General features: G+C 40.3%; 1 protein-coding gene across 2 annotated transcripts; it reads right to left on the bottom strand.

The window, feature by feature from the left end:
• Nucleotides 1–50504: 50504 nt before the first annotated feature.
• LOC126298169 (trehalase-like) lies at nt 50505–282727 on the bottom strand. Of its 2 annotated transcripts, none has more exons than XM_049989478.1 (6): nt 282608–282727; nt 169861–170643; nt 159148–159281; nt 135797–136347; nt 133954–134195; nt 50505–58938 (listed from the first exon to the last, which is right to left on the bottom strand). In XM_049989478.1, exons 1-6 carry the CDS (start codon nt 282715–282717, stop codon nt 58809–58811), a joined length of 1950 nt encoding a protein of 649 aa, XP_049845435.1. In that variant the 5' UTR covers nt 282718–282727; the 3' UTR covers nt 50505–58808. The 2 variants fall into 2 exon arrangements, with proteins under 2 accessions (XP_049845435.1, XP_049845436.1); XM_049989479.1 differs by lacking the exon at nt 50505–58938 and adding an exon at nt 109979–113133 and having other exon boundaries at nt 133949–134195.
• Nucleotides 282728–288358: the final 5631 nt, after the last annotated feature.

Raw genomic sequence — 288358 nt, 5'->3', positions numbered from 1 at the left:
GACATTGATTATTAACCATTCTCTTCTCCTACTACGTCGTCGTGAGAAACAGTGACAATCACTAACATACATTTATGGTCTCCTATGCATCTGGAAAAAGTGACAACACAGATGTGTTGCATTTGTGACAAATATGATCAAACCCTTAAAAAGGAGAGAGAGAGAGATTAGCACGAACACCAATAGGATAAAATATCTGCATTCAAAATGTCCGAAGAGATTAAGTAAGTTCTAGAAAAAAGGAAACTTGTGTAGTTTTGATACCCACCTCTGTTGTCATGCAGTTGCTCCTTGCCTTTTGGTCATGTGAATAATACGTCTCACATACCACCAGGGAATGCAAACGTCTAAAAAATGAGATCCAATGAAAGTGCAAAATGGATAAGCAGGAATGGCTAGAAGTAAAATGTAAAGATGTAGAAGCATACATCACTAGGTGTAAAATAGATACTGCCTACAGGAAAATTAAAGAGACCTTTGGAGAAAAGAGAACCACCTGTATGAACATCAAGAACTCAGATAGGAAACCACTCATAAGGAGAGAAGTGAAAGCAGAAAGGAGGAAGGAGTATACAGAGGGTCTACACAAGGGTGATGTACTTGAGAGTAATATTATGGAAATGGGCGAGGACAGAGGAAGATGAGAAAGAGGATATGATACTGCGTGAAGAATTTAACAAAACACTGAAAGACTTAAATTGAAACAAGGCCCCGGGAGTGGACAACATTCCATTAGAGCTAACTGGGAGAGCCAGCCATGACAAAACTCTTACATCTGGTGAGCAAGATTTATGAGACAGGCAAAATACCCTCAGACTTCAAAAAGAATATAATAATCCCAATTCCAAAGAAAGCAGGTGCTGACAGGTATGAAAATTACCAACCTATCAGTTTAACAATTCATGGCTGCAAAATACTAACACAAATCCTTTGCAGAAGAATTGAAAAACTGGTAGAAGCTGACTTAAGGGAAGATCAGTTTGGATTCCAGAGAAATGCAGGAAACATAAGGCAATACTGACCCCACGACCATTCATAGTAGATAGGTTAACGAAAAGCAAACCTACATTTACAGCGTTTGTAGACTTGCTCTCTCACTCTCCAATATATGGAAACATGCTCACCTGTGCACTGACTTAAGTGCCTCCTAGCTTTTGAACATAAGCAAACTGCAAGACCATCACGACAAAAACACAAATATTACTCATTATGATGAAAAGCACACACGTTGCGAAAGGAACCGGAAAAAGACACAAAACATTACACACTAATCTCCCCAAAATATTTTTGTGCAAAAACTTATTTCCTAGGTGGAAAAAATGTATCAGAATGAGATTTTCACTCTGCAGCAAAGTGTGCACTGATATGAAACTTCCTCTCAGATTAAAACTGTGCCAGACCGAGTCTCGAACTCGGGACCTACGGAAGCTGTGAGGACGGGTCGTGAGTTGTACTTAGGTAGCCTAGGTGGTAGAGCACTTGCCCATGAAAGGAAAAGGTGCTGAGTTTGGAATTGGAGGCTAAATTCAGCAAGATCCAATCAGAATGCTCCATTCATTCACAAGACATCCATTGTGCCAGGGCATAGGAGCCTGTATATAGCGGTGAGAACGTTTGCGTTTTGAAGATGTTTTTTGAAAGCAGTACTTAACGATTTCCAGGAAGCGTAACACATGATGGATGGGGTGCCACGTTAGGACCATCAGGAGAATGCATACAGCGTTATTTTCGTAAACATGTTGTGTTAGGACAAGAATGTCCATGTGGACAAGTTGAGACATCATGAAAGATCCTACAGAAGCGACCGTTAACTATTTCTGTGACTCTTTACAATATCCGAGAGGTCGACTTGGTTCTTATTTACATAGCCATGTGATGTCAGTATAACACAGAACCTTTTAGATGTGCCTGCACGGGTGAGCCGCTGTGTAGACATCTCTCACTTGACGCTGGACTTGCAAGTAAATGTTAGTCACAGTAAACACGTGAATGGCTGGAGGCGTCTCACATGCCCCATTGGGATTGCTAGGAACAAGGCACCCTGTGATCTTCTGGGAAGCATTGGAACATATTTCTATAGCGCGATCTGTGATGTCAGTATAGCATTGTGAAGCTTTTAGCTATGTCTGTGAGGGTGAGAGATTAGGCAATTAGGTCTCTGCTTGACCACAGGTAGAGAGGCATCACACCAGCAATGGTAAACAGGTGCGCATCCAGAGGGTGACTTGACTCTTATTTACATAGACATGTGATGTCAGTATAACACTAAGAATTCTAACTAACCCGAAAATAGACATGACTTTCACCTACTGGCTGTATGCACTAGCAATAGCTTGTGCTCCAGCATTTGTCTGTCCGATAGTGGCTCGCAGCAGCGGCAGTGCATAAGCACGTTGGAACAATTCGCTGATACATTGCGGTAGACGGTTGTTCAAAAGTGTTTTTTAGGTTCATTGAGTGTTTGTGCACAGTATTATTTTCGGTTTTTTAAGCATTGTGAGTGTGTTTGCAGAGCACTTTTACATGCATTATTTTGACAATTTACGACTTGTTTGCATGTATGTACATCAGTGTAGTGCATTATTTCGGTAAATTACGAGTATTTTGCAGGTATAATGTGTACTGCATTATTTTGGCAATTTACGAGTTGTTTTTTCGTATCTGCACATCAGTGTGCTGCATTATTTCGGTGACTTACAAGTAGTTTGGAGGTATGTAGGTGGGGTAATGTGCCCCCAAGCATGTCAGAGTGAGTGTTTGCTATCAGTGTAATAAATAAACTATGTGAAAGCCATCCCTAAATAAATTGCTCCAAGAGTCCTTTTCCCTCCGTTTTTCTCACAGACCGCCATCTTGGATTACGACAGCACCCTCTGGTGGCAGTACTGTGTACTAGGTGATTTGGACTCCAGTCCTCATGGCGAATATACTGGATGAAGCTACTGCCTCAAATCGTTTAAATAAGCACTGCATACAAAATGAGGACTTACGTTCATACTATTCAGCAGCCCAGCACAGGCCGAGTCCTTTCCCTGGCAATTCCTAGGAAGAGGTGGTGGTCGGATGACTTAGGTTAGTGGAGGTAGCCCAAGTGACCTATTTTCCCGCCATTTTGTTAAGTTCTTCATCTACATCTACATGATTGTTCTGCAATTGACATTTAAGTGCTTGGTAGAGGGTTCATCGAACCACAATCATACTATCTCCCTACCATTCCACTCCTGAACAGCGAGCGGGAAAAACGAACACCTAAACCTTTCTGTTCAAGCTCTGATTTCTCTTATTTTATTTTGATGATCATTCCTACCTATGTAGGTTGGGCTCAACAAAATATTTTCGCATTTGGAAGAGAAAGATGGTGACTGAAATTTTGTAAATAGATCACGCCGCGACGAAAAACGTCTTTGCTATAATTACTTCCATCCCAACTCGCGTATCAGATCTGCCACACTCTCTCCCCTATTATGTGATAATACAAAACGAGCTGCCCTTTTTTGCACCCTTTTGATGTCCTCCATCAATCCCACCTGGTAAGGATCCCACACTGCGCAGCAATATTCTAACAGAGGACGAACGAGTGTAGTGTAAGCTGTCTCTTGAGTGGACTTGTTGCATCTTCCAAGTGTCCTGTCAATGAAACGCAACCTTTGGCTCGCCTTCCCCACAATATTATCTATGTGGTCTTTCCAACCGATGTTGTTCGTAATTTTTACACTCAGGCACTTACTTGAATTGACAGCCTTGAGAATTGTACTATTTATCGAGTAATCGAATTCCAACGGATTTCTTTTGGAACTCATGTGGATCACTTCACACTTTTCGTTATTTAGCGTCAACTGCCACCTGCCACACCATACAGCAATCTTTTCTAAATCGCTTTGCAACTGATACTGGTCTTTGGATGACCTCACTAGACGGTAAATTACAGCATCATCTGCTAACAACCTAAGAGAACTGCTCAGATTGTCACCCAGGTCATTTATATAGATCAGGAACAGCAGAGGTTCCAGGACGCTTCCCTGGGGAACACCTGATATCGCTTCAGTTTTACTCTATTTGCCGTCTATTACTACAAACTGTGGCCTTCCTGACAGGAAATCACGAATCCAGTCGCACAACTGAGACGATACCCCATAGTCCCGCAGCTTAATTAGAAGTCGCTTGTGAGGAATGGTGTAAAAAGCTTTCCGGAAATCTAGGAATATGGAATCAACTTGAGATCCCCTGTCGATAGCGGCCATTACTTCATGCGAATAAAGAGCTAGCTGCGTTGCACAAGAACGATGTTTTCTGAAACTATGCTGATTACATATCAATAGATCGTTCCCTTTGAGGTGGTTCATAATATTTGAATACAGTATATGCTCCAAAACCCTACCGCAAACCGACGTCAATGATATAGGTCTGTAGTTCGATGGATTACTCCTACTACCCTTCTTAAACACTGGTGAAACCTGCGCAATTCTCCAATCTGCTGGTACAGATCTATCGGTGAGCAAGCAGTTGTATATGATTGCTAAGTAGGGAGCTATTGTATCAGCCTAATTTGAAAGGAACCTAATCGGTATACAATCTGGACCTGAAGACTTGCCCATATCAAGCGATTTGAGTTGCTTTGCAACCCCTAAGGTATCTACTTCTAAGAAACTAATGCTAGCAGTTGTTCGTGTTTCAAATCCTGGAATATTCCATTTGTCTTCCCTGGTGAAGGAATTTCGGAAAACTGCGTTCAATAACTCTGCTTTAGCGGCACAGTCGTTGGTAACAGTACCATCGGCACTGCGCGCTTGTGTAGTTTACATATGACCAGAATTTCTTCGAATTTTCTACCAAATTTCGAGACAATGTTTCGTTGTGGAACCTATTACAGGCATCTCGCATTGAAGTCCGTGCCAAATTTCGCGCATCTGTAAATTTTTGCCAATCTTCGGGATTTCGCGTTCTTCTGAACTTTACATGCTTTTTCCATTCCCTCTGCAACAGTGTTCGGACCTGTTTCGTGTACCATGGGGGATCAGTTCCATCTCTTAGCAATTTATGAGGTATGAATCTCTCAATTGCTGTTGCTACTATATCTTTGAATTTGAGCCACGTCTTGCCTACATTTGCCTAGTCATTTCAGAAGGAATGGAGATTGTCTCTTAGGAAGGCTTCTAGTGACACTTTATCCGCTTTTTTAAATAAAATTATTTTGCGTTTGTTTCTGGTGGATTTGGAAGAAATGGTATTGAGCCTAGCTACAACTACCTTGTGACCACTAATCCTTGCATCAGTCATGACGCTCTCTATTAGCCCTGGATTGTTTGTGGCTAAGAGGTCAAGTGTGTTTTCGCAACCATTTACAATTCACGTGGGTTCGTGGACTAACTGCTCGAAATAATTTTCGGAGAAAGCATTTAGGACAATCTGGGAAGATGTTTTCTGCCTACCACCGGTTTTGAACAAGTATTTTTGCCATCATATCGAGGGAAGGTTGAAGTCTCCACCAACTATAACCGTATGAGTGAAGTATTTATTTGTTACGAGACTCAAATTTTCTCTGAACTGGTGGAGGTAGCCGTGATGTGTTTGATTGTTCTGCTGGAAGTTGAACTTTTTCTGGGGGAGGAGGGAGAGTTAGGTTAGTGTAGGTAGCCCAGTTGACCTGTTTTCCCTCCAAACCATGAACTTCCCACCATGACGTCATTGCGACGTCGCCATATCTATCGCAGCCATCTTGAAAAAATTTGGCAACAAAGCAAGGTGTGGCCATACGACAGTTAACCCACTACTTGTGTATAGTGAGAAAAACCGCCTTAATTGTTGCTCTCCTCTGTGATTGGCTGCTGTGTTCGGAAATAGTGTGCCAAAATGATAAAATTCTTTTATTAATGTTAGAAAAACTAAACAATGAATTTACTTATCTTTCATATAAAAGAATTTCTCAGTAGCAGTCTATCATTCCATTATTTCGAAAGTGTTAATTGCGAGCATAATAATAAACAATAGCTAAACGAAAAGGCAGACAAAGTACTTTGGAAATCTTCGCATCGCGCCTAACTTCGATGGCAGGTGAAGTGGTTCAGCTGTAAGATCAGAGCTGGTTCAGCAGTCTTGGAGGACAGTCATGTCTGCCTTGGTCGATATTGGTTAAGAACTTAATTAGCGATTTCTATTTGGCTGTGTAACTGAGAACAATTTGATAGTAATTACGGAAACACGCAGTTCATTGTTTTGTTTATTTTCTATGAAGATGAGTAGAACAGAAATTATTTGTGATTTATAAATAGAATAGAATTGTGCCATTTCTCATATTTTTCTAATAAAAAGCGAGTGGTATCCCACATCAACAAACTAATTGAAAATTTACTTATTTATACAATAGCAGTTCCTCGCTAAAAGTTTATTACAGCCTTAAGATAACAGATTCATGACCTATGTGCTGTTTTCTGTGCTGGGGACAACAACTGTAGATTGGTGGACATTAATTAGAACTTATTCATTACATTCACTGAGGTCGAGGCAAATAAGCACCTCAAGTGTACTGCAATCTTAGTACAAATAGGATCAGTGGCATATCATCTGTGGTAACAGTACAAATGGGATCAGTAGCATATCATCTGTGGTAACACACAGGAGGTATGAAGGACAGAACCCCCAAACGATGCTGAGGGCCTCCATCTCTGCGATGGAGTAGTTTCATTCAGATTTGTTTGATACGTATCTACCAAACGCAATGGTCTTGCACACAAGTCAACCATCTTGTACCACCTCCTAAAACAGAACCACCCCAAGCTCGTCGTAACTGCCATCTGCTTCACATCTTCTGTGCAGCAAGCTACGTAAATTTACGCATTAACTGTGTTTTTGTTGCTTGTCCCTTCTTTTTCCGTGTGTTTTTGCTTTTTGGAAGCTTTAATTTTCGAGTACTAGTAATAGTGTTCCATAGATTTCGTGTTTGTTTTGAATACAGTCCAGAGACAGTGCTTATTTTAATTGCTTCCAACAAGAAGTGTCTACTAACCACAGTTTTGTCAGCTATCAGCCGCCTTTAGCGTATTAGCAGTCTAGTTAAAAGTTGATTACTTAACACTCTACAGTAAATTGTTGACTTCTTAGGTTGGACAGGACATGTGACTTCTGTGTACAGACGCAGGAGCAGCTGAGCACTATTCATGAACAGCTGAACGTGCTGATGGCCACAGTCAGCCATCTTCAGGCTGCCTTTGAGTGTAGCACCAGTGGGGAATCTGGTGTGTTGCATGGTACACCCCACGTGTTACATGATTCACCCATGGTCCCTGGTGTCGAGACATCTTTGCAGGTACTGGGCGCAGATGGGCACTCCCCCTCCCCCCCCCCCACCAAGGGGGGGGGGCATGAGGAGAAGGGTCAATGTGGAGGCTGGCCATGTGGCACCGCCCACTCTGCCTGTGAGTGGACATGTGGCTGCTTCTTCAGCAAGGTCCAAGCTGGCACACGGGGGAGCGGTTTATTAGTGATTGGGAGCTCCAATGTTAGGTGGGTGATGGAGCCCCTTAGGGAAATAGCAGAAAGGTCGGTGAAGAAGTCCAGTGTTCACTCTGTTTGCTTGCTGACGGGTCTCATCCGAGATGTGGAGGAAGCCCTGCTGGTGGCGTTAGAGATCACTGGGTGCACTCGACTGCAAATTGTGCTGATGTTGGCACCAATGACTCCTGACGTCTGGGTTCAGAGGTCATTCTCAGTTCATACAGGTAGAGTTGGGGAAGGCGGAAAGCCTCGCTCACAGGGTGGAATCTGAGCTCACTATTTGTGCTCTCACTTCCAGAACCGATCGTGGTCCTTTGGTTTAGAGCCGAGTGGAAGGTTAAAACCAGAGGCTCAGACGATTCTGTGGAGATCTGGGGTGAAAATTTCTCGACTTTCGCTATTGGATGAAGAAATGTAGGGTCCCCCTGAATAGGTCTGGCGTGCACTACACGCAGTAAGTGGCTACAAGGATTGGGGAGTATGTGTGGAATGCACATTTGAGTTTTTTACCTTAGGGAATTCCATCCCTAGGTCCGACAAGATGCCTCCTGAGACGCGACAAGGTAGCAGTAGGCAAAACGCAACAGGCAATGACAATATTAATAGGTCATTAGTCACCTTGAACTTAGAACTAGTTAAACCTAACTAACCTAAGGACATCACACATATCCATGCCCGAGGCAGGATTCGAACCTGCGACCCTACGGTTCCAGACTGCAGCGTCCAGAACCGCACGGCCACTTCGGCTGGCAATAAACGGTGACAATGCCCACATAGTACTAGGAACAGAAAGTTGGCTGAAAGCAGAAGTAAACAGTAATGAAATTCTAAACTCAGATTGGAATGTATACCGCAGAGACAGGCTGGACAGTGAAGGGGGAGGCGTGTTTATAGCGATAAGAAGTGCAGTAGTATCGAAGGAAATTGACGGAGATCCGAAATGTGAAATAATTTGGGGGAAGGTCACGGTTAAAGCAGGCTCAAACATGGTAACTGGATGTCTCTATAGGCCCCCTGACACAGCAGCTGTTGTGTCAGAAGACCTGAAGGAAAATTTGGAAAATATTGCGAGTAGCTTTCCCGACCATGTTATAGTTTTGGGTGGAGATTTTAATTTACCAGATTTTACCAAATATAGACTGGGAGACTCAAACGTTTATAATGTGTGGCAGGGACAAAGAATCCAGTGAAATTTTTTAAGTGCATTATTTGAACACTACCTTTCTGGTGACAAACACACCCGAACTATTTGAAACAGTTAACGCACAACAGGGAATCAACGATCATAAAGCGGTTACAACATTGGTGATTTCAGCCGTAAATAGAAATATTAAAAAAGGTAGGAAGATTTTTCTGTTTAGCAAAAGTGACAAAAAGCAGATTTCAGAGTACTTGACGGCTCAATACAAAAGTTTTATCTGAAGTACAGATGGTGTTGAGGATCAGTGGATAAAGCTCAAAACCGTAGTACAATATGCATTATATGAGTATGTGCCAAGCAAGATCGTAAGAGATGGAAAAGAGAGACCATGGTACATCATCCGAGTTAGAAAACTGCTACGGAAGCAAAGGGAACTTCACACCAAACATAAACATAGCCAAAACCTTGCAGACAAACAAAAATTACACAAAGCGAAATGTAGTGTGAGGAGGGCTATGCGAGAGGCGTTCAACGAATTTGAAAGTAAAGTTCTGTGTACTGTCTTGGCAGCAAATCCTAAGAAATTATGGTCTTATGTCAAAGCGGTAGGTGGATCAAAACAAAATGTCCAGACAATCTGTGACCAAAATGGTGCTGAAACGGAGGATGACAGACTAAAGGCCGAAATACTAAATGTCTTTTTCCAAAGCTGTTCCACAGAGAAAGACTTCACTGTAGTTCCTTCTCTAGATTGTCGCACAGATGACAAATTGGTAGATACCGAAATAGATGACAGAGGAATAGAAAAGCAATTAAAATCGCTCAAAAGAGGAAAGGCCGCTGGACCTGGTGGAATACCAGTTCGATTTTACACAGAGTACGCGAAGGAACTTGCCCCCCTCCTTGCAGCTGTGTACTGTAGGTATCTAGAAGAGCATAGCGTTCCAAAAGATTGGAAAAGGGCGCAGGTCATCCCCGTTTTCAAGAAGGGACGTCGAGCAGATGTGCAGAACTATAGACCTGTATCTCTAACGTCGATCAGTTTTAGAATTTTGGAACACGCATTATGAAACTTCCTGGCACATTAAAACTGTGTGCCCGACCGAGACTCGAACTCGGGAGCTTTGCCTTTCGCAGGCAAGTGCTCTACCTTTTTTTTTTGCGTTTTCTTCGTTATTGATCTTTGTGTTTGGTCGTTGCGGACGTCGCAAGACATTCTGTTCAAGTTCGATGGTTGATCCTTCCACACAGTTTTTTTTTATTACAGAGGCCAACCGGCTCTCTGACCGAACACGCTGAGCTACCGTGCCGGCTGCCATCTGAGCTACCGAAGCACGACTCACGCCTGGTCCTCACAGCTTTACTTCTGCCAGTATCTCGTCTTCTACCTTCCAAACTTTACAGAAGCTCTCCTGCGACCTGCCATGAGTCGTGCTTCGGTAGCTCAGATGGTAGAGCACTTACCCGGGAATGGCAAAGGTCCTGAGTTCGAGTCTCGGTCGGGCACAGAGTTTTAATCTGCCAGGAAGTTTCATATCAGCGCACACTCCGCTGCAGACTGAAAATCTCATTTTGAACACGTATTATGTTCGAGTATAATGACTTTTCTGGAGATTAGAAATCTACTATGTAGGAATCAGCATGGGTTTCGAAAGACGATCGTGTGAAACTCAGCTCACGCTATTCGTCCACGAGACTCTCAGGGACATAGACACAGGTTCCCAGGTAGATGCCGTGTTTCTTGACTTCCGTAAGGCGTTTGACAGTCATTTAATGAACAAGGTAAGAGCATATGGACTATCAGACCAATTGTGTGATTGGATTGAAGAGTTCCTAGATAACAGAACGCAGCATGTCATTCTCAATGGGGAGAAGTCTTCCGAACTAAGAGTGATTTCTGGTGTGCCGCAGGGAAGTGTCGTAGGACCGTTGTTATTCACAATATATATAAATGACCTTGTGGATAACATTGGAAGTTCACTGAGGCTTTTTGCGGATGGTGCTGTAGTATATCGAGAGATTGTAACAATGGAAAATTGTACTGAAATGCAGGAGGATCTGCAACGAATTGACGCATGGTGCACGGAATGGCAATTGAATCTCAATGTGGACAAGTGTAATGTGATGCGAATACATAGAAAGATATATCCCTTATCATTTAGCTACAATATAGCAGGTCAGCAACTGGAAGCAGTTAATTCCATAAATTATCTGGGAGTACGCATTAGGAGTAATTTAAAATGGAATGATCATATAAAGTTCGTCGTTGGTAAAGCAGATGCCAGACAGATTCATTGGAAGAGTCCTAAGGAAATGCAATCCGAAAACAAAGGAAGCAGGTTACAGTACGCTTGTTTACCCACTGCTTGAGTACTGCTCAGCAGTGAGGGATCCGTACCAGATATGGTTGATAGAAGGGATAGAGAAGATCCAACGGAGAGCAGATATGTTTGTAGCCATGAGGCCTAAATTATGTTTTTAGCGCGTTTTTATTTAACAAGTTCGATACAGGGCTCAGACAATGTATTCAGTATTACCGTATCTAGAGTTCGCATATTTGTAGTTTTTCCAGGTGATGTTGAGCAGGTTAAAGTCACCACATGCTACTACCATTACGACTACTACTGTATGCTTGGGGTACTTCCATGCCATCAAATTTAGCCTGACTTTAAATGACTCTTGCCGATGTATTTGAATCTAGTAGTCCGCAGAAACATCCAGTTATTAATCTAAGTGTATCAGTCCTAGTTACTCTGGTCCATATCACTTTGCAGTTGGATTCATTTCGGGCTGTGCTAGGTTGAAAATTTCTGCTATCTGCTATAAACAATTATCTTCTTGGAGAGCCTACTATATCTTTCAAATATAAATTCCACATCTTGTCAAAAATTTTCTTATTCTTTACTTCAGATTTCAACCATCCCCCAGTTCTTACAAGGGAATGGTCGAATGAGGCATGTCTAAACGTTCCCTGAAATTTTTTTACACAGGAAGAAGGCAACAGTCAAATTTTAACTGTTAAAAGCCACTGTAAGTATTTAAAAAAAATAGATGAAAATTTGCCAAACTCGTTGCACGCCAGGCTGTGGTAGAAATGTACACCTCTACCGGCGCTGTATCAACTGCGCATGCATAACTAGGCACACACACACACACACACACACACACACACACACACAGCCGAGGTCGGCGGTACATTTGGAAACAGGAAACACGACGCAACCCGATCGTAATTTGTAAAGGACGTTTCAGATTACCGTTCGTTGATAGCTTCTCTGACACTACAGTACACAATCATACAATGTAGGCTTTCACAGCTGGTGTTGTCTTCAGTTAAAACTTCCGGGCTGAAAGGCCGTGGTCGATGTATAAAATTTCCACCTGATGTTTCGTCTTCATCTGCGGGAGACATCTTCTGAGGTCGTCCCGCTACTGCCACTGAGGCTCTTTTTTTTTCTTCTTCTTTATTGTATTTCAATTCCTCATCGGGGAGGGCTGGCAGCAGCATATGCTCTGCTCTTCAGCCGAAAGACATAGAACAAACAAGAGAAGACATTTAAAAATAACGAAGGAGAGAATATGGTGAACATAGATATAAAAAAGGGGGACCATCATGGAAGACAATAGACAAAAAACGAGCTGACTGTAAAAGGAGATAAAAAAACTGTTTAAAAGTAGCAGACACAAAAAGTCACACACTGCGACGATTAAAAGAACACAAGGCACAGTATGACTGGAGCATAAAAGTATCAACGGATGGCGTAGCACATAACGTAACACTGACGACGAACCTCAAGGCAGTACACAATTAAAATCGCACCTCTTGACGCACAGGAGAAGCAACACTAAACACAACACTGATGTGGCACACTGATGATGATCAAAACAGAGGATCTGCCAGGCGCTAAGAGATGAGAGAGACCTGAAGAAGGGAGGGAGGGGAAGAGATGGGGGAGATGAGTGGGGGGCACACTGAAGAGGGCCAGGTAGGGAGGGATGTGGGATGGAAAGAGGCAAGTATAGGGTGCTGGGTCTCAGGGGGGGGGGGGGGGAGAGGAGGAAAATCCGCTCTGGGAGAAGGAGGGGAGAGGAAAAAGGGGGCCCTGGGGAGGGGAGGGGGAACAAGGCCAGGTTATAGTTGGATGGAAGGGTAGATGTCATGGCGAAGTTCGTCATCTGGGAGGGGGAGGTGCTGGAAATTGCCCTGATGAAGGAGATGGTGGGTGTAGAGGTGGAGAGAGGGAGGGATACAGTGATAGAGGTGTGGCAACGGGCGGGGGGTGGAGAGGAAGGAGGAAACCAGAGGGTGGGGGGGATCAAGCCTGCGGACAATGCAAAGGATATTGAGACATTGGAGGAACAGGAGGAGGTGGGGGAAGGGGATCAGTTTATACAGGAGCCGTGTGGGGGAAGGAAGGCGGATACGGAAGGCAAGGCGGAGCGCATGGCGTTCAAGGATTTGGAGGGCCTTGTAAAAGCGGGTGAGGGCGGAGATCCAGGCAATGCTGGCATAACAGAGGATAGGATGGATGAGGGATTTGTAGGTATGGAGGATAGTAGAAGGATGCTATCCCCATGTCCGGCCAGACAGAAGTTTCAGGAGGCAGAGGCGGGAATGGGCTTTCTGCTGGATGGTCTGGAGATGAGGGGTCCAGGTGAGGTGTCGGTTGAGGGTGAGGCCAAGGTATTTCAGGGTGGGGGTGAGCTAGATAGGACGACCATAGAGGGTGAGGTAGAAATCATGGAGGAGAAAGGAGCGAGTGGTGTGGCCTATGATGATTGTCTGGATTTTGGAGGGGTTGAGACGGAGGAACCACTGGTTACACATCTTCAGGCTCCAGGTACTCTCGCATTTATAGAGCGCATAGAGGGTACCACAATTCGTCACGTGATGCCGACAGTATGCTTTTCTTTGGAAGTCGTCATCATTCTCGATTAAGAATAATCGATTGTCATTCTGCTGGCGCAAAGTCGACATCCACTATGTACAAAAAGCCTCAGAAGGATCCAACAACAAAATTTTTTTAGAAATACCAATCAACTGGTGAAACAGTCTTCTCTTTCTTCGGATGATAAAAAACAACTCTGCAAAATCCACTATGTACAAAAAGCCTCAGAAGGATCCAACAACAATTTTTTTTTTTTTTAGAAATACCAATCAACTGGTGAAACAGTCTTGTCTTTCTTCGGATGATAAAAAATAACTCTGCAAAACGAAACAACAAATTTTTTTTAGAAATACCAATCAACTGGTGAAACAGTCTTGTCTTTCTTCGGATGATAAAAAAACAACTCTGCAAAACGAAAGCTTATCCACCCAGACTTTATGGACTCCCAAAGGTGCATAAACCACAGGTCCCGTTGAGACCGATTGTGAGTGCTATAGGATCTCCAACACAAGAGGTGGCCAGATATCTCGCCTTCTTGCTGCAACCCTACATCGGCAGAACGGACGGTTACATTAAAAACTCGGCGCATTTTATTGAAAAAGTGAGGGAGATTAACGTCAGCCCAAGTGATATTCTTGTGAGCTTCGATGTAGTGTCATTGTTTACCATGGTGCTTGTAAACGAAGCTATTTCATATATAGCTGATATTTTTACGACTGACATAGGGGCTTTATTTAAACATTGGCTGACGACAGCTTATTTCCAGTATAATAACGAGTTTTACGAACAGCCGACAGGGTGGCGATGGGAAGCCCTCTCAGCCCAGCTGTTGCCAATTTATTTATGGAGATCTTCGAACAGCGAGCGCTGCAGACTGCCAGTAAAAAGCCTGCTGAATGGTACCACTATGTTGATGACACATTTGTAGTGTGGACTCATGTTGAAGAAGAGTTGGATGTCTTCTCGGTGCACCTGAACAGCATTAACCCGAAGATACAGTTTACGATGGAGAAAGAGAGCAACAGTCAACTCAATTTCCTGGATGTGTCGGTAATTAAACGGGTGGATGGGACGCTGGGCCACAAGGTATGTAGAAAGAACACTCACACGGATCGATACCTCCACAAGGAATCTAACCATCATCCTAGGCAAAAAAGAGGTGTCATTAAAACCTTGGTGGACAGAGTTAACAAAAGCTGATAGCCGGCTTACTTACAAGATGAACTGAATCACCTACTGTCAGCCTTTATCAAAAACGGATATACCAGCAAGGAAATTGATCGAGCCCTCCATCAAAGAAGAAAAGAATCCAGAAGTCCAGAGCAACAACGGTCACCTACTGGAAAAGTTTTCCTACGGTTTATTAATAAGGTTACGGAACGTGCTGGGAAAGTTCTGGCCAAGTATGGGATCGAAACAATCTTCAGACCCACCAAGAAGATTAAGGAATATTTAAGAACCGCAATAGACGCCTCACATCCCCTAGCAACACCTGGGGTATACAAAATTCCATGGACAAGTATATACTGGAGCAACGAAAAGAAGTGAAAACACCCGCTTAGCAGAACATAAAAGAAACTGTCGCTTAGGACACATCGAAAAATCGGCCGTAGCTGATCATGTTTTTCGAGATGGGAATCATGAAATTAAATTTAATGAGACAAGCGTACTAGCATGAACATCCCATTATCATGCGCGCATGTATAGAGAAGCAATAGAAATTCACAAAAACCACAACAATTTCAATAGAAAAGAGGAAGTTCTAAAGTTGGACAAAATATGGATTGCATCAGATATGCACATTGCAGATTTTCAGGCTTCGTCGACCTGGCTACACAGGTTCAAGAAATCGTACAGAGTAGGAAGTCGCAAAATTACCAAGTTTACATCACGTAAACGTGTAGACCAGCTGCCAGTGATAGTGTCATAGAGAAATTCATAGCTGACGTAAAGACGAAATTGCTGTTACCCCCGCAACTGCTATTTATAACGCTGATCAACAACGTTTCGTGGAATAACTGCGTGCACACCGCACTTTATCATTTCCAGATGAAAAAAAAAAAAAAAGACGGAGTCGGTTGCCCAATCAATGAATGCAATGACACATTCATATGCGATAATGCCAATGATAAGTATGAGTGGTTTAGTGTTTCCGCAGCTATATATCTGTCTTCTAGAACCGCATGGCAAATTAGGATCAAAAATAAAAAAATGGACTGTTTAGCTGCAGAAGTCTTGTGATCGACGTATCAAAATCTGGAAAAATGGGGAAAAAATAATTTTCAGTATTTCGTTCGAAACGTATTCCAACCAGATGAAGGAATTAATTCATTGATTTTGTTCGATTCATGGTCTGGACATAACGACGCCTCTGTTTTTGTGGAGGACAACGAAAAATCTGTAGAGGTAATGTAGAGTCCACCTGCAACTATTAGTGCGATTTAACCTATCTGTAAAGAATTTTTGCACAGTGGAAAGCATTTTTCAGGAAATTATCAGGCAACATAATTTTCGATACCTCCCTCTCATTTCAGGGTTATCAGCGGAACAATATTCTTAAGTTCAGTCATTTGCTCCTTGCCAGTTTTATCCCCCACGCTTTACGAATTTGATCACGAATGCCTTGTATGCAGCGCAATATGCAGAACAAAACGGCCGGGACCATTTCTGACTCCATCGCAGTTCTGTCTAAATGAAACTAGTGGTTACTGCGAAGTGCCTGACTGCATCCATTTTTCCTTTGTCCGTGTGCATGGTGCAAGAGAAATGTTTGTTTTGTCATTCAGTAGACACTTTACATTTTTGTGACGACTACAGGGAATAAACGAAGAACTGTTTCACTGATACTCAAATGTACAACATTCAAACATTATTATAAGGAATGACCTACAGGAACTGTTATAAAATGTAGAACTGGAAGGCGCATTTCATTTCAACAAATTAAAAGTTTTCATTGATGGAAGTCTTCTGTGACATCAAACACTGCCATGATTTTATTTTCTCTGCTATCCACATTTATCAGAATTACATGTGCAAGAACTGAACTGTCGATATGAAGTTGTCCAAAAGAATATTTGTATAGTTTAAGACAGGTTTCCACCGGAGCAAAAAAGCTAACAAGCACGAGCTAAAGAGAATTCTGTCTGGTGTAGGCCTGTTGCAGGTCTTCCAACTGGACGCCACTGCAGCTACATACGTGTCCCAAACCTTCCCCAGTTACCTAATTGGAAAATGGAGGCTTGCAGTTTAACAGGGAATCCGAACCACATGTCTTTTGTGGCCACTCCACCATCTGTGAGAAATGAATGCTCGGTTAAAAATCATAGTGGAAAAGCTATGGTCTGAACAGGATTTGATCCTGAGCTCTCTGGATCAACAAGCGCTCGCTTTACCACTACACCATTTTTGTTTTAGAGGATAAAAAAAGAAAAGGGTATTACCATTAGACCTTACACGCGTGGTGGAAATGCTAGTTATGTCACCTCTTGAGATGATGCTCGAGGTCGGTAATTTTGTGTTCTGTTTATAAATATCCCCTCAATGGTAATGAACACCGAGGGGAAAATAGTAGCCGACATACAAGGAAAATTTTGGACCAGTGCTAAGGAGAGATGGAGATGCAATTCCGTGTAAAGTGCACGCTGCCATACAAATTGAGACACTTAAAATCTTCCTTCCCTGCACTACTTTGCATATTCCGTCAAGAAAGAGCGCTAGCTATACAGAATAATCTTCACTGAATAGCAGAGTTTCGCATTGTGGCTTTAACAAGATAGTGTTGTATCCTGTATGCCGAATATTAGCTCCAAAAGCTAAAAACTAATAACACATCGTTCATAGGCAATGTTCGCTACCTCGTGCTTCTTCCATTCCTTCTATTTATTTATTTATTATCATCCCAATGATCACATTTGTGATATAGGATTTGTTAGGGTACATTTTAACAACAATATAATATTTTTACAAAATTTGTATTTGTGCTGAATTCATATTAATCTATCTTATGTTTAATACAAAATACAATTAGTAAGTGTTTTTATAAGATAATTTTTTATGCACTGATGTAATTTCATTTGTCACATTAACTTAAACATATATTGTTATACAGTTGGGCAGAGATATTCTCTTATGCTGTAATAACATTTGTCAAGCATGTGGTTCTTTATAACAGTTTTAAATTTATCCTCATTTTCCAGCTCTTTGATATGTTTTGGTAGTGCATTAAAAAGTTTGATGCCTTGATTACATACATGTTTCTGGCTTCGGGTCCTTGTTACAGCTTGTATGTGGAGATCTTTACATTGCCGTGTATCGTAATTATGGAAGTCTGTATTGGTTTTCATTTTGTCCCGATTTCTTTTGATCACCAACAGACATTCCAGAATGTATAATGATGGAACTGTTAACATTTTCAGTGCTTTAAAAAGGGGCCTACAATGTGTTTGAGGTGGGCTGTGGGTCATTATCCGAATAGCACGTTTTTGTAATTTGAAAATCTCATTTAGATGACAATTTGTTTTGCCCCAGAATACTATCCCATAGGATGCAATGGACTGAAAATAGCCAAAATATACTAATCTGGTACAGTCATTACTACAAACTCTTGAAATTATTCTAAGCGCAAAACATGCTGAATTTAGTTTTAGTGCTAAGCTCACCGCATGGTCCTTCCAATTAATCTTCTCATCAATGTGAATATCCAGGAATTTTGCACACTGTACTCTTTCAAGTTGTTTGCCCTTCATGGTGGGATTTAGGTCATCCTGTTCATTTAATTTTTCCATATTGCACATAATTAGTTTTTTTGCATTCAGTGTTAGCTTGTTAGCACTAAACCATTTTTATATATCTTGTAGGACATGGTCCACAGTACTGTGCAATGACTGCTTCATATTCCTAACTATTAAACTAGTATCATCAGCAAATAACATGATTCTAGCTATTCTCTCTGACACCTGAATATATCATTAATGTAAATGAGGAACAGCAAGGGGTCTAATACACTTCCTTGGGGTACTCCTACTGTGATCTCCCTTGGATCTGATCTTAGTTTAATTTTTTGATTAATATCTGGTGCTGTAATTTCAACCACCCGCTTTCTCTTTTCCAGATAAGGCTCAAACCACTTTTTTACCAGGCCTCTGACACCTATAGCTTCAAGCTTTTTCAAAAGTATGCTGTGGCCAACAGTGTCAAAGGCTTTTGACAGATCTAGATTTATCCCAACTACACTTTTTCCCTCTTCCAATTTAGTGATTATTTCTTTTGTGTATTCTAGTACAGCTGTTTCAGTACTTTTCCCAGCTTGAAATCCATGCTGATTACTGTTTATCAGATTGTGCATATTAAGATAATGTGTGACTATATTTCATTAGTATCTCTAAAACTTTAGAGAAAGTTGGGAGGAGTGATACAGGTCTGTAGTTTTCTATTTTAAGTTTATCACCCTTTTTCAACAGGGGAATGACTGGGGTACATTTAAAAAGTAATTATTTATATAATTAGGCATGGCATATTTATCTACCATTTTATTCTCCTCATCTTTTAGAATAATTTCCTTGTCTTTGATAGGTACCCCGGTTTCTTTTCTCACAATTTCCCATGCTATTTTAGTTTTATTTCTGGACAGCAAGGGGTCTAATACACTTCCTTGGGGTACTCCTACTGTGATCTCCCTTGGATCTGATCTTAGTTTAATTTATGATCATATAAAGTTGATCGTCGGTAAAGCAGATGCCAGACTGAGATTCATTGGAAGAATCCTAAGGAAATGCAATCCGACAACAAAGGAAGTAGGTTACAGTACGCTTGTTCGCCCACTGCTTGAATACTGCTCAGCAGTGTGGGATCCGCACCAGATAGGGTTGATAGAAGAGATAGAAAAGATCCAACGGAGAGCAGCGCACTTCGTTACAGGATCATTTAGTAATCGCGAAAGTGTTACGGAGATGACAGATAAACTCCAGTGGAAGACTCTGCAGGAGAGACGCTCAGTAGCTCGGTACGGGCTTTTGTTAAAGTTTCGAGAACATTCACGGAAGAGTCAAGCAGTATTTTGCTCCTTCCTACGTATATCTCGCGAAGAGACCATGAGGATAAAATCAGAGAGATTAGAGCCCACACAGAAGCATACAATCCTTCTTTCCACGTACAATATGAGACTGGAATAGAAGGGAGAACCGATAGAGGTACTCAGGGTACACTCCGCCACACACCGTCAGGTGGCTTGCGGAGTATGGATGTAGATGTAGATGTAGACTGTTTCACTTCCATATTATTATTTAATAACTTTGATTTTGCAATTACTGTGCGGTATATTTTCCTATACCTCTTTACATATTCTATAAAATTAGTATCTGTACACTCCCTCACCGCTGAATGTCAGTTGCTGCATATTTGAGAAAATGTTATCTATGAGCCTACTGGAGGTGTTTGTTATTCTAGTTGAATTGTTTACGTGTGGTGACACGTTGAAACTCTTTAATATGTCCAAAAATTGCCTTTTTTGTTGACTTTAAACTAGAAGATTAATATTGAAATCACCACAAAGAATAATCACAGTTTCTTTTTTGTAAATAGTATTTAGCAACAGTTCTCATTTATCAAAAAAGACTTCTATGTTTCCACATGGTGACCTATACACTGTTATGACTATGACATTTTTCATCAGGCCATATAGCTGGACAGCACCTGCTTCAAAAACTTTTCAGTACTTAAGTTCTCTGCTTCACATCTCTTTTTAAATTCTAACTCTTGTCTAAGGTAAATACTGACTCCACCACCTTTTGCAATTTTCCTACTATAATGATTTGCCAGTTTAAATGGATTAACATGAATACTGCTAATTTCTTGGTCCTTACACCAATGTTCAGTAATACACAAGACATCAGGTTGGGTGTTACTTACTGCTATTTCAAGTTCACAATATTTGTTCTTGAGGCACTGCACATTTAGAGTCATAATCTTTAGAACAGGGGAGTGAGCACCGATGGTATTTCTCCTTTTGTTTAACACTGTTATCTTGGAATTTTCATTATGGATGGATACCAAAAATCCTGTTGTACCACAGGTTTCTTGTTTCTGTTGCTTTCCCTACTTGAAGTGGATGATGCTGATTGATTTTTTATACTAGCTGTGGCAGCTGATGACATTTTAATATTTACTATAGCAGATGTTGATGTTTTTAGTGCTTCAGAAAATGTTGCTCTTGTTAAGGTTTTAATTTCTTCTGCTTCTGCCCTCATTTGGAGTGAGATTTTAGGGAACTTTACTACTGTTATACGGCTTATTTCTTCTAGTATCTTTTCACCCGTCATCTTTTTTCCACAATAGTTCCTATGCTGTCCATGCCTCGTGAAATGATTTCTCACTGAGCTGCTTGCATCCACAGAAGTTGCACACTTAAAAGCACAGCAGATCTTCCTGAATTTATTATTTGTTGACTTTATTTCTTTGTTTACACATGATTCCTCGATTACATCATGTCTATGTCGCACACTTACAACGTGAACGTTTAAATTTAGATCTGATAGCTTTTTCAGAGTTGTTTGAAGTGCCCTTGTCGCTAGTTGGCTTTCATTTTTGTATATGTCATTTCCTCCACCTATTACCACACAGCATGTTCCAGTCTTAACTAAGTTTTCACAATTATTTACTATTTCATTAAGGGGAGCACTAGGTTTGACAATGGCTGTTACTCTGAATTGGGGTTGCCAATCATTTATTATTTGTGCCACATCCTTTGCATGACTATCACCTAATACACAGACTTGATATTTGTTGCACTCCAGCTGCCCTCGTTCCGTCGTTTTTATAACACACTTTGAAGAAACATTTCTCTCGTTAGAACACTCAGATGATCTAGATTAACTTTCACTTGTCTAATTTTTTGAGTTCACATTTCGTTTTTTTTCTCTCTTTATTGTAATTTTAAAACCTGTACAACAGACAGGCTGTCAGCAGCGTTCTATGCTGCTCTTCAGCCAGAGGATACAAGATGAGAAAAAACAGAAAGATTACACATAGGTTACAGAACGGAGTGCAAGAAAACAGTTGACACAGAAAGGCAAACACGGAGCCGTTCACACTTGACGATAGTCCACACTTAAAACTGGTGACACAACGCACAAACACGGAAGACGGCGATTGCACAGGTGAACGATGGAGTGCGACGGTGAACACTGACCACTAAACACGATGGCACACACGAGACACTGATGGCGATGATCTCCGGCGCGCGAAAGTCCACGTAGCGTGTGCGAGTCTGGGGACCTGCCAAGAGGGGAAGAAGGGGGGGGGGGGGTGGAGAGGGGAGAACAAAGACGCCAATGGCTGAGGACACGGGAGGAGGAGTAGTGGGACAGGGGAGGGGAAGCCTGGGGGAGGAGTGGAGAGAAAGGGATGAGGGAGGGAGGATGCCCAAAGGAACAGAGACAGGAAGAGGGAAGGAGGATCAAAGTTGGTAGGAGGGGTATATGGAGCGAAGGAGGACATCATCAGGGACGGGGAGCTGGCGGAAGCCACCTTGGGAGAGGGTAAGGAGGGTAGATAGATGGAGACCGGGTGGGACGTGGGAGTCCAGGCGCGGCAGCGGGCGGGGGCGGGAGAGGGTGGGTGAGACAAGCGGGTGAGGAGGATGGAGTTTGCGTGAGGTGTACTGGATCCCTAGCCTCTCAAGGAAAAGGAGGAGGTGGGGGAATGGAATGAGATCATACAGGATCCGTGTGGGGGAGGGGAGACGGATGCGATAGGCGAGGCGGAGAGCATGGTGTTCAAGGATTTGGAGGGATTTGTAAAGGTATCGGGGGCAGAGATCCAGGCCGGATGGGCGTAACAAAGGATAGGGTGGATGAGGGATTTCACATTTCGTCCTGTCGTGTCTTTATTACCCGTGTTTCTTTGCACTCTATTAACTGACGATTTCATACCGTCATAAAGATTTCGTTTACTAGTAGCAGAAGTTTTGTTTGAAACGAAAATTGCCGGTATTTTATCATTACACTGGTTTTTTAAAGCGTCATAATTCTGTTGTTTTATCAGTTCCTCTAACTTACGTAACGATTTGCAAGGACAAGGTCTTGCTGAAGCGATGCAGTAACACTTTCTTCTATGCAGTTATTGTATCTTGACAAAGCTACCGTTAGTAGATCGCAGCATTCCATGTCACAGTCACATTTAGTGTCCCATTCTTCCGTTCCCGCGAAACACTTTGCATGAATCCATTTTTGCGACACTGCACATAACCTGATACCTTTCGCGATGTTGTTATTGCTCTTTATACAATTTATACTCGATATGTAGCCGTTTACCGTGGAACTATTTATACACACTTCTACACGCTACGCCATCTTGCATCTTCTAGTACAGTATTAACGACTCTACCCATATACAAGCGAATGGTAGTGAATTTTCTGCAAAAGCTTATTCGCACATGTTCGCTTCCATTCGCTACGTTGTCAACCCAGCTTTAGGTGCTTAAAATTGGTGTCTGTGAACTCCGGATAATACAGCTACGCAGCGCTGCATCAATGATTCGCCCAGTTACGCTCTACGTGGGCAGATCTGTACAAACCGCTACTATAAGCTGTTCTTCGCGCGGAAAAAATGTGTAACTTCAACATTTTTTACAAAATACTTGCAGTGCCTCTTAGCAGCTAAAATTTATACAGTGCGTTCCTTTCTTTGTGTTCTCCCTGTGTACAAAATTTCAGGGTAGGTTTCTACATATCTTATTGGACCATTCCCTTGTTAGTATGACGTGGACTGCATTCCATGGGAGACACGAACTCTGGGTCTTGCCTGAGAATAATACGGCAGTAAACAACTAATATTTTAAGATTTTCACTTGCACCGTTTGCTATCTGGTCTATGGGCACTATGGGACTTAACTTCGGAGGTAATCAGTCCCCTAGAACTTAGAACTGCTTAAACCTAAGTAACCTAAGGACAACACACACATCCATGCCCGAGGCAGGATTCGAACCTGGGCCCGTAGTGGTCACGCGCTTCCAGACTGTAGCGCCTAGGATCGTTCGGCCACTCCGGCTGGCGGTCTACTGAAATAACTACGTTTTATGGTAAATAGTACACTCCTGGAAATGGAAAAAAGAACACATTGATACCGGTGTGTCAGACCCACCATACTTGCTCCTGACACTGCGAGAGGGCTGTACAAGCAAAGATCACACGCACGGCACAGTGGACACACCAGGAACCGCGGTGTTGGCCGTCGAATGGCGCTAGCTGCGCATCATTTGTGCACCGCCGCCGTCAGTGTCAGCCAGTTTGCCGTGGCATATGGAGCTCCATCGCAATCTTTAACACTGGTAGCATGCCGCGACAGTGTGGCCGTGAACCGTATGTGCAGTTGACGGACATTGAGCGAGGGCGTATAGCGGGCATGCGGGAGGCCGGGTGGACGTACCGCCGAATTGCTCAACACGTGGGGCGTGAGGTCTCCACAGTACATCGATGTTGTCACCAGTTGTCGGCGGAAGGTGCACGTGCCCGTCAACCTGGGACCGGACCGCAGCGACGCACGGATGCACGCCAAGACCGTAGGATCCTACGCAGTGCCGTAGGGGACCGCACCGCCACTTCCCAGCAAATTAGGGACACTGTTGCTCCTGGGGTATCGGCAAGGACCATTCGCAACCGTCTCCATGAAGCTAGGCTACGGTCCCGCACACCGTTAGGCCATCTTCCGCTCACACCCCAACATCGTGCAGCCCGCCTCCAGTGGTGTTGCGACAGGCGTGAATGGAGGGACGAATGGAGACGTGTCGTCTTCAGCGATGAGAGTCGCTTCTGCCTTGGTGCCAATGATGGTCGTATGCGTGTTTGGCGCCGTGCAGGTGAGCGCCACAATCAGGACTGCATACGACTGAGGCGCACAGGGCCAACACCCGGCATCGTGATGTGGGGAGCGATGTCCTACACTGGCCGTACATCTCTGGTGATCGTCGAGGAGACACTAAATAGTGCACGGTACATCCAAACCGTCATCGAATCCATCGTTCTACCATTCCTAGACCGGCAAGGGAACTTGCTGTTCCAACAGGACAATGCACGTCCGCATGTATCCCGTGCCACCCAACGTGCTCTAGAAGCTGTAAGTCAACTACCCTGGCCAGCAAGATCTCGGGATCTCTCCCCCATTGAGCGTGTTTGGGACTGGATGAAGCGTCGTCTCACGCGGTCTGCACGTCCAGCACGAACGCTGGTCCAACTGAGGCGCCAGGTGGAAATGGCATGGCAAGCCGTTCCACAGGACTACATCCAGCATCTCTACGATCGTCTCCATGGGAGAATAGCAGCCTGCATTGCTGCGAAAGGTGGATATACACTGTACTAGTGCCGACAAAGTGCATGCTCTGTTGCCTGTGTCTATGTGCCTGTGGTTCTGTCAGTGTGATCATGTGAGGTATCTGACCCCAGGAATGTGTGAATAAAGTTTCCCCTTCCTGGGACAATGAATTCACGGTGTTCTTATTTCAATTTCCAGGAGTGTATTTCTTCTGGAGATTCGGAGTTTTGCCTGGTCCGAAAAAAAAGCCATATGCTTTCATGAGGTATTAAGCCACTTGAGTGACTAAAACTAGCGCTCCTTTCAGGTTCGCAGGAGAGCTTCTGTAAAGTTTGGAAGGTAGGAGACGAGGTACTGGCACAAGTAAAGCTGTGAGGACGGGGCGTGAGCTGTGCTTGGGAAGTTCAGTTGGTAGAGCACTTGCCCGCGAAAGGCAAAGCTGCTGAGTTCAAGTCTAGGTCCAGCACACAGTTTTAATCTGCCAGGAAGCTTCACATTAAATCTAATAACAATTACTTTGCTCTTTCATCTTCATTTAGGTGGTAGCAAAGAATATTAAGTAGCTGAATAGCTGACTCATCTGTATTGACTTTTTGGTTTCAGATAAAATTTTTAAAAAATTTCAACAATTTTTCTTAATGATTGTATCTATTATCCTACAGACATTTTGGGAAGAACAGTTACTGGCAAGCTATGCAGTCCTTGCGCAATGGGACACTGCTATACTGCTCCATCAGTGGTGAAATTTGAAGAAGCCATATGAAGCTGGTCGATAGCGGCCAATTCAGCTTCACACTGTTCACTAACACCAGTCAGCTCCTTTATCATCATGAACTGACCATGGCCAAAATATCTAGACATACCTACATCTGCTTCCAACAGTCATAAAATTTAAGGAAATTGTGTGACATTAGACAGTGGATACAAACAGCTACTGGAAGCATTTTCCATCTCTATAACTGGAGCTGTGCCAACTGTTTACTATTTGCATTTGTCGCAAAATTCAAGGGAATCAGAGACACCAGCACTTATGGAAGTATGAAGCTGCGCTGATGATTGTCAAATACATTAACTCTTAAAACAAAATTAATAACACCACTGTAAAGAGAGAAATGTACCATGACGGTTCACTTCTAATGAGTAGCATATAAGAAAACCACTAAACTATGATTGCTGACAACAGAGGCTTCTTCCTTCTCTGTGCTTTGATCTGTTCTACAAATCACATTATGTAGAGGGAGGTGTTGGTCTTTAATCTTATGAATTGGCAAATGCACCTGTTTGTTCTTCATGTGGGAATTAAAATTAGTTATATAAATGGCTAATAAATACCACCAGGCCTGAACGCTATTCTGTATAGCACACTGTGAATTTTAATTATGAGACCCAGAGAGATTCATCCCAATCATTTGAACTTTAACCTAACCAAAGGATATTATCTTGACACATCGTGAGAGCAAATTATGATACGTCATTTAAAGCTAGGAAATGTTTCAAAATCTCCAAGTGCTTGTTGCAGTGAAATTTTGACATAGAAGAGAGATGGAAATGAATGACATGGGGTTTTGGAAACTGGGAGACATAGAGTGAGTTACATACCTACTGTTTAACCCCTGATAACATGGCCCAGTGGATGTTGCAACACAGGAGTCGTTAGTATGAACGCAGAGCCTCATTTGCCTTTTTTGTGTTGGGAGAACTTGTGATAATACTTAGAAATATAGCACGAAGACAACTTCAGAGTTGGAATTTATGTTGGTAGCTGCCATTGTTCTTAAAATTCCTTCTTTTGTGAATGACTTGTTGGAGGGTTGAAAATTTCCTTTGACAACAATTTATCCAGGAGAATGCTCTGTTTGAGAAAAATTTGAAGCAAAAAACTGTATTTGTTATTGTAATAAATAACATAATGTCTACAGTAAAGAGCCTGATGATCACCACAATACATTAAAAAACATTTTCCCCTACACTCTGCAACCAGGCCTATACAGAATTTCAGCTTTAGTAGACACCACCCTTCAGAGACAGGAGAAATGAGGAAAAATCATTCTTGTTAACTTTTTAACTTAACACAGTTGGACTTGGGGAGCATTGTTCTTCTTTCTAAAATATAAATGAAGTTCCTGAGCCATAATTTTGTTGAGAAATCCATTTGGTTGCCATACCTGAAAAATCTAAAGGCAAGGACACCCGAGGTCTCACACTCTTGTGTGTTTCAATTTTAGGTCCTGAGGTATGGATTAGTCATTTGTGTTGTAATTCTACAAATCTTTTGTGTTGCCCCACCTGTGTATTCTTTGGGTTCACATGGCTGTGCTCCCTGAAGGCGCTGGACATTGTAACCATGAGGTCAAAGTGGCCTCAATGGCACAGTCATCACTGCACCCCACAATTAATTGACCTTCTGTCAAATGCATGTTTGTGGTTCAGAGAGGAGTAACCTGAGAAAAGGAATGACTCAGAAGTCGAGATATGGCGAATTTAAGTAATCTATCACCATGAGCATGTTTCCTCAATGGTCATTAATAAGCCTAGAAAGTCTTTGAGAGTGTCAGAGTACAAGAACACTTCTCCTAATTAAGATTTTATACTTAATTAATATTTCACATTATCTTCATTGAGTGTCTTAAGGCAAATAAGGAGGGATGTTACCACCCCCCCCCCCCCCCACTCCCCACCCGACTGGAAAATTTAAAAAAATTACAATCCTGATTTAGGTTTTTAAATGCTCTGACCATAAATAAAAGAGATATATTCAACTGATCATATACTTATTTTTATTTTCATATTAAAATTAATCAAAGTTCTCATTTTCAATTAAGAAAACTTCTTCAGCCTCAATGTCATTCACACTTCCAACTAATGTGGTAGGAGAATCTGAAGATGATGATTCCTTTGTCATGTCCACATTTTGTACTGACAGCTGCCTTCTACACATATGTATTTCTGCATCATAGAAAGCAGTGTAATTAAAAAAAAATTCTTTTACCCGTTCATATGGCAGCAGCTCACATAACTAGCTGACAACAATATTTTCTTACAGAGGCACTCTTCTGTCTCATTAAAAGTGACAAATTCGAAAATGTTGCTTCTTGTACACACTAGTTTGTAAAGGAACACACATAAAGACAATACACAACATCATGGACAGAACAAAATGATACAGTAGTGCTGTACAGCGGCATTTAGTACAAGCGGGCCAGGAACAATGTTCCTTTGATCTGTTCCAACACTGACATGGAACACTGGTTTTCTATTGCCAAGATGTTGACACTGTGTTGCAAACATTTGTAGTCCAGCACTAATCACAATTTTGGAGAACATGTTTTGAACTCAGTGTAAACCTGCCTTTAGAAGCCATGATGACATTAAAATCTACAAAACATTTTGACACATATGATTAGCAAAATGTAAACATAAACTGTTTCATTTTTTTTAAACACCAGATTGTAAAGTATCTTTGTCTACAATTTTTTAGTAAGTTTCCATAATTCATTAATTAAGGTGACAAACCTGTAACGATTATCAAGAATATTAGAACAAATAAGCCCTCAGTCACAAATATTAAGTCAAAATTCACCAGGTTTTGACACTAGTATGAGTGTTGTCTTCAGAATTAAACTAACTGTTCTAAAACATATTACGTATATAATACATTAATAAAATTAAAGTTTGTACTGACTGGAAAGAGATGCAGTACATAAAAGTCACAGTTTAAAAAATCTAAGCCGGAAAGGCGACATCATGAATAGTTGTAAATAAGATGGCGAGCCGCTAAGGGCTGCTAGTACTTGAGTGAACAAAGGTTGCAACATGAAGAATCTGTAATAGTCGGGTGCCATGAAACAGTGAAATGGTGACAGGAGTTTGGCTGTTTCCTGACTATGCCTTAGGAGTTTGTCTCTCTCCTGAAATTATCATCTTTGGTGCTGAGATGTACGTGATTATGAGGTCACTGAAGCAGATGATCAGATATCTGCTCCAATTCTCTGAGTGCCCTACACATTATCACACAGATGTACAAAGCAAAGGAAATTGTTTGGCATATTTAAGACACCCTTTTCTATTTTCAGTAAGTAAAGAAGGATTTCTAAAGGGCAGTAACCAAATGAAAAAAAATCTCAGAGAGGTACCAAAGATGCAAATATCCACTGTGTAAAATTATCTGCTTTGTCTGCATGCTGTCTCTTAACTTCTGTGAAGGGAGGCCATGTGTCAATGGAAACCGGTATCTGGAAGCACAAAACAGGAAAAATATGATGATAAAACTGATTATCTTAACCTTTAGAACATCCAATAGGTCCTTAAAATGGAAATAAATTGCACTAACAAAACAGAAATTAGTGCACTATCTTCTAATCAAGAATTTTATTCACCATAGATCATTTTACAATGAAATTCTCTTCGTCATACAGGATGTACTAGTACATTCAGAATAATAAAATGAACACGTGTCAGTACATTATAGAATACATATTAAGCATGGCAGTGTACCAAATTACACCAGGATAGCTTCTAAAAGTTAATGCAATAAGCTATGCTATAATCTAATGTAATATAATATTGTATTGTTTGTTGTATACACTGTGTAATTACTCACAATTAATCACAGCACACAATAATACGTTTAACTACGGACAACTTTTAAATGCTAAGATCCTCCTCAGGCATCTTAAAGAATTATTTAGAATGGATGATCTGACAGCCAGCTGCACCACTTAATTAAAAAAATATATATCCATAACTGAACATGAATTGGCAGTTTATTGAACATTCTGAGTGGGTTTACTTTGTGGGAATTTCCTGTTCTTGCTACTCTGTGGCATGGTATGTCTAAATTATCCTTAACCCTGGTGTTGTGATCATGTATTTGCCCTCTGGCAATAAATTCTGAAATATTATTTTTAATATAGAGTACAGACACATAGATGTATAAATTTATAACTGTGAGTATTCTGAGTCAGGAAAAAACAGGGCGACAGTGCTCCCTATGACCTCTTTTACATATTATGCATAAGACTTTTTTTGATGTGAGGGGAGTGTCTCCAGATAGTCAGACCATATGAAATACGTGACTGGAATAGCCTAAAGTATGTCACCCTATGGTACTCCAAGCTCGCTACCTCCCTTTGTTTCAATATAAGGTATGCCACTCAAGATATTTTTTTACATACATGATTGACATGTTTCTTTCAATAGAGGTTTGAGTCAGTGTGAATACCTAAGAGTTTTACTGAGTTGTTGCCTACTTCATTTGGTATTCCCATTACAAGTTGTTGGGTTTTATCAGGACTGCACAGGAGCTTACTGGCTCCAAACCAGTCCAGGGCCTTATCAAGTGTTTCTTTTGTTAGGTTATTCAGATATGAAATGTTCTGTTGTGTGGTAAGTAGTGTTGTAATGTCAGCATCAGACGTGACAGGGTGAACTATGTTTTTCGGTAAGTCATTAATAGCTATAATGAAGAAGAAGGGTCCAAGTATAGACCCTTGTGGTACATCTGTGCTGATTTCCATTATGGAATAATTTACATTTCTGACTGAAATAAATTGTTTTCGGTTACTTAAAAAAGAATTTATGACGCTAAAGTGCTCCATCTCACCTCATAAAACTCTAGTTTCCCCAGTATTACGTTAACAGGAATGCAATTGAAAGCTTTGCTGAGGTCACATAATACCAGTGATACCTTGTTATTGTTTTCAAAAGTTGTTAAGGTTTGATCAACGATTTCCAAGATGGTCCCTGTTGTGTTTTTCCCCTTGCAGAAAGCAAACTGATTGCTACATAGGATATTGTGATTTTCAAAGAAGCTGCTTATTTGTGTGTGTATCAGTGCCTCAACTATCTTTGAGAATATTGGAGACTGGTCTGTAACTTTGGAGAAGATGTTTGTCCACTTTTTTAAAACCTGGGACAACTTTTGACACCTTAAGTGCATCTGTAAAAACTCCAAATTCTACACATTTATTAAAAATAAAAGCTAATGGTCTGGTGATTGAGTGTATTGTCTTTTTAATTATGTTATTTGATAACCAATAACAGTCCATACTTTTAGAACCTGAAAATTTGGATACAGCTTTTATAACATCAGCGGGTGTGACAGCACTCCATGGAAATACCACGTTTACAGGCATTGGTGTTCCAATGGCATTGGTGAGTTTAAAAAGTTCTGATTTAATTCCTCAGGTTCAAGCAGAGCTGTTTCTGTGTATTTTGGTGTGTTCTCTTGCTTTATTATTTGTCATGCTGTCTTGCATTTATTGGGAGCCCTTTCTACATAGTTTTCCATTGCTTGCTTGTTTGCCAGAAGTAGTTTAGTTTTGTAGAATGTTTTGCATTTCAGTTATGACCTATGAAAGGTCACACTCTGTTCTGCACCTTGGATAGTGGCTTGCTTATGTATCTGCTACAGCATATGCACGTCTCCTCTAATTTCTACTAGCTCTTCTGTAAACCAGTTCAGACTTTTCTTTTTCATTTCACTTGGATATCTAATTTTTTTTTTCTCAGGAGCAAGAATACCAGAAATCTGTGTACTTTTTAAAGAAGTTATCAAAGGTAAGTTCAGATTCCCTTTTTCCAGACTTACAATTATATAGAAAGTCGCAATATGCACATCCTAATCTATCAACAAACATACTTCTGTACTCTTCCTTTTGAACTCGTACCATTACTGTTTTAGGTTCTTCAATTTTAACTGGCTGCCTCTTACAGAATGTAAGGAGGAGTGGCTCATGATCTGCAAGTCCACTTCCTGCAAGTCTGACTGTAAAATATTCCCTATGGAAATTCACAACAATACTGTCTATGCAGGCATTCTTACGTGTGGCACAGTTATTTGTACAATAGAGGCCTAATGATCTTAGCATATTCAAAAACATCCTAGTAGCTGGCCTCTGTGTGTTTACCATTTCTATGTTGAAATCACCACATTCTTTTCTTACTCTTCAATATCTTTTTAACTATTAATTCACATTTGTCAATAAACAAGTTTACATCACCATCTGGTGACCTACATTGACTAACTACCACTATATTTCCATCCATTAGTTTTACACAACTAAACTCCCCATCTAGTTCTGAGGAGTACATACATACATCAATTCTGGAAAACTTTATTCCTTCTTTGACAAAAATTCCAGCCCCACCATTCTTTCTCTGTTTTCTACATATCATTTCTCCCATAACATACCCTTGGGGAACAAATATATTTACTTGTTCTTGGATTAACCAGTGCTCAGATACACATCTAACATCTACATGCTCAGTGGTACATAAATATTCTAATTCTAAAATCTTATTTCTAATACAATGTATGTTAACTTGTAGAAAAGTAAGTAGTTTGTCTCTAGTGGTATTGCTCTGAGAGCAATTTGACTCTATATTTGAAGTTGTAGGTTCAGTCAAGGTCTTTAATCTTGATGCACTGTGATCATATGTGTTATGATAGTCACATACCTTTTCATCCACTTGATGACTCACCTTCTTAACTGCTTTGTTCTGTGAAACCACCGCTGATCCCATCAAAAATCCTGGTCCCTTGCTTGTGGTTCCTTTCTTCGGGTTGATTGCCTGTTGGTATTCTCATTCCTTGAGCTTGAGTTGCTATTCTTCTTTTTGCAAGTGGGTCTCTCTCTTTATATGATGTCTTCTTTCCTGCAACATCATTTGCTGCTTCTTCTAACTTTTGCACTGATCTCTTGGGTATGTTTATTTCTTGAGTAATTGCCCACTCAACACATACAGAATTCATTTTTAAGGATTATGCTCTTATTTGAGCATCAGTTGTGTCAGTAACAATTCTCACTGATTGGTACTTTCTACAGTGAGAGGATCCAACAGTTTGCATTGTTCGTAATCTGCCAGTTTCAATGCACAATGTTTAACTAGCTGCATGACTTGGTGTAAATGAAAATAAGCTTCATGGTGTTGGTAGAATATTTTTAGGAAAGGCTGAATTTTCTTATTTACTTCCAGCCTTGGTAACCTTCTGCCCATTGCTTGTCTTGCAAAGTATCTTTGAATAACATGTTTGAATGACCAAAAAAACTTCAATTTTCTTATAAGTTTTTTGTTTGTCAATTAATCAGTTGCAGTCCTCAATAAACAATCCATTATGAGTGAAGTATTTTATAACAGGAATGAGCCAGAATTTATGATTATATAACACAGTAGGATTTTGAAGTGATATGGGTGTAGCTGTTGTACTATATCCTGAGTTGCAATCAATCCTCTTCATTGAAACTCACATGTTTCACCTAGTCATATAAGAATAGCTTCTCACAGAAGATTATCTTGCTCATTTATACATGTAACATAAGTACTGGAAGTATGTTTGTAATGTGCATGTCAACCGTTTCTATCTATTCCAGTGATTCTACAAGAGTAAATTAGTTTCCAACTTTTATCCTCTTATGAGATCTATTCTATCTGCTCCTTTACAGCTGAGTGAAAATATCTCCATTCAAAAGCCCACACAGAACATAGGCAATCTGTGTCATTTCACACAAAATATTTGCAAAGTAATATGCATCCTCATCACATGGAATCTGTTTAAATGTAGAATCACCTGGAGAAGTGCTCATGTAATATTGATATGTACATTTAAACATCTAAAATTATATGAGAGATACTGCCTGTTTGCACAGTCAGAGCAAATTTTCCAAACACATTGCCAAACTGTGGTCTCTCTCTCTACATCTGCATCTATATCTATACTCCATAAGCCACCTTGTGCTGAGTGAATTGGAGTACTTCATGTATCACTGTCACCTCCTTTCCTATTCCAGTCACATATACGGTGTGTCCCATTTATCTTGACCACCCTAAGTAACTGTTTGTCCAGATGCAAATTAAAAAATGTTTCAACCAAATGTTCTTTAGCCACCAGGGGGACATCAATCAGCATGATTGCCTTCATTGTAGGTTTGTTTTTTTACAAAGATATGAACAGCAGTATGACTTTTTTAAAAGGCACCTTGTATTTTTTATTTGGTAATTCAGTTCCTCTCCTAAAGACCTATTCAAAAATGTATCACAGTGTACCATTCACTGAAACACAATGTTATTAATTACATAACTCAACATTGACATTGATGCTCCCAGTACTTGGTGCATGTACTCGGGGTAATGGAACACGTCCATGTGCTGATGTTGACAAAGGACAAGTGTAAACATAAGTAGTATGCCCACCCATCATTCCATCAACCATTGTCAGTTGAAGAGTTGTGTGAGTAGAATGTACACCAATGAACAGAAGGTAGAAATGCTACTCAAATATGGGGAATTCTAGTTAGCAGAACAGTAATTGCAATACTCTTTTCTTATGTATGGGTACATTTTGTACAGTTGTTTAGACCTTTTAAATACTGTTGTGTAGAGTAGGCATACAGTAAAGGCTGTCCTTCCTACAAACTGCATTGCTATAATGTGTCTTTTATTGTTGTTGAAGCTAGGCAAAATGCTACACAGGCAGTGGAACTGTACAGAGAGCGATATTCTGACAAGAACCCACCTTTGTGGAGGATGTTTTCTCATTTTGTTGCAACACTTCAGGAAACGGGAAGTTTCAACCCATGACAACACAATCGTCATAGTACTGTCACAGATGAAGCTGCCAAAGTTACTGTTCTCTCTTCCATTGCTATTATTCCACATGTGAGCACACCACAGCTTGAACACAAGATCAGCATTCCTAAAACCAGTGTACATCGTATTCTTACATGTCGCCAGTTCCATCCTTACCATGTACACCTACATCAAGAATTGCATGGGACTGATTTCCAGAATTGTGTACAGTTCTGTCAGTGGACACAGCAGTAAATTCTCGCCAACCCAAACTTATTCTCCAATGTTCTATTTACCGATGAATGTTCCTTCTCAAACAAAGGACAGGTAAATACAAGGAACATGCATTATTTGTCCAGCGACAACCCATGATGGCTTAGACAGGTGGAACACCAGCATCAATGGAGAGTTATCGTCTGGTGTGGGCTGCTTGGTACTACAATTATTGGTCCTTATTTCATCTGCGGTAGTCTAAATTGCACAATGTATGCCAACTTCCTCAGATGAATTCTTTCTCCTCTTCTGGATTAAGTGTCGCTAAGAACCAGAATTCTTATGTGGTATCAACATTATGGATGTACAGCACATAATGCCTTGTGTGCATGTTGTGTTCTGAACTGAAGGTATCCTGCCAGATGGATTGGTCAAGAAGGAACAGTTACTTGGCCTGCTATGTCTCCTGATTTAAATCCTCTGGACTTTTTTCTTTGGGGATGCATTAAAGATGTTGTCTGTTGTGATATTCTAACAACTCCAGAGGACATAAAGAAACGCATTGTGCTTGCTTGTAATTCTCTTCAGCAGGCAACACTGGAAGAATAAATAATTCTTTCATTCAATGAGTGCACCAGTGTATCGGTGTCCAGGCTCACCACTCTGAGCACTTTTGAATGTTCTACTCCTGGACAATGGTGCAGGAGAGTCAAAGTCAATGTTGTATTATGTTTTTACTTGGTTTTAATTTGCTTTCTGACAACTCCAGCAAGTGGACAAATTTGAGATCCTGGGTTGTGTTATGTGATTAATAAAATTATGTTTCAGTGAGTGATACACTGTGATACATTTTTGAATAGGTCTTTAGGAGAGGAAATGAATAAAAAATACAGTGTGCCATTTAAAAAAGACATACTGCTGTTCATATCTTTGTAAAAACCTAAGCTACAACGACGGCAGTCATGCTGATTGATGTCCTCCTGATGGCTAAAGAACATTTGCTTGAAACATTTTGTAATTTGCATATTTGCATCTGGACAAACAGTTATTTAGGGTGGTCAAGATAAATGGGGCACCCTGTAGTTCACAGGGAGAACAACTGCTGGTAGGCCTCCATGAGGTGTCAACTCTTTCTAATTTTACCTTCATGGTCTTTTCATGAGCTATGCACTTAGGAGGAAGAATTATATTTGTTGACTCTTTGAGGAACATAAGCTCTTGGAAGTTGAAACAATAAACCACACCATAATGAAGAATGGCTCTCTTGCATTGTCTCCTACTAGAGTTGTTCAAGCATCTGCCTTACTCACAGTTAATTTTGTGTGTGTGTTCCATTTCAGACCACTCTGTACACATACTCCTAGTTGTTTTATGGAAGTAACTTCTTCTAGTAGTTGTACTACAATTTTCTAATCATACAATAAAGAGTCTTTCTACTTCTGCATTTCCACTAAGTTAAAATTGTTTAAGCTGAGTGTCAATTGCCACACCCTGCACCAAGCATCAATTCTGTGCAGGTCTTCTTGCATTTTGTTTCAGTTTTCTAGTGTTGTGACTTCTCTGCTCACAGCAACATCATCCTATCTACAAAGTCATTTTTATGTATTGTGAATAGTAATGACCCTATAACACTCCCCTGGGGTGTGCCTATAGGTACTTTCATGTCTGTAGACGTCTGTCATTGAGAATGGCACACTGTGTTCAGTTTGCTAGAAATTCTTCAATCCAATCACACAGTTGATTAGATATTCTGTATGCTCATATTTTGTTCTTTAGGTGACAGTGCAGAACTGTACCAAATGCCTTCTGGAAGTCAAGAACCTAGCATCTATCTGGGCATGCGTATGTACCACTTTTTGGATGTTGTGGATGAACAGAGAGAGTTGGGTGACACATGATTGTTTCCAGAACCAATGCTAGTTCCTACTGAGGAGACTTTTGCCTCCAGAAATGTCATAATACACTGGCATAAAACATGTTCCAAAATTTTGTAACCGACAGATGTCAGGGACATAGGCCTATAGTTTTGTGTGTCTGTTCAACTAACCTTCTTGAAACAAGGATGATCTGTGCTTTTTTCCAATTATCAAGAGCACTTAACTCCCATAAAGACCTGCTGGACTCTGCTGCTAGAAGAAGGGCAAGTTCTTTTGCATACTCTATGCAGAATCATACTGGTATTCCATCAGGTATAGTGACTTTTCCTGTTTAGTGACTTCAGTTGCTTTTCTATCCCATAGTCATTTTACTTGATATCAGCCATTTTGTTGTTTGTGCAACAATTTAAGAGAGATAGGGTAGTGCGATCTTCCTCTGTGAAACCAGTTTGGAGGAAGACATGTAGTATTTCAGCCTTTTCTGGGTCATCCTCCATCTCAACAGATGGCTGCAACCCATTTACTGATTTAACATAAGACCAAAAGATCTTTGAATTTTCTGTCAGATTAAAAAAAAGAAGAAGAAGAAAACTATACTCATCCTGAACAGGCCATGAAGGCCCAATGGTACCAACCAGCCACCATGTCATTCTCAGCCCATAGGCGTCACTGGGTGCAGATATGGATGTGGCTCTCCCGGCTGAATGTCAGTTTCCGAGACCAGAGCCACTACTTCTCAATCAAGTAGCTCCTCAGTTTGCTTCACAAGAGCTGAGTGCACCCCGCTCACCATCAGTCCTCGGCACACCGGATGGTCACCCATCCAAGTGCTATCCCAGCCAGACAGCGATTAACTTCAGTGATCTGATGGGAACTGGTGTTACCACTGTGGCAAGGCCACTGGCTTTCTGTCAGATTAGTAGACAGAATTCTACTTTTGAATTCGCTGAATGCTTCACACAAGGCTCTGTTATAGTAATTTGGTTTTATTTAACTTTTGTTTGTATGTGAGGTTAAGTTGTTAGTTTAAATAAAGAAAACCAAGAACATAACACTGGAATTTGCTTAATTTTGTAGCTCTTCCAGGAGCTCCTCGACAGAATAGAAGGAGTGAGCCACGAGGAAACTCTTCAGTTTAGACTTAGAAGTGTTTGGGCTACTGCTAAGATTTTTGAGTTCTTGTGGTAGCTTATTGAAAATGAATGCAGCAGAATACTGCACTCCTTTCTGCACAAGAGTCAAGGAAATGCATTCCACATGCAGATTTGATTTCTGTCTAGTATTAACTGAGTGAAAGCTGCTAACTCTTGGGAAGAAGCTAATATTGCTAACAACAAACGACATTAAAGGAAATATATACTGTGAGGGCAATGTCAAAATCCCCAGACTATTGAATAGGGGTCAACAAGAGGTTTCTGAACTTACACCACACATAGCTTGAACAGCCCGTTTTTGAGCCAAAACTACACTTGTTGAATAAGAAGAATTACCGCAAAAAATAATGACATAAGAGTATGAAAATATGCGAAGTAGATTACTTTTCATGTTGAAATGTCACTTATTTCAGATACTGTTCTAATGGTAAATAAAGCAGCATTTAGTTTCTGAACAAGATCCTGAACATGGGCTTTCCACTACAGCTTACTATCTATCTGAATGCCTAGGAACTTCAACTGTTCTGTCTCACTTATAATATGCCCATTCTGTCGGATTAAAATATCAGTTCTTGTTAAATTGTGAGTTAGAAACTGTAAAAACTGAGTCTTACTGTGATTTAACATCAAATTATTTTCCAAAAGCCACGAACTTATTTCATGAACTACATTATTTGATAATGTTTCAATATTACACACAAGATCCTTCACTACCAAGCTGGTGTCATCAGCAAACAGAAATATTTTTGAATCACCTGTAATACTGGAAGGCATATCATTTATATAAATAAGAAACAGCAGCGGCCCCAGCACCGACCCTTGGGGAGCGCCCCATTTAACAGTGCCCCATTGGGACTGAACATCACTACCACTCTCAATATTGTGGAGAATTACCTTCTACTTTCTGTTCTTAAAGTAAGAGGCGAACCAATTGTAAGCCACTCCCCTTATTCCATAATGGTCCAACTTCTGCAGTAATATTTTGTGGTCAACACAGTCAAAAGCCTTTGTTAAATCAAAGAAAACACCTAACGTTCGCAACCTTTTATTTAATCCATCCAAAACCTCTCAGAGAAAAGGGACTATAGCATTTTCAGTTGTTAAGCCATTTCTAAAACCAAACTGTACATTTGACAGCAAATTATGTGAATTTAAATGCTCCAGTAACCTTGTATATGCAACCCTCTCAATAACTTTACTCTATGTTGTTAGTGCTGGAGATGAAATTTTCATGTTTACCACTCAGGTAATCTGAAATACACTCCAGGAAATTGAAATAAGAACACCGTGAATTCATTGTCCCAGGAAGGGGAAACTTTATTGACACATTCCTGGGGTCAGATACATCACATGATCACACTGACAGAACCACAGGCACATAGACACAGGCAACAGAGCATGCAAAATGTCGGCACTAGTACAGTGTATATCCACCTTTCACAGCAATGCAGGCTGCTATTCTCCCATGGAGACGATCGTAGAGATGCTGGATGTAGTCCTGTGGAACGGCTTGCCATGCCATTTCCACCTGGCACCTCAGTTAGACCAGCGTTCGTGCTGGACGTGCAGACCGTGTGAGACGACGCTTCATCCAGTCCCAAACATGCTCAATGGGGGACAGATCCGGAGATCTTGCTGGCCAGGGTAGTTGACTTACACCTTCTAGAGCATGTTGGGTGGCACGGGATATATGCGGACGTGCATTGCCCTGTTGGAACAGCAAGTTCCCTTGCCGGTCTAGGAATGGTAGAACGATGAGTTCGATGATGGTTTGGATGTACCGTGCACTATTCAGTGTCCCCTCGATGATCATCAGAGGTGTACGGCCAGTGTAGGAGATCGCTCCCCACACCATGATGCCGGGTGTTGGCCCTGTGTGCCTCGGTCGTATGCAGTCCTGATTGTGGCACTCACCTGCACGGCACGACCATCATTGGCACCAAGGCAGAAGCGACTCTCACTGCTGAAGACGACACATCTCCATTCGTCCCTCCATTCACACCTGTCGCGACACCACTGGAGGCGGGCTGCACGATGTTGGGGCGTGAGCGGAAGACGGCCTAACGGTGTGCGGGACCGTAGCCCAGCTTCATGGAGACGGTTGCAAATGGTCCTCGCCGATACCCCAGGAGCAACAGTGTCCCTAATTTGCTGGGAAGTGGCGGTGCGGTCCCCTACGGCACTGCGTAGGATCCTACGGTCTTGGTGTGCATCCGTGCGTCGCTGCGGTCCGGTCCCAGGTCGAGGGGCACGTGCACCTTCCGCCGACCACTGGCGACAACATTGATGTACTGTGGAGACCTCACGCCCCATGTGTTGAGCAATTTGGCGGTACGTCCACCCGGCCTCCCGCATGCCCACTATACGCCCTCGCTCAAAGTCCGTCAACTGCACATACGGTTCACGTCCAAGCTGTCGCGGCATGCTACCAGTGTTAAAGATTGCGATGGAGCTCCGTATGCCACGGCAAACTGGCTGACACTGACGGTGGTGGTGCACAAATGCTGCGCAGCTAGCGCCATTCGACGGCCAACACCGCGGTTCCTGGTGTGTCCGCTGTGCCGTGCGTGTGATCATTGCTTGTACAGCCCTCTTGCAGTGTCCGGAGCAAGTATGGTGGCTCTGACACACCGGTGTCAATGTGTTCTTTTTTCCATTTCCAGGAGTGTATGTTTCTTGTCACCCTTGCTAAGCAGAAAGGTCTTCCTGTCTTTCTTTGTGCTCCTATTTCTGGCTGTATTCAGTAATACTGTAGTGGCCTTATGAACACTGATTTCATGTTCTACAATGCTTTGAAAAGTTTGGGTCCATCTATTTGTCACTTGCAGGTCTAAGATGTTATGTTCATGAGTTAGGTCTCTGATTAACTTCTCAAGGTAATTTTTTGTTAAAGTATTTAGAACAGCTCCACATAATTTATAGGTCAGATTAGTTCTGGGACCTTTCCATAGATCCTCATGCAATTTACTAATACTTTGTTAACATTTCCTTTCTCCAATCTGCTGTGGTGAATGCTACTCTGTCTGGACTCAGAAGGCATCTTATTGGACATGTGGAGGGATTTCTCTATCCTAAAAAACCCACATGTTCATGCCACATGTACTCCACTTCCATAGTGGCTGCTTATTGTGTGTAATACATGTCTGGCCTATTAAGCGGAACTCTAAAATTCTTGACCTGATAGTAGGGTTTGAGAAATTTGCATCTGATGCTGTCACAGAACCCTCTGAGTCTCTGGTTTAGACCTTCCACTCTGCTCCAAATCAGAGGACCATGATCAGTTCTGGGAATGAAGCTGCTAAATGATAGCTCTGCTTCCACCCCCATGAGGGGTGCTTCCTGTCCTCACCAAATCATATAGTGACCTGTAGTAGCTGAGGATGGCCTCTGAGCAAAGGTAGCAGGTGTCATTTGTGACTACATGAGCCATAATTTGGAGCCAGGTGCACCCAGTGCACTTAGTTGCTGCTGGCAGAGTCTCCTCCACATCTCAGATGAGACCCCAACAGGCAAACTGAATGGACAGTGGCCTTCTTTCCTGGACTTCCCACTATTTTCCTGAGGGGCTCCATCACTCATCTGATATTGGAGCTTCCAATGACAAAAAATCCCACCCTCTGTACATGTCTGAGCCTTTCAAGAAGATTGGCTACAGCGCCAATAGTGAAGTTTCCCATGCTAGCTGAGACATACTTTCAGTGGCAGTCAATACCTCAAACCTGTTGTTAAGGCATAAGCGGACAGTTATGTGGCTGGTACCCACTTCCACCTTCCTCCCAGAGGTTCGAGACCCCGTCACTGGTCACTGTTCACCAATCATTATCAAGTATGAGTCGACTGGCCAGGATGTAAAAATCAGAAGAAGCAGCTGCATCTGGGATTCCAAGCAATGCTATATGTTCCAGAGGAGCGAAAGCATTTATCTCAGATCCTCCAATGGCAGCACAGCCCAGGACAGCACCCTGAAGCCAGTTGACTGTGGCCAGCAAACCTTCAAGCTGTTTATACAGGGTGAAAGGTATTTAAACAGACAAACTCTGGGAGGTTGTAGGGGACATAAAAACAAATATTTTTCCCTAATGTCATTTTTCCTATGAGGTTTATTTAAACCAGTAGAGGAAGATTTCTCTGACGGCAAATTAATTAAACCAACAAACACTTTTCCATTTTTTTTATGACAAAGAGACAACACATTAACGCAACCCAATTTCAATTATAGTAGATTTTCAAAAATGCCTCCATTGACACATAAACAAAGGTTACACTGTCGGATCAAGTTCTGTCTGACACAGGCAAAAACTCCATGAGCATCCTGAATTTATCTTACTGTTGCTACTATCCGGGCAACCAGATCCTCTTCTGATGGAACAGGAGTTTTGTAAACAAGGTTGCGCATCTCTTCACACAAAAAAGTCCAGAGGGGACATATCTGGGGATTGAGCAGGCCATGGTACAGGACCACCTCTGCCGATCCACGTTTCTGGGAACAGTCAGTCCAGGAATTGATGCACATGACAACTGAAATTTGCTGACGCCCCGCCATGTTGGAACCACATGCATTGTCTTGTAGGGAGTGGGATGTCTTCCAGCAATTCCGGCAATGCTCTGGCGAGAAAATTTTAATAGTGCCTGCCATTTAATGGCCTAGGTAGCAGATACGGCTCAATTAAACAGTACCCAACAACACCGACCCACACATTAACGAAGAAATGCACTTGATGAGCACTAGTAACTGTGGCATGTGGGTTATCCTCACTCAAAACATGTGAATTGTGCATGTTGAAGACTCCATCATGCCTGAAAGTTGCTTCATCGGTACACAACACAGAGGATAGAAATGTAGGATGCATTTCACACTGTTCCAGGTACCACTGCGAAAACTGCACTCTGGGTGGATACTCAACTGGTTCCAAGTTGTGGACACACTGTAAGTGAAATGGAAGTAACAATTGCTCTCAAAGGACTGTTCTTACATTCGTCTGATTCGTCCCCATGTTACGTGCAGTTGCACAAGTGCTGATTAAAGGATCCTGCTCCACATGCTGCAAGACAGCTTCCTCAAATTGCAGCGTTCTTACCATGCGATGGTGTCCCTGTCCAGATAATCTGCTAAATGACCTGGTTTCATGCAGACGTTGGTACACAGCAGCAAAGGTCATATGATGCAGGATACGGTGATTAGGATATTGTTGTTGACAAAACCGCTGTGCAGCTCGTTTGTTGTGGTGCGTTACATAGTGCACACCAACCATATCAGTGTACTCACTCCAGGTGTATTGCTCCATTAGTAAACAGAGGCAATGCACTACTACACTGGTGGACAGCAGTTGCCTACAACTGAAGATCGTAATACGGCCTCTACTGGTTTAAATAATCCTCAAAGAAAAAAATGACATTAGGGAAAAATATTTGTTTTGATGTCCCCTACAACCTCCCAGAGTTTGTCAGTTTAAATACTTTTAACCCTGTAGACAGTGGCCAATTCCTTCTGCATCTGTATGCAACAAGCACAGCCCCTTTCTATATTTAATCAATTATTGTCTGAACCACAGGTAATGTGACCCTAACACAGGAAACTGAACTGACTCAACACATACACTCAAAGATATGCAAACTGTTACAACAAAAGTAAGTAGTGTTACTAAAACAGCTAAATAATCAGTTACTGTTAAATTCTGCTAAGAAGTAACATAGAATATTACTAAACTAAATTATGTATGCAAACTGTGTACAACCAACAAGCTGCTGCTGCTGATGATTTCCACTCTGTTAGGAGGCTGGAGCTCTCTCGTGAAATGTAAGACTGAAATTGCTGCCAGCTGTCCTGTTAGTTTACTTTAAAACCTCAGATGAATAGTACTGTTCACTTCTCATACTGAAAGTGAAAGTTGTACTTGCAGGTGGTGACTTTATCCCATGAAACTGGCTCATTTCATTCTATTGCTATTCAGCTCAGGTATGTACAGCTCAGACATTAGATTAAATAAGTTGGCAGTCTGCTTATGTTTATGCTAACCCAAATTCTCTTGACAATGACACTTCACTGCCTGAATATAGGAAAATGGTTGAATCAGCTGCAACATTTAGAGGTGTATCATTGATAAAAGAGTAGTGGAACAATGACAGAACTCTGATACATCTCACATTTTACAGCACTTGAGACAGAGTTAAATGTTTTCCATCTTTGTAAATGCAGATAGACAACTTTCTTGTCACAGTCTCATAATACAAAAGGAACTGATGATAAACTTAACTTCATAATGCTTCAAATTGTGGAAAAGTGTAGTGTTCCACACAATCAATACTTTTGTTGAATTAAAGAAGATGCTGTATAGATTCCTAATGCACAAAAGAATTAATTGTAGATTATATTGAGGGTTCTCTCCTCCCCTATCTCTTCCACCTCTTTTATAAAATTGTGTTACTAGTGAGTGATTTAATCATCCTCGAAAGTGGCTTCATAAAATTCCATTCAATCCTATAATAAAATGTACTTACATAAAAAATAGTTAAACCTCACTATAAATTTATGGGGAGTGTGTAAAGTCTTTTTTTCATGTTCTGTTTTCATAATCTATTTGCAAGAAAATGGCCAAGTTACAGTTGGTTCTGTGTGTTTAATTTTATCCTCTGATCAGAAATATTAGTATTCATACTCTTTATAGAGCACCAGATCAATTTTCTTTACGTATGTTTCATATAAAGACATTGTAAGTGTAAGAGAGGGAAACATTTGGAGGAAGAGAGCTACTAAAGAACTAGGTTGGCTATACAACCATGGAACAAGCTCAATGAGTGTAACATAACAGGAAAATGAACAATGAAAGGTCAGCAACAATTGTTGCCATGTTCTTTCTTCTATTTTCCTGTTGTGTCTCGAGTTGTGTGGGGCTCTAAGTGACTCCTTTCTATGCTTGGAATGTTTTATTTCCTCAATTTGTTCCTCTTCTGTGTCAAATGATGGAAAACATAGATTTTTAATATAATTTTTGCATTACTGTTCCTTTGCTTATTTCAGCATACATTTCATTTGAACATAGAAGTTTGTTTATTTTATTGTAGTATCATTTAGCAGTCTTCATTTTCTACATACGTGTTACGTGTGAAAGTGCATGTGCACACACACAGTGATGTATGCTATACAGACATTCAGTAACTGAATAGAGTGGTTGTTTCTTAGAAAATTGTTGTAAATTAGATTGGACTATATTATCAAAGATTTGCAGAAAATATTATGTGGTGCTGTAGCTAAAATCCCTCATTTATTTATATATTTTTCTTAATTGCTTGTTTTTTAAAACATCTATCAAAGAGAAGACTCAGAAGTTTTAAACTGACATACAACTATTACCATTAGGATTAGTACTCCTGTGTAAAAATGCCATTAATGCAATTATAACAACCTCACTAACTTTTTTATCTAATCAGGAATGACTAATCAAAGTTGTAGCCTTTGACTAAGTAAATATGTGAAATAAGGTATGCTTATCAGGAACAAAATAGTAAAGAGCAACTCCAGACCCCCCTCCCCCCTTTTTCCCTAAAGAAAAAAAAACATATGAGATATCAGGTGTTTAGGAATACAGTCCAGAGAAAATAGCAGTTACATGAATTGTGGAAACCATCTGTAGCTTATAGATAAATCAATAATCACGGCACAAAATAATATTAAGTAGAAATTATGAATTGAATGTTCATAAGTTCACTTGTTTTGCAACTTGTTCCATAATCTTTCTCTATTTTTTCAATCCCAAGCGAGATTTCCAGTGAGTTTACCTAGAATTATGAAAGAAGGTTGTATGCAGGGAAGAGATCTGGAGACACTGGAAGGTTTCAAATTGAGTACATAATGATAAGGCAGAGATTTTGGAGTTAATTTTAAATTGTAAGACATTTCCAAGGGTAGATGTGGACTCTGACCACAATTTATTTTTTATGGTCTGTAGATTAAAACTAAATAAACTGAAAAATGTAGGAAACTAAGGAGATAGGGCCTGGATAAGTTGAAAGAACCAGAGCCTACTGAGATTTTCAGAGGGAGCATTAGGCAATGATTCACAAGAACAGGAGAAAGAAATACAGTTGAAGACAAATGAGTAGCTTTGGGAGATGAAATAGTGAAGGCAGCAGACGATCAAATAAGTAAAAGACAAGGCCTAGTAGATGTTCCTGAATAACACAGGAGATATTAAATGTAACTGATGAAAAGAGTAAATTTAAAAATGCAGTAAATGGAGCAGGGAGAAAGGAATATGAATGTTTAAAAAATGAGAGTGACAGGAAGTGCTAAATGGCTATAGAGGAATAGCTAGAAAACAAATATAAGGACTGGGAAGCATATTTCTCCAGGGAAGAGACAGACATCCTCTACAGGAAAATTAAAGAGTCCTTTGGAGAAAAGAGAAGCAGCTTTGTGAATATCAATAGCTCTGATGGAAAACCAGTCTTAATCCAAGAAGGGAAAGCTGTAATGTAGAATGAGTAGATCGATGGTCGATACAAGGAGATGTACTTGAAGGCAATACTATAGTAATGGAAGAGGATGTAGATAAAGATGAGATGGAAGATATGGTACTGAAAGAAAAATCTGACAGAGCACTGAAAGTCCTAAGTTGAAACAAGGCCCCAGGAGTAGACGACATTCTATCAGAACTATTAATTCTCTTGGGAGAGTCATCCATGATAAAACTCTTCCATCTGGTGTGCAAGATGTATGAGACAAGCAATATACCCTCAGACTTCAAGAATAATATAATAATTCCAAATGCTAAAAAAAGCAGATGATGACAGGTGTGAAAATCATCAAAATATCAGTTTAATAAGTTGTAAAATACTAACACAAATTCTATACAGAAGACTGGAAAAACATTGTTAGAAGCCAACATCAGGGAACATCAGTTTGGATTCTAGAGAAATGTAGCAACATCAGTGCCAATACTGGTCCTATGACTTCTCTTAGAAGGCAAATGTAAGTTTATAGCATTTTTAGACTTGGAGAACACTTTTCACAATATTGACTGCTATGATCTCTTTGAAATTCTCAAGGTAGCAGGGGTAAAACACAGGGAGTGAAATGGTATTTAGCACTTGTACAGAAACCAGATGGCAGTTACAAAAGTTGACAGGCATGAAAGGGAAGTAGTGGTTGAAAAGGGATTGGGACAAGGTTGTAGCCTATCACTGATGCTAGTCAATGTGTACATTGAGCAAGCAGTAAGGGAAACCAAAGAAAAATTAGGAGTAGGAGTTAAAGTTCACGGACAAGAAATAAAAATTTTGAGGTTTTCTGATGACATTGTAATTCTGTCGAAGACAGGAAAGGACTTGGAAGAGCTGTTGAACAGAATGGGAAGTGTCCGGAAAGGCAGATATGAAACAAACATCAACAAAAGCAAAAGAAGGATAATGGAACATAGTCAAATTAAATTAGGTGGTGGTGAGACAATTAGATTAGGAAATGAGACACTTAAAGTAGTAGACGAGTTTTGTTACTTGGGCAGCAAAATTACTAATGATGGCCAAAGTAAAGAGGATATAAAATGTATACTGGCAATGGAAAGAAATGCATTTCTGAAGAAGAGAAATATGTTAATATCAGATATAGATTTTCTGAAAGTATTTGTGTGGAGTGAACCATTTATGGAAGTTAAACATGGATGATAAACTGTTTAGACAAGAAGAGAATAGAAACTTCTGAAATGTGATGCTACAGAAGAATGCTGAATATTAGATGAGTAGATCACATAACTAATGAGAAGGTACTGAAAAGCACTGAGGGGAAGAGAAATTTGTGGCAAAATCTGACTTGAAGAAGAGATCAGTTGACAGGATACATTTTGAGACATCAAGGGATCACCAAGCTAGTATTGGAGGGAAGTATGTGTGTGATTGGGGGGGATCATCAAGGAAGACCACAAGATGATTACATTGAGCAGATTCAGGAGGATGTATGTTGCAGTAGTTATTCAGGGATGAAGAGACTTGCACAGAATAGAGTAGCATCATGGAGAGATGGAGAGCTACACCAAACCAGTCTTCGAACTTAAGATCACAACAACACAGGCAACATTTTTCTGATTTATTGCTTTTACTCTTTACTACAAATAACTTAACCACTAGGTCTGAATGTTTGAAACCATCTAAAAACCAAAGTTGTTATGGATATAGTACTGACTTACTTTGTGTAGGTATGAGGAAAACTGTATACTGAAGATAAGTCAACAAATCAACTTTTTTTTTTCTTGAAAACTATCTTTCTTTGCAACCCAGCTACCAAACCTTTCACAGTGTATAATGCATTATATTTGCACTTTCTGTCACTCATACAGTATATAATATGATTTTGTGTGATTTATGCAATGAATAGAGTCAAAAATGGAATGAGTAAAGGTAACCCATCACAATGTAATCATTCTACCTCCATAGCTGATGTCATTTGAGTATTCAACCAACAATTGGAGGAGAGGCATTAGTGTAAAGTTGCTACAATATTGCAGTGTCTCTGTTATTCCAATTACAAAGGAACTTTGCATCATAATCAGAGTAACACAGGCACAACATTATTGTATTTGTCTGCCAATACCAGGCAAGCGATTTTCAAGTACAATATACATAAATGATGGTTGTCAACTTATGAAAGTTTGAGTCTGGCTGTTAATCATGTACAGATAGCCAAATGGCAAGGCGACTACTCGCGATAAGCAGAAAATCTGGGTTCGAGTCCATGTCCGGCACAAATTTTCATTGTCATCATTCCACTCTACAGCTGATGGTTGTCCTTATTTGCAACTACAAATACATTTAATGTAAAGTTCCTGATCACGTCCCTCTGTTTGAAAGGAGTAATCTATATGCCTGCATTGCAGTCTCATCATCTCCCTTTTCTCATAATTATACTTGAAAGCAATATTTCTTTGCCCCTATACTCATACAGGCATATTTATAATACAATTCTCATACAGTGTGAGGAAAGGAGCCATTGTGCACTGTAGGAGAAAACCCTGTTCAATTAGCTTGCTGAACCTAGTGCTTGGGGCTTCCCAACCTGCAATGTTGTAGGACCTTTTCTGTACAACTGAGCACTCTACAAGCCCAGTTGGGCTTCACTACTGGAACAACATAGACATACATTTGTAAATGTGTGTTTTTGTTCTACTGTTAGCTCTGTGGAAGAATATTGTCTAGATGTTAGTGACAACTGCAGCCTTGTTTGTGTGCCTGCTGATTGCTAAACACCTCAACAATATGGAAAGTGGTTACCTTCATCCCTTCTAGCATTTGTTATCCACCAAGGAATTTACAATATTTTTTTAATGAATGAGTTCAAGTGTAATTACAGAAGTTAGAAAAATAAAATGAACACTGATACAATTGCCTTATTTACAGAGATTGTTGCTGATTTATCTCCAATGCAATGGTACTGTCTTCTGTACTCACTTGTTATAATATATTTATATTGTTCATAGTTACCAATATATTTGTGACTGCTCTTGTGATGTGTTGATCTACCATGATATTAGACTTTACTGGCTTCATCAATGGCAAATTTTCAGATCACTTTTAATGGATGCATTCATGGCCACAGTTTCAAAACTAATAAAGATATTCAGAGCTATTCCACCTAATCTCTGGACAGCATTTAGCATTCACATAAATCTTTGACGCCAGACAAGATTGTGGAAGAAATATGAAACTTACTAATAGAAATTGGAGAGCATAAAATATAGTTATTATGTCTACTAAAAAAAATCACTGTCACAAATACAGTTACTGTACATAATATGCATCTGGTGAATATAGTGTCAACAAAAATAATGAAGTGGGGTCTGTATGAAAAATAAAAAACCTTTAGTGGCTGAAGTGCTATTTTCAAAGCTCTTAGAAACTAGATAAATGAAGAGAAGAAGTTTCTTTGGCGCTAGGAGCTCTATGTATAAATTACTGAACAATGTTAACACTTGATGTGATCAAATGAGACAACTTTTAGATTATTCCCCACCACAGCACTCATTTATGTGTAGAGAGCCTTAGGTGTTAGGTGAAGCATGTGGCCCAGATTGTTTGTAAATGTTTGATTAGATATATAGTGATTGTCAGTTGACTGTATGGTCACACTAAGCTAGTGTGGATTGATTTGGTGAAAATAAATGAGAGTTTGATACTTTCCTCCAGCCTCTCACAATAGTTCCTCCAGCAATTATGCCTGCTGTATATAGATGAATTACCTACCAGATTCAGGATATTTTGGAAGCCTAAGATGTCCCTGTATCCCATTTTTGTTAGGTGTATTACATGATGCATCATGTAATACACCTACTTCCTAACAAAAATGGATAGTTCAGGATCTTTATGTGAAAGAAAAAATACAGTATAGTTGAACGTCTGTGAGTAAGCATGAGTTGAGTTAATAACCAAAGGACAATAAGCACAGTCTGTCTGGCTTTGCCAGACCATCTCATACAAAAAGATGGTTGCTAGTGCCCACATTGTGCTGTATTATTGCAATGTTTTAAGTTGCATATTATCTGCTGTTTACCATGTTTTCCAAATTCTTCCTATTATAAACAATATAATTTTATGTGTGAAACCTACATATTTGAATCTTAAGTTGCTTCAGTCTTTTGTTTAAATTCTTGTAGCATTTTCAACCTTATAAATACATTTAGTCAAATAAAGAAATAGTGGCTCATATTTCACAACACAAAAAAATTCATGTGTTCAGCATAATTTTGCGTCATTTAACACTCTCTAGATTAAAATTTATAGAATGCGAGTACTCAGATTTAACTATTGTCCTTTTGTATACAAAAACATAATGAAAATATGGTATTCGTGTTACAGAATAGGGAAAACACCAAAATAGAAAACTACAATGAACATATCTTTATTGAAAGGCCTTAAACTAGAAACATTTCTCTGCAATAGCACTAGACATGTCAGTACAACTAGTCATTGCCATAATTCCAAACAAAACATTTATTCTAATACTGTTTAAAAATATCAGTATACTTTGATATAAATAATGAAGGTACAAACACACAGGAACTACACATTACTTGTCTCTCTGTCTTTCTTCTCTCTCTCTCTCTCTCTCTCTCTCTCTCTCTCTCTCTCTCTCTCTCTCTCTCTCTCTCTCTCTTTTTCTCTCTCTCTCTCTCTCCCTCTCCCTTTCCATTTCCCTCCTCCTCTTCTCTCTCTCCCTCTCCAAACGATGTACCAAATATAAATAAATAGACATTTTTATTTTGAATTAAAATCAAACTACTCTGTTTTTGTTGCAGAACTATACAACTGCCCATTAATTAGAGTTCCCTTGATTGTATAAGGCAATTCCCACATTGGCAAGGGAGAAACTGCACAACAAACAACACTGAAGAGTGTCTGTGGTCATAACTGAGTACCTAACTAATTCTTTCTCAAGTGATTTTCAGAAAATGTTTTACTTAGGAAAGTTAATAATTCCATATTTTGTAGTTTCACAGCACTACTTGACAGTATACTAGTTATCTTCTCAATTAGTCTTAGTTATTATGGTGTCTTGAATTTAAGGAACATATTCATAGTGTTTGCACTGAAAGTGGAACTATGGTATTTTATGTTTGGTGCACTTTAGGTGATACATTGCTGTATAAGAAATATGACTAACATACTGAAATTACTTTTATAACTGAAAGCAAAGTCATATCTATTTTCAGTCTAGACTAAACTAATGTAACAATGTAACAACATCTAGTAACTTGTACTGGTAATAGTATGTTAACTTCAGTTTCATGAAAGTGTAAACACAGATGAATTTAATAATGTTCAATACATGCACTGTCTAATGTGAAAGGCATAAGTACATGATCCTTTTTGTAACACTGATTAAAGATAGGAACTGTTCGTTTCTCTTACTGGTATTGATTAGGTAGGATCAGTTCAGCTTGCAGTCAAGTAATGGAATTTAAATTTAAGGAGTCATAACATAATGATCACTGTTTTTTTTAGGGCTGATGATTCACAATTATTCAATGTGATTAATATTATTCAAAATTGAAGTAAAATAACTGCAGACCACTCTGAAGGCAATATAAAACCTATTGTAATCTAGATAAACTTGCAGTGTAAACGCAAATTTTTAGTATGGCTTCTTTTTAAATTGATGTGATGCACTCACCAACTCTTTTTTCTGAAATTTCCCTATAATTTATGATAAAGTCTTCCGAATCATTAGGATGTGTCATATTTTTCAGACTACTTCACTGCTCACCATTTCTACTCCTCTGCTGTAATCTTCTTCAGGATTACACTAGTGTTCCTGGATGGCAGTCGCTATTGAAATATAGTGTCACATTCACTTATAAAAAGGCTATTTTTAAGCATTATTTGAAGAAGTGAAGTTACTGGGTAAAAATCTTCTAGCTACTATTGTCGGACTGTCACCATTGGGTAAATACTGAAAGCAGGTGGCAACAGAATGGGGAAATCCAAAATATTATTGTTTTTGTGTTGCCTCAGCTGTTTCCTGGTAGCTGTTTATGTTCATTGCTCACTGTGGCTTGATGTTTACTTCCATTATAGCAAGCAACCATGAAGAATTCTTCGATATTTTGACTGTTTCACTGACATTCCTCCTATAAATATTACTTTCTCTAGGTAGCACACATATGTTCTTAAAATCCATAATCTGGTCGCATTATTTTTGGTGTGCCACTATGACTGATTTTTTCTTTTGTCTTAAACATGTGTGGGGTTTATGCTCTTTAACTCCATCTTTTACTATGCTTCTAGTTTGATATATACTTTACCACAATCACACATCACTTCATATACTCCCACAGTGTCGAAGCAGCCAGGCACAAGCATTATAGATTAGAAGGAGTGTTTTGCCTTGTGTTGACTAGAAAAACATAGTCCTTAACTCAGTGTCCAAGAGGATTCTGCCTTTATGGTCAGTTACTCTAGGCAGAACAGTAACCTTTTGAATGTTCATGATGTTCCTCATTCTTCTTGTTTTCATTGTTAATATTCTTATTATTATTGTTAGAATTATTATCACTTCACTTGAAAGCCCTATTTATGTAAAGGTCATCATAGCCATCAGTCATTAATGTTCCTCTAAGGGAATTTAGGTGTGATTGCAAGCTCTTACTGTCACTGATTCTGAATACACATAAGGGCTGAGTGTTCAGAGCAGCTTGTTTCTGGGTTGGGTGGTAGTGTGAAGCAGCATCTACATTCCTGTTTATGTTGGTAGGTTTTCTATAAACTTATTGCCTAGAGTATTATCATGTCTTCCGTAGATAAACACATCTAAAAACGGAAGGACTACCTCACTCTCCATATCTATGGTGAAGCTGATTTTTGGAAGGATATTATTCAGAAAATAATTGAATTTATGTAGCTCTTTCCTGTAGAGTGGCCGTACAACCATGGCTTCATCATAGCAGAGTCAACAAGACAGTTTTAGTTCTCCATTACTTAATTAATATGTTTTGTTCAAAATACTCCATAAAAATGCCAGCTGCTACAGGTAACTACACTCCTGGAAATGGAAAAAAGAACACATTGACACCAGTGTGTCAGACCCCCCATACTTGCTCTGGACACTGCGAGAGGGCTGTACAAGCAATGATCACACGCACGGCACAGCGGACACACCAGGAACCGCGGAGATGGCCGTCGAATGGCACTAGCTGCGCATCATTTGTGCACCGCCGCCGTCAGTGTCAGCCAGTTTGCCGTGGCATACGGAGCTCCATCGCAGTCTTTAACACTGGTAGCATGCCGCGACAGCGTGAACGTGAACCGTAGGTGCCGTTGACGGATTTTGAGCAAGGGCGTATAGTGGGCATGCGGGAGACCGGGTGGACATACCGCCGAATTGCTCAACACGTGGGACGTGAGGTCTCCACAGTACATCGATGTTGTCGCCAGTGGTCGGCGGAAGGTGCACGTGCCCCTCGACCTGGGACCAGACCACAGCGACACACGGATGCACGCCAAGACCGTAGGATCCTACGCAGTGCCGTAGGGGACCGCACCGCCACTTCCCAGCAAATTAGGGACACTGTTGCTCCTGGGGTATCGGCAAGGACCATTCGCAACCGTTTCCATGAAGCTAGGCTACGGTCCTGCACACCGTTAGGCCGTCTTCCGCTCACGCCCCAACATCGTGCAGCCCGCCTCCAGTGGTGTTGCGACAGGCGTGAATGGAGGGACGAATAGAGACGTGTCGTCTTCAGCGATGAGAGTCGCTTCTGCCTTGGTGCCAATGATGGTTGTATGCGTGTTTGGCGCCGTGCAGGTGAGCGCCACAATCAGGACTGCATACGACCGAGGCACACAGGGCCAACACCCGGCATCATGGTGTGGGGAGCGATCTCCTACACTGGCCGTACACTTCTGATGATCGTCGAGGGGACACTGAATAGTGCACGGTACATCCAAACCGTCATCGAACCCATCGTTCTACCATTCCTAGACCGGCAAGGGAACTTGCTGTTCCAACAGGACAATGCACATCCGTATGTATCCCGTGCCACCCAACGGGCTCTAGAATGTGTAAGTCAACTACCCTGGCCAGCAAGATCTCCGGATATGTCCTCCATTGAGCATGTTTGGGACTGGATGAAGCGTCGTCTCACGCGGTCTGCACGTCCAGCACGAACGCTGGTCCAACTGAGGTGCCAGGTGGAAATGGCATGGCAAGCCGTTCCACAGGACTACATCCAGCATTTCTACGATCGTCTCCATGGGAGAATAGCAGCCTGCATTGCTGCAAAAGGTCGATATACACTGTACTAGTGCCGACATTGTGTTTGCTCTGTTGCCTGTGTCTATGTGCCTGTGGTTCTGTCAGTGTGATCATGTGATGTATCTGACCCGAGGAATGTGTCAATAAAGTTTCCCCTTCCTGGGACAATGAATTCACGGTGTTCTTATTTCAATTTCCAGGAGTGTAGTTAAGCCCAAAGCAAAACCATCACGTTGTTCATAAAATTCCTTTTTATATTTAAGATAACTGCAACATAATTTGACCTGGTCACACATATCCAGAGCAATTTTGTTCCCAATAATCTCCATAGTACCTGCTACTGGGATGTCTGTAAATAAGGATTTGACATCAAAGTTCACAAGTATGTCAGTAGCAGTACTTTAACTGTGCATAATATTTTAAGTAAATGTTGAATCCTTCACAAAATAATTCATTTTTCTCACAAGGTACTTTAGTTTTCCTGATAAATGTGTAGCTAAAAATTACATTGTAGAATTAATACTATTCACTATTGGTCTCAATGGACAACCTTCTTTGTGAAGCTCCATCTGTAATGACTGAGCTGTTGATGGGATATTAAACTATAATCTTCCTTTCTTCTCTTATGAACCTTCTATAGACCATATATTCTAGGTAACACAAATGAATTTCACATCAGATTGTTGTTAGTAGAGCTGCCCATTATGGCATCTGATAACAGATTTTTCAGCTTCCTAACCATCTTGTTTGTTGGATCACATTTGAGGTTACAGCACACTTGCTCTACCAATAGTTGTTCTACCTTCTTGTGGTATTCAGCTGTATACAAAACAGGAGTCACATTTCCGTTATCTGCTCTCATGACAACAATGGATTCATGTTTCTTTAGTTCATTAGGAGCTTTCCTTTTCCATGTGAATGTGTTGTTCTAGAATGGTTTCACTTGACTTAAAATTATTGAGACATACTATTTTATTTCCTCATCCTGAAACTTCAAGTGAGAGAATAAAAATTCTTCAGTAGTACTTATGATTTCTTCTGTGGGTCTTCTCTTTGGTGTAGTCGTGAAATAAAGACCTTTGCTCACCATTGCAATAGCTTATTCACTGAATTCCTCAGATGAGAGGTTTATTATCACTCAGTTTGGGTCAAGAATGGTATTTTTCTTCCTCTCTGTCAGCATCTGCTTCCAGTATTTATCCAGTTATAATGGTCCACCAATTGCAGCTGGAAAATTTTTTACAGTAACTCCACATATTTGAAAAAGTACAGCAAAATAAGCCTTTTAAAAGCAAACACAACACTGTCTTTTGCAGTGCCCAGCAACCCAGAGGCACCAATAGAATCATGAAGAAGATAACAGCAGAAGAACCAAAATGTCAAGCAGTAAAGAAGTTTGAAGAGGAGTGTGACACAACCTAATGACTCTGAAGATTTTATGGTCAATGACACAAAAGCCTGCAGGCTTACATTGATTTGATATAATTTTGAGTTTGCCACTGCTGTTTCTGATCTAAGGCCTAAACATCTTCCATATGTATGAATTTACCTCTCTTTCTTTCTTTGTCTTTTATTACTGTTCATAATCTTAATTCTTTTGTCTGGGCAGTATTCTCATTTTTATCACAATCACAACTTTATCTGTCTCTGTGGATAACAAAGGTTTTTCAATACTGGGCGAGGATTCATATATCCTTTTTTAGTTTCTGTGTGTTCATCACTGTATTCATCTTCTCTCACTATCATGTTTTCAATGACCACTGGCACTGACAGGTGAGTGGAAAACTGGGGTATTGCAATTTTGTTTTTGTTTCTGAGGTGACTGTAATTATTTTCGTGAGTTCAGAATAATAATCTTCTGTGTGATCCAATGGTTCTTCATATCATGGAAACAGTGAAGACTGTGTGATGTGATCCTTTTAACTACTAAATCAATAGTGTAGCATGTGAAACAGCATAAGTGGAGGTAGGATTAAGTTTTCATTTAAGAGCCTACACTCCGCATTTATAGAAAAAGAATTTGTACTACATACAAAGGTACAAGCCATTTGAGTATGACAACTCAGCAATGTTGCTAAACCTCCATATTTTCTGGAGATGGATTTCTGAACAAAGTGTCATGTGTGAGAGTCCCTGGCACATAATATTTATTTTTCATCAGTTACCTGTGAAGAACAATTAAAGTAAGCCCCACAGAATAAGCAGGGACTTTTTCTGAGTATTTTGGTGGATAGAGGTTATTGAGATACGAAAAACTGAGCCTGATAAGCTGAAATTAATGTCATTTTCAAATACGAGACCCACAAATGTTTTTAAAAAATTCATTCATATTGCTTCTGGCAAAAATGCTGTTGACTAGTGTAACAGAAGAGCCTGATCTTTGTTGACAACATGTGATTGTGACTGACTGCACTGCCTCTTTCACTATGATGTGCACAAATGGTGACACTGCTCTGCCACCACTCTTGTGGCACTGTGGCACCACCACCTGCCAAACAACCATGACAGTGCGAGGAATGCCTTAATTTTGCTACTGGGATGATTTATTGTTTCATTTTAGTCAGTGAGAGCTACTATGTGAGAACTGTCATACTATAACATAAATGGTAACCTGTGACTTATACAATCATACAAATCACCAAATGCATGCTACATCAAAAAATAACCATTTTCAGATGATCATCAGAGTTACATTACATTTATACAATATAGTACATCCATTAACACAAAAACACATGAGATGTGGTGCTGAGGGGGGGGGGGGGCAGGAGGGGGGGGGTGAGGTCATCCAAAATACAGTGCTTGTCAATAAGGTGATAATATTCTTGCATAGTGATACAAATTTATAAATACAGAAATTGGAGTCAGAATTTCCTATTTATATGTATGGTGTTCTTTAAAATATCTCATCATATGAGATTAAACTTCTCAGTTTTGGTGCACTTCTCTTAAATATCACAGTGAGCAGACAGCAGTTATTAGTACATTAATGTTTAAGATAATCAAACTGGTATAAAAATGTGTGCACTAAAAATAGAAAAGTCTGCTCAATTTTCATACAATGAATGTATGAATAAATTGAACATTCTACCTTCCTCCTTCAGAATCATATTTTTTGATTGTAGATGTAATATATAACCAATCTAAATAATTAACTGCAGCATTTCCATAGTAACTGCTGCAGATTGGTTACCTTGTGATTTTGGGTAAGAATACAGATCACAACCTCTTGTTTCAGTAATAATTGTTCTATATAAATATGCACACTATGCAAGACTGTACCCAGCATCAGAGTTAGTAGTGTTTGAGGAAGGAGAAAGGGGGGGGGGGGGGGGGACTCATATTATCTCACAGTGAATGACAAAAATATTGAGATTTCATAACAAATCCCTCTGGATACAAGTATTACTAGACAATAAATTGATGAATCTGTCTTGACAAGGCAGTAGCAGTTCGGCTTGTAATTTTGCAAGAGTGTACCCAGGACAGGAGACAGTAATGGTTGAGGAGGAAATGGGCTGGGGGATGTGGTAGTTCATGTTAGTTTACTGGTGAATGACAAAAAGTTTGAAATTTCATAACAAATCCCTCTGGGGCAAGTGTTACTAGCCAGTAAGTTGACTAATTGACAAATCTGTCTTGGCAGGGCAGCATGAGTTATGTTTGTGAAGTTTTTTTTATTGTGCTCATCTCTGTTTCAATATTTAACATTTTTACATCAAATGAGTAAGTCAGAGATACACGGTGTTAACATGGATACTGTGGGATTTCTACATAGAAGACACTATATCACCATTAATATATTGTGATTAAAATAATTTTGAATCATACATGTACTGCTTCACAAATGTTTATACAAAACACCAATAAATTTATTACATTGTAACTGTCCCATAAGTAGAGGTACAAAATCCTACTGACTTGTACATGGAAATATTGTCACTGATTTATCACGAATTAGCAAAGACATATTTTATGGCACGAAGTTAGCAAATAGATCATACAGTCTAAGTAATCATATCCTGGCACTCACTTCTCAGACAGTTTTGCCAGAACACTACAATCATTCCTTTGTTCAACATGAACAAATATATCTAACTCAAGAATGTCACATTCACATTAAGAAATAGTCCTGGCAATTCAGTCTGACATAAATATTGAGCAACTGATTCATTGTAAAAATAAGAATGACTGAGCCAGTTTATTTTAGTGGCAAGTTTTCAGATAAGACGTATAGGAACATCACACAACTAGTTTCTTTTCTTCTTGTACATAGCATAAACATATTTAAATGTAAATGCTTTCATACTGATTGTTCTTAATGCATTCTCACTGATTTATTACAATTTTATCAACTTTCTTCATTGATTCAAATACACTCTCAAGATTCCATAGTGAACTCTGGAAATCAACCATATACCTAACTATGCTAAAACTTAGTCAAAGTTGAGATCCTTTAATTCTGTATAACCTCCACAAAGCTTTGGGAAGATTCCACGCTTTCTCTGAGTTCTGGCTGCAGTTGGTGATGTGGTAGTTTGAGCCCATCTCTTATACATCAGCAACCTATAAGAAAGAATAATTCTGTGTAATAAGTTTCAAGGAAAAGAATACGAAAATAACAAAAATTTGTACAGATCTTACACTTTATTTTTATTTGTATTTATGAATAGGATCCTAAATTTCTTTGCTGATATTAAAATGGCTTGCACTCTATACTGCAGCTCCAAAATCACCAGAATTTGTAACAGAGTTTTTTTAAATCTTGTTTAGCCTGTGCAATAGTTTGAATTTACTTATTGATTGTTCATAATCCAAGTGTATTATATGGTGGATAAGTTTATCTTTCTATTTTGGTATGTTTAATTTATTCATGCAAATAATAACATATGCAGACATCATTATTACCATATATCATTATTGTTTTGAACATTCAGTATAATTATCTAAATAGGCTAAACTTCATAAAAATGTTGAAAGTAGCACACTTCAATAAAAAACTTAAATGATTTAATTAGTTTATGTCATGGAATGTTACTTTATTCCTTAATGGCCCATCTCCCCACTCCCTTTCCTCCTCCCCCTCCTCTCCCCTCACCACATTCATTTCATTATGTATGCAGCATAGTGTAGGTTCAAAACAAAATCTATATTCAAGGCAGTACTACTCAATTACTATTTGTTACCTGATAATACAAATACATTTTTTATATCCCATCAGTTTTCACAATATGATATAAAATCTTTCTGTATGGTATGGTTTTGAAAGCTCTTTGTTATACATAAGTGACCTAAAACAGAAAAGATGTTGTATGTTACAATGGAAGAAACAATTATTGATTGCAGGGTTGCCATCAGTTGGCTCCCATCTTCCCCTTGCATTTTGTCTGTCCCCTTTCTTTAGTATTCTATAGCAAAATCTGCATTACTAAAACTTGTACTCTACTGAAAATGTTTAGTTGTGAATACCTCCAGTTGATTGTATAGAAGCATTACATCACCAATGTAAATGGTTAAGAAAAACATATGAAAAACTAGGAAGCTAAAAAGAATCTTATTTGAACTGTAAATGTGAAAGTGTTTCAACTGAGTTATTTACAAATGACACAGAATTGTTGAGGTCTTCATTGCTACTTGTTGATGTATTGCCTGTTGACTTTGTCATAGGATCTTTGGCTGATGTTTCTTTAATGTTTTTTCCAACATTTCGTCAGTATGTGTAGTGGACACTGACAAAGGTTCACTATCCATTGTTGGTGGTGGACTGGAGTAATTCCTGCAGCTAGAGATTATATGTACCTGTTGCTCCGAGCTCTGAGGCCTTTTCCCTGCTTGTTACTTCTGTGGTGCTCCTGTTATTACCTGCAATGGTCATTTGCTGTAGCACAGGAATTCAGGATACATTTATTTTGATGTTTTCTTCTTTTTACCTACCTTTCCCTACTTGAAATACCATTTATTTTTGGTGATCCTAGTATCAACTGATAGTCTAACTATTCCAGTATAGACTTTTCCCCATGAACACATTGTGCTGTACATTCCCAACATTGTGAATGAGTCTCTTTTCTTTTGTTTATTCCTAATGTAAGAATATCTTTGGTCTTCTTGGTCAGTTTCTAAACAGTCCTTACCCCATGTTTGCACAATATATGGCCAATTCTGTCCATCAACATTGGGCTGTACCTGACATTTCTTCTTCTGATGAGTCACTCTGACAGATGTTAGGTATCATGATACTTTTTATGCAACTGGTGGAGTACTCATTGCTCTTCAGATTGTATTCTAGGTGTTGCATCTCATATCCAAGGTGCTGTGGCTCAGACATTCATCTGCTGCACTTTATTTTTATCATATTCCTTTTCGTATTAATAGAAATAGTCCCACTATATCTGACTTCCTCTCTGCGTACCTTTTTCTCTAACTACCTACCAATTATATTTCTTTTTGATTTGTTTTTACTGTGTGAGCTATCAGTTTCATGTAAGATTTTTATACTTTTATTTCTTCATATTTTCTCAGTATGACTCTGTATAACCCAAGAGATGGAAATTTTTTAAGTGAATACAAAATTATTTGTGAAATGTATTTAGTGATGGAATTTAGCTTATTCTAAACTTCAGTACACATTTTAAGTATTAACTGATGTCTTTAATTATTTTAACATTTATAAGATTTGTAATTGTATATTGCAGCTAAATTATGTAATTTAACTTTTTAGACATCATCTGACAATCACGTTACTATTATTTCTAGTAAGTTCAGTAGGGATGTTTATAACTGACTGAATTGTATGTGACCTACATTATGTTCAGGTAATGTTACATGTTAAATTCCTATAAGGAATAAAATTTTTTCTCTGGAACCTTCACAGATTAGAAGTTCTCTCACAGACAACACAACAAGGCATGAAGACCTTTATAAAATTTCCCAGTAACCCATTGGAAAAAGGAATACTGTGGGATATAATATATAATTGCAACTATTTGTTTTTCCATTAGTAATTCACAAGAAAATGTTTCCATATTCTGAATTAAACAAAATTTCCTTATTTCAATTTTATGTATTTATACTTCCTTTTACGAAGGTGACAACAAATTTTTTATCCATGACAGATAAATTATAAGCATATACACAAATATTTGGCACCCCTGTGGTTCTACAGTGTGCTTCCAGTTCTTGACAATTTCCAGTCTACAAACTCTTAATTTCTTTATTGTGTCCATAATATTTTAATGAAGCAAGTTGATTTCTAGTTGCCCTCTCTTTGTATATTTTTGATTAGAGGTCTCTGTTAAATTAACTTCTTTCAAAACCATCTACCTGAATCAATAGCTGTTACTTCGGTTTTACTACTCATGGAGAAACAGCAAAAACCACTTTTTATGAAAAGGATTGTTGCTACTCACCACAGAGTGGAGATGCTGAGTTGCAGATGGGCACAACAAAAAGACTGTTGGAAAGTGAGCTTTCAGCCAACAAGACTTTTGTTGAACGTATACAAGACACACACACACACACACACACACACACACACACACTCACTCACTCACTCACTCACTCACTCACTCATGGCACTGCATCTCACATATACATGACCACAGTTTCTGGCAGCTTGAGACAGAATCTTTTTGTTGTGCCTATCTGCAACTCAGCGTGTCTGCTATATGGAGTAGCAACTATCCTTATCATAATATTGTTACATTTCACCTGGAATTTCTACTGTTAGAAATCCCTTTTTATAATGTTAGAAATCTAGTTGTTGTTACATTATACAAATGCAATATCAGAATTCCATTTGGTTATACACACTCACTATTAAGGGTTACAAGCTAAATGACAACAGACTGAGTTATAAATAGTTTTAAAGTAATAATCAATTAATTTGCACCAAAGTTACTCTTTTAAAAATATATGTAATATGAAATTATGTTTAACTGTGTTTAGGAAAGGATGTAATATTGGTGATAAACAATCTAATGGTTCTTTCCTGACTAAAAAAGTGATAAACATAAATACAATGAGACATAAAAACTGCAAAAGAATCTTTAAGCTTTCTGGACGAATTTTGCAAGTTCTTCATTTTTGGTTCTTCCTTTTACATTAAATATCTCTAGTTAGTTAATTTTATGTTCCATGGATCATTTTGCATGATAAATCATAGTGAAGTGGAATAATGAGTCATTTTACATTCACATTGCAACTTAATTTGTAAATAAGGCTACATGCTGAACATTTGTAAGGTTATTTTTAAATATATAGATGTGAATTAGTAATTCCTATTTACCACGTTTTGCACATTACAATAATAGAAATTCTTCTATGGGATAGAAGTAGTTGTGAATAGGCAGTGTGAAATTTTAATTTTCTGTCTGTCAGACATTGTATATCACTGGGTAAGTGATTAAGAATGTTTTTTGTGTGTGTGTTAAAGCAACCTTAATGTGGAGTAATGAATATCAGTTTTCCTTTTGGTATTGTAATTATCTTCATCATTGTTCCTTTTGAACAGCAGTGGATCATTTACAACAAACTTCATTAGGGAATAGATATATTGTGAAGCAACAGTTAGAATTCCCAACTCCTTAAACATATGTCTACATGATAATCATGGTTCAGCACGAAATATTACTCTAACAGCACATTTTTGGGTAATGAAGATGTTCTTTCTTTAAAGCTAAGTTACCCTAGAACATTGTTCCATGCGACATTATTGAATGAAAATATGCTAAACGTGTCAACTTATCAATTTCTTGAAAAATTCTAAGTGCAAAAGTGGCTGAACTAAGTTGTTTTTGGAGTTCCAAAATTTGTTTTTTCCAGTTTAAGTTCTCATCAATGTGGTCACTTAAGAATTTTGAAGTTTCTACTCTATTATTTTCTCATCATGCGTTGCACTTGTCATTTGTGTAGTACCTCCAGATGTACAGAACTGAATTTTTTTTAATTTTATTTATTTTTTTTAAAATTGAGGGTGAGACATTCATAGACAACTAGTCGATGATAGTTTTAAGAACATTGTTTACCATTTCTTCTGTTTCTGTATATATGCCTGGACTGATTACAATACTAGTGTCATATGTAAAATGAATGAATTCTTCTTGTTGTATGTTAGATGGAAGATCGTTTACATATATGAGGAACAATAGAGACCTAAGATTTAGCCTTGGAGAACCCCATATGTGATTTATACACCATCAGCATTACATTCCAAACTGTTTTGATTGAATTACTAAGTACAACTTTTCACATTATTTTAGTTAGATATGGCATTATCCAGTGGTTTTTATACCATCAATCCAATAAAACTTCAGTTTATCTATGAGAGTGCTGTGATTAAAACAGTCAAATGCCTTAGAACTTAGTGTTGAATACTGATTCTCTAAACAAATAAATGTGCCATATTAGGATATTTTCCCAATTTTAAAATTCTGATCTACATCAATCGTTAAATATTTCTAAGTATAGTCATCAGTAACACATGTTTGAATCTTATGAAATATCCTTCATAATTTCTTCCTGCGCTGCCTAATTGGCTTCATTGTGTAAATTATCAGACTTAATTAACATTATTTTATATTTTCTGTCTTAATCACTCCAGATTTTTTATGTATTCTTTTAATAGAACATATTTATTACTAATTATACATATTTTGCACTCAGTAAAACATTATATTGCAGACTCAGTGTCCATACTTCAAATTAGGAAAATTTATCGAAACATCTTGAATAACTTCTATATAATATGCTCACAATTTGACTTGGGCTGGTTATTTAGTCATTCGAGAATTTTATTGTTAATTTTGTGTCTACTAAATTAGGTCCTTCAGTGGATAAATCTTTATTAAACAAAACAGAATTGAGGCGATGTGGATAAAATCCATTTTACAAAATAATTTAAGTTTGAGGATGGGTAATAGTCACTGGTATTTGTAGAAATACACTTCTTGCTTAACAGTGGCTGCATAACTAATAGATTACCATTCATTAATGACTCAATGCAAAGATAACTGATACAGTTTAATTCTCAAGGACAAATAATTTTTTAATAATGTTTTAGGAGTGTAATTGATCTAGAATAAATTTTTAACTACAAGCACACTGATAAATTTCCTTCATTCAGAAGAAGGTGTGGCAAGATATCAAGTTGCTACATATTACTTTATGGTGTAATGCTTTACATTTTTGCATTTTGTAAATGTATTACAGCAAGAAATATACAAAGTTTTATGTTGGCCTGTTCATTTTCATTCACAAAATTTAAAACTGTATTAAACTAGAGATAGCTATGAAATTACAGCATTTTCACAAAACGTACATGTTATGTTCAGTCACTGCATCTGCTACACTCGTGGTAAGCCTAATAGTGCAATGCATGTTACAGTTGGGCTGTATATAGTACACTTCCTTGTTTGTTCTGTTGTTTAAGGAATTAAACGTTGCACGTACCAAAAATGTTCCAGTTCTATGCTTAATGTGGGAATCATAAATGGTTCAATGCTTGTGCACATCCAATGTAAGATGATATTGCACTTATAGAGAAAATCTTCATCATTTTTATATATTGGAAATGGATAATTATCATCCAAGGATTTGAATAATGCTAGTTAAGGGTGTCAATGGTGCAGTTATGGGCAAAAACCATCTTTCAGAATAAATTTCATCACATTTTTGAGTGACAATGCCAGTTCACTGGTAGTACACAAATAATGCTCATCTCTCACTCCTACCACCCTCCCATCTCTCTCTTTTGTGTGCACCCGTGCACACTTGTGCATGCGCACACACACACACACACACACACACACACACACACACACACACACACACACATCATTGCTTTATATGACTCAATCAGAATTAAAATCTGAAATTTCCTGTCAGATTGAAGCTGTGTGCTCGATGAGGACTTGGACCTGGAACCATTGCCTTTTTCAGGCAATTGCTATACCAACTGAGTTATTCAAGTGGGACTCATCACATACCATCACAACTTTACTTCTACTAGTACCTCATCTCCTAACTTTACCGAGTGAGGTGGCGCAGTGGTTAGCACACTGGACTCGCATTCGGGAGGACGATGCTTCAATCCCGTCTCCGGCCATCCTGATTTAGGTTTTCCGTGATTTCCCTAAATCGTTTCAGGCAAATGCTGGGATGGTTCCTTTGAAAGGGCACGGCCGATTTCCTTCCCAATCCTTCCTTAACCCGAGCTTGCGCTCCATCTCTAAATGACCTCGTTGTCGACGGGACGTTAAACACTAACCACCACCACCACCATCCTAACTTTGAAACTGCTGTGAAGTGTCAAAGTTACGAGAGAGGTGCTGGTGGAAATAAAGCTGTGGGGGCAGGTTGTGAGTTGTATCTGGACAACTTAGTCTGTGGAAAGCTCCCACTTTCAAGTCACAGTCCAGCACACAGTTTCAATCTGCCAGGAAGTTTCAAATCTAAGAATTTTTAACATGTTGCAGCCCTGTCAGCAACTGTGATAAATTAATACTTCAAAGATCCACCTCAGTTACGAAAAGTTACTGGTCTTTATCCAAGTTTCAGCTAGAGTAATCTAGCCTTCTTCAGAACCATAAAATAAAATGCAACTTTTTGCAACGGAGGTGGATCTTTGATGTATTAAGTTTCAAATCATTGTACACTCTACTGCAGAGTGAAAATTCATCTTGGAAACAAATAAAAGCTGTGTGGAAAATGAAATGAATAACAAAATGCATAAATGCCTTCTTTTCCTGTGCTATGTTACAATTAATATGATAATTGTATCTACATCTACAACTATAAATTAGAAAATTAGGAATGATTCCCAAGATTTAACAGGTGATACATGTTTTGCTACAAAATATAATTTACAGCATATTTTGAGTATAGACATAAACTACCCTCTTCAATAGCATTTTGTAAAAGGTGTATGAAATATTTAAATGCTGTGTGACATGTACTCATTAATTGAGTAAGGTCACATATTTTATAAATATACTTTCAGGTTTTTCAAACTCATGTATTCCATTTCACTCTTTGTAATCTTTGACAGTTTATTATGTAATTTTACTCTTTAGCAAATTATAATTTTTTTAAATTCTAACTTCCTTATTCCTATAAGGTGCATATCATATCTGTACCTATATCTCTGTCTATACTCTGCAATCCACATCACAGTGTATGACAGAGTATTATCATTTCTTCCATTTCCTTTTCTGTTCAGGAATGGGATTCAGAAAGATTGACTGCCAGAAAGCCTTCTTGAGATATTATGCTATCTGACTTTTTTGGAATTAAAATCTTGCAGTTTTAATAGTAAGTCTCCTTATGATGTAGAATTCTTCTCATGTTGCACTTGTCACTGGTGTCTGATGAGCATTTCTATGATACTTTGATGCTACTAAATGGCCCCATGACAGAATGTGCCACTTTGAATCTTATCTACCTCTTTCAATAATCTTATTTGTTGTCAGTCCCAGGCTAATAGTTAATACTCAAGAATCACTCAAACCAGGATTTCATAAGCCACCTCTCTCATGGAATTTAAAACTCTGTGAAATTTTAATTCATTGTAGTAAATCAAGAGAAGTTGAAACAGTAATAAAGCAAAACTTTGATGTAAATTTATTTTATACAAGGATTAGTGCAAGTCCAGACAGGGGATTAGTTTATTGGTTGTTTGTGAAGTCATCAATTTGTGTCAGCTGTGTTGCAGATTTTAAGGCTACAATGTACTGATTTTCAACAAGTGTTTTTTATTTTTTTATGCTGTAATTGACAAAAAGGCGATACACATTTCCATAAAATGAAAACTGGTTGTTCATACCACAGTCTGAATGTTGAATTACAACCTGAACCTCTCATCAACATAAGACAGTGTGCTAACTTCACCAGCTAAGTATTTATTAAGTTTCTATATGTTCCTCCTGTCATAACATTATGTACCACTCAAGTCATCTTGAATTAATGGAGCTAAAGTGGAATGACCACATAAAACAAATATGAGAAAAGTGTATGCCAGAATGAGATTCATTGGGGAACTCTTAAGGAAAAGTAATTCATCCATGAAAAAATTGGCTTACAAAACATTAATTTGATCAAACCTTGAGTGTTGTTTATCTGTTTGGGTCCCTCGCTAAGTCGATTTAATAGCAGATATAGAGAAGAGCCAATGAAGAGTAACATGTTTCATCACAGGATAATTTATGTTATTTATTTATTTATTATCTTCTAACTTATAACTATGCTCACACTTCGTACCCTGGTTACGAGACCTCACTACCAATGAGACCATTTTCTACATGTGCTAAAACTGCTCTCCCAGGACTTTCTTTATATTCTACTGAGGTTCTAATAAGTGTTCTTCCATTCCTAATATCTTAATATATGTATTTACACCTATGAATATTTGTCATTAAACATGAAGTAACAATAGCTTTCTCTAACCTAAGGACATCACACACATCCATGCCCGAGGCAGGATTCGAACCTGGGACCGTAGCAGTCACGCGGTTCCGGACTGAGCGCCTAGAACCGCGAGACCACCATGGCCGGCTGGCAGAAGGATTCCACTAGCAACCACATTCATCCACCTACATACCCTGCAACAGTGATGCAATTCCAGAAATCCAACAGGATCTCCAATCTCTCCTCAAATCCTTAAACCCATCCGAGAACCTCTCCCCAGAGCCTATCTCTCTCCCATCCCTAACTCACCCTGCACTTCTATCTTCTACATGTTTCCTAAAGTCCATAAACCCAACTACCCATTTATGTCATGAAGTCTGCCTGCTTAGCTGAGTGGTTACGTGCTTGCCTCCCATGCAGTGGGCCCAGGCTCAATTACTGGTGAGGTTGGAGATTTTCTCCACACATGAACAGGGTTTCTGTTGTCCTCGTCATCATTTCACCCTCATCACTGACACATGAGTTGTCCAGTGTGGCGTCAACAGAAATAAGTGTCGCACTTGACAGCCAAACTTCCCCGGTGGGGCCTCCTGCCCAGCAATGCCATACACTCATTTCATTTTTATGTCATGAACACCTTCAATAACATCACTGTAGCTGTAAAAACATTATGTACTATGCATTTTTTGTTTCTGTCATCAGAAATACAGTTTGTGGCAGAACAAACTAAGCAGTTTTGAGGGATAACTGCTTGGGCAGTGGTGAGGAGAGAAAGTTGCACATGGTCTCCCTTTGGTCCATTGGTGGCTCCACGTCAGTAGCCAACATTGTTTGTGTGAGTGCACATCATGGCATTGCCATGATGCATATATTGAAAATAAACCAATCTGTAACCATGACACAAGAGCTTTTTAGTAATGGTTCAACATTCTGGGCAAGAACGCCATTCCTAATGTGAACACAGTTTGGTCCTGGGTTTGGCTATGCAAAGGAACTGGTGGGACACTAAGAAAAGATACACATCATTGATACAGATCCATCAGCACAGCCCGAAATTCAGTAAATGTTTTAAGAGAAATATTTCTGAGGCATCTTGTCACTTTGAAGGGTGGCGTGGGGTGGCCTGTATGGTCACCATATTTGAGAATTTGTGACTTCTTTCTTTGGGGATATCCACAGGGAAAGGTGTTTAAATGTCGCTCTCACACTCTACCAGATCTGAGGGAGTGGATTATTGAAGAAGCGAATGCCATACACTATGATATGTGTAAATGAGCTTTTCACAACTTCAGAGATTGGCTCCAAAAATTTATTGCTGCTAACAGCCACCATCTTGGGAGATTACTTTCAGCACTGAAAGAATATAAATTGGTGTGAAGTACTAACTTTGAAAATAAAAACATTTTTCTCTGTATACCATGATTCTTTTTTATAACTCCTCAAAACTGTTTAATTGGTTCTGCTGTACCCTGCAGTTTAAATTCTGGAGGTTTGAGAGTACTAATCTATGCAAAGCTTTTAAGGCACCTGTAAATAAGTATATTGTTTGTCATGTTTGCTCTTATCTAGTTGCAGATTCATCAAACAATCCTGTACACATACAAACAAAGTTTGTCAGTTTACCCTCACTTTGAATCAGACACTGTTCTTGTTAATGAGTAGATAATAGTTAGAATTACCAAAAATGTGGACAATGTTTTTCTGGCATTGTTTTTAAAGAAGAAGAAAACAAGATACTGGTCCAGGAAATAGCTTAAAATGAGAGAAAGATTTCACCACGTAAATCTACTAAGGGAAGTTTTACTCTCAGAACCCAAGATTACATGAACCTTCTTTGAATGGACAATAACTTGTTAAGGCCCTCATAAAAGAGCAAACTTGTTTGTCAAATTTGCCCATATCTGGCCATGGATGAATCAAAAAGCCCCTACATATACGTACAAAGCTTGCCAATGTAACCTTCATTTTGAAGCAGTCACTTTTAATGTATACAGTATTTTTACAGTAGTGGGAAAGACTAAAAATGCAGGTAAAACATTTCAAACACTCACTCTGCCACTATGTATAAAGAAGAAGTAGAAAAAGAGAACAAGAGGCTGGACCAGAGAATGGTTTAAAATGAAGAGGAAATTTATATGTGAAAACCTGACAAAAGAAATGTTACAATCAGAACCTGATGATTAAATCAACTTTCTGTGGCTGGACAGTGAAACTTTTAGTAACTTACTTAGAGTTACTTCACCCTCATACTGAAAAAGAAGACACCAGTATGCAAAAAATTATCCTCCACTACTTCATCCTCCTATGGCAGTTCATTAAAATAGTGCAACTTGGGAACTGTAGCCCACATTGTCTGTGGAAGATCTGGAGAGTTTAGATTTCTTTATTTCATTGCATTTATGCCTGTATATTAGATGTAGATATTGATTTTCTGCTTAACATTTTCTTGCGTAATGTATTGCTGGGAAAGACGCGACACTGTTATGATGTTGGTAATTGCCATGCTATTTTGTTTTCATCCTTGGTCATAGTTTCCATAGTTATGTATAGTATAATTTTTCCCTAAGTATATGTGGTGAAACATCAACACAAATGACATCTACTAAATGTTTTGTCAATCACAATTTCTGGCAAATGGCAAACATAGTGAAGTCTGACAAATTGTTTGAATTAGAAAGTCATCAGACACTCTCAGAAAGTTAAATAAATCAGCCAGGAAGAATGTATCACTGAAAGCACATGTGAAATGTTATAGAAGCCTGTACAAGAAAGTAATAATTGCAGCTAAGAAGCTTGATAATGATTCATATATTGAGAAAGGTAACAACAAAATGAAGTCAACTTGGGAGGTAATAAATAAAAATATAGGTAGACACAAAAGAAAAGATAACAGCTTTGTCATTAAAAGTGGGGGTAAAACTATTAAAGACCCGCTTCAGATTGCCAACATATTTAACAAACACTTCACAAATATAGCCATAAATTTAATTAAAACTAAATGCAATTCCAATAGCAAGGTAAAAATCCCCATGAATGACATGACAATGTTCCTTTACCCAGAAACTGAATCAGAGGTACTAAATGCTACAAATAAATTACAAAATAAAATGTCATGTGGGTGTGATGGGATTCCTGACAAAGCCATTAAGCAAAGTGCAAGAAACATAGCCTCACAGCTCACTGAAATTATAAATGAATCTTTTAAGACAGGGGTGCTTCCATCAAAACTTAAAATGTCAACTATAAAGCCACTTTACAAGAACGGTGACAAATATGATGTTAGTAACTTTAGGCCATTATCAGTGTTGTCAGGTTTCTCAAAAATAATAGAAAGAGTAATGTATCATAGACTAATCAAATTTCTTATTAAGAATAGAATATTGGTTAATGCGCAAAATGGTTTCTGTAAAAATAAATCAACTGAAACAGCTATCTTCAATTTTTTGCAACTTGTTCTTAATTCCATAAATAGAAAGGAATTAAATTGTGGATTGTTTTTAGACTTAGCAAAGGCCTTTGATGTCATCGACCATAAGTTACTGCTTAAGAAGTTACATGCCTATGGGATATGTGGAGTTGCCCACAAATGGTCTGAATCATATCTGTCGGACAGGTATCAGAAGGTGGAGATAAGCCATGCAGATAGGACATATTCATCAAGATTCAAGAGAGTTTGTGTGGAGTACCCCAGGCATCTGTATTAGGGCCATTACTGTTTTTAATATTCATCAATGACCTACTAAGTCAACTATCTGAAGCAGAGGCAGTACTGTTTGCTGACGATACAAGTTTGTTTGTTAAAGCAAATAGTGAAACTGACTTAGAGGAAAAAGTCACATTAGCAACAGATGAAGCAGACAGATGGTTTAATGAAAACAGACTCATCGTGACTGCTAAAAAAATGATGTGGATCAACTTAAGAAATATTACAAATAAAATAAAAACTAACCTTACAGTAGAACTGGGTAAGTGCAAGATTGAACAAGCATCATGCACTAAATTCTTGGGATAATGGTTCAATGAACATTTAAAATGGGAAAAGCAGGTAATATCATTGAACAAAAAATTAAGCCAAACATGTTATATACGTAGAATGCTTGAAAGCTCATGTAATATTAAAACAGTGTTATGTGTTTATTTCTCATTCATGGACAGTTTATTAAGATACAGTTTACATTTTTGGGGGAACAACAGTCTAACAAACATTCATTTAGACTACAAAAGAAGGCAGTCAGAATAATAAAAGGTATAGGATATAGAGACTCTTGTAGGCATGCTTTCAAAGAATTAAAAATCATGACACTACCATCTTTATACAAATATGAAAGCATATGTTTCTTAAAAGAACACGAAGAATTTTTTACATTAAACAGAGAATTTCACAACTACAAAACAAGGAATAGGAATGATTTCCACAGAGAAATTCATAAAACAGCTATATATCACAAAAGTGTACTATACCAACCCAAAATCCTCTACAGTGCTCTCCCCAAAGAACTAAAAATAATACCAAAACTGCACAAATTTAAAAGAGAATTAAAAAACATGTTATTGAGCAATAGTTTTTACAGTATTGAAGAGTTTATGAATCATTGACAATAAAAGTACAGTTAATATTTCCCTGACATAATAAATATGTGTAATTGCTCACATTTAAATACTTGCTGTTTCTATGAAAGTGTCAAATGGTGTTAATGTAAAAATGGAAATACTCTTTGATGTGAGAATCACTAGATTTTTTTTTTTGTACGTTGTTATCCTACTTGTATATTTTTATGTTAATGTTCTTATAGTTCTATTAAAATTGTAATGTCTAAGTGACAAGTAAATTCAATTATAAATTTTCATGTACATGTATTTTAAATTGTAATGTTTATTGACAAGTCCTATGTCATTTTGATTATGTACTACAAGGACACTACTAAATTGAATTGAATTGAGTAGAGGGGCCTTTATACTACCTGAAAATGTCATCCAAGCCATGCTGTGAGCTAAAAGTAAATAACACCAGAAACTTCTATTTAAAATCTGCAGCTAGTCACTATTCCACACACAAATGTATATGAGATATCATTTTCACAAAGAGAAACTTGCAACTTTTTGAGTGCAATTCTTTGTTGCCCCGTATGAGGTTAGCGTAGATTAAGTTATATGTTGCCTAGCCACAGACTGAAATTGTATGAAATTATATGCTTACAAAATTTGTATCGTAAATAAACTGTGGAAGTGTAATTGTGACACTGTGAAGTGAACCCATGTTAGTTGGTACAAGGTATGAATGGTTTCATAAGTTACTCTACTTTTGATATTGATTGTATAACTTACCAGTGGTAAGACTGAACCAGGGTACATGGTATGAATGGTTTCATAAGTTACTCTACTTTTGATATTGATTGTATAACTTACCAGTGGTAAGACTGAACTGGATGTTATGGGAAGGGTGCAAATTTTGCAGCAAGAACCATTTCAGAGGCATGAAACTTTGATATATAGATAATGAATGGGACTGTTATATGATGTTTAGAAAGATGTTACCTAGGTTACAAAACATATTACGTAGGAAACAAATGTGACAATGGGACATGTGAAGAGGATATCAGGTGGGGAAGATCTCTCTTCTTTTATTGATAGCCTTGACAGAGTAATGTATTGAGGTGTTGTAGGCCTGGGTGATACTGAGTGTCAATGGGAAAGGGACTGATGGGATGATTCTGAGGTTTTTGAAAGTGGGAGTTGTATTAGTCAGAGAGTGAGAATAGGACACTGTGTGGGAGATTTGTTTATTGATAAGATTTGTGACATAGTTGAGGGAGAGGAAATTCTGAGAGAGATTGTTGGTGTAGATACTAAGGGATTTGATTGTGGAGCAAATACAGTTGCTGTGGATGCCTAGCTTGTAAGGAAGTGAGTGCTTGATGTGGAAAGAGTGGCAGTTGTCAAAGTGTAGATATTGTTGCTTATTGTTGGTCTTATGTGGTATGGTGTCTGGATGAATGTTTCAGTGAAGTAGAGCTCAACATTATGGAAGAAGGTGTTGGATTTGGAAATGGACTTGTTGAATTTGGGAAAAGAAATTAAGCTGTTGCACAAAGTGAAAGAGTTGTTCTCCAACATGTGTCACACACAGATATCTTTAACAAATCTCTTCCAAGCCAGGGGATCCAACTCCAGGGTCTTCAGAAATGCCTCTTGCATATGGCACATGGAAAGGTTGGCATAAAATGGGGACATACTGGTTCACAAAGTAGTCCACCTTATTCATTTGCAACTCTGACCCACAATGCTATAATTGGATAGCGTAACAATAAAAGATTTTGTATAAAAACTTTCAGATTGCTGTTGGGTGTAGTAGTGTTCTGGCACTTGGAGGCAATGTGTATGAGGGAAATTTGTGTATAGCAAGGTTCCATCATGACTGAAAAAGAGGGTTCTAGGAAGAAGCAGAATGAGAATAGATTTGAGACATTTTAGCAAGTGGTTGAAAGCTTTTATGTATTGGGTTGCAGTTCAAGCCATAAACTATGGGATGGCTAAGTTGGTTGTTTTTATGCATTTTGGGAAATAAGTAGAAGTTGGTCATGTTTGGATCATTAGGAAGGATTTGGAGATGTTTGGATCAGGAGCATAAAGGTTCCTGAAGAAGGACTTGTCAGTCCTAGGGTGGATCAGAGGAATACCATTAGGAGCAGTTAGTATGATGAAGTGGACATTGATGAGACCCATCTGCCATACACTTCTCACAGTCTTGTGCCAGAATAGTGGTGCTTTTATCTGTGGAAGGAGTAGTATGCTTTCAGAGGACACATAGCTCAGAACTAAGCTTGAGAAAAGTAGAGTGTCCCAATGATATTTTTTGGAAGAAGTGGAAGGCAATCATGGAAGTGAGAATTCCTGTGATGTCTGACAACAATGGTTTTGGGGGAGAATATGATGATTCCTTTGGGATTTGGGTTGAAACTGTTCTAGGCAGAGTTCTATGCTCATTCTGTTGATAATGGATTGGAATTAGGTTGTGAAGTGGTATTTCCGGTTGAGGATATGCATGAATAAGAGGTAATCTTTTATTGAGACAGTGTGATTGATTTACATTGTGTGTCGTAAGTTTTGGCCTTTTGAAAGATCAGATGTCTAAAGATCAGATAGGGGCCTGAATGAGGCATTAGCAAAAACTAGGGGCTGAGATTGTGGGATGTTGAAATTGTATTATTACTATGTCTGGTCCATCCAGGAACTGAAAACATGGAATAATGTTTTGAGGTTTGCTAGACCAAAGTGATATTGGATGACAAGGGGGATAGTTCTGAGGTTTTAGAAGTAGGAGCTATATTAATTAGAGGGTGAGAGAAGGACACAGCATTAGCAATTTGTTTGCAGATAAGATCCGTGAAGTAGTTGAGGGAGAGGAAAGTCTTGAAAAGGTTGCTGATGTAGGTGTTGAGAAATCTGATTGTGGAGTGGATATGTTACTGTAAAAGTGAGATGATTGGTAAATCCTAAAATTAACCAGTGAAACCTAATATTTACCATTGCATTGTGGTAAAAGTCTGAAATTTCTCATTGTATGCATAGATTTGGAACTTTTATCAGGAGACATCTTTTGGACATTTTTACCACCTTCGGTGCTCCAAGTATCCTTCATTTTGAATATGGTAGAGTCAGTCTGATTTTATGTGGGCTGTGGAGTGATATAAAGTTAGTCCACAGGAAGCCGAGGCTTGGTCAGTCTCAGGGATCAGTTGAAAGAGCAAATCAAGACATCAAAAATATGTTATCAACTTGGATGGAAACAAATGAAACTTCAAAATGGTCTGAAGGGCTGAGGTTTGTACAAGCAACAAAAAATAGGGCTTATCATGAAGGGATCAGATGTTCACTATATAAAGCCATGTTTGGGGTCCCAATGAAAATGGACATTGAGACCTCAATTGTTCCACAAGGTTTAATAAAAAATATAAACATTGAAGAAGACTTGGAAACAATGTTAAACACCACTTCCACTGACTCACAGGAAAAAAGAAATTCGTGCAAGTGAATCACGTGCTGGAACTGAAGGAATGGAGGTAGAAAGTGCAGCTAGAGCAGGTGAGGAAGCACCAGAAACACAGGATTTGATGACAGTTAACAATGAGACACCAGTACCAGTTGATTGTTGTGATGAGACATTGACAATTTCAAAAAGTGTCAATAAAGTGACAAAATGTGGACACAATGTAAGAATTAAAATAGTGGATGTAGACAGAGCAAAAATTGATGAAAAATCTATAATAGCAGTAGTGATAAATATTCAGGATGACAAATTTTATCAGCTTGGCACCAAAGATGGTAAACTGAAGTCATTGTACAACAGGAACCAATTTACATAGTGCAAGGAAAATATTATCAATGTCAAAGAAGTAGCAAGAGAAGAAGTTAATCTACAGGAAGTGGTTGCCAAACAATCATTTGTTGGTGGACAATGGTTCAAAAAGCACAACTGCTTGAAAAAGTGTTCAACTAAAAATGCTTGTGTAAATTGTCTTTCATATTGTGTAATTCAAAGTGCCACAACAGTTAACCTTGTTGTAACAAAAATTAACATTCACAAGGTAATATTTTTTACACCATTTTTCACTAATATAGAATATTGATCATTATAATCATATTGGAATGCAAGAATGTTTCAAATATATAAATTTACAATAAATACAAACTTTCTCAAAACATTGCTATTTTTTAAAATTCATATGCTTTTACCAGTTGGTATGTGTACACCCTTAGATTTACCAATGTCTCTTGGTAAAAGTTCGAAATCTATGCATGTAATAAGAAACTTCAAACTTTTACCACACCATGATGGTAAGTCTTAGGTTTTGCCAGTTAATTCTAGGATTTGCCAATCATCTTACTTTTACAGTAACAGATACACTTGCTGTAAATACCTAGTTTGTAGAGAAAGTGGTGTTTAATGTGGAGGCAGCTGTGAAAGTGTAGGTATTCTTCCTTATTGGTTGATTTCATGTGACCTGAGCTTTGAGTGAAGTGTAAGTCAGCATTGAGGGAGGTGGCTTTGGATTTGGAAAATGACCTGGAGAATTTGCTTTGGGAAAAGGAGTTAAATTGTTTCAGAAAGTGGAGAAGTTCTTCTCCATAATGAGTCCAGACAGCAAACTTGTTGTCAACATATCAACACTAAGCTAGGAGGCTTGACTTTTGACTCTCACTGTTGTGGTACAGAATCTAAGCAGTGAAATAAGGAAATATTTCATGGAGCCTACGGATTTATAGAAATAACAAGGAGGCAGATTTGAATGTTTAAAATAAATTGTCTTAAATATTGAAATGATATGTAAATAAGGGAACTAAAAAGTAAATTAGACAGATTCAGTAAAGAAATGTGGATCATAGGTACACTTTGGTAGCTGCCACCCTTTACACATTAGATTAGATTAGATTAGATTAGATTAGATTAATACTTGTTCCATAGATCATGAATACGACACTTCGTAATGATGTGGAACGTGTCAGGTTAATAAAAGATGTCTGTACAAGAAATTAAATTACACAAAATATTGCATGACACTAATGATTAAGGTTTTTTTTACTTAGTTTATATCTAAAAATTCAGCCAATGAGTAGAAGGAGTTGTCATCTAGAAATTCTTTTAATTTTTTTTAAATTTTAGTTGGCTATCTGTCAGGCTTTTGATGCTGTTTGGTAGGTGCCCAAAGACTTTTGTGGCAGCATAATTTACCCCTTTCTGTGCCAAAGTCAGATTTAATCCTGCATAGTGAAGATCATCCTTTCTCCTGGTGTTATAGGTATGCACACTGCTATTACTTTTGAATTGGGTTGGATTATTATCAACAAATTTCATAAGGGAATATATATACTGTGAGGTTACTGTGAGGATCCCTAGATCCTTAAATAGATGTCTGCAGGATGACCGTGGGTGGGCTCCAGCAATTATTCTGATTACACGTTTTTGTGCAATGAATACTTTTCTACTCAATCATGAATTACCCCAGAATATGATGCCATAGGAAAGCAGTGAATGAAAGTAGGCATAGTAAGCTAATTTACTGAGATTCTTATCACCAAAATTTGCAATAACCCTAATAGCATATGTAGCTGAACTCAGACGTTTTAGCAGACCATCAATGTGTTGCTTCCAGTTTAACCTCTCATCAATGGACACACCTAAAAATTTTGAAAATTCTACCTTAGCTACAGACTTCTGTTCAAATTCTATATTTATTACTGGAGTTGTGCCATTTACTGTACGGAACTGTATATACTGTGTTTTATCAAAATTTAAAGAGAGTCCGTTTGCTGAGAACCACTTAATAATTTTGTGAAAAACATCATTTACAATTACATCACTTAGTTCTTGGTTTTTGGATGTTATTACTATACTTGTATCATCAGCAAAAAGAACTAACTTTCCATCTTCATCAATGTGGAATGGTAAGTCATTAATGTATATCAAGAACAGTAAAGGACCTAAGACCAAACCCTGTGGGACCCCGTGCTTGATAGCACCCCAGTTTGAGGAATCAGCTGTTGTTTTAACATTACACGAACCACTTATTTCAACTTTCTGCATTCTTCCAGTTAAGTATGAATTAAACCATTTGTGCACTGCCCCACTCAAACCATAATGATTTAGCTTATCTAAAAGAATTCCATGATTTACACAATCAAAGGCCTTTGAGAGATCACAAAAAATACCAATGGGTGATGTCTGGTTATTCAGAGCATTTAATATTTGATCAGTGAAAGCATATATAGCATTTTCTGTTGAAAAGCCTTAGAAAACCAAACTGACATTTTGTTAGTACTTTATTTTTACAAATATGGGAGGCTACTCTTGAATACATTACTTTCTCAAAAATTTTTGATAGAGCTGTCAGAAGAGAGATTGAGCGGTAGTTGTTGACATCCGACGTATCCCCCTTTTTATGCAATGGTTTTACAATGGCATATTTCAGTCTATCAGGGAAAACACCCTGCTCCAAAGAGCTATTACATACGTGGCTGAGAATCCTACTTATCTGTGGGGAACAAGCTTTGAGTACTTTGCTGGAAATGCCATCAATTCCGTAAGAGCTTTTACTTTTCAGTGAGTTTATTATTTTACTGATTTCAGAGGGAGAGGTTGGTGGAATTACAGTTGTTTCAAACTGTGCAGGTATGGCCTCTTCTATTAATAGCCTTGCCTCTTCTAGTGAAGATCTAGATCCTATTTTCTCCACAACATTTAAAAAATGATTATTCAAAATATTTTCAATTTCTGATTGTTTGTTAGTGCACTTGTCATTCAGTTTTATTGCACTAAAGTCTTCCTGTGCTCTTGGTTGCCCTGTTTCCCTTTCAATAATATTCCAAATTGCTTTAATTTTATTATCAGAGTTACTGATCTCAGACATGATACACATGCTTCTGGACTTTTTAATAACTTTTCTTAGTACCGCACAATAGTTTTTATAATATTGAACAATTTCGGGGTCAGTACTCCCTCTTGCTGTTAGATACAGTTCTCTTTTACGGTTGCAAGATATTCTTATTCCTTTAGTTAGCCAAGGTTTTTTATATGTTTTCTTGGAATTATGTTTAACTATTTTCTTGGGAAAACAATTTTCAAATACCCTTAAAAATGTATTGTGAAATAAGTTATATTTCAAGTTTGCATCGGGTTCCTTATACACTTCATCCCAGTCTAGCTGCTGTAGGCTTTCCCTAAAGTTTGCAATATTTATATTGTTAATTGAACGCACTGCTTTGAAAGTCTGATTTATTATACTGCATGGAGCTATGTCATGTACTGTAACAAGCTGTGCACTATGATCTGAAAGACCATTCTCGACAGGATAAGCATTTATGTCCTTAAACTTATCTTGGTCTATAAAAAAGTTATCTATCAATGTACTGCTGTTCTTTCTTATCCGAGTAGGAAAATCAATGACGGAGCTCAAATTGAAAGAACTGAGTAATACTAAAAGGTCATTCTTCCTATTACACTCTTTCAGGGAATCAACATTGAAATCCCCACAAATGATAATTTGCTTCCCCCTGTCTGACAGATAGCACAACAAAGCATCCAAGTTTTCTAGAAATAGCTGGAAATTCCCTGAGGGGGACCTATACACTGTTACAATTATGAAAGTGCCATCATTTAGTTTAAGTTCAGTGGCACATGCTTCCATATGTTGCTCTACACAAAATTTTTTAGTTTCTAAATTTTTTGCACTGTGGAAGCTTTTGACATATATGGCAACTCCTCCTCTCATCATATTATCTCTACTTACATGTGCAGCTAATTTGTACCCATTGATGCTAACCTTTTGCATATCAGTGACAATGTGACGCTCAGACAGGCATAGTATATCTATTACATTCTTGGTTTCTATATCTTCTAAACAAAGCAGAAGCTCATCAATTTTATTCTTCAATCCCCCAATATTTTGATGAAATATACTAACAGTATTTTTCACTTTACTTTTGTGAGTATCTTGAACTTTTTTAACATCTTTAGTACTTTTATTCTTCAATCCCCCAATATTTTGATGAAATATACTAACATTATTTTTCACTTTACTTTTGTGAGTATCTTTAACTTTTTTAACATCTTTAGTACTTGCCTGGCTGAGTTTCCCACTGGACACTGATCTTACACTAAAAAAGAGTTTCCACCATGAGATGTAGTTCCTCCCCCCTTTAAATTTCCTGCTATCAGCCCAGCCAGTTTACCCTTCCCTTTCCTGTTGAGGTGTAGGCCATGTCTAGTATAGTCCCACCTACAGAGTGAATCAACAGGAACCACACCAATGTGTGACCCTGCACCAGATCCAAGTAGCTGTTCCAACTCCAAATTAACTCTCCTGACAGAAGAGGTCAAATGAGGTCGGTCGTGGCGCTCCATAACCGACACAAACCCAACACTGGTATGATTCGATGCCGATGCAATCTTTGCCAGGTCACACTTTATGCTGTACCCCGGATCTCTGTCAATACTGTTGCCCGGCCCACCCACAATAACCACGGTGTCTTCCGTAGTAAAACCTTTACATAGTGAACCTAAATCCTCTGTAACCTGCCCAAGTTCAGCACTAGGTTTGAAAAAACTTGTGACCTGGTAATCCAACCCTAATTCATCCTGCAGAAGTTGGCCCACACCCCTAGCATGCGAACAACCTAGGCATCCACAGCAAATATTTGTTCTCCACCATCTAATTCCTTAGCACCTACACCAAGAACCCCTCCCACACTTTCTCTCACTCAACTAACCAGCAAATCTTAGCCACAAACAAATCTGACAAGCACTGTACTCCTTTCACCCTCTGATTAATTCAGTCCCAAATATAAAAATCATAGAAGCAATCCCCCTTTCAGAATGTATCTCTCTGGCCCAAAATACCACAATATATTAGAATGTAAGAACAAATATTAACAATTTCCAATCCAACTCGGATCTACATACTTACGACACAAGAAAGTGCAATGACATTCATATAAAAAGAGTTAACAAGGCTTTAGCACAGAAACAAACAAACATACAAGGAAGCAGATTGTATAGCAAACTACCGGTAAAGATAAAAGAAATAAAAAAATTGTCTTCATTTAAAGAAGCAGTATTGAAATTTTTAATGACCAACTGCTATTATAGTGTAAAAGAATACCTGGAATAGCTTCATACTAAACAATTATATTTATGTACTCTGTGCCAATAGTAATTTTTATCTGACTGTTGCAATGATCTAAATAAATAATATGTACAAAAGTGCTATAATTATATGTGTTATATCTAAATATCAAATGTGTATTCTATGTAAAAAGTCTTTCTCATACATCAATGTAAAAAATCAAATTTCTACATGCTATTTCAATGTGGTCTGATGTTATGTAGTCTACTATGCACATCTGTATTTTGTATAGTATTGTTCACCCTATATGTGTGTATATATATACTATGTATTTTTTGACGAAATCCATGCAATGTGCTTTGTCTCTGGATGAATAAACTACTACTACTACTATTACTACTACTACGCAAGGGCTATGACTTTGTCAAATCAGTCCCCAAAGTGATATCCTCTCTGTCTGATATCCTCCTCACGCACCTACTGTTACCTGCTGTCAGCTACTGTTTTCTGCCTGACCTCTGTAACATCCTTGACAAATCACATAACATTCCCAGATCATTATCTCTACTTCAGAATTCCTGCAGAACCTGCCCTATGCAACCAACCACAACCATCCACTCAAGCCCTGCCACTGGTAAATCATGTTGTTGTTGTTGTTGTCTTCAGTCCTGAGACTGGTTTGATGCAGCTCTCCATGCTACTCTATCCTGTGCAAGCTGCTTCATCTCCCAGTACCTACTGCAACCTACATCCTTCTGAATTTGCTTAGTGTACTCATCTCTCGGTCTCCCTCTACGATTTTTACCCTCCACGCTGCCCTCCAATGCTAAATTTGTGATCCCTCGATGCCTCAAAACATGTCCTACCAACCGATCCCTTCTTCTAGTCAAGTTGTGCCACAAACTTCTCTTCTCCCCAATCCTATTCAATACCTCCTCATTAGTTACGTGATCTATCCACCTTATCTTCAGTATTCTTCTGTAGCACCACATTTCGAAAGCTTCTATTCTCTTCTTGTCCAAACTAGTAATCGTCCATGTTTCACTTCCATACATGGCTACACTCCAAACAAATACTTTCAGAAACGACTTCCTGATACATAAATCTATATTCGATGTTAACAAATTTCTCTTCTTCAGAAACGCTTGGCTTGCCATTGCCAGTCTACATTTTATATCCTCTCTACTTCGACCATTGGTAAATCATACTGTATGAAAAGCAGAGCAGCTTGCAAAATAGTGCATGTTATTTGCCAACTAACATGTGTTCACTGCACATTGTTTTGTATTGGAATGGCTGTTAATAAACTATCTAGGAACAAGAATGAGCATAGACAAAGTGTTTGCCTTGGTGCAGTACCTTGCTGCTGAACATCCTTTACAGCATGAGTCATGTAACCTTAGTGCCTGCTGTGTCACATGAGCTATTTGGTTTTATCCTCCCATCAATACTAGTTTCCCTGGACTCTGGAGAAAGGGACTTGCCCTTCAGATATCCTCATATTCTTACACTGCCTTGAATTCAACCTCAGTTAACACATAACTTCACCTTTATGTTTCATTATTGTTTTCTTATTATTTTATTTATTATGTCCTGTTTGATATTTCTTTTTTATTTTCATCTTAATTCTCCTCAATCACATTGGTTTCCCCCATGTTTGTTTGCTCTTAGTTGCTAATGGCACTATTCATTTTGCTTGTCTCCTCTTCTCCTCACAACTGGTATGTTCCTCTTATCCTGGGATCTGAGTATCCTGACCGTCCTTTTAAATCTCCTCCAACGAGTCAGTCTCTCCTCTACAAGCAAGTAATTGTCAGTTACAAAATGCAGAACAATTTCTTGTTCTGTTATTTGCATCTGCCATCTCTATTAAGAAAATTGCCTGCTGAAGGCAAGTTACGACTAGCCACTCTGTCTCATAATTTTCTTGCTTCCTCAAGTGTATTTTCCTTTTAAACAGAGTAAGAATTGTGCCACACAGAAGAGATGTCATGATGTAATTAACTCTGAATTGCAACTAATACATGTATAATTCTTTGGCCAGTTTATTTATATTTTCAGAAAATCATTTACAGCAACATAAAAACTACTGAGCCAAATATTGATCCCTGTAGCACATAATGCTTAACTGTTAATAATTACTGTCTCCAGATGATCATATTTCTTTCATCTGTATGCTCAGTAACCATGTATTGTTAGCAGTTTATTATATTTGACTTCATAATATCATAACAGTTGTGCCATATACCTTATTTGTACAGATTCTATCAACAACAAAAGGTTTACACAAACAAAAACTTTGACAGGTCTATTAAAAATCATATTTTGTAATATCATTATCAAGGAAGCTCACAAAATGATCAACAAAGTCTGATATTGCTAGTTTCATAGACATTAATTCTTTAAACTGTTGCTGTGATGGGTACAATATTGTAGATGTTTTAAGAATTTTATACTTTTGTTCCTGTTTCCTTCCTTGATTTTTAACAACTTTAAAATGGATCATGTTCCATCTTCCACACGTTCTGTTCATACCCATCCTTTGTAACATTAATGTAAAAAATGACTGAAACATGCTCTGCAACCAATATGTTCACAATCTGGATGTTGCAGTAACACATGATGACATGTTTGTTATAATTTATTAGTTCCTTATTTCACCAGACTCTGTTACTCTGGTTTGTTTATCTGTCTTTTGCTGCAAAGTTATGTGTACATACCAAATCTATAAATTTTTTCTTATGACTGTATCTTGCTGCATAGTCAACTACAAAAGATCAGTCTATTTTAATCTCAAGGAATTTTGGTTTACATAAATAAGTTTTCCTTATTTGGAAAAGCTTACAGGAATTTTATATGAAATAGTGAAGTGAGTTTGTAAGAAATAATATTTTATGGCACCTACTGTGCCAGATTAGATCAGATGTACTTTTTATTCCAGTAGATCTGTAGGGTGTAGAACATGTCAGAAAACAAGAATCACGATAAATATTTACAAAGAAAAAGGAGTACACTAATGGATGTTGGATAAGCCATATGTAGTATGAAACTTCCTGGCAGATTAAAACTGTGCGCTTTACCAAGACTCTCACTCAGGACCTTTGACTTTTTTCAGGCAGATGCTCTGCTAACTGAGCTACCCAAGCACAAATTATGATTTGTCCTCACAATTTAGTACATGAAGTAGTGAACTAAGATTTTCTCTGAACTTCTGGGTTATATCTTAGTGAGTCTGTTTCTTGACAGAAATACTCAGTGATACATTTATGCCAAATTTTGGTAATGCGTCTTTCTGAAAAATATCACCTGCAGCTTCATTATACAGGGTGAGGCAGCTAAGTCATAACACACATTGTATCTCCCAAACCATAATAGAGATGCCGTTTGGACAGTGAATTTCAAGGACAGGGGCTACTTGAATACACCACATTTCATGTTTGTGCTATTTTTTATTACAGAGATATGAGGCCATCTCTAGTTTTATTTAATGTAACCCTATGTTAAATTGTAGCATAACATGATGGGCTTAAAAAAACGGTTTAAAATATGTGTATGTCATAATATTTAGGTGAATAGTTTTTGAGACACAGATATGTTCTCATATCATGTTCATCCATCAAAGTGGTGTTGTTCAATGAGACCTTTGCTGTTGTGTAGAGTACATGGTCATGAGTCTCATTACACAAACACGCCCATTTACCCTATAGTAGTAATACATACTGCGATATTTAACTGATGATGTTGTGCAAATATTATTCAGTTATTTGACAACTGTGATACCAAAATAGCAGTTGACATACAGTATTAAAATACTACACGATGTTAATGCATTTTAAGTAACAGAAATACAAATTTAAATGAGGAGGCCATTATTGGTCACAATTATTTTGTACATATTTGTTATTTTTTGGAAAATATTTGCTATTGATCACAATACAAAGCAAATACTCAGAAAGATGCAAAATACATACTGTTCATGATACAAAACTTTCCTGAAGCATGTTCTCAAAATGCTTCCCCTCTGCTGCAATGCACATTTGTAGTTGCCATTTGAATGTTTTATGAACGGCTGGAGGGTGTTATGTGAGATATCAGTGCATGCTTCGATGATATGTTGCTTCATATCATCTGGCGTAGTTGGTATTTGAGCATACACTTTATGTTTGATTACTACCCATGGAAAAAAATCAAGAGGGGTCAATCAGGGGACAAGGCTGGCCACTTCACTTCAGCACATCATCCTATCCAACAATCTGGGTACTCTTCATTTAATAGCTCTGTAGCTACATGCAAAGAGTGAGCAGGACAGCCATCATGTTGGAACCACATGCACAGATGCATAGTTAGTGGTACCTCTTCCAGCAAAATCGGCAGAACGTTTCACAGGAATTGTGCATAGTTATTGCCATTTAGTATACCTGGAATGATGTACGGCCCCACAATGACATTTCTGATTATGCTACACCACACATTAACACTTCACATTTGCTAATGCTGTACCTGTCGAAGCCAAAAATGGTTCTCTATTGACAAGTAATGCATATTATGTAAATTCACATTACCGTGGTTGGTGAATGTCCCTTCATCAGTAAAAAGCACCCATTGAAACAATGTTGGGTCATCTTGTAGGCACTGCAGAGCAAACTGACAAAATTCCTGGCACCATTCAAAATCCACACCAGAGAGTGCTTGATGTAATGAGAGGTGAAATGGGTAAAATCTATGCTGATGCAATATGTGTAGAACACTTCTCTGACCTATACAACATTCTGAGGCGATACATCACTACAAAACAGTAAGGTCATTATGTGGCAATGCTAGAAAGCCCTCTTCATGTACCTCACCAGTTCCAGTTTTCTGCCTTGTCCTCTGTATGATGTTCCATGACCCTGATTCAAGTAGTGTCTTGCAAGTACGTGCAAGAAGATGGTGCGTAGGACACTCACTATCACGATACAGCTCTCCATATCGCTTTACTGCTCTAACAGCATTTCTTCTGCTTTCACCATACACTAGAAGCATATCTAACTATTCTTCATTGGTGTACATGTCTGCTCCAAGAAGCTGTGACAGAAATACAATGTCTAATAACCCCAGCAGCATACTTATACCCTTCTCTCCAGCTACCTCGTGCGTCACCTTGCGGTGTTATCGAGAAGCAGGAAAACAATGCCTTCCCTGTTAAGTTCCTCAGTGGGCAACAGGGAAGGTTTCATTGGACAACGCTGCTTTGAAGGATGAATACAATACAGGAACATATCTGTGTCTCAAAAACTATTCGCCTAAATATTATGATATATACATATTTGAAACCATCTTTTTGAGCCTATCATGTTACACTAAAATTTAACATTAAAAAAAACAAAGATGGCCTCATATCTCTGTAATAAAAAATAGCACAAACAGAAATGTGATGTATTCAAGTAGCCCCTGGCCCTGCAGTTCACTGTCCAAATGGCATCTTTGTATCTGTTACAGTTGGGGAGATTCACCGTTCTTTGTTAGACAAATTTTTTGGCATAATTAGATTTAGCCCAAAAATCATGGTTTTGTCAAGACACAAGGGAATTAAAGACATAAGCTGCCAGTAGGCACTGGTTTATATCAATGGACAAGTTTAAAATTTGTACGGGACCAGGTTTCAAACCTAGGTCTCCTTCTTACTAGTATTGTGTGAGCTCCACTGCTATCATGTATGTTTCAAACTCTGGGGAATTGATCCAAGTGCTCTAAGTAAATGGTCTTTTGCCATTTGTTGTATAAGATCTAAGGAAAGTTAGCAAACAGGTCATAGTCAATAAAAATAGAAATATCAAAGCATCTGTATAAGAAATAAAACAATTATGAAAGTAGTATGAAAAAGAGTAATATGAAACATTAAGAGACCATTCACAGCTAAAATTGGAAGATGGATTTTAATGTGAATTAATGGGCTGTGCCTAAGAGATATTAAGATGTGAAGTGGAGAAAGTTATTCAAGATCTCAAGAAGAGGAAAGTAATGGACTGTGGTAAAGGTACCAGTTGAAGCAATAAAGGCCTTGGGAGAAAGGAATATAAGATTCTACTGGATGTGTGAGAAGGAAGTTAACAGGTACTACATCTGTTTTTTGACTACATAAAGGTATTTGATAGAACTTACTGAAATATCTTCCTAAAGGATATTGGTGTAAACTGATAGGAAAGGAGACTGATGAAGCAACTATATACAAGAGAAAAGGTGGTAATGAACACTGACAATGAGGAAATAAATTATAGAAGACATGTTAGACAAGAGTGTTGTATGACCGTAATGTTTTCAGTATTTTTACTGCGAAAATATCAAAGTGTTAGAAACAGTAAGATTCATAATAGCAGAAGGAGAAAGGATAGAAGCAATTTTGTTTGCATTTATGACCAAGCAGTTTTGCCTGAATCAGAGGAAGTATTGCAATTTATGTTGGTGAGGGTTACAAAAGTGGAAAAAAAGTATGGAACTAGATTAGCTGTAAGGAAGACCAAAGTGAGAAGAATCAGTAATCATGAAGAGTCTATCAAAATATCATTGAAAAAGAAAATCTTAGGAGAATTAAAGTCTTGTAACCACATAGGATGTTTGTTGATAGAAAATGAAAGCTATGTGGAGGAAATTAGAAACAGAATATTTATGGGTAATATAGGTTTTGAGAAGATGTAAGATCTGTAGCAGTAAAAAGAATTCTGATAGAATTAACCTTCAAATGGACACACCAGATTTCATAACACGAGCAGTTGCACAGCATACTTTCTACACATGTAAAGAATAACTGTCTTTATATAACCAAAGAAAATATGTAAGAGCAAACTCATAGTTTAATCTTAATTTAAATAAACAACCATAAAATAAACTTACATAATATAAGCTAAACCACTGTTTAACTAAACAGTAATCAAATAAAGATTCATTATACCATTATTATACAGTTGTTATACCACAGCAATGATCCACACAAACCACTAAACAGTGCAAATGCATTAGTTCCTAGCCTACCACTTATTTATTTACTCATTATCTTGTATACAGCTGCCTCATGGATGGACTGTGCTGCTAGCTTATAATGTGGGTCATTTTCTTGCATGGATTGTAAATTTTTTCTGACCTAGCTCACAGTCTATTTTGTATTACTGCTACACACTTTGACATATAACAAAACAATTTATCACTGTATTATCTGAAGTACTAATTAAGGAATAGATATGGGCTCACAATTGTGAAACAACACTGGAATGGTGCAAAACAAGTTTATTTGTTTGGAGCACTTTATACATAGGTGCAGATTCGTACAAGTGCTTTGTCTAGTGCGTGGTATGACAGGACAGTAAATCATGGACAGACAAAAGGAAAGTGGAAAAATATTTGAATTCTTTTGAAATGCTTAAAATGAAATGATGTGACAGAGTAATGAATAAAGAGTTACTTATAAGATTAGGTGAGGAAGCAAAACTAGTGGAACATACATGAACGAGGAACACATTTTCACTAGGATGCATATTGCAAAGTAATTTCCTGTAATGTAGTGTCATAGAAGGAAAGGTTGCAGGAACATGAGGGAGAGAAATAAGTAGACTTGGACTAGTGATACTGATTAACATTAAAAGTGGATGAAGTTATTATTACATTAAGGAAGACATGTGGGACAGAAAAATTGGACCATTTGGTGAATACCTGTTATAAGTCATATATACCACACCTGAAAAGAAAAGTTATATTTATCTAAAACAAATTTTATAGCTACCCCCAAACATTATTGAAGTGTAAGTATTTTTTTATTTGCAGGCATATGTCTGCATTCTTGGTACCCACTACAATCCCCACACCACAGAACCATAGCACACTGCTAGAGTAACAGAAACAAAAAGCCAAAGCCCATTGATAAACTGGAGCATCATGCAATAGTTTGTTTTCTGCATTTGAAAGGGAATAACAATTCAACAATCCATGCTGAGTTCATAGAGGTTTATGCCAACAATGCACCACCACATGAAACAGAGTTTAGTTGTTGCAGAAGCTTCCAGTGTGATCAAATAAGATCAAATAAACCTGAATGAGAAAGAATGAAGTGGCAGAACATCTTTCTGTGAAGAATCAAGAATTGTAAGAGAAGTAGAAGCACTGGTGCTTGAAAACTGGCACATCACAATTGAGGCAATAGCGGAAAATCAGTCACATATCAGTTTCAAACATCTAGCACAACATTCTAAACAAGAAAAAGTTTGCAACTCACTGAATTCTGTGACTGCTGACACACATTCAAAAAGCCCAAAGAACTGAGGCAGCAGCAGAAATGTGGAAGCTGTCTAAGGTTGGGCCAGATAACTCTATTGGCTGCCTCATCTCCAAGAAGAATTGCTGCATTTATCACTACGGCCCTAAGAAAAAGGAGCAAAGCAAGCAATGGAAACACATTGAGTGACCATCACTGATAAAAGGAGACATAACCATCACTGGGCAAAGTGATGCTCGGTGTTTTTTGGAATTGACATGGACTGGTGGTAATAGATTATGCTCATTAGAGGTAAACTTTCACAGGAGCATATTGTCAAAATCTCTTGATGAGATTCCAGAACACTGTGAAGATAAAGCATCATCCAAAGCTGCCCAAGAGACTGTGATTGTTCCAAAAAAATACCCCAGCTCATTCTGCACAAGACACAGTTACACATGCTGCTTTTTAGGCTCTCAAATTTTGCCTCACTTTCTGAATTCACCTCACATAGCACCCAGCGACTTCTCCCTCTTTCCTTAGATAAAGAAACACTTGCGCAGTGAGCACATCTGGAATGATGGCAAGATAATCTTTGACAAGAAACATTTCCTGGGCAGCCAAAATGCATGTATATACAAGTAAGGTCTCTGTCAGCTCATCCATCATTGAGAAAAATGGGAGTGAATGAGTACAGAAGGAATAACAGCATCAAAAATTTTGTGGTGGCATCTTGATCTTTTTAGGTGACTTTTAAAATTTTATGGATACCTCTTATGAGTTCAATGCTTTACGCCACTATTATGAAGTAATTATTGAATTTGGTAGTTAATGACTTGAATATTTAATTACTTTTCTCAAAAACTATTGTTTCTTGTTTAATAATGTTATAGATGTCTTATATTTTTTCTTGAATTGCTTTCTTTCTTGTATCGTTCATATGTTCCACTTTTAAAAAAGCTGGTTTAATAATTTTACATTTTTGTTGGTAATAAAGTTACAGCTCTTGATTACAGCCAATTGTTTCAAATGGATAGAGCTCTGTCCTTCTCTTATCAAGTACTGTTGCATTCCAGCCTTCAATCGTTGTGAATTTCTATGGCTAATTATTCAAAGCTCAAAATCAAATACATCAAGTATCCTTATATCTAACAGGGAATTACTATTACAGTCTTTGCAAACAATGAATCTCTAGTTACAACTATGTAACTATATTAATATTCTCTGTCACTGCTTGATGAAACTGGGGATTTCTGTTATTCTTGATATGTAAGCCTTCAGTACTAGCTCCTTAAATGACTGCAGGTCCTCTAATGTGCCACAGCATTCAACTAGAGTAGCTGTTAGACACAATGTACAGTAATTGCTGCAACTAGGGCTTGAATCCATTTTTATGTTAATATAGCCAGTTTCCATGTTCTTTTACTGGTTCTATAATATAATGATATTATTTTGTGCTTCATTTACATTTATCTGTTCATCTTTCACAATTTAAAAGCAATGTTGTGATAAAAATAGCTCATCTGATGAGACTGTATTTTCTCTTTTGTTTTTATAAACTGATATTACAATTTCATCCTTCTCATTTCAGTCAGCTTGAGTATTTAAATCTTCCTTTTATTGTGACTTGCCTCTGTATGTTTCCTTAACAGATTCTATTACTTTTTCTTTTTGTTTATGTCTGATAACTGTGTAAGTAAATGTACATTTCTCATTGATCTGCATAATATTTATTGCCACCATTCTACCAAATAATCTGACTTTTGATGTGGTATCAGATATACAGGGTGTTACAAAAAGGTACGGCCAAACTTTCAGGAAACATTAATCACACACAAATAAAGAAAAGATGTTATGTGGACATGTGTCTGGAAACGCTTAATTTCCATGTTAGAGCTCATTTTAGTTTCATCAGTATGTACTTTACTTCCCCGATTCACCACCAGTTGACCCATTTGAAGGAAGGTAATGTTGACTTCGGTGCTTGTGTTGACATGCGACGCATTGCTCTACAGTATTAGCATCAAGCACATCAGTACGTAGCATCAACAGGTTAGTGTTCATCATGAACGTGGTTTTGCAGTCAATGCAATGTTTACAAATGTGGTGTTGGCAGATGCCCATTTGATGTATGGATTAGCATGGGGCAATAGCTGTCGCACGGTACGTTTGTATTGAGAGAGATTTCCAGAACGAAGGTGTCCCGACAGGAAGACGTTCGAAGCAATTGATCGGCGTCTTAGGGAGCACGGAACATTACAGCCCATGACTCGCGACTGGGGAAGACCTAGAATGACGAGGACACCTGCAATGGACGAGGCAATTCTTCCTGCAGTTGATGATAACCCTAATGTCAGTGTCAGAGAAGTTGCTGCTGTGCAAGGTAACGTTGACCATGTCACTGTATGGAGAGTGCTACAGGAGAACCAGTTGTTTCCGTACCATGTACAGCGTGTGCAGGCACTATCAGCAGCTGATTGGCCTCCATGGGTACATTTCTGTGAATGGTTCATCCAACAATGTGTCAATCCTCATTTCAGTGCAAATGTTCTCTTTACGGATGAGGCTTTATTCCAACATGATCAAATTGTAAATTTTCACAATCAACATGTGTGGGATGACAAGAATCCCCACGCAATTGTGCAATCTTATCATCAACACAGATTTTCTGTGAACGTTTGGGCAGGCATTGTTGGTGATGTCTTGATTGGGCCCCATGTTCTTCCACCTACACTCAATGGAGCACATTATCATGATTTCATATGGGATACTCTAAGTGTGCTCCTAGAACACGTGCCTTTACAAGTACGACACAACATGTGGTTCATGCACGATTGAGCTCCTGCACATTTCAGTCGAAGTGTTCATACGCTTCTCAACAGCAGATTCGGTGACCGATGGATTGGTAGAGGTGGACCAATTCCATGGCCTCCATGCTCTCCTGACCTCAACCCTCTTGACTTTCATTTATGGGCGCATTTGAAAGCTCTTGTCTACGCAACCTGGTACCAAATGTAGAGACTCTTCATGCTCGTATTATGGATGGCTGTGATACAATATGCCATTCTCCAGGGCTGCATCAGGGATTCCATGCGATGGAAGGTGGATGCATGTATCCTCACTAACAGAGGACATTTTGAACATTTCCTGTAACAAAGTGTTTGAAGTCACGCTGGTACGTTCTGTTGCTGTGTGTTTCCATTCCATGATTAATGTGATTTGAAGAGAAGTAATAAAATGAGCTCTAACATGGAAAGTAAGCGCTTCCGGACACATGTCCACATAACATATTTTCTTTCTTTGTGTGTGAGGAATGTTTCCTGAAAGTTTGGCCGTATCTTTTAGTAACACCCTGTATAATGTCAGTTGGGCTTCCATTAGAATGCTACATAACAAATAGTCTTAATTTCTGCTCTTAGTCTTCTAACTTCTTTTCACAACACACTGCAATCCATTATGTAAAGTGAAGGCTTACACTAAAGTGAAACATCAAATTTGTGAAAACTCTTTCTGTTAGAACAATGTAATGCATTGTATGCAACAAACAGAGACTGAAACAAATATTTGTTTTCCAGTTGTCTCTGATTGTCTAGAATTGAATGTGTCATTTGATGGAGTTCCAAATTATGATACTATACAATTACAAAATCAAGTGAACATTGTGGAGTGAGAAACAAATCTTTTGCTGCATCTGTAAATCTCTTAGAGGTGACTAGCAAATGTCAAAGGAGGAATGATGGAAGTAAAAGAAAGGTTCAGGAGTGGGGATTAAAATTCGAGGTGTAAGTATATCAGTGATACAATGCATTGATGACATTGCTATCCTGAGCAAAAGTGAATAAGGATTACACAATCTGCTAAATAGAATGGTCTGATGAGTACAAAATGTACAAAATATGGATTGAGAGTAAACTGAAGTAAGACAAAAGTAATGAGAATTAGTAGAAATGAGAACAGTGAGAAGCGTAATATCAGGATTGATGATCATGAAGTAGATGAAGTTAAGGAATTCTACTACCTAGGCAGCAAAATAACCAATGATGGATGGTGGAAGGAGGACCTCAAAAGCAGACTAGCACTAGAAAAAAGGGCATTCCTGTCCAAGAGAAGTCTACTAGTATGAAACATAGGCCTTAATTTAAGCAATAAATTTCTGAGAATGTATGTTTGGAGAGCAGCATTGTATGGTAGTGAAACATGGACTGTGGGAAAACAGGAACAGAAGAGAATAAAAGCATTTGAGATGTGGTGCTACAGATGAATGTTGAAAATTAAATAAACTGATAAGGTAAGAAATGAGGAGGTTCTGCGCAGAACTGGAGAGGAAATGAATATGTGGAAAATACTGACAGGGAGAAGGGACAGGATGAAAGGATGTCTGTTAAGACACCAGGGAATGATTTCCATGGATCTGGAGGGAGCTGTAGAGAGCAAAAACTGCAGAGGAAAACAGATTGGAATACATCCAGAAAATAATTGAGGACATGGGCTGCAAGTCCTACTCTGAGATGAAGAGGTTGACACAGGAGAGGAATTCATGGTGGACCGCATCAGACCAGTCAGAAGACTGATGAGTCAAAAAAAGCAAACATCATACCAGTGTGTTGATGCAGTGTAAACAAGATTATGTTTGCCTTAGACTGTAATAAACTCAAAATAAGCAGCTCATTTTTTCTTTTCTTTGAAAAGTGTTACAGAATGCAATTTTCTTTAAATTATTTCATAGCTGAAAATAATAACATACAGTGACTGGGATGATGTACCATTTAAACTACTTAAAGAATTCAGAAATGAACTAATAAAACAAGTAGCACAGAATAAGCAGTTCAGTTCAGCAGATTACTCTTGTTCATTTAAAAGTTACTGAAATATTGCCAATATAGGAACATGGAGCAACCTCAGAGATAAAATATTACAAGCTCCTTTCATTACTTTAAAACTTGCCAAATTACTTGAAAGAGTAATTATTTATCAAATGGAATACTTATTCAGTAAATGTAGCCTGCATGGTTTCCAGAAAGGGAGATTGACAATAACACAAGTAGCATCTTTTTTCATGCAATACTGAACAGTTTGGACAAAGGAGACAGTATCATAGAAATTTTAGGAAGCACTCTATAATTAGTGCACAGCAATCATCATAAAATGCTAAAAATAAAAACAGTGTAGAAACTAGCCTAATGAACATTTATCATTACAGTACATGAACCAGCAATGGATGATTCTAAGCGATAAATGAATTTAAATAATTTACGACTTAACAAGACCACTCACTAAGTGTTGAATCACTGACAGGCACACAAGAAATGAAGAACTTGCAAGCTTTCAGGTGAAGCCTTCAATGAGCTAGAGTACAGACACACACACACACACACACACACACACACACACACACACACACACACACACACACACACACACACACAACCATGCACTAACATTGTGCCAGATGAACAAACAATACCAAGACTGCTGTTCAGCAGGTGGACAGGTGTGAGAGGTTGTGTGGGGTGAGGTGGGTGCATGGAGATAGAGGCAGGAAATGGGAGGAGTGGTTCAACAGAGATATCTTATAGTTAAGAGGGAGACAGCAGGTGTGCAGGACAGGAATTTGAGAGGAACAGGCAATACAAATGTGACACATGGGCACTGGAGCTGGCCGGCTCGTGCCATGTATGATGATGACATGTAGGCGATGATGGGGAGGGGTGGTTCAACAGAGGAAGGGGGGACTCTTGGGCAGAAGATGTGAGCACTGTGGGTTAGTGGAGTCTGAGGCCAGGAGTTTTACATGAACGAAGGATGTGTTACAAGGATAACTCGCATATGCATAGTTCAGAAAATTTGATGGATGGAAGGATCCAGATAGCAAAGGTTGTGAAGCAGCCATTGAAATGAGCATGTTGTGCTCAGCAGTGTGTTCCACCCCTTAGTGGGCAACTCTGTTCTTGGCCACAGTTTGGCAGTGGTCATTTGACTGGTGGACAGCTGGCAGGTGGAAATATGCACATAAAATGCTGTCCAGAAATTGCAGCAGGGCTTTTATATGACATGGTTGCTTTCACAGGTGGACCTACCTATGATGGGATAGGAAAGCTTGTCATAAAACTGGAGTGGGATGTCTGGGTTGGTGAATCAGGCAGGTCTTACATCTGGGTCTTCACAGGGATAACACCTCTGTTGCAAGGGGCTGAAAGTGAGAGTGGCATTAGAAGTAGACCAGGATGCTGTGTAGGTTAGGGGTGTGGTGATTTACCAGTTTAGGAGGCTCAAATGGTTCAAATGGCTCTGAGAATTATGGGACTTAATTGCTGAGCCCATCAGTCCCCTCCACTTTAGGAGGGGTGGGAATGATCATGGGTAGGATGTCCCCCATTACTGTGCATGATGATAGATAATTGAGGCCCTGGTGAAGGACATGGTTCAGTTGCTCCAATCCCAAGTGATACTGTGTGATGAGAGGGATGCTCCTTTGCAGCTTGTTCTGGGGGATGGTGAGAGGATTAAGTGTGTGAGGATATGGTACAAGAAATTTGTTTGTGGTCTAGGTTTGAGGATAGTGCCTGCCTGTGAGCATCTTTGTGTGACCAGTGTGCTGTGCAAGGGAATTCTCAGCATTACAGATACATCATCCACAGTTGGCTAAGGTAAGTGGGAGCTTTCAAAATGCAGATAGTGTTGATGGTTAGTAGTCATTTTATGGATAGAGATATTGATGGAGGCATCAGAGAGGTGAAGTTTAATATCCAATAAGGTGGTGCATTGGGCTAGGGAAGACCAGGTGAAGCAGATGGGAGAGAAGGTCTTGAGGTTGTGGAGGAATCTACAGTCTGGAACCGCGTGACCACTATGGTTGCAGGTTCGAATCCTGCCTCAGGCATGGATGTGTGTGATGTCCATAGGTTAGTTAGGTTTAAGTAGTTCTAAGTTCTAGGGGACTGATGACCTGAGAAGTTAAGTCCCATAGTGCTCAGAGCCATTTTTGTGGAGGAATGAGGGTAGGGTGTCTTGGCCCTGGGTACAGATCATGGAGATAACCTGAATAAGACAAGGTTTTTAAGGTTTTGGGAAGCTAGGAAGCTTTTCTCTAGATGACCCACAAACAGGGTGGCACACAAGGGTGCCATGTGAGTGCCCATGAAGTTAGATGTAAGAATTTCTAAAAGGTGACTAGGGGATGGTTTGGTGGGAGGGGTGGAGAGTCACAGTGTGATGGAGGTATGAACCGGGAGAGGCAAGTTTCAATGTGGAAATTAGGATGGCTTTGGTTAGTGAGATTTGTAGTAAAGGAGTGTTCTCACTGTATGGATTAGGGGAAGTAGAGTAGATCTTTGATGAGTCCAACATGGCTGAACTTGGGTGTGGGTCAGAAGGTGACGCCTGTGTGTTAAATTGAAACATACATAGAACAGGTTTTTGGTGGATGGGTTGCAACACCTTCACACACCTCCACAAATGATTGAACTTGTGGCATCCACCATTCCACCATCTTTCCCCCAAATCCATTTCCCACCTCACCCCAACAGCCTTCCACACACCCATCTTCTATATGATTCCCAAAATACATAAACCCAACAATCTTGGATGCCTCATTGTTGCTGGTTACTGTGCTCCCACTGAAAGACCCTCCACTACTCTAGACCAACAACACCAACCAATTGACCATGCCTAGATTCTTGTAGCATGGTCATGGGCACCTGCTTGGAACCCTCCTATGCTAACATGTTTATGAGCCACCTAAAGAAAACCCTACATGATCTGGACTGAGGGCCAAGACACCTTATCTTGTGCTAAAATCCTCAGTAGTGAACTCCACCTCTGTGATAGCTCCATCCATACCTCTGTCCACATTGGGGCACTAACTACAAATGGCATCTGCATTTTGACAAATGTTATCCCTTACACACTAAGAAATCACTACCATTTTGCCTGGCCACCCACAGACAGCATATCTGCAGTAATGAGAATTCCCTTGTCAAGCATGATGAAGGCCTCACAAAGCCCTTCACAGGTAGTAGGAATTTCCCCCCCCCCCCCTCCTTCCCCCCACTCCACACACACACACACACACACACACACACACACACACACACACACACACAAACTTAGTCTGCAAACAAATTTCCCATACTAAATCATCACACACCTCTAATTCCACCACAACCTCCAAGAACCAGCTGCAAAGGAGTTCCCCCTCATCACCCTAGACTGGAGCAACTGAAGCATGTCCTTTGCCAGGGCTTCGATTATCTACCATCATGCCTGACAGTGAAGTATATGCTACCCATGATCATCCCCACTCCTCTTAAAGTAGTATTCAAGTGTCCACCCAACCACCACTCTCATTCTAAAACCCTTCCCAAAGAGATCATATTCCTCTGGAAGACCCAGTTGCAATACCTGTCTGATTCACCCACTCCGCACATCCTACTCTAGCCCTGTCACAGGTTTATCCTACCCCATCACAGGAAGGGCCACTTGTGAAAGTATCCATGTCACATACCAGGTGTGTTGCAATTCCTGTGCAGCATTTTATGTCAGCATGACCACCAACCAGCTGTCTACACGAATGAGTGGCCAAGAACAGAGTTGACGACCCAGTGATGAAACACACTGATGAGCACAACATGCTCGAGTTCTGTGGCTGCTTCACAACTGATGCCATCTGTTCTTCCCTCCACCACTAAATTTTCTAAACTATTTAGATAGGAGGTACCCTTGAACACATCCTTTGTTTCCATAATCCACCTGGCCTGAAGCTTCACTAATCCCCTGACCCACACCCTCTAACCAATAAGCTCCCCTTCATTTTTCCTGTCAACTCTTCCCAATCTTCACCAACATAACATTGACATTATGTACCACACATGCTAACCAATAAGCTCCCCTTCATTTTTCCTGTCAACTCCTCCCAATCTTCACCAACATAACATTGACATTATGTACCACACATGCTAACCAGCTCCAGTGCCCATGTGGCAATGCAGCTGCTGCCTCTCCATTCCACATTACTATCACACACAACTGCTGCAATCCTCTGAGTTGCCACCCATTGCTCCCCAACCCTCTTCTCACTTCCTGCTTGTTTCTCTCTCTGCCCACACTGGCACAATCCCTCGCCTCAGTCCAGCTGTCAAACTGCAGCCTCACTGCACTGTGTGTTCAGCCTGTACAATGTAATTGCACAGAGAGAGAGAGAGAGAGAGAGAGAGAGAGAGAGAGAGAGAGAGAGAGAGAGAGAGAGAGAGTTTGTGTGTGCTCTAACTAATTAAAAAGATTTGTCCAAAAGCTGGCAAGTTTTTTTCTCTGTTGCGTGCCTGCCAATGACTATTTTTGTTCTTTTTTGTCAGTGACTCAATGACTCTGATGTTTGGTGAATGGTCTTTTTTACTCATAAATTATTAAAATTCTGCATATTGAGTGCTAAAAGAGTTATTACTCAGAATCCAAATACTGATGGAATACATTTCTTTGACACATTGCCTAATGGTACAAACTAATTCTATGGAAATATTTTTAGAGACTACTTAAAGCATTTATATTTAACAGTTTGTTATACTCGCTTTATTTAAAACTACCTCAGGCAAAATATCTAATGTGTTATTTCCTTCATATGTTTTCGATATTTGTGGTATGATTGTATTAATGTGAATGTATAAAATTACAGTTTCCAAGACTGTGAAATTACTATGTGCAAGAAAGATTATTGTTAGCACCTAATGCACTGTTTAACTGCCTATGTCCTTCCCTCCCTTTTTTGTGCTAAATGTGGTATTTTAAAATATCACCACTTGTGCTAAGGAACTATGGTATATATTGCCACTTATGAGGCATAGTTCCCATTGTCATTTACAGATTTTATAACAGTGACAACAAAATTGTTAATAATATTCAATTTTATAGAATTTGCCTCAGGACAACATATTTTTTTGAGTGTTTCCAGGATCTAAGTAGAGTATTTCTTTTTAAATTTTTCACAAAGGTTTCCTGGGATGGGTTTTAATCTAATTAAATGTAACAGGAATGTTAACACATGCTGTGATAGCTGAATGTGGTTTCATTTGTGTTATTTTATCAGTCACATGAAATTTTCTCTGTTCATTGCCCCAACAATGTTGAGTTCACAAGAGCACATGTCATCAAAACACTGGAGAAATATTATTTATATTTAGAAACTGAATGTATACCAGATGCACAAAGTCTATAAGTGACTTTATTTATGTTGAAATATACTGTTAAATGTGGATGCAACAGCAATATTGGAACTGATGACAAATGAAAATTCATTGTCTTATTCATCTTGCATTTGTCTGTTGAACATAATGAATGTTGTTTACCAGCAGGTAAAAATGTAAGTTTACTGTGATCTGTTCATTTGATTTGTTTTACATGGCACAGAACCTATTTTATAATGTTATTTCTGTTGTACATTAATCACAGGCTTTTTCAGTTCACTATGATGTATCCACTTGTGGAAGGAAGAAAGATTTGTGTCCTATATTGCAATGATGATGAAGTCATTGGAAATTGGATGCATGCTCAGGATGGGGAAATTAATCAGCCATGTCCTCTTCAAAAGAATTTTGCCATGATTTGCCTAAAGTGATTTAGTAAGCCATTAAAAACTTAAATCTTAATGGCTGGATGGAGGTTGAATTCATTCCTACTGTAACATGTTTGTGGTTTGGTGGTTAAGTGTGGGGCTATGAAGCCAAAGATCTGGGATTCAATTCTTGGTCAGTTCCAGGATTTTTATCTCTCATTTATCACTTCTTTTATAACTGGCAATATTTGTGAATGAGAAAAATACTGAGTTGCACCAAGGTTCAAAGCTTATGTTAAACTGTAGTTCTCCCTACAACTCATTGTGTAAGTCAGTACAGAGGTTAGAGGAAGGCTAGGGCATATCGTTTCCAACTGGACCATACTTAGTAAAGTGCTATGATGTTCAATTCAGCCTTCAGGTTGATGATACATTTACCTTTAGAGCATGATCAACATTAACACATGAATAGATATCATTCTATACAAACATGAAAAGATGGGATGCAGTTCACTAATTTATTGGAAATGAATGGATGAATGAAAAGAGTGTGTGATGTATCCAACTCTGTGTCTGACAAACAAAAGAATGGGGGCAAGATAAGAAGGTCATAATTGTGCAATAAAATTCTATATATCACTAATGAGTGTCTTGGCATCACAAGACATCAACTGTAAGACAGAACATATTGATCACATTATTTCATGGAAAGGGTAACCAAGTGTCTGTTCTATGTAGCCTTTTTGCTCAAGCAGACTCCTACAAGGCTATGTAGATGGGAGTTAAAATAATAACATATCCAGTCAATATTTGTGAAAATAATTCATTGTTCCTTAAAGAAACCATATTCATTGATACTTAACATTTATTTTGAGTGACTATGCAGTCCTCATTAGTAAGACATTTCATATGATTTCTCCGCTATACTTACAAAGTGTTATATTATTAAAAATAGCTTAGGCATTTAATTTCTGAATAAATGATGTATCTTTTTAATTACTGTTCAGATGAGTAGTTGCTAATAAGGATATACCAAACAGATAAAACTTTAACAAAGAATGCAGTATTGTTTTGCAGCCAAGGTGAATATATAATTTGGCCTGGCACAGAGAGGATGTTGATACTGATTGAATTTTGTTTGTGGTTTGCTGGTGCACATTTCAAAATAATGTGAGGTAAGTGTAAATTTGATCTTCAATATAGTCTTTTCTCTAAAGCTTTTGAAAACAGCTATACTGTTTGTCTTTCATTCATATGCATCAAGTTTAGTACTGTACCTTCATAGAATTCATTTTTTGAACAATGCAGATTCATCCAGAGTTGGTCAAAGATGGGACTATTAATTGTAAAACATGCAAGTCCATTGCCACTTGATTTACTGTATGACTTGTGATACAACTGTTTAGGTCAGGGCTGTATCAGTTCTGATTTTGTTGCTACAGTGGATGTTTCTCTGGGAATGGAGCACACCTTCTATTAGTTATCATTCTACCATATATTTGCAATTATTCGTAGTGAATATTTGAACAAGTAATAGCAATTACTATTTGGTATGGCTTCAACTGCTCTATGCCTGAAGATGCAAAGCATCTGTCAGCAACAGCTTGGGTGTTACATTACATAATGCCTCATTATCGATTCATAAATGTATGTGAAAGGTATCATGGAGCTGCTACTCAAGTAATTATTTCTGTTTGCAAATTATAAATCACATGCTTTGCAAAATAGGAGTTTACATTTCAACTCACAGTGTTTGGAGATACACATGGCATGCATAAATTTTATAACATATCTCCAGGGTGATCAATGATATTTTCAACATTTTCCTAGTACACACATGTAGCCAGCTGCTATTTAGAATAGACTAGTTACTTGCTTCCTCAAGCTTTAGCAACAGAAATTCAAATTAATGTAACTATGAAAATTTAATACAATCTCACCAGGATTTGAGAAATGCTGATTCAAAAGCCACTGGTTGAAAGACATGGCATTACTGGACTTTGACAGCCAGAGAAAAAGAGGTGTCACTGTAGAGCCCCCAGTCACCATTTGTGTGAGTGTGTGTGCGTGTGGTGAGGCGAGGTGGGAATGGGGGTGGATAAGTGGGGTGGATGGGATGCATATGTGCCAATTTTATTAGCTGAACTTCCTAATGTAGGAGAGCTACTGTGAAGTTTGGAAGGTAGAGACGAGGTACTGGCAGAACTGAAGCTGTGAGGATGGCTCCTGAGTCAAGCTTGGGAAGCTCAGTTTTTAGAGCATGTGCTTGCAAAAGGCAAAGTTCCAAGTTCAAGTCTCAGTCCAGCACACAGTTTTAATCTGCAGGAAATTTCATATAAGCACTCACTCGGCTGCAGAGTGAAAATTTCGTTCTACTAATGTAGTACTTTATAGATTGAGTAGACTGGATACATCTAGTATTTGATGCTAATAAGCCAATAACAAAAAGTTTTTCCTGTTTTCATTCACACCAGAGTCTTAATATAATTGACTGTGGCTCATAAGCAATATTTTCAGTTTGTGACAGCATCTTCTATAAAGTATTCTTGCTTGCAGTAGTTTGGTAGAACAATGATCTAGTGTGACTGTTAACAATAATTCGTCAGTAGTATTTTGGTCAGAAAACTAAAGAGAGTATAAGCCACATTCAGCTACAAGAAGAGCAGGAGAACTGATCAACACAACTACATTCCACACCTCTGATATCTGGCTGCTACAAAATCTTTAAATGATATTGTCAGTTCAAAATAATAATTTTTTCTTGCATGAATGAATTCATCATAGCAAACAGCATATATTCCGAAGACAGTGATTGTGCTCTTACATTTCATATATGTGATATTACAAGCAAAGAGTCATGCATACTAGTTCTTGAATTTGGAGGAGAACTTAGGCAGCACAACACCAATACTTACTAACACAAAAATTACATCTCTGTGTAATATATATCGAGATTTATGACTGCAGTCAAGTTATCTTTGAGGAAGAGAGAGACATGATATTTGGAAAAGATCATCAACTCACATGGCAGTAATTCCAGGTGTGTGCCATCTTGATAAATCTATCTGTATGAACAGCTGGCCAAATACCAATAATATAACTAAAAAAAAAAGTGCAGTTCCTGCAGTCCTCTATCATGAAATGTCCACGAGAAAAAAATTCACAAATATCAAGAATAATCTTTGGCCAACTTCCTTTTTCTTCTCAGAATTTTGTCACTTAGGACACTTATTCTAATCAAACATGGATGACATAGTCCTAAAGACCATATGAGCTGGTAAAAGCAGGTGTGTTCATTAGTTCGGTCTGTCCTAGCAAGCAGTCTAGACTGGATGTTAGATTATCACCCAGAGAATTTGTGACTGCATGGCTGTTTCATTGTTTACAATGTTTGTTTTTATACTTGCTTATATTCTTTATTAAAAACTAATTTCCCAATGATTTATTGCCTAATTAAGGTGACTGTAGATGTATTATTGGCTTTTTCATCCCCTAGATAACACAGTCTAAGTATCAAATACTCTCCTCCTTCATCAAATTAATAAGTTTAATCATGTATATAAACTTGCCATTACTCTTAAAAGTGATGAGCTACAGCTTCCTGACAGATCAAAGATATGTGCCTACCAATGATATTTGCACTACAGGTTTCATCTTGAAACTCCTCATATCTAAATGCAAATTTCTATTTAGGAAAGTGCAAAGTGTGTATATCAGAAGAACAAAATTCTCAGACCTGTTCCTATTGTAGTTTTTTATCACTGTTTTTACTGGTCTGTAAATGGGTGGAATGTACTCACACATAAAAGGAACTATATTAAACAAACTGTAAGAAATCATAGTAATCAGTTGTGGGAATGATCTACGAGCATCGAAGATGTAAGTAACTAAATTAAAATAAAGTAAACTTATTGTGTCATTAGTAACAATAGTGTCACCTTTTTAAGATGTGTTGAATTTCTGAAAATATTTTTGCCTGTGACATGACATCCATTCATTAAGCACATCTGCTTCCTAGCAGCCTTTATTTATTTATTTTTTGTGTTCTTCCCTTCAAGTGAAGCACCAAATCTTAAATTTTTCAAGATACAAAGCATCAATTTCTGTTTATTTGACTTTCCTGCTCTATGACCTCCACACTGTCTGTGATGTAATGTTGTAGAAATCCTCCAATATGTGCTGACATGGTCTCTGAAATTCTTCTGAGCTTGCTATATGTTTTTGAGTGTTATGATATGGGCCACTGATTTATTGTGATGTCAGACCCTACAAACTTGTAATGAAGACAAAATTCTCAACTTCCATTTTGTTGGTGATAACATGACAAGTGTCACAGATATGCTATAGATGTACACATGTATTTTGTCTATTGTCATAACAGCATACTGAGTTCAAACGGAACCCAGTATGTTATCCTCAATATAGAATGTTCAACAGAGGCAAGGATATCATCAGGAGTGCCCGAGGGAAGTGTGATAGGACTGCTATTGTTCTCGATTGATAAATGATTTGGTGGACAGGGTGGGCAGCAATCTGTGTTTGGGATCCATGCAAGGTTGGATTGAAGAAAGTCACTGAAGCTATTCAGAGGTAAGCTGCTAGATTTGTTACCAGTAGATTTGAACAATATGTAAGTGTTACAGAGATGCTTTGAGAACTCAAATAGGAATCCCTGGAGGGAAGGAGAAGTTCTTTTTGAGAAACACTACTGAGAAAATTTATAGAACTGGCATTTGAAGCTGACTGACAAACGATTCTACTGCCCTAACATATATGTGCATAAGGACCATGAAGATAAGATATGAGAAATTAGGTCTCATATGGAGGTATACAGACAGTCATTTTTCCCTTGCCCTATTTGTGAGTGTAATGGGAAAGGAAATGACTAGTAGTGGTACAAAGTACCCTCCACCAGGCACCATATGGTGGCTTATGAATTATCTATGTAGATGTAGTTGTCAATATAGAACTGTGTGCTAAGAATGATATTGAAATAGAAACTGAACTCAGTGGTTGGTAGAGAAGGATATTAGAGATTAATTGTAGCTCTAATAAAATGATAATTGTCACAAATGTGACTGCTGAGCTTAATGTGCATCTACAGAACAGAATGTAATGTGGAACAGGAACAGTATAAAGAGAACAATCGAAGCAGAGCTGGCATATTCAAACCTCTTATAAAATGAATAAATGTGAATAAGAGGGTTTAGTGGTGTAAGAAAAAAATTCTTGGATTACTAACCAGTGGTTAACTTCTATGATAGTCTGCTTGGTGCAGCATTACAAAGTTCACTACTGCAGCACATGTACATACATAAAAAAACCACAGGAAGTATACAGTCTTGACCACCTAACTCCAAAATGAAAGTATAAAAATGGTTCAAATGGCTCTGAGCACGATGGGACTTAACATCTGTGGTCATCAGTCCCCTAGAACTTAGAACTACTTAAACCTAACTAACCTAAGGACATCACTCACATCCATGCCCGAGGCAGGATTCGAACCTACGACCGTAGCAGTCGCACGGTTCCGGACTGCGCGCCTAGAACCACGAGACCACCGCGGCCAGCAATGAAAGTATAGTGGAGGTCTGTAGTGATTCAAATGGCCACATTGTGGATGACATTAGGTCCTAGAATAATAACATAAAATGTAAATGTATGTGGTAAGGTCTATATGGTCATCTAAAGTCCATATTATTCAATGGAACAGGCATTGTTCCTGCAAGGGGAATGCATTTTTAATTCTAACAATTCCCCCAGTCATATAACTGCAAGTGTTCAAGATTGATTTGTTTCATGTGAAAGTAGATTAGCACTTCTTCCCTTGCGTCCATAGTTTCACATTTTGAATATTATTGTAGTATACAGTGGAAAAACTATTAATGATATGTAACATTCATCTGATACCTCTAAAGTATTTCGAACAGCTTCTTTGTAACAAATAGTCTAAAATGAAGTTTACCACCATTCTAGATTTATATGTTTTGGTCCCTAGGAGCATTCGGGCTGTTTTGAACACCAGTGACCCTTCACCATTGTTAGTGGGTATTCACATTATTTTGAACAATCGTTGGATATGTGCTATGGCTGCTGGATTTTTTTTTTTTTTCTCAGTCTCTTATAATGATGAACTTAGCTTCTGTTGCAGCCTATGCTTAGTTTGTTTTTTGTGTGATCATTTTAACCTACCAGATGTAATGTATATGCAAATAAGGAACTAATAAAGAAGTAAATATCCATTCAATTAGAAAAATGTTCTCGTATCTCCCAATTTTTCAGTAGGTTTTTTTGTAATCTGACGGTTCGCCAGACTTGTGGACCATATTCTCGCTATGGCCTTCGCTACATGAAGGGTAATGATAGTATGAAGCATCCGGCTGGGAGTAAGTGTGAGTTGATTTTCTGTTAAATGGATGAAGAATAAAGAAAAATCTGGATACCTCCACTACATTTGTGGATCCATATAAAAGTTTTGACAGTATAAGGTGAATTGTTAATGTTGTCGTTGTTATTACTTTTATTGTGGCCTTCAGTTCAAAAATGGTTCAAATGGCTCTGAGCACTATGGGACTTAACTTCTGAGGTCATCAGTCCCCTAGAACTTAGAACTACTTAAACCTAACTAACCTAAGGACATCACAGACTCTAGTGCCTAGAACTGCTCAGCCACTCTGGCCAGCTTCAGTTCAAAGACTGGTTTGATGTTGTTCTCAAAACTAGTCTATCTTCTTGAAGTATATCCTTCTCTGTGTAACTACTGCAACGTACATCTATTTGAACCTGCTTACAGTACTTAAACCTTGGTCCTCCTCTACAGTTTTTATTCACCATGCTTCCTTGATGCCTCAGACTGTGCACTGTTTAACAATCCCTTCTTTTATCAACTGATTTTATTCAGTACCTTTTCATTAGTTAACTCTGCTACCCATGTAATCTTCTGCATTTTTCCATTGCAGCACATTTCAAAAACTTCTGTTCTCTTCCTGTCTGTTCTGTTTATCATCCACATGTCACTTCCTGGTAAGACTACACTGACACAACTACTTTCAGAAATGTTTCCCTAATGCCTAAATTTGTATTAGATATTAACATATTTCTCGTTCTCAGAAAAGCTTTTCTTGCTATTGTTACTCTGCATTTAACATCCTCTCTTCTTCTGCCATCAGTTTTTTCTTACCAAAATAGAAAACTCACCTACTACTTTCAGTGAACTGTTTTCTTTTGTTGATCTTCATCTTATAACAGCTCCTCAAGACGTAACCCATTCCACTCAACTCATCTTCTGACCCCTTCACCCTATCTTGCAGAATTACCATGCCATCAGTGAGTTCCAAAGTTTTTATTTCTTCTCCCAGAATTTGTTTTCCTTTACTGATTTATCAATGTATAGATTGAATAACATCAAGGATAGGTTAAAACTCTGTCTCATTCCTTCCTCTCTCTCATGTCCCAATTTTTATAACTGCAGTCTTGTTGCTATAACAGTTGTGGATAATGTTATGCCCCTTGTATTTGATCTTTCAGTCTTTCTTTAACCGCTCTTCTGAAGTAAGTTGTATGGTTTGTATTATCTGAATGTTCCTACATCTCTCTGGATCCTAAAGTGATCGTCTAACAAGTCAGCTTCTACCAGTCTTTCCATTCGCCTGTAAATAATTCACATTGGTGCTTTGAAACTATGATTTACTAAATTGATTGTGTGCTGATGTTCACTTCTGTCACCACCTGCCTTATTGGAACTGGAATTATTACATTCTTCTTGAAATATAAGGCTGTTTTTCCTGATCATATGTCTCACAAACCAGATGGAATAATTTTGGTATGCTTAGTTCTCCAGAAGATCTTGATAATTTTGTAGGAAATTCATCTGTTCCAGGGTCTTGTTTCTACTCAGGTATTTCAGTGTCCTGTCAGATTTTTCTTTTAGTATCAGATAAGGTGCCCAAAATCTTCAGATAAATGGAAATACAGTTCAGATATAACTGTGTAGGAACTGTATTAAAAATGTCACTCATAGAACTAAGTTAAACTTAATGTGAGTCTAAGTAAGTTACTGACCTGCTATTTTTGACAAATAATGGCCACTGTAAAACTGTGAGTTAATGATATTCATTACAGTTAGTAAAATAAATGCACATTGACAACACTTTAAATATCTGCAGTATCAGCTAATTTATTGAAAAATTTTACTATCATTTATTATACCAATGCCGGAGACTGAAAGATGAATTCAGAAGGACTTTACAGATCAATAAATTTATAAGATACTCCCAGGTAACTGATGATAGTTAATGATTGTAGGGATTGGTTGTTAATCATGTAGTCAGATTGTGTATTATGTGAATTACATTATATTTGTTTCTGTTGAGGGTTATCTTTATGTTGGATTGTCTGTCAGTCTTTTTTCATTTCATAACAATTTTCTAACATGTGTCATCCATGTAAACAACTGTATATTGAATAAGTATTTGCATCATGAAATTGAAATGACTGGTTGTGCTCAGAAAATGGAGCATACAATTTTAATGAGAGCACAAGGAAAATTTATGAAAGAGGATTAAATATTAATATTCCATAGCATATTTGATTCATCTTGAGCAGAAAAGAAGAATGAAAATGAGGACTGGAAAAAATCTTCTTATAACAGCCACACACAGTGAACCTTTTCACTTCACTGCTTAACTGTTTTGCGAATGTCACAGACGTTTGTCAAATGTACGCAAATAGTGACAGTGTTGTCCATAACACAAAATGTGGCATCATCATAAATTGAATTGTGTGATGGACAGCACTGTTATTATTTGTGCAGATTTTAATATGTAACATCACATTATGAAAACATTTCCATAATAAAATGTGAACAGTAATGTTTCTATTGGCCTCAGATCAGAGTTGTATGATCCTGCTGCCTTTTTCCTAGCTGCAACATGTGTTGTTTCTCTTTATTATCAATTTTTTGCTTCAAAATATGTAGCTGAACTCCATGCATTTGTAACCCAATGTTTTTGGACAATCTGTATGTTCACCTTTCAGATCAAAGCAAGTATATGTAGTATTCTACTCAGTGTGTAAATATCTCATCATATAAAATGAAACGCTCACCATGCATTCAAAATGTTCTTAGACTGGAAAAAATGAGCCTCCACATAATCTATAAGACAAGTATATCATAATAAGGATATAAGAGAGTGCAGCAACGTAATGCTTTGTTACAACAGTGGTTGTTGAAGTGATGAAATAACTTAAGTTTAGTATCACTAAATGTTCTATGGCAATGGATATGAAAGTTAAATTTTTCTGATAACATTACCCATTTGGCCTAAAGAAGGATGATTTATATGACCCACTGAGTGTAAAACAATGGGAACTTAACACAATATTTGGGTTCATAATAAGCAGAACTAAGATGAAAGTGATGGAAAGTAGTATAAAGGTAGAAAATGACTTGTTTAACATCAAAACTGGCACAGAAAATTACACAATATGGTAGAAACAAGGAAGATATCCATAGTTGTTTGGTGTAGATGAAGAAAGCTTCCTCTGACAAAAACTCTACTGATATCAAATGTTGGAATGAAATTGAAAAACAATTTCCTAAAACTGAAAATCTAGTGCACAGCATCATCCACAAGTGACTCATAGATCATTAAAATTATGGAGAAAATGCAATTGGCAGATCTGAAATGTGGTGCTGTAGAAAGAGGTTAAAACTTGAGTAGCCAAATAAAAAATGAATAAGCAAGGAAAGAACACTGCTTATGTGGAAGTAGTTAATTTAACTCTATAAGAAGTGTCAGAGGCAAAAAACTGTTGGGGTACATAAAGACTAGAATATATAAAAAAGATTATAGAAGATTTTGGGATAATTATTACCAACACTAATGAACAATTAAATTAGAGGTAACTATCAGGTTGGAAAGAGAGCAATCCTTTCACCTGGGGTGAATGTCATAAGATGTTAGTGTGGCAGCTGAGCACAGGGGTGACAAAACATGTGATATCAATCAGAAACAATGAAAAGAAATGAGTTATTGAGAATCAAAATGAAGTGAAGGAAATGAGTCATCCCTAGCATTGGTAGATGTTTCGCTAGGGAAAAAATTGTTATCCAGATTGTCCAACCTTATTTTAGAGATATTTGTGAAATATTATGTGCACAGTCAGGTATATGGCTGATATTAAATGCTGATCAGAATATCCAAAGTAGTTGAAATTTGTTGCAATGTTATTTTAAAAAATAAGGATTAATACTGAACTCAAGTACTCAGAGGTATTTTATTCCCAGAAAGTGCCCTCGTAATGCGTTTCTTCGTTGACCACATGGTGGAGCACCATTCCAGGTGACTATATTAGTCACAGTAAATATTGGAAATAAACATAAATGCAGTTTTATGCAGAATATAAACATTTTATTTTAATTATAATGATGTGCTCATATATATTTAAATCCAAAATACATTCAAAAACTTTGTGCTACAGTACATTGCACAAGAGAGCTACTACATGCTGCAAAAATCTGTCACAGCCAGAAGTTTTAATACTTTGATCATGCATGCCTAGTATTTATCATCAGATCACACCTCTTCATAACACAAATAACAACTTAAATCTATCTAAACAACACATCTATAGCTTTCTCTAAAATAAAACAAATGGTACATGTAGTGAAAATTTAGACGACTCTCACATGCCACAAGATACAGCACAACTGTTTCAACAGAGATATAAAACACCATGCTGTAGTAATTTTAGGACAAATGTAGTTTCACAAGGGTTAATTTGTTAAGTATAAGCTTTAAATTTCAGCCAAATTTAAATCACTTGGGCACTCCAAAACTATATATAGCAAACCTTGATTTCTTTTCAAGACAGCATGTGATTTACAAGTTATGTTTTCTAATTTTAAAATATGTACAAATAAATCAAGCTAAATTACATCTTAAATGTTCTGAAAGTATCTTACGGAAGAAAATTATAAATAAGCTTTGGTTTTCTCTAGTAGCTTTTGCAACAGTTATTGCAAAAATTGCACAATAGAATATTAGAAGTTCCAGGATAACTTTGATTTCTGTTGACTGTTTATCTTTTATAACAAAAAAGAACTGTAAACATAACAGTTTTGGATTTAGCAAGTGCAGCAAGTGTACATACTCACAAACAATACAAAATGACCACTTCCTAGAAGGTATTTACATCCACCAGCAAACCTATTTCTATGTTTAGGGACAGTTATACAATAATTTGCATGTAAAAAGTAATTTTTACATTTATTTACAGCAATATGAATTAAGGTACTACTTGATACACTGAGCAGATATGAGCCTCTTATCTCACTAACTTTGCCCACAAGGAAATAGGGAATAGTTAGTAAATTAAATGAAAATTTCATATAACTCAAATGACCAAATTTCTGTTACTGCACTAAGCCAACCTGACCTTAAAAATGAACTGATATTCATGTATTTCATAATATATGAAAAAGCATAAATAATACATCTTTCATGTATTTGGTACAGAAAAGAAAGCAATGGTGATTTACAGCATTTTGTGGAATAATTCAATTATGAGTTTATATGCATTCATGTTTCAATGAAACTGGTGTGACACAATGCTAAGAATGGTTGGTGAAATTAATTTAAGATTTAAATATTCATGGAACTATCCACTGATTTGTCTGTTCTAGTTAAAATAATTATACTTTTTTTTCTCTTTTATTAATGCAACATACCAGTTTTATCTCTTTTCTTCCTACAACCATTCCTTGAGCTAATGCTATTGATATGTGTCTGCAGAACAAACACAAGAAGGCGTACTATAAAACTCAGAATCAGTACTATAAAATTTGGCCATTTGATGTGATGACCTTTTATCAGCTTCTCCACATAACTATTAGTATTAAATCTTAAAAATTTAAATCAAAGTAAATCTGAAACAGATATGCTGGCTGGAGTATAAGGAACTATGTACAAAATATAGATCCATACATCTGACTTTATACTAGTCTCTGAAGTCGTCTTTTTAAAATCTTCCTACAGCACAAGCAACTATCAACTAACCTATAAAAATAGAAGTGAATGCTGAGATATGTGATAACTTTGTGTGTAACACTCCAATTCTCAATATACTGATTGGAAATGAAATCTTGGCAAGTGTAAATACCTGTTGTTGGAATGTTCACTATAATAATTATCCACTTCTTTAATACTGTCTATAGTAAGACATAGGTAGAACACAAATAAATAATATAAATAAGGAAAAGATATTTGCGGGATAGCAAATAAAGAGACAGCCAAGAAGGAATTAACCATGCAAAGAGCATTATAAACTACTATAAATTTGAGGAACAAATGCTGCTGCAATACAGCAAAATTTTGCAACTTCTTGGATTTTGTTTTCCTGATAGAAAGTATCTAGTGCTTAGTGGTAATGTTTGAAGAAAGGCAGTGAAATTGTTTGGTTTAATTAAAAACAGATATCATTATAACTTTGTTCAAAAAAAAGTGAAAACAAGGACTTAGTAAGTTAAAGAAATATTTAATAAATTCTTGTAACTATATCAATTACAGGTCTTTTCAGTATCTATGTGGTTCTCAACAGCTGTCTTCATGACATGCAATATTTTATGTTATGCACAATATCAGTAACAAAATGTGTCTTTAATTCAGGAAGAAAATCTCTGTCTCTCTTTACACACACACACACTCACTGTCTCTCACATACACAGCCTGATGAAAATAGTGTCAATGTTTCTAATAATCATTTATATATGCAATCAGCAGCCAACAAACAGGAACTGTTTCAGTACATACTATTTGTCAACCATGAGGGAGGATTACATTTTTTGGCTGGGAACAGCGCCATCATTGAAGTGGGAATAACTGAATGCACTTTTCAGAGATGTGCTGCTTGAACTTATAGTCAGTAGTTAACAGTCATGCATTAGTCCTTATCTGCTAACTGAATAAAGGCACATGAATCTGAAACAGAAAGAATGGGAAAAATCAGTAGACCTTAAAATTAAAACAGTGTCTTCTTATATATTATTGAAATGAAACAGGGATGAGACAAAACTCACTACTTAATTTCACTTATATTTGGAGAATGAACTTATTACAGTTTACTATAAAAATTATGTTATGCTTACTCTGTTCTATATTATTATTTACACTGAAAAAGACTAATAACAACAATAATTTATGTCACATTGCAAGAATGCCAGTATTACACTGAAATCACACTAAAACATCTGTATTCTGCAAGACACTGTACAGTGCATAGTGAAGAGTACATTGTATAAAAGAATCACAGCCCCTACACCCATCAATTTTCCATTCACTTGTGGTATGCAGGAAGAAAAATTGTTGGTAATATTGTGACCTTTACCTTCTTATTCATTATAAGCTGTAAGAAGTAATATGTTATTGGGTTTGTATTTGAATTTGAGCTATTTAAATTTTGAGACCAAGACTGTCCACAACTCACAACACCTCTCAGTGGAGGCTGTTAAGCATTTGTGTGACATTCATGCACAAACTCTTGAAAAATCATGCAGTTTTTTGAATCTTCTTTATATGTCTTCCATTAATTTCACTTGTTAAGTGTTCCAGATCAATGAATAACACTGAAGTATTCATAAAAAAGGGGCCTAAAGTGTCATCCTCTGTAGGTAACTTACATTGTCTAAACAGTCTTGCATTAAATCGCCCTTCCCCACTGTTAAATTTATGTGCCTGATCCACCTTGAATCTAGTAAGATATACTGAGCTGAGGAAAGGTGTGACAGATCAGCTTGTCCTGTTATCATCCCTAAACTATACAGCATTTTTATAGCATCTATATATTATTGTTACCATAGTTATGAAGCGACAATTTTTGTAAGAAATCCAAAATTGTAAAATTTTCAAAATGTAATTCGTCAAAAATCCAGTATTACCAACTTGCAGCCCTGGTACTTTTGTTTCTAGAGATATTTAAGATTACTGGCAAAATATGAGAGTTAATGAAATATTTTATGTATAAAATTTTCTTTCTGGAATAATCTTAGTGGGCTTTAGCAGTAAATATGAGAGAAATTTGTGCACCTAACCATAAAAGTAGAACCAAATAAAAAAGAATATTGACTCAGTAGGTGCACAAGACATTCTGATTTCTGAATATGTATAATTACTTCCTTCAAACGTTGTTTTCATGTTATTATTTAAAAAGTAAGCAATCTGTATTTTATTACTATGTAAATAATTTTTAGAGAATTTCCTACTCTATAAATGAGCATAGTGGACAATGCCATTGTGAGTTGCCTCTAAGCAGTTATGATTTATCAGTCATAGCTAGTCAGTTACTCACAGATGGTAAATATAACTATGTAGAATCTGTATTAAAATTGTCACTCATAGAATGAAGTTAAGCTTAATGTGAGTCTATGTGGGTTATTGACCTACTACTTTTGACAACTAGTGCTCAAAGTAAAACTACATGTTGATCACATTTCATTGTAGCTCATATAATAAATTAGTGTAGACAGCACTTTAAATATCTGAAGTATGAGCTACTTCATTGAAAAATACTACCATTATTTATTATATCAATGACTGACGCTCAAAGAGGAATTCAAAAGGGGCTTACAGTTCAATAAATTTATAGGATAGTCCCATGTAACTGATGATAGAAAATGATTCCAGTGATTGGTTGTTAATCATGTAGTCAGATGATATCAGGCCTCTTTGTGTATTTCTGTGCATTATATTATGTTTATTTATGTTGAGAGTCATCTTTATGTTGGACTGACTGTCAGAAATTTTCATTTTATAACAATTTTCTAATATATGCCATGCAACCTACACAGTGGTGTACTGAATAAGTATTTACACCATAAAAGTGAAATGACTGAGCATGCTCAGAAAAAAGAGCATGCAATTTTAATGCAAGCGCAAGGAACATTTATGGAAGATTCCATAACATATTTGATTCATCTAGAGCAGAAAAGAAGAGTGAAATATGAGGATTGGAATGACTCTTCCTTAGAAGAGTCACACACAGTAAACTTTGTCACTTTACTGCATAACTGTTTTGGGAATGTTTTAAACCATTTTCAGACATACGCAAATAGTGACAGTGTTGTCACTCACACAAGATGTAGCAATATCATACACTGAAAAGCCAAATAAACTGGTACACCTGACTAATAGCACGTAGGGATCCTGTGAGTATGCAAAAGTGCCACAACACGATGTGTTATGGACATGTATGAAGTAGTGCTGGAGGGAACTGAACAATGAATCCTGCAGAGGGCCAACTTTCCTGCAGAGGTGTCCATAAATCCATACGAGTACAAGAGGGTGGAGATCTCTTCTGAACAGCACATTGAAAGCCATCCAACATATGCTCAATAGCGTTCATGTCTGGGGAGTTTGGTGTACAGCTGAAGTGTTTAAACTCTGAAGAGTGTTCCTGGAGCCAATCTGTAGCAATTCTGGATGTGTGGGATGTCAAATTCTCCTCCTGGAATTGCCCAAGTGTGTTGGAATGTCCAATGGACATGAATGGATGCAGGTGATCAGAAAGGATACTTAAGTAGGTGTCACCTGTCAGAATCCTATCTAGATGTATCACGGGTCCCATATCTCTCCAACTGCACACCATTACACAGCCAGCTTGAACAGACCCCTGCTTGGCTTCAGATCTGAGTTGTATGACCCTGTCACCTTTTTCCAAGGCACATCATGTGTTATTTTCCTTTATTTTCTATTACAAAGGGGGGGGGGGTATTAAGTTGAAATTAAGTAAATCTGAGGTCGTAAGAAAAGAAATTTAATTTTGAAGTCATATAATCAACAAAAGAGGAATACAATCTGACCCAGGGAAACTGAAAGCAACTGTAGACTTCCTAGCACCTAAAAACAAAAGAAAAAAATGTCTGGTTTGTTTGGATACAATAAAAAATTGTGACTGGCCAAACATTTTGTAGTGTAACCATTATTTTCTGGTACTATGAAGTGAAATGGCAGCATGGTCACAGCTGCTGAAAAGGCCATGGAAGCAGCTGAGCACAGAGCATTACACAGCAGTACCACCATCTTGTTTTGGCATTGTGAGCATGTGCCAGCATACTGATGATACTGCAGAAATGCAAAGCGACCATGACAATGGCGGACCAGTTGCTACATTTTCTGGCTGCTGTCTTGTTTTGGTGTACATATTTGGAAGTGTAGTTGTGGTATAAGAAGCCACTTAACCTGTATAAATACCCATCATTTTCAGCCAAAGGCACCTCAGCCTGGCAGCACCATCTAAGAGGAGAAGACTATGTCAGGCAATGGTCTGACATGGTTCTGCCAGCAGTCATATGAGATTTGGGCTCCACCGCCAAAGATCCTACTTCTGGACTTGGTAGCTTCCAGCTGGTGGGTCAGCTTTGGGCCCACTTCAGCCACAACCAACATTCTTCCCTGGAGGGTAGCCATTTGTGACTCGGCTGGTACAGCTGTTCCACTGCCTGCAGTTGTACAGGCAAACTGACACTGTAGGCCTCCACTCACAAGAGTGGACACCACAAAGGGAGGCAGTCTTCCACTACAAGAATCACATCAGGTTTCTGCATCTGCAAACATCCCCTGCCCCGAGTTGCAGAGTTGCACCAAGATGGCACATGTGCTGCAGCAGGTGTCATGCATTAGCATTCCAGCCCAGTAAAATGTGTACCAGCAAAAGATCACATATAGATCCACAGCTTGTCATGCTAATTCAGACGAAAGCTCCATGCCTCACCCATTACCCCAGTTACCAGGGATCCAGACTAGTTGCTTGATGCCTGTCTGCAGGCTAAAGAACCAAACAGCTTGTGACCAAAAGCCTGTTAGAGATTTTAGCACCCCTTGATCAAGGGCACTGGGGTGTAAGCAGAGCCAAGCAACGTGCACACCAATATCTGTACTGATATGTGGTGTAAATGTCTCTCACCTCAGCATAAGCCACCACTTGTTTATTAGTCCGTGTATTTAAAACATAAGGCCTCCATAAAGTCATCATCTCTGATAATAGTCCCTGATTCTGGCCTGAAGCCTTTTTCAGACTTTTGAACCATTAGTGGCATGAAACATCTCCCATCTCCTCCATACTATCTTCTTCCAATGGTGCATCAGAATGTCTGTTGCAGATTTTCAAGACACACCTGTTCTTGAATGTACAGAAGAAGAATTCGGGGATAGCATGGATGACATTTTTAAGTACGTAGCACAATACATCCATCAATGGAAAATGTCCATCAGAACTACCTCTTGGTAGGTAACCGAGGACAGCATTTTGCCTCATACATCTGGATAAATACTTGCATTCACCATAAGTCTTGCCTTCTTTCTGAGAACAAGATCCCATCTTCATTTGTGGGCATGTGTATCAACCTCATTGGCTCCTAGGCACCATCATCAATCTCCAATAAACAACAGTGTGGACTGTACAAAACCAGGCATCAATAGTTCAGTAACATATCAACTAGATATACCTTTCAAGTGTTCCCACAAATGACCAATCATCATGGCCAAAAACAGCATGACAACTACCACTTCCAGCACAGCTGGACCTAGAAGCCAGCCCATCAGCTGCAGGATCATGGGTGTTTTACATGTGCCCAGACATGAAAATGGCAAAGCAATCACATCAGATTCATCAGCACACCCAAGTATAAATGTATCAATGTTACCATCAGTGGAAACCAGCAATATGCAGCAATTACCAGCAGCTGCACCAATACCAGTAACTCCAACTCCAGGCTATACTGACCATATGCAAGATGACTTGGAGTCCTCCAGCCATACCTAGTGACTATGGGGAAAAAAGAGCTTATATCTTTGCCATCAATGGATGAAGATGCATCAATGGCAGAGACCATGGATGTCTTATGTTTAGTGGTTCTGCCTCAAGTGGCAGTATGTATGCAAAATGATTGCTGGCCGCCCATGTTATCCAACTAGTGAACTATGAAGAAGGCAAAGCAAGCAGCCATAGAGTATGAAGAAGAGAGTTCCTTGTGAATTAGTATTTTTCAAGTACTTCAGAGTAGAAAAAATAAGAACAACACCTATAAATAATTATACAGGAAATAAATGGTGATATTACCAACCACAGAGCACAAGGTCAAGAAAACTGTACAAAACTGAAACCTAAAGGTCTACAGGCCTAGATGAAATGCCAGTCTGTGTAATGAAACAATATCTACAGAGCATAGACTCATTCATGTCAGAAGACTTTCCAGATTAACTTTTGACATTATTTAAAACAGACAATAGTTTTATTTCTGCTGAAGAAAGGTAAACTTTAATATCAGTCCATTATCCTACTGTTATTATTCTAAAAAATAACTGAATTAGTTATGAAATACAGATTAATGAATTACCTTAATACATAAAAATTTGTAAGTACATTACAGCTTGATTTTTGAAGAGGAAGAAGTTGTCATCCACAGAATAATTTACAAAAGTGGTAATTGATACTCTTGACAATGCTTAGTGTGGCATAAGCAGATTATTAAATCTTTCCCAGGATTTTCATACAGTTGATTCTACTAGATAATCTAAAATTATTAGGAATAAGAGCTGTAGCTAATGGCTGGTCCCAATCAGACCTAGTAGGTAGAGTACAATGAGCAGGATAACCCAAATCTCAAATAAGCCTCCACTTTTACTCAAAAATTTATCAGAACTAAAGTACATTAATGTATGAGTTACTCAGGGTAGCATATTAGGACCAATACTGTTCTTGATATACATCAGTCATTTTCTGAATGTTGTTTGTCATGGGGGGATTCTCTTTAGTGATGACAGCAATATTGTAGTCACTGAAATTCTCTGTGAAGAAAGCAAATGAAAGCCTCCAGGAAGTCTACAATTTGTCCGTATGTAATAACCTTGCATTGAATATAAAGAAAACAAAACAACCAAGATGGAATAAATAAAACACTCAGTGTTTCTTGACTAAGGAAAAAAATATAATCAATTATGTAAGGAGTTTAAATAGATTAATAAGTCAAACCCAAATTTTCAGGCAAGCAAATATGAAGCTGTGGTGCACAAAACAGAAACCAGACATCATAATCATTTTGATGTCAGCTGATAGTGTGTGCAGTGCTTGGTTTTGAGAAATGAATGAACAGTGCAGCATTAGCTTTTTGCATAATGGAATAGCTTTTTGCAAGAATGCATGAACAAAACAGTACTGCATATATAAATGTGGAAAAACCAGAAGAGATTGTGCTGTTTTTCACCAACTGGCATGGCATTCAGGGAGACAGATGCTGTAATTTTGTTCTCGCCACCCTGATTTAGTGTTTCTGTGGTTTCTTAAAATTTCTTCAGGCAGACTTGTAAATATCTGTATGTATCTGTATATATGAATTTTTTTGTTCTTAAACTGTAATACCATGAAGTCAAGTATTCTTGTAAAAGTGATTCATGGGCGGATGAAAAAACTACTACTACATGAAGAATAACCATATGCTTAATATTAAAATTGGGAATAACACAGTAGTGAATGAAGTTAAGTAATTCTTTTATCCAGTGAACTTGATTACACAGCATGGTCAAAGCAAGGAAGAGTCAAAGAAAGCTTTCTGAAATAACAGAGCTCTACTGGTATTTGATTTTAATACAAAACTGAGGAAGAACTTCCCAAACTTCTCGTGCACAAAATTATTTGGAAGTTAAATCTGGACTATCAGCAATCCAGAGAAGAAAAAACTGGAAGAATTTGAAACATGGTGCCATTGAATAATGTTAATTGCATTCATCCAAACTACAAAATGAAAGATTACTAAAAAGAATAACTAAGTAAATATTTATATGGAAGACCCTCATCAGAATAAGGGACAGGTTAATAGGATATCTGCTACAGTAGGCTGTTACAGCTAAAGCTGGGCTGCAGCTCAAACTGAGCTGCATTTAACATCCCAGGCAGTCAGGCATCTGGGCTGTAGCATATGCTCTGTACTGCCCTGGTCTCGCAGCCATGGGCAGGGGAGTGGTTTGTGCACATACAGAACTCATTCAGTAGGGATACAAGGTGAATAACCCACACCAGCTGCACCTGCTCATGAGCGAGCTGATGGGCACACACCAATGCCTGGGCCTTGAGGGGCAATGGTGGAACAGCATGTGCTACAGCATACAAGAACAATAAAGTTGATGCTGAAAGGAGTAATAGAGGGGAAAATAGTAGGGAAAACCAAGACTAGAATGTGTAAAAAAGAATATAGATGATGTTAGGTGTATATTTATGTAGAAATGAAAAGATTAGCAAAAGATAGAAAAACATGGGGAACAGCACCTGCCAAAAGGCCCATGAGTTAAAAAAATGTATTTTGTAACAAATATAAAGGAAAATAATTTCAGCCATATGAGTGATGGATGTTCTGCTACTTATTATATTTTATGCTCATTATAAGAAGTTTTATTGTCCTCTGTTTAATTATAAGTTTTGCACTGTACTGACATTGTGTTTTTTATGCCAAATACATTAGTTGTGGATTAGTATTTTTTGTGTTCTTTGATTGAGTTATAGGCATAATATTTATTTAATTTTTTTCTTACTTTCTGACAAAGTATGTAGATCCTATGTGATCACATTATGTATGTACAGTGCACTGAATTTTTAAATGAGGAAAGGTAGAAAACAAAGTCAGATCTTCACTAGAGAACAAATATTCAAAACATTTTGAAGAATATATGATATTACACCCAATGTGTTTTATAGAGAGCTGGACAAAAGCAATAAATACAAATGTTTAATTTCATGATGTGTTAAAGAAAGTGTATCTTGAGCAGTACCTATTTTACTGATACCACTGACCAATCTCACTGATATGTTTGCAGTCAATCTCATATTAGATATGACAACAACATATTTCATTTGAACAGATAAATTAGCAACTTTTATATAAAGTGCCCATTTTCACTTTTCATTCTATGAAAACCTTATAACTATACAAATCTGCATTTAGGGAACACTAGAAATAAAAATACAGAATTTTATCTGCGGTGAAAAGATCCTGTGATGTACAGCACATTGTCGTCAAATTATGTGTCAAAATTTTTCCGCACTATACAAACGCAATGTGAGGGTACTATCCAACAACTAACCTGATGACAATTTTTTCGTATCTCAAGTTTAAGCCTTTTTTCCAATAAGGTATATATTTTTACTGTTGTTATTGTGACTAAAATATCAAAATAAAAATAACAATCAAGAAGCAATGTGATCTCTAACATGCAGTATGAGCAATGAAAGAAGAAGACACACTATAGTAATCACAAATGTTTGCACAGGGAAGATGAAAGGCATACTCCTTGGAAGTATGAAAATCATTGCGCAGTGAGAGATCCAGTTTTATATATTGCACAGGCAATCAATAATACTGAATTAAAATATTTTGATGAATAAATCTAATGGAATGGGATGGCATGTAATTTATGTTGAAAGCAGAATTCATTCATTGTGTAACCATAGTATGTGCAACATGTGTTTTGTAGGTATAAAAAAACATACATCCAGAGGCTGTGTTAGTTTTAAAAGTATGAATATCAATGTCAGACACATACCAAGAGGAGTGGTGCAACTTCTTGTTCTCGTTTTTTAAATCTTTTTATGTGCAACAGTAAGTTATGGTACAACAAAATACATGCCCCCAAGATTTGCCAATAATAATGTTTATGCGAATTAAAGGTGTCTGAATTATATTTTCCCATTCTTGCTTACTATAATGTACATTTCCCAATAGCTGTACAAGGTTCTTAATAGAAGCAGACACTTCTTATAGTGCAATGAATGATTTTCCAATCTACGAGGTGGAATCCAAAATTTTCTAGACTGGTGCTACCAACTGGAAAGTAGGAGTAGTAGATCTTTGCACCACTAGGTGGCGAGAGCTGCATATCTGATGAGTCAGTGTGCGGAATGACATTCAGCTGGGAGGACATTTGGGTGTCCACAGCAATTTCCGTAATACTCTGTGTTTGGTGTGTGGTGATTTACGATGTATCCGCGAACAGAACAGCACATGTGCATCAAATTCTGGGCGAATCTCAGGAAAAGTGCTACGGAGACCCTTGCAATGATTCAACAAGTGTTTGGGGGACAGAGCATGAGCCGTACACATGTGTTTGAGTGGGATGCTTGGTTCGGGGCTGGCAGTACAGATTTCAAAGATGATGCTCACACTGGAAGGCTCATTAGCCACACAATGCCAGACATTGTTTTCAAAACTTCAACAATTGGTTCACACAGATCGATGTCGAACCATTCAAGACCTTACGGATAAAGTGGGTATTGGTTATGGGACATGTCAATGAATGTTGACTGATGAATTGAGCATGCATCATGTCACCGCAAAATTTGTGCCAAGGATCTTGACTACTGACCAGAAGGCACAGCATGTTGGAGTGTGCACGGACCTTCGTCAGACCGCATCTGATGATCCAACCTTCTGTTATGACTGGCAACAAGAGCTGGATTTACAGTTACAACCCACAAGCAAAGCAACAATTGTCCCAGTGGAAGAACTTGGGCTCCCCAAGACCAAAAAAACTGACGCAGATGAAGAGCAAAGTGAAGAGCATGATCATCATTTTCTTTGATACCAAGCGAACTGTGCACAAAGAATTCATGCCACCCAACCAAACACTGAATTCCATGTACTACTGTGATGTTTGGCGATGGCTCCGTGAAAATGTGTGGCAATGATGGCTCAAACTTTGGCATCAAGGGAACTGGCTGCTGCATCATGACAATGCGTGCTGTTACATGTCTTTGCTCACCTTTTTGGCAAAAAACAACATCGCAGTTGTACCCCACCTACCGTACTTTCCAGATTTGACACCTTGCAACTTCGTGCTATTCCCCTAGAGAGGATTCAAGAAGCATCGCTGGCAGTGATAAACACCCGCAAAGAACAGGTCTTCCAGAAAATGTTTGTCCAGTGGCAGAAGCGCTGGGACGGGTATGTACGTGCAGATGGGAACTACTTCAAGGGTGGTGGTGGCCATTAGTCCAAAGGTAAGGTTTTCAACAGGTGGCAGCACCAGTTCTGAAAATTTTGGATAGCACCTCATATTTGTCAATGAAACAGCTGCTTAGCCTGATGCTATATGAATATATCAAAAGATTAATTTTCATTGCTCATTCTACAACTGTGTTGCTGTCTACCAAACTTTAGCTTAGTTAGTCACCTGTTCCATAGAACATATTGCCAAAATATTCTATAATTCGTACATGTTGAATGAACAAAAGTTGACCACATATTAAAAAAAATACATTTTATGGCCAAATTTGGGACACTTACACCACTTATTTCTATTACATAGTTCTTCAAATGCAGAAGGAATTTCTATGAAGAAGCAGTTTGAATATGCATATGCAGAGGCTTCCACTGTCAGCCAGATTCCTTCTGTGGGTGGACTCATCAAGAGTTTGTATGACTCTCCTTTCGGCACCACAGTTAGATTCACTGTTCTTTATTGTGAATATGAGTACCTCAATTAGTTCCAAACTGAAATGGATTTTTGGAAATAAATTTCAACAGTAAACATACTTACTCTGAAGCTGTCATTAGTACCTCCCCCCCTCCCCCTCTGCTTATTCAGATTTCTATATAGATGTGCACATGTGAACTCAGCACATAATTCTAAATATTTCCTTTTGAGTAATGAATCCATATGCCTAAGGGAGAAGTAATTGAAATCTATGTCACCAAGGCTGACAACTGTCATGGCAAAAGTAGCTAGACCAAATCATTTTAGCAGTTCTGCCATGTTTTCCTCACATAGTTTGAAAAACGGGTACTTTTGACAGAACAGAGTTAGTTGAGCTGTGTTTTTTCAATTTATAGATAGTCCATCTGGTCCATCTGTACAAAGACATTTAATTACTTTCAGAAAAAAAACGTCACTGACTATGTTGTTCAGTGATTCTTTCCTTAGTTTGCAAGAAGACCTGTGTCATCTATAAAAATGGTTTGTTTAAATAAAATGGTGGATCATCAACATAAAGCAAGAAAGGAACAGGCACATGACCAAAACCTGCAGAATTTTTACTGCAATTTTCTCCTATGGAGATGATGTTCCACATATATGAGGATTATTTAAGCAGGCAAGGGTAACTTCTTGTGTCTAATTTCTCAAATCACAATTATGAGGGTCACTCAAAAAGAAATACACACCGTTTTTGTAAAAATACAGTTTTCATTCTGCATGTGTGAAAGTTTTACAGTGTGTAGATACATCCTTCCCACTTGTTTTCAAACTTAGTTCAACCTGTTCCCACGAGTGGCGCTGTCACAGCATGTCTTCAAGATGGCTGCTACACTTGACGTTTGTCAGAAGCAATGCGCTGTCATAGAATTCCTGTGCTGTGAAAACAAGACAGTGGGAAACATCCACAAGAGGTTGAAAAAGGTGTATGGAGATGCTGCTGTTGATTGCAGTACAATTAGTCGGTGGGCAAGCAGGTTATGTGATGAAAGCGGTCACAGCAATATTGAGGACTATCCTCACAGTGGCAGGCCTCATACTGCACACACTCCAGACAATGTGCAGAGAGTTAACGAATTTGTGACTGCTGACAGACACATCACAGTGAACGAATTGTCACACTATGTTGGGATAGGGGAAGGAAGTGTTTGCAGAATAATAGAAGTGTTGGTGTCATAAAAGGTTTGTGCCAGGTGGGTTCCCAGGATGTTGACAGTGGCTCACAAAGAAACAAGAAAAACGATTTGCAGCGAACTTTTGGAACAGTACAAGAATGGTGGAGATGAATTTCTTGAAAGAATTGTGACAGGCGATGAAACACGGATCCATCATTTTTCACCAGAGATGGAGAGGCAATCAATGGAGTGGCATCTTCTTGCTTGTGGACATCATGCCAAGTGGAACCACCATAAATTCTGATGCATATGTGGCGACACTGAAGAAACTTCAACCTGGACTGAGTTGTGTTCAACCACATCAGCAAAAGCAGGATGTTTTGCTGTTGCATGGCAATGCACAGCAACATGTCAGTCAAAAAAACCATGGAAGCCATCACAAAACTCGGATGGACAACACTGAAACACCCACCTTACAGTCCTGACCTGGCTCCATGTGACTATCATATCTTTGGGAAACTGAAAAACTCTCTTCGTGGAACAAGGTTTGAAGATGGTGACTCCCTTGTGCATGCTGCCAAACAGTGGTTCCAACAGGGTCCTCCAGAATTTTACCGTGCGGTTATACAGGTGCTGGTTCCAAGATGGCATAAGGCAGTTGAGCCGGGTGGAAATTAAGTGGAGAAATGAAAATATTGTTCCTAAAGGATGTATCTACACACTGTAAAACTTTCAAACATTTAGAATAAAAGATCGATTTAAAAAAAAGATAGTGTGCATTTCTTTTGGAGTGACCCTTGTAAAATCAGATTGTATTAAAGAATGCTGCCCACAAAAATGTAGATTCTCTAATAAAGACTTATGACAGACACAATAAAATGCATTTCGTAAACTGTGAAAAACATAACCTGGTAAACAGTTGTATCAACAGTGCAATTTTTTAACTAAAATCTGTGATTGTCTTAGTGTTGTGCTAGTAGGTGACAACCCTCTAGTATATGACATTATGAGAAATTTAGAAAAATGGTGTAAGAAGAGGGACAGATCAGAAGCTATTGACATTTGTGGAGTCTTGAAGCGAGGCCTGACACTGGCATATTTTAATATGCCTGGGAAAATACTCTAAATTAATTAAGCAAACTAAAAGTATGTAAGTTAGAAAAATTGTTTGGGTAAGTTTTCTCTGTATTGCTTCCCCAGTGTGCTGTTATACTTACTCTTTTGAAGTGCTTACAGCAACAATCTCACATATTTTTAAAAAATAATTATTATAAAATTGTCACTCACAAATGTCTTTCCTACTGTTTCCATTTGCTTTAATAAATACAGTATCATCTTCTATAGATTCTTGGGGACCTGTCCTATATCTGTACAAGATGTCACAGGACCAAAACTAAATAAATAAATAAATAAAATAAACATCCACATCTACACCTATACTCTGCAAACCATTGTGAAGTGGATGGCAGGGGATACTTCATTGTACCACTTATCAAGGCTTTTTCCTGTTCCATTTGCATATTCAGCAGATGAAGAACGATTGCTTAAATGGCACTGTGCATGCTATAATTAGTCTAATCTTGTCTTTAAGATTCCCACGGGAGCAATACATAGGAGGTTCTATTATATTCCTAGTTTCTTCCCTTAAAATTTGTTTTTGGAACTAAGTAAGCATGACTTCACTGGATAGTTGTTATCAATCCTCAGGCATCTGCCAGTGTAGATTTATCAGAACCCCTGTGCTGCTCTCCTGAGGGTCACACAAATCTGTGACCATTAGTGCTGCCTTTCTTTGTATATATCCAATATCCTCTGTTAGTTGCATTTTCTATAGGATCCACAGATTTGAGAAAATTCTAGGCTGGGTTGTATGAGCAATTTGTAAGCAATCTCCTTTACAGACTGATTACATATCCCCAGTATCCTACCAATGAACGAAAGTCTGACACCTGATTTACCTACAACTGTGAATATGTGATCATTCCATTTTATATCCCACCAAATTGTTATATCCAGGCTTTGAAAGAGTTGACTGGTTCTAGCTGTGAGTTGCTGAGTTTTGGTCACAGGATTTTACAAATTTGTGTTTGGTGAGGTGAAGAACTTTACATTTCTGAACATTTAAAGGAAGATGTCAATCATTGCACCATTTTGAAATCTCATCAAGTTCTAATTGTTTGTGCAGCTTTTATCAGACAGTATTTCATTATAGATAACTTTATCATATGCAAGAAGTCTGAGGTTACCACAAGTATTGTTACCCAAATAATTAACATACAGCTGAACAGAAAGGATTCCAAGATCCCAACAAACTTTTGAACACATTTTCTGAAAACTGTCTTCAGCAGCTAGTTTGACTGCACACACAATGGAAATATTTTAGTCCTTGTAGCTACAAACAGGTCTGATCTAATTTGTAGTGTCAGTACAAAGGCAGGGATTAGTGATCATGATGCCATCATAGTTACTATGGTTACTAAAGTTAATAAATCAATGAAAAGGCTAGCAGAATATTTCTGATATAATGTGTAGATACACAGTTGTTAGCATCCCACTTACACAATGAATCCATATTATTTAGTTCCAGTATGATGGATAGTGAGGAATTATGGACAAAGTTTAAATAGATTGTAAACCATGCTCTGGAAAAGTATGTGATGAGTAAGTGGATTAAGGGTGCAAAAGACCAACCACGGTTTAATAATCAGATTCAGAAAATGCTGTGGAGGCAAAGACTGTTGCACTCGTGGTTCAAAATGTGCAAATCACAACAAGCAAAAGTTAGCAGAAATTCATGGGACTGTATAAAGATTGATGTACAATGCATTTAACAACTACCACCACTATACCTTAGCAAAAGATCTTCCCAAGAACCTGAGAAAATTGTGATCCTACAAAAAATCGCAAAGTTGGTCTAATGCTTCTACCCAGTAATTCATTGACCAGTCTGGTGTGGCAGTAGAAGATGCAAAAGGAAGGCTGCAGTTTTAAATTTCACATTTACAAAATCATTTACACTGGAGAATCATACAAACATATCATCATTTGATCGTGGAGGCTCCCATATGGATAACATAGTAATATGCATCTCTGGTGCAGAGAAACAGCTGAAAGAGTTGAAAACAAATAAGATGGAACCCAATTTGATGTTATAGAGAGTGCTGTACAGCACTGGTCCCTTACTTAGCTGTCATTTATAAAAAGTCTCTTACCCAGCAAAAAGTCCCAAGCGACTGCAGAAGAGTGCAGGTGACTTCTGTATACAAGAAATGTAAGAGAATGGACCCACAAAATGATTGACCAATATCCTTAGCATTGGTTTGCTATAGAACTCTTGAAGGTATTTGAATATGATGATGTTCCTTGGGACAAAAAAGCTCCTGTCCATGAATTATCATGGTTTTAGAAAGCATTGCTCACGCAAAACTCAGCTTGCCCTTTTCTCATATGATACTCTGTGAACTACAGAAGAAGAGCAACAGGCAGATTTCATATTCCTAGATCTCCAAAATGCATTTGACACAGTGTCCCACTGCAGATTGTTAATGAAGCTACAAGTGTACAATATAGGTTGTCAGGTATGTCAGTGGCTCGAAGATTTCTTAAGTGCAGCACCTAGTATGGTGTCCTCAACAATGAGTGTTCACCAGAGACAACAGTGTCATCAGGAGTCTCCCAGGGAAGTGTGATAGGACCGCTGTTATTTTCTATATACTTAAAAGATCTTGCAGACAGGGTGAGCAACAATCTGGGGCTGTTTACTGCTAATGCTGTGGTGTGCGGGAAGTCATCTTCATTCAGTGACTATAGGAGCATACAAGCTTAGACAAAATTTCTAGTTGGCTGGTGAATAGAAGCTAGTTGTAAATGCAGAAAAATGTAAATTAATGCAGATCAATCAGAACAACACACCTGTAATATTCAAGCACAATATTGGTAGTGTGCTAATTGGCACAGTCACATTAATCAAATATCTAGGCGTAATGTGGAGTAGCTATTGATGTAGAAGAAACTTTCCTGGTGTATGTGTGAAGTTACTTCTAAATCTGTTGCAAGTCTCCATGTGAGATAACATACTGTGTCCCCACACCAAGAAATCCTCAATCCAGTCACATCTTTTTCTTCATTCTCCATGTAATCAAAATTTCATTGATATTTGTTGGTTTGGTACTGAGACTAACTAATGCGTTTTCTCTCTTTGCAAATGTTATTCCACACAGATCTGATTGCAGAACCTGAATTGTCAATTTCAGAATAGATGTGCATACTCCTGAAGTTCTGGTTATTGTTTCACAATTTCTCTTTGCATGTTACAGTCTATATGAATCACATTTTTTAAAGGGGCATAACTCATCATTTCACTGATTTTCAGTTTTTTTCTTGTTTCAGAAACCTTATAGATATGCCTATTGATTAGTTCTAAAAGGCCGTTTCTAATGCCTCACATTGAGCAAGAATCCCAGACCAAAGATTGCAGTTCTTTTTAAATGGGCATATGTCACTGACTTCCGCCTCTTTAAAAAAAATCTGTTGGCAACATTGTAAACAGATGTTTCAGTTTGCCACTTATTTTCTAACCTGTGATATACAGCCTTTGTTCCATTACTGTTCAGTTGACAATTAGTCCACACCAAATGATAAAATGAGTGACATTGAGAGCATGTGTACTGGTGATTACGCTGACAATTCATGCAAAAGAAAACACGGTGCATAATCTGTCATTATATAAGTTAAACAAAGTAAAAGCAGCCTGACTCAAGGGTGAAGGTTATGTTAACCACAGAGGCAACATTGTTGAGGCTAAAAAACCTGAATTTTCCTGCAGGTATGCCACTTTGCTGCCATTATTTTGTTCCATTTTTGTATTAATGGTTTAGCAATACATTATTGTTTCAAAGCTATACTTTTTGTTTATAATTAAAACAATTAATAACAATATTACTGGTAGGTAACCAAAGTTGTTTTAAATGGTAGCCTCCATCTTCTTCAGAACAACCATGTACTAGTTGTGTTTACTGCTACAATTACTCATTTGTTCCTTTATTTTCCTTTATTCTGTTAGATTTACAAGGAAGTGTTTGGACAATCTGGGAGAAGACAACTGTCTGGATGTGTTTTCAAAATTTTACAATATCCTTAGTAAGAATGCCCAGAATTTGTACCTACAAGGCTTGATTGATGTAGGTGAAGTGAAAAACAGAGAAGACCAGAGGGTAGAACTAATCCCAAGGTAGTGAAAAGTGCTACTTTCTCTTACCACATTCTTGTAGGAAGTGATCAAACAAAGGTGTGCATGAAAGCTTTTCATTCAGTTTTTTCTGTGAGTGAAAAGTGAGTCAGAAGAATCAGAGATTTAAAAATGGCTGGATGTACTCCAGAGATAAAAGAGGTAGAGGTATTACCAGATGTCTTACACCTGAAATGCATGAGGAGATTCACAATCACATTAGATCTTTCGCATTGTATGAATCGCATTATTCTCAGGACAAAATATGCCACCTGAGCCCTCAGCTATCAATAAAAACAGTGTGGAAACTGTTCAGAATGAAATATCCTCAATTCAGAACTGTCTCGTATTACACATACTGGAATGATTTTAACAGATTTTTGGCTACAGATTTGGTAGGCCTGTGAAGGAATGTATGTTGTATATGTGAAGAACTTAACCAGAAAATTAAAGCCCTTCATCTAAATGAGGTTGCTAAAAGGACAGCTACAGCCAAACTATTATTACATAAATGCAGGAGTAGGAAGTTTTATTCTGCTCTAAAGCATGAATCATCTGTAGAGGGGCAAAAAGAAATCCATGTTCTGTCCATCACAATTGACTACATGCAGAATATAATGCTGCCAAAGATTCCAGTTCAGGAGATTTTCTATTTAAGACAGCTTACTGTTAGTATATTCTGCATCAGTAACATTAAAGAAAATACATACATTGTAAACATACACTGTATGTTTACCAAGAAGGGAATGGCAGAAAATCCCCAGATGAGGTCTGTTCTTTTTTATCAGATTGTATAAAAGAGGTGCCTCAAAATAAAACAGAAGGCAATTTATTTTCAGATAACTGTGCAGGCCGAAACAAAACTCAGACACTTTCTCGATATCTTCTCTACCTTAGAGACACAGGTCGATTTTAGAAAATACAACAATTTTTCCTTGTGAGAGGTCACAGTCTGTTACCTTGTGACCGTGATTTTGGAATCATCGCAAAACATCTCAAAAAAATTGATAGAATCTATTCAGTGCATGAAGTTGCTCATTATATTATAGAGAATTTTGTACCAGGAAAGTTTATGGTGAAAGAAGTGGAACCACAGAAATTCTGGATTTCAAAATTTGGTGGCCATTTCACAACAAAAAGTATGCTATGTCTGAAGAGACTAAAATCAAACCCAGAAATGAAAGAATTAAGTTTTCAATTAGTACTCTTTATGACTTTGTCTATTCCCATGAAAGAAAGGGTTACATTAAAGGGTATTCAACAAGAAATGGTCTGGTCTGCCACACTTTTTTCATGGCTCTCAGTTCCATGACACCTGCTCCGCCATCATTACCATCGTACTCTTCTGGGAAAGTTCACTTAAAAAGAGCAAAGATTGAAGACCTGAAGAAAATTGAACCCTACATTCTCCAAGAGCACAAGTATTTCTACACAGAACTATTTTCTTGGCCAACTGAACCTGAAAATGCCACAGAATAAGAAGAATGTATTTTGTGTAATCTAGTTGATGACAGTACTGGTGTTATATTTTTTAGTAATTATTGTGATTTGTATCATTAACCATTGCTCTTAATAGCATTTTGTATGCCTTTGAAAAATAATTAAATGAAATTAAAAAAAAACAAAAAACAAAGCAATGTTTGCTTAATTCTGACATGAGTTTTTTTAATTTTGGGTGTATTTTTTTTGAAAGGGCACAAATCAATGAAGTTTATAGTTCAATTACACATAGCATAATTATCTAAGATGCAAATCCTTCTCACATAAAGTCAGATATTACTGTACTAATCACATAAAACCACCAAAAAGCATCTATGTTTCATAGTTTGGAGTTGACACAGTTTTTTGTGTGTCCTGAAAAATTTACTCAGCATGAGATACGCCCTTTTAAAAAAAGTCGATTCATATCTCTTATTCATCCTGAAGGCAATCTGATAGCTGCAGTCTCAGGTTTCTTTGCTGAGTTCTTAGTTTTGTATTTAATTAATCATTGAGGAGCATTCTTTTATAAAATTAATATAAACTTTTTAAGAAAAATGATGTATTAGAGTTGAAATTGGTTCCATTATAAGATTCACTCTAATTTACGTTTTGGAAGTTTTCTCTGAATTCATATACTGTATTTTCACTAAGCACTCTCACTTCTTTATTTACATGTTTTTGAATGGCATTTACTCTGTAGCAGTTAAATGAGACTAAATACAACTAATAATCTGACAAACTATTTATCACTGGACCAGTATGAATTTGTTTAGGTTCTGCTTGTTCTACAACAATATTATTTGTCATGGTAATACTATTTTGAGCTAACCAAGTAGAGGAATTTATGACTAACATTAAATTGTAAGACACAGTACATATAGTTTTCAGACAGTTATCTTACTTTACTTTCCTTCATGTTCATAAGAACTCATAAAATATCTCATCTACTTTTTTCCCTCCATCCCTGCCCCCACCGCACCTCCCTGCCCTTCTCCAGCAAGCCATCATCAATTTTTTTGTAACGAGATTACTTTGCTTCTTCCACTATTCTAGTGCATACTATAAGATGGAAAAAATAGTTATTTCTTTACTCTTAATGTTATATAAAATATTAAGTGGGCAAACAAATATTTCGGTTTCCACTCCTAAATCAATATTTTATGGAAACAAAAAATCCTAAATAATACGTGTGATTTCTTGCAATTGGGAGAGTGTCTGTCAAATTTACTACATTGAGTGAATCAGTATTAATGTAAAATGTACACCAATGCAAATTTTGTTAAGTACAGGAAGTATAAGGTAATCCTAGCATGTCAGTAATAATGCTGACGAGGGAATTAATTTTGTGTTGAATGACTAAATGCTCACAATAACCACGCAACAACATTACAGGTTATCATTTGTCCTTCATTTTGGATACTGACTCTTTATAGAAATTGTAAATAGTTTATGCAGATTTTTCATGTTTCTGTTTGAAATTTGGAAAATGGACAAGTCAAAATAATTCAAAAGGATAATTTATGGATTTCAGTTAATTAGGGGATCACAAATTTAGCATTGGAGGGCAGTGTGGAGGGTAAAAATCGTAGAGGGAGACCAAGAGATGAATACACTAAGCAGATTCAGAAGGATGTAGGTTGCAGTAAGTACTGGGAGATGAAGAAGCTTGCACAGGATAGAGTAGCATGGAGAGCTGCATCAAACCAGTCTCAGAAATGAAGACCACAACAACAACAACAACAACAACATGGTCATTATAACTGAGAATATAAAAAATCATAAAACCGTTCACCAACATAATCTGTAAATTTGCTCAATGAAACATGCATCATGATTTAGAACACACAAGTCTTAACTGATGAAGTTTTAAATTTTGACATACCCAGTCATTCTAAACATGAAAAACAAACCAAATGTGTTCCTTCAAAGATTAAAATATACTGTAATAATACTAATCTATGGAAGTCAAACCAAGAAGCTGATATCAAACTATTGGATCATTTCTCTCCAGCCTGTTTTTTCCTTCTTGTTGGATTTATTATAATTCCAGTCAAAATTCTTCCCCACTCCTGTACAACTTGCTTTAGTAGAGATTATTCTATTGTCAGACTTATTAGTGGAATTCCACATGATATAAATTGTATCAGGTGCCTAGGTATTTGTGTTACCATGATGGAGGCATTTGAATAATACCACAACGCATTAATGGAAAAACTACCACACTTTGCCATCAAAGACCTACATCTTCCTTTATTAGCATTTTGTTCATGATACTAGTATCCTAATGAAGCACTCTAACACCAAATATGTTGTTTTCCAATATCTTTCCTTTCAAAAGTTTTTCCTGTCACTTAGCAACAAAATTCATAAGGCCTTAACCCTTTATTACCTGGGTGTCAGTTGTTTCTGTTAATCAATATTACACGCTACCAAATCACCATAAAAATGAATGACTTACCTCACCCAATGCTGCCGATAGCCAATGTGCCGAGAAGAACAAGCACTGCTGTTAACACTTGGCCTCCACTAGCTTGCACACCAGATGCTATGCTCTGTTCAGCTTTTACTTTAAATTTGTCAACAACATGCAGTTGATGGCCATATTTATTCAGCAGCTCCAAGATAACACCATTTGTCCAGCCAAAACCAAGCTGCACGCGATACTCGCCACCTCCACCCCCAACGCCAATGAGGGTGGCATCATACTGTGAAATAGCAGAAAATAGACATTTTTTAGTAAAAGGTAAACACAGTAGAAAAAGTACATATCATTTAGTTAAATCTTGATGTCCTGTAATGATAGTTCCAAGCCCATCTTAAGTTTGCAGATAAAGTAAAAAGATGTTATAAAACTACAGTTGAATAGCATTTCCATGTGTTTCTTTATGAATACTGTTAATCAAGATCTATTTTAAAAGAAGCTATCCTGGTGATGTCATATTACAGGACACTAATTGATGGCATTTTAATGTTGATTTCTACGACATACTTATCAAGCTCTTCTGACCTGTAATAACATGAAATAAACGTGATACAAGTGTCCAGCATTTAATGTAAAATCTGTAGTGTTGTGTATGACTTACACACACTGTACATAGGAAAGGAGGAGAGAAAATGTGGGCTTAGGAGTGAAGCAAAGGAACCAGAAAAGAGTAGTGGTTTGGAGTGGAATAACTGGAGTGGAGTGGAGTGGAATGGGGGATCAAAGTAGAAAGGGGGGGGGGGGGGGGCGGAGGTAGAGTAGGGATAGCCTGGGTGTTTAGGAAAGGGAAGCCAGGGATGTAGAAGAAAAAAGAAGAGAAGAAATTTAAGTATTGTAGTAGGTATTGTGTAAGTACATTGTCTCTGTACACTTCCTTCACCCAAGAATTCTTGGAAAAATGTCTTAACATGTTAAAAAAGAATAAAAACATTCCCAATTATGAAAGAGAGAGAGAGAGAGAGAGAGAGAGAGAGAGAAAATAAGGTGGTGTGGACATATGGAAAAATATTATTGCAAGAAATACAGGCACAAGTAAACTTGGAGTGCAAGCAATAACATCAATAACTGACTAGTTTCTAGCTAACAAAAATTATTGAAGAATTATACTAGGATAATGATGTATTGGAATCATGAAATGCAGCTCTATCTAGTGGAAACTTAAGTGGAATTTTAAATAAGAATCTGAGAAACTGATCTTTAAGGAGAGAAATGAAGAACTGAATCAAATTTTGTTGGAAGAAGATGATCCAACTGGAAACTTTTATCATCTTGAACATCAACAAATAAGATGGGCAGTGATACACAGGTAAGAATAACAAAAAGGTTTGTATCCTGTACCATGTATCTGTGTGCTCTGAGGAAAAATAATCACGTAAATCAATGCTGGACAGTTACAGAGTTTACTGTAGTTTCTGCATGTTCTACTAGTATCTTTGTATGGTATCACGCACTCCAGTGGCTACGCATTCCAGAAAGACATTCATTCTTCAGAATTTCATTACAGGTAGAACATTTCCTGATTAGCTACTAATTAAAACCAGTCATGCCAATAAATAATCATGCAACAATAGTTGCTGTTTAATTACTGTAACACAAAATCACTTGTAGTTAGCAGGTAGCAGGAAGTATGAAATATCTTAAAGTACTGAAGAAAAGGAAGAAATAGGAGTCTTCTGAGAACATAGAAATCATAAGCTGGTATGTCAAAGTTGTAATGTGATTTGAATTTTGTGATGAAAGGTACAAGTACTGAGGTAAGAAATACGTTTAAAAAGTGTATAAATGAAGATATGTCTTTGCTTTTAAATTAATGGAAATTCTTACCTTTTCATACATACATTTCGTGCTATTGAAAGCAATGAAGTTTGATCTGACCCACATGTCTGCTATTTCAAGTGCCAGACTTTGAGCCCATTCATCATCAGTCTGATCAAGGCCATAGATCATTATGTACTGCAATGGAGGCCATGCGTTGGGATAGTCCCACTGTTCACCTGAATGTTCAAGTGAGGTTGGTATACCTCCTCGACTACTCATTACCTGGCTCTTCTCTAAATATTTCAGGATTTTTCCAATTTTTGTATGATCATTTTTATCATAGCAGCCTGTCCATAATGGTGAAATATTGCTTGGATAAAAATAATCCCGTTTAATATCATTTAACATATCATAATCAAGCCAGGCACCAACTTCATCATGCCACAGGACAGCAGTTACAGCCTCTTTCCATTTTTCTGCTATATCTCTGTAGTATTCAGCTTTGGTTGGATTGCCAAGCATTCGCCAGAAGTCCTCCAAAATTTTTGCATTCGAGTAAATAAAGGCATTTAGATCAACTGGAATGATCTGCCGTGTTTTTAGCAGTGTCAGGTTCCCTAAAAAATAAAATGGACTTTAGTTATCATATGTGCTTCTTGTGCAGTTCAGTAACAAAAGCATTAATTTCAATTTATTCATCCACTTTTGAGCATTGCATGTGCTGTCAATGTCATAACAAGTTGAACAAAACTAAATAATACAAGGTAGATACCAATAAAATAGAGTGGTTAAGATTAAAAACACAAGGCCCTTTTTCGTGCAATAAATTAATTCCTCAATTCTACAGAACATTTTTCACTTAGCCGATTCAGTATGAGATTATTTAGAGTCTTTGGTTAGTGTGTGCTTGTGATGTTAGTGTATTAAATAGTTTAATTCCTTGCCCTGAACAATTATTTTGTGTTATTCAAAACCCAGTAATGGTTGGTCAGTCATTTGTTAATCGTAAATATTGTATTTTGATGTAATATCTGATGTATTTATTATTCTATTGCTTTCCTACTGTGCACAGTAGACATCTGAGTACAAATAATGTGGGACTTATTATAAAAAGTGACCTGCAGAATACATTGTGACAAGTGACCTGCATAATACATTGTTATTGAAAACACCTAAAAAAATTCAAAATTTTTAAGAAGTTTATAGCACAAGCCAAGCAAACAGCAAATGACAACTACGTGCCAAAATCCCCAAACAAAGCAAGGACACTGTGGAGCATCATGAGAAATGAAACAGATCAACTGCCTTCTAAACATAAAAACACTGCTTTGATCCACAACATCTCTAGAGTCATAATTCACAAAAAATTGCAAATATAAGGGGCATTCAAAAAGAAATGCCTTGGAGGCATAATTACAGAAACCAGTACCTGTATGTTAGAAGTATTGACCCTGGCTGTTGAGACATTTGTGCCACTGTGACACAAGGTGGTGAATAGTTGTCTCATAAAATTCCCAGGGCTGTGATGCTAACTGATTCTGCACATACAACTGGATGTCATTGTCCAAGGTGAATCATTTGCCCCTCAGAGATTTTTTAAGGGGAACAAAACTGGCATAATCACAGGGAGAGAAGTCTGGATGGTATGGAGGGTGGCCGAGAACCTCCTCCCATTTGAATTTCTGCAGGAGTGCCGCGACTGTGTTGGCCATATGAGGCTTTGCATTTTCATGGAGCAGAATGACCCCATGGGTGAGATTGCCTGGTCGTTTGATTCCATTGCTTGGTGAAGGGTGGTCGAGGTTTGCGAGTGATGCTGGGCATTCACCGCTGTCCCATGCTGCAGGAACTGAATCAGAAGGGGGCCATTTTGGTCAAAGAAGAATATCAGCATAATCTTTCCTGCACTCATGTGGATGGTCTTGTTTTTTTTTTTTTTTTTTTTTTTTTTTTTTTTTGGTGACCCTCGATGCTTCCACTGGAGAGTTTGTCATTTTGATTCTGGTTCGAAGTGATGACACCATGACTCATCTCCAACCATCACTCATGCCAGGATTGCATCCCCTGCCCAAACATACCGCTGCAGATGAGCAAGACAGTAGTCCATTTGATATGCTTCCTGGTGTGGTTGGATACTGTGAGACACCCATTGGGCACACACTTTGCTCATGTGCAGTCGTTCCTTCATGATGGTGTGAACATTTTCAATGCTCAATCTGACCAAGGCGGCTTTGGCTTTTACTGTCACTCGACAGTCTTGGGTAATGGGGGCATCCACCAGCTGGACAATGTCATTGGTAATGCAGTGTGGTGCTCCAGGCTCTGCATCATGGGCTAATGACACTCGGCCTTCCATGAATAGCCATATGATTTTGACATTCGTCAATGAATGTCCGTCCCTCCTACTCCTTCCACTCTCAGGAAACAAACAACACCTCTTTGCTCTTCATTTGACACCTCCATGTCGCTGTTTGTAATAATGCTGACCAATTGACGCATGCTGTTGCTAGCTCTGTATAGTCACATGACGTGCACATGTGCCCTCTACCAACTGCAAATTTTCACGCTCTGGTTGGAACCACACATCATTACACATGCCACAATATTACCCTCCTGTCACTGGTTTGTGCATTCCAGACTCCGACTTGTTTCTTTTGAACACCCCTTATATATTCAACAACTGGTATGGAAGCATGGTAAAGAAACTATTTCAAAGCACCAATAAACCCACACAAAATAGACAGAACAAAGAAATTGTAGACCCCATATTCTTTTGGGTAAGTACTGTTGATGAAATAATATTAAGTGCAAAGAACCTCAAAAACAAACGCATCTGGAATTGATGACATCCCAGATTTTATCATTAACAACTGCATAAGTAAAGTAGCTGCACTACTTTCTCATGTGTGCAATTCATTGTTGACGAGATGTACCTATCCTGATTACATGAAAGTGGAAAAAAGTCATTTCAGTCTTTAAGAAAGGTGAAAAAATAATGTGGGAAATTATGGACCTACTTCATTGTTACCTGTGTTTGGTAAACTTCTGGAGAGATCAATTTATCAAAGATTTATTAATTTTTTGGAAAGGTCTGATGCTTGGCATGGCTTCAGGAAAAATAAATCCATGAGGGGACACACTCCACTTACTATGCACAGTTTCATAGTGCAATGCAATACAGTACCATTTTCTGGGGCGACTCCACATATAGCTCCCAAGCAGCTGGTCCAATACAACATGTCGATACCTACCAAGAAATTTTTCACACAAGAAGAATACACCAAAAGAAATGCACCATCAAAATGTTAGCTGCTAAGGTGTACTGTAAGTATTTTAAAAAATCTTAAAGGAACTCAGTTTTGTCACATGAATAACTACTTATAACAATGGTTTGTACAGTCTCTCCTGCCTAGCACATGATCCAGTGAATAAGCAACAACAGCCGTAACAAGAGAACATAGTGCTACACAGTGTGAAGTCCAAAGTACACAGACAACAAATTGTTAATTTTTTGAATAACTTGCAGCTCATATTGACAGCTAAACTGTTGGAGATGTAATAATTGCACAAGTTACTGGCAGACTGGGCTGCAAGATGTTCAGTATTTTGCCAAACTGTTTGGCATTTCAGTCCCTTGATCAATGTTTGGTACTGGAGCATGAGTGGTTCAATAATTTTAGAATTCCATTCACATCACTAAATTAGACAGCTTATACAAAGAGATCCATATACTAAATAAAACTTTGGAACAATTACAAAGTCATGCTTCTGTGTCCACAAACGTGTTTTCCTGGAAAACAATTTTAAATTGAGAAGAAACGTCCAACATTAAAGAAAAATTATTAAAAGAATAATGGCAGTTCCATGCAGAAAAGCCTGTGCTGAAAGAGTCTTCAGTTATCTGAATCATTTATGGTCTAATACTAGACACAAATTGAGTGGTGATACGGTGAAAGCAGAATTATGCTGTCTTTGTAATGCAATGACTTTTACTGACAAATTAAAGGTAACAAAAATCTGTTGGAAGCTGTAACTAGCACTAATAAACATAATTTTTAATGTTTACTAGATTTTTTTATTGTGTTCATCCTCAGTCATCAGTTCAGCAAATCCTTTCACCAGGTAATGTTTGGTAATTTTGTCACTTTAATCTGACAATTCTACTGACAAAGGAAACAAAATCAAGGCAGTTTATTATGTTACATTACAGATGACTTCCTTCATCCAGTAATTTAACTTCTTGACATGATGTACTTCATAAAAATTCCAGTATCACAGTTCTTATGATAATTTTTGAATAATGTATATTTTACCAAAAATGAAACAGCTCCTTGTTTATTTCCTAAAGTTAGCACAAATATGTGAAGAGAGTACTGGATGATGAAAACAAACATTTTCCTTACACAAGGCACACCTGATAAAAGAAAAATTAATGCCTTCAGACACTTCATAGTAATTGTTTTATTTAGACAGAATAGGGGTGGAGTAAGAAATGATCATGGCTATTGTTCTGCATACTGTGCTGCATACAAGGTATACTCAGACAAATTTGTAAAATGTGATGATACAAACTGACACTGCACAAATGACTGAAGTTTAACAATACTGTTATGCTGGTAAATGTGAAATGACAAAGCTCTATCAGAAATAATATTGCTTGACAATGTTCTGAAAAATACTTTACATTAGTGAAAACTTTCTTTATTGAGGTGCTGAATCACACCATTAATTCTGGGTGGAATCCAGATTATATTAACAGTCTTTTTGTCCTGCTCCAAAAGAGAAGAGTGTCAAGAGAAGAGTGTCATCATGTCCAGATCAAGAGTCCAACAAAACCAATGAATTATTTTCTACAACCAATAAGAAGACATTTGGGATGTAGTAATGAAAATTATTCCCTCCCCTCTTTGCAGATTTTGATGTGTTAATTACAAATTTTTGCAACTACACAGGGCTTTTTTTAAAATTTTTGATCCAAATTTGCACTGAGGATCCTGAAAATAGCCATAAAGCAGCAGAAACAATAATCTACTCATCTCTATCACTGGCACTGCTGTATATGCATATGTCATAGCATTGTCTGCAGAAGTGACTCTGTCTTTTTCCACTGAATACAATAGAGTGCAGTTTGCACCAGCTCTTGCACAAAACCTGACTGAATGGCTTTATACAAAGCGTTTTAGGGCATAACAAGAAGCTAAGAACTTGTCTATAGCATTGCCCGTTAATGACGTCTCCTCTACATGTTTACTTGAATTAAACTTCAATACTTTGTGACTTCTTTTTGCATATAACTTTTCAAATCTGTTTAACTAGGTCAAAGAAATCTGGAAATCAGTGATGTTTATCTCATTTGCAATTCAGAGGGCTTAGTCATGTAGATTTACCTTGGTAATTGTACATTGGGTCTCACAGGCAGTTCTACATCTTTTGGATAGTTTTTATTTTGTGAGTCTCATTATCGCATGCATTTTTTACTATGTGTAAATCTTTCCAGACAGCTTAACTTTAATTCTTTTCCCTCTCCTTCAATTAACCAAACAATTTACAGCCTTTCCTTTGTCACTGAAAGCTATTACTTTCCATGTTTTCTTTGGGCTACAAAGGTACCATATTTTTGCTATTAACTTTAACTAACACAACAATTGTTGTTCAAACCTAAATTTACAGAATTGTCAGAGTTACTTCCTCTTTCTTCCAATGTTTCCAAAATTTCTAATGAAATTTCAACATCATTTCAATGAATTCAAAGAAATTACCTAATAAATAAGACATATGTAGGCCTTCAAAAGAAGTAGGCGATTTCAATTGCATAGCACATTCTTCTTATTCTATCTTTATGAGACTGAAAACAATAATTGGATACAACATTACTGTGAAACTCTGTGACCTGCATAAAGGCAGATGTTATTAGCAAGCATACACAAAGAAAATTAATTCAGTTTTACCTCCATTGTTAACACTTAACAGTACTGCAAAGGCAGCTGTTGATTATTATGGTTATTGAAGATGTTTTTAGATTCACGCAAATAGGAACTGTGAACAACTGTGTCAGTGAAACTATCAATGGAAACTGACAATTGCTGTACAAATTGCAATCCTGTTGTGCCATGTTATCTGTTTACTGATGTGCTGTCAATCAAGGACATGTGCCTGCCATGTTGTACACGCACTGCCTTCTACACCTATTGTGTGAGTGTACATACCTCCAACTGCCTGGTGAGCTATAAATTTGGCAATTTTCAACATTTTGTAAAAAAAAAATACCTTCAGTGTGTCTTAGCAGCTAAAATATCAATATTATGTTTTTTTTTGGTGTATTCTTCCTGTACAAAAAGCTTCAGGGCAGGTTTCAAAATGTCAGACTGGACATTCCCTTATCAGATATTATCCTCACCCAATAGAGAGCTGTGAGAGTAATGAACAGGGCAAAACTGACTGATGGCTGCAGACTTCTCTTCTGCCCTTTGGCAGTCGCTACATAATAAAGATGTGTAAGTTTGTAAAACATAATACTGCAAAATACAGCAATAATGTGAATGTACATGATCATGGTACCAATCAGAAAATGAGACATCATGTTCAAAACATGCATACTTCTGCCTCTAAAAAATCACCATTTATCCAAGACATACAACAGTGTGTCATCAGAAATAACAAAACAGTAAGTGCCTATCTTTGTTTAATAAGAAACTAAAAACCTAAAAATTTTCTTGCTTGATCATTGCTTTTACACTGTATCCAATTTTTTTGTGTATATGACTGGAAAAATATAAGACTAATTGCAAGAATGAGTTTTGTACAAGAAATGAAAACTAATGTAAATTATGTGTAAACAAAATCATGTTTTGTAAATTTTCATCACATCACCTCATGTCATCAAATCATCACACCATACTACAAATTGTCCAATGTGAAATGTATGTTTTGTGCATCACCATGAGCATGTTTTGTACAAAACTGATGAAAGAACAAATAAATAGTAACATTTCTGTTGCACATATAAATGTCCCACAGAAGAGCTACCCCATAATAATATGTAGTATGTTATATGTCTGTGTAAAATTCTATGAATAGAACTAAGAAATATTTTTGTTCACATATGTAAATGAAGTTATAAGTGGCTTTAGATACTATGATACATATAAAGTGTCTGTACAGTGGTTCTTTCTTCAGTTAGTGTATAAGTGTATTCCTAGCAGTTTAAAAGACATACAGTCTGTGTTACAATTAAATAAACTACACATCATACATCATCTGCAAACTAATATTTGCTATTATAATGTTATTTTTGATCTTCCCACCAAGGTAATTCCCAGAGGTAACATATGTGGATTCAGCAATATGATGGATCTACAAATAAATTAAAAACAAATTAAATTAAATTACAAAGGTCTAACCACTTGCCCTTGGGCTAAAACTCCTGAAATATTCAGAAATGCAGAGCTCTTGACATTAAACTATGCCATTTTTTTCTTATCACAACTTGCCTGTTAGAATTTTATCACTCTGAGAGTAGACAGTCTTATTTGGAACAGTCAACAGGCATCATCACATAATTTTGACTCTAAGATAATAACCTTTCTTTTATAGAAGATCAACTATCATAACGTTTAAACATGCTGGTAAAAGCAACTCACATTAATTCAATTTATCTGCCTGCAAAGTGTCTGTACCATAATGTCCACTTTTGTTTGATAACATAACTTTACAGACCATTCAAATCATTTGATTTTTAGTTACTCACATTCCTGTGACTACTGCTGTTTCAGTGGAAGTAATCTTGATCCACTTAAATGTAAATATTTCATTTCTGATGTTCTGTTGAAAGATATTAGTGTTTTCATAATGCCTTTTAATATCATACTGAAGTTATTTTTTCCACTTTTCGTAGATATCTTGCTACAATATAATTCATGAAGAAGTAATTCACATCAACTAATGTCATAATAACAGTATTGTAAGTGGATTTTTAATCTCATACAGTCCCACCTTAATAATATTTCAGACAAATTTGTGTTGAGATTGTCATCTTTTTGTCAGTTGCCACTTTTTCCATACAAATCATGCACCATTTGCCACTACTTCATGTCTCACGATTTTTTATTCATATATATTTTCTTTAACTGAAGTTAATGAATTCTACATGCTTCAGTATCCTATGAGCTGCCAAAAAATATCATATTTTTTGAAATTCAGGTAAAAATCGCTTTCATATACTACCATTATGAGTACTGTTTGGATTTTACCCATGTATTTTTAATATATCAGAACAGCAGTTATTGAGTGTGTCACTAATGATGTTCACAAATTTTTCAAAAGATTCATCAGTATTTTGTAGAGAAATGTGTATGTGCACACAGGTGTTCTAAATACCTGAAAAAATTGTTGCAAATGTGTATTGGCTCTGCTTTCTATCTATAAATATACCCAACAAAATAAATCTCAAAATATATATAAGTTACCAACTCACTTTTCTCGCATATATGTACAAATACAAACATGCAGGATATACTGATAGGTAACTAACAACATAACTGCTCAATGATTAATTTATCAATAAACCTAGACAAATCTGCAGCAGCTGCACAGTTTCTTATTTATAACTAATCATTTTTTACCTCTACATTCCTTTTCACTCGTTGAATTGACTACACTATTGGGGGGGAGGGTATCTCCTTGGACTTGCTCCGCTTCCCGCTGTACTCTATGTGCGGGGGGGCAGAGCTCTATATTGTCTAAAATCGGTGCAGAAAAATTGATCTGATAATATTTACAACCATTTAAAGACAAACAAACTGCAATAAATTAAATACATAAAATTGAACAAATAGTAATTACTAAATAATTTGAAAGAAAAAACAGGGCAATATACTGATAAATTAAAAGTACATTATTTTAGCCAAACATAGAGAAGAAAAGTTTATGAACATGTCACAAAAAATGAAAATGTATGCCACACTGAGAGTCAAACCCAGATCTCCTAGTTCTTGTTAACAGTCACTTTAAGCATTGAGGTCATCCAAGTACATCTTCAGTACCAGCTCAAAAATTTAATATCACTAATTTTTTCCTCCTACTTTTCATTTATCATGACATATTCACTAAACAGGGTGTTCATCATTTATGAATGAATTTCAATGATTTACAGTGCTTGACAAAGAAAGTGAAGTACCCAGAAGGGAGGAAGAAGTGAAATGAAACTTTGCAGGTTAGGAGGGCATGTGATCTTATTGCAATACAAATTTGAGTCAAATATATAAAGAACTTGGCAATATGAACCCACTTATTGCTCCCTGTCTGGCCTGGATGCGAGCACTGATTCAGCTGGAAAGGGTGTCATGAAGCCATTGCATTCTCTCCTAAGGGAAGCTGGTCCACGACTGTTGTAACTGGACCTTTTTTTATCCTGGATATTGGTACTGGGATTGTCCGAACTGGACCCACACATGTTTTATTCGGGATAATTTTGGGGGATCATGTTGGCCACAGAAGTACCTCAACATTATGCAGACAGCTGATAGAGACATGTGCATATGAGCATTGTCCTGTTGAAAAGTGACACCATGGTACTGTTGCAAGAGAGGTAATACATGAGAACACAGGATGTCCGTAACATACTGTTGTGCCAGCAGAATTGACTTTGTCACTACCAGCCATGGCTTTAAATCATACAAAATGGCTCCTCACACTGTAATTCTGGGAGTAACACTGCTGTGTCACTCTGAGACATTGGAATGAAACCTCTCCCGATGTCTCCAACATACCACAGACAATGGTCAACTGGGGTTGTGCACAACTGCAATTCATATCTGAACACAGTGCAGTGCTATTCATGAGCAGTCCATGCTTGCCAGTCATAGAATCAGCCCAAATACAAAGGCTTATACTGTGGTGTTAACAACAGCCTACACACAGGACTGGCAGTCTACACAAGGGACTGTCGTTCCCTAGTCTGGCTGTTACTGGTTGCCGACTAATGATTTGGGATTACACAGAGTGTTGCAGGAAATCCATTACTTGTTCTCATATGAAAGGCGCAGACGTGATGTGCTTATGATGCCTGGAATGTGATAGAGTAATTCTCCCTTGTGGTGGTCAGACATTACTGACCAGAACCTTGATGAAGAATATGTCTGCCCTCACATTCCCCTACAGTAAAACATCACGCCATTGTTACACCCAAATGCCTCAAAAATTTGGATATTTCATGATTTGACCAGCCTGCCAAATGGAGACCCACAATGAGAGTTCTTTCAGGCACATGAGTACATGTCATCTCGATGTCCTTGCCAGTGATCGCTCAGCATCTAACACTGTTCACACCCCCTATATACCCAACCAGGTCTTGTAACAACACTAAACACTTATGCTTCCAGTGATCATTCTGCCTGTCACAGAGAATTACGACTCTAATCATTTACATATCCACTGAACATGTGCATGTATATGAAGTTACATTGACATCTGACCAATTCTTCTGGGTGCTTCTTTTTTTTCAGCCAGTGTAATTCCCTTTCAGTGGCTATCTTAGAATTTGTTTGCACTGCATTTACTCATTATATTTCAGTGAAAGTAATGTAGATAAAAGAAAAGATAAGTTTTCTTAAACATTGAAACTCAGAGGAGAATTGATAAATTTTGCAACGAACCACAAACACTTTTTCTACATTTTATAATCAATGTTCTTAGTCACAAACCAAACTTATCACTATGTCAACATAAGTCCTGTTTTTGAATTATTCTGGCTGAGAACTACAGCTTTGATAAATTTAAAAAAATATATCATTTCTATCAGGCTGTTTGGCTAAAATAAGTACTTTAATTTTCACTACATGTCAGTTTCCAGCTTTGGCTCATTTTTGAATTTCACAAATGGATACTGACACTTGCTCCTAGTATGTACATTTCAGAAATCACATACCATGCACATTGCCACAGTGCATGGTAGTCATTGGACACACTCTAAGAATAAATAGCCAAAAATCATATATACACTTATGTTCATGTTTATATTATAGCATTTCATAACTTATCATTATGACATATTACACTAAAATAAAATATAATCTTTGACTTGTTTTCACATTCCTGAGACTTCTCTCAGTGAAGTGTAAGGTATAAACTTAATGTAACTAAAAATGTAGAGTAATACAAAATCACATCATATTCATAATAATCATGGCCAGAAAGGCACTCCATTTGTTACACATCACCTTAGGCATTTCTGATTTTACACTTGATAATGGAAGTAAGACTTAGGAAAACTGAAGACATATTTGTAGGATTTTTCTTACTAGAAATAGAGTCAGACAATGTAAAATGGTGTAAGATGGTCAAAATTCTCAGGAAAATAGATATAAGCAGCAGGGAAAGACAGATGATGTACAGTGTATACAAGAACCAAGAAAGGAAAGGTAAGAACAGAAAACCAAGAATGAAATGATTAGAAAGTGTATAAGACAAATATATAGTCTTTCTTCCCTACTGTCAAAACTATACATTGAAGAATCAACAATGGAAATAAAAGAAAAGAGTGAAGTTACAATTCACAGTGTAAGGATATCTATGATAAGATTCACTGGTATTGCTATCTTCAGTAAAAGTGAGGAAGAATTTAAGGACCTGTTGAATAGAATGAATAGTCAAATGAGCATATGCTGTGGATTGAGAGTAAACTGAAGTAAGGTGAAATTAATGAAGAGTAACAGATACAATATTAGTAACAAACTCATTTCAAAATTAGGGACAAAACAGTAAATGAAGTGAAGGAATTCTGTTACCTTGGAAGCAAAATAGCACATGATGGACAAGGGAAGGAGGACATAAAAAACTGGCTAGCACAGGAAAAATGGCATTTCTTGCAAACAGAATTCTCCTAGTACTTAACAATTGCCTTAACTTCTGGAGACATTGCCAGAGAATGTAGTTTTGGAGCACAGCATTGCATGGAATTGAATCATGGACTGTGGAGCAATAGAATGAAAGTGTTTAAGATGTGATGCTAAAGAAGGATGTTGAAAATTAGGTGAAATGCTAAGATACAAAATGAGGTTTTCTGCAGAGTTGGCAAGGAAAGGAAAATATGGAAAATATTGACAAGAAGAAGGAACAGGATGATAGGACATGTGTTAAGACATTAAGGGAATAATTTCCATGGTACCTGAGAGACTTGCAGAAGGGAAAACCTGTAGGGGAAGATAGAGATTGGACTATATCCAACAAATAACCGAGGAGATTGGGTGCATTTCTGGCGCTAATAGCAAAAGACAAGTGTATTGTAAATCATAATATAATATATGTTAGAACTTTGATGTTACAGTATCTCAAAACAGGAAGTGGTGATAATGTAAATAAAGTGTGCATATTTGATCTCTTTTCACATCCTAGAGTATCATCTCAATTACATCTATGTAATAAGTTTAACATTATATGAACTATAGAGCAATACATGTTTATATCACATGCAGGTAAATGAATGGCAGAAAAACCCTACCTACTTGTGTATTTTCTTAAGCAGTCAACATACATACAGTTCATCCACAAAACAGACAGAGAAAAGAAATATAGTGTCAGTCACAAAAAACATTGTGCATTTAACTCAAGAAGAAGATACTACATACACACTAAGAGAATATGTACATGAAGTTTGACAGTTTTGTATAAAAATTAATGCATGCAAGTCATGCCAAGACACTTTTGTTATTACAACATGAAAGTACCACACTGAAGCTAGTTAGTCAGTTACATGTCATAAATAACATAAATCGCAAGTGATTTGTAGATTGTAATATAATTTATATTAGTAATTTGTATAATAATATTTTGTAACTATAGAGGATTATAATATATTGTATTTCAATGAAAAGTACAGCTTTTGCTTTTTTCATGTCACAGACATTTATCTCACATAAATCTAGGCAATAAGTTTAATGTAGCATAAACTGTAGGGTAATAATGGTCTTATCATATTCAGACCAGTTATGGTCAGAAGGTGCTACCTAGAGCAAATAAAATTCTTCTGGCTGTGGAACCATATTGTCAGTGTGTGAAACTTCTGACATTTTGGCCACTATTGCAAGTGGTTTTTCTCTGGGTGTCTCTTTTGTTTCTTTAGGAAAAGAAACACAACAAAGAAGGTGACTTGCAATAGTGGCCAAAATGTCAGAGGTTTTCCACAATGACAGTGTCATCACATACCCAGTAGAATTTTATTGACTGAGACAGTGGTTGCAGAAGCCTATATTTGCAGGTGCTACCTACTTATTTGTTTTTGTAACACATATATTTCACTTATGAAATAGACAGGCAAAAGAAACATAGTGCCAGTCACACAAACACTGCACATTTAATTCAAGAATGAGAATGTGTAATAAGTTAAATGCCATTATTGAAGTAAAGCACAAGCACATATGACTTATAGGTTGTATTATAATTTATATTAACACTTTAACACTATAATTTTTCATAGCTATGAATTTTATAATACACTGGTACAGAACTTTAATAAAATGTACATCTCTGACCTCTTTTCATGTCAAAAAGACTCCTCTCAGCTAAATCAATGGAATGATTTAGTTCCTTGCTAAATGTGGGATAATATCTAATTATATCATATTCAGAATAATTAAGGTCTGAAACACACTTTCTACTAGTTTCACATTATCTTAGGAATAACAACAGATGTATTTGAGCCACAGGATGGAAGGGCAAAAACAACAGGGTGTGGGTCCTGCAAGCATTGTGCATAAAATTCTAAGAGAAGATTGATCCATACTATGATGATGACTAAATGGAACTCGAGATTATGCACTGAAAATTTCATGTGGAAACCGTTTAAGAACATTAAATTATTAATCACTTAAAACCCTATAAAATTCAATTTATCATATTAATAATGTTAAGGGCATGTGGAGCATAGTAAAACACTTAAGGACTGAGTTATGAGGGCAGCAAAATACAGTGTTAGCTGACATCATTATTCTAAAATAGAATCTGTGAATGATTTGATGATGTTTTTCTAGCTATGTACTTCAGTACCTTAGCAGCTTTAATGTAGATAACAGCAATGTAAGACTGTTTGTTAGGCAACCTCAGCCAAACTTCAGCATTTTTCCAAAGAAAATTCCACACTGGCTGTATGAATGATTTTTATTAAATCTGCGACCGGTTTTGCACCACTTAGCAGTGCATCCTCAGGCAATATATGCTATTTATAACATAGTAATGTTCAACGTTACTATGTTATAAATAGCGTATATTGCCTGAGGATACACCGATAAGTGGTGCAAAACTGGTTGCAGCTTTAATAAAAATCATTCATACAGCCAGTGCAGAATTTTCTTTGGAAAAATGCAAGAATTGTTGATATTTATTGTAACACATTCCTTACAGATAATCAGACCAAAGATACCTATCAATTTATAATAATCTTGAAGACACAAGTCATTTACACCAAACTCTTTGGTTAAAATAAATATTTCTTTGGTACTACCACCTGGTTTTAGGTCTTAGATCATTTTCAGGCAGTCAGATGGATGTGTACACATCCTTATAATAAGTTCACAGAGTGCCCCAGGAGTAATTGTCAATATTCAGCGATACGACTGGAATGATCATTGGAAGCAAATAATCTAGTTAACATGGGCTCTAAAATGTGCACCTTAAGAGCAATCAGCAGTTCTTCACTTTCAACACTGAAACAAATGTCTTCTACTGCAAGCTCCATGCTTCCCATATTTTGAGAGGTGGTAATATGGACAAAAACTAGAAAAAATTGTAAAATAAACATTGGCTCTCAAATTCGCATGATAAGAGCTGTGAACACTTGTTCAGTAGAAGACATGTTTCAAAACAGTGAAGATGAACAAGTTCTCATAATTTTTGATATATGCACTTCATGGCCCATACTTAGTGGACATTTTTTCCTTGTTTTCATCTATGCTACCATATCTGAAAATATGGAAAGCAAAGGGCTTGCAGAAGAAGAGATTTGTTTCACAGTATTGAAGACATAAGTGTTCATGGATCTTTGGGTACACATTTTAGAGCCCATGTTTAATAGAATTTATTGCTTGCAATAGTTGTTCATTTTTTTCTTGGACACTCTGTAATCAAAAGTCACATGTCAGGCACATCTGTACATGAAATTACAGTACACACAGCATCAATGAAGTAAGGTCTATGTTTTAGTCAAAGATATGAGGATGACATTAACTTGAAAGCAGTGGATAGTCACACAGGAAGAATGGTACAGATTCAATGGTACAAACAAATATGACAACAGATAATACTGACTGCTATACACAGAGAAGGGTAACATAAAGACTTATAAGAGTAGTCCATGAAGATAGTTGAGTTAGGTACATTTCATGCTCTTATAGTGGCATCCACAGTTTACATATTTTTCCATATACAAAACAGTAAAGCATCTGAAGAAAGAGAAAGATTTGGCATACCACAAAGTAATCAAAGAAAAACAATGATTGACACCTACCAGTACTACCTTTTGAACATATTAACCATCTGAAGTTTCTGTTTGAGGATGTCATTCATCAAAATGTGAACTCAAAAGTTGGAATTAAATATGTAGAATTATTGGATGAGCTGTGAAGAAAGTTCTAAGGAAGATAAGCCTTTTTTTTAAAAAAAAACGTGAAATATATTTCAGTAAATTAAACAATTGCAAACTGATATTCAGGAACCATTAATGTTACACAGAAAGAAACTCTGTGATAAAGATCTGCCAAATCGCTGAAAATGACAATTTTCCATTGCTACCCTGTAATGGCCTTTCCATTAGTTATCAACTTATGTATTGTTAAAGGATAAGTACAACTGTAACATGTGTGACTTAATGAACAGTTTAGTTTGTTAAAATATTTAAAAGAAGGATAAATTTATATTTATTAACTCAGTGATATTATTTGTGTTATGTTGTGTTAGAAGTCCTTTCTTGTGAACTCTTTGAGGTTTGCAGAGTCTGAGTTTGTAGAATCTTTTGTGCATCTACTGACAGTACCCTCATGCCTTATTATTTGTTATCAGCCCTTACATGATTTGTAGTATTAAAAATTCAGTTTTATTATTTACATTATTATTATTATTTGTCAGTCTGCAACACATTATTTCAATGGGTTACAAACCAAGGAAATGTTTTACAAGAAATTAGTATTGGACATGTAATAAGAATCTATAGATGATGTGTCAATTTACTGATGAAAATCTGGACTTAGTGTTTACGTGGTACTGTAGTAATGGTATAGTTTGCAGAAGAATCCATCTGATGACATTGTGTCAGATATTGTACACCATTTGTAGATTCAAGATGAGCATGCACTTGATCAGATGATCACTGCAAAACATTGATGACAGTATCAGTAACAAATAATTGCTTAGTCAGTGCATGGGTATTTGTGGTGAGTGAACACTTAAAAGTTTTACACTTGAACTTGTCATTCAGAAAATTAGTGTGAACATAAACGATAAAACTGAAAGCACTGCATACACAGCATAAATCTTTTTTTGGTAAAACCATCCCGATTTGCAAAGTTGCTATTGTCATATGGCAGGTCAATGTATTCATGACCGCAGGAGATGGAGAGATGCTACTGTGAAGCATACTTCAAATAATGGACAAGCTCTCATCAGGGAGGCAGTATTCATTGCAAGTGATCCTGGTGCAGCTAGGGAAGCATGGCACATGAAATCAAGAGTGCCTGATCCATGTGAGATCAACATTCATGCACAACATTGTATGAAGAATTTTCAAAATGATTATTGGTGATGGGAAATGCAGTCTTACTCTTTGATCTAGAGATGTTCTCATTACATGCAGCTTTCAATAAAGGTGTGACTCATCAGTGTGATAACAAAATGTGCAAATTTTTAAAAGATGAAAGTCTTATTACAGTGATAGAGAGAAATGAGAAACATTTCAAAACGAAATTTATTGTGATGCCAGTTGGTGAGTAGTAGACAAGTGTTGCTGCTTGCGAACCTCTCTTATTGTGGAGCAAAAGAACGGCACATCAGAACACCACACAGGTTAAACGTGTTTGCCAATCGGTGAGATACATTTTCAGAATTGGGACATGCAGTGCAAAGACCGTATTACTGATAAAAATTCACAACCTGCATTTCTATCTGGTGGTGCCAAACGAAAGAAAGTTGACAAGTTTGTGCACAGAGATTTTTGTTGGACAACACGAGAAGGTTCCTTGTGTGTTGCAATATATTTCATGATGTTAAAAGATTACTACAGTCAGTGTAAGATGATGTACTACATGAAGAATAAATCAGACCCACTTGAATGTAAGAAGTTTCTTCAAAGTGCCTGAAAAGCATATTGTACAAAGGCATAAAGACGTTAAGAACTGATAGTGGATCAGAGTTTTTTACTGAAAAGGTTGGTAGTTTGACTCATCTTTATGGCATTTTGCATCAGAAAACTGTGCCATACCATACAGAATAAATTTAAGCTACTGAAAGGAAAACAAAACTGTTGTTTGCCAGTATTTCTCTACATCTCTACATGCAACTGGACTGACAGTTCAAATTTGGGTGGGAGCCATGAGTTAAGCTGCATTACAGTACAAATAAAATGGGACAAGTGGAGAAAAGTGAGTGCCACCTTGTGGTCTATGATTAAGAAAAATCAAGCTTAAAAATCCTCACAAGACTTGGAGAAGTACTTGTGTCAATAAATCAGAAGAAAAGAGACAAAAAAGGGAATGTTAAACCCAAGAAGGTTATTTTGTTGGTTATGGCCAAAGTGCGAAAGGTTGTTGTGTTTCCAGAGTGGTGACAAGTGAAAATACATGGTGAAGTTATTTTCACTGCAAAACCATTAAAGAATTTAGTTCAACCAGCAATTAAGTTGCTGCCTACAGAAGACATCCCCCAAGACATTCAGTGATATGAAAGTCTGCAAAAATCACTGAAGAAGTAGACAATGGCATGCATTTCTAGGATGGAATGAACAATGCCAGTAGCTGATTCCATAGTTGATGAAACATTGTCAAAGGCTTACAGATGTTTGAAACTTAGTGTGATATTCATTGTAAGAGGCTTTTATTAATAGTTTCCACAGTAAAAGTTTGTCTTGAAGTCTGTCAGAAAATCCAAAGAGATTCTGATCTTATGTAAAGTATGCCAGTGTCAAGACACAATCAATAACTCTGCTGTGTGAAACCAATGGTAATGTTAATGTTGAGAGTGGCACTAAAGGAGGGTTACTGACGATGTTTTTCCAAACTCTATCACCAAAGCAGAAACAATAAATATTCCAGAATTTGAATCAAGAACATTTGTCAGCATTAGTAATTTGGAAGTAGATATCCTTGGTGTAGCATAGAAATTTAATAAAGACAAATCTTCTGTTCCAAATTTTGTGCTAATTAGTATTGTTTCAAAGCAGGCTGATTAAATAGCTCCATTTTCAGCAGTAATATGCAACTATTGGTTTCATGAAAGATCTATACCTAAATACTGGAAAACTGGACAAATCATACCAATAGACAAAAAGGAAATAGAAGTAATCTACTCAATTGTAGACCAGTATTACTTATACCAGTTTGTAATAAGATTTTGGGATATTTACTACATTCCAACATTACGAAACACCTCAAAGGCTGTTATCTATTTACACTAACCAGCACAGATTCAAAAAATATTATTTTGAAACACACCTGACTCTTAATTCACACAAGTAATGAGTGATATTGAGTTGATTCCATATTTCTAGATTTCCAGTAGGCTTTGGATACTGTTCCTCACAAGTAGCTCCCAAATAATTTGTATGCTTGTGAAGTATCATCTCAGCCATATGCCTGGCTTCATGGTTTCTGTCAGAATTATCACAGTTTATGTAATTGATGGAAGTCATCTAGTGTAACTGATGTTAAACCTGGGGGTTCCCCAAGGAATTTTATAGGCTGTTTGCAGTTCTTAATCTATGTAAATGACATAGGAGACAATTTTACCAGCTCTGTTAGTTTCTTACTTATCATGCTGTCATTTATTAACTAGTAAAGTCATCAAAAGATCAAAATGAATCACAAAATGATTTAGACAAAATAGCTGCATGGAAAAAATATTAACAATTGAGCCTAAACAATAAAAGTGTGAGGTTGTGTAATAAATCACACAAACATAATAGCTGTTGATTCAGTTAAATCCCTAAGGGTTAAAATTACAAACAACCTAAATTGGAATTATTACATAGAAAATTCTGTAGGTAAGGGAAGCTTAAGGTTGCATGTCATTGGCAGAACACTTAAAAGATGCAACAAATATACTAAAGAGACTGTCTGCACTACATTTGTCTATTCTCTTCTGGAATATTGCTGTGAGGTGTGGGATCTGTACCACATAGGATTAACAAAGGATATTGAAGAAGTTCCAAGAAGAGCAGCTCATTTTGTACTATCACAAACTAGTGGAGAGATTATATGGATATGATAGGTGAGTTGGGGTGGCAATAATTAAAATATAGGCATTTTTCATTGTTAAAATTAAGTAAAACCATCTCAGTCATGGTGGATGTCTATTTTGGCAGGTGATCACTTTCACTCTATAATTTAGACCATCATCTGGCTGTAAGCATTGCAGTACAACAGTAATACATATACAGAGGGATTTCTATAAAAAGAGATGGGAACTTGGCTAAAATGTCCAGAATAAAAGCTACAATAATAATGAAATAAAATGTTATACCCATGATAGCTGCTGGTGTTGGAGGGTGGAGCAAGATCCATTAAAACCTAGACATCAACTGCTGAATAAGGCTGTATTACTCAAGAATGTATACTATAAGCCGTGCCCATTGCATATGGCATTACATTATTGACAACCAACTATGTACTTATTATGTGAGGTATAATTAAAATTTCCAAGAAAAATAGATACAAAATGTATGTGCAAATTTTGTGCATAATTATTCACAACAAATCCTTTCATAATATTTTTAAAATATAGAAATTCAATAGCAAACATGTTCTGATTGGTTTTGTGTGTAGATTATGAAGGGATTCATTGTAAACCTTTATGTATGTGATTTTTGTATGTATTCTTGTATCTATTTATCTTGTAAATTTTAATTATATCACTTAATGTACCATAACTCACATAACAAATATATGATTGTTTGTCAGTGATGTAATGCTATGCAATAGATGAGGCTTGCAGTCTATATTTTCAAGCAGTGCTGCATTATTCAGCAGTTGATGTCTGTGTTCTTTTGGGTCTTGCTACATCCAAAGTCACCAGCAGCCATCGTGGGTATGACATTTTCCTTCATTATTATTGTAGCTTTTATTCTAGATGTTTTTAACAATGTTAGCATCTCTTATCACATAAATCTCTCTGAATATGTGTTACTATTGTACTGCAGTGCTTACAGCCTGTAGATTGTCTAAATTATAGACCGAAACTGATTGCCAGTCAAAATAAACATCTGCTGTGATCAAAACTATTTTACTGAATTTTAATATTTTACACTGATCACTGTTTGCACTCCAATTGAAAGAATGCTTTATAAAGTTTTTCATTGTGATGAAATCGTTTCATAAAATTAAAATCACCGTATTTCTTCTGTGAATGCCAAAAAATGTTTTTGACTCCCATCTACACATAGAAGAATGACCATCGTGATAAAATAAGAGAACTCAGAGCTTGCACAGAAAGGTTTAGGTGTTCATTTTTTCCACGTGTTTTGGAGAGTAACAGTTGGGAAATAGTATGAAAGTGGTTCTATGAAACCTCTCCCAAACACTTTAACTGTGAACTGCAGCATAATCATGTCAATGCAGGTGAAGGTTTTCACACTAACAGGTAATGTCAGCTAACAGAAGAAAATCAGTAAGATTGCCAGCAAAACAACAGATTTATGTATCTGTTTAAAATCATGTTGAGCCAGAGTCTTATGAAGAAACAGTTATATGCAATGAAGCATTAAAATGAAAATGCAATGAATGATTAAATTAATTCCCTGAATAAAAGAAATGATATTAGTGGGGTCTCCATCATCCCAAAAAGTCCTTGATAATCACTGGGTTTACAAGATCAAGCTCTCTAATGATGATCTTTCAAGGTAAGACTTGTGGCAAGGGGTTCAAATCGAGTTGCAGGGAAAGATACCTTTTAGTCCTGTGACTATATTTGACACAATGTAGCTTGTATTGCCACCTGCACTATCAATAATTGTGTCTTGAGCAGTGTGATGTTTGAATTGGTTTTCCCACAGAAAGTTAGATGTGACTGTTTATTTGAATCAACTATTAGATTTACAGTTAGAATTACAAATGTGTTTAAAACTAAGCTTCTAAGTGCTGAAATATAATTTTATGTAAGTTGGATTCCATTTCTGTTCCCCAGTTTCATGTACAGATTCATTTGTGGTCACCAGTGAAAACAAAATTAATTTATTAATTTTGACAGTACATATTGAAGGCAAATGATGCAAAAAATGCTTTTACAACAGACATTTTTCTGAGTGACTACAAAGAGAATATGATATCACATTCAGGCAACTGAATATGTATTTGTATCCAGGCAGAATGTGTGGTGTCATCGCCAGACACCACACTTCCTAGGTGGTAGCCTTTAAATCGGCCGCGGTCTGTTAGTATATGTCGGAACCATGTGTCGCCACTATCAGTGATTGTAGACCGAGCGCCGCCACATGGCAGGTCTAGTCTAGAGAGACTTCCTAGCACTCGCCCCAGTGGAACAGCCAACTTTGCTAGCAATGGTTCACTGACTACATACGCTCTCATTTGCATAGACAACAGTTTAGCATAGCCTTCAGCTACGTCATTTTCTATGACCTAGCAAGGCGCCATATTCATTAATTAGAATGAATTCTGAACAGACAGTAATGTGAATCATGTACCATCAAGAGCGACGTTCATCATTAATGGATTAAAGTTAAGTATCAAACTAATTACATCCGCTTTCTGAATTATAATTCCTTGTCATGTTCCAGACCTCACGTCAGTATAGTTCTTCCCTCCTCACGCTAGCCTGCTTGAGCTAAAATGTGTGATTTTTGGCCTCCTCTCATAACACAGTATTGGCTCTTCTACCAACACAACAGAATGATTGTATTTTTCAACACAAAGAAAGCTACACCAAGGATATTCTACGCCAGGATGGTTGGCATTAATCCTGTAGTGGCAGCAGTACCAATGGATCGTCGTCGTCATGTGTATGCTGGCATGCACGAAAATGGTCAAAAGAACTTGCGTAATGTCCCATACAGACAAGTTGTGCATAGTTTGATGTATGGTATTTGCTAGCAGGAACACAACCAGGCATTACCTCCCTAATCAACAATAACAGCCAACACCTAAAGATGCTGAAAAAGATTCATTGGAGTGGTGTGAAAAGAAAAATGATGTATATTAAAGACAGTGCAGATAATGGACTTTATTTTCCACTGAAACAAGAAAATCAACTCATGGCATACATTGCTGCAGATAATGGAAGTGATGTAGCAACCAGGAAATCCACAGCTGCTTGGTGTAAAAGTGAAATGAATCAGTTGTTACTTGAAATTCAACTAAGCACAACTTTGAATATACTCTGATTAAAGAGTTCTCTCAGTGATTTGACTTTATTTAGTAACCTAAATCAAGTTACCATGAAACTTATTATAGACCAAGAGATTCACCATAAAAGTAAGCACATTAATGTCTATTACCATTTTGTGTGTAACAATTACTGTTTAAGTAAAACAAGTTTGTACTCTAACATCTAAAGGTAAACAAGCTGCCATACCATACTAATAAAGCCAGTACCAAAGGTGATACTTCAAACCCAGAAAAACATGCTGAATGTCCAAATCATTCAGGAAATTATGGAATTCTTGATGAATGACATCCTACTGTTGCCTAAAAGATGGAGAACAGTTCTAAATACACAGTAACAAATTTGATCCTCTTTCAGTGGGAGTGTTAGAAATATTTATTTTGTATTAACTTGGTGAAATCATTCGTGTTGCTCGTCCCTTTTATAAATTCTTTGTATGTTACACTTCCTTGATTTGTAAAGAGTCTTTGGTGTGTGAGCTGACAGTATCTCTATACGAGGTTTTTGTATTACCTGCACTTGTGTGGCTTGTTTGATTCTATTATTTGATCAATATACAAATTCAAATCAATAAAATTCAAGTCAGTGATTTTGTTAGAGTGAAACACAATTGGCATACAAAATAAAGATATGTTGTACTTATTGGTACATGTTCTAATGCATTTTTAAATTGTGAAATACAAATAATTTAGGTTGTTAATATATGTTGTTCAGTTCACTTGTTTTTTTAATCTCAGAGAAGCACCTTATGGAATGTAATGTTATACACCAAACAAAACAGAAAATTCACTAGAACTGGTTTGATTGTGTAGTCAGTTAACACCTACCTTTATTTGTACCATTTAGCATAAACCACCTTGTAGAAAAGTCCCATCCAGATTCTGCAGCAGCTTTGAGTTCAGAATAAAACTCATTTTTCTCTTTTACTGTCTTATAGATCCTTGCGTTATGGGCATCCTCACTGTAAATAAGGATTAAACAATAACTTTACATGACAAGGTGATGAGTAAGCAGTGTTCATTAATGAGCAATATTATCAAACAGAATAAACATTTTTGTTGTGTGTAATAATTATCTGAGGAGAAAGCTTAGTGGCAGCAACAAAAGATACTAAAGTGTTAAACTTGCTAATCATAAATCTTCAGAGCACTGACAAACACCATGGAAAAGGAAGGGAAAGATTTGGGATTAATGTACTATTGATGACAAGTTCATTATAGATGGAGTACATGTTCAGGTTAGGAAAGGAAATCAGCCATGTTCTTTTCAAAGGAAGCAGTCCAGAATTTACCCTAAACGCTTTAGGGAAATCCTGAAAGACATGAATCTGAATGGCTGAAGGAGGATTTGTATCCGCCTTCTCAGAAAAGACCATAGAGGTTTTAATAAATGATCTATAAGTTCAGAAGCACTCCACTCACCACAACCTCCCATCCCATAAAATACCAAGTAGTAGATCTAATGATAAAAATATTGCAAGACATTGTTGCTACCTGACTTGTTGCTTCCTTTACATAATTCTAAGAGCCTATAAAAAGCCTTATCATTGTGATGACTACCAGGTGGTGGTCACAACCAATCAGAGTATTTACTGAGCAAAGTGGCACAGTAGTTAGCACACTGGACTCCCATTCAGGAGGATGACAGTTCAAACCTGCATCCAGCAACCCTGATTTAGGTTTTCTGTGATTAACATACATTCCCAGCAGTGGACCTTTCCTGGACTTCCTCAACCTTATCTATCAGTGGGTATGTAGCACAACACTGCCGTCAGTTGTTCAAGATGGTGGTTGTGCTTCACACATCCAAGGCATATGAGCAATGAAGTGTGATCATTTTCTGTGGAGCAAGGGACTTACACCCATCAAAATCAACAGGGAAATGCATCCCACATATGGGAAAAAGTGTCTCACTTTGAGAAGTGTGAGGTAGTGGTGTTGTGAGTTCACAACAGGCCATGAAGACATGCATATCTATGAGTGTTCGGGGATGCCATGTACATTGGCTGATGATAACACTTCCTGGTGGTAGGTGCAACCATCAGTGCCAACTATTATTGTTCTACACTACCACATTTTGCAGGTTACCATCAGGAAGAAGCACAAAGGGATTCTCCATGTGGACAATGTGGTTATGTTCCATGACAATGCAAGGCCACATATGGCAATCCGCACCACTGACAAGCTCCAGTCACTTTACTGGGAAAGTACAGACAACCCATTATACAGTCCAGATCTTGGCCCCTAGTGATTTCCACATTTTTGATATGCTGAGGAAGTTTCTGGCATGACAGCAATTGACATGCTACTATGAGGCCAAGACAACAGTCCAACAGTGCTTCCACAGTCAGCTGGATGAATTCTGCCACAGAGGCATCTCAAATTTAGTGCTGTAATAGGACAAATGTCTTAACTGTTGTCGAGTATATGAAAAAATTGTGTTGCTGTTGTGGTCTTCAGTCCTGAGACTGGTTTGATGCAGCTCTCCATGCTACTCTATCTTGTGCAAGCTTCTTCATCTCCCAGTACCTATTGCTACCTACATCCTTCTGAATCTGCTTAGTGTAGTCATCTCTTGGTCTCCCTCTACGATTTTTACCCTCCACGCTGCCCTCCAATACTAAATTGGTGATCCCTTGATGCTTCAGAACATGTCCTACCAACCGATCCCTTCTTTTGGTCAAGTTGTGCCACAAACTTCTCTTCTCCCCAATCCTGTTCAATACTTCCTCATAGTTATGTGATCTACCCATCTAATCTTCAGCATTCTTCTGTAGCACCACATTTCGAAAGCTTCTATTCTCTTCCTGTCCAAACTATTTATCGTCCATGTTTCACTTCCATACATGGCTACACTCCATACAAATACTTTCAGAAATGACTTCCTGTCACTTAAATCTATACTCGATGTTAACAAATTTCTCTTCTTCAGAAACGCTTTCCTTGCCATTGCTGGTCTACATTTTATATCCTCTCTACTTCGACCATCATCAGTTATTTTGCTTCCTAAATAGCAAAACTCCTTTACTACTTGAAGTGTCTCATTTCTCTCAGCAAAACTCCTTTATTGTCTCATTTCCTAATCTAATTCCCTCAGCATCACCTGACTTAATTCGACTACATTCCATTGTCCTCGTTTTGCTTTTGTTGGTGTTCATCTTATATCCTCCTTTCAAGACACTATCCATTCCGTTCAACTGCACTTCCAAGTCCTTTGCTGTCTCTGACATAATTACGATGTCATCGGCGAACCTCAACATTTTTATTTCTTCTCCATGGATATTAATACCTACTCCGAATTTTTCTTTTGTTTCCTTCACTGCTTGCTCAATATACAGATTGAATAACATCCAGGAGAGACTACAACCCTGTCTCACTCCCTTCCCAACCACTGCTTCCATTTCATGTCCCTCGACTCTTATAACTGCCATCTGGTTTCTGTAAAAATTGTAAATAGCCTTTCGCTCCCTGTATTTTACCCCTTCTACCTTCAGAATTTGAAAGAGAGTATTCCAATCAACATTGTCAAAAGCTTTCTCTAAGTCTACAAATGCTAGAAACGTAGGTTTGCCCTTCCTTAATCTAGCTTCTAAGGTAAGTTGTAGGGACAGTATTGCCTCACGTGTTCCAACATTTCTACGGAATCCAAACTGTGACTTATTAAACTGATAGTTCGGTAATTTTCACATCTGTCAACACCTGCTTTCTTTGGGATTGGAATTATTACATTCTTTTTGAAGTCTGAGGGTATTTCGCCTGTCTCATACATCTTTCTCATCAGATGGTAGAGTTTTGTCATGACTGGCTCTCCCAAGGCCGTCAGTAATTACAATGGAATGTTGTCCACTCTGGGGCCTTGCTTTGACTCAGGTCTTTCAGTGCTCTGTCAAACTCTTCACACAGTATCGTATGTCCCATTTCATCTTCATCTACATCCTCTTCCATTTCCATAATATTGTCCTCAAGTACATCGCCCTTGTATAGACTCTCTAATTACTCCTTCCACCTTTCTGCTTTCCCTTCTTTGCTTAGAACTGGGTTTCCATTTGAGCCCTTGATGTTCATACAAGTGGTTCTCTTATCTCCAAAGGTCTCTTTAATTTTCCTGTAGGCAGTATCTACCTTGCCCCTAGAGAGATAAGCCTCTACATCCTTACATTTGTCCTCTAGCCATCCCTGCTTAGCCATTTTGCACTTCCTGTCGATGTCATTTTTGAGACGTTTGTATTCCTTTTTGCCTGCTTCATTTACTGCATTTTTATATTTTCTCCTTTCATCAATTAAATTCAATATTTCTTCTGTTACCAAAGGATTTCTACTAGCCCTCGTCTTTTTACCTACTGGATCCTCTGCTGCCTTCACTACTTCTACTGTATTTCTTTCCCCCATTTCTGTCAATTGTTCCCTTATGCTCTCCCTGAAACTCTGTACAATCTCTGGTTCTTTCAGTTTATCCAGGTCCCATCTCCTTAAATTAACAACTTTTTGCAGTTTCTTTTGTTTCAATCTACAGGTCATAACCAATAGATTGTGATCAGAGTGCACATCTGCCCGTGGAAATGTTTTACAATTTAAAACCTGGTTCCTAAATCTCTGTCTTACCATTATATAATCTATCTGATACCTTTTAGTATCTCCAGGCTTCTTCCATGTATACAGCCTTCTTTTATGATTCTTGAACCAAGTGTTAGCTATGATTAAGTTGTGCTCTGTGCAAAATTCTACCAGGCGGCTTCCTCTTTCATTTCTTTGCCCCAGTCCATATTCTCCTACTATGTTTCCTTCTCTCCCTTTTCCTACTACCGAATTCCAGTCACCCATGACTATTAAATTTTCATCACCCTTCACTATCTGAATAATTTCTTTTATTTGATCATACATTTCTTCAATTTCTTCGTCATCTGCAGAGGTAGTTGGCATAGAAACTTGTACTACTGTAGTAGGTGTGGGCTTTGTATCTATCTTGGCCACAATAATGCGTTCACTATGCTGTTTGTAGTAGCTTACCCGCATTCCTATTTTCCTATTCATTATTAAACTTACTCCTGCATTACCCCTATTTGATTTTGTGTTTATAGCCCTGTAGTCACCTGACCAAAAGCCTTGTTCCTTCTGCCACCGAACTTCACTAATTCCCACTATATCTAACTTTAACCTATCCATTTCCCTTTTTAAATTTTCTAACCTACCTGCCCGATTAAGGGATCTGACATTCCATGCTCCGATTCGTAGAACGCCAGTTTTCTTTCCCTGATAATGACATCCTCTTGAGTAGTCCCCACCCGGAGATCCAAATGGGGGACTATTTTACCTCCGGAATATTTTACCCAAGAGGACGCCATCATCATTTAATCATACAGTAAAGCTGCATGGTCTCGGGAAAAATTACGGCCGTAGTTTCCCCTTGCTTTCAGCCGGTCGCAGTACCAGCACAGCAAGGCCGTTTTGGTTATTGTTACAAGGCCAGATCAGTCAATCATCCAGACTGTTGCCCCTGCAACTACTGAAAAGGCTGCTGCCCCTCTTCATGGATCACACGTTTGTCTGGCCTCTCAACAGATACCCCTCCGTTGTGGTTGCACCTACGGTACGGCTATCTGTATCGCTGAGGCACGCAAGCCTCCCCACCAATGGCAAGGTCCATGGTTCATGGGGGGAAAAATAGTGTAAGGTATGTAGAATAGTACATATACTGTATGTACCTTATTTTAGCTAATAAAAAATAGGGGCAAAGGCTTCACCCTTCTAGCATGAAAACAGTGACTCTCTACTGATAACACAATACTCCCGCCTCCTTTTATGTTGTCAGTGTCTGCCTCTTGTGTCAGTCAGTGGTCAATACCGCATTGAATAAGGGTGTCCAGATACTTTTGATCAGTACCCAGAACAACCACCTCTGGCCGTAATAACGGTCTTGATACGCCTGGGCATTGAGTCAAACAGAGCTTGGATGACGTGTACAGGTACGTTGCCCATGCAGCTTCAACACAATAACACAGTTCATCAAGAGTAGTGACTGGCGTATTGTGACAAGCCAGTTGCTCGGCCACTATTGACCAGTTTTCAGTTGGTGAGAGATCTGGAGAATATGCTGGCCAGAGCAGCAGACGAACATTTTCTGTATCAAGAAAGGCCTGTACAGGAGCTGCAACATGCGGTCGTGCATTATCCTGCTGAAATGTAGGGTTTCGCAGGTATCGAATGAAGGATAGAGCCAAGGGTCGTAACGCATCTGAAATGTAATGTCCACTGTTCAAGGTGCCGTCAATGCGAACAAGAGGTGACCGAGACGTGTAACCAATGGCACCTCATACCATCACGCCGGGTGATACGCCAGTATGACGATGACAAATACATGTTTCCAACGTGCGTTCACGGCGATGTCACCAAACATGGATGCGACCATCATGACTCTGTAAACAGAACCTGGATTCATCCGAAAAAATGACTTTGTGCCATTAGTGCACCCAGGTTCATCTTTGAGTACACCATCGCAAGCAGCTGTGGTCTCCGAGCTGATAGTCCATGCGGCTGCAAACGTCGTCGAACTGTTAGTGCAGATGGTTGTTGTTGTGGTTGGCAGGAGAGCCAACACAGGGTCACTAAAGGAGGCCGAAATGCACGCGTTTTAGCTCACGCAGGCTTGCGTGAGGTCTGGAACATGACAAGGGAATTAGAATTGAGAAAAATGGACGTAGCTGGTGGAATACTTAGCTTTAATCCATTAATGACGAACGTCGCTCTTGACAATACATGGTTCACAATATCAAAAGTACTGATAATGGCGCATTGCTAGGTCGTAGCAAATAACGTAGCTGAAGGCTATGCTAACTATCGTCTCGGCAAATGAGATCGTAGAAGTCAGTGAACCATCGCTAGCAAAGTCGGCTGTACAAGTGGGGCGAGTGCTAGGAAGTCTCTCTAGACCTGCTATGTGGCGGCGCTCGGTCTGCAATCACTGATAGTGGCGACACGTGGGTCCGACGTATACTACCGGACCGCGGCCGACTTAAAGGCTACCAGCTAGCAAGTGTGGTGTGCTCCCCCCAAATTCTATAAGTCCCTCCAGATCCTTGAGCATCATGCAGTTCGCCTCCCGTCCCCCACACGGATCCTCTATGATCTCATCCCTTTCCCCCATCTGCTCCTTTTCCTCGAACGTATCTGCGTCCTCTACACCTCCCGCAGCCTTGAACCCCCTCACCCCCTGGTTGCTCCTCTCCTCTCCTATCCCCACCCCCTACCACGTCTTCACTGTTATATCCCCCCTACCCTCCATCTCTACACCGTACATCTCCTTTCCCAAGGTGGCTTTCATCAACTCCCCCTCCCGGATGATGCCCTCTCTCCCTCCATTTATCCCTCCTATCAACTCTGATCCTCACTCCCCTTCCTTTCCTCTGTCCTTTTCCTGGGCTCCCTCTTCCCCCCCCCCCTTCCTTCTTTTTTTCCCCACCTCCCAACTTCCCTCTCGCTGCCCCCTTCTCTCCCCCGAGTCCTTTTGCATTTCCCTCCTGTGCCTCTTCTTATTCCTTCTAGCGTCTGCCCTGCCCCTCTCCCCCTTATGAGTCATCTCCCTCCTTGGTTCCTCCCCTTTTGTTTTCTCCTCTCCTCCCTCCTTGTTTTTTTCCCCCTCCTACAGGTCCCGCCCCCCATCTGTCTTTGGCTCGGGAGTGTCATATTTGTGCCACCATTTCCGTGCAGTGTTCTACAGTGTGTTTTCCAGTGAGTGTTCTGTGGTGTGTCTTTAGGGACGTGTAGCGATCAGCCATCATACTGTCTCTTGCGAACAGAAACCAGACTGTCGCCATGTTTTCTAATTGTGTGTCTACTATGTTACTTGTCCGATTCCAGTGTATTTTATCGACTTTGCCATCCCCTTTTGCTTTCTGTTTCAATTTTCCGCATTTTACGCCGTATTACACTTTAAGTCATCATTTTATCGCCTGTTTTTCCTTGTTTCTTTCTTCTTCCTTTTGCTTATCAAACAGTCTGTAGGCTGTAGAGCAGCGTACTAAGCTGCTGCCAGCCCGCCCCCCTTCGGGGGGAATTGAAAATAAATAAAGAAAAAAAGTGTGGTGTCTGGCGATGACACCACAGTTGTTGTCTTGCAAACGTCCCCATGTGTTGACTCAGGGATCGAGACGTGGCTGCACGATCCGTTACAGCCGTGCGGATAAGATGCCTGTCATCTCGACTGCTAGTGATACGAGGCCGTTGTGATCCAGCACGGCGTTCCGTATTACCCTCCTGAACCCACCGATTCCATATCCTGCTAACAGGCATTGGATCTCGACCAACACGAGCAGCAATGTCGCGATACGATAAACCGCAATCGCGATAGGCTACAATCCGACCTCTATCCAAAGTCGGAAACGTGATACGCATTTCTCCTCCTTACACGACGCATCATAACAACGTTTCACCAGGCAACGCCGGTCAACTACTGTTTGTGTATGAGAAAACAGTTGGAAACTTTCCTCATGTCAGCACGTTGTAGGTGTCGCCACCGGAGCCAACCTTGTGTGAATGTTCTGAAAAGCTAATCATTTGCATATCACAGCATCTTCTTCCTGTAGGTTAAATTTCGCGTCTGTAGGACGTCATCTTCGTGATGTAGCAATTTTAATGGCCTATAGTGTACATTCTGACTACTTGTTGTCGCTGCGTGCCATCTTGGATAATATTAGTAAGTTACGGTCGTTCTATTGCGCAGTAGATACGTGTCCGTCTAGCTGATTACTTTCAAGTTTGAATCTGTACTCTAGAGACAGGGAGACGCACACCATTAGAGCAGGAGGCAAGGACAGGGAAGCTGGTGACGCTGTGGTGAAAGTATTTTCCGAATATTATTTCGAACAGCTCTTGAGTCAGCACACCCGTAACGAAAACGTGTTGTATCTGCAGGCAACAAGTGCCGCGTTCTATCCCAAACGGGTGAATCGGGTCAGATTGACTTCCGTGTCATCCACTGACAGTGGCGTCATCGAATGCGATGTGGGAGGAGTATGTAATCAACGCTCCAAGCGTGGAGCTAAAACACTAGTACAGACAAAACATTCCCACTTGCCTGGTATGCTTTCACGTGAGCTTTCAATCACTGAAAACTACTCTGTGAAAGATCTTTTATCTCTACATTCAAGTGGTTGTACCTTGGAACCCATTTCCGACAATTTGTCCATATGACCTGCTTAGCTCCTTATCCTCTCAGGGATTGTTTCCTGCAGTTTCCCCCACTTGGTAAAATCATCCTGTATAAGTGATCTGGCGGATATCCTTTGTAGCAATATGAGACTGTTCACAGCTATGTACAGGGAACTGATATCGTTTCCACTCAAGCAGAATCGTTTCACTTAGCAGGCTGCCTCTTTCTGCAGTTAGAGGCTCGATATGCTCTATCCCTGGCTTGCCTGCAGGGGCGTATGTGGATGCAATAATAACTTCTTCTTATATGTTTTGTTACAAAGCTGCAATTACTGGTGGTAGGCACATAAACTAAGAAAATAATAACTCATGTTGTGAACCACACCCCAACGTTACCCCATGTATCGTGAAGACATTTGAAAGTATAATCAGGCTGTCTTGTACGCAGAGAAAATCGAAAATAAGTTATAAAGCTATCTGGAACGATCATGTTCCGAAGGTCTCTTCCCACTGACAATATTGTTCCAGTCCGTTAAACATAACGGCAAGTAGGATATTTCGCATAGCAGCTTTTCACCCTCTCGAAAATTACCTAACGATGAGTAATTTGTATGTTATTAAATTGTAAGCATTGTAACCGTCATTTGTCTCTCTATTTTTTGCTTCCGTGCAGTACTCCTTGTTTAAGGTACTTTGAAAGATGCCATTTAACCTCTCTTGACCCATGAATTTGAAGGGAATTCTGAATGAGGCTCTAAATTGACACCTCATTTGTCGGGCATCGCGAGTGGCTTCGGCTGGTGTATATTCAATACTGGTCTTTCCTGACAGGCAGTGTATCAAAGATTCTCCCAGTGCCGTCCTGTAGTCACATGGGTGGGCGTTCTCAGAAGGCAACAGCAGTGGGAATATTTTGTTGATGCTAAGTTTCACAGCAGCTGCAAATTATACAAATGACAAAACCAGTATTATACAGTATCAGCATCGTATCGTAATATATTATCATCCAACTACTAGTTTCAGTATTAGGCCATTCTCAAGTGCTACGACATAACAACTTTGCTATGTATACATCAGACAAAAAGTAGATATTGCACCTTATGTTTTGTCGATGTGATAGCTGGCAAACAACTTAAAGTCACACGCTCAAACAAAACTACCTAACAGTGCAGCTGCGATGAAGACATGGCTTCAACGTTTGCGCAGTATTAGCAACAATATTTTTGCAAATTCTGCCACGCCTTCATCACCAAGGATTTTGCGCCTCGTGAACACTGAGGAATAGCTCAGCTAAGCGAGGCAGAGACGTTATTGAAGGACCCATTCCAACATTTGTTTCCCCTGACTATAAGGGGAAAATCCTTAATATATGGTAAATAGAAAGTATCGTCAGCCATGCACTTTGCAGTGATTCGCTGTACATGGAAGTGATGTAGAGAAAATACCAAGAACCTAAATCAAAGCAGCTGGTACATGCTCTGTAACCCGCTCGCCCGGAATTCGAATCCATCGACTGCGCCGTTTAGTTAAGTATCGCAAATAAGAGACAGTCAGAAGAAGATTTACCTAAAGGTTCATTTAGCTGAACTGCCTGATCTACTGACGGGCAAATCTGCACTTCATCCGCATTTCAGAGAACCATTATCGTGGTCGTGTATTATAAATGTAAGAGACAAAAACTAATGCTGCTTCGCTATCAATGTCAAATATCACTTAGAATGTCAGATCATTAAGCCGTAGAACGACAGTGGACTAAGGGCTGCCTTACTCGTATTCCACACCCAGACTGTGGGGCAAACGAAAGCTTACGAAGGAAACAGGACTGCTTTTCGTTCTTATGACGTTTTATTCACACAGAGTACCATGGCACCTTCTCTGCTCCATAGCAAAATCACGTTTCAGAAAGAAAAAAAATACAAGATTCACAAAGTAGAAGACTTAATGCAATTCGTCTAGAATTACTTTTACAACGGTCAGGATGTGGTTATAAGCCTGTTTTCTTACTATTGTGTTAAAAATACAAATTGGAATGTCTGAAAGAAAAGTAAGGACACGTTATCCCGCATGAGCGACAATCACTCGCTCGCAGCGAGTGTCGCTTCAGCTCACAACATGCGCACATGAAAACGTGAGGTGGACGAAACAGCCGCGTACACAATAGCAATGATCGAAGTTTTATAATTTTCGTATGTTATAAATCAAGCTTAACTTTGGCAGTGGACGTGCAATCCTTAATCTCTGAGTATTCAATAGACTAACTTATTTCCCAAGAAATCAAACAACTCAGACACTGCCTAGATAATTCTAGAATTTCCCGAATATTCTACTTGTTGTAGTGCGAATTAGTAAAAGACTATTCCAGGGTATGACACAAACAATTTTAACTGAGTGACTAACCTGTATGATTCTGGACGAGGCCCGCTTGAATCGTCGCTGTATCTCGCCAAGGTGTACTTCACTCCATCTTTCTCGACGGTCACAGTACGATTATTCATCCAGTAGTCAAATTCTCTCTCCAGTGTTGACATACTCTCGTTCAAGAAGTCAATGTCCTTTGTGAATTCATAGTAGCTTTTGAACATAGGTATGAGCAATGGAGGATGTGAGCGCATTACGTAGTAAATCCTCCCACCATTTGGTATTAAACCATAGGTGTTGACAATTTCCAGAAAATTTTTCAGCATTCCTTTAACGGTGGCGTACATTTCACTGTACAGGAGACCTCTTACGATCCAGTAGGAGTCCCAGTAGTAAAACTCACGAAATCGACCTCCGGGGACGATCACTGGATTCGGAACGTAAATAATTGAGTACTGTTCCGGATGTTCCCTGACGTCATCCTTAATCTTCCTGCCAAGGTTTTTCCAGAAATGGTTCAGCTCTGATGCCCATTCTCGGTACAATGGGTCATCGATTCTGTCCAGGAAAGCTGGATTTTCTACCCAGTCCACTGGATCCCATGGCTCAAACTCGCTGCCAGGAGGGTCGAACGTATCATTCACAAACAGTTCGACTTGAAGTTTATTTGGCATTCTGTTTGTTCTGTTCATGAATTTCTCAAAACGTTCCAGTGTTTCATTTGGAGAGAATTTCATCTTCATGTCTACAAATGTTTTGGAATCGTCATGTATGGAGGCCATTTGTACCGTGTGCAGGAGATCTCCATAGCAATAGATGTTGCTGAAAAGAGAGAAAAAAATCGTTAGTAAAATGATTTATGTCATACAGAACATTGTCTAAATGTTAGAATAATTTAAAAACATTGCAGAAAAAACGAAAAACACCAATGCTAAGAAAAAATTTGTGACAATGTGTAAAGACATTTTCGTTACGAACTCATTTTTGTTTACAGTTAATTTGCAGACCAGTCTCAGAATTTAATGTCTCACTAAAATGTGAATTACACCTTGCTCGAAATACATTTGGTCTTGGAAATTGCCTCATATTCAAATGGTACGAGGAAATCAATAATGTTTTAGAGTTTCTGCACATCAATACGTTTCTATTTGAAAGCTCTTTTATTATCCTCTAACATCCGCAATAAGGATGAAACTGAATTCACCTAAAAAATTATCTGAGCCGTCTTGTACTTTTCAACGATGTACTTCATTGATAAAGAGTCCTCCGTGAGCAAACCACACAGATTCTGACGAAGAGCCGGAGCTTTCGATTACTTCCGTCGTCATCATTGTCAAAGGTAAACAACTACACTGATCAACACTGATTTTTCTTTTTTGATTATAAGTCTTGTTTTATGTTGACTTCGTTTACCTGAATCCAAAAGTATCAATATCTGTGTCTTATCACACATAGTTTTTTTTATAATTTTAGTATTTGCAATTTAAACGTCTTTAAAAACGCAATATGGCCAAAGTTAAGGACGAATTCGAAGTAATTAATTTTGCATTAGTGTATATTTGCAATTAAAAATATTGTATAGTACATATCAGCAGATGGTACCACTTTCTACTGTTATATTGGTAGGAATCAGATATAAGTTAGTGAACTAGTGCCCGCAAGAGTATCTAGAAGAGTGGTTCAGTGCACTATCTTATTTGTTCAAAGTGTTTATCTTGCTTTATTTTGGAGTAAAAATTGGGGACCAGGATACTTTACTTTACTTTTTTCGTGTCCGGAGCTGTTAATCTTCCGGCACAGTGGTGAGCTTGTTTAGACAGAGGTAGTCTTCATGTTTTAATAGGCTTCATTTTATCAGACTGACTTCTACGCGGGATACAGCAGTTCTGATACGGGTTAGCATTTTCCATGACTTGTAGTTTAATTCAACACCCCTTGGCGGAAGTTCTGAAACAGGGTAGCCGCCAGGGGGCTCATCGAAAGTGCAACTGAAGAACCGATATCTTCATTTTAGTCTTTTTAATCCACAAAGTGTACCGTACAGTGGATGGTGCTCATTAAATGCCTTTTTGAACTGCTTGTTATGTTCATGAACTTTCCTACGAGACTTGGGACTACTGGATCCTGCAGTTTGGTACAGCTTTACCAGCGGTGTGGGCTTTATGCATCATGTGACTAGCCTACATGTTTCGTTAAGACTTATATCTGTGTTCTTTGTATGCGCCTAACTAGACCAGACAGGACACGCGCAGTCAGCTGCGGTAAAGCAAACTGCTAAAACGGTGGTTTTAAGCACAATAGGTTTGACTTCCCACTTACTGCCAGTTAGCTTTCTAACGATATTTTTCCTTGGAGCTACGTTATTTTGAGTTTTTACACAGTTATGTTTGCATGTGAGGGACCTTCCAAGAGTCACCCCGAGATATATTGGCTGGTGTGTGTGCTCAATGGTAGACCCATTAGAGTTAACGTGCAGCTTCCTATTTGCTGGGCGTGTGTGCAGTGAAAAGCGCAAACTTTCGTTGTAGTGGGATTTAGGTCGAGAGAGTTGTCGTCGTAATATGTTGACATAGCTTTTAGGGTATTATCCAACTTGACCTCTACTTCCTCAAAGGTTCTTCCCTGCGCTGTGATACCCAGCTCAGAAGCAACCGTGAACCCCTCATAAGGTGTATAACGTTCATGTTGCGGAGATAAGAAAATGGTAAAAGGGAAAACTGAACTCCCTTAGTTTAGGAATTCCGGTGGTGTTGCGTTCACCAAAAGAATTTCTGCATTTGTAAAGTAAAAGGTTTCGATATGAAAAACAAAAAAGGAATTATTTATCCTGATTTGGAGTCTGCTAGAAGACCTGTACCACACGGCAGATGCTGCATTCTGAATCACATTGTACGTCAGATGAGCCTTCTGGAGATTCTGATTGTACTTGAGCTAAACGATTTGATCACATATTTAAATATCCCAAAGAATACTTCAGAACTTCTAGCTTCAAGGCTGAAAGAGAAGAACTTACTAGCTCCAGGAACACGGGTAACACGTTGCAAACACAAATAGAAAGGTTTGGGACTGTGTTTTAGGCAGGAGCACTCTTTAGTATACTGCACTGGGATTTCAAACCTCATTAATAAGTTAGGAGCTGAGTACAAAACAGAAGACTCGAGGCTCTTCATTGACTCAAGTAAGAGAAGTTTAAAAGGTGTGTTGCTACACAACAGCAATATTCCTGCATCAGTTCCAGTCGCTCATTTTATCCATTTCAAGGAGACGTATGAGAATCCTGAGCTGCTATTCGAAAAAATAAGTTACAGTCTACATCGGTAGATAGGCACAGGATTTGAAGGTTTTGTGCATATTGTTAGAACAACAACAAGGTTATTGCAAATACGCAAGTTACATTTGTGAATGGGACAGCTGAGATAGAAAGAACCACTGGACAACACGAGAATGACCTCGAAAATATGCAATGATTCTTGGATCCAAGAATATCGCAGGAAAAAGCTTAGTAGATCATGAGAAAATTCTGCTACCACCCTTACATATTAAATAGGGACCAATGAACCAATTTACCGACGCATTCCAAAGAGACGCAATCGTTTTAAATACTTAATCAACGAGTTTCCTGCGCTCTTAGAGACGAACGTCAAAGAGGGTATATTTGTAGGGCTGCAAATCAGGGAACCAAGTAAAGATAAAAGTTTTGAAGAATGTATGACTCATCAAGAAAAGAGAGTTTGATTGGTTTCAAAGTAGTGGTTCAGGAGTTCTTGGGGAGGGGGAATAAGAAAGACTCAAACTATGTGGAATACGTGAATAATATGCTGGAAAGACATAAAGTCTTAGCACGCAAAATGACTCTGAAGGAACAATTCCTTCTCTCATATTAGGCAAGTTCCCAAAAAACCTCGGGACAATTAGTGGAGAACAGGGTGGGAGGTTTCATAAAGACATTAAAGAAGTGGTAAGTACGTATCAGGAGCGATGGAGTTCATCCACGATTGTCAACTATTATTGGCTGCTGCACCGATATAATCCCGCACAGCACAAGAAACCACGTGGCACAAGAAGTTTTTCATACAAACGGAGAGGTACTACAGACTTTATCACCTAAGAGAACAATTGGATAGACCTTGGGATTTGTTCTTTGTGAGTCTTTAATTAGCGTGTTCTTTTATTTTTGTGCACTAAATTCTCTCTCTTCTATGAAAATAGTGCAATAGAATATATGTTTAATTCACGTTTAGTACGTTATATTGATCTTATAGTTCATACGAAATGCAAAATTGTAGGTCTACAGCATGCTGCAAAGCTTTATTTATTTTGAAAAACTTGATGTGATACATGAAAATGGAATTATATTCTGTTAACAAGTTACTAGATTTGAAAAAGGTATCCATTTTTTTTCTACCTGTACTATCAGGCCGCTTCGTCAGAGACTTAGTTATCGAAGAAGCAGCATTTGTTCAAATCTGGCGTAAAAAATGTTAAGGCCAAAGACACTTGTTAAGTACGGTGTATAAATCAGCACTGTGCACACAAAGCAAACTTACAATTAAAGTTCAAAGGTGGCCGAAAATGTCGATGTAGAGAGCAATGCTCCCATCACCATCCTCCTAGAGTGACCACTGAATGTGGTGCCTTCCGCTACTGGTACTCGATACTTATACATGAGAAACTTTCCTTCCTCAAACTGTGTAAAAAAAATATCATGCCAACGTCAGCATTTAGTCTTCTGACAGTTGCAATGATGGAAATCGAAGAAATCACTGGCCCTTCATCCGAAAAAAAAAGAAACATCTTACCATCGAGAAAATTTCATTCAGCTTATCGAAATGAAATCGGCATTAGTGAGCAATGGGACAGTATATTGTATTAGAAACTCATACTGAAGTTTCTCTCCTGAACACCACCTTGCAATATCCCAGATATAGTTTGGAACATGATTATGCATGTGCTGTGTGTTATGACACAAACAATCCACTGCAGTGCGACCTGTTCGTATACTGTATTGCGCAGAGCATTACCTTGCAATACAGGCAAGGCAGATTAGGATCAATATAATGTTTTTAGATCCATTCCACACTATTTTAGATAAATACCGGGAAAGTACTCCATATCTTCATAAGAAACGTAACAATTTATACGCCAAAACACAGATAACAAAATTTACGTGGCCCGCACACAGATTGCCCACATGCCTTTCCCTCGCGTCTAAGGTTAACATGACGATGTATTATCAGCAAGAGCATTCGGCCACAGAAATAAAATAAAGGCAAGTATCTCAGAAAGGAAATTAAAAACCGTTCCCTGCATCTGTCTGAACTAACAATAGGAAACAAGAAAGGACACAGTATCGAAACTGAAGATGCCATGTGGAAAAAAATGTGTGATTTCTTCATGCTTTAAGATACAAAACAAGCATACCTTATTTTACGTTTCGATAGTCTTCATTGCACAGAAAATTCAGGAGTTTGCTCTTAACAAGTTGATCAGAGTAGTCATCTTACTGGTTAACGATAAGAGTTACTCTCAATGTGATTGCGACTACTTCAAGGAACGAAGTTTCTTATGTATCGTTGTCTTGGAGGTTTGCGGCAAACGTGTGTCGTAATTTTCAGCTCTCCACAGCACTAAGCGGCTTACGTAGAATTCTAAGTGCGCTGCTGAAGAGCAAGGACTTCATGAGGAAAGGACCTGCAACCATTTGTGGCTTGTTTCGCAATTCTGGCTAGTTAGAGGTTTGAATAGCTGCCAACATCCACAAACTACTTGCTGAGTATCATGTTGCATCTTACGGTTGGACACGAATATTGCCAAGCCACTGAAACAGACTCCTAGTGAGTTGAAATTCGTCGAGAGAATTCGTGAAGGATAAATGGAAGTAATCTTAGTTCAGATATCTGAAGAAATGAAACCAAAACACTAATCGCGTTTGGGCGCGTGCTTCCATGTATCACATACAGGATGTTTCTGTGATGATGATACAAAAGTTCAGTGGTGATGGAGAAGGGAAAATGTATCTATGTGAGGTAGGGATACGGATAACACTGAAATTTTCTAGTTTCCTCATATAACTTCTGGCCAATTTGCTGTTGGTCTGCTAATGATAATAAAGTAGGTACATTTATCAAGTAATTTTATTCATCTCACAACTTACACAAATTTTTAAATTCTCAACAGTTTTTCAGAATATCGTCCCAGAAGTTCATGGCACGGTCGCATGAAGTTCCGTCGTACCCGTTCATACAATACCAGTGTTGTACTCAAGACATTTTACATTACCCTGTTGGAAAATGTCAAGTGGATCAGTTCAGGCGAAAGAGATGACCACAAAACAGCCCCTTCTCTTCTCATGCACGTGTCAGGGAACGTCTAACGTTTGTGCTCACAAACAAATGTGAAATGTGGATTGGGACTCCACCACGTTGGACCCACATACACTATGTGATCAAAAGTATCCGGACACCTGGCTGAAAATAACTTACAAGTACGTGGCGACCCCCATCGGTAATGATGGAATTCAGTATGGTGTTGGCAACCCTTAGCCCTTACGACACCTTCCACTCTCGCAGGCATACGTTCAATCAAGTGCTGGAAGGTTTCTTGGGGAATCGCAGCCCATTCTTCAAGGAGTGTTGCACCGGGGAGAGGCATCGATGTCGGTCGGTGATGCCTGGCACGAAGCCGGCCTTCCAAAATATCCCAAAGGTTTTCTATAGGATTCAGGTCAGGGCTCTGTGCAGCTCAGTCCATTACAGGGATTTTATTGTCATGCAACCACTCCGCCACAGGCAGTGCATTATGAACAGGTGCTCGATCGTGTTAAAAAATCGCCATCCCCGAATTGCTCTTCAACAGTGGGAAGCAAGAAGGTGCTTAAAACATCAGTGTAATCCTGTGCTGTGATAGTGCCACGCAAAACAAGGGGTGCAAGCCCTATCCATGAAAAACACTACCACACCATAACACCACGGTCTCCGAATTTTACTGTTGGCGCTACACAGCCTAGCAGATGGCGTTCACCGGGTATTTTCCATACCCACAACCTGCCATCTGATCGCCACAGTGTGCACCGTGATTTGTCACTCCACACACCGTTTTTCCACTGTTCATTGGTCTATTGTTTACGATCCTTCGGCATTTACCGGCGTGATGTATGGTTTATGAGCAGACGCTCGAGCATGAAATCCAAGTTTCCTCAACTCCTGCCTAAGTTTCATAGAACTTGCACTGGATCTTGATGCAGTTTGAAATTCCTGAATGATGGTCTGGATAGATGCCTGCCTATTCCACATTACGACCCTCTTCAGCTGTCGGCGGTCTCTGTCAGTCATCATACGAGGACGGCCTGTACGCTTTTGCGCTGCAAGTGTCCCTTCACGTTTCCACTTCACTATCACATCGGAAACAGTGGACCGAGGGATGTTTAATAGTGGAAATCTCGCGTACAGACGTATGACACAAGCGACACCCAATCACCTGACCACGTTCGAAGTCCGTGAGTTCCACAGAGTGCCCCATTCTGCTCTCTAACGATGTCTAATGACTACAGATGGCTGATCTGGAGTACCTGGCAGTAGGTGGCAGCACAATACACCTAATATGAAAAACGTATGTTTTTGGGGGTGTCCGGATACTTTTGATTATATAGTGTACGTGTTATGGCAAAAGATCAAGTGGCACATCTTTAAAACATGTGGTGAATAGGTCTCTTAGAAGCATGATGAACACTGAGGCACTTAAGAGAGGGGAGCCAAACTCCCACTAAACCCGCCCACAAGTTAACTGCATATCTGTGTTGACTATAATTCTTATCAGAGCAACCACCACTATTGCGACTATTGAGAATTTAGTCTTTGGTGAAACAAGCATCTTCCGAGAAAAGTAAATACACAGGAAAGTGGGAATGTACCTTACAGCCCCTCCCCCTTTCTCCCTCCCCTCATCACCCATTGTCTCAACACAACGCGAGGTCCGACGACAACAGGAGTTGAAAGCTACACTTTCTCTGAATGGTGGAGGAGTAGATGCTGTTTCCGTATTACAGCATTGTTTGCGGCACCCATTTGACTGTGCTGTTGATGAGTGCTAATGGAATGCTCCTCATCCACGTGCGCAAGCACTGATTCTTCCCAGTCGGGAGTCTGTGCAGGTCTTTGTTCTCCGCGGCCGTTGTATTGCAGTACTCGTTGCCCCGTTATCCTTAATAGTTGGAACCCTGGAAGCGTCGGACGTCTCCTACGTGGATACGTAACCCGATACAATCTGTCAGCTTCCATACGATTCCCATCTGCTTGTCATGTCTGCTATTTCCGTACCGGGGTGTAACGCCACACTCTAACCCTACCATCAGCTCCTACCAAGTGGAATCGGGACTCATCTGACGAGGCCACTGTTTTCCAATCGGCTTAAGTCGAACCGATATGTTCACGAACACAGGAGAGGCGGTGCAGGTAAATGCTGTTAGCAAAGGTACTTGAGTCAGTCATCTGCTGCCATTGCCCATTAACAACAAATTTCGCGGCACTATCCTAACAGACACGTTCGTCGTACGTCCTATATTAATTTCAGCGGTTAGTACACGCAGTGTTGCTTGTCTGTTAGCATTGACAACCCTAAGCGAACGCCGTTGACTGCTCTCGGTCGTTACGTGAAGACCGTCGGCCACTGCGTTGTCCATGATGAGAGTTAATGATTGATTTCCAGCATAGTATTAACAATGGAGATCTCGGAATATTGAATCCCCTAACAATTTACAAAATGGGATGTCTCATGCGTCTAGCTCCAACTACCATTCCACGTTCAGAGTCTGTTAAATCCCGTCGGGGGCCAGTATCAAGTCGGAAACCTTTTCAGATGAATCACTTGAGCACAAATGGCTGTTCTGTCAATGCACAGCCTATTAATACATTGTGGACGCGATACTACTGCGATCTATATATGTGCATATCGCTATCTCATGACTGCCACCTCAGCATATGATGCAAGCGGAAAATAATGAATCGACTTTGGATAGTGTACTGATTACCTTCGCCACTACTAAAACATCTGGAAATACAAGTTGGGGAAATAAATCGAAATATACTTTCCTTGACTATAAATCTCAGTACTGTAGTGAGTGATCTTTAGCACAGTATTAGCCAACTGGCAACGACCCACAGTTTCGCAAACATCACTAAACTGGATTCTACCCTATTTCCTAATATCTTGTCAATGGAGTACCTGACCGTCAGGAGCACTTGAATAGGCTGTGGGAGTAAATTATTGTGTTTTTTGTAAGGAACCATCTAGCTTTTCTTTATGAACGTTAAGAGATGCTAGAGGATTCGGATATAAGATTGCACGCCAGCACTGTTGTGTTGCCTGGCTCATCGCTTTCCTGCTCTTATTCCATATAATGGTAAAAAAATATTATGGCATTGACCGTACTTACGCAGCGGGAACATATCCAGCACTCGAGGAGAAAAATGAAGAAAAATTAACATTAAGCCTTCTGTCAATGACGAGATTATTAGAGACGGAGCACTAGTTCTGACTGGAGAAGGATATTGCAGTGGCCTTGATAAACAAACCATCCCAGTATTCGTACTAACGAGTTTCCGAAAATTTCAGACGGCAGTAATGTGGCCGCTTATGTGGGACTTTGAATTTTGCTCCTCTTGAAGGCTGTTTCATTTCATGAACTACTTTGACTTCAGCATCCGAGTGTGAAGAGTGTTAAATGCGATTTACGCTTTATAGTTGCTTCACCTGACGAGTGCACACCAGGAGCAGTCATCGCGACAACGACAATCGTATTGCGATCAAGAGTACTGCTGTGATTGTGAATACGGACTGTTAGTTGTTTTTTAGGCGTTAGAAGAAATCATTAAAAGATAATTGTACATATATATCTTTCACACAAGTTGCTGTTGACTTGTGCGTGAAGTTCAGTACGAAGGGGCAGTATGAAAGTCATTGGTGTATGAATAGCTCGTTATGTTCAGAGAGGTAAGAAAAAGCATGTCTGTGTCAGAGGATGGTATCCGCCTCCTTGATCCGGCTAAGGGATAAGCAAACAGAGGTAAGTAAATAACCGCACAGGACAAAAAAATGGTTCAAATGGCTCTGAGCACTATGGGACTTAACATCTGTGGTCATCAGTCCCCTAGAATTTAGAACTACTTAAACCTAACTAACCTAAGGACATCACACACATCCATGCCCGAGGCAGGATTCGAACCTGCGACCGTAGCAGTCCCGCGGTTCCGGACTGAGCGCCTAGAACCGCTAGACCATCGCGGCCGGTCGCACAGGACATCCCCCCCCCCCCAATCAAACACACACACATTTCTGCTGTTTTACACCTATTGACGTCCACTAAAGAAGTAATAAGAGACAAAAGGTATCTTAGTTTTTCATGCACAACACTGGAAGGGCAAAGACCAGACTGCCGTTTATCTTTACGCTGAGACTGAGAGAAGATTTGCGAATAAGCCGTATGCTGTCGAAGGCTCACATTGTGTTTGAGATTACTGACTCACACTTTAGAGACTGCGGAAGGCAAATAATTCGCTCACCTGACGTATCTGAAGTCTCAGAAGAAGAATTAGTGCCTCCCTGTTGCCAGGCCAAGGACTTGCGACATAAGAAGAGCTGAAACGTTGTCGACGACACACGCTCTGTTGGTTGCTTATACAGCGTCGTCCTTAAATAGCTATACGTTTCCAAATTATATTCTGTGACCTGATCTTAATAAGTCATTACATATGTAAGTAGAAGTTACGTAATATTACTGTAAACAGATCTCTTTTTATACAGGGCAGTTCAAAATCCTGTCCAACGGGACAAAGTCTACAGTGGTGCTTTTAGCTCTTAAGTCGTGCATTTTATAATTCATGTTTTCTCGACCCATTGGACAAAGTCGGGAACGATCATTCTATGCAAAAAGTCTAGTACACATGAGCTCTAAAATGCATGCCGTACGAGCTATGAAAACTTCGATACTGTGAAACAAATCTCTTCTTCTGCAAGCTCTTTGCTTTCCAGACTTCTTTCTTTGGAGGCGGGGGGGGGGGGGGGTCAGTAGTATCTACCAAAAGAAGAAAAAAATTTGTAGTAAACATGGGCTCTAAAATGCGTACCTTAAGAGCTATGAGTCCTTGTTCAGTATAAGAAATGTGTTTCACAGTAGCGAAAATGTACAAGTGTTCAGAGATCTTAAAGCATGCACTTTTAGAGCCCGTGTTTACTGCAAGTTTTTTTCTTTCTATTTGTCCATATTACCACCTCTCAACATTTGGAAAGCAAAGTGCATGCGGTAGAGGAGATTTGTTTCGCAGTATCGAAGATGAAGAAGCGCTTGTAGCTCTTAGCGTGTGCATTTTAAAGCCCATATTTTCTAGACATTTTTTGCGTCGAATGATCGTTCCTGTCATGTCGCTTAATTCGTCTTTGTCCTATTCTAAAAATGTATACACTGTCCTATGTGACACAACTTTTGAATCGCCCTGTATGTATTACTCTGCAGATTAACAGCGCCAAGAGCAAAAGAACATGAAAACTGACGAAATTTCAAATATGAGCAACTACCCGTCTGGATGGGACCGAGTTTAATAGCAAAAAAAAAATCATTCTTTCCACGTTTTATCAGTGAACGGACTGCGGTTCGAATAAATGTCCACCCATCCTAATTTTAAGTTTTCCGCCGTTTCCCAATCAGGCCAGAGAGTGTTTTGTATTTAATGACCTCCAAGGATACAGGATGTTAAACTCTAGCCTACTGGCTTTCGACGAGATAGCTCCTGACTGAGAGTGTCTCGATTCACAAAAATTTCGCACTTCGCAGACGTCATCAACGCGACCATTAGTTTCAACGCAGTAGCTTTTGGTTGGGCATGACCTTATTGAAGGTGACATGCCGTTACTTTCCTCGGACGTGGGAACCGTTTCACCCACATTTTTATAAGAGAACCTGAAGTACAATGTAGAATTCGAACTAGGGGATAACTTGGTTTTTCACGTGCAAAGAGAACTAACAGAGGTGAAAGTCGCGTTAGTTGTCATAAAACATCTTACGGTAACCTGGAAATGATCAGAAGCCCCTTGGATTCCTAGATTGAACTTAGTCGTAGAACCTCCAAGTCAAGCTATTTGGCATATAGGGAAACAAATAATTAATAACTGTCAAAGGAATTTGGAAAGACCTCTCCACGAAAATCAATCACGTTAAGTTGGTAAAATGAATCTGATAATATCAAAAACATGCCACGAAGTGGTCAACTATCCTTCAAAGTTAATGCATACGCCATAAGTATCACCGCCAGGAGTTGAAGATAGTGCTATTCCCTAGCGAACTAACAAAGTCGCAATGCAATGTTACCAGGAGATAGTGAAAGGTACGTTCAGCTATCTGTTTGATAAGGTGTTCTTTCATCGCATTCGGTAACATAGTCTGACTGTTGTGTCTTAGGCGTAATTGTCTAGTGAAGGTGTGCAGATAGACTATATTGTTATATTTGAGTTGTTGACTATGATTACAAAGAAGGAAGAGAGAGCAATTGATGCTCGCTCATTAATATACACTCCTGGAAATTGAAATAAGAACACCGTGAATTCATTGTCCCAGGAAGGGGAAACTTTATTGACACATTCCTGGGGTCAGATACATCACATGATCACACTGACAGAACCACAGGCACATAGACACAGGCAACAGAGCATGCACAATGTCAGCACTAGTACAGTGTATATCCACCTTTCGCAGCAATGCAGGCTGCTATTCTCCCATGGAGACGATCGTAGAGATGCTGGATGTAGTCCTGTGGAACGGCTTGCCATGCCATTTCCACCTGGCGCCTCAGTTGGACCAGCGTTCGTGCTGGACGTGCAGACCGCGTGAGACGACGCTTCATCCAGTCCCAAACATGCCCAATGGGGGACAGATCCGGAGATCTTGCTGGCCAGGGTAGTTGACTTACACCTTCTAGAGCACGTTGGGTGGCACGGGATACATGCGGACGTGCATTGTCCTGTTGGAACAGCAAGTTCCCTGCCGGTCTAGGAATGGTAGAACGATGGGTTCGATGACGGTTTGGATGTACCGTGCACTATTCAGTGTCCCCTCGACGATCACCAGAGGTGTACGGCCAGTGTAGGAGATCGCTCCCCACACCATGATGCCGGGTGTTGGCCCTGTGTGCCTCGGTCGTATGCAGTCCTGATTGTGGCGCTCACCTGCACGGCGCCAAACACGCATACGACCATCATTGGCACCAAGGCAGAAGCGACTCTCATCGCTGAAGACGACACGTCTCCATTCGTCCCTCCATTCACGCCTGTCGCGACACCACTGGAGGCGGGCTGCACGATGTTGGGGCGTGAGCGGAAGACGGCCTAACGATGTGCGGGACCGTAGCCCAGCTTCATGGAGACGGTTGCGAATGGTCCTCGCCGATACCCCAGGAGCAACAGTGTCCCTAATTTGCTGGGAAGTGGCGGTGCGGTCCCCTACGGCACTGCGTAGAATCCTACGGTCTTGGCGTGCATCCGTGCGTCGCTGCGGTCCGGTCCCAGGTCGACGGGCACGTGCACCTTCCGCCGACCACTGGCGACGACATCGATGTACTGTGGAGACCTCACGCCCCACGTGTTGAGGAATTCGGCGGTGCGTCCACCCGGCCTCTCGCATGCCCACTATACGCCCTCGCTCAAAGTCCGTCAACTGCACATACGGTTCACGTCCACGCTGTCGCGGCATGCTACCAGTGTTAAAGACTGCGATGGAGCTCCGTATGCCACGGCAAACTGGCTGACACTGACGGCGGCGGTGCACAAATGCTGCGCAGCTAGCGCCATTCGACGGCCAACACCGCGGTTCCTGGTGTGTCCGCTGTGCCGTGCGTGTGATCATTGCTTGTACAGCCCTCACGCAGTGTCCGGAGCAAGTATGGTGGGTCTGACACACCGGTGTCAATGTGTTCTTTTTTCCATTCCCAGGAGTGTAGTTGAATAACGCCTAGGGCGTCGCCGAAGTTAACGTCCGTTACTGAAGGGGAATCGCGATTACCAGCACTACATGACCTAACTCCATGAGATACTGCGGAGATGTCAGAAATTTCATTCACAACAATAATGCATGAACTGGTGATCAGGAACAGTGCGCGATCAGAGCTTTTCGTCTTTCTGACTAAATAAGAGTGATCATATTTATCTCATCACCGGGACACGAACTTGGTATTCCCGGTTCGAGCGCCATCGCTCCACGCTAATGAACAAAAAGATGGCAATATGAAAAGCGCAGCAAGGCATGGAATGCTTCAGTACTGAGGCATCACATTACAAAAACGTTCTCTTTTGCGAAGAGCGTCAGACATAGCGTTACAATAATGGTCGAAAAATTTATAATTTACTCTTGAGTTGGAAAGCAGTCTATAAAATGTTACGTTGTGGGTAACTATGTCTAAAGTTATGTGGTAAGATACCCGACTGGTGAGGTTTCGAATGCGGTTAACTTGAAGTCAAGTGTCTAGTTTGGGATGGAGTGTCTTCCTGTTTCCTGTTATTTGCAGCTAACAGCTAAACAACATGTTGCATGGCAGAAGAATTGACTGTGCATGATCGCGTATGGTTGTCACCCAAATGAAAAACGGCTAGCTACTTTGACAGGTGACATTAGAAGCATAAGTTTGAAGATTATGAACAACGCAGCGGGCTTGGTGATATTGTCAGTTTATAACATGAAAGGTTCATCATCAGACGACAGTATGCGTTTAATCAGCCGCCTATATTCGGAACCGGAGTTATTTGTATTTGCACAAAGTCAGAGTCCCGTACTGTCAGATTTCAACAAGACAAGAAGATCCATTATAACATGAGGTCAGGAGGGTCCAAGTAGGATTATTGTTCCTCATGATCCATGCTGAACAGATTGCAGGACTTAGAGCGTTTCTGCTGACATTAAAACAAGGTATCGGGAGTAACGGTGCGTGAGATTCGTAAACGAGTTGCAAGGCGGCTGGCGGCCTTGTGACAGGCTCTGTTCGCTGCCCGTGACGATACGCTTGGCGTACTCTTACAGAAATTATCAGGCCACCATTAATGAGTGTTCGTAATACCTTTGGTTTTTCCACGGACTATAGCCTTAGTTGTTCAATGTTCACAAAAGTTTATCCACGCGACTTAGCGCTTACATTGAGAGACTTTCGCCTATAGCTGGTGACGTTCGGAGACACCTATCTTCATGCAAAGTTACGTTACAGCATGAAATGCTCTCCTTGTCCAAGCTCTGACTACCGCTGATATTTCTGATAAACACTGAAAGCATTGTACAGGCTCTTTTTTTTGTTGGGACATAGTGGAAAGCAGAAATAATTTTATTTCTTCAGGAACCTCCAGATACTTTGTCCCTTTGTTGTATGTATACTATTATTTAAATAAATCCCCTCTATAATCACCTACATGTCGATCGGACGTTAAACACAGAAAACTCTTTCTCCTACAGAAATTAAGAGCAAGTAACTACTTCAAATTTGAGTTTTGTTTTGATGAACACACGTTATCACTTTAATTATCTGTGCATTTTTAAAGTTACACCAGACTGGTTATGATGATTGGTACATTTAACGTTCGGGTATAAGAATACAAACGAGACCAACATATAACACCGCTAGCCACGGATATGAAAATATGTACTGTTGCACGTGACAGAGCTTCTGTTACTAATGAGTATTGCATAAGTATAATAAATCCATCAGAAAGTAAACTCGAAGCTGGTAATATGGTAATAAATAAGTAATCATAAAATTGAGGCTGTCTGTGTAATAAAATTTCTAAATTTTATGCGATTTATATCTCGTTAGTTGTTACAAATGTCAGAAAACAACACCTATCACAACACAGATATCCCACTAGGCTTCATTTAGCTTACGTACAGTAAGAAGCCCCATTCACAGATGGGGTGAAGGAAAAATTCTCTAGTGCCCCCATCTCCTTCATCCTCGTGTTACTTCCGTTACACGAAACACACAACGAGGGTAGCTGTTACTTTTTGTTGCTGTCTGTTTCGAGTACTAGTTTTCCAGATGAATCCAACAGCATTTGGTAAAAGAATGACGCCTTTCCTCCAAAGATTCCCAGGTTCGTTTCTTCGAGCATCTTTACAAGTCTCGCATTTCCTGACCTGGCTATTAAAATTTGACGGCTAAATTATACAAAAAAGATTAACTCTGCTTTCGCTTTCACATGGCAAAGCGTTACCTGATATACGATGCTTTTGTCAAATGTGGTTTCATATATGTGGGTTGCTATCTTTATTATTGAAACTGAAATTAATTTGATGGATATAATCAGAACTATTCATTTAACGTACAAAAGGAAGGAAGGAAGATTAGGATTTAATGTTCCGTCGCCATCGTAGTTATTATAGACGTAGTGCAAGCTCAGAATGTTTCAAGAATGGGAAAAGAAATCGGCTGTGCCCTTTGAAAGCAACCATCTGGTATTTGCCTGAAGCGATTTGGGGAAATCACGGATGGCCAGAAATGAACAATCCGTCCTCCCTCTAATGACATAAGAGGTTAAGCTAGTCTTAATCGAATCTGCACGTTGAATTAACACTGACCAGTTAAATACGTAAAACTCACTAAATGGAATTTACACGATCCACATATGGACAGTGATTTGAAAAATCAGCATAACCCGAGGAAGCGAAACTAAAAGTTTTTCTTCCTTTACATGTATCTCAGAGCCAGTTCACATATCCAAAAGTATATCACGACTGAAAATGGTTTTGAACGCATGACCATGCTGCCGAACACGTTCAGATTGTTCTTATAATCTTTCTTAATATGAACCAAAGAGCTCTCCGAGGAGATATAACATTGTTCTTTTAATTCTCTGAAACTACGAGCCACCAATGTGCTTCAGAATTTATACGCTGGGCTCGTATTCGGTAAGAGTATAGTTGAAATTCCAGGTGTGTCATCCTCGGAATCCCTAGGTCATTTGAAGTAAATTCACAGGATAATTTCTTCAAAAAGACTGCATCTAATTTCCTATTACTGGCCCATCTCTAACTTATGCTCAGCCTTTAATGACATCTATGTCGATGGGATGGTGCGTTATAATCTTCTTTTTCTTGATTTTAGTGCCGGTAGTAATGTTATTAGATCGAGAGATAAATATTTAAAGGGGTTAGGCTACTTCAGAGTGAAGACACAGCCCATTATACTTTATGGAAGCATGGAAATTGGATTTAATTCTCTAAGCACGTCAGACGTTACCTGAAAGACACCATTCCAGGACTCAGAATTGGAAGAGGAGGAACAGAAGATGAACGTCATCGCCGGTGGCCTCCCAGGTTTATAGACCTCACACCTTGTGACATTTATCTGTGGCTTTACGTAAAAGACCGCGGTTTTATCCTCCCTATACCTGACACTCTCGAAAGTCTGTGACATCGCATTGTTGGAGCCGCGAATTCGATAACGAGAGGCCAGCTATTTCGTGTGTGGAAGGAACTGAGCCACCGTTTTGATACTTGTCGTGTAACAACACGGTGCTCACACTGAATGCATAAACATTTGAACTTTTCTCTTTCCAGGAACGTTGGAATTGTATTTCTATCTTTTGTAGTTTAGAAGCAATAAATGTTTGAAATTTGTTCCATCATTTTGAATAACCCTGTAACGATTGCAGAACAGGGATTTGAAACTTATAACTACCAAAGAATGAGTTCATTAAATCACTTAAGGCGAATGATAGGATGATTCCTTCAAAAAGGTCGCCGTCCTCTCTTCGTCCAATCCGAGCCTATGCTCCGTGTAAAATGTCTCTGAATTTGAAGCGACGTAAAATGCTAATTTTGCATTCCTTCTTACAAGGTGTTAAGCTTTAATTCTCTTCCCTGTTGACGCAATGAAGATGAACGAGTAAGACGCAGCACTCTTCGACGTCTCTTAACCATCCATTGCTACTGAAACCCTGAAAGCGGAATCATCATTCACGCCAACGAGAAAGAAATTTTCTTTCCGAAACTCCATTTCGAAACGGGAGTCTTTCTATCGGAAGCGCTGCCTCCGCAGGAACGTGCCTCCCGTGTGGCCGTGGTAGCCGCGCCTATATTGTGAACTGTCGTCTCGATACAGCTTTCCTGACTGGCTGTCCTTGGGGAGAACAGCTGACCGTCACGTGAGGACAGGTTCCCGGGCTCTCCTACTCCGCTTTGCGCCGTTCCTAATGGCACGTTGTACCGGATAAAACCGGCGCTCACCGCTTCATGGTGCGATTTCAGGATACTGACATTAAGCGAGGCAAGCAGTCAACCGCCAGTCGTCTATTTACAATAAAGCGGTGAAGAGCGTCGAGAACAATGCACGCGTAGCCGGTCACCTCTGCCGTTGTATACTGCCGGCATCTTGAATCCCACCATTACTACACATTAGCACAAAGGATTCTGACAGCGTAAGATCAGCTGTGAATCTCCTCTTGATACTTTTCACAACAATGAGTAACGCTAATACGGTGTCAGAATTCACCGACTCTGCTTTTTATTTTAGCACCTGATACCACGCTGCAGAAAAGAGAATGTAAATGACTCAGCACATTCAAAGGACATCCGTGCAGGCATGACGAGACAATATTGCACAGACGAAGCGAGTGTATTCGTCGCTAATAACCGGACTGTACGGAGGTCACAGAAGATCTGAAGGCTTAGAACACCTGCAGTCAGGTGACCTTCCTTTGCTTACCGTTTAATCTACGGCACTGAGGTCAGTGGATGTAGATTATTGGACTATAGCTGAAGTTACTGGATGATGATACTGCCATCTTCAAGATAGAAGTAATGTAGATTTGAAAATAAGTGTTTCGTATTGCTCAATAGTCTTGCCGCGAGGTGAGATTAGACAAGTGAACAACCGAATTATAACCGAGATGAGAACGTGAAAATACGTTCCGGACCAAACGCACGAGAGCGTGCTGAAAAGTAATGCCTCCGAATTTTTTATCTGAAAACTCTTACAGCTTTTAAAATAAGATAAACGTTATTAACATTCAAAATCTTTATTCTTCGTGTCACATATTTATTTCTCAGCATTGTCACCCTGGCGGTGAATACATTTCTCCCGGCGAGAGTCCAGTTTGTTGATACCTTCACTGTAGAATGTTTGACTCTGTTGGCCGAGCCACAGCGCCACCTCTGCTACCACCCCTTCATTGTTGTCAAAGTAAAATCCTCTAAGTGTACTTTGAGTTTTGGAAACAAATGAAAATCGGATGGGGCCAAGTCGGGACTATATGGAGGATGATCGATGACAGTAAATCCAAGACGTCCATCTATATTTCAGTTTGTGTCATTTACTAACAAGCTCACAGCTCCTGTTTCTACTACTGTGCATTTGTTCGTCGCCTCACACCTTCTTGTTACCCCCAACCATGCCATACTTATATTAATGGCAAAAAAATTATTTTGTTTTAAAACGGGAAATAAATTTATAAATGTCGTATATTGAGAATAATTCCCTTTCGCAACGAAATCCACTACTTATTGCTGTTTTTTCTTGAAGTACGTGAGGGTGGGCTGTCACGCGAAGCTACGAGACCTCTCTACATATCGCATCGCACGGTTAGCAAATGTTGAAACCTTTTCCTTGCATGTACATAATTCCGAGAAAGAGAAAAATCATAAGATATAAAATATGTACACATTTATGATTATGAGACGTGAGGACTACAGAAATCGCGACGCATAGCGCGGGTCACGACATCGTCATTGCTGGCCGCTCCATGTCTACTGTGTCGAAATTCGTCTCTCTCACGCCATAAGATTTAGCAGGCGTTCTCTTTTTCAGTGCTCCTCCTAAGAAACACAGTATCCATTATCGAAAGAAAGAAATACTCTCTGTAGCCATAATAATAATTATTCTGCGGCTTTAATGGCGGATTGCACAAAATTATTCTGGGAACAGTTCAGGAACATTATGTGACGGAAGACCGCGTGGTAAACTAAACACAACCTAACATCGTGCTACACATCAAAATATTTCATCGTTTTGATGACAACATCCAAGGTGGTTTGCCAGAGGCTTCCAGGCGATATTTTACGTGGATTGGTATCTACAACCCATGTTCTCAAATTGCTCATTACTCAGTATGTTTATGATATTTGATATTTATGTGTGAGAAACGTCATGTCTCTGAGATAGTGGTAGGTGGATTTAAATACTTCAAATCAGTTACCTACTCATTCCGTTCTAATGATTGTGGTATGTAAGTGACAGACAAACAGAATAGCCGGCCGGGGTGGCTGTGCGGTTCTAGGCGCTACAGTCTGGAGCCGAGTGACCGCTACGGTCGCAGGTTCGAGTCCTGCCTCGGGCATGGATGTGTGTGATGTCCTTAGATTAGTTAGGTTTAATTAGTTCTAAGTTCTAGGCGACAGATGACCTCAGAAGTTTAGTCCCATAGTGCTCAGAGCCATTTGAACAAACAGATTAAATTACTCGGGTAACTCAACAAACACTCCTTAGTAAAATCTGGTAACTTCGTGAAACGTTAAAAGTATTTTACGGTCTGGGACGTGACTCCGATTGTTTGGCTTGTACTTGCAACGCTCTTAGCAAATCAACCACTCGAACACACTTCAAGGCCAGACTCTTTATTATCTCCCAACCCTCACTCCTAGCCTTTCAGATACACATTACTAACGGTACTGTTCATAATCTGGTCTGTTACTATACATAACCATTCCTCTAAAGAATGTGTTAAAATTATTGACCAATGTAATCACAACTTATTGAGCTGCTGTGCATTGTGCCGCAACGCTGTGAACCCCTATAGTGGGGGTCGAATATATTAAGTCATTTGGTTCTGTCACTCGGCCTGCTCCGTCTGTCCTCGCCACTGGACAGTGACACTGGCTCTGTGTACAGGAAAATTCCACGCCAATTCACAATTTATTCTAAGAATTTGCTTGTGATGAGGTGACAAGTGTTATGGTTCATATGAGTTACTGCAATGTACGGCTGTGAAGAGGCACCCACATAAGCTTCTCTGCGACTTTACACGCTTCAGTTAGTTTTGTTACGTACAGTGCCGATGTTTTAAATTCAAAGTAAATATTACTAAATGCTTATTTAACTCGTATTTTCAGTGGTCGGCAAAATTCACCGGACCTGAAGTGTCTTTTCACCTAAGTGCAAATCTACCCTAAACCACTGTAAACGTTCTATTAATCGTTAGCATAAGATTTCGAGTATTACCGACAGACTAGAGTCTCTCCGCTCAGTACAATGTAGCCCGATGTAGAAAAATGGCGCTATCTGTCAATGAATACGGACCATATTAGCAAAGGAGATACTGCAAATAAACCATATAACGATGATAATCATTGGTAAGAGAGCATCCGCATGGATAACTGTGCATTTTAAAGCGCTGCTTCCGAGACTGGAGGACGGCGGTTCAATCCCGCGTCCGGCCATCCTGATTTAGGTTTTCCGTGATTTCCCTAAATCACTCGAGGCAAATGCCGGGATGGTTCCTTTGAAAGGGCACGGCCGATTTCCTTCCCCGTCCTTCCCTAATCCGATGCGAACGATGACCTCGCTGTCTGGTCTCCTCCTCTAAACAACCCAATCCAACCCTTCCGAGAGGGGGAGAGGGGGGGGGGGGGGGGTGCGCCGGTGGATTAACGGTGAGGGTCGGCGTGCTGGTCAGCCGGAATGTGGTTTTTAGGCGGTTTTCAGCACCCCACTATATGAATACTGGGCTGATACCCAATTCCAGTCTCACTTAAACGATTCTCAAACATTTAGAAAACTTTCACTCACTTGCACATCGAAAACATTACACGCAGACAGTTGGGGTACACATATTCCGTCGCGGGGGTAATGAGATGGCGACAGGAAGGGTATCCGACCACCCCTTAAATTAACCTTGCTACATCCGTTAATGGTCCTGCCGATACTGCATCAATGCGAGAAAAAGGCATAAGAAAATGATAACTGATGATCATTAGTAGGAGAACACTTTTGACGACTTGTCTGTAAGAGGCGATTCACAATTTGTTCCCACCTATTGACCTGGCCTTTAACAGTCTCGCCACATGCTACCACGGTAAGCAAAACAAAATCCAGAAACTCTTCTCTTTAGCCAGCACAACTTAATCCCCATAGGAAACTGTGATTGACTGAAATCCTGAGACAGTGGAGCGGTATTCAAAACATCAATAGATGGGAACGAATGTGTGAATCGGCCTTAACGATATGACATCTTCTGATGTAAAAGTAGCTTGGGTAATATCCAAAGATAGTGTTATGGGGCTGTCTCCACTCACGGTATATGCAGGGTGATCAGAAACAGTCTGAAAAGCTTGTAAGGATGTTACAGGGTAGGTTGCGTTGAGAAATAACTGTTAAGAAAACGTTCGATACGTTCCATCGTTTCCTAGTTAATTAGTATTGAAGTTAGCCAATCGGGCCATTGCGGCGCAAATTCAAGCGGCCCACCAGATACATTTAGTGTCTGTTGTTGTTTTAGCGTAAAAGCTAGCGCACGAGACTGCTCAGCCTTTGGCTCCGATTCGATACTTACTACTGTTCCATGTACAATTTCTGTATTCCTCTCTTGTACGGTTTTAAGGGAACCAAACGAAGAACACGTTTGGCGCCAACTTTCTCATTCGTAGTTTGTTTTAGCTGAGGATAGGTCTGCAATTATTTGGATTTTAAGAAAATTAGAAAAATTAATCGTACCAAACTGGCAGACTTAGAAACCTTTTCCTGCATGTGGACAAATCAAAACTAATACAACTTATAATTAGTAACGAAGTTATAACTGTGTGTTATATAAAAGAAAAAAAGCAGGTCAGCCCATTGCTTTCGCAGACGAATTTAACTCCACTTCCTCTGTCTTAGACTTCATGTCACAGTGTTGTCTGGGGAAAGGGGGGGGGGGGGGAATGTACCGGGTACCTCACTGCGTAAACAGACTTTTTTTTATCAGAATTAAAGACGAATGGTATAAAATTATGTGGAAATTAAACGTCGTAGTAAATATTTGTAAAATGTTAAGTTACTGCTAAAACTGTCACAAAGTTGCCCAGTTTTGCGGTACGTCTAAAATTTACACAAATTGTAAAGCCACATTTATAACTCACACTCGTGCCCGAAACAGGACGCGAATCTAAGAGGTCCGACTCAAGAGGCAGCGATGCCACCCCGAGAACACGGCAGCAGGCAGACTATTGAGGGTCTGTCGTGTCTGGGTGTCGGGGATAACGCTCGAGGCGACAACGCGCCGATGTCCACGAAGCGAGCCGCCTGTCTTGGCTGTGCTTGCCAGACGCAAGGTCGCGGCGTGGGACGTGTTTGTGGGACCACTTCGCGCTGTTACTACCGCGGCCGTGCGCCGCCCACGCACGCCAAGAACAGCTGAGCGGGCGGAAAACTTACAGCGTCTTCGTGCTTTATTTGCACGCTATTAGGCACTGTACTCCTGCTCGGAACAAGTGGGGGTCAAGCTCCCGCACTAGCCACACTGCTATTAATTTTCTGTCCCAGCTCTAAACAACATCTGCATCTTCACCCATAGACTGCAAACCACTGTGAAGCGCATGGGGAAGAGTACGTTGCATTGTACTAGTTATTAGGGATTTCCCCCTTTCATTCACGTACAGAGCGCGGGAAGAATCATTGCTTAAATATATCTGTGCGCGCGATCTCTATGGGATCTTCAAAATTTCGAAGTAGGTTTTCAAGAGGTAGCTTGCGTCTGTGTTGAAGCGTCCGCCAGTTTAGTTCTTTCAGCAGCCTTGTGGCGCTTTCCTGCGGGTCCTGCAAATCTGTGATCATTGGTGCTGCCATTCTTTGCATCTATTAAATATCACCGGATAGTCCTATATGGTACAGGGTCCCATAAACTTGAGCAATATTCCAGGATGGATCGTACGAGTGTATGTCGTCACTTTTGTAGACTGATTCCATTTCCTATTATTCTACCAATGCCCCCTAGTTTGCCCCCTACTTTACCTGCGACTGGGGCTATGTGATCGATTCCTGCTTATTGTTTGTTACAGCCAGATATTTGTATGTGTTTACCGATTCCAGTTGTGACTCATTGCTATTATAGTCATATTGTGCTACGTTACTTAGTTTTATGAAGTACACAATTATTCATTTCTGAATATTTAACGCGAGTTGCCAATCTTTACATCACTTTTCCGGCAGCTGTGACCGAGCGGTTCTAACCGCTTCAGTTTGGAACCGCGCTGCTGCTACGGTTGCAGGTTCGAATCCTGCCTCGGGCATGGATGTGTGTGATGTCCTTAGGTTAGTTAGGCTTAAGTAGTTCTAAGCTAGGGGACTGATGACCTCAGATGTTAAGTCCCATAGTGCTTAGAGCCATTTTAACCATTTTAAGGGACATTTCAACCCATCTCATGCTGCCCAAGTCGACTGTTGATGACGTGACTGTGAAGTGGAAGTTCGAAGGAACAACCACAACTAGTACAGTACTGATCTGGTATACCTCATGTACTGACGGACAGGGACAGTCGAGCATTGCCGCGGGTGGTTGTAAAATAGCTCGAGCAATTAGCGGAAGGAATCACGCTTGAGTTCCAAAGTGTCATCAGTAGTCGAGCTAGCACAGTGACTGTGCGTAGGAATTTAAAAAGTAGGGGGTTCAATGGTCGAGCAGCTCCTCATAAGCCACACATGTCTGTAGTCAGTGCTGGTGGTAGTGTAAAGAGTAACGTCAGTGGACAGTCGATGATTGGAAACGAGTGATTCGGAGTGATAAATCACGCTATACCCTGTGGCAATCCGATGGAAGGGTCTGAATTTGGAGAAGAAGAACGTTACCTGCCTTCATGTACAGTGTCAACGGTAAAGTACGGAGGAGGCTGTTTTAAGGTATAGAGGTGTTCGCCGTTGTTTGGGTGTGGTCCCCTTATCTAAACCGTAAATGTGGGAGGATATGAACACATTTTACAGCATTGCGTACTGGGTACAGTAGAGGAACTGTTCGGAATCGATGATTGTTTATATCAGCATGACAATGCACCCTGTTATAATGCAGAATCTGTGAGGCAATGGTTGTGGTTCATGGCTTTCCCGCAATGGAACGGCCTGCCCAGAGACCCGACCTGAACCCAATGTACCACCTTTGAGTTGAGTTTGAACTTCTACTCTGCTCCAGACCCCAGTGCCAAACATTACTGCGTTGTGTAGTTTCAATTCTTGAGATTGAAGGCTGTTATTCATCCACAAATATTCAGGAACCTTATTGAAAATGTCCACAAGAAAATTCAAGCCGTCGTAAAGGCGAAGGGTGCCCCCTCCCCTCCGTATTATATCCACTAATAGGTGTCCGGATAGTTTGATCAGATAGTGCACCGGTACGCGTCATCAGGTGTACAGTTTCAGTTAACTACCGCTCAATGAGCACGTTCGCGCGCACCTGTGTGGACCATCTATGTGAACCTCATGCTAATTGCACTCTGGTTGATACCTCGAGGTAATGAGGTGGGGAAGGAAGGAGAGGCGGAGAGTGTGTATGCGCCCCCCCCACCCCACCCCCCCTCACCTCCCGCCCCACCGTGGATATGTAAATAAAACGTAGCGCTTTGCTCAGTCGGTATGCCTGTTGGCGCACCAAATAGACGGCGGCCACTATATCTATCCCATGCATTATCTCGGCGCGAAGTTCAGGGTTCAAAAATAGTTCAAATGGCCCTGGGCACTATGGGACTTAACTTCTGAGGTCATTATGCGCTAGAACTTAGAACTACTTAAACCTGCCGGTCGCGGTGGTCTCGCGGTTCTAGGCGCGCAGTCCGGAACCGTGCGACTGCTACGGTCGCAGGTTCGAATCCTGCCTCGGGCATGGATGTGTGTGATGTCCTTAGGTTAGTTAGGTTTAAGTAGTTCTAAGTTCTAGGGGACTCATGACCACAGCAGTTGAGTCCCATAGTGCTCAGAGCAATTTGAACCATTTTTTGAACTTAAACCTAACTAACCTAAGGACTTCACACACATCCATGCCCGAGGCAGGATTCGAACTTGCGACCGTAGCGGCCGCGCGGTTCCAGACTGTAGCGCCTAGAACCGCTCGGCCACGCCGGAAGTTCAGGGTCATGTGAAACCTAACTCGGGGTTTTGTCAAATGACATCATGAAAGCCATGGATCAAGGCAGTCAGGTATGCGTAGTTTTTCTTGACTTCCGGAAAATATTTGACTCGGTACGGTAGCAACAGTTATTAACGAAAGTACGATTACATACGTCTCATAGAGTATCAAATAATATTTGTTATTGGGGTGAGGATTGCTTGTGAGGGATGATGCAGTAAGTTGTCTTGGATGGAGGGTCATCGATAGATGTAGAAGTAACTTCGGGCTTGCCCCTGGGTAATGTGTTGGGACGCTTGCTGTTCATGTTGTATACTAATGACATGACGGACAATATTAATACTAACTCCAAACTTTTTACTTATGTAGAAGTTATCTACAATGCCCAACGGCCATGCCTCTGGGATACACGGGTTGCTGTTAGATTACCGAAGTTAAACCCAGTCGTGTCTGGATAGAACTTGGATGGGTGACCGTTCGCGTCTGCCGAACGCTGTTGGCAAGCGGGATACACTCAGCCCTTGTGGGGCTACCTGGCTGATAGAAAGCGGCTACTGTCACGAAAACTGACAACTACCAGGAGAGCAGTGTGCTGACCACGTGTCCCTCCATATCCTCATCCAATGACGCCCGTCGGCTGAGATTGACGGGACGGTCGTTCGGAACCATTGGGTCTTCCGAGGCCTGTTCGGATGGAGTTTAGAGTTTAAGGAGAGTTATCATATAATGAAGTAGGGAAGAGTGCTGTATCTTGCTTCACTTTTCAGGCTTTCGTCTCTATCCAGGCCTGTGACAGAAGTTTAACATATTTTCTTATACCATTTTGAAACCGTAACATTCTTTTTAGTCTGCTATAGTCTCTTTTCTGAAATAACAAAAGATACTTCGGAGAAGTAAGGTTTTTACAAGTGTAAAAAACTGTTCCAAAGCACAACACGGTCATGTGCCTAGAAAAAAACGTCCCGTTGAAAACTAAAAGTATTACAATCCAGAAAATCTTGTCAGTACCGTATTTTATAGTCAGTGTGTTATATTATTACTGTACTACGTAGCCAGTAACCAGTAAGTGAAATCAGACTAGGAAGAAGTAATATCAGAATCCAGTTAGAAATTAAAAACGGTTTGAGATAGAAGCTGCTAGCAACTAACACAAGTTTCTATTTTCAAGACACGGAAATTTATTAAGACACTACAGATATTCAGTTCATTAGCAAATATGAAGGGTTCCATAAGGGAAGACCTTCTTCCGTTTCAAGCTTCGAGACGGTGTCCAACTGACGAAGTATGACTTAACCGTCCACATGTTATGTAATTAATTTTAAAAATATACAGAACTTTACTCATCATAAAACCCCGTAACTAAAGAATGAACAGTATCCTCCAAATAGCTTTAATGTATTACAAAAGGTAAAAGTGAAGCAGTCATCAGTCCGAAGACTGTTTTGAACACCACGGTGCGTTACTAGGCATGGTCCTGATGGAGATGCTATGCTGTTGCCTTCCTCCGACCTTTGAAATGACTTACCCCGCCACTTAACTCGACATTTTTCACAACAACGAACACTTAAATATGTAGATCTCATAATATGTACAAACACTGTATAAAACACAACCTCAAGTCTCACAACAACAGAAACAGTAGAAAACGCCGGAAACTGCTTATGGCAGTCTCTAGTGTGAGTTTTTTCTTGTGAGTCTAAAATAGCTAACTAGATTAGAACAACGACCAGGAAACCTCACGTGCTCCTAGATACATTGTTCTCCAGGTACAACGCTCTCCCATACTAGCTGAAAACATCTGCGCAAATATGCAGTCAGATCTTGATAAGATTCGATAGTGGTGCATAGATTGCCAACTTTATTGGAATGCAGGCTTTTTCTTCGAATTTCATTGCTGAAATCTTCTCAGTCGGCTGATAACCCGGGGAGGTTTCATCAACTGGCAAACTAATTTTAAATGTTCAGAAACGTAAAATCTTGTACCTCACAAAACGTTGTAATCTATGACTGCAATATTAGAAAATCACAACTGGTATTAGTCAACTTAAACAAATATCTGTGTGTGCAGTTTGTACGGTTATGTAACAGAATGATCATTCAGGTTCACTCGTAGGTGAAGCGAGTGGAAGTATCCAATGCATTTAGTACGGTTATGTAACAGAATGATCATTCAGGTTCACTCGTAGGTGAAGCGAGTGGAAGTATCCAATGCATTTAGTCTACAAAGGAGAATGCTTACAAAACACTCGTGCGACCCATCCTAGAATATTGCTCAACTGTGTGGGACCCATTCCAACTGAGGACGCTGAGTGCAGACGAACAAGGCCAGCACGAATAGTCACAAGTTTGTTTGACCCATCTGATAGCGCCACGGAGATGCTGAAGAAAAGGGCCGAACTGGCAGACAATTGAAAATTGATGCCGAAGTTACAATAATCTGTGATAAATGAGGAAACTAGGAATATACTACAGTATCTACGTATCGCGTCCAGAGGCAACCGAAAGACAAGATTAGAATAATTACAGAGCGCACAGGGCGTTTGAGCAGTCCTTCACCCGCGTTCCGTACACGAATCAAACGGGAGTATACTCTAATAAATAGTGGCGTGGGAACTACCCTCGAGCATTGCACATGGGGTTGCAGAGTATAGATGTATATGCAGGCAGCTATCACAACGGCGTACAGTCGAACATGGTCATGAAGTGACCGTTAAATGAAATTGAACAGCTGAAAGTGAATATTTTATGGCCGGAACACGTCGTGTGTTTCTTAACGGACATTCTGAAGCTGAAGCTGTTGTCTACAAGAAGAATTTTCATCTGTAGTAACGTAAATATTTGATATTGCGATGGTTTCTGTTTTGGAACTAAACTCTACAACAGTTCTAATCTATGAGTTTTCCTGCAATCAGCATCCCTAACTGCCTATTCCGTTGTCAAACTGAGGGATCCAGTATGGCTCTGTGTTAGCGCTTGCCCGAAAAACCTGCTGCTACTCTTCTGATATTACTATAAAAGACTCCTTTCTTCTAGTTTTATCATCCTGCGACTTTTTGTGTAGCAGTGTAGATTTTTAAATGATTGTACGTTTTCGGTAATTACGATGGTAAAAGAAGTTTTCGTAATGGCAATTACTGTCGATCTGCTTTAGAACAGCGGTTGTCTCAGCAAAGACGTTAGCGTAGATATTTATTTCCGTTGCCCAGCAACAGCTTTTCTTGTTGGTTAGCGCGCTGTAACGTTTGACAACACAGTAGAAGAACTGCCATCAACGACTCAGCGGAAAGAGGAATCCACGTACGAAAGTATGTGCCGTGATGAGTTCTTGCTTCATAGTTTGTCTCTGGTATGTTACGTAAGGATGTTTTTGATTACTGCTGACGTAACTGAGGAATAAAACTCAAATGTTTCCCGAATACCAACGTTTTACTGTCGCTCTGCCATTAACAGTGCAGTTGCGTTGGTTGTGACACACGTACTTTCTTCTCCGTTGAGCTCCTCTCTTATCCCTCCGCATGTCACACTCATTTCTCCAGTACTATAGTCGTGCTAACTGGTACCTTGTTACAAATATTGAAAATTTGATTCCTGACACGTCTGTCGTCTCGAATTGTCGGAGCAAACCAAACGCAATGTTCGCCCACTACGACATTTCGCAAAGTGGCGTATATCGAAGATACACAACCTGACGGAAAAAGTCAAGTAGTAATAACGGAAGAATGAAACGAAATGAAACTTCACGGTTTGAGTGTGTATGTGATGTTATTTCAATAATTAAAAAAATCGAGTAAAACATACAAAGAACTTGGCAGTGTGAAACCACTTAACAGTATGAAGTGGCACCCTCTTTGGCATGTATGGATGCACTGAATCGGTTGTGAAAGGTGTCATAAGGTCGTTGTTCCTTTATTAAGGCAGGTTGGCCCACACCTGTTGTACCTCCTTGATATTTGGTTACTTGCAGTGACAGGGTTGAACTCCAAGCTTGTCCCACACGTGTTCTATTGGGGACACATCTGGCCATCTTACTTGTACCTCAACATCACGCAAAAATTTCACAGAGCCACATGGCACGTCTGGACGAGCATTGTCCTGTTGGAAAATGGCACCATGTATGTGAGGTAACATATGAGAACGCGTGAAGTCCGTGGCGAACCATTGTGCAGTCAGATTCCCTCAGTCACTACCAGTCGTGAGCTGAAATCATACCCGATGGCTCCTAACAGCATGGTGCCAGGAGTGATATCCTAATACCTCTCCCCAAACATCAGAAGAATGGACTCTCCCCAGATCACCACCATACTCGCCGAAGGTGGTTACCTGCGGTAGTGCAGACTGCAAATCATCGCTGAACACAATGCGATGCCATTCATCAGCATTGCACAGTTCTCGGTCAAGGCACCATTTCAAATGCAGCCGTTTATATTGTGGTGTTAACGGCAGTCTAGCCATGGGACGATAATTTCCTAGTCTGGCTGCTGCTTGTCTCTGCACGATAACACAGAATGTTGCTGGGAGTCCATTACTTGTTCTCGGATGGTATGCGTAGTTGTGAACGGGTTACAATGTGCTTGATGCACAATACGACTATTCTCCCATGTGGTAGTCAGACGTGGTCAGTTGGAACTTTGATAAGTATGCCTGCCTTCACGTTCCCACGCAGTCCAACACCGGGCTTGTGTCACATCCGAATAACCCACAAATATGGATTTTGCATGATTAGACCCGCCGGCCAAATTGAGACCTACAATGGGATCCCTTTCAATCTCTGTCAGGTGCTGATAACGCCGTTTCACACGAGAGTTCACGACATTTCCCTTTCCTTCATAGTGATCAGTCAAAATGTGGTACTTTTCATGTCTCTTATATATGCCACAAGGCCAGGTAACAACACTAAACACGAATGGCATTAATGCACTCTGGTGACTGCTCTACCTATCACAAAGAATTGCAATTTTGAATCGTTACATACCCACCAATGAGGCACTGACATCTGATAATGTCTTCTGGATGCTGCACTTTTTCTGTCAGGCAGTGTATTTGAGCCCCATTTTCATTAAAAATACATTTTATGTGTGATTCAAATTTGGACACATACATTTCAAATGGAACAAACGTATTAAGGTTCTTCTCTTATAACAATTTAGAGAAGCAGCTGCTTTGTACGGTATAACTTAAGTCGGTGAATGCTATCACTATAAGGGGAAAATCCCCATTCAAAATTAAGCCCTAATTTTCTAATTTCGATTTACCGAGACTTCCTGAAAAAGTTCAGGTGAATAGTGGAACTGTACGTTTAATAAACCCGCTGCTGATCACTTAACTTTACCTGGCCATTATTCAACTAAACCAATGCGCCTCCTGTAACATTTTCGCTGCCTGTTAAACCTTAGAAGTTACATAGAAAAATAAGATAGATGGCAATTAGATATATCGCAATAAAAAAATGTGCTGCAGCTACATGGCCTACGAACATCGAGACGTGCGATATAAAGATAAACTGAGCGAAACCAAGCTACAGAACCGAGAGTGTTCTTATTTCACGAAAAAAAACTGCATTTAAGTCACCAAAAAAACTTAACCGAAGTTCATAAAATAATAGAAAGACAACGCAATAGGTTCCGGATATGCTTCATACACTCATTTACGTAAAATATTTAAGAACATAAAATAAAATGTATCTCAGTCTTCAACAGCGGAATCTTACTGCTGAGCCGCCGCCGGAAAACGCGAATAGTCAAATATGTGATAAAGCGGATATAAAAGATTCAATACTTTAGAGGGTGGGAGGGTTGCAGTTGAGCGCAGCGAACTGTTTGAATTTCAGATGGAATGTTACCGAACGCATGTAAAAGAACGAGGAAATGCCCGGAAGTTGCTCAGGACCATGCAGCGAGCCGTGAAAACCGCGCACTATGTCTTCCGGATACTTTTTCTTTTCGTCTTGCGTAATGTCAAGAACAGACGATGAAAATTCGGTGGCAGAACTGGTTCATACTTTTCATAAGTCGTGAGTCTCGGACGTGGTTCCAGGTTCGCACTTGTTCAGTTTGTCTTTCAACGGCTATTTTCAGGAGGCCAATTATGTGTTCTGGAATCGAATACGTGTCAGTTTGTTATCCGAGGGTATGAACTTACCTCAACCTTGTGCGAAGAATTACCTCCCTTGTCTTTTCATCCATGCCTCTCACTGCTAATGAAGAGGTCTTTGGGAGAGTTCCATTCAGAATGTCATATTTCTGGGTTATTTGGCATGAACAGAAACTAGGCAACCACATGAGATATGATGTTAGAATCCAACACTGTAAACCAGCGACAGTTATGCGCAAGTCATCTAATATTTTTTCTCCTGAATATATATCTGCCCGTATATTTTCCTATGAGAACAAGGTATTTGCGCCACAAACGTGTATGACAACCAAATATACTGAGCGAGAATAGATATGAGATCTAAGAGCGCCGTTGTCATTAAGAATTACAAGCATCATGCTGAGATGTGAGAAGAATCGATGAACAGGAAATTTCTTTTGGGAAGCTGTACGTGTAACTAGAAGTAACGTAGTACAGACTTCTTTTACATAACATGTCTTGATTTTAAACCCTTAGTGAATGTCTGTTCGCTTTACACTCAGGACACATATTATATTACTTCCGTTGCTTACGACACATGCTCGCCATGTACATTTCACGTTGCGTCATGCAACTGCCTGCACCTGCAAGCACTTATACCTGACTTCAGAGTGCACACTTGGACGTTGCTGCGTTGTGTGCGTGATTTTCTTTTGTTAATGCAGTTAACCAGTTACCGCTTTAAGTCAAAGCTATGGAGAGATTAGAAGAACGCATGATCAGTCAAGTTCGGATTGAGGAAGAAGACCGGCCGTGTCACTCCCAGAGGAACCCTTCTAGCATTTTTCTTAACCTGTACAGGGAAATTACGAAAAACGTATACGTGAATGGCCTTATGGGGTTTGAATTATCTTCTTCCCGAATACGAGTCCACCTCACTCGGTGATAGGTGTGTGTGTGTGTGTGTGTGTGTGTGTGTGTGTGTGTGTGTAAAGAGAGAGAGAGAGAGAGAGAGAGAGAGAGGAGGAGGAGGGGGGAGGGGAGAGGTGAGGAAAGGAATACAGAAGAAAAGAGAGGGGTGGGATGTGAGGCAGAGCCCGCTCTAGTCCGCGCCAAAACGTTATGGTCGTCTGCCTAGTAAATAAGTCAACTCTAGGGTAGGTTTTAGGCAGTTTTCCACTCCCATGTAGGCAAACGTGGGATCAGTTCCCTATCACCGATTCAAACCCCAGGAAAACACACAGGACAAAATTTCACGAGTCACAGACAGATGACGCTCACCATTATCTTTCTAGTTTTGGTTAAAGCGATTATGTCGGCATGAATGGCATCCGATCTCAGAAAAAATAAATGCTAAATCTTCAATGAGTGAGTACTGTCAGACGAAGGCGAACCTGCACAGTGATTGCGAAAGGAAAAACATGGAGAAGCCCAAGCAAAAAGTACAACTATTTTTAACTTTGTGACGCTAGACGCATCGTCCAGCAAAACTTGAGAAGGACTAACCTCGTAAAGTGTATCACGTCTGTTGAGTCTATGATATAACTCTAACACTGAAGTTAGCTGTTTAATATTCTCTCCTTTGGTTAAGTTACTTCCCTTCGCATTTTTAAAAATTTCCCAATTTTTACGTGGATATTTCACCCACATTTTGTTTTTGAATGACAGCGATTACTTAAAGACTGAACTAATCTGTCAGTCGAATGTGGCGAAATTCCGTGTGGACTTAGTGTGAAGAACTTAAGTTTATGACGATGGAATGTCCCATGATATATGAATATTGATTTGTGAGAACACCAACAAAAAAATCAAGGACTGAACGCGGTTACGTCAGCCAACACCTCTCGCACCAGACGGAGAGTAGGCCCTTCGACGTTCCGTCGCTTAGTGGTCGGCAAATGCGGGTTGTCAAAGTAGCACGTTGCTCGTGCCTCGTCAGAGGCAATCAGTGTGGCGTATCCAAAGGCTTCCCGGGTCAACAGCTGGAGGCGTGATCACACACTAGCACTGCAGCAAAGGAGACGTATCGTTTTCGGCCATTACCACATATACGTGTGAAACAATGAAGCTGCTAGCAGATCGATCGAAATTCGTCGATAAAATGACATCTTACACAGTTACGTCCAGAATCATCAGTGAATTTTATTTCTTCACATCAGCCACAAATACTTTCGGCCTTGTCAACACATCTGCATCTACATCCACACACCAGAAGCCTGCTCACGGTGTATAGCAGAGAGTACTTTGTGTACCACTGTCACTTCCCCCTTTCCTATTCTACTCCTGACTGGTTCGCGGGAAGAATGATTGCTGTTAAGCCTCAGTGCGAGCTCGAATCTCTGTGAATTTACCTCCATCGTCTTTTCACTTGAAATACGTGGGAGGAAGTAATACATTGGCTGACACGTCTAGAAACGTACGCGCTCGGAACGTTAACAGTAGACAAAACGGTGATGCAGTACGCCTCTCTTGCAGTGTCTGCCCCTGGAGTTGGCTGAGCAGCTCCGTGACGGTTTCGCGCTTAATAAATGACGAAACGTGCTGCTCCCCTTTGTATCTTCTCCGTTTCATCTATCATTACCATCTGGTACGAATCCCCGACTGGCGATCAATATTCAGTTATTAGACAGACGAGGGTTTTGTAAGCTACCTGCTTTGTGGATAGACAAAATTTCCTGAGAAATGAATCTCAGTCTGCCATCTGCCTCACCTACCACTAGTTTTACGTAGTCGTCCATATTAATTCGCTAATACGCATACTCCTAGATATCACCAACAATCCAACTGTTGATGTGACATTTGAGCTCTCACATCGTCCGCCATGCTTCAGTATTTTTGCACCATGGCGATTATTTTCTGTACTGTTTAATAAAGAGCAGCTGTGTAACTGCGAAATGAGAATCCAACCGTTTTTTGTTGATAGCTTGTTTCTTCGTTTATTGAGATCAACTCGACTTTACGAATAAGTGAAACGTTCACTTTTCAGCAACAAAATCGTGATGCAGTTCAAAACGTTGAACATACACAGTCCAAAATCGCACTGCTTGCAGAAATAACGGCTATCCTTTCCCACTGGTGCATTGACTATTGCAAAGCCGTAAGAAACGAAACAACGAAAGCAAAATATACTCTTTACACATTTTCTTTCTTGTATTCGCCAGTGTGGTTTCATCAAATAGTCGAAAACTAGTAACAAACATCTCGGTTCCAGTGAGAGGTAGATCTAATGAAAATGTTGCTCGGCACAGTCAAATCCAAATCACTTCATGATCTTTCGTACATCTCCTTCCCATTTTAGAGCACACCACTCCTTTACCTTCATCATGATTTTCTTCTTCTTCTTTTCTCTCCTTATTCGCCTTCCCTCTTCCCCTTTTCTTATACCATTTCTGATTTCATTAGCAGTTCACAAAACTGCACGCCCACGAAAACAGTGGCCAGGCTACGCGCCCCGTTTTCCATATCCTAATTGCACCACTAATCCATATACTGGGTGTTTCACAATTCCTGTTACACGCTTCTAGGGTTTGTGTCGGTGATTTAGTAGGCAAAGCTTTGATAAGAAACCCATGTCCAGAAGAGTACCGTTTGGATATAAGTTTGAAGATCGGATCACTTCCAAATGTCCCGCTTCACAGTTCGCACACAATGGGCACAATGAATGTGTGCTCTACAAGAAGTGCTCCACATCGTGGCCCTGTTGTTCGTTGCACAAGATGTACCTGCAACGCTTGCTTTCATACACTTGCTCGACAAACCCTGGTGTTCGTCCGTGTAGCACCACAGTCAACCCCTCTACGTGCGAATGTAGCTGCTTCTCGCAGCCGTATCATTCCTGATTGCACTGAAGATGCCTTCAAGTAAAAGGCGAAGCGCGTCTGGAAGAAATAAAATACATTGCAGCAAGAAAAGGCGATTTTTATTTGCAAAGCTTATATAAATGATTTTACTCAGTCAGCGAGTGATCACGTGAGCAAATTACGCTGGATGGTAGCTCACGCAGTGAGTGTGTGCAAGACATGTTTGCTGAGGACGTACGGCAGATGTAGTTGAAATGAGTTCAACAACACGAAGGGATACATGCCGCACAGATGTGCTAAGTGAGAGTAAACCGATAATAAGTTCCCCAGATACTGATGTTGAAAGTCCAGTTGACACATGAACCATGTGCAGAATGACCTGTGCCTAGCGTTATTAAACAGTGACACTCACTTGAAGTGATAAAATGAAGCTCAAAATATTTAAACTATAATATGGAAATAGGAGAAGCGGAATCTAACCGTGTTCAGTAACGTAAGACGCGAGTTAGTTAGGTGAATGTCAGACTAAAGATGCACGTTGTATTATATTATACATGGTGTAAATTTTAAGTCGACAAACCAGAATAACTCGAAAAATAAGCTTCTCACGAAAAAATGTGTAGAATCCAAAGCTGATTATTTTCGAGGGGGACATCTGCTGGTGCTAAAATTAGCCTGCCACCCCATCTCCCTGGGGGTGGGGCGGGAGCAACTTTAAAATTTCAAATGGGTACCCCCATTTTTTATTGCAGAATCAGATTCTAGATTAAAAACCACGTAGCTTTTGTCTTAAACATTTGTTTTGATTCTTGGTAGTTGGTACTGTAATTCAAGAAAATCCATGTTCACATATTTGCGTGAAAAATGATTACGGATAAATAAAAAATACTTATTTACTTCGTAATTTTGATTCGCTTAAACAAAATCTCTCTCTCTCTCTGCCCATAGGGTGGGGTTTGAGAGAGAGTAATTAGAGTTTTAAAAATGATGTCTCGATATTAAAAACACTCCGTCTTCAGGTCACAAGAGGCCCACTGGGACCATCCGACCGCCATGTCATCCTCAGATGAGGATGCGGATAGAAGGGGTGTGTGGTCAGCACACCGCTCTCCCGGTAGTTAGATAGTTTTCTTTGACTTGAGCCGCTACTATTAGGTCTCGACATTAAAGGTAACATCATTTCATGACCACTTTGACTGGCTGACGGCCTCTCCGGCCTACCTTGGAGCACCCATATGTATTTGGCCAAAGAATATTTTGAGTTGAATTTAATTAACTCTATTACTCAATCAACTCCCTTCCGATGTCCTCATCCTTGGTTATCCTGGTTAAAAGCCACTCTGCACATTTACAGAGTGCAGTTGTCAGCGCTGAACATGTAGAGCATCACAGTGTAATTGCTTCGACCCTGCTGGCCACTGATTCGGCATTACTGCATTGCAAAGACTGGGAAATTACTCGAATGAAATGCTTGACCCTGCGTCATGCAAACTGAGCAGGCGCTGATGTAGATATCGAACGCCCTGTCCAGTAAGTTTTCGTTTTCTTTATATTTTTGTATGTATCGTAGTTTTAGTAGTGTAAATTTACGCCACCTGCAGCGCCACAGTCGAGTAGTTTGAACTTTATTGAACAGCCAGTTGGTAGTCTCATTTCGTTGTCTGCCTGTCCTTTTGTGTTCAGTGAGCTAGTGTTTATATAGCAGGTTGGCTTATCATCTTGTGACATTAATTATTACTATTGCCTTCAGCGCCGTCTAAAAGACATCATAGATAGTTTTAGGTTTCTTGTTTATTGACTAAAGATGGATAGGGACTGCTCCTGTTGTGTGTGGATGAGGGTTAATCGGCCACTGTCTGTAAACAGTTGGGAGCTGTGCTGGCCACGGTCGACAGGCTTCAGGCTGCTGCCCTGGACTGCGGTGGCTTTGGGGCACCTGAGGCGAATGATTTGGTACTTCTGGAGCCTGTAGTGTCGTCTGGCATCCCTGCTTCCGCGTCGCACGTCCCAGCCGGTCGACAGTTACCTGATTGTCGTTGGCGTACGGAGGCGGGCTTGCGAATCTCTAGGCGGAAGACGAAAATGGGCACCGACCGCACGCCAGTCCCCTTGTGTCTTAAAAACGGGTCTGAGGTATTGCTTGATGCTGAAAGTGTATCTGAGCCAGCACGGAATGCCTCGCCTGTTGGGGCTGTGGCGATCTTCCTCACAGATCTGGACAAGTGCAGATGGGTGGGATTGCTTGTCATTAGGAGATTCAATGTTAGGCGGGTGATGGAGCCCCTAAGGAAAATAGCAGGTATGTCGCAAAAGAAGGCCAGTATCCACTCTGTTTGCCTGCTGGGGGTCTCGTTCGAGACGTGGAGAATGCTCTGCCGGCAGCGATTGAGTGCACTAGGTGCATCCGGCTGCAATCCGTGGCTCATGTAGTCACGAATGACGCCTGCCGCCTGGGTTCAGATGCCAGACAGCAGAGTGGGAGGTCTAAGTCATAGGCTCAGACGATTCTGCTACGGTATAGGATGAAAATTTCTTGACCTCCACTGTAGGAAACCCCTCAATATGTCAGGCGTGCACTACACACAAGAAGCCGTTACTAGGATAGTGGAGTACGTGTGTCGTGGACATGTGAGTGTTTTTAGGATAGAGAAATCCCTCAACAGGCCCGATAAGATGCCTTCTGAGTCCAGACATAGCAACATTCGTCACAGCGGAGAAAGAAAATGTTAATTTAGTATTAGGTAATTTCAGGAGCGTCTACGCCCGGTCCAAAAATCAATCTCGCTAATAAACGATAACAAAGCCCAAGTAACGATACAGACAGAAAGCCGGCTGAAACCAGAGGTTAATAGAAACGAAATTCTAAACTCTTACTGGAATGTTTATCGGAAACACAGGTCGAACGAACGTTGGTGGTGGAGGCGTGTTTTGGGAAAGAGTGAGCATCTCTGCTGTTTAGGACCTAGCAAATGGAACGATTGAGCTTGGAGATAGGAAGTTTTGGTTCAGCTATATACTGAGCAAGATAGCTAGGAGTGAATAGACGTGCGCAGGCTTGCAGCACCAAGAGGTCGGCCGACGTCTGCACAACGACGCCGCTCCGCCACGCTGTATTCGGTGATATCGAGCCGTCTCCGGCCACTGATTAATTTGTAGGATCACGTCGGCAAAGTTTCCACGAGGGTTTCATGAGTCGTGTATTGTAGAATTCTTCTCGCACTTCGCATTACGCCTGGGTCAGTCGATAGGAATTACTTTTGAGTTATCGCGCTTTACTCCACGCAAACGCAATTTATTACCACTGCCTGATAGGAGAGTCTTGTAATGTGATGACTGAAGGTCGGGAGTTAAAATAAATTTGTGCAAATCGACTGCATCTGTTTTCAATCAAGTAGCTGCAGTCACTTTCTTAATTAATTTTAGGTTCAACATTTGCATCTGGTGTTCAAAAGCTAAATATAACATCAATGTGCACCCCTTTTTAATTAAAAGTGATCAATTCTAAATAAATTAATGTCAACACTGCCACCGCAGTTCAATCAGGAGTCACAGGGCCATATTACTTTTTTGCGTTATCCGATATTGCGGCAGTTTCTGCACTCTCTGTTGATCTGTTAGTCAATTAGTTGGGGTCAACACACGCCAAAACCGGCTAAGTGGCGGGTGGGGTGTTACATATAGCTATAAAAAATACGATATTATCTAGTGAGATTAGTACAGACTCAGAATGTAAAATAAATTGTTCGAAAATAAGTCTTAAAGGTGGATTAAACATGGTCATTGGATGCTTTTATTGACCCATTGCCTCATAACAGTAATGGCGGAACAGTTGACGGGAAACTTATCGAATATTTCGCGTAAATTTCCTGGTTATGTTATAGTTTTAGGTGGAGATTTTAACTTAACAGCTGTGGACTGGGAGACTCAAGTGATTACCACAGGTAATACAGTCAGTGAAGCATGAAAAATTTTTCTAGCTGTAAGGCCTTTACAGAATCATTAAATGCGGTTGTAAATAGGAATACAAAGAGATTCAAGGAGATATTTCTGTTTAGCAAGAGCGACAAGAAACAGATTTCAGATTAGCTGACAGGTCATCACGAAAATTTCATGTCCAGCACTGACAATGCTGCGCATCATTCGACAAAATTGAAGACCATCGTACAACACGTTTTGGACACGTATGTACCGAGCAGAATTGCAGAATTGTGAGGGATGGAACAAGACCAACCGCTGTTTCACAATGTGCTAGGAAGCTGCTACGACAGAAAACAGAATTTCACTGCAAATTTGAGCGTAGGAAAAACTACATAGGCAAACAAAAACTTAACGAATCAAAACTGTCGTAAGGAGGGCTATGCATGAAGCGTTCAACGAATACGAAAGTGATAGTCTATCAACCAACTTCACAGAAAATCCTAAGAAATTCTGGTCCTATGTTAAATCAGTAAAGAGATCGAAGCTATCTGTCCAGACACACTCTGATCATAATGGCTCTGAAGCAGAAAATTACGCAGAAAAGGCCAAAATGCTAAACGTATTTTTCCAAAACTATTTCACAGACAGATATCGAACTGTAGTTACTCCTCTAAATCATCACACGAAAGACAATATGCCAGTTGCTGAAACAAGTGACCAAGGGATAGAAAAACAACCGAAATCGCTCGCAAGAGGAAAGGCTACTGGACTATCTCTGACATCACTCTATTGCAGAATCTTGGAACATGTTTTATACTTGCGTATTATGACATTTCTGGAGGCCGAAAATCTTTTCTGTAGGAATCGACATGGGTTCCGGAAACAACACTCGTGTGAAACCCAGATCGCTCTGTTCGTCAACGAGACTCAGAAAGCAGTAGATACAGGTTCCCTGGTTGATGCCGTGTTCCTTGACTTACGGAAGGCATTCGGTACAGTTCCACACTGCTGCATAATGAACAAAATACGAGCGTGTGGAATATCAGACCAACTGTGTGACTGGAATAAGAGTTACTACCAAACAACAAAGACCACGAAAATAAAATTAGAGAGATTTGAGAGGACACAGAGGCTTACCAGCAATCGTTCTTCCCGCGAACCAAACGCGACTGGAACAGGGAAGGGAGAAGTGACACTGGTACAGGGTGTACCCTGTGCCACACACCGTACGGTGGCTTGCGGTGTATAGTGGATATGTAGATGGATGTAAATGTAACATGTGCTGTGCGTTAGGCAGAAACTTCATGAACTTTTTCTTAACGACCTACTCCCAGTAGCCCCACAGACGCCTCCAGGAATGTCTAATGCATAGCACATTCTACAGCTATCTACATCTACATCTATGCTCCGCAAGCCACCTTACGGCGTGTGACAGAGGGTACTTTGTGTACCACTGTCTCCTCACTCTTTCCCTTTTCAAGCCTCGTATGGTTCGCTTGTCTTACTTGCGGGAGAGTGTAACAGAAATTCTGCAGAACCTGACCTGGCAGGCACTTAAAATTACCCTCGTATTTCCAAAAAATTTACTTCGAAAGATCCAGAAATCTGTTTTCACGACTTCCGTAATGTTCACGAAGAAAAAGGAAGACTAACAACAGATTACACAGAGATAGATGTGCAATCATTTCTCCCACATCCTTCCACGTCCTTACACCTTGTTCCATCCTCAATCAGAACGCGAAACGGAGCAGATAGCTCCAATGTTTCAAGTCGCACGTGCAAAGGTTGTTTTACTTGAGCACTTGCAGGCCAGTCCCAATGGGTAACAACAGCTTGTCGTACGTTCTGCGCGAGCAGCAGCACCGATTGCGCCTATGACCAATACAGTCCAGTAGCTTGTGTCTGGACTAGGCACGTACGGGCGTCACCAAGGAAGGATACCGGCCACCATTAACCACACCCACATCCACCGGATGTCCTCGCTGTCATGGCCGTTGAAGTTTCGCCATTATCGGACGAACACCCAACACCCCCGCTGCCCACGCCGTGGGAGTCGTATGATTTACGCTCTCGCCATACCACTATCGCTGTTTCAGACTGCGGACACAGCAGAGCCTCGATGATGCTGCGTGACTCTACTGTGCCACTGTGCCATTGTGCCGAAGATTACTGTGATTTAAAAAAATACATTAAAAAGTAGAGGAGAGGCACATGATGTTCAATTTACAGACGTGCCAGTCGAGATATTCCTCTCCTCCTCCCCCCCCCCCCCCCTACCTTATCCTAACCAACAAATCCTGAACTTCTAGCCCCCCCCCCCCCCAATTCATCTCACTCTCTCTCTCTCTCTTTTTTCACACACACACGCGCGCGCGTGCACACACACGAACACCCGCGTGCCTTTAGCAAACTATCTGTCATTACTAACGCTCATGGTTCCATACAGGTGGAAGAAACGTATTTCACATAATCGCAGTTTCTCTGGCAGAGCAAGCAGTTATTCCGTATTCTGTATTAAAAGACTACTAAATACTGAGCAGTAACTCGCATAACACTCGCTAGAAGTGTAATTCCCATCTTGTCAGGACATGAATAACATGTCACAAATTTCAAGTAAACAAGAAATCGAGATCATGATAAACACCGAACTTCCCGCAAACGATGATCAACCTCTTAATAGCGTATTGTCCCACTTTGAGCACGTAAAACAGCTCCGATTTATCGCGGCACGTGAGCTACATGTTGTTTATAAGCTGCTGAACGAAGATAGGGCCACGTGTACATGCACGGATCACGCAGTTCCTGCAGATTACAAGGAGTTTGTTTGCGAGCACTGAGTTAGCGCTGATGACATTCCAGGTGTGTTCGATAATTTTAATAACCGTAAAATTTCATTAATAGAACAAAAGCTGAAATTCATCATTTACTTCTTCAATGCCATGTGATACGATTCTGGCACTATGGCAATACCATGGCCTGTTTGCAAGACACGAGTAGCGAAAGGTTGCAAGTGGTCAAGAAAAATATTCTCATTCTGGAAACATCCCCCAAGCTGTGGCTAAGCCATGTCTCCGCAATATCCTTTCTTTCAGGAGTGCTAGTTCTGCAAGTTTCGCAGAAGAGCTTCTGTAAAGTTTGGAAGGTAGGAGACGAGGTACTGGCAGAAGTAAAGCTGTGAGTAGCGGGCGTGAGTCGTGCTTCGGTAGCTCAGATGGTAGAGCACTTGCCCGCGAAAGGCAAAGGTCCCGAGTTCGAGTCTCGGTCGGGCACACAGTTTTAATCTGCCAGGAAGTTTCATATCAGCGCACACTCCGCTGCAGAGTGAATATCTCATTCTGGAAGAAAAATATTGTTAAGGTCTGAAGCTTTCATAATTTTTTCTACAGCAACCACAGAGCTGAGGGGAAACAAGGTGTACAAACCAGCCAGTGGTCACGGTGGATAAGTGGTGCGTGAGGGATCCAAGACACTCCGGACGACACAGTCTACAATTGAAGGGCTTGTTTCAATAGTGGTTCAAGTCCATTTTTGTTCATTCTGAGATACAGAGTCCTAAAGTTAAATGATCGCTGAAAAATCTGAATATTTCTGGTATCTCAACTGCAGATTATTCAGCGCTCATTTAACTTTAGGACTCTGTATCTGAAGATGAACAAAAATTGACTTGTACTACAATTGAAATAAGCCCTTCAATTGGTCTTTGTCGGTAAATGAAGTAACATAGAACAGGTAGAAAATAAAAGTCAGACTCACTGACATGCTCAGGTAGTGAGCGTTAAGGCAGTACTTAAATCCTGCCTTATTTTCGAGCTAAGTATTGCACCGGTAACACTATGGACTCGCATTCGCGATAGTTCAAAACCCCGTCCGTTCATCCAAATCCAGATTTTGCGGAGTTTCGCTAAATCGCTAAGGCAAATACGGTGATGTTTTGTTTGAAAAGAACACGATCGATTTCCTTCCCCACCCTTCCGCAATTTGAGCTTGCGCTCGGCATCTAATGAAGTCGTCATTAAATCCTGATGTTCCTTCCTTTGTGCGTTGTTGTCCTGGGCAAGGTTAGAGTGGAGGCGGTTTGCTGAAGTTGTCTTTTGACCTCTTGAAGAATCGTTAAGCGTATTCCTGTGTGCTGTGTGTACCTACGATGTGTGCTTGTGCAGTGTAGTGTTTTATTAGAATTATTATGGATGAGTATAGTATGATGGTATGGAAGGAGAGAACAGGATAAAACCCAGTCTAGTCGGGAATTCAGGTCCACTACTGCTCCTCCCTGGTGATAAAATTCGATTTCGCTACCGAGATTCAAGATACCATAAAGCCGAGCGCCACCTCACAACATTAACAGCTAAAAGCAACATGAAATCATTTAGATAATATCAGTAACTATAAAAACGGATAGGCACGACAATTACCCACAGTTCGTCTACAGCAACTATCGAATTAGATAGTAGATATACGGGAGCATGCTGAAAAGTAACTTCCCCAGTTTTTTATGTGAAAACTGTTAAAAACTTTTTAAAAAAAACTTCGTTAGCATTCTACATCTTTATTCTACATATGTAGATATTTATTTTTCAGTTTAGCCACCCTGGCGATAAACACATTTCTCCCGATTAGAGACCAGTTCGTTGATAGTGTCACTACAGAATATTTGACTTTGTTGACGGAGCCACAACCTAACCTCTGCTTGAAACTTCCTGGCAGATTAAAACTGTGTGCCCGACCGAGACTCGAACTCGGGACCTTTGCCTTTCGCGGGCAAGTGCTCTACCATCTGAGCTACCGAAGCACGACTCACGCCCGGTACTCACAGCTTTACTTCTGCCAGTATCCGTCTCAGTACCGGGCGTGAGTCGTGCTTCGGTAGCTCAGATGGTAGAGCACTTGCCCGCGAAAGGCAAAGGTCCCGAGTTCGAGTCTCGGTCGGGCACACAGTTTTAATCTGCCAGGAAGTTTCATGACAGCGCACACTCCGCTGCAGAGTCAAAATCTTATTCTGGTCACCTCTGCTTGTTCCGCTTCATCAATATCAAGGTGACGTCCTCGAACGTATTCTTTAGGTTTGGAAAACAGATGAAAATCGAATGGGGCCAAGTCAGGACTGTATGGAGGACGATCGATGACAACTAACCCAAGGCGTCGGATCGTTGCAAAAGTCGCAGCACTCATGTATGGCATCGTCAGGATGAAGGAGAGGGTGCTCCACGCATGGAGGAACTATTCGAATTCACACTTTCAGTTTCCCTGGGGTCCCGCAGTACACCGACAGAGTTGCGCCATATTACACGCTACTAGTTGGAGTCCTCTAGCGACAGAGGGTTGTAAATTGCGTCACCGAAGCGGGCAGGTTGGCCGAGTTATACTATATGCATGACATGTAATATCTCAGCCGATATTGAGAACAGAATAAAAAATTCCGAGGTATCACTTCTCAGCGCATTCTCGTAAAAAATATTACCAAAGGTACTTACATATGTTAAGCACGATTAAGAGAACACGCCTGAATGAAAACAGTACTTAAATGTGTGTCATAGGACCGTTGCTATTCACAATATACATAAATGACCTGGTGGATGATATCGGAAGTTCACTGAGGCTTTTTGTAGATGATTCTGTGGTGTATCGAGAGGTTGCAACAATGGAAAATTGTACTGAAATGCAGGAGGATCTGCAGCGAATTGACGCATGGTGCGCGGAATGGCAATTGAATCTCAATGTAGACAAGTGTAATGTGATGCGAATACATAGAAAGATAGGTCCCTTATCATGTAGCTACAAAATATCAGGTCCATAAATTATCTGGGAGTACGCATTAGGAGTGATTTAAAATGGAATGATCATATAAAGTTGATCGTCGGTAAAGCAGATGCCAGACTGAGATTCATTGGAAGAATCCTAAGGAAATGCAATCCAACAACAAAGGAAGTAGGTTGCAGTACGCTTGTTCGCCCACTGCTTGAATACTGCTCAGCAGTGTGGGATCCGCACCAGATAGGGTTGATAGAAGAGATAGAGAAGATCCAACGGAGAGCAGCGCGCTTTCTTACAGGATCATTTAGTAATCGCGAAAGCGTTACGGAGATGATAGATAAACTCCAGTGGAAGACTCTGCAGGAGAGACGCTCAGTAGCTCGGTACGGGCTTTTGTTAAAGTTTCGAGAACATACCTTCACCGAAGAGTCAAGCAGTATATTGCTCCCTCCTACGTATATCTCGCGAAGAGACCATGAGGATAAAATCAGAGAGATTAGAGCCCACACAGAAGCATACCGGCAATCCTTCTTTCCACGTACAATACGAGACTGGAATAGAAGGGAGAACCGATAGAGGTACTCAGGGTACCCTCCGCCACACACCGTCAGGTGGCTTGCGGAGTATGGATGTAGATGTAGATGTAGATGTAGATTACTATGACAGCACCTTTGCTGCTCACTGGATCCGAAGTTCTGACTTTAACGAAGAAACTGTTAAAGAGAACTGAGTCGGCAGAAATGAGACTGGTAAGACCTTTGGCAGCATAGAAATTAGAAGACCAAATGAACAACAGTGAGATGAGAGAGGAACTTCATGTTCTAGGAATAGTATGACATATGCAGCAATGTAGAAAGGAATGTCATGAGCATCTACTTCGTATGGATGAAAGCCATATATCAAGGGAAACCTATGAGTATAGACCCAAAGGTAGAGGAAGTATAGGATGGCCAGAAAGAAGACGTTGCGATCAGCTTTAAATTGACTGGATCCGGAACAGGGAAACATGTCTAACCCAAAAATGTACGTGATGCTGATGATGGCGTGGATGCATCGCAATCTGCTGTATAGAAGGCCTGAATCGGGAAGAAAACTGGTAGTTGCTCATGTAAGTACAAGAGAAGCTAACACTGAATCTTCGTGAATAGCAAGTGCAGTTCCCACGGGTTTTACGTGCTGAACGACATTCGCATATCTGCGATTGACAGCTGACAGTGTAGTAATAAATAAGCTGTCCTCAAGATAATTATCCAGACCTTCGTGTGAAATGAGCAGAGACAACGAAGATTAGACTATGTATTGAAACAAAGCGAGGTGGCACAGTGGGTAGAGGATTGGATTCGTAATCGCATTCAAGTACCCGGGTGGACACGCTGACTTCAATTTCCCGCGATTTCCCCAAATTATTTAAGGCAAATTCCGAGGTGATTCCGAAGATTGCAGTCGATTTCCTGCCACATCTTTGTCCAATTGGAGTTAGTGATTCTTGTCTATAGACCTCATACGCCATGCAACCTTTAATCCAAATTTTCTTTTCAACCTTTGCGACTCCTCTGGAATACGAGTCGGTGTTTTAATATCGTAAAACCTCCGTCGGTTGACAGACCTCAGTATTAATTCGTAAAATAAAAAAAAGCTGCGATTAGTAATTTTCTTGTTTGCGTGCATTAGGAACGTATTTTTGGAGGCAAAAAATTTGTATATTTTGTAAAATATGGCCAAAATCACGAAATATTTTTTATATAATGAATAAATATCAGCGACTGTCCTGAGCATCAAACGCGTTTTCCGTGCTGACGAACTGTTTTAATGAGGAGTCTCTAGCAAAAAGTAACGACCCCTGGCTGCACGACGGCCTGTAACCCTATAGTCTGTAAATGTTCCTCAATTTCTGACAGCTATTGCTTGCTATTCTGTCACAGAGCAAGCGAATCTGGAAGAACTCGGCGTGCTCATTATCGAAATGGACTCGGTCAACGCCTTACAACGAGCAATTGAGAACGACAGATCAAAGTTGCACTGTACGCAGCCCAAACTTAACAGGAAGAGTGCGCATTACCATTTAAATCGCTGTTATACATAAAAAAGTCTTTTATATTGCTACTGGAACCTATATTGCCGCCAGTCTAGTGTAAGAAACATAAAATTCACAGATAACAGTCTAAGCGCTATTCAGCTGTTATTTTTCCATTACACCGTGACGAAATAATGCTGCCAGTGCTTTGTCCATTAAATTTACAGTCGTGAATCTCCGCCGAAATAATTTAGAGAAATAACGAAATCTAAATCTGACTACTTGCATGAGAAATACAGGTTCAACAATTCCGAAATTGTTCTCTGGTTATTAAGTAACTGGACTGACAACTTGTTTCAATTGTCAAGTGCAGGCACTAGACCTAAATTTGTGTGAGCCGTAAAGCATAGTTTTTGTATACGTCTTAAGGCTACATGGCCATTCACTTCTGTGTTTAACTAAATTTCTAGAAGGGGAAACATGGCAGTACTATGTACATAGACTACGACTAAGATTGCTGTTTCGTTGATATCCTGAATCTGAGTATGTATCCAATAAAAAACAGGAAGAATTTACGAAACCTACAGTGTTAGAACGTATAAAGATACCAAAGGAAAGTACTTCGAAACATGCTCCTGAAAATGAAATGAAATGATCGTATGACACTGTTGGTAGGGAGGCCCCATGCGGGTGAGTTCGGCCACCGTATTGCAAGTTCTTTTTAGTTGACGCCACTTCGGCGACTTGCGAGTCAATGATGACGAAATGATGATGATGGACACACAACACCTAGTCATCCCGAGGCAGAGAAAAATCCCTGACTCCGCAGGGAATCGAACCCGGGACCCCATGCGCAGGAAGCGAGAACGCTACCGCAAGACTACGAACCAAAATTTCAAAATACAGGAACATATTATTTGAAATAGTCACAAGCGGAAAACGATTTTGAATGTGGAACTATGTGTGATTATGTTGGATAATAATTCTAACTTCTATAACATATGGTAAGTAGAAATACTGAAAAAATTCCAAATAATGACTGAAATAACTGTATGTGCTAGAGGCAAGGACGAAATGAATGTCATATGGTAAGGTTATCTGAAAATGCAAACGAAACAAATTTTTAGGAGAATGAATTTTCCCTTTGCAGTGGAGTGTGCACTGATTTGAAACTTGATGGCAGGTTAAATCTGTGTGCCAGAGCGGGGCTCGAACCAAGGACCTTCCCTTAAAGGGTCACGAGCTATACCGACGTTTTTGTCTTGTTTCTTCGGATCTGTTTTTTTCTTTTTTGTTAATGTCAGAAGGTGGCCAGTACCTTGACCGAACACGCTGAGCTACCGTGCAGGCAAAAGGAAATAAAAATTTTGATTGAATTAAAGTATGTTGTCATGCGGCTCGATTAAATGCTGACGCTGGTAAAAGCCGAAGTAATTTATTGTAACAAAAATTGCAGACGCCTTGTCTATGTCACAGAGTGAATTTGGACACAGGATCAGAAATCAGAGGCTATTTACTGCATCTTGCAAGTGAGTAATTATTCTGTTCTGTTCATCTTACTGCGAAGGTTATGCTGAGTCTGAACAGCTGAGTGCTCAACAGTTTGACGTTAGCAAAGACAGCCTTCCCTATAGCAGATAAATGTCCTGCGCCGAAAGCGATCGTAAAATGTCAGCAACGAAACAAAACTCTTAACTGTCAGAGTTATATTACTTTTGCACATGTGTTAGATATAAAGCTGTCTGTGGGAGGAGTTTGCAAATGATATGGTCTCATATTCATTTTAGATGAAGTAGAAAGAGGGAAACATAGTTCAGCTATGACAGCATGTTTGATAAAGCTTTATGGTGCTCGTTTTATTGTCACACTATAAAATCTTCATGAGGAGTTAGAAATGTTTGCGACTCTAACGAGCGTCACTGTTTAGTCCAACAGCGGAACGTGGCGACCATAAGTGATAAGATACCTCCGTCGCTAACATTAACACTACTAACTTCCAGGACACTATCCGTATTCCACCGTTTCAAGTAGCAAAAGATATACCTCGTCGTACACTCAAGAGCAGACTTTACATTAAACACAGTGGCGACAAGAGTGAACTGAGGCCCTACAATATTCCAGTTCATGAGAACACGGTACATTCTAAGAAAGGTTGCCGTTTTGTAAAGTGAAAGGAAATTAACTTTCATGAAGTGTATATAAGAATTATGGTGATGTAATAGCGTTGTAAATGAAATGTGAACAACGGGATACCTGAAGAGAAAGAACCAAGAAGCATTTGAAATTTGTGCTGTCGAAAGATGTTAACAAGTGATAAGATAATTGTGAAATGTCTAGGCATACTCAGCTTGGCGCTGAGTGGAACAGTGAAAGAAACATCGTAGCAGCGGACAAAGGTCAGAATATGCTGAACTGCTTGTAGGGGATATTGGCTGCAGCAGTGACTTAGAGATCAAATGATGCCGCAAGGGAAGAATATATGGAGAATGACATCTAGCCAGTCTAAATGCTGATGGAATTAACAAAATAGCACTCTATAAACGTAACTGTTTGGATGTTTCAACGCCAAATATTATTTGACCCAAGAACGAGTCGATTACCACCTATAAAACTGGTATTAGCCGAATTATTTTTTTCAGGAAGCCGTTCCATAAGGTATTTTAAACAAAAATCAATTTCACACTCGACTGTTGGTAAACTTCTCTCAAAACCATGCCTAAACCGTGAACTTCAGTACTGATATAGAGAAAACAGAACCTAGAGTAGGGAGGCATACTAATTGACATACGGGACAATTTAGTAGTAATTACCGATATTTAATCTAAACGCAGAGCACACTTCACCAATAAATTTGCCACATGGTGATAATGAATGGTTAACGTGCAACTTAGTGCTAGTAGAAGAGGATATCAGTCACGATGTGATAGCAGTAGCTTTTCATGTAGAGTTTTGAGACTCTTGCTGTTCATATTATATGGTTGTATTAACGGCCTTATAGGCAATATTACTAGTAATCTCAGATATTTTTACAGGTGATGCTGTTTTCGATAACGAAGTAGTGTCTGATAAAAGCTCCACAAATATTCATTCAGTTTTTGATAAGATTTCAAAATGCTGCAAACACTGATAACTTGCTTCAAATGTGAGAAATGAAAATTTCTGCACTTCATAAAACGGAAAACTCTTAAGAGCATATGACTACAATATCAGTAAGTCACAGCTGGAATCGGTCAACTCGTACAAATACCTGGATGTAAAAATTTGTGAGGATATAAAATGGAACGATCAGTCGTTGGCTAAGCAGGTGTCTGACACCGGTTGACTGATAGAATCCTGGGAAAATGCAATCAGCCTACAGTGGAGACTACTTACAAAACACTCGTGCACCCTGTTCTAGAATACTGCTCAAGTGTGTGGGACCCGTACCAAACAGGACAGGCAGGAGATATGGAACGTATACAGAGACCCCAATTATTTCGGAATTTATTTATTTATTCAGCATTGCGACTAGCAATTGTGGATTACATAGTTTTACAAAATTGTACAAAAATACATTTCCCCATCGAAGAGGTTTTCAGCACAGATGCCGTGGCCAGTGCGGATCCGTTTAATTGTTTTCCAGGCACGTCGCGTTAGTTCCATATCGGCTGGTCTTGCGTCAGATCTTGGGAGGGTCTGATGTTCCTCATGGGCAATATTGTTCCACATTTCTGTCCACTTTTTGTTGACACTGAAAGCAGCTGTCTGTAGCTGGTCTGCCAGTAGGATAGATGGCTGTTTAGATTTTAATCGATTCATTCGGAGTGCAGGAACGTCAGAATGCATTGGAAGATAGAGGATTTTAAGTAATTTTTGGTACTCCTTGAGGAGGGCGTTCTATCTTCGGAGATCTGGTGGCGCAGCCTGTTATTATCCGCATTGCTGCATTTGGCTCCACGTCAATTTTTCTCGCCTGTTTGGTATTGAGCCACACTGGAGCACAGTATTCGGCAACAGAATAGAGCAACCCTAAGGCTACAAGTGGCCCATCGGGACCATCCGATCCTCAGTTGGTCAGCACACCGCTCTCCCGGTCGTTATGATGGTTTTCTTTGACTGGAGCCGCTACTGTTCGGTCGAGTAGCTCCTCAACTGGCACCACGAGGCTGAGTGCACCCCGAAAAATGGTAACAGCGTATGGCGGCTGAATGGTCATCCATCCAAGTGCCGGCCACACCCGACAGCGCTTAACTCCGGTTATCTCACAGGAACCGGTGTATCCACTGTGACAAAGCCGTTGCACACCAGTCCTCAGGCTGTTCCGTAAATGTGTGCCTAGCAAGCTTCGAGAACCTACTTTAAGTAGTGACTGTAAGAAAATGCTACAACTCACTACGTATCGCTTCTACAAGGATCGCGAAGACATGACACGTAGTGTCGTTTCAACAATCATTCTTCCTGCGGTTCATACGTGACTGTACCGGTATGAAACCCTAATCTGTTGCAAAAAGGAGTACCCTCTGCCATGCACTTCACAGTGATTTGCAGGTTGTGGATGTAGATATAGACTACGTATACTTCCTGACCATCGTACCAGAGAGTAGTTGGATAAAACATCGTAAGATTTATTCACAAAAAATGGTTCAAATGGCTCTGAGCACTATGGGACTCAACTGCTGTGGTCATTAGTCCCCTAGAACTTAGAACTACTTAAACCTAACTAACCTAAGGACATCACACACATCCATGCCCGAGGCAGGATTCGAACCTGCGACCGTAGCAGTCGCACGGTTCCGGACTGCGCGCCTAGAACCGCGAGACCACCGCGGCCGGCATTTATTCACAGCCGGCCGCGGTGGCCAAGCGGTTCTAGGCGCTTCAGTACGGAACTGCGCGACTGCTACGGTCGCAGGTTCGAATCTTGCCTCGGGCATGGATGTGTGTGATGTCCTTAGGTTACTTAGGTTAAAATAGTTGTAAGTTCTAGGGGACTGATGACCTCAGATGTTAAGTCCCATAGTTCTCAGAGCCATTTGAACCATTTATTCACAAACACGAAAGAAATCATATCACGTGTCAGAAATCAAAGATTCGGATGTATGGTCAGGAAATTCTAGCAAAGGTAAGAGAAGAGTATTGCGCGCTCCTTGATAAGTGTATTGCTGGTACCCTCCTCCTCCACAGGCTCAGCGACATCCCAACTACACGAGCCAAGTCGCTCGCGTCGCGCGCCAGGCCCATTCAAACTGGTGATGCCTCTTGCACAAGTCTGGTCAACAAGTAAACATAGTATGAGGAAACTGACATTTCCTCGGAGGTCATCAATCCGTATGATGATTTCAAGCACACTAGGTATTGTTTAATAGGAGATGTTACACCCTTGCCTGCCTCCGACTGAGGTGCGGGCTCACATATTGTTGCGTAAATGGTTAATGTATCTCTCAATGAAGGACTCAGTAGTAAAGGCTGCCGTGCTTCTCATAGATGGTTCTTACGTGTGCTTGGAGACAGATTTTGGATTTTTATAACTGCTAAAACATCATCTAGCAACTGATTCATTAGAATCAGTGATGTGGTAATTATCCACTACAGTAAATGAATATGTTACGAAGAACGGGACGAAGGTTATAGGAAGGTTGAGTCTGTCCAAATCTACATCTATACTCCACAATTCAGCCTACCCGACACAACTATCATTTTTCCGATTCCGAGAATGGTGCGAGAGAAGAATGACTATCGATAAACCTCCGCCTTCTTCTTCTTTTCGTTACTGAGTACCCCGTATTGGATGGGCTCTGCCAGACCGGGATTCGAACCCGGATTTCCAGCTTACAGCTTAAGCTAATTGAGCACGCTTTAGGCAGTACATTTATATCTATTAGAGTTAATCTGAATTCTAGGGATAAATTTCAATATTTGAAGCCGGCCGGAGTGGTCGAGCGGTTCTAGGCGGTAGAGTCTGGAACCGCGCCACCGCTACGGTCGCAAGTTCGAATCCTGCCTCGGGCATGGATGTGTGTGCTGTCCTTAGGTTAGTTAGGTTTAAGTAGCTCTAAGTTCTAGGGGACTGATGACCATAGATGTTAAGTCCCGTAGTGCTCAGAGCCATTTTTTTTCAATATTTGACATTGTATTTCGTCATCAAATATAGATATATATATGGTAAGGCAGGCCTGTGGCGAAAATGGCATCGAGGGTCTAAGACTTCTTGTTGTCTTGATTCTAAAACTTGCACGGGAATCTCGAGATGTCCGACTATGGGTAAATAAATTAATGATCTATGAGACGAAATAGAAAGGTGTGTGACATGTGGAATATTGAGTAAGTCCGAGGATCGCTCTCGGATAGCGTAAGTGGCAAGGCGATCGCTCGCGATAACCGAGAACTCCGGGTTCGAGTTCCGGTCCGGCCCAAATTTTCACGTGTCTCTTTATAGAGTACATCTGTATCTATTACAGTTAAGTTGAATTTCGGGAATAAATTTCATCATTTGAAACTGTAGTTCATCAAATAAATAAGAAAAAAATATGAGTCTTTTAAGTATCGGATCAGATTTTTGACTGATTCAGGAGTTCTTCGTAGATAGAACTCAACACTTCACTCTTAACGGAAGAAATCTGGCAGATGCGAAGGTAATTTAATGAGCACGCCAATGAAGTGAGATAGGATCACTACTGTTTCTAAGATACCGACGTAAATTACCTAGTAGATAACATCGGAAGTTCCTGTGGTTGTCTTTAAGAAGGTAGCAACGCCAGAATATTGTAGTGAATTGCAGGAAGGCCTGCTGAGAATTGATTCAGGAACTGGCAGCTGACCTAGAACTTAAATATAAATTTAACATACTTAGCAAGAATCGAGTCCAGGGGCATAAAAGGGAAGCAGTGTTTGAGAAGGGAGTGAGACAGGGTTGTAGCCTATCCCCTAGGTCATTCAAAAAAATGGTTCAAATGGCTCTGAGCACTATGCGACGTAACATCTGTGGTCATCAGTCGCCTAGAACTTAGAACTAATTAAACCTAACTAACCTAAGGACATCACACACATCCATGCCCGAGGCAGGATTCGAACCTGCGACCGTAGCATTCAATCTGTATATTGAGCAAGTAGTAAAGGAACCAAAAGAAAAATTTGCAGTAGGAATTAAAATCTATGGAGAAGAAATAAAAACTTTGAGGTTTTTCGACGATATTGTAATTCTGTCAGAGACAACAATGGACCTGGAAGAGCAGCTCAACGGAATGGACAGTGTCATGAAAGCAGGATATAAGATGAACATCAACAAAAGCAAAATGGGGATAGTGGAATGTAGTCGAATTAAATTAGCTGATGCTGAGTGTATTAATTAGGAAACGAGACACTTAAAGTAGTAAATGCGTTTTGTTATTTGGGGAGCAAAATAACTGATGATGGTTCGAGTGGAGATGATATAAAATGTAGACTGGCTATGGCAAAGAAAGCGTTTCAGACGTATAGAAATTTGTTAACATCGAGAATAGACTTAAGTATCAGGAACTCTTTTCTGAAAGTATTTGTATGGAGTGTAGCCATATATGGAAGTGAAGCATGGACGATAAACAGTTTAGACAAACAGAGAATAGAGGCTATTGAAATGTGGTACTACAGAAGAATGCTGAAGATTAGATGGGTAGATCACGTAACTAATGAGGAGGTACTGAATAGAACTGGGGAGAAGAGGGATTTGTGACACAGCTGGACAAGAAGAAGGGATCGGTAGGTAGGACACTTTCTGAGGCATAAAGGTATCACCAATTTAGAACTAGATAGAAGCGTGGAGGGTAAGCAGATTCAGAAGGAGGTAAGTTGCAGTAAGTATTCTGAAATGAAGGAGCTTGCACAGGATAGAGTAGAATGGAGAGCTGCATCAAGCGAGTCTCTGGACTGCAGACCACAATAACAAACAGCAAGAATTGGAGAAGAAATCCGCTACCGTACAATTACACTATTGGTGACTAAATATTCGAAACAGTAACTACCATAAAATACCCAGGAGTAACGATCCGGAGAGACCAAAAGTGAAATAACCTCATAACACAAATAGCAGGAAAATCACATACCAAACTAAAAATTCATAGGAAGAGTCGTAAGATAATACAATTCAGCCACGAAAGAAATGGTTTACAGAACTCTTGTTCGACAGATTTTTAAGTATGACTCGTCACTTTGGGACCCTTTTATTACATCTGATTAATAGAAGAGATAGACGGCATCCAACGAAGCGCTGCACCTTTAGTTCCGGGATCGTTTAGCAGGCGCAGTAGGGTTACAGAGATTGCCCAAAAATTTCAGTGGCAGAAGGCACCACAGAAGCGCTGTGCATCCCAGAGAGCTTTAGTGGCGAACTTCCGAAATACACTACTGGCCATTAAAATTGCTAAACCAAGAAGAAATGCAGGTGATAAACGGGTATTCATTGGACAAATATATTATACTATAGATGACATGTCATTACATTTTCACGCAATATGGGTGCATAGATACTGAGAACTCAGTACCCAGAACAACCACCTCTGGCAGTAATAACGGCCTTGATACGCCTGGGCAATGAGTCAAACAGAGCTTCGGTGCCGGGTACAGATATAGCTGCCCATGCAGCTTCAACACGATACCACAGTTCATCAAGAGTAGTGAATGGCGTATTGTGACGAACCAGTTGCTCGGCCACCACTGACCAGACGTTTTCAATTGGTGAGAGATGTGGAGAATGTGCTGGAAAGAGCACCAGTCGAACATTTTCTGTATCCAGAAAGGCCGGTACAGGACCTGCAACGTGCGGTCGAGCATTATCCTGCTGAAATGTAGGGTTTCGCAGGGATCGAATGAAGGGTAGAGCCACGGGTCGCAGCACATCTGAAATGTAACGTCCACTGTTCAAAGTGCCGTCAATGCGAACAAGAGGTGACCGAGACGTGTAACCAATGGCAACCCATACCATCACGCCGGGTGATACGCCAGTATGACGATGACGAATACACGCTTCCAATGTGCGTTCACCGCGATGTCACTAAACACGGATGCGACCATCATGATGCTGTAAAAAGAACCTGGATTTACCCGAAAAAATGACGTTTTGCCAATCGTGCAAGTAGGTTCATCATTGAGTACACCATCGCAGGCGCTCCTGTCTGTGATGCAGCGTCAAGGGTAACCGCAGCCACGGTCTCCGAGCTGATAGTCCATGCTGCTGCTAACGTCGCCAAACTGTTCGTGTAGATGGTTGTTGTCTTGCAAACGTCCCCATCTGTTGACTCAAGGATCGAGACGTGGCTGCACGATCCGTTACAGCCATGTGGATAAGATGCCTGTCATCTCGACTGCTAGTGATACGAGGCCGTTGGGATTCAGCACGGCGTTCCGTATTACCCTCCTGAACCCGCCGATTCCATATTCTGCTAACAGGCATTGGATCTCGACCAACGCGAGCAGCAATGTCGCGATACGATAAACCGCAATCGCGATAGGCTGCAATCCGACCTTTATCAAAGTCGAAAACGTGATGGTACGCATTTCTCCTCCTTACACGAAGCATCACAACAACGTTTCACCAGGAAACGCCGGTCAACTGCTGTTTGTGTATGAGAAATCGGTTGGAAACTTACCTCATGTCAACACGTTGTAGGTGTCGCCACCGGCGCCACCCTGTGTGAATGCCCTGAAAAGCTAATCATTTGCATATCACATCAACTTCTTCCTGTTGGTTAAATTTCGCGTCTGTAGGACGTCATCTTCGTGGTGTAGCAATTTTAATGGCCAGTAGTGTAGTACGTTCAAAAAAAGGTCGAGGATCATATTATCTACTCCCAAATACGACTCGTGAAATGACCACAATCAGAGAACCCTAGAAATACGAACTTGTACGGAAGTTTAGCGACAATTATTGTTCCCACGCACCATCCGCGAAAGAGACAGTGAAGGGTACCAGAAGTACCCTGCACTACAGACCGCATGGTGATTTGTGAAGTATAGATGCAGATGTAGGTATAGAACACAATGGAGACAGATAGTGCAGATAGCGAGTGCTTTAATGCACGTACGTGTGATAACATCAGTCCATCACTGCAGGTGAGGGGTGAAAGTTCCTAATTACCATATGGTGGTAGGAGCGTGAGGAAGAGGTTGCGGCTACCGGTATTGACGAGCGAGAGAGTGGTATACCAGTTGTATTCCTCCGGGATACCTTTATCCACTGACGTCTTACGCGTAGAATGTAAAGTAGCGGTGCGTTGGGGTCGCCGCGTGGTTCACTGTAGCAGATCGGGGAGTAACGATACTTTGAGTGTAGGAGTAGATACAGATGATGCAGACAAGCATCACTAGCATTTGGGAAGGAAAGGTGTCTCCAGAATTAAGAAATAAAAGACTGATTAAGGTCATTTCATATAACACACACATTTGATTTTTTAAGAAAAATTTTGCAAAAATTTCAAAGCGGTGTCGCGTGAAATGCAAAATGCCGATCGTTAGGTACGATATGCCGGATATCTTGATTTTTCAGACGTGCCTCATGAAGCCCCAGAGATTATTAACACCGCTGAATAGTATTTCGTAATCGAGCGAGACGCCGGTTCGCTGCAGCAGACGGCGGCGATCGCATGACATGTGTCGTCACGAGCACCTGTGCCAACTCACCTCGGCCTGTAGCTACGCATAGTCTTCGGGCCTGGCAAATGTGGCAACTGTGGCCTTCTACTAAGAATATACGGTCGCTCAAAAGTCACGCGTCTACCCAGCTGGTGACGCGCCGCTCGTGACGGCCTACAGAAATAACAGGGCGCAACGCTCGCTGAAAATCCCACACCTTCCGGTTGGCACACTGGGATGCACCTGTCAGCATGGAGGCAATCTGCAGCTGTGCGCGTGACTTGGAGACAGCCCATCCTCCACAAATTTAGCGTACCAAGTACGTACTTACAGTTCAGTTACACACGAGGGTATGTTGCTCTAAGATGACGGAAATGATTTGAACTTACTGACGTTTCCTCTGCCTAGAGAAGGACGGATGAATGGGGTTTAATGCTTTATCAACGACGAGGTCACGGATGGTCTGCGGCCTCTTGGAAAGAGCCATTGCAAAACTAATCTTTGAAAACTACAGAAAACATAAATCTGGATAGCCAGCCGGGAATTTCAATTCCGATGCTTCTGAATATGAGTCTAGTGAGTTAACCACAACGTCGCCTCATTCGGTCCCTCCATAGGAAGAGAGTTGTTAAAGTCCGGTTTACTTGCTTGATTATTAAAGAAGCCAAATATGAGAGTAGTGTACAGTCCAGATAAAGTAAGGTCTCGCTTCTTACAAGCTGCGCGAAGTACCCAGAATGAGATTTTCACTCTGCTGCGGAGTGTGCGCTGATATGAAACTTCCTGGCAGATTAAAACTGTGTGCCGGACCGAGACTCGAACTCGGGACCATTGCCTTTCGCGGGCAAGTGCTCTACCAACTGAGCTACCCAAGCACGACTCACGCCCCGTCCTCACAGCTCTACTTCTGCCAGTACACGTCTCCTACCTTCCAAACTTGCACTTGCAAACTAGAGCACTTGCCCGCGAAAGGAAAAGGTCCCGAGTTCGAGTCTCGCTCCGGCACACAGTTTTAATCTGCCAGGAAGTTTCATGCGAGAAGTATGTTTAATGTATCAATTATACAGGTTGTCCTTGGAGCAATAGTCAGTATTCGGGGATATGACAGGTGCGATCATTCGTAACAAAATGTCTGGTAAAAATGGGCTCTAAAATGCATACCGTAGGAGCTATGAGCATTTCTTCGTCTTCAATACTGAGAGACACATCCCTCCTATTCAATACGTATCCATAGCTCTTAAGGTATGCATTTTAGAGCCCATGTTTAGAAGACAATTTTTTCTTGATTTGGTCCATACTACCTTCTCCTAATACATGGAAAGCAAAGCACTTTCAGTAGGAGAGATTTTTTGACAGTATCGAAGATGAAGAAGTGCCCATAGCAGTTAAGGTACCCCATGTCTACTAGACATTTTTCCTTCGAATGGTCGTTCCCGTCATATCCCTCAATATTGACCATTCCTACTGGGATAACCTGTGTAATGTAGAAAATGTGGCACTCAGTTTTCACTGCTTTTTCTTCACACTGTGATCGTCATTGTAGCAATGATATCCACTGTCTCTCACACTGAAACGTGTAATCTATGCGAGAGTGTATCTCATTATGTGTATATAGAGTAAATTCGATAACTTTCTGGACATGTGCTGAGTACTTATGTAGCTGTCAGTCACAAAAGAGCAGACTAAAATACGTCGAGTCCCCGTGGAGTGGCTGAGAGTAGTTCAATTCGTGTGTGCACCACAGTGTCGTGCCAACAGAGAAACTGCACGCAAACTTGTTGGATCATAGGGCGACGCGTTATTTCATTCAGCGTTGAATTCAATCATATTGTGGCAATGGAGAAGTGAGTATGATGCAAACTGTAAAATTGGCTGCAGCAAGATTACGGCGGAATTGTGGTTCCGAGGACACTCGCTGTGAACAGCCTGTTCAGGGTCACAGTTCCCAGTCGTGAGTTCTCTCAAGGATGCATCTAATAAAAATACGAAATAAGCGGCGTCTGATCGCTTTGTCTTTCCAGAGATATTTCGTCCCAGGAATTTAATGTACATTACGTAATAAGAAACTGTGGGTCCATTTCGCGCGAGAAATATGTATTCGAAGGCAAATGTGGAACTTCACTTCAGCACGTGACTAAAAAATCCAATACATATTTCTTGTGTGAAAATGGGCTATTAATACGAAATAAGCGGCATCTAGTCGCTTTGTCTTTACAGAGGTATTTCGTCCTAGGAATTTAATGTACAAAATGTAACACGAAACTATGGGTCCAGGCTAAAAAATAAGTAAGTTTTGCTCTCCTTTCATAAAAGATCGCAAAACAAAAGAAACTGTCTGCAGATGGATGTAGATTTGTCTAGATGTAATCTTCTGTAGTTGTAGTTAAATGGACTTTTATGTGCCAGCGGAGCCAGTCCGTTGTTCCGCGCCTTTCTCTCTTTAGGTGACAGTAATCTCAAAATTGTAATAGCGATGAGATCACTAGAAAACTTTCGGTAATAACGTAAAACCTGGATCACAAGTCGAAGATTGAGCATCAAAGTGTACACGGTAGAATAATGTCTATAGATCATCTAAAAAATTCCGTTAAATTTGCTAAAAGTGTGATGTAAGGAATTGGGTAGTTACAACGATGACCACCCCAACTGCCGTAGCGTCAGCGTCAATGACGGAAACAATAAAAATCGGTTATAATGGCTTCAGCCACTTCATCAGAACGATTTACTCATCATTCTTTAGCAATGAGGTTACCTTACATGACACATTTGCTTAGGTATTGCAGACCTCAAGAGGAGTACATAGGAACAGATGAAAGCATACATTAATTTCTTTATTGACGAGACTTGTAGATATGACAGTATTATCACTCATAACTTCTAACGAAAATGGGTTATCACCGTTACCTCCAACACGTTTATCTCAATGAGCAATGTGGGACGCACAATGACTTGTGAACGAATGTATACAGTGATACCCACAACGTAAAAAACATTGCGATAAATATGAAACGGGAAGGGCAGCATGTTGGTAATTCTAGTGTCCGGTGAGTACCAAAGGGTGTACTATCAAACTCCAAACAAGCAAGCTATTCTTGAGCTGTCACTTAACATGAGAATATACACAAGATATATTTTGTGAATTATAAATTACTGCATTAAAATATAATTGAAGTTTCTTGTAAAGAAATTTGAGATCTGAGACTAGCAGTGTTTAAAATGAATGGATTCAGTTTACTAAATATGTAAATGGAAGTAGGGAAGGCCTGTTAAAACTACATATGGGCAACATTTAGAAGAAACATTCGTAATGATACTGAATGATGCTGAATGACAGATTTAGCTACAGTTATATAAATTGTCAGAGACAACTGCCTTTGCACAAAAGGGGCAGACAAATGAAAATGAGGCAGATGGGAAAAATGTAAGTAAACTGTTTATTATTTCAAAAGTAACCGCCAAAACTGTTAATATATTTATTCGACTATGAGCCAAGACGGTAAATACCTTCATGGAAAACTGTTTGCGTTTGCCTACGGAACCATGATTGTCCCCAGGTGTGCACCTCTTCCTCAGAAGAAAATCAATGGCCACGAATGTCTTTTTTCACAGTTGCAAAAATATGAAAATCGTGTGGAGAGAGATCGGAGCTGTATGGAGGATGTGTAAGGGCTTCCCAGCGAAACTTCTGCAGCGTAGTCGAAACAGCATTAGCCTTGTACAAAGCCGGGGCAGGTAGCTAGTTTTTGAATGTAATTATTCTTTAACGTCTCCTCAGTAGTGATGACATTATTGAATGAGCACCAACTAAGTGTGAAAAGAAGGGAGAAAATAGTCAGCCGTGACCACGCTCGATGATGCATCGAAGCATAATCTACAACTAATTTAGACAAACCCACAAAGGATTAAAATCACCATGGTCAGACAAGAATCTAAAGTAGGCACCTCTCGCCTATTACCAGGCTCCACAGCTTAATGTTTATTTTAATGCTGGGTAACGTTTTGTCAGTGCAGCTGCGAATACACGAATAGCCTCCCGAATTGCCTCCAACAGTCAGTTGTTCAAGGATCTATATTCAGTACCACGCCGATACCTAGTTATTTTCAACGCTCACAAAATATTACCACAGAAGGAAGTACTGTCAAGTGACATGACTGAAAACAGCAACCAACAACTGTGGATCGATCCCGCTTCTACGGATGTGTAGTAATACACGTACTAAGGAACCACAGATTTTAAAACGAACTCCTCGAATACGTAGCACATCACAAATCATTCTTAACAATTTACCTAAGTGAAACGAAACTTGTAGACAAATGAGCCTTGTACGAAGCTGATATTCTAACGGGTCCATACGATAATTCCAGAAATAGTGAGTCGAAATTTTGTTAGTTTGATAATACCAGCTGAAGACGTATTTGAATAGTCGCTAATATAGTCAGTTTTAAATTGAGGGAAAACGCATCCAGAATTGGCAAAGATAATGTGTGTGTTTTCATGATGGAAATATGAAATGTCCTTAGGGTTGGGGGATAGCATCTCACGACTGGGGAAGCAATTACATCAGAGTTTGGAAATAAGTATGATTTCATTTGTTATATGACTCGATAGGGAGTAAAAGATAACCAATTCTGCCTATCAAGCTGAGTTGTGAAACACCAGTCTTTATCTTCTGATAAGAAGGGATTTCCGTTCATAGCAACAAAGTAGCGGGAAAAGATAGCCGAGCTTAAGATTACACTCTGGAGGTGTGTCTGTCTACGTCAGAAGAGAGTGACAGGCAAAACATATGGCTGCGGTCCAACTTGACTTGGTTGCATCAGACAGTTCCCTTTAAGCCCCTTCTTGCGACGTATAAATTGTCCCACCTGAAATCCCATTTTCATCCTAGAGGTACACTTCAGGACAACGCAGAGTACAACGTACGTACAGAGCACAAGGAAAAGAACTGACATTTTAATCTTGGGTCAAGCTCTCTCCGGAAAGAAGGAAGGAAGCCTATAATTTAATGTCCAGTCGACAAAACAGTCACTAGAAAAAGAACCAAAACTCACTTGAATCAGGGTGGGGAAGGAAGTTTGACGGGGCTTTTCGAGGGAACCGTCCCAGAATTTGCCTGAAGTCATTCATGCAGATTGCAGAAAACGTAAATCAACGGGCTGCACGGATATTTAAACAATGAGCTTCTTTCGTTTTAATTTTGGAGTAAAAGCACGGCTTTCGGGAAATTTTTTTGCTTAAAGCTGACCATAGTTTCTCCACTGTCACTCAAAACTCTTGAAGTAGTTAGTCTCTTTCGATAATCGGTTTTAAAAAAGGTAGATGTTGTTCCACTACAGGCCCCTAGGGATTAAACGCTGCTACCCAACAACGAAAGGTTTTTATTCTACCTTAAGTGTTAAAGGACGACGAAATAGAAGGTTTGTTGTTGGCACATCACTCTACCGACCGTCAGTGTAAACGTATGAAAATGAAGACGCTACTTTTCTTCCAAGTAGCTCCTCAGTTTTCCTCAAGAGGCTGTTGGTTCCAATTCTTCCACTAACTAAAGATCTACGATTCGTTCCGGGGCCCGCTGTGTGGCTGCTGTAACCGAAAGAAGATCGGTACGAAGAGTGGCACACTGCAAGACCAGCATCCAGTATGGCGCAACATAATTATGGTCAGACGCCACAGAGGGCGCACATAACACTGACTATATGAAGCTTCCGCCTGTCGTCACGCAAATGGTTTCTAGCGAACGCTCATCCGCCAGTCGCGGATATAATCGGACGGACGACTCCACTCAGCCAGTGTCGCAGTATGTTTGATGTGGAGGTTTGTTTTGTGGGGCGCTCAATCGCGCGGTCATCAGCACCCACGGATATTCCCAAACTGTACAGAATCGAATCTAGTCACTTACACTAATGATGATGGAATGATGAGGACAACACAAACACCCAGTCCCCAGGGAGAGAAAATCCACAACCCGGCCGGGAATCGAACCCGGAACCCCGAGATCCAGAGGTAGCAATGCTAGCCACTAGACCACGAGCTGCGGACATTGCAGTATCTTGGTATCAACAGTACAGCAAGACATCATCAGGACGTATCAAGTGTCACCGCCAACAGAACTTGACTGGACATTCTATTTGCTAAGTCAGTCATCGTTCACTGTATTCAGAGCTAGACCAGTGTTCTTCCTTATAAGTGCAAGTGCGCTTTTAATAACATTGCCTCACATGATCATCATCACACTAAAGTTAAGTAGTGTGATATTTTCTTTACTAATTTGTTGTTAAGTGTTACTAATGTGTGTTGCCAATTTCTTCGAGAAAACAGGTTGTTCCTGTGACAAAGCTGTTTATTTGCTGCGTGGCAGCAAGCCACCTCAATTAAAGCAACTACTTTCTGTGCTAGGCGTTCTTTTCCTACCATCTTTATATTGAACGCGAGCTGTATTTGGTGGACACGATCAGACATGCTAACCGTCCTGTTACTTAGGCGGATATTCACTTTTACAGCAAGAGGAAGCTAAAGTCAATGATTCTTCGCTATTGTGGTTCATTTCTAGAACGCCATAAATATATTGATAGTATAAGTATCGAATCACAATGGGCCTACAATGGCATATCTTTCAGAGTTGCGTGCTGGTTAGACAAATACGCTCGACAGGAATATGGGTTCTAAACAACAGTGTGAATTAGTCACGTGTTACCAGTTTCACTGACTCTTGCGTTATTTCCGACATCGAGCACGACTGTCGTTTTGTTTAATCCTCATGGTTCCATTTTCACACACACAGTATGCTGAGCTTTTTCTAGCTGTTGGGTGTTTCAACTCTGTCAAACTCATTCCGTTGTCTCTCAGTTGCAGCTGTATCATCGTTGCCTATCACCCAGCGTCCTTTCACAATTGGTTCGTCATCTCGCAGACACTCGATGGCAGAACATTTCTCATTTCCACTTTTAAGTCGAGTGTGTTTATGTGATTCAAAGTGTAAAAAACTATAATGTCAGAAATTCATATGCGTGAAAAAAGGCAGCTGCCGTTTGTTGCCAAGTCCTTTTTTCTTGTTTTTGGCGATCTTTTCTTTTGCAAAATGAGTAAATTTGTTTTTTTCTTGCCATTTGATTATATTTCCCGCATTTCAGCCTTTTCTTGTTCTATTTTCGTTACCATGACAGAGGATCTTCGACCCCGTTAGTCGTCATCTGTCGTTCTATCCTAAATTATCCTCAACGGGATTAGCAGTGCGCCACCACATTCAGTGCGAATATTTCGTATACAGTTTTTGACCAAAAGTATCCGGAAACCATTATGTAATGAGTAATTAAACGCTAGATGTCACCAGAGTCAGACCCGCCAGGCTAAAAGGAGGCGGAAAGTATTGTGTTGTCAACAGAGAAGCAGCAATAGCAAAATGGGCCGGTAACGAGAGATTGGTAACTTCGACGAGGAGTTGTCATTGGATGTCTTCTGAGTAACAGATACGTCAGAGACATCTCAATAAAAAAAAAAACAATCGTTTAAACGGCTCTGAGCACTATGGGACTTAACATCTATGGTCATCAGCCCCCTAGAACTACTTAAACCTAACTAACCTAAGGACATCACATAACACCCAGCCATCACGAGGCAGAGAAAATTCCTGACCCCGCCGGGAATCGAACCCGGGAACCGAACCCGGGAACCCGGGCGTAGGAACCGAGAACGCTACCGCACGACCACGAGATGCGGGCATCTCAATCCTTCTAATGCTTTATATATATGGAGGTGGTATCTGTTCTTTCGGACATTTCCGGAAAAAACAGATACCATCGGTGACCATGCAGCTCGTTAGAATGAAATTACAATGAAATGAATACCCTTAGCTGTATACAGGGGTTGATATAAGTCAACGGGGAGAGTTGAAAATGTGTGTCCCGATCAGGACTCGAACGCGGGATCTCCTGCTTACATGGGACACGCTCTATCAATCTGAGCCACCAAGGACATTGCGACTGCAGGGAATTTGCTCTGGCACGCCTCCCGTGAGATCCACATTCGCAACTTATTGTCCCGCACTATATTCATAGTGCCCCTGCCCATTATACTCATTACTCGCGGATTTACCGCCGATTCTCCTAGAGTTCGAGCCCTGTTTGTGCATCCGCACAGAAGAAGTTAGTCAAATGGCCGGTGAGCCTTAACTATCTGTTCTTTCGGACATGCTCGAAAGAACAGATACCATCGGTGACCATGCAGCACGTTAGAATGAAATTACTATGAAATGAATATCCTTAGCTGCATACAGGCGTTGATATAAGTCAACGGGAAGAGTTGAAAATGTGTGCCCCGACCAGGTATTTAGCTACGTTAACGAGGATGTTTTCACAATTACATTCACACTAAGAACTGTGAATGTGGTATACGTGACTTAGCACGTTGCTCGTCGTGCTCCGAATTTTTATGCTTTGTATTTTTGTGGTAAATATCGCCATGGGGAACGCACTGTTTCTCTCGAAGCATGAAAGTAAAAAATCGAAGGATTATTGGAATACCAGAAGTTGTATGTTTTTAATTTTTAGTTAGCTATAACTATATAAGATTTGTAATGATGCAATCAATTTTTAATACCATATGAAATGCTGATTTCTTTTATCAACAGTTATGTATTTCACGATGTCACAAAAATATTTGTGTCATATTAGTCACCGATAACGAAAGAGAGAGAAAGAACATACGACTGAATTTGAACATGGGGCACAAAAATTCGGTGTTGTGCTTTTAGCCAGTGCATTACCAACTCTCTTAGACACACCGCACGAGCGGACTGCTGAGGCGACGTTGAAACTTTGACCGTAATTTTCTCGGAAACTATTGAGTACTGGCACCTAAGCCAAAAGAGGTGTTTCTGTTCACCCTTTTTCCGCTCTGCCAATTTTTGACTGTATCTGAGAGTGACCCACGTCAGGTTCCCCTTGTGAGACTATGCGGATTCTAGATAATGGAAGCTAATATACTCGCAGCCTGCGAAAGACGACGACAAAAACACAATCGCATCCACTGCAGTGCTTCGGCGTAGAGCAGGGGTCTCCAAACTTTTATCCCGCGGGCCACATTGACTTCTTCACGAAGTCATAAGGGCCAAGATCTACCTAGTGGGATTAAGGCACCCTAGCACTCCATGATCACCGTAATGTAAGGCGACAGGAAAGATGAAATCGCAAAAATCTAAGGCTGTGGAAACAGCTAGCACTGAAGCGAACTACTATTTTTATTTAATTACATAATTTTGATTGGTGGATTGTATGTATTTTACAAAGTAATCAAAAGAAAGTGAAACCTCGCTTAAGAAGCATCTTCCATAATGATTGACTACTAAGGCTAGTCACCGAAGTTGAATCCATTTGAAAGACTTGCACCAGACTCGTGAGTAGAATAAAATGCGAAGAATTTTTTACTTAAAATGTTCTCGCCAAACTAGTCTGTTAACCGTTCTTTTTGTTTTTCACTATCGCACGGAGAGTGGTCTGTCTGTTTATTGTGGATAGCCACAAGTTTAACCATGACCTTCCGCTTTGTAAAGATAGAGCTCCGACTGTGTCGCGGTGTATTGGTCGCGATAGGCCTCGAAACTCAATTGTTGGCAGTATAGGTACCACCTCAAATATTTTGCGGGCCGGATACCGGGGATGTCCTGCCAGCTAACGCGGGCCGGTTTGCCGGCCCTAGCCGGCCCGTTTCGGCCCGCGGGCCGTAGTTTGGAGACCCCTGGCGTAGAGGAAACGCTACTGTCGAAGCCGTATGGCCCGTTACTGCCATCTGCAGCCAAATTTACATCACTGTCTGCAAAAATTAACATAGCTAGTGAGTCACTGTACAGTGTGGTTGGAGTGTACTTCCTAGCAATATTTAATATCTGTCCTAGTCAATCGGTGTAATTAGCGAAGGAAAACTGTCTATACTAGCTCTAATTTCTTTTATCTTGTTCTCACGGTCCTTACGTGAGACATACGATTGTGTCGCGAAATTGGCGTACAGTCTTTCTCGAATACCGGCCCTCTCGCTTTACCCAGCAGAGTCTTGTTAGAACAATGTTCTCCTTCTCCCAAAGATAATGCTTTCATTTGCATCAACGCCCCTTCCTCGACAGACTATGAAACTTTTGTATTGCCTTTGTATCTATACACTATTTGAAAACAGACAGTCCGCCTGCTTAGGTAGGTGGTAACGTGCTCGCCTCCCATGCAAGCGGGCTCGGGTTCGATTCCCGGCCGGGTTGGAGATTTTCTCCGCTCGGGGACTGGGTGTAGTGTTGTCTTCATCCTCATCACCGGCGCGCAAGTCGCCCAATGTGGCGTCGACTGAAATAAGACGCACTTGGTGGCCGAACTTCTCCGGGTAGGGACATCCCGGCCAATGATGCCAAACCCTCATTTCATTTTTTTTTTTTTTAACAGTTTGAGAACCTCTTACTTCAGGAGGCGGACCCAAGAGCAGCTTCCATTAATACTCTAAGCTGGATCATGGGTTCCTTACATTGTACAATGCTAATAGTTTAGATGACTGCTCACATTAGCCAGACTGTGATTCGAGTGCTTACACTGGTGCGAAATCTGACCAAAATTTTATATTTTCCTATAGAATATGATCGCTTCAGGAGATACACTAGTTAAAACGATCACCAAAATAAATCATTTCACAACAGGTGTTATTTAAAATTCAGGTTATCTCGTCATCACAAGGTGAAAAATAACGTTGTCAACAAATGCAGTAAGGTGAAATATTAATTCTCGTACTTCTTATCGTTGTTGCGTCATTCGCTTAAGGTAGCAGATATCACCAGGTAGTGGTTCACTACTAAAATAAAGGTAATGCAACATGTATCACGGAAAGTGGCACAAACAGAGGACGGCACTCTCTTCTCTGGTCGAATGACCAACAGAAAATAAAGAGTAAAAATCACGAAAGTATCTATGACTAGATCAAATATGTGGAGTAATTTTTGCGTTGGATATAATGACACGTACGCTCATATGCCCAAAGCGTTTGCATGTACCCTGGCCGTTAAATACACACACATATAAGGGCCTGATTGAAATCATGGCATGGTCATACTGCTCTACGACAGTTTTTGGTAATTTTTCGTAAAAACTTTAGCGGATTACTGGTATGATTTCTTGGCCAAACCGTTACTGAGTTCATCTATGTTCGATTGACTTCCTACCTTCTCGTTTATTACACTTCACTGTAAACGGGACGTTACGTGAAGAAAAGAGGAGAGTAAGTAAATTGTGGAAGCTATCTGTTCTACTGATTCCCTTGCAGAGTGCGTTGTTGGAGACATAATGCTAGCTGCCTGACCTTGTTGTGACCTGAGTTCTTGCTGCACGAGGACAGATGTTCCAAGGTTAACTTCGAACCTGCAGGTATCATCAATCGTGCAATGTCATTCCTACGCTTCTTTTCCTCTACAGCTTCTCTCTTTTCACCCTAAGTCACTCTATCTGGAGAAATTTATACTTGAATTCTCGTCGACGGAACGTTTAGCTGCCGTCTGCAGACTGCTGCAAACTGCGCCGGCAACTTTCGACCGGCTTCGCAAGGCCTCTGCGAATTGTGTCGGTGATATAGTAGCAAGGCAAACGCGTCGCCAAGCTCATCAGTTTCTTCCATTCATCGTCACAGAAGACCTGTTTTTGTATCAGACTACCACCTGTTCTTGCTCAGAAGTCGTTTCCAAATCTAGACCAGTTTCGCAGGAAACGTCGTGTGTGGTAAACGACCGAAAGCTTAGGCCCAAACGTCTGACGAGTAAGTTAGAGGTATTGCCTCCCGCTGATAATGCTAGACAGCCATAGGGCCTTGCCTCTCCATCTCGAGAAGCGGGATTTCTTTTGTTGAGGTCAGGACAGTCACAGAGAGGAAAAACGGGATTGCTAATTGTTGACAGCTCGAACACTAGGCGCGTGATGGTCCGTCTTAGGGAACAGCGTATCGTTAGGAACAAAAATTACAATTCTCTAAATCTGCAGGCAGATTTCCCACCATGTGGAAAACGCCATTCCATCAAAAACCGAATGCACGATTTTCAGTCGGCAGCAAATAATTGCTCACATAAGCACCAATGACGTCTGCCGCCTGGAAACTTCCACTACTCTCGGTTCTCTCCGGAGACTGGCAGAAATGGTGTCGATTCATTTGATTATTTGTTAATTTCCATTCTATGACAGAAAAAGATGAGCCACAAATTAATTATCCGAATGGGATGGAAATCGGTAGATGTGATGTACATGCACAGACAAACAAATGAGTACAGTTTCAGAAATATTAGATGATCAGCTTTATAAATTGAGTAAATCAACAACGCGTTAATCCATCTCTGGTCCTTATGCAAGTACTTATTCGGCTTACCATTGACTGAGATGTCCTCCTGAGGAATTTCGAGCCAAATTCTGTTCAATTAGCGCGTTAGATCGTCAAAATCCCGAAATGGTTGGAGGGCCTTGCCCATAATGCTCCAAACGTACTCAGTTGGGAAGAGATCCGGTAACCTTGCTGGTCAAGATAGGGTTTGGCAAGCACGAAGACAAGCAGCAGAAACTCTCGCCATGTGCGGTCGGGTGTTATTTTGCTGAATGGCTTGCCATGAAGGGCAACAAAACAGGGCGTAGAATATCGTCAAAGTAACGCTGTGCTGTAAGTGTGCCGCGGATGACAACATAAGGGGTACGGATATGAAAAGAGATGGTATCCTATACCACAACTCCTGGTTGTAGTGCCACATTGAGGCGACAGTCAGGCTGGTGACCCACCGCCGTTCAGGGCGTCTCCGGGCACGTCTTCCCTCGTCTTTGGGGCTCAGTTAGAAGCGGGGCTCATCACTGAAGACAATTCTACTTCAGTCGATGATATTCCAGGCCGAAGACGGCCTGGAGATGTCCCAACCAGCGGTGAGAAACCAACCTTACTGTCACAGGCCATACGGCCCGATAACCAGGAAGGAGGGTCTAGGGTGCCATTTCTTTTTATTGCAGACCCCTTTGATTGTGATCCGTCACACTCTCACAGCACAGCGGTACGTCTACGAAATTCTACGCCCCGTTTTGTTGCTCTTCATGGCAAGCCATCCTGGGCTTACATCTCAGCAAGATAATGACCGCCCGCACAGGCAAGAGTTTCTACTGCTTGTCTTCTTGCTTGCCAAAATCTACTTTGGCCTGTAAGATCGCCGGATGTCTCCCCATTTGAGAACATTTGGAGCATTATGAGCAGCGCCTACCAACCATTTCGGGATTTTGACGATCTACCTCGCCAACTGGACGAAATTTAGCACTATATCCCTCAGGAGACATCCAACAACTATATCAATCAATGGTAAGCCGAATAAATGCATGCATATGGGCCAGAAGCGAATCAACACGTTATTGACTTTCTCTACTTGTGATGCTCTTTCTCTTGAATAAATCATCCAGTTTTTCTGAAATTGTAACCATTTGTTTGACTGTACGTCACATTTACCGATTTCCACCTCCTCCGGATAATGCTTCTTTTTTTTGTTTTTGGATGTATTTATTCCTCCATAGACAATTCAGTACAACAGTATCGGACATGTCAGATACGTTACAGAAGCATCCTTTAGAGGATTGGTCGTGTTCCTCTGGTACAACGTGGAATCTCTAAACCGGAGACTTCGTCGATTCTATGGCGAAGCTGACTGAAGTTTCCTCGACATGTGCTGTAGGGTGTTGAGTTTTAGAATCGCCTTGGACAAGCTAAGAATTTACAATACTACCCAAGGAGCCACACGTGTGGCAATGTACGTGTGATATGCGGTTTTATTCCTTAGCTTACGTGAAACAACGATCTCCGGAAAACAATTGTTAAAATCATTTGGGTAAGAAAAGTGGAGATTAATAATTTTAAAATACTGGTTTCCAGAAGTAGCTGCAACCAGTCGCCATTTGTGATGGTGCTATTTTTATTTACCATGAACGGTTTCGATTCGCAACTCATCATCAGATGGTAACTTTCATAAATGTCTGGAACGTTGTGAGGGTCGTGTAGCTGTCCAAAGATAGAGAAACGAAGCAAGTAAGCACTGAATGTGGCGAGATTTATTTATATCATAAGATCAATTTGAAGACATTACTTAAAGGTATTAGTATCTATTGGTTTATTCCTGGCGCACACATTATTTTAGAAAACAAAATTTATGTTTTCCAGTTATGTTAAGAAATTCCGTTTGAGCAGAGTAGGAGAGGCAAGAACCGCTGGCTTTCTCACATTATCAGCGGAGGTCAATGCCTCTAAATCATTCGTTAAAAGTATGGGGTTACCTTAACGGTCCTTTAACACAAATTCTTCGAACACTAAGTTCGATCACGGTCCCTAGTTTGTTTAATTCTGTGAAGCACGTGGCAGTTACTGCCTGTGGGAAAGTTTGTGTAGTGCTATAGTTTTAACGTTACTGGAAATCATTAATGATTTCATTAGTTATATTGAATAAAAATTCTCGTGTTCTACAACATCCACAATGGATGGGCTTAATATAACAAAATTATGTTGTCCGGATAGTGTGCGCACTAAGAATAAACCCATGGATACTAACAACAGTAAGTAATGCCTTTAAATTGATCTTATGATGTAAATAATTCTTGCCACATTCCGTGCTTAGTTCTTTCGTTCTTCTATCTTGCTAAAACTACACGATCCCCACAACGCTCCAATAGTCCATTAAAAATATGTACTATCTGTTGATGAGTCGCTAGGAGATTCGAAACCGTTCATAATATATAAAAACTGAGGCATCACACAAGGCGTCTGGCTGCAATTATTTGTGGAAACCTTTATTCATCTCAGTAGCAGTGTTCCACATTCATAATGGATAACAGTTGTATTAAAATATCGAACGCTGACTGCCAAAGGGCACGCAAAAACTTCCCAGGACTCACATCTCTCCAAGAAAGCATTTGCTCTAACCTAATGTTACGAAATGAGTGTTAGTTGACGCTCGAAGTAGAACGTGGGGAAATTTTGTGTAACACGTGGCATCTATAAAGAAAAGATAGGCTAGACTTCCCAGGCGGTTGAGATTTTATAGCAACAGGTAGGAACGCAAGGTCTGCCGAGGTTCAAAATGAATCAGACTCATATGGATTTTTCTACAGGCACATCGACTGTAGTGTCGTTCAAGGACAGCCTAAATTCGACATTACGCAAATAGTCTGATGATTCGGTAGAAGTAGGGGTGTCTTCAACTTGGCTAGCAGCAACTGAGAAAACCAGACGTGCATTAGCAGTGTTACTGTTGTGCCTAGTACTGCCGAACGCACTGTCTGACAGTGCCTCGAACAGTAAGTCCGTCAGCCCACACTTGGATACAAACAGGTTCGAACTTTGCTAGAGAATTGTTAAAGGGACATATATTACCAAGAATGATACTGTAAAAGCGACGAAGGTAACCAAAGGCTAACAGTTCATCAAACGAGCTTATATACAGAGTGTTTGTTTTCACTTGGGACGACTAAATATCTCGAAAAATATCCATCGCACGAAAAAAATGTTCCAGATGAAAAGTTAATGTTTCCAGAGGGGGGGGGGGGGGGGGAGGGACGATGACGTCTGTCCGTGCTAAATGTAGTCCTCCCCACATCCCCTCCCCTGGATGGGTCGACTGGTCGACTTTTTATTTTCAAATGGGAAACAAAATTTTTATTGTAGATTTGGGTTCTACGTCAAATAAATACGTGGGATTGATCAAAAACATTTATTTCCATTAGTGGTAAATGGAGCAGTAATCGACAAAATTCAGTTCTTTCGGTTTTTGCAGTTAAGAAACGGCTCATTTGATTCTACTTTACGTTTTCGATAACAATATAAACTTTATTGTTTTAAACAGTTCATATTATTCATTTTTTTCTTTTGCAAGTTTGATAGTATAGTAAAATTTTTACGTTTAGACATCTAAAAATCTGGCAGATTAGGTACATTTAACGGAACGTAGTTTTCTTTTCCCTTCGGTGTTGTGTTCAGTGAGGCCTCTGACCACCCCCCTCAAATCTCACCATTTGTGGTATTGATTTCGGAGCCAAACTATTCCCCCGAATACAGCATCATCTACAACGAACGGTAAAAAATTGTTTCATATAAACCCTAGGTAGTTTTTGGCGTAGAATCCGAATCGGCAGTAAAGAGGGGGGTTTCTATTTGAAAACAAAAAATTGACCGATCCCATAGGGGGAGGGGGAGGGTTAGGGGTAGGCCAGCGTCAGCGCATATTTCTTTTTTTTTTTTTTAACTGCATACAGGGTGTCTCTCTTAAGAGCCGCCAGGAGCGTTTTCTCTGGTGCTTCGGCAGTTATTTGCAATTTCGCTTTTGCAAAGTGCCGCTGGGATCAGCCCAGATGAATATTGCTCGTTACAAATTTCATGGTATGTCCAGTGTCGGCGTAAAGGGTCAGTTTCCCGTACCAAATAAAACGATTTTTAAAGCGGAATTTTAAGCTAACATTTGATAGAGCTGTCCCAAATTATTGTATCGCGATATTTATTTTAAAGATATGTATTAACAGGGACAGTAAAACACGAAGCATAACGGCACGAAAAATCATTTGTTTATAATGGGAATCTAATCGACGTTTTCCGTCGACACTGGGCATCGCATGAAATATTTGATGAGCAGTATTCGTTTGTGCTGCCTCCAGTACATATTTCAAAAACTAAATTGCAGGTACCTGCCGAAACACTAGAGAAAATGTGCCTACCGGCTCTTAGCAGGGACACCCTGTATATGATAAAATTAATATCAGATTAACAGTCACTAGCATCCTACTTAAAAAAAACGAACTTTGTGCAAGTCAGGTAAACGTAGAAGAGCCGTGGATAAATCTCAGACGCATCGTATATCATGCTCTAGATATATTTGTGATAGATAATGTAATAAAAGACAGCAGGGACCCGCCGTAGATTAATGTTACCATTTGGAGGATTTTACGCAAAACTGTGATAAATACCTTACTACAAGAGAGAATGTAGGGAAACTGACACGAAACTTAATGACAACTCGTGTATCCATAATACGAGCTATGCTTGAAGCTTACAACAACTTCCTAGTCAGATTCCGATGAAAGGAATATCATAAAACAGTAGGAAGTAGCCTACTAATACTGCGTATAGTTAATGAATTGACCCGGATGTTCTGTCCTGTCTCTTATGAATCGGACTGGTCAGAAACTAAAGGCAACAGGTAGAAAGCTGTAACAGTGTTTTATCCACACACCCAGGAGAATGACTATGAAAAACGATTGAGACTATTCAAGCCACCAGAGAACGACAGAATTCCCACTAGATAGAATAGGCTGCGAAATTCGTCCCTTTTCTAGTTTTTATTATGGAGAGTCTCTTCGCTAGCGATGGTGTCTGCAGAAAGCATCGTCGTTTGATGATCGTAAGTATATTGGAATTCAACAGTATTTCCATTTGGCATACTCAACGGCAGCTCTCTCTAAATATGGACAAATACAAGGTGATGCCTAGAACGAAGAGAGATATCTAGATAGTTTCAAACTACGAGAGTACTGGTAAACTTGTGGGGCCAATCACGTCGTTGCAATGTTTTTGGGTAATACTACGAAGCGATATAAAATGATACGGATACGTAAAATCAGTGATAGAGAGGCTTAGAGATATTGTGAGGATTCTGGGAAAGTGGACTGCATCTGTAACAGAAAAGGCATCCAACAAGTGTGTGCGACCAGTTTTAAAGTGCTGCACAGCGTTTGGTGTTTTTATCGAGTAGGCATACGGCATACATCAAAGGACACATGTCCTAGTATCGTAATAGGTCAGTACAGTCTACACAAAAGTGTAACGTAGATTCTCGGGAAAGTGAAATCAGAATCTTTGAAAGAAAGACGACGTCGTACTCTCTAAATTCTGTTAGCTAAATTTAGAATAAGAAAAATCGATATTCAAGGAGGACTGTGTAACAACTCTTCAACTTTCATCGCATAGTATAAGTAGGAGTAGTGAGAATAAAGTAAGAGATAAGGCATGTAGAGAAGCATTTTTCCTTCGCCCTTTACGCGAAAGGAATACGACATAAAGTCGCTGATATTCACATGAAGTATTCCTCGCAAAGTGCTACATAGGAGTATATGGTGCATAAATGTAGCTGTATATGTAGACGTAGATTTCGGCATGGTTCCAGCTGCAGGGGGTCCTTCCCAACGCCAAAATTACCTTACGCTTTATTGGAGGGCGGGTAAGTGCTGTGAGGGTCCATTACTACGGGAGGGAAGAGGGGCAGGGGAGGGGGGAGGGGGGAGGGCGGACTGAGGGGGAGTGGCTGGCTGGAAGGGAGGGGGAAGCCACGTGTCCCATGTGTCTGCGTATCATGTAAGGCTACACTGTACGCTGTATCAACCATTGGCGTACATCAGGTGGAGTTTAGTAGTAACTCTCACAGTCGCCTGAATGGTCTTGAAAGTCGCTGAGAAGTAGGACACTGGGCCTCTTAACAGAAAGTCAGCTTCTTTACACAGTCCCGCTTTTGTGCACCTGCATAGTTTTACTGTTCAGTTTCTTTAGTTACTTCTTCGTCAGTATTTTCTCTGCGTGTGACCGACTTGCAGCCTCATCAACTCGGTGCGTGCTTTGCGTCTCGGATGATGCACATCGACTGGTCCCTTTTTACTTGTAGTGCATTGTGTGCTCCAACGCATTTAAGAGAAGCAGTGCGACTGCGGCTGTACTACGGGAAGTGGGCCAAGTACTGACATTTGAATTACTGCGGCAGTGTTGAGTCTGGTCAGTACCACGAAGCTATTACCGTCAAATAGAGGAGCACTTGGAGGGTTTGATGATACAGTTCTTCTGTTTTGCTCCTTCTTTTCCTCTTTCCATTTTGACATAATTAGCATTTAACGATCTTTTTTATTGCGAGTCCCTGATGGATTGTTGGTAGGTGAGGATTTGTAATTGGTTTACAGAGATGGGTTAATCCAAGATATTTTAGTAAAATTAGTGATGAGATAATATAATGCGCACTATTACTTTTAAAAGACATTATCTTCTCCTTTTCCTGTTAATATTATTTACTTAAAAATCTACTCTTGCAATTCCGGTCTTTAGTAATTCTTAAGTTGAACACAGCGAATATCATGTGCTTCAGCAAACGTCAAAATTTTCGCTGTGTTCCACTTGAAACTGCCGGAAGGCTGATGGCTCAAATGGCTCTGAGCAATATGGGACTTAACTTCTGAGGTCATCAGTCCCCTAGAACTTAGAACTACTTAAACCTAACTAACCTAATGACATCACACACATCCATGCCCGAGGCAGGATTCCAAACTATGACTGTAGCGCCTAGAACCGCTCGGCCACCTCGGCCGGCGGAAGGCTGATATTGCAACACTGAACTTCAGACAAGAAAATTTAACAGTCTTATTATTGCCTAGAAGTTTCGTATGTTTGCTTTGAGGAGTTACTGGTTACACCAGAAGATGATGTTTCGTTGGAGGAATGTTTGGGATTGCCGGCCGGGGTGGCCAAGCGGTTCTAGGCGCTACAGTTTGGAACCACGCGACCGCTGCGGTCACAGGTTCGAATCCTGCCTGGGGCATGGATGTGTGTGATGTCCTTAGGTTAGATTGGTTTAAGTAGTTCTGAGTTCTAGGGGACTGATGACCTCAGCAGTTAAGTCCCTTAGTGCTCAGAGCCATTTGAACCATTTTTTTGTTAGGGATTTGTGGAGTGTCGCTAGACGGTGAGGAATGCCTTCGGCGTACTGGACGACGTGTGTCAGTGTCGTAGGTTTAGACGTATCTGTTGCATAGAGGAACTAACCAGTGTCAGCAAAACGGAAAACTGGGCACACCTGCTGTGGGATAGTTGGTGTGAAAGTTGGCGTTGCTGCTAGTTATATAGGCAGGGTGTTTGGAAAGAAAGATTCCTGTTTTTTAAATATGTTTCCATCTCCATGTTGATGGACAGACAGCTGTCAGCGGTGCAAACATAAAACACATCAAATAATGAGTTTATAAATACGTAAAACCGAAAAATATAAATGAAGAGGTCAAACATTTTACATGTGTTTTAAAATGATCAAAAAGATGGTTTAAGGAACGCCATTAAAAAAAATCTGTAAAGGAGAAGAACTTTAAATTAATCCCTGCATAGTCACAGTGAAACGCCTGCACTGGGGGGGGGGGGGGGGGGGGATGATGAGGCTTCTACATCTACATTTATACTCCGCAAGCCACCCAACGGTGTGTGGCGGAGGGCACTTTACGTGCCACTGTCATTACCTCCCTTTCCTGTTCCAGTCGCGTATGGTTCGCGGGAAGAACGACTGGCGGAAAGCCTCCGTGCGCGCTCGAATCTCTCTAATTTTACATTCGTGATCTCCTCGGGAGGTATAAGCAGGGGGAAGCAAAATATTCGAAACCTCATCCAGAAACGCACCCTCTCGAAACCTGGACAGCAAGCTACACCGCGATGCAGAGCTCCTCTCTTGCAGAGTCTGCCACTTGAGTTTGCAAAACATCTCCGTAACCTCTATCTCCTCTGTCAACCCGACATGGTACAGATCCCATACTGATGAGCAATACTCAAGTATAGGTCGAACAAGTGTTTTGTAAGCCACCTCCTTTGTTGATGGACTACATTTTCTAAGGACTCTCCCAATGAATCTCAACCTGGCACCCGCCTTACCAACAATTAATTTTATATGATCATTCCACTTCAAATCGTTCCGTTCACATACTCCCAGATTTTTAAAAGAAGTAACTACTACCAGTGTTTGTTCCGCTATCATATAATCATACAATAAAGGATCCTTGTTTCTATGTATTCGCAATACATTACATTTTTTATGTTAAGGGTCAGTTGCCGCTCCCTGCACCAAGTGCCTATCCGCTGCAGATTTTCCTGCATTTCGCTGCAATTTTCTAATGTTGCAACTTCTCTGTATACTACAACATCATCCTCGAAAATCCGCATGGAACTTCCAACACTATCTGTAGTCCTGTAGGACTACAAAGTGTCGCTATAAGCAGTGGGGTCCCATAGGTCGTAGGACTGGATATGAGGGAAGGTGTTGAGTTGCTTAGTAGGAAACATAAATGTAGCAGCGTGGGGAGTGTGCTGGGTACGATGAAGAAATGATGGGGGAAGAGGGTGCCCTGATGTAGCGTGGAATAGGGAGTGAAGAGTAGAATTGATTGCACGGATGATTACTGGGCCAGATTTCACTCTCTGAGAGAGGGAATGAATTGCATTTTCGATGGTAGCGGACATGGAGCGTGTGTAATTGTAGGTATTGTGGGCTGTGTCAGTGTCGGCGAGGAAGGAGGGCGTGAAATGTGCGATACAGCAGATATAGTTTTCGGCCACGGAGGCGGTACGTAGCATACGTAGGAGTAATCAGTCCTTTCAGAGAATGTTAGTTCAATTGATTCAGCAGATCTCCAGGTAATGGCGGCAGGTCAGCTACACGTTCTGAAAAAAGAAGTGAAGCACGCAAGCTCGCCCACAACCGTTGTCATTGGTCCATCATATCTTGGATACTGGCTCTGGGATAGAGTTGACATCCGAGCTGCTCGCACACATGTTCTATGGGTGACATATCCGGGTATCCTGTTGGTCCCCGGAGTACCTCAGTATTACGCAGGCGGTTCGTGGAAACACGTAGCATCATTTACGCAACCGCCAGTGGTGTGTACGTGTACGGAGTTGTATTGACATCCAACCGTGTCTTATGAGTGCTTCACTGTTTTGGTTAGGCAATGTAATTTCGAACGAGATCACGGCACATAACTTTGTGTCACAGTGCAGATATGAGTACCTACTGGAGTGTGTACTGTTTTGAAATTTTATGGTAGATCATAACTCTTTACCAGACCGGGACTCGAATCCGCATCACTGTCTTTGGCGGGCAGTGCTCCTACAGACCGAGCTATACTTGCGCGATGACCCGTCCTCACGGCTTCACTTCCGCAAGGTATGCAGGAGAACTGTGAAGTCTGGAAGGTGGGAATGAGGTATTGGGGGAAGTAAAGCGTCGGCGGCGGAAGAGAGGGTTCCGGACTAGAGTCCCGGTCTGGCACCCAGTACTGATCTGCCACGAGCGGCGTACACAAGCATATATGACAGCAGTTGCAGGTTTGGCGTAGGCGGGGCGCTCTGCCAGGGCGGCCCGGCTGCGGCTATTTTGATGAGGACGGCCCGTGGCGCGGACTTTCGCAACGCGTGGCGCAGCCCCGGCGTCCAGCCGCTTTCTGCGGAACACGGCCGCGCGGCTCCACGTGACCGCCCACCGCAAACTGCATCCGCAGTCTCATACAGACAGCCGGCCCGCCACTAGCCCCACGCTACACTCTTTATCGTTCTCTTTCATTACTCTCTCGCATTACCGTGTCATAAGACAGCTAAACTGGCTAGTACTTTACATTCGGCTGTAACATCACAGCACAGGACGCAACAATGGAACAATAAAGTTTCACAGAATCTTAAAGAACTCGGTTCTCAGAATGTGGCGAAAATTGTTATCATAAATGCGCTATGCACGTTTATTTCGGGATGATGAGATACACGTGCTAATGGCCGCAGGCGACACAGCCATTGCGAAAAGAGGCTAAGAAGACTTAGAGGAACTGCCGAAAAATTCATCTTATTTTTCTACCTCACCTTGGCGTCTTGCTCAATAACTGCGACTATGATCGAGCTATTAATAGAAATTAAGGCTATATGAAGATCAATATTTTAAACATAGCTGCACAACAGCAACGGTTCCACGTAATAAAATTATAAACAGCCGACCAATTGCAATGGATAAAGAATTCTTTAGTTAGGTTTCGACAAATATAAATCTGTCTTCTTGAGAAGGTGGCCTACGGACAATGAACATCATAGCTTACATTAGAAAAGTATGAAACTTAAGCCAAGAACAAATTTTAACACATGTTAGAGAGCTCTTGCACTACAGAAATATGAGTACGACGACTGGTACTTACAATTTTACATTAGTAAGGAATAATGTATCATCGCCGTTTTTACAAATGTCGGCATAGATCCATTTGTCGAACATGAAATATAGCCCTAGAATTAGGGTTAGTCACGTAAATATAAATTAGTACATGGATCTTGCAGAGTTCACAACCGACTGAGTGTAATCGGCGAGCGTAGTTACTCTGAGACCAGGACAGGTGGCACTCATGGCTATATGAAGAGTTTACAAAGCTACGTAAACAAGAGCCTTAGACTGACTCGAATAAACAGGTACATTGTTTGATCAAATGTATTCGAAAAACCGTATGTGATGAGGCATTGATCACTGCAAGTCACTAGGAGCATTTCAAAAGAAGGCGACGAGTATTGTGTTGTCAGCAAAGAGGCACTAAGAATGGATCGATCAGGAGAGCTCATTTAATTCGAACGTGGACTAGTCACTAGGTGCCACCCTAGTAATAAATTGACTGTTGGAGTTGACTGTTGGAAACGTGAATTTGAAGTGCAGGAAATTCGAAAGAGCAACGACAGCTAAACAAAGACAGTCAGCAGAAGAAGTCACTCCTGAGCTTAAAAATTGCTGCCACGAGTTCATGTAACAGTGACTATGCTCACGGAGTTAAAAAGGAATGGGATATAATGGTCGATTAGCTCCTCATAAGCCACATATTTCTGTAGTCAGTGCCTAGCGAAATTGAAGGTGGAGTAAAGAGTGACGCTTCTGGGCAGTGAATGACCACGAAAGAGTGATGTGGAGCGATGAAACCAGAGAAGTTTGTGATGTGTTTGGTTTGGGGGGGGGTGTTCAACTCCGCAATCATGAGCGCCCGTACAAAGTCCCAATTTTCACACAATCCAATCTAGCCACTGTCGCGAATGATAATGATGATTTTGATGATGGAATGATGAGGGCAACACAAACACCTAGTCCCGAGGCAGAGAAAATCCCCAACCCGGCCGGAATCGAAGCCGCGACCCCGTGATCCAGAGGCAGCAACGCTAGCCACTAGAACACGAGTTACGGACAGAGAAAGTTGTGATTTTGGACGGTGGGTCTTGAGCAAAGTCGACGTTCCAACTTATCCTACAGATGTTCCATTAGGTTCAGGTCGGTAATGTGGGCAGGCCGGTTCATTTCAGAAACGTTATTGTCCACACGCCATTACTTCATAGATACTGCTTCATGACAGAGTGCAATGTCATGCTTATACAAACAATCATCGTCTCCGAACTGTACCTCTACTGTACGCAGTATATGATACTGTAAAATGTGTTCATCATCTTCTTCATTTGTCTTTCTCTTAATCGCAATAGGGGGATCACTCTCCAATCGTGACATAGGCCTCTATAGTGTAAAATCAGCTGCTCCGTACCTCACTGATAGCACTACAAATGACGACAGATAACTTTCTCCAGGATATTCACCAAACCTAAATCCATCCACTGGACTGCCACAGGGTATAGCCCAATGTTTACTGTTTTTTTTTTTTTTTTTTGTTAGTAATTCCACTTCGCTAAATATGGAAAGCCAAGAGCTTGCAATAGAAGAGATTTATTTCACAGGATCAAAGATGAAGAAGTGCTCGTAGCACATACGTTATGGCCGGCCGGAGTGGCCGTGCGGTTCTAGGCGCTACAGTCTGGAACCGAGCGACCGCTACGGTCGCAGGTTCGAATCCCGCCTCGGGAATGGATGTGTGTGATGTCCTTAGGTTAGTTAGGTTTAATTATTTCTAAGTTCTAGGCGACGGATGACCTCACAAGTTAAGTCGCATAGTGCTCAGGGTCATTTGAACCATTTTTTTCTTAAGTTATGTATTTTAGAACCCATGTTTACTCGACTTTTTTGCTTCGAATAATAGTTCCTATCATATCCCTGAATACTGACCATTTCACGTGCGACACCCTGTATTCATCCAGTGTTTGTGACTCAGAGCACTTGTTGACTTGCAACAAACTTTACGCATAATTTCAAACCTTTACGAGACTTTTCTCAATGAAACCACCTTCAAAATGATGAAAATAGAAAAGTTTACCACTTACCAAATTTTCGTTCTTCATGCAGCACATCTTCACCATAGGGCATGATGTTTAGTTTGTTTCTCCTTATCTACTAATTGTATTTGCAACACATTTTGCAAACAGTTTCCACATATAGCATAGAAAGTACCTGGAGAATTATATCTCATACGATACGTAGTTCAAGAGATGAGTAGGAAGTTAGCTTTTGCGTAAAACGTTGCGCAAATTACCCAGACTATATTCATCCACTGTTTGATAATGAGAGTACTTACCGACTTCCAGCAATCTTTAAATATAATTTTCAACCTTCTGTAAACTTTTTCTCGTTTAAATGCTTAACGTCAAATATTTAACACATGAACTCATTTGAGAAGGAATCAAATGTTTGAAGCTCTTTTAAACCGGAAGTTCGATTTGTAAAGACTCGGGCTTTACTGATTATAATCTAAATCAATAGGTTTTCAGCTCGAAGCTCGATATTCGGTAAGTACTTACTCAGTTTTGGCAAAGACCAGGAAATATTGACTATGGTGTTGTTGAAAAACCTGGACTACCTGGAGTGTCTTACAGGATTCATGGAAGTCCTACATCAGTTAATACAGAATTTCATAGTCTGTGGAGCGTGCCCATCAGACCTGAAGAAACGATACTTCGTTTTTTTTTTTCTGGCTGACAAGTTTTGAATAGTTGGTGCCGTGTTGCGACCAAGGAAACGTAATACCGAAGACTGTTGGTGGGAGAGGGGGGTTGATACCAAACTACGAGGTCATCGGTCTCATCAGATTAGGGAAGGATAGGGAAGGAAGTCGGCCGTGCCCTTTCTAGGGAACCATCCCAGCATTTGCCTGAAGCGATTTAGGGAAATCACGGAAAACCTAAATCAGGATGGCCGGACGCGGGATTGAACCGTCGTCCTCCCGAATGCGAGTCCAGTGTGCTAACCACTGCGCCACCTCGCTCGGTAAGACTGTTGGATGTCACATTATAAATATATCAAGAAATATCGTAGTTTTCTCCATCTATACTTCCAAAGTGACAACTAAGTCCTTGATCTGTGTACGTCGTGTGCGCTTGTGTAAGAAATCGTTTCCTTCTGTTGAAACATTCCTTCCGTCTTGTCCTCAGAATTTCCGTAACGTCACAAGAAGTCCCACATGCGGCCGCGGTCAGAATCCAACCTCTGTTAACGACGTGAGACACGCGAGAGAAATTACGAGATATATTACTCCATAGATATACTCGGAATTGTTTCTTAACATACCTAGATTAATCCTAAGCACAGCTTAACTAATTCATCAGTCTAAATACACTATCAGAAAAAAATGGTTCAAATGGCTCTGAGCACTATGCGACTTAACTTCTGAGGTCATCAGTCGCCTAGAACTTAGAACTAATTAAACCTAACCAACCTAAGGACATCACACACATCCATGCCCGAGGCAGGATTCGAACCTGCGACCGTAGCGGTCACGCGGTTCCAGACTGAAGCGCCTAGAACCGCTCGGCCACACTGGCCGGCCACTATCAGACCAAAAGTATCCAGACATAAATTAGTACACATTAACTGGGGGTGTGACCATTCTTCGACGTTATAACGACTTGAACTCTGTTAGCGACACTTTCAGTGAGGTATGTCCTCAGAGGAATGACTGCCCATTCTTCCTCAAGGGCAGAATCCAGAGAAGTTATAGCTGTTGGAACGTCGGGGTTTGGAGGGTAGTCGACCCTCTAACTCACCCGAAAGATGTTCAATTAAGTTTAGGGCGGGACTCTAGGCTGGCCAGTCCAATTCAGGAATGTTATTATCCGCGAACCATTTCCTCAGAGATGCTTCTTTACCACAGGGGGCATTGTCATGCTGATACAATCATGGAGTAAAAACTGTTCCTCCACGGTACGCAGTACACGATACTGTAGAATGCATTCATATCCTCCAGCATTTAGCGTTTTCTTAAGCGCAACAGGGGACCACACCCTGTACCAAACATTACCTCCTCCGTACTTCCCTGTTAGCGCTACACATGATGGAGGGTAACGCTATGCAGGAGTTCGTCACACCCAAATCCTTTATTCGAAATGCAACAGGTTACAGTGCGATGCATCATTTCTCAAGCGTAGCTTAGCATTTACTACAGAAATGTGTGGCTTAAGTCGGCCGCGGTCGCCGAGCGGTTCTAGGCGCTTTAGTCCGGAACCGCGAGACTGCTACGGTTGCAGTTTCGAATCCTGCCTCGGGCATGGCTGTGTGTGATGTCCTTAGGTTAGTTAGGTTTAAGTAGTTCCAAGTTCTAGAGGACTGATGACCTCTGATGTTAAGTCCCATAGTGCTCAGAGCCATTGGAACCATTTTCTGTGGCTTACGAGGAGCTACTCGACGACTTTACTCCATTCTTTTTAACTCCCTGCGCACACTCACTGCACTAACTGGACTCCTGGTAGCACTTTGGAACTCACTAGTGGCTGATATCTTGCGATTTTTGCAACCACCTTCCGCAATGTTTGACGGTTTCTGTCTCTCAGTACGTGAGGTCTGCCTGGTTTTGGTTTAACTGTGACTGTTTCTTCGCATTTCGACTTCAGAGTCACAACACCAACAGTCGGATTGGGCAGCTTTAGAAGGACTGAAACGTCCCTGATAGATTTATTACTCAGGTGACATCCAGTGACTGGTCGTTAGAAGACACGGAGCTCTCCTGACCTAGCCACTGCTGTTACTGCTTCTCTGCTGCCAACACAATGCTTCCCGACTCCTTTTATACTGTCGGGTCCGTTTCTCGTTATATCTAATAGTCAATTCCGCATTACACAGGTGTGTCGGATTCTTTTCATCAGCTGGTGTAAGTGCCGAAAGCATCGCTTTGAGCCGCGAGAGAGGATTAAATTGTCACTACTGCTATAGCACTAATTAATGCGTTGTAGCAATGTAACTACTTTGAAAAAGACACTCATATCCACCACTGAGTAGGAAAACATACACGGTAACCAGCCAATACACTGCTGTCGAGCCGGCCGCGGTGGTCTCGCGGTTCTAGGCGCGCAGTCCGGAACCGTGCGACTGCTACGGTCGCAGGTTCGAATCCTGCCTCGGGCATGGATGTGTGTGACGTCCTTAGGTTAGTTAGGTTTAAGTAGTTCTAAGTTCTAGGGGACTAATGACCACAGCAGTTGAGTCCCATAGTGCTCAGAGCCACTGCTGTCGCAGCGCTCGTGTGTGGTCTGGCATTGTCATGCTGAAGGACAGAGTGTTCCGTGTGTAAACGAACCCTTCGAAATCGTGCTGGTCGTTTCTCATGCATCGACATTATAGATCGCTATATTACGAGGTACAATTCGGAACCCTCTAGCGACAGATGGTCGCATCTTGCGTCAACGAAGCGGAAAATTCGACCGAGTAATACGTCTGACACACACCTTAATCGATATTGTGAACAGAATAAAAAATTCGGAGGTATTACTTTTCAGCACGCCCTAACATGTCGAAGAGACGATATTCTTTAACATTCATTCCCTCCTATTCGGGATTAACTAAAAAAATATTTTTTCTGTTTATTTCGGCTTTAATTGTTTAGTGCTTTCTCTTAAGCATTACACACGGATGTCGGTATTGTTTTGTTGATTAAGCTACGGACGAGTTTTTCTCCTGTCCTTCTGGAATTGATCTATTTCCTAGTCGTTGGTGGCCGGCCCTTGTGACCGAGCGGTTCTAGGCGCTTCAGTCTGGAACCGCGATGCTGCTACGGTTGCAGGTTCGAATCCTGCCTCGGGCATGTATGTGTGTGATGTCCTTAGGTTAGTAGGTTTTAGTAGTTCTAAGTCTAGGGGACTGATGAGCTCAGATGTTAAGTCCCATAGTGCTTAGAGCCATTTGAACCATTTTTGAACCTAGTCCTAGGTAATGACATTATCGATGAGATGCCGAAGTTCCATCTGGTGATTGTTAGTGTGTATACACTGACGAGCCATAAGATTGTGACTACGCAATGCAGCAGACTAAACAGTGAGATCATCGGTCCCATGGAAGCATGGGGAAGGAAGTCGGCAGTGTCCTTTCAAAAGAACCATCCCGGCATTTGCCTGAAGCGATTTAGGGAAATCACGGGAAACCTAAATCAGGATGACCGGACGCGGGTTTGAACCGTCGTTCTCCCGAGTGCGAGTCCAGTGTGGTAACCACAGCGTCACATCGCTCGATTAGCGTATCTTTCTAGTGAGCAGGAGACGGGGTTCGTCTCCTGCCGCTGGTAAAAATTTTAATTCATTGCTTCAGCCTTCATCGCTATCGCAGATAAAGGTGTAAGGCTCAATATGTTCCAGGAATATCAACTGTATATGATTAATATAGGACCTCCGCCCGAGGTACGGCAGGATTAACCTCATTTCGCTCTTTGCTAAAATGGTATTCTAATATCGGAAAGCTTCGGCAATACTGATACGAGTTTAGAAGGGGAATAACAATGGGCTGAGGTGTGATTTGGAATTTGTCGACGTAAAGGGAGACGTACCAGGATATCCGTGCAGCTGCGGTAGGCGCCTAACGTCCAGCGCATATGCCTAGTAATCAGGACTCCTGGATTCGAATCCCGGTGCTGGTACTGATTTGAAATCATTGCTTCAGCCTGCATCATTCTCGTAGATAAAGGTACTCTTCCTGCTGCGAAATTCGCTTATGCCAGTGGATTTCCACATCTGCCACCAGTACCATCGCTAGAAAGATTCTCCTTTCGTCTATACTCTGCTTATATACACTACTGGCCATTAAAATTGCCACACCAAGAAAAAATGCACATGATAAACGGCTATTCATTGGACAAATATATTATAGTAGAACTGACATGTGATTACATTTTCACGCAATTTGGGTGCATAGATCCTGAGAAATCAGTACCCAGAACAACCACCTCTGGCCGTAATAACGGCCTTGATACGCCTGGGCATTCAGTCAAACAGAGCTTGGATGGCGTGTACATGTACAGTTGCCCATGCAGCTTCAACAAGGTACCATAGCTCATCAAGAGTAGTGACTGGTGTAGTGTGACGAGCCAGTTGCTCAGCCACCATTGACTTGACATTTTCAATTGGTGAGAGATGTGGAGAATGTGCTGGAAAGAGCACCAGTCGAACATTTTCTGTATCCAGAAAGGCCCGTACAGGACCTGCAACACGCGGTCGTGCATTATTCTGCTGAAATGTAGGGTTTTGTAGGGATAGAATGAAGGGTAGAACCACAGGTCGTAACACATCTGAAATGTAACGTCCACTGTTCAAAGTGCCGTCAGTGCGAACAAGATGTGACCGAGACGTGTAACCAATGGCACCCCATACCATTACGCCAGGTTATACGCCAGTATGGCGATGACGAATACACGCTTCCAATGTGCATTCACCGCGATGTCGCCAATCACGGATGCGACCATCATGATGCTGTAAACAGAACCTGGATTTATCCGAAAAAAATGACGTTTAGCCATTCGTGCACCCAGGTTCGTCTTTGAGTACACCATCGCAGGCGTTCCTCTCTGTGATGCAGCGTCAAGGCTAACCGTAGCCATGGTGTCCAAGCTGATAGTCCATGCTGCTGTGAACGTCGTCGAACTGTTCGTGCAGATGGCTGTTGTCTTGCAAACGTTCCCATCTGTTGACTCAGGGATCGAGACGTGGCTGCACGATCCGTTACAGCCATGCGGATAAGATGCCTGTCATATCGACTGCTAGTGATAAGAGGCCATTGGGATCCAGCACGGCGTTCCGTATTACCCTCCTGAACCCACCGATTCCATATTCTGCTAACAGTCATTGGATCTCTACCAACGCGAGCAGCAATGTCGCGATACGATATACCGCAATCGCGATAGGCTACAATCCGCCCTTTATCGAAGTCGGAATCGTGATGGTACTCATTTCTCCTCCTTACACGAAGAATCACAACAATGTTTCACCAGGAAACGTCGGTCAACCGCTGAGAAATCGGTTGGAAACTTGCCTCATGTCAGCACGTTGTAGGTGTCGCCACCGGCGCCAACCTTGTGCGAATGCTCTGAAAAGCTGATCATTTGCATATCACAGCACCTTCTTCCTGTCAGTTAAATTTCACGTCTTTAGCACGTCATCTTCGTGGTGTAGCAATTTTAATGGCCAGTAGTGTACTTTCCTTCCCGCATCACGTGCTCCAGGCGGTAGTCAATCCCGCGGAGTGTGGTGATCATAATATTTCGGCTCTCCAGGATGAGTACCACATGCAAAGCCGGTTGAGTGCGCAGGGAACCCGGAAGGAGCGAGGGTGGTGGAGCGCACGGCGGCGCAGTGACCCAGTTGCAGCGGGGGTTGAGTCACTTGCTTCCGCGACGGCCGCAGACACAGCCGCCGTCAAGGCCTCGCTCTGCTCAGGGCCGCACCGACTCGCTGTCTCCGCTACTGCGCACCTTCCAGACGGCTCCAACTCATCTCACATCAAACTCGAGCAGCGACACTCAACTTCGCATCGGTATCGCACCTGCTTCGTCCTAATTTCCGCAATTAATCCAAGTTATCTCAGGCACGTTTATAAACGATCCTATAATAATGGCCACGGTCAGAGCCTTCGCGAAACCTTGGACAGTCGCGATTATGACTCACACATTCTGTAACACTCATGATTTCGATGGTTCAATGTGAGGCCAAACAGCGACACGTATTATCGAGGTCGAAGAACGATCAAATCCATGACAGTAACGGCGAAGAAAGTTTGAAGCGATTTGGGAGAAAATCTGAGCAATCTTCTTGGATACTTTGTAGATGACGCTGTCGTTTACCGTTAAGATCAAAACGGACTGCAAAACGTTTGAGACAAGATATCTGCTGGGTGCGAAAATTGAGAATTGACCCTAAACAGTAAAAAGTAAATGCTCCTCTACATATGTAGCAAAAAATTCCGTTAAATATCGACTACACGCTAAATAAAACAAATTTGAATCGTGTCGCTTCAACTTTCAGTTTGCAGCAACTTGAATTGGAACGACCACAAAGAAAATATTGAGAGGAAGGCGAACTTAAGACTGCGTTTTATTGGCAGAACACAAGAAGATCCAACAAGTCGATTTACTAAAGAGACTGCTTACTCTACGCGTATCATCCTTTGATACACTACTGCTGCACGACGAGGGATCCCTACGAGAGAGGATTGACGGAGGACATCGAAAAAATTAAAAGAAGGGCAGCGATCTTCGTATTATTACGTAGGAAGAGAAAGTGTCACGGATATGAATGCAAGTTAAGGTGGCAATCACGAAAGAAAAGAACGTTTTTCGCTGCAACGAGATTTCATCAGGAAATTTCTGTCACCAATTGTCTCCTCCGGCAGCCAAAATATTTTGTTTACTTGCACGTACATAAATAAGAGAAATCAGAGATCGTACGGGAAGATTTAGGCGTTCATTTCCTCCCATAGTTTTCGAGAGCGGAATGCTAAAGACATAGTCTGAAAGTGGTTCTATGAACCCTCTGCCAAACACTTGAGTGAATTTCAGAGCAGTTATGTAGAGGTATAAAAATGGAAAAGATTTTCGCAATTTTATGCTGCTGTGATGGCAGTACGTTACAGGTGAGCAGCTCCCTGACAGCACACGCGAGTGGCAGCACTGTCTCAACCAGATTATATAAGGGAGCGATCAAAAAATTTCCGTTTGAGGGCGTTGCTGCAGCGTATATGCAACCCAGCGAACTCCCATGCTGATATGTAAGGGCCGACATGTAGACCCTTATACGTGGATTTCCGCCGCATTTTAACAAACTCCTTTGCACAAACAGTGAGCTTGTCTCCACGTTCTGAGCTATCTGCGACGTTCATAGGCGAATAAAACACGATTTACCTTTCATAGAGTCGATTTACTAAAGAGACTGCTTACTTTACGCCTATCATCCTTTGATACAGTACTGCTGCACGACGAGGGATCCGAACGAGAGAGGATTGACGGAGGACATCGAAAAAATTAAAAGAAGAGAAGCGATTTTCGTATTATTACGTAGGGAGATTTAAAAGACCAGATTGAGTTAAGGTGACGTGGGGAGGGGCGAAATGCGCACATGCACTCTGATGTCATCGGGGTGTTCCTCAGTCCATTCTCACACAGACTGAAAGGAAGGAAAATTACTATTTAACGTCCTGTCGACGACGAGGCAATTAGACGAACCGTAAGTTCAAATGCGGATGGACAAGAAAGGAAATCGGCTATGTCCTTTTCAAAGGAATCATTACGGTTTTTACCTTAAGCAGTTTAGAGAAACTATGAGGGACTCTAAATTTGGATGGGCACAGAGAACAGACGTCTTCCCGAATGCGTCTCCGATGTCAGTGCGCTCAATTACTTAGCGACACAGTTCGTAAGCGATGGAGCAGAGCATTGTCTTTCTGAAAGTACAGACTGCCTGAAGTGCTCCAAGCGAAATAAAGTTTGCACATGACAGGACTATAGGTTTCAGCACCTTTCGAAGTTGAGGGACAGTTAAAAATGTACTAACCGCTGCATTTCGTCTCATGCAAGCGACCCACACACGAGATTAAGTCCATACAGAACTGGCAAACCACAAGAAGTTGAACAAGGCAAGACATAAAGGGAAAGACTGTGTACAGAGTGGGCAAACTGACCCGGAAAATGCATTGCGCAACTGAAGTAAAGAATCACTTTTTCGAAACCCTATAATTACCTCCCATTTCGAGACATAAGTTTAAAATATGGCGCAAAGGTACATACAACCTTTCTTAAAAATAGTGCAAAACCATGGCGCACTGCGACGTCACCCTAGGGCTCGACGACGCTTAAAACAGCAAGTTGTCCACGCTTGCGAAAAATAAGGTCACTGCTCAGGAGTTCATGTGTGGTGCAAGGTGGGTTAATGACGTCATATCGGCACCAAACTTCACCACCGTGTGGACGTGTCACACAATGCGAAGCGCGTTCAAATCGTGCTGTTTTCTTATGAATGGCCGAGGAAAATACTACAGACACACCAACCTCTCAGGATCAACACCAAAAGGCATCAGGTGGTGGCAATAAACGGCGTCAATGATAACACCTCTTTCCTCAGGGCGGGCCGGAGTGGCCGAGCGGTTCTAGGCGCTACAGCCTGGAACCGCGCGACCGCTACGGTCGCAGGTTCGAATCCTGCCTCGGGCATGGATGTGTGTGATGTCCTTAGGTTAGTTAGGTTTAAGTAGCTCTAAGTTCTAGGGGACTGATGACCTCAGAAGTTAAGTCCCATAGTGCTCAGAGCCATTTGAACCATTTTGAACCTTTCCTCTGGCGTTGAATCCCATACATCTCGCAGTCGAAAACGACAATTCGCAGTGCGATGAGCAACAAGAAGACGTTCTTGACAATCTTTGTCATTACTGACAGCCTGGGACATTCAAACCCTTCTTTAAGGACACTGTGGCTGCGTCCCCATTAAACGAGATCGCACCAGTTTGGAATGCAGCGCGGCCGCAATTGTTCCCTCGTGTACAGGTTGGAACTATAGGCAGCTGGAATCGCAGGAGTGTCAACCTCATACCTGCAACCTCCAGGCACCTTGTATTTACAGGTTGTCTCTGTACACGTTCGTTTTTAAAATTACCAACAGAGGTGGTCAGGTTCCACCGAGGGTTTTGTTGAACTCGAGGGTGTTGGAGGGAAGATTTGCCGTTTTATTCACGTGTGTGTCAAAGTCGACCCCTCCGTGATCACGTCACGAGAGGACGCGAAATAGGAGGGCTGAAGAAGCATAAGCACCGTTTGCTACTTCCGATCACGTTCGAATTTCATAGAATGGTTTGGAACGGTTCCTTATGGTTCCAGCCTGTCCACGAGAGCAAAAATAGCGCTCGCACTGTACTCCAAAGGGGTACAATAACGTTCAATGCGGATGCAGCCCCAAAATATCTTTAGAGAAGTCTTGAAACGACCGAGGGTACAACCAGTATCAAAGGCTGCCAAGAACGTCTTCCTGTTTCAGGAATGAAGTTTTTAATCTGCAGCGGAGTGTGCGCAGATATAAAACTTCCTCGCAAATTAAAACTGTGTGCCGAACCGAGACTCGAACTCGGGACGTTTGCCTTTCGTGGGCAAGTGCTCTACCACCTGGGCTACCCAAGCACGACTCACGCCCCGTCCTTCACTTCTATGGAGTTTGGAAAGTAGGAGACGAGGTACTGGCGGAAGTAAAGCGGTGAGGACGGGGGGTGAGTCGTGCTTGGTAGCGCGAAAGGCAAAGGGCCCGAGTTCGAGTCTCGGTCCGGCACACAGTTTTAATCTGCCGGGAAGTTTCACGTCTTCCTGTTGTTCATCACACTGCGAACTGTCGTTTTCGGCCGCCAAATGCGTGGGAATCAACGCCTCTGGGGAGAGGAGTAATTTCACTGAAGCCCTTTATGGCACCCCCTAACGCCTTTTAGTACGTATTCAGAGCGGCGGTGTGTCTGAAGTGTTTTCGCCGGCCACTCGTAAGAAAAGAGTGTGATTTCAACGCTGGGAGTCGTAATTTTGACCTCCATCGCAGAGGCGTCAAAAGAAGGGGTGAAATATGGGTAAGAGGGTCTGTGAGGACCTTCCCATCGTGTGGCACAAGCACGGTGGTGCTGGGCAACATTTTGGTGATCTTTGGTGCCAAAGTGACATCATTAACCCACCTTCCACGTCACATGAATGACTTTGAGTAGATGCGTGAATCAATGTATCTTCAGAACGATTCCAACACCCCGTAGAATTTATTCCTAGACGTGTTACTGCTATTTTAAAACCTCACGGAGGATCGAGTCGCTACAAAATGGCCCTGAGCACTATGGGACTTAACTTCTGAGGTCATCAGTCCCCTAGAACTTAGAATTACTTAAACCTAACTAACCTAAGGACATCACACACATCCATGCCCGAAGCAGGATTCGAACCTGCGACCGTAGCGGTCGCGCGGTTCCAGACTCTGGCACCTAGAACCGCTCGGCCACTGCGGCCGGCTATTAACAACACATCCAGTGCCTTCTCACCACGTTTCATCACTCAGTGTGAGCAGTATGAGTCACTCATTCGATATTCATCATCATCATCAATCATCGTCGTTATATCGGGCTACCTGTTACGGTACTCAACGTCCTTGTTGTCTTCACAGACGTTAAACGTGATCAACAGTTGAAGATAACGAGCAGGGAACTCATCTAGACGTCACTCCAGAGCAAAGCTGTTAGACTTCGGACGTAGGTAACATCGACTATGCATCGATATTATGTAATAGAATGACGGTATTTCTCTAAAAACCTAACTAGTTAAGTAAAACTTCCCGCCAAAATCTCTCTCATTTCCGAAAAAGGAAAGCATGACACAGAACATCTATCTGTATTGCCCACTTTCTCCATCTCCTCTGTTTGCTCCATATGATGTAGGAGACGAGCCGCAGTTATGCTGCGAGAAGGATGTAATAACTTAGATGCTATTGAAGAAACGAAGAAAAAGTTAAGCACAATGCTGTCAGAGAGAAACTGTCGACGTCACCTCCGCTAAACCCTCTTAACGAAAGTGCGGTGTGTTCAGACAGCACGCCGCTTTGCAAAAGCCTGCGGCCTCGACGAAAGCCGCGGATAGGACGAAAGGAGGTCATTCTGCCGGCCATTCAGCTCTCACTAACAATGCGCGACCGCGCCTGGGCTGGCCGGCAACTGACCCGCTCGCTTCTGTGCCACTTCCGGAAGGCTTCGTAAGCGCCATTACATGCTAAATGAGATACGTACTTCCCACTGATTGAGCTCCAGAAGAAACGTCGCAATCTCTCTAAAATTATACGAGACAAAGCGATGAAATTATCATTTTAAAGTTCTCACCCAGCAAGGATAAAATGAATAGGCCTACACGACTATTTCTAGCGAAATATGATGAGAACTATGCTATTACGGATTGGGTTGGGTTGTTTGGGGAAGGAGACCAGACAGCGAGGTCATCGGTCTCATCGGATTTGGGAAGGACGGGGAAGGAAGTCGGTCGTGCCCTTTCAAAGGAACCATCTCGGAATTTGCCTGGAGCGATTTAGGGAAATCACGGAAAACCTAAATCAGGATGGCCGGACGCGGTATTGAACCGTCGTCCTCCCGAATTATATTATTACGACGTTTGGTGTAAGAAATAGCAATCATTAACGGAATATCTGTGAGATAGGCATTTTAGTATATCAATCATGTAATTTTGTTATTTGATGGAACACTCCAGAGAGAGTCGGAATTGTCTTATCTAGGAACAGCCTCGCAAAAATGGAAATGTTCTGATCATTGATTACGTCAGCACCGATGAAGAGCTAATTCAGTAACCTTCATTGTCACTCTGTTAACAACTCTGAAGATGTATGTTTTTAATATGTAGTGCATAAGATTTGTCAGTTTCCCTCATAGCTCTCAAAACGATTCTATGAAGACCACGTCAATGCCGCATAACGTCAGTATATAGCCAAATAGCCTAGTCTGCCCATTTAATGTATATATATCGGCTGGTAGGTAACGTCGGAAGTTCCATTGGGCTGTTCGCAGAGGATGCAGTTGTCTATAGCAACGCCGGAAGGCTATAGCTATTTGCAGGAACACCTCCAGAGGATTGAGGAATAGAGCAAGAACTGGCAGTTGACCCTGAATGTAAATAAACGTAACATATTGAGCAGTCATAGGAGAAGAAATTCGCTACTGTTCAGTTACACTGTAGGGCACAAACTGATAGAAACCGTAACTACCGCGAAATATCTGGAACTAACCATACGTGGTGAGGTTAAGTGGAATGGCGACATAAAACGAATAATAGGAAAAGCAGGTGTCAGTCTGAGATTCATTGGAAGAATCTTTAGGAAATACTCTTTAGCCACAAAAGAAGCGGCTTGCAAAACACTTGTACGACAGACTCTAGAGTACTGCTCCTCAGTATGGGACCTTTAGTAGGTCGAATTAATACACGACATAGAGAAGATCCGAAGGAGAGTGGCACGTTTCGTCACAGGATCGTTGTCGACGTGAGAACGTTAGAGAGATGCTCAACAAACTCCAGTGGCAGATGCTACAAGAAAGACGTTGAGCATCACGGAGAAGTTTACCACTGAAAATCGGAGAGAGTACGTTCCGTAAAGAGTCAAACAACATATTACTTCCTCCTTCCTATCGCGAAATGATCAAAGAGAAAATTCGATAAATTAGAGCTAATACAGAGATTTGTCGGGAATTATTCTTCCCACGCGCCATTCATGAATGGGACAGGAAAGGGAGGATCAGTTAGTGGTAGTGGATGTACCCTCCGCCATGCACCGTCATGTGGCTTGCGGGGTGTGGCTGTAGATGTAGACAGTGACAGCGCACTTGCTCAGATGTACAGGAGCAGCGCTTCTCGTCTGTGTAAGTAACTATCTCAGAATTCTGGTGCACTGGTTTAGGGAAACCAGAGAAAAATCTCTCGATGGAGGTTTGAACGTCCCTCCCCATCTCGCTCGGTCCTCAGGACCGAAGAGAGCAAGTGAAAGCAGCGCGCCTAGTATACATGACGTGTTGCGGAAGCCTCCACCAACTGACGTCACTTTTCCTTTCTCACAACGTAAGAAAGTGCTGCACTTAACTGGAATTTCATATACGCTGTAGCTTTTAATGATGCACCGCGCAGATTCGCACTCCACTCACAGTTTAGTTCGCTGCTAGGCTGTCTGTCTTTGAGCATATCAAAAGGATGACATACATTTAACGTACCGTGAACGAGTGGAATCGCGTTTGGCAGGAGCGGAGCTCAAATTCTCCTCCGACTATGTACATCGAAATTTTCCGCTGTTTCCGTAAACCACGACCGAGACGATTCCGTTGAAAAAGATAATGCCTCTTATGATGTAATCAGGCGTGAGAGAGTTCCTCAATTTTTCGATTCCTATGAGTATCGATAATGTCATTTTATGAATAAAAAAGTTCTTATGAAACTATACCCAGTAAAATACATTATTTCATGCATAATTATATAAACTGAAAGAAGAGGGGGGTAAAGGAAAGCAAAGGGAAGGAAATAACGATATCAGCTGCATCGGGTCTTCGTGAAGTATCAGTGACAACGAGTGAAAATGTGTGCCCGACCAGGACTCGAACCCGGGATCGCCTGCTTGCTAAACAAATGCATTAACCACTGCGCCATCCGGAAACAATACTCATCGCCAATCGCGACTCAAAGAAATGTTTCAAATGGCACTGAGCACTATGGGACTCAACTTCTGAGGTCATTATTCCCCTAGAACTTAGAACTAGTTAAACCTAACTAACCTAAGGACATCACACACATCCATGCCCGAGGCAGGATTCGAACCTGCGACCGTAGCAGTCTCGCGGTTCCAGACTGCAGCGCCTAGAACCGCACAGCCATTTCTGCCGGCTATCTCGCGACTCACATTCCCATCAAGCGCCACCTATGTCCAGTCCCTGTACATGTCGTCCATGCTCGCTAATTTTAGATTCCGCCAGAAGTAGAACGTTGACGGGCATCCGCACGGAAAGTTGTGGATTCATTGCCCTTCGAGGCGAATCAATTATATGAATGCATGGTGTCTGTTCTTCCAATCATGCGTTTCGAATAAATTTTGTAGTTTCAACTTAAAAATCTGTAAATTTAAATGTACCAACTTTTGATAACTGCTTATTACTGTCTGTGACAACTATATAAACCGCTTTGCTTCAGATCTTTGTACTCTTGGCAGAAATCGGAATAATGAAGGCAAGTTGTGTTTGCGACGTGTTAGAAAGCAGACATCGTAGTTGGAATCGATAGCTCAAGAAAGCGAATGATTGCTACTTCATGTTAACCGATATTTGAAGTTTTGAAATACAAATATTCAAAAAGTGTAGGTATTTATTTCATTTCGTAGTTAGTGATTCATAAGACTTCAGAACCGTATCTGGATGTTGTTCGTACACACCAGAAGTGCGGACATTATCACTCCTCTATAAGGCAGGGAATTCAACTCCATACGATTACGATATTGCAATGCCCGTGTTGTCAAGAAGAACGACGCAATGTTCCTTCGCTCATGCCTGAAATGCATGCCTGTCCGAAGGAATTGGCGCTGCGGTAACTCCCCCGTTATAAAATATACGAAATGTATTCGCAATTGCGAATACCAACAACCGTCAGCTATATAAGAAAATGACGACGGTGAAAGTTTGTGCCGGACCAGGACTCGAACTCAGATTTCCCGCTTTTCCCCGAACGGTTGCCTTCACCGCTTTGGCTGTCTGTGGGAGAATCATCGCCAGACGCAAACTTCCATGTCGTCGGTCCTCCATCACAACCTCTACTCGTACATACATATGTACTCCCACTACTGTCGGCGGTTACACGTGAGTACTCGTTTGTACGAGTACTGGTTGTGACACAGGGACGATAACATATGAAATTTTGGATTTGGCCGCAAGTCACGCACGGATAGCCAAAGTGGTTAAGGTGGCCGCTCGTGTAAATTGGGAAATCCGGGTTCGAGTCACGGTCCGGCACAAATTTTCATTATTGTCATTCTGTTATACAGCTAAAGGTTGATCGTATTCGCAACAGCGAATAGATTTCATTTAAGTCTATTTCATGACAATTACCTAAGTAAAAAGCCATATTTTAGTAAAGTGAATATACCCTACAATGCCGGCTGTGTGATCGAGCGGTTCTAGGCGCTTCAGTCTGGAACCGCGCGACCGCTGCGGTCGCAGGTTCGAATCCTGCCTCGGACATGGATGTGTGTGATGTCCTTAGGTTAGTTAGGTTTAAGTAGTTCTAAGTTCTAGGGGAATGAGGACCTCAGATGTTAAGTCCCATAGTGCTCAGAGCCATACCCTTCAATGCAACTTCTTTCAGAACAATGACAAACGTCCGTCCCGCGGACAGGTCATTGTACAGGCAGTACTGAATCGGTATAGTATACAGTTTCCTTGGTAGTCCTTGGCCAGTTCGTGCTTGTGATGGCCTGTAGCGACCTCGTCGTCCATAGGACGTGAAGCGCTAGTTTTTCCTCCTTAGCCACACCGTACTTATTAGAGGGGGAGTGGTATATTTATAGCAAATAATGGTACAGATTACACCACATGTGAAAGTAGAATAACAGACAAAAATAACGTCCATGTTTGACATTGTTAGACTCCCAACTTAAAGGTCGATATCAGATTCCCAGTAAGGAATATGCCCTCCTCGGACACTAATGCACATTTTGCACCTGTTATTTATGTTGGCTACCAAAATGTTAAGGAGTTCTTGGAGGATATTATCCCACTCCTCTCTCAAGGCGGTTTTCAGATCTTTCGCGGTTCAGGGAGAGGGTGTTCGTTGAGAAACACATCAGCCAAGGGGGTAATTTCCAAGAATGATTGCGTATCGAAGTCTCGGCGTCCAAACGATACATATCGAACGTGCGATCCCAAGTCGATCATGCGACTCTTATAGCGCGCGTTATGATCAATTATTTGTGATCGTCATTTTTATCTGCTTTCCGTCGTTCCCTTAGTTGCTCTAAATTTCATACCTCCGCGAATTATTTATGAGTTGGTAGGGAAGCGCACACGATTTATTTCGGTAGTGAGTCGGATGTCTGGTGTTCCTGACGTTTCTTCGGCGGATTCTCTCGCATGGAAACATCTAATTCCATGTTTGTCCAGCGTAGAAAACTGTTTGACTTTTTGTGGCAAATATGGAGTACTACCGAAAGAAGAAAGGAGGGTCTATGTAGAATGTGGTGGTGCGATGTGGGTAGAACTTCGTAAGAAGAGTTTCGATGCTGAAATACCGTTACAATTTCATTGCGGACAGTGCAGAAAACGAACGAGTATCAGGAAGAATAAATGGTTCGAATCTTCCAAATTATCTGTCCAGGCCAGCGTAATTCTTCTATCTTGCTGTATTCGAGGCTACACCTTGCAAGCAACAGCATTGAAAACTAACTTATCTGCTAATACCGTGGGCAACTATTTCGGATTTTGCCAAGAAGAGTGTTATGTGGTAGAGACGAACGACAGTGTACCGATTGGTGAAGTGAGTAAAGTTGTTGGTGTGTACGAATCTCACATTGCAAGAAGGAAGAACGAGAGAGGTTGACCTTGAAAGAGTGCAATCGATCATATTTGGGTATGCGGTGGAATAGAACTAGAATTCCGGAAGTGTTTCGTTGTCAGAGTATTGTCCAGAGACAAGGTCACTTTAGTGCATGTACCAACATTCTTGCGTGATATAGGCAGAGTTTACCCAGGCTATGACAAAAAGGGAATTGTTTCGTAGCGAACACATCTCGTGGACGTTCACATGACGACAACACCGACGACGAGTAAGTAAGTCGTCTCCTTGTAATTACAAGTATTTTTGTAATGTTCTTCTTTTGTCATTGATGTAGTGATCACCGTAAACATACTCATAATGCCTGCCACAAGAGTCGCATGATCGATTTAGGATCGCACGTTCGATATGTATCGTTTGGACCCCGCGACTTCGATAGGCACTCATTCTTGCGCTATAGGGTTTAGGTCCAGAGAGTGCTCAAGCCATTCTATACGTAGAGCTATAAAACGGGGGGGGGGGGATATTGATTGCTACATTTCACCCGCTGTGCCATATAGTCCACGGGACTCTATGGGGTTAAGATCCGCTCATACTGCGGGCCAATCGAGGTGAGACAGAGTGCCTTAGTGAAGTGTATGCGTGGTTCTTGTCACCTCGGTTGAGGATCCATGGCGTGAACAGGTCGATCGAGGTGGTCCCTTGGATTCTAGACTGGGTTTAAAGCCGGAAGTTTGGTGTTCAGGAGAGTATGGTAAACTCATCATGGTGCTCTCCAAACCACGCACGTACACCGCGAACTGTGTGACAAGTTGCATTGTCCAACTGGTAGATGCTATCGTGCCGAGAAAAAACACAGGGGTAGACATGGTCCCCAAGCGTAGATGCGTTGTGATCAGTGTGGTATTTCAAGGGGGTGACTAATAATTTGTCCTGCAAGCTTATTATGGTACCATTCAACGAGCTTCATGAACAAAGGTGAGTCAATATAGAAGTCGCAAACGAAAGAATACCGCATATCGTTCAGAATTTCGCGCCTATACTTATTTAGAAGGTATTCCGTGGCCATTGGTTAAAGGCCTTCAGTCAGGCCAACATGGCAGGCGTGCGTAGCCGAATAGAACAGCCCTATATTTCTGAGTCAAGAGACTCTCCACAGAGCACGTCCATAGCGAAATTCATCCCTTATATTGTTAAGCGGTATTTCATGGAAATCTGTGTTCAATAGAATATAGGGAGTCACGAACAAGGAGCATCCTGGCCGCCCTGGTTATCCAGTGACAGCACATTGTTTTCTCGCCTACCGGTATTAGGCTACCCGCAGAGCACAACGGTCTTGTGGGTTGTAGAAAGTTAAGGAATCAAATACACTTGTTAAACTATGTAAATTGAAGGGAGAGATGGCGGTGGGGGCGGTGGTGGTTAGTGTTTAACGTCCCGTCGACAACGAGGTCATTAGAGACGGAGCACAAGCTCGGGTTAGGGAAGGATTGGGAAGGAAATCGGCCGTGCCCTTTTAAAGGAACCATCCCGGCATTTGCCTGAAACGATTTAGGGAAATCACGGAAAACCTAAATCAGGATGGCCGGAGACGGGATTGAACCGTTGTCCTCCCGAATGCGAGTGCAGTGTGCTAACCACTGCGCCACCTCGCTCGGTCAGGGAGAGATGGAAGAAAGTAAAGGAAAGGGAAGGAACTAATGATATCAGCTGCATCGGGACTTCGTGCAGAATCAGCGGCGATGAGCGAAAATGTCTGCCGGACACGACCTCGACATGTCCAAAAGAACAGACACGACGCGTTCATATAACTGATTCGCCTCGATGGGAAATAAATCCACAACCTTCAGTACGGATACACATTTACGTTCAACCTCTAGCGGGAATCTAAAATTAGCGATTCGATCATGGAGAACTTGGATGGGGGAGGGGGAGGGGGGTGCGGACAGGAGGCGCTAGGTGGGACTGTGTCCGGGTGGTGCGGTGGTTAACGCAACTGAGTAGTGAGCAGTAGGTCCCAGGTTTGAGTCCCAGTCCGGTACACATTTTCGTTCGTCGCCGCTGATTCTGCACAAAGTCTCAATGTAGCTAATATCATTAATTCCCTCCCTTTCATTTCCTTTCTCCCCTCCCCCTTCAATTTACATAATATGTATCACCGCTGCGGATCCCTCATGCTGCCTCTTCTTTCGGACATGTCCGAAGAAACAGACACCACACATTCATATAAACTTGCTACTTCCCGAGAGGTCACTCGTTAGACGCGAACGTTGCCTCAAGAATTCTGTGCTGCAGCCTTCTAACACCTTGTCGGAAGATAGGATAAGTATTTAAGTTTACAAGGGTAGTATTTGAAAAGGAAAATAAAATTCAGGCTACTACTCGCGGCTCTAATGTCTCCATCCCAGTTTGCGATTTATTTATAACCTCACCCTCGTACTTTCGATGTTTTGATTATTGAGTGAAAAATGTAATTAGTATTTTTTGAGTTACACCCGTTTCCTTAATGGCAGCATTCGTAAACTCACAGAAAATGCTTCTGTAAGAGAATTAGAATGGGCGCATAATTCCATAACAATACATCAATATTCGAGTTGCAGCTACTTGCATTGCTGCTCTAGATTACGAATGTGTTAATGATTAGGCTTAATTGACTTCTTAAGGAGATGTATCTTAAGCGTTTTACTCACGAGCTGTTATGATGTTATAGAAAATTTCGTATTCTTTTCGTGTCCCCACGGAAGCGCCATGTCTAAGACGGTAGGCTACTACAATGTCAGGAAATGACTGTACCCCAAACACGTTACAATAATTTACGTTTTTGAACGTGAAATGTTCACAGTGCTTAGTCGATATGTCTCAAGCCCATATGAAAAAAAATGTATTATCATATTGTTAATGAGCGATGACCGTTACAGTGAACCTGGAGACAACGGTTCGTTATCCGTTGAACTAAAAATTTGCCAGATTCTTTATAGGATTATGTTGGGCTCAGTTTTATGATCTTCATAACAAAATATATTAAAAGATTCTTAAATGATTGTAGTAGGTATTTCAAATGATGCAATAATGTCTCTATCCGAGACGAATCAGATCGTGTAATTTTGATTAGAGGCACGAGGAAGTCGTTAATCTAGCTCAGATGCTACGCCTTATTGGATGCAGCCCACCTTACACAACTGCCACGCACTTCCTTACTGATGACAATTCTCAGCCGCACTCTGCAGGGGCAGTGAAAACGCTCCTGCACCCTTTTCAATGGGAAGTGTTCGATAATTCACAACACAGCCTTAATTGGCTCGTCCTGAGTGTCATTTCTGTTCACATGAAACGTTGGATACGAAGACAACATTTGGACCCAGGCTACGAGCTATAGACCAGCTTAAAGAACTATCGGAAAGCACAGGCGGCTGCCTACTATGACGATGGTGTTGTAAATTTGATATAACGCTCCGAAAAATGTCCAAGTCGGAGTGGCGACTATGTAGAGAAGTACCTGGAAGGTGTAGGTAAATGTACAAAGAAAATAGTTTTTATTTTCACTGTGGTTTCCATTTCGTGACCGATCGTTCCTTACTTTTCGAACAACCCTCGTATCGGTTTTCTTATGACTTTAGGAGGAAAACGTTTTAGACAGATCGCCGTTCAGAATAAATTTGGAAAAGTCTTAGGGGATGGCATGAAGGACGTCAGTGGAACCACACCTTCCCTTGGCTCATTGATTTCCAAGCATTTCGCGGTCGAAAACGACAGTTCACAGCACGACGCGCAACAGGAAGACATTCTTGACAACGCTTGACACGGTTGCCTCTCCCCGGACCTTTCAAACCTACTCTATGGGTACTGTCGAGCTGCAACCCTCTTGAACGTGATCTGAAGCCTTTGGAGTGCAGTGCGACCGCAACATTTGCCCTGGTATACGGAGTAGAACCACTATGGACCGTTAAAAATCATTCGTTGAAATATAAACGTGATCCTGGACAGCAAATGGTATTTACGATTTTTCAGACCTCCTGTGTCTTGATGACGAGGAGGGGGGGGGGGGGGGGAGGAGGGATGCAACATGAACATGTGAATGAACAAAACGGCAAAAAGGCCCTCTAGCACCCACTCCTGCCCCCCCCCCCCCCCCTCCACCAATGTACGAGGGCTAAAAGGAAGGAGAGGAGGAACGATCAGTCGCAAAATGGAAGCAACTGTGAAAATCTGACTAATTTTTTCACAGATGTTTTGCGCAATGTCTCTAGTATGGCCGTCGATCGCATCAAGACGCTCTTTTCAGTTCGAGCGCACTGTGAGCGAGTAAAGGTGCCTAGAACAACAATGTCTCCCGCAAAGTACGAGGGCCTGCTCAGAGGCTACGCCTTATTGAATGCAGCCCACCTAACACAACTGCCACGCACTTCCTTCTTCATGGCAATTCTCAGCCGCACTCTGCAGGGGCAGTGAAGACGCTCCTGCACCCTTTTCGATGGGAAGTGTTCGATCACGCATATCACAGCCCTAATTGGCTCGTCCTGAGTATCATCTCTATTCACATGAAACACTGGATACAAAGATAACACTTGGGCGCAGGCTACGCGCTATAGACCAGCGTAGAGAATTATCGGAAAGCACAGGCGGCTGCCTTCTATGACGATGGTGTTGGAAATTTGGTATAACGCTCCGACAAATGTCTAAGTCGGAGCGGCAACTATGTAGAGAAGTACCTCGAAGGTGTAGCTAAATGTGCAAAGACAACAGTTTTGATTTTCACTGTGGTTTCCTTTTCACGACTGATCGTTCCTTACTTTCTGAACAACCCTCGTATATGTTAGGAACTTCGTCGCCAATTAAGCCTGGCGTGTGCTCTAGCGCCTTAAGGAAGGCAAACCCCACCCATATGGTGTCGAAGGGGTTATCTAACCCTCAGGCGCTGGAGTAGCCGCCAGGTTAATGTGACGCAGAATTTTCTGAAGGTACGTTTCGAACGTGCTCAAAGAAAGGTGTCTGAGTGGAATCGAGAGTGTTGGCGAGCTGGGGGTGGGGTCTTAGAGGGACCATAAGTTGTTTAATTCACATACATGTAAATGCTGCACTCCAGTGTGATCATGCCACAGGAGGGTGGAAAACAGGAGGGTTGAAAAGCATGAGTACCATTTGCTGCTTCGGATCACGTTCATATTTCGTCGAATGGTTTGTAACGGTTCCTGTCTTGTCCGCGAGAGCAAAGATTTCAGTCCCGTTGTACTCTAAAGGCCTTCAGTCACATTCAGTGGTGTTATGGCCCCACAATTCCCTTAGAGAAGAGTTGAAACGTCCGAGGGTTGTCAGCAGTGTCAAAGGTTATCAAGAACATCCTCCTGTTGCTCATCACACTGCCAACAGTCGTTTTGGACTGCGAAATGTGTTGCTGCCAACGCCCCAGGGAAAGGGATGGTGTCATTGACTCCCTTCGCGCTACCCTCTAAAGCCTTTTCGTGTCGATTCTGAGCGGCGGTGTATCTCAAACGTTTTCCTCGGTCACTCATACGAAAACCGCATGATTTCAACGCTGGGTGTCGCGGTTCTGACTTTCACCGTAGAGGTGTCAGAAGAAGCAATGAAATGTTGGTAATAGGGGCTGTGACGACTTTCTCATCATGTGACATGTCTACGTTGTCGTTGGGCAGAGCTGTTGTGAAATTTGGTGCCAATGTGACATCAGTAACCCACCTTACAGCTCCCTGAAACTTTAAAGCTATATCCCTTTTCTCCGGATGTATCAATACCTTGCTGTTCGAAGCGTTGCACCCCCTACCCCCGCCCCTCCCCCAACCCCCACCCCTTTGCACCAGTACAGAGGAATACGATACGATATTGCAGTACCTGTCTTGTTCAGAAGTACTATGCACAGTCCCCTAGAACATGGAAAATTAAAATACCCTATCCTGAAAAAATCAATATGGGCTCTGCAAAAAGCATTCTTTTGAAACTCAACTCGCTCTGCTAGTCTATGAGATCCAGAAGCCATTAGGTAAGAGCATCCGAGTTGATACTGCTCGTCGTGACTTCCTGAGGGCATACGATATACTTTCGGACTAGCGTCTTGTCAAGAGAGATAAGCTCTCAGGGTATATCAGACTTAGATATATCGTATTGAGGACTTATCGCAGATAGAACTCAGTGCTTAGTTCTTTACGGTGAGAAACTGTCATATGTAATGAAAACTATGGGGTATCGAAAGTTAGTGTTATAAGAGCCGACAATTTCAAGAGTTACGTGAGGCTATTCACAAATGATGTTGTCGTCCGCGGGGAAGTTGCAAAGCCAGATATGTGTAGTGAAATGCAGGAAGTCCTGCAAAGATTGATGCTTGATGGACGCACTATTGATCTGAAACTTGTTCCTCACCAGCCTGGATTAAAACTGAATAATAATGTCGATAATAACAATATTCCATAAAAACAATTTCATTACTGAACGAAATTTTCACTCTGCAGCCGAGTGTGCACTGATATCAAACTTCCTGGCAGAGTAAAACTGTGTGCCAGACCGAGACTCGAACTGAGGACCTTTCTGCCTTTCGCGGGCAAGTGCTCTACCGACTGAGCTACCCAAGCACGACTCACGCCCCGTCCTCAAAGCTTCAATTCTGCCCGTACTTCGTCTCCTACCTTCCAAACTTCACAGAAGCTCTTCTGCGAACCTTGCAGAACTAGCACTTCTTTCTTCTTGGAGTGCTAGTTCTGCAAGGTTCGCAGAAGAGCTTCTGTGAAGCTCGTCATCGGGGCACATTTCGAAGCGGGGCTCATTATTGAAGACAGTTCTGTTCCAGTCAGTGAGATTCCAGGCCCCGATATCCGATAAAGAGGCGTCTGGAGACGCCCTGGACAGCGGTGGGATACCAGCCTAACTGTTGCCCGCCATACGCCCCGACAACGAGGAGTAATAGTGTGGGGTACCATTTCTTTTCATAGTAGGATCCCTTTGCTTGTCATCTGCGGCACCCTTACAACATAGCAATACGTACCAGATTTCCTACGCCCCATATTATTTCCCTTAATTAAAAGCCATCCTGGGCTTACATTTCAGCAAAATAATGGCCATCCGCACAGGGCGAGAGTTTCTACTACTTGCCAAATCCTACCTTGGCCAGAAAGGTCGCCTGATCTCTTCCCAACTGAGCTCGTTCGGAGCGGTATGGGCAGGGTCCTCCAGCCAGCTCGGGATTGTGATGATCTAACGCGGCAATTGGGCAGAATTTAGCCCTAACTCCCTCAGGAGGACATTCAACAACTCTATCAATCAATGCCAATCGGAATAACTCCTTGCATAAGGGACAGAGGTGGAGAAACGCGTTATTGATTGCTCAGCTTGTGAAGCTCTTCCTCTTGAACAAATCATCCAGTTTTTCTGAGATTTTAATCATTTTTTTGTCTGTACATGCAGATCAGATCTACCGATTTCACTGTGGTTCGTCGGTTTTTTTGTATTAGAGAGTAAAATTAATTCCTGCAAATAGTATGTGTAATAATTCATGTGTCACATAACTAAAATTCGCGTAAATGATCCCTAGAACATGTAACTAACTGAAACTAGTTTATAGCTTTTTATGAAGACGATAATTGCAACATTTATAAAACTGCAGTAGTTCTTTTGTCTGGCGCATGAAAATTATATATTATATGACCTATCGGTTTTGAGTAATACGACTCAAATGTACGCCATTTGGCTCAGCGTCTCCGTTTTTCTCATACCATGTAAAACAATAGATAAAGAAACGAAATATGTCTCATCTTATGAGACCATTTACAAATAGCCTACTTGAGCGTAAGATATAAAATGCGGAACAGAATTAAGGAATCTCTTTTTCGACTACGGTCGCAGGTTCGAATCCTGCCTCGGGCATGGATGTGTGTGATGTTCTTAGGTTAGTTAGGTTTAAGTAGTTCTAAGTTCTAGGGGACTGATGACCCCAGATGTTAAGTCCCATAGTGCTCAGAGCCATTTGAACCATTTTTCTTTCGAAATCCCATAACTGGTTTCTGTTACGGCGCCTAAGTTTGAAATTTGTCCTAATGTTACTACAACCTTCCTCTGTAATAACGCAAAAGAATAGCGCCATGAGACGTCACCCTCGACTTCGGCGACGCTTCAAACAACAAAGTGTCGATACATGCGAAAAAAGGGCTGCAGCTTGGATGTTCCAGTGAGATGTAAGGTGGGTTACTGATGTCACATTGGCACCAAATTTCACAACAGCTCTACCCAACGACAACGTGGACATAGCACATGATGAGAAAGTCGTCACAACCCCTATTACCCACATTTCATCCCTTCCTCTGACATCTCTGCGATGAAGGTCAGAACAGCGACACCGAGCGTTGTAATCACGCAATTTTCTTATGGGTTGCCGAGGAAAGCGTTTGAGATACACCGCCACTCATAATCGACACGAAAAAACTTCAGAGGCTTGCATAAAGGGCGTAAATGTAGCCACCCCTTTCCGGGGGACGTTGATAATCACACATTTGGCGGTCTAAAACGACAGTTCGCTGTGCGATTAGCAACAGGAAGATGTCCTTGATAGCATTTGACACTGCTGACACCTGCGGACGTTTCAATCCTTCTCTAAGGACGTTGTGGGGCTGCGTCCCCATTAACGTGATCGCTCCCCGTTGGAATACAGCACGGCCGAGATTATTGCTCTCGCGGGTGGGATGGACCTGCTAGGACCGTTCAAAACCATTCTAAATTTAAACTTGAAATGAAGCAGGATATGAGACTAACGCTTTTTCAACCCTCCTGATTTCCGCTCTCCTGTGGCGCGATCACGCTGGAGTGCAACATTAACATCTGTGTGAATAAAACGGCAAAGGTTCCCTCTAAAATCTTCCCACCTCCAGTTCGGCAACACCCTCTGTTTCACCACGCACTTTTGGTGAGCACGTTAGAAATGCACCTTCAGAAATTTCGACACCAAATCAACCCGGCGGCTGCTACAGCGCCTGAGAGTTAGGTAACTCCTTCGACGTCCGTTGGGGTGCGGTTTGCCTACCTGAAGGCGCTAGAGCAGTCGCTAGGCTGAATTGGTGTCGAAGCTTCTGACAGGTACATTTGTATCGCGCTCAACAAAGTTTCGTTGGTGTCACCCAGGGTGTTACCGAACTGGGGGTATGGGTCTTAGAGGGACACTACTGTTTTATTCAAACACATGCTGATGTTGCATTCCCGCGTGATCACTGCATAGGGGGGCGGAAAGCAGGAGCGCTGAAAAAGCGTAAATACTCTCTGCTGCTGCGTATCACGTTTAAATTTAGCCGGATGGTTTTGAACTGTCCCTCGTAGTTCCATCCTGTACACGAGAGCGACATATACGATCGCGCTGCACTCCAAAGGGGTGCGGTCACGTTCAGTGAGGATGCAACCCCACGATGTCCTTAGAGAAAGACTGACACGTCCGAAAGTGTCAGCAGCGTCAAATTTTGTCAAGAATATCTTCCAGCTGCTCATCGAACTACGAACTAGAGTTTCGACCGCGAAATGTGTGGGAATTGACGCCCCAGGGAAAGGGGGCACCATTGACGTGCTATGTGCCACGCCCTGCGGCCTTTCCGTGTCGATACTGAGCGTCAGTGTACCTCAAACGTTTTCCTCGCCACTTATAGAAAGACTCGGTGATTTCAACGCTGTATGTCGCGGTTCTGACATTCATCGCAGAGATGTCAAAAGAAGGGGTGAAATCTGGGTAATGGGGGCTGCGACGACCTACTAATCGTGTGACACGCCCGCAGTGCCGTTGGACAAAATTGCAGTGAATTTTCGTGCCAATATGACATCAATAATCCACTTTGTAGCTCACATGAAGTTCTGAGCTGCGGTCTTTTTTTCGTAACGTCGACCCCTTGCTGTTTGAAGTGTCGTCGAGCCCGAGGGGGACGTCGCTGGGTGCCACGCTTTTGCACCACTGCCGAAGAAGGCTGTAAGCAGCTCTGAGCCGAATTTCTATCTTATGCGTTGCAATGGGAGACTGTTACGTGCTTCCGAAGAATTGATCGTTTAATTTTGTTGCCAGTCTACATTTGTAGTTCGATCCTCTTAAATGATTGATATCTAGTGCACGGTGCTACTCTATGGGTGCGGCCTAGGTTGTCCCCTCACCATGGATATTATATTGGTCTGAGACTGCTTGTACAACAGAAAACAACGCTGAAAATGTTGGAAACAACGATGGAAGATGTCGAGATGGAACACGTTCACCGAGCGAAGTGGCGCAGTGGTTAGCACACTGGAATCGCATTCGGGAGGACGATGGTTTAAACCCTCCTCCGGCTATCCAGATTTAGGTTCTTCCTGATTTCCCTATATCACTCCAGGCAAATTACAGGATGGTTACTTTGAAAGGGCAAGGCCGATTTGCCCCGCCATACTTGACACGATCTGAGATTGTGCTCCGCCCCTAATGATCTCGATTTCGACGGGACGTTAAACGCAATCTTCCTTTCTTCCTCGGAAAGTAATCTTCACTGGTGGGTATCGAAATGTATGTATACAAAAGGAAAATAAAACAGTAACATTTTGTTGTCCAAACGATGATATCTGCGGGCGGACCTGAAATAGGAATCATTACAAAACAGGAAACGAAAGTTATTAATAAAATATAAAATCCAAAATCTGCAAATGTAGCCGGCCGGGTTGGCCGAGCGGTTCTAGGCATTACAGCCTGGAACCGCGCGACCGCTACCGTCGCAGGTTCGAATGCTGCCTCGGACAAGGATGTGTGTGATGTCCTTAGGTTAGTTAGGTTTAAGTAGTTCTAAGTTCTTAGGGGACTGATGACCTCAGAAGTTAAGTCCTACAGTGCTCAGAGCCATTTCCTTTTGCAAATGTAATGAAGATAAAATAGAAATCCAATACCACATCTATCCATCTACAGATAAACACATCCTGCGTCACAAAATAAATGAAGACTCAAACGTAATTGGCATTCGTAAAGAAAATGTTGAAAACAGAGCAAAAATTGAAAGCACTCGCAAACCTACTGACAAGCGAATCGCAGAAATTATGGAAATAGTTGAACTTTTTGACATGGCGGTGAATGAAATATGCGTGAAAGTTGTAGGTGAAATAAGAAGCACAGCGAAAGAAGTAAATACCAACAGCTGTAAGAATCGTGCGAAACGTTCAATTGTAAGATAAGAAAAAGAATGAGCACGATGATTTGCAGCTACAAAAACGTCTACGGGACTGTCCAAAGAGCTACCGAGATATAGAAAGCAACGCTGCTAAAGTCACTGTGATAGAGGCGAATCTTTTCAGAAGCAGCAGAAAGTCTCCGAAATTTTGAGTTTCAAAAGGCGCTGATGGACAGTTGACGGCAAAAGTGAGTAGGCAGGTAGTGGCAGGGCGGCCGAGTGACAATCGCGCCTGATTGTGCAGATCGACAGCCAAGGCCGACAATTGTACACTGTACCGTCGCCAACACAACTTTGGCAACAGCTGAGTCGATGCCAGTGCAGCTTCAAACCGCGAAAAGACAGCACCGAATCCACTGATGGCAGAAACCACTCACGACCACTTCTGATTAAAAGAGTTTCATTTTCTTTTTTCAGATGCCCTTAAACTAGTAGTCTCACGAGAGTCTCACGGCTGACACCAGAAATGGACAGATGCGAAGTGTCGATCTAGAAGTCACTGGATAGCTAAATATTTGAGACGTTTGGAATAATCAACAAGTCAAAAGCACAGAGGACGTTTCGAATAATCAACAAGTCCAAAGCACAGCGCAACAAGGCGGAGATAATCGTCGGTTAAAACACGAAAAACAACCTATAGCACGTGGTAGTAGATTGTGTTTAACGAAACTTGTTTGCAAGCTCCTGGTAAACTGCAATTTTTCAGCCATGCATGAAAAAATGTCAAATAACTACCTTCTTTAGTATATGAGAAAGAAGACGCATGAACAATTGTGCAAAGTAATACATGGATATGATATTGCAACCACAGATTATGGAATGATGCTGTCACACTCTGAATGACCAGTATCACAGATTTTTGCACAAATTTGCTAACCTGTTAGTATAAGAGAAGTAAGTGACCATTAAAATTTTTCTACCCGTAGTGAAGAGCATAGAACTGTTTCATTTCGTTCCTGCAAGGCTATGCATTTGCAGACTGTGGAGTAAAAATTCGAATAAGTTTCTAAACATTTTTTATATCCACCGCTAACAAGCTGATAATTTTGAACACAAGCCGCAGAGACATAGGACATCAAGTTAGATGATAATGCGAGCGACTTTTAACGCAAATCTTGGTAATAAATACATTTGCTTCATATCTATGGTAGTCACGAATATTATATTCAAAGCTAGCTGTTCTACAAAATGGTAGAACAATTTAATTACTGCACTGTAAATGTGCAATTTACATTGAACTTGTGCACCATAGCAAAAGATAGTTGTAAAAAAGCAGAGGGCACAACTCCCTGCAGGCTGAAAACTGTACCCAGCAAACATTTCTACAGCAATTCAGCCTGAGAAGCTACGGAGAGTAAGGAGCTGTGCGTGCTCACCTGTTGCATGGTGGCGGCTTCTCGGCAGACACGGACGGTTGCGGCAGGGGCAGCAGCAGGAGCAGCAGCACCAGCGGCAACATAACCACGACCTCTCGGTAGGCACGCATCTTCTCAACTGGCTCAGCCGCTCGAGCGCCTGAGGGTCGTAGCATTACGTCAGGAGCCCGGCCTTCCCATTGGTCGCCTACCTCGGACGAGCCTCCAGCGTCACGCGCTCCTATTGGTGCGCGAGACGAACACTCCCTCGTGACGTATCTCGCGGTGTCGCAACGGGGAAAGGCACAATTCGGCGAAGCTGAGCCTAGTAGATCGGCGCACGCCTTATGCCTGCGCCTACGTGATCGCGCAACCTCCGCCGCTGCCCGAAAAGATGCGTTTTGACCGGAATCCTCCCGAGTAAGTCTCGATGCAATATCGTAGGCGACGACTGTCACTTCCTTAAAAAAAACATGCCGCAATCGTTTCCTTCCGATCTCACGTCAGTAGTGCTAGCGGGACACTTCTTTCCCGGACCTCTTTATTTCTTGTCATCCTGAGATTTCAGTTATAATGTCCGAAATTGCCTCCACGCAACCATTAGCACGCTAAAGTACGTTAACAATAGTCGATATCGGTTAGTTTCTTTGCTTCTCATAACTGTAACAATAGAAGAGTCTTTGGAGTCGATTGTGGGACGTGTAATTTCATCTGTACCATGATTTCTACAAGAGTAGCTCGTATCTTAAGCCTTTTTTGAACATGACGAGGCATCTATCATGCAAATAGGCAATGAGAGGGAAATTCTCTTCAAGTTACAGACTACAGTAACAGAATCAACCACATTCCCAATACATCCATAAAAAAACCCTAAAGCTGCGCGTTTTTTTTCTTATTTTTCTTCTTCTGATGCAAAAGTTACAGTGAAAGCTTCTATGGAATTAAAATCAAAACAAAGGCACTGGAGAATTCAGTTTCACATTTGCATAGTGGAAAATAAGTACTGTTTATTCCCTTTTTTATTTCTGTATCCAAATTGCTGTATTTACTGCTTGCCACTCTAATTGTACACTGTTTCAGAGCTCCATATTCAGGCACATTATGCGGGAATCGATGTACTGTACAGCCGCAAGTATATGGTATATTAATGTTAGTCCTGAAGTGCCCACATCGTCTGTCATAATGGCAGCTACAATATTTCAGTTTAACATTGTTACTTACCGTCTACCTGTTTTCTAGTACTCTTTAACATGAATGCCTTAAGACACTGAAAAACTTAAGTCCAATAATTCGTGTCATTATTTCATATAAGCTACTCCGAAACGACAGAACTGAAATCCACAATACTATTGCCGTTGACGATTTTTAAAAGTAAATAAAAAATAGACTTACTGTGACATAACAATATTGTTTTACAGATTAATGTTTACCAAGAATCTAATGTGCTGTCCATCTTCAAATAAACTGATGAGAACACCACGAAACAGAAAAGGAAGCATGATGAGTTACAGTGACACAAGCTGATGTAAATCAATTTCTGCGGTTGTTTAAAGTCATACAAATAATTATTTTCGACTTTTCAGTCAGTTCTGGATCAGAACTAGGCGTGGCAGTTTTTAATGCAGCACACTCGCGTTTAAAACTCCGTTCAGCCACACAGATTTTGGGGTGGTTCCTTTGAACAGGCCACGATGGAAATCATTCGTCATCCTAATGATGAACCCTTGTCTCTTATGACCACGACGCTGGAGGAACTTCAAACTTCCATGTCATGGCGGTAATGCTTTTGTTCCACATTTATTGTTACCTTAGCCTCACAGATACAAAACACACTGACGCTTCATACCGATATCAAAATGTGCCTTCACTGAAAGAAAACGTTTCCAAATAGGAAGTCGTAGTTTTCATCTTATTATTTAAACCAATAAATCGTTTAAAGATTGCTGAGGAGATCAAAAGCAGAAAAAATGCTCATGAGAAATTATAATTTATCTTCCGGTAGTTAGTTACGAAACACACATTTGTAGTTGCGAATTATATTGGTAGAAATACATAGTAGTCGTGTGAAACAATCAAATATAACGGACGTGCTCATTGCTCGTCGTCGTTAGACATAGCATGTGGTCTCAGGAGAATTCATGTTGGAGGGCTCAAAATTGATCATTAGAACACTTCGCCGCAGCAGACGAAATATCGCTGAGGGCCTGCAGCATGCAGTACCCATAAGAATGTACCCATCAAAAGAAGGGTATAAATTCCTGAAATCGGTAATGTTAATGAAATAAAAGCTCAAAAACATTTGTCCATGGGTATGTGGTCGCTCAAAGATTCCTAACAGGAAAACACTCCAGAGTTCATTGAGATTCATCGTAGATGGAATAGCAACAATCCGTTTCACAAGTAGAAGCTTTTCTTTCTTTCTTTTTTTTTTTTTTTTTTGAAATATATATGTACACGTATTTCTCCGTTTTGCATTACGAATGCGGGCAAAGTAAAATGTAGGCAATACTCGATATTTCTTACTCTAATTTAATTAAAAAAATTGGAAACAGTCTAAATGTAAAAGTACACTCCGCATATCAGTGCACGACGTATAGCGAAGTTAAAATGGTTCAAATGGCTCTAAGCACTATGGGACTTAACTTCTGAGGTCATTAGTCGCCTAGAACTTAGAACTACTTAAACCTAACTAACCTAAGGACATCACACACATCCATGCCCGAGACAGGATTCGAACGTGCATCCGCAGCGGTCTCGCGGTTCCAGACTGTAACGTATAGCGAAGTACCATCACTCAAGTGTTCTTCATGTCTGCACTACTTATAGTAGAGTCTACATTCATCAGCGCGGCAGTCAGATTAATCAACGTTTCGTAAATTTTCGTTGACTAAGTTCCGCTATTGCTGCTGCCGGAGCGTGCCAAATGATGTAACGCTAGACGACTGATTGTGTATGAATTAGAACAGAAATACGTTTGCAAGTATAGTTAGGTTTTTCTGGGAGCATGCAAACGATTCCGGTAACTGTTACTGAATAATATGTAATACAGTCTGGTTTCAACAAATACTCCCTTAGGACAGCCTTGGTTTCGTCTCGTGAACCGATTCTTTCAAGCTGACGTAGCGCAAGACGACAAGGTCGGCGATCTATGGCAGCAGAGTATCTCAGTCATGCCATCGAACATCTCTTTCGAAACGAATCGCGTGACCGGCACGTGATAACATCGTTCGTCGAGCTCCACCTGACGGTGGCAGCGAAACGATAACCACAAGGCGTTATCTCGACTGCTGCGTCGTTGTTAGATCGTCTTACTCTGCATATCGCAAGTGGACCATAACCTATGGTTTCACACTGAGATCTCCAGCGAATCATTCTTCAATTCCTCTTAAAAATAGTGTATTGAAGGTGATGAACAAGGCAATGAGAAAATCCCACACGAGAAAGACTGTTTGTTGGCTTGTCAGAGCTGATTACACTAGGCCGATAGCGCACTGTGTTGATTGTTTCAGCGCTGACGACGTGCTAAAATACAAGACTGTGGACAGAGTTTGACAGCTGAATGACAAAAAATGTTACTGCGCCGAAGGAAATATGCGCTGAAACCGTAAGGCTGAACGCAGAGTATTTATAAACGTCTATGGGTCCAAATATAACATCAGAACTGAAACGCCTTGAAAGCTAGCCAAGTCACGTCCTACTGATCGCAGCGCCGCGCTGCGGTGCCGCGCTGCAAGTCGCACTTCAGCCATCGATTTTTCAATCGACCTTACCTCTCTCTGATCATCCGATAAAATTTTCAAACGGTTTCACATTTTAATTATAATTTATAACAAACCTTGCAATTCTTTTAGATAAATATGTGTGTCGTGGCTGAAATGTATTGCTGAAACGACTAAGACGCTATGTAACATGACTCAAAGAACACTTGTTACCTAATAGTTGCAACCAGTGTAGAATAAAACATGAGAAGTGAACACTATCTAACACAGTCCACTGACCCAATGACTCACTGACTTACATGTAAAATCTCTTTAAGTTTTCCAATATGGTGAGTAAATCATTCATTTCTTTTGATAAAAGTGGAATCAACTCCATGTACAATGTTGGGAAATGCTGAAGTGGTTTTGTGAACACAGAATGTGGTTTGTATCGTGTGTTCATTTTTGAAGAAAGTAGGAATCCCAAATATTAACGTTTTTCCTCGCAAAAAATGAAAAAAGTTAACTATGGCCAATGCTTAGTTCATGGTCTCATTTAGTATTTGCCCCTATCTGACAAAAATCGACGAAATATGTTGGAGCCCACTATTAATGATAACAGATGTTTTGTCCTAAGTTTATACTCTTACATATTCACACTGAAATCGAACAATAACATCGGTGATCTTCTTTTTTTTCTTTCATTAAGAGCGAAATGTATACCGAAGAATAAAAATGATGCTGCGAGAAAAGAAAAGTTTTCTAGATTTGTAAAAATAATGTTGTAATTTATGCTGTATGTATACGTATAATGCTAAGTTATTATTTTGTCTAACGCAACGGTCAAATTAAACAATTGGTTTACGTTATTGATAAAGCTCTGATTACGTGAACTTGTCTGTCACATACTCTTACACGCAAGAAACAACTTCACCTATTCCCATTCCCACAGGAATTCATGCCGGGAAAGTAAAGATGCCTCACGTGTGTCCAATTCATCAACCAAACTGTTTGAACAGTGCATATAACATCGATAGTAGCTAGTCTTAATGTGTAGCGAGAAAAGACCTGCTGTAGATCTTTACGCAATACAGCAAAATATTTCATCACCTTCGCTACCGCTGCTTTCAGCATTCCGTAAGTCCAAGAAATGTTCATATGTGTGTGAATTTTTAAGGGACCAAACTTTTGAGGTTAACGGTCGCTAGACTTACACACTACGTAAACTAACCTATGCGAAGAACAACACACACAACCATGCCCGAGGGAGTACTCGAACCTCCGGCGGGAGAGGCCACATAATTCTGACATGGCGCCTCAAACCGCGCCATTCCATAAGTATTTTCAACTGTATAGTGAAGATCATTCTGGACATCAGTTTCATCCCTGTCTTTATCATTACCAGCCGCAATCATTGTGGTATACAGCTCATTGTAATATTCACAAATATCTGTTATGGAAACACGGAATTAAAATTTGACTCACAATCAGATCAGAAAATATCTTCATACAGGCGTCTGTTGACATAGCTGTTCGCATATTTTCCTTAGTCAAGGTATAAGTCATAAGTAAATACAGTTCTGGAAGCACGATTAATTACTGTCTATAAAAATATGTATTGGTATATTACCCTTTGATAAATAGTTACTACAGTGTCTCAGCAGGGTTACTCGACGTTCATAGATCAGTGTGTTATTGTCACACACTGTGAATTTTCCCTGTTACTTTACTGGAGCGCTGATATTTACAAAACCTGAGCTGCCGGGCTAAAATACCCTCTTCAGTCTTCTCTTATCGCGGCGCGCTGAAGGTCGGTATGTTGTAGTTATAATAGGGCTGGTATTACTACAAATGTAATTAGTAAATGTCATAAGTTCCGAATACCAGTAATATGTCTTCTCGAGCTAACAAAAAACCGCTGTAGGCACTGAAGCATACAAATATTTATGCAGAAAATAGGCAGAAAAAGTTCGTAATAGAATACTTCCACCAGCCAATACACGATTCCAGAAATTTCTTTTATTTAACGAAATGAATGATTTTGGAGACTTTATTTCAATGCTTTCTCAGAATA

This window comes from Schistocerca gregaria, chromosome X (assembly GCF_023897955.1).
Source record: "Schistocerca gregaria isolate iqSchGreg1 chromosome X, iqSchGreg1.2, whole genome shotgun sequence".
Lineage (NCBI taxonomy): Eukaryota > Metazoa > Arthropoda > Insecta > Orthoptera > Acrididae > Schistocerca > Schistocerca gregaria.
The sequence above is the reverse complement of the archived record's forward strand: the minus strand, read 5'-3'. Positions and strand labels throughout refer to the sequence as shown.

Bases quoted from the DNA above. Each gene is read 5' to 3' on its own strand.
- LOC126298169 (XM_049989478.1), bottom strand. From the start codon at position 282,717: ATGCGTGCCTACCGAGAGGTCGTGGTTATGTTGCCGCTGGTGCTGCTG. The intron at 170,644-282,607 runs GTGAGCACGCAC...CTCTCTTTTCAG, and splicing joins AAGCCGCCACCATGCAACAG to CAACATCTATTGCTATGGAG. The intron at 134,196-135,796 runs GTAAGAATTTCC...GCTATTTCACAG, and splicing joins CGAAATGTATGTATGAAAAG to TATGATGCCACCCTCATTGG.